At 39.5% G+C, this 288358-nt stretch overlaps 2 protein-coding genes across 7 annotated transcripts; one reads left to right on the forward strand and one right to left on the reverse strand.

The window, feature by feature from the left end:
- The first annotated feature begins 14116 nt into the window (after positions 1-14116).
- On the forward strand, positions 14117-172039 carry ANTXR2 (ANTXR cell adhesion molecule 2). 6 transcript variants are annotated; one of them, XM_017347476.4, is made up of 18 exons: positions 14117-14196; positions 14540-14721; positions 16014-16085; positions 18107-18178; positions 32630-32711; positions 33176-33283; positions 33391-33459; positions 34249-34329; positions 52444-52504; positions 55374-55472; positions 57361-57430; positions 65576-65654; positions 77330-77425; positions 92034-92078; positions 93300-93392; positions 100487-100654; positions 101649-101729; positions 170145-172039. In XM_017347476.4, exons 1-18 carry the CDS (start codon positions 14194-14196, stop codon positions 170181-170183), a joined length of 1500 nt encoding a protein of 499 aa, XP_017202965.3. In that variant the 5' UTR covers positions 14117-14193; the 3' UTR covers positions 170184-172039. The 6 variants fall into 6 exon arrangements, with proteins under 6 accessions (XP_017202965.3, XP_089158764.1, XP_089158762.1 ...); XM_089302638.1 differs by lacking the exons at positions 14117-14196; positions 170145-172039 and adding an exon at positions 115072-115242 and having other exon boundaries at positions 14592-14721; XM_089302636.1 differs by lacking the exons at positions 14117-14196; positions 14540-14721; positions 170145-172039 and adding exons at positions 14816-15499; positions 115072-115242.
- Positions 172040-216115: 44076 nt separating this feature from the next.
- LOC100348918 (small ribosomal subunit protein uS5) lies at positions 216116-217047 on the reverse strand. The gene has a single exon (XM_017347477.4). It carries the CDS (start codon positions 217024-217026, stop codon positions 216190-216192), a length of 837 nt encoding a protein of 278 aa, XP_017202966.3. The 5' UTR covers positions 217027-217047; the 3' UTR covers positions 216116-216189.
- Between the last annotated feature and the right edge of the window lie 71311 nt (positions 217048-288358).

The following is a 288358-nucleotide window of genomic DNA, read 5'->3' on the forward strand; positions in this document are numbered from 1 at the left end:
CAGTGAATCAGCACAGTTAATAGAGGATGGGCCAGAAAGGGAGAGAAAAAGTAACCAAAAACTAGCCCGAACTATTTCCTGGATCATTAGGATCACAAACACTAAACATAGACCATCCACCTCATATACTGTGATTGAAGTAGCTCGTACCTTTTAGTGAGAACGTGATTGCAGATGTTTGATTTCCTCAGAAATTTTATGTGTAGACATACATTTTTGGTCTCCATTGTTAAATTTCTTATTATGCCACAACAAGAAGACTTTAAAACACTATGTTTGCCTTGCTTCCCTATGGAACTAGCTTTCAGCTTAAATCCCAGTATACAGTAATGTATGAAGAATGTCAATGCACTTTATCTCCTACAAGTTACTCTTGTAAGAAAAATCACTGGTTAAAAGGGATGATACATGTCTTAAGTCGGCATCAGGGAAAAGAGAAATTGTGTGTTTGATCTCGTGAGTTTGGTATTGTGTTGCGATACCATCTAACACAAGTGCAGTTTAAAATTCTATGTGAAGTCCCTCTCTTTTGATTGTCAATTCAGGGTGGAAAACCATTTTGATAGAAGTGTCAAGGAAATGATGAGCGGTGAAGATATCAACTTGGTGAGCTTATTTTTTTTGACTGCCACAGGATTCTTCTTGTACTGTATCGTGTATGAACAAAAAAGGCATTAATTCAAAGGCCAGAAATTCAATGCGTTTTAAACTAATCACCTCAAAGTGCATTGAATTTATCTGCAATATCCTTTACATATTGATGTTTGTGCCTACTTGGCTCCCTTGGTTTATATTCAATAATTGTGCCACAGAAGGGAAATCATTAATGCATGCCTTTTAAATGCAAATTTGTCAAGGTCAGAATTTTAAAAACAGAAGCTTGTTGATGGAACTATGCACTGCATTTTATTTCTCACTCGTAGTTTGTTAGATTATCAATCAAAATGTTGACTATAATTTTTTATGAATTATAAAAGCCATTTTTCAGCTTTTCTTTGTCTAATGGAGCTTCATGGAGAGTGGAGATGAAAATACCATCAGTATACACAGACATTGCTCCCTGTAGAACTAGATGTCCCAAAGAACTTGCATGTGGGGCCAGTTCTGTGGAGCAGTGGGTTGATGCCCTGGCCTGAAGCACCAGCATCCCATATGGGTGCCAGTTCAAGACCTGACTGCTCCACTTCCTGTCCGGCTCTCTGCTGTGGCCTGGGAAAGCAGTGGAAGATGGCCTAACTCCTTGGGCCCCTGCACCCACGTGGGAGACTGGGAGGAGGCTCCTGGCTCCTGGCCTCGGATCGGCACAGCTCTGGCCGTTGCAGCCATCTGAGGAGTGAACCATCGGATGGAAGACCTCTCTCTCTCTCTCTCTCTGCCTCTCCTCTCTCTGTGTGACTCTGACTTTCAAATAAATAAATCTTTAAAAAAAAAAAAAAAGAACTTGCCTGTAAGGATTTCTGCCAAGGGAGTCTTGCTACGCTACTGACTCTCTTTGTAAGACAGAGGCTCCGCTTCTGTGGAGTCACCTTTGAGGTACCTTCCCAGCCCACTACCTCTAGGTAATGTTCTCTCAATGACGAGGGTGACTCCTTGTCTGCCATATGGCAGTTACGTGATCACATCTCTACAGCCCAGGCTGGACACTGATCCAAAACAACAATTCTTTCCTGGAAGATGGAAATTGAGCCGGTGACTTTGAGTTTGGATTCTAATCCCATGAGTAAGTGCCTTTAGGGCTTTCTCCCTAGTTTCCATGAGACCCTTTGTAGCTTAATAACATTGCTTCCTCTTGTCTTTACCTAGTTCGCATCGCTGTCTATTACTAGCACTAAATATCTTTAGCAGCACATAAGGGTAACTCTGTGTGTTGAGTTGAAAACTTTGGGTCCTATTTATTGTCGAGATCTCTGGGCACTGTCCCGACAGTGAGAGATCCTGGGTGCTGTTTCCTCTCAGCCGTCCCGCCCACAGTCTCACGCACACCCACCCGGCTCCGCTTTAGTCCAGGCATAGCTTTACCTCCAGACTCCACGCATTTCCCTGCAGCATAGGCAGCTCCCTGCCTTCCCACTCTTAAATGTGTCATTCTTCTGATTTTACTTTCAAATACAGTTTTGAATCAGTCTGGGCTTTTATATTTCCTTGGACACAGTATAAAAAGCAATATAATTTATACCAACTTTTATCTACTCAAAATAGTTTTAAATGCTCTCTGTGCCTTCTTGTCATTCCCTCTAATTTGTCTTGCTACAGCAACCTGACTATCCTTCTAAAAAAGATCACTCTAGTCAAACCCCTCTGATGTTTAAAATCTGCTATTGGAGACAAAAAATGTTCATATGTGTATTTTTTTAATCTAATGCAGAATATAGCAAACTTGTTTGAAAGGAGAAAAAGAGAAGGAAAGAGAGAGATATTCTGTCTACTAGTTCACTCTCTAACTGCTTGCAATGATGGGGCTGGGGAGCTCAGTCCCAGTCTTCCACGTGGATGGCAATGACTCTACAGTTGGGCCATCGCTGCTGCCTCCCAGGGTTCACTTTAACAGGAAACTGGAGACAGAACTCGGAATTGGACCCAAGTATTCCTAAATGGGATGCAGGCTTCTTAACTGCTGGGCCATACGCCTGTTCCTGGAAAACTTTTTCATTAAAGGCCAAAGTCAATATTTAGACTTGTAAGCCATAGAGTCTCTGCCTCAACCATTCATCTCACTGTTATAGCACAAAGAAGCAGCCACTGGTAAGACAGAAACAAATGGCCATGGCTCTGCCCAGTGCAGCTTTATTTTGAAGAATATGTTGTAGAAGGGATTGACTTAAAGCTTCACCAATCTGACAGCTTTACTTTCTGCTCTCGCCCTTCACATACTCAGGGCTGCATTGAAATAACTTTCTTACTGTGTACACATTCACAACTCTATTATGCGCTATTCCCTTGAATAGGGGCTGAGGTGGGTTTTTGGGAGACTGTTGTCTCTCCAAGCATATTTTACGTAAGATATACCAAGAGATCCATCTTAAGGTCATGCATTGTCATATTGCTTGTTAAGAGCATGATAAGGACAACTGGAGAAAGCATAATAAAATTATTAAAGCAACACTCCTCGGACTATGATAAAGGCAATACTGTGAACCAGCTGACAGGCTGAAAAATAGTTAAAGTGTTTGTCTTTCTGAAAACCTCGTGCCCTTCCATCCGTCCCAAGGTGATGCCATCCCTTCATCGCCCCAACCCACAGACACAAGCCCGTTATTCTTTTTGTTCCCATCGAGTTTTCCTCTACTCACTTGTGTTCATTTAAAATATTACACATGATTCAAGATGCAGATTGAATTCTCCATCCTCCATAAACTCTAATCTCTCCAACTGCGAGTAATCTGTCCTTCTTTGACATTCTTTTTGTGCTCTATCCCTTTATTTTAATCTTGGTGGTATGGTTATTCGTTTCTGTATCATAGTCAATAACTAGGATATCCATCTATACAATCTGTCTTAATAGATCTTAGAGATCCATGCTTTGAAGAAAGTAGGCATTAAATGATTATTTGATTAATAAACTTAAAATTTGCAAAAATTGCCTCCTCTAAATTAAAGTTTCCTTTGATTTAAGAAAGTATACAGGTGCTATTGTGGAATCACAACTGTTGCCTGTGACTCTGGCGTCTTGTATGAGTGCTGGTTCAAGTCCTGGCTGCTCTACATCTGATTCAGCTCCTTGTTAATGTTCCTGGGAGAGCAACGGAACACGGCCCAAGTGCTTGGGTCCCTGCCATCCATGTAGGAAAATTGGATTGAGTTCCAGGCTCCTGGCTTCATCCTGGCCCAATCCTGGCCATTGTGGCCATTTGGGGAATGAACCAGAAGATGGAAAATCTGTCTCTCCTTGTATCTGTAACTGTGCTTTTCAAATAAATGAATAAATCTTTCTTTTAAAAAAAAGTTTTACAGAGTTAATAAGTGTCAACTCTGTCTAAAGAGCAGTGAAAAGCAAACCCCTGATTCACCAATCATTAAAAATACCCTCAGGCACTCGGGGTTCCATATTATTGAACTTTATTGTTCAGCAGTATTGTTGAACAGCATTGTTGGTATTTTTGCCAGCCAAATTTGCTGCATATGAAACCCATTGGCCATTTGGGGATTGAAAACTTCCCTACTGCTCTTTGCAAAGAACTTCCCAAGAAAACTGGGATAGATAATCTATGTGCCATATGTGCTGTTAAAATAAAGTTGGATATGCACTAATCAAGTGGTTTCCATGAGAAACACAAGGCCTCCAAAATATAAAAAATCTTTTTAATTGTAGTACTTATGGTAGTCACTCCAAAGAGCAAAATTACATTTCAAACTTTTTTTGTCTTGAAAAAGGAGTTAAATATCCAAAACTTAAATATCTTGGAGCAGAAACACTGTGACTGTTAAAAATGTTATATAAACAAGTTGGGAAAAAAGCAAAAAAAAAAAGTTTTATCTCTTTCATATCGCCTACAAAGTCTTTAAGTTGACGCTTAGGCTCAGGGATTTTTTTTTCCTTTTTGAATATGGTGGAGACGTGGTGATAGTGCCCTGCTTCTGCTCTGCAGGCGGGGAACCTTCAGTTTTCCTCAATGAAGGTATTGGCTAAGGTCATCTTCTTTTAGGTACCATTCCAGGGTAACCCAGCATTTTTTTATTTGTTTGCTTTTTTTGAGAAAGGTGATGGGTGAGGAGGAATTACAATTGAGTACTGTTAATTTTTAATGCGCATAGAACCAAAAGCCAGGAAATTGAAAACTCAAAATGTGTTTATCAAAAAGACAATGTACAAAGTAGAATTTTAAAATTATAAGTTATTATCCAAATTTCTTTCTATTATTTCCTAAATTTTATATTGTTATAGTATATCAATATAACATCAATATTACTATCATATTTTAATTCTTTGGAGTTATTCTGTATTATAACCTCTGAGAAGTAGGTTAATATGCAATCTATTTATGTATTAGAGAGACAGATAGATAGATACATTGATAGAGAGAGCAAACAAGTGAGCTCACACTGATTGGTTCATTCCCTAAATGCTTGCAACAGTCAGAGCTATGTCAGGGGCTGGGAAGTCCATCTGGATCTCTCACATGGATGGCAGGAATCCAAGTACTTGAGCCACCACCTGCTGCTTCCCGGGGAGTGCATTGTCAGGAAGCTGGAATTGGGCAGCAGAATTGTAACTTGAACCCAGGCTCTCTGATATGGGATGCCACTGTCCCAAATGGCATCTTAACCACTAGGCCAAGTGTCTGCCCCTGAAATTTTTACTTAATTTTAGAGTAGCAGTAGGAATGTTTGCTATTTTAATCATTCCTAGGTGTAATTTGTTTTGTCTCTTTTCTGAGATATTAGTTTCTATCTACAATCAATCTCATTCTTTTAATTATTTTTTTAATTTGAAATCTATGTCTATATTCTGAAGTTAGGTAACCAAAAAGATTTTTTAATTTGTTTTGTAAAGTTCTCAAGGAAATATATTGAATTTCCTTCTCTTCTACCCCCTCCTCCTTTTTGAATTTAATTTTGCTTTTTCTTCCAGGATATGTGAGTTTAACAAGGAAAGGAATTTAAAATGCAAGCAATAGGCAATTTACAAACTTTTGTAATTTGTTACCTCTTTTCTTTCACTTTTGATTTTTATTTATATACAAATGCCAACATAAAGAACCAACTTCATGTACGTGGTGTTCATAGGACCTCCCTGTAGGAGACTAGGCATGGTCCACTTTCAACCTTCGCTCGCATTCAGACAGATGTGCTAGAGGGAAGTTGGAGCAGTGATGGACGGCTTCCTCAATGGTGTCTACCATCTCTGTCATCTTCTCTATTTTCTTTGATATCTTCCATGTAACCTAACCCAACCCCCTCTCACTTCTCCGCAGGGATCCTGATGCTCAACAAAATGAATCACATTGTGTCAAAGATGCATCAATGAGGGACTGACAATGTGTATAGCAGGTAAAGCCGCTGCCTGCAATGCCAGCATCCCATACAGGCACCAGTTCCTATGCCAGCTACTCCACTTCCAACCCAGGTCCCTGCTAACGGCCTAGGAAAGTAGTGGAAGATGGTCCATGTGCTTGGGCCTCTGCTATCCATGTGGGAGACTTGGAAGAAGCTCCTGGCTCTGTTACAGCCATTTGGGGAATAAACCAGTGGATGGAAGTTATCTCTGCCTCTCCTTCTCTGTAACTCTGAATTTCAAATAAATAAACAAATCTTAAAAAATGCATCAGGGATCTATGAGAAGAATGACAGTAATATACATTAGGATGTCAAGGAGACACTGATGTGAACTGAAGCCATTAAGTAAAGCTTCAAGAAGATTTTTTAAAAAGATTTATTTTATTTACTTGAAAGGCAGAGTGACAGAGAGAGAGCAAGAGCTCTTTCATCTGCTGGTTCACTCTCTAAATGGCCACACAGTCAGGACTGGGCCAGGTTGAGCCAGGAGCCAGGAGCTCTGTATAGTCTCTCACATGGGTGTCAGAGGCCCAGGTACTGGGGCCATCTTCCACTGCTTTTTCAGGTGCATCAGCATGGAGCTGGATTAGAAGGGGGGCAGCCTACACTCAAATCAATGCTCCAATATGGGATGCTCCATTGCAGACAGCAGCTTAACCCACTGCCCCACAGTGCTGGCCTCTCATTAAGGATTTTGACCTTACTATAACCTTCAGCTAGAATTTGAACTCAAAAATATTCCAGCCTTGTGTGATAACACAACTCAGCAAATGTTTATTAAAGTCTGTATTGATGTGTTCACAGTAAATCACAGTTTAGGTAGATTCCTGTGTGTATAGGACATATATGTTTTCTCTATTGGTTTTTAGTGAGTTGCATATTTTGATATTTAAATATGTATGTGCTGATATTCTGCTAAATATATTCACCTGTTGTTACATGTAATCTATATTTGTTTATATATCAATATAAATATTCTAACAGGTTAATATAAATATAAAAATACTGATATAAATTAAACAAAAACTGCTTTGGCTGAAATTTGGGCTGTTAAAGGTGAAATAAACTGACCAGCAGTGATGGTGAGTTGAACATGTTTTATAAAGGGGAAAATATATGAAATATGTCCCTATGGTGAATGGTATTTTAACTACACTGAACAGACCTTGAAGCATGAATAGTATTTATGTTAAAAAATTTTGTTTTAGGATAAATTTAGATTTAAAAGTCTACAAATAAGCTACCCTGTACCCATTAGCATGTGACATAACCATGGCACATTTGTCAAAACTAAGAAATTAACACTGGCACAGAACTGTTAATCCTTAGTGTCAGTGTCAGCTAGCACACATACTATTAATGAAACTGCTTTATTACAGTTTCAGTGATCTTGGATTCCCTGGCTTCCAGAGCTATGAGAAGCAAATTTCTCCGCTCATGAAGCACACACTTTATGATATGATGCTGCGGCCGCCCCAGTGGACACGGACACTCCCTAAACTGAGCAATCTCTGGTCACCACTACTGCCCCATCCAGCCTGAGTTCTGCCATAACCACCACTGTTCACGCTGACCCTGGTGCCGGGCGCCCTCTCCCATCCTCCTCCTTTGGCTTGATCCCCACAGACTGCATCCTGATCCCTCCATGTGGAAGCCATTCACCTCTCAGGCTTCCATACTGTGCACCAGATCTGCACACTTGGTGCAGTTCCCTGGGGCGATGACCCCTGCGCTGGCTGATACTCCCAGGACAGAGTCCTCCCTGTTCTGAGAGCTTCCTCACCCTGCTTGGGTTCCCATGCCCCACACTGGGCTGCCTTTCCTGCTCAGAATTGCTCTTCAGTGCCTGGGCTCTTATACCCTGCTCTCTGCTGGTCCACCCCTGCTCCCTCCCCTCATGCTCTGAGATTCTGAGATTGCTTGCTGTCTTTCAGTATAGCTTCTTTCTTCCCTGTTGATGCTCTGGACTCTGTGTTGGGATGACCCCCTGAAGGGGGAAGTTCGTGCTTGGGCTCCAAGTTCTCCAAAGCCCCCACTTCTAAAACCTCAATGTCCCCCTCACCCTCCTTAGGTAACCTCCCCACCTAGCTCATTCTTGGATTCCACATGCTGGGCCATTGCCTTCCCCGGTGGACACCTTGCTCAGCCCTCTCAGACTTTGATACCCCATGCCAGACTGCCCCTCCCTGAACCAGAGGGACACTCTCCTCACTGTTTGGCTTCTGACACCTGCTGTGGACCGTTACAGCTCCTCTCCATCCTGACACTCATTTGCTAGTCCTACCTAATGGCTTTTGACCTGGATTTTACTGGAAGGGAATGGAAAGAAAGAGAATGAGAAGACAGCATTTGACACCTGGAACAAGATGGCAGGGAAATGGGGGTACGAAATGAGGTAAGATCCAAAGGTACAATAATGTATATGGAGGAAACAATGACTACCATGGTTACTCTGGAGCACATGGTACATGAGGGGACCACAGTAGTGCTCTTTACCCTTATTTTAAGTCAATCATAATATGAAAAATTAAATGGAAAAGCCTAGAAGCAAACCCTCTAAGTTTTACATTGCATGCCATTCTGGACAGCGTGGCAAAATCTCTTGCCAAATCAGTCTATTTCTCCTGGGATGAGAATCATCTTTCTCCAGCCATATCCAACCATCTACACTACCTGTGCCTTAGTCCCTTGATAGCCTCCGTGGTTATCAGGTCGACTGTCACATTAACACAGTGCTGTATTCAGGTTCCCCTTACTTCCATTCACTTAATAACAATGGCCCCAGAGTTCAGGTGTAGTGATGTAAATGAAGCGCCAGTCCAGGAAACGCGGAAGGATTGATTAAGGCTGGTACTGTGCGGCAACAATGCAAGGCGTTTAGAAGAGAAACAGGGCTCACTAGGCTAATCCTCTGCCTTGCGGCGCCGGCACACCGGGTTCTAGTCCCGGTCGGGGCGCCGGATTCTGTCCCGGTTGCCCCTCTTCCAGGCCAGCTCTCTGCTGTGGCCAGGGAGTGCAGTGGAGGATGGCCCAAGTCCTTGGGCCCTGCACCCCATGGGAGACCAGGAGAAGCACCTGGTTCCTGCCATTGGATCAGTGCAGTGCGCTGGCCGTGGCGGCCATTGGAGGGTGAACCAGTGGCAAAAGGAAGACCTTTCTCTCTGTCTCTCTCTCTCACTGTCCACTCTGCCTGTCAAAAATAAAATAAAATAAAAATTAAAAAAAAAAGAAGAGAAACAGGAAATATATGGGATTTGCTACTATTTGTGATTTCAGGCTTCCACTGGGGTGCTTGGAACATATCTGACATGAATGAGAAGGGGCTACTATGGACTTAGGAGAGGTGGAGAGAGAGAACTGTGTGATGGTGCTACTGTGGAGGGCCTTGCATTGTCAGGACACGATCTGCCACTGGCAGTAATTCGGTAGGTGTTGAATACTGTAAACTTTACACCTCAGAAAATGAATCACACTGAAGGGTATAGGAGGGGTGGGAAGACAGAACACTTAAGAGTAATTCCATTGAATAGTGAGAAACATAGACCAGGACTACCATATAGGGCATGAGAGAATGGAGCAAATACATGACAGCATTCTGGCATGGCAGGCCAAACCTGACCTGTTTGGGAAGGCCTGGGTTTGTGTGCTTTCACCAAAGTGCCTTTCAGGACTTCCAGCTTCCCATGGATGTTGTGGCTGCGGACTGCTCTCAGCTGAGTCGATGCTCACACCTATCCCAAAGGAAGCTGCAGTGCCAGAGGTTATGTTCCCCGTCAAGAAGTTTTCAAAATTAATAAATTAATTTTACTTGAGAGAGAAAGAGAGATAGAGACAGAGAGATCTCCCATCTGCTGGTTAACTCCCCAAATACTCACAACAGTTGAGGCTGGGCCAGGCTGAAGTCAGGAGACTAGAACTCAATCTGGATCCCCCACGTGGGTGCCTGGGGCCCAAATACTTGAACCTGCTGCCTCCCAGGGTGCACACAAGCAGGAAGCTGGAATCCAGAGCAGAGCCAGGACTGAACCCAGGAGCTCTGAAATGGGATGTGGATATTCCAAGCACTGCCAAACACCTACGTCATGATGTTTTTACCATGACAGTCATGTTGGGACTCTCTGTAGCTTTCAATTTTAATCAATAGGAGATGGAATGCAATTTTGTTGGAGAAACTTTGGCCTGAAATTTCATGAAGTCCTAGGTTCTTTGTCTCATTATGTTCAGGAAAAGTATGAAAGGCCCCTGCAGCTCCAGAGATACCCCAGGGCTACAGAGGTCACCTTTGCCACTGTGTCATGGTTCAACTTTGCTTGGACCATTCCTGCTTCTCTCACGTTGAATGTGCACCTCAGTATACCTCCTGCAAGCAAATCTGATTCCCAATCTGTCTTGAGAAACTAGACTTAAAACACATCTGGTTCCAGAGTCAGACCCTGGGAATCATTCTCTGACACTGGCTAACACCCTTGGTTGTCACGCGTGGAGATATTAATTTAGAAGTAGTTGCGCTTTCCCAAAACATTTTATTCACTCTCAGGAACTAGTTCAGACATTGGAGAAATCTAGCTGTTTAATGACTCTACCTGATAAAGGTTGAAGTCAGCTTTGTCACCTATACATAGTGAAGATTGATTTTCCTCCTCTGAATCACGGTAGATATCATATAATGAATCACTTCCTATGTGATGTGAATATGAATCACTTCCAGAGTCATTGTGGATGCTCTACATAGAGGTCTACTAGCAAATCCTATAGAGCAGTGGATAATTTTTATACGTTATTTTCCTATGCTTACTGTTAATTACCTTTTTGTTTGTTAGGGCAAGGAATATAGAAATAAACTAGTTAGTAAGAGAATGGAATTGCAGATGGCTTGAAAAGCAAGGAGTCTAATGTTTGTGCTTAGAACACTGCTAGATACACAGTAGGTATCAAGAAATACTAGTTAAATAAAAACTGATAAATAAAATTTTATGTGAATCTCACAGTGGCTCTTCAGGTAGAAAAAATAGCCAGTGATAGAGAGTCAAGTGCTGGCCTTAAATCATCAGGTGTCAACCTCAAGCTGGTCTAACTGCATTAAACTGAATTTAAAATATTTTGGGGTTCATTGGCCTTGTTGTGTAATGTTGACCATTGTAACCTTGACTTAGAAGTTTGCTTTGATACACAGAATACGTTTCAAACTGAGACCATAGATCTGGAAGCAAATGCAGTCTAAAGCTTCTCTCCTTGAAGTCAGCTTTCCAGGACAGGTGTTGTGGAGCAACAGGTTAAGCCACCACTCTGCTTACACCTGGAAAGGAGTGCCTGGTTTGAGTTCCAGCTCCACTTCTGATTCATCCTAGGAGGCAGCAGGTGATGGCTTAAGTGCTTGGGCACCTGCCACTCACAAAGCAGACCTGGATGGGGTCCTGGGCTCCTGGCTTCAGCCTGGCCCATTCTCACTGTAGTGGGCATTTGGGGAAGTGAACCATCAGGTGGAAGATCTCTCTCTCTCTCTCTCTTTCTCTCTCTCTCTCTCTGTGTCTCTGTGTCTCTCTGTCTCTCTCTCCACCCCCCTACCCCATTGTTTTGCCCTCTAAGAAGATGGAAAAAAAAAAAAAAGCTCTCCTCCCACTGTTGACTTAAAATCTAAAGCTAAACAGTCCAGGCATGATTATCATGGTACAAAAGTCACTTTGAAACTTTAGCTGGCAAGTATCCAGCAGATAAAGGGCAGATTTCTCTCACTGATCCAGAAGGGAAGTAGTTGCTGTTGCTACCACTCCTTCTACATGGCTTGGAGAGATTTGAAAGTCTGCTCTTGCTTCTACCTTCCTGGCTTGGGAAACTGGCAAACACCAGTCTTCATAACCAGGAACCAGTCCAGGCACTGTTGCAGTTTTAGCACTGAAAGTCTTACAACCCTGGATATCCTGCAGGCTGGGAAAATTTGGGACAGTTGATTGCCCCAGTAATTAATGACCTTCCCATGCATTTTCACTAGATGAAAGTGATTCGGTTAATTATCATTCTGTGCTAGGTGAGATTATTTCTTCCTTGGCTGTTGATGTTGTATGAACAAGTGAATTATATGTAAAAAAGCTCCAAAAGTGGGCTGAATTCATTATCCCCAAATAAGCAAGAAAACAAACAAAACAGTGCTAATATGCTTTCATATGCCTGTCACCTCAGTTGGCCTTATTGAAAGACTGATCGAAAGAAGAACTGAAAATTCTATGAAGGCACAGGGAATTTTAGTAAAGATAAGTCTTAACTTCAAGTTATTTTGCTGTAGTTTGAGCCTAGGACAAGAACTCTTAGGCTAGTTTGTGGGGTCCCAGAAGGGGAACAGACACTACGTCAGGAAGCCAGGGACAAAAGAAACCAATAAATGTGAGTTTGTAACACTTCATCAAGAGGACAGAGTCCAATGTTAGTGTCTCAAACTTCTTTATTTCTGTTCTCTTCTAATTTGAATCCAACCTTTCCATGCAGATTTTATCCAGTAATAGACTGTTGGGTGGGATTGTTAAAAATGTGTAGTGTCTTTGGTTCTGTCGAAGACTAACTTTGAAAATGTAAACCAGTGGCAGCCAGAGCAAATAATACACACTTTGGAAAGAAACTTGAATAAGTTGTTGATGCAAATTTTCTGAAAGTGTCAGCCTGTTTCAGTTCTGCTAAGGGAAATCAAAGAGATGAATGTATTTGCAGTTGGACCCAAATGTGAAAGGAGAAGTAACATGCTCAGGCCACAGAGGAATCAGGATGGCAGAACCCTAGGGAAATTTGAGGCCAAGGAAGATGGAATTAAGGTGCTTACAGTAGAGCTACCCCTCCCTTTGACTTTTATGCTAGTGATCATTTCTCTGAAACAATGGAAATTTATTTTTATTTCCAACAAAAATGAAAATCAGCTTCCAGCCAGCCAGCCCCAAGGTCTATTTGTACCTTCCCCACCTCTTAAGAAGTGGTGGATCTGGGCGGAATGGTGGTGGTGGAATTTCTATCTGCAAGAGGCCAATTGTTAAAGAGTCAGAAGCGATCGAAGGCATTCTCCATTCAATCTTTGAGATTTTTTAATGCACAGATTTTCAAACTAGAGGTCTGTTGGTACTTACTGAAGTTTTCATTCATTAACTTTGTTTAGCTGTTAGAGGGATGATCACCCAGGATACCATTTTGTTTTGCTTTAACACCAAAATAATCTCTAACTGCTCTTCCTGCTGTCACTCTTGTTACCTCCAAATTCATCGTCTCACAGCAACTAGAATGATCTCTGAAATGATCATATCAACTCATCCGCCACCCTTCCCCTGGACTCCTATCATTCTCAGTAGAAAATAGTTCATAAAGCCCCACACAATCTGGCTCCTGCCTGTGTTTCTTCATCGGTGTAACCTTAGAGTTGCAGCCATACTACTTTTCTTTCTCTTTCTTGAATATGCTAAGCAAATGCAGTTTCCTCTCTTAGCTCATGAAGTGATTGGGTCCTTTTTGTTGGCCATCTAGTAAGTCATTCTTTCTCGTATCACCATATTTTACATTTCATGTTTTATTTATTTGAGAAAAAGGAGGAGAAGGAGGGAAGGAATAGGGAAAGGAAGACAGAAGAGGGCAGAGAAGGGGAAGACGAAGGGGCGGGGAGGGAAAGTGGAAGGTAAAGAGGAAGAGGAAGAGGAGGGAGACAACTCCCATTGGCTGGTTCATTCCCCAAGTTCCCCAAAGGAGCTGGGATCCCAATTCAGGCCTCTAATACAGTGGCAGGGACTCAAGGACTTGAGCGATCACCTGTTGCCCCAGGATGTGCAGGCTGCTGGAACCTGGCGCTGTCAGGCCTTACCCAGGCACTCTGATATAGGATGGAGGCGTCCCAACCTGTATCTTAACCACCAAGCCAAAATGGGCCCCACATCACCATGTTTTTAAGTCTCTGCAAACCAACTTGCGATATAGACACATTTCTCTCGTTTATGGATTTTAAATCGCTTGCCCACCCTCACTTCCTCACCAACAGACTGCGAGCTCTAGGGAACCGGGCTTTATCATTATGTTCTAGTCATTAATGGTAACTCCTGGAACAGCGCCCAGCACGTCGTAGGCTCTCAGTAAAGCTTGTTAACGTGAATAGTGTCTTGATAAAAGCTGACAGATCTGACCAGTACGACCAGAAGGAAGCTAAAAGGCAATATACGAGCGCTCTAGGTGCTTTTTATGGTAAAGCATTGATTTTGTTAAAATGAAAAGGAGGGCGTGGCCCCTCCTACGACCCGGCGGCAGTTGCTACAGCAGTGGGCTTAATTCTAAAAGTCATTTTTGGTAAAGGGAGGCTGGCAGTCACAGGTGGGGTAGTGGGGTAGTGGGGCGGAAGAGGGTTGGGATGGTGCGCCCCAGCTCCTGCGCAGGTGTGGCGAGCGCAGCCCACTCGTCCCGAGGTGGGATTCTTGCTGACCCGGCCCTGGGCTGAGGGACAGCGGGACGGAGTACTCCGAGGCTCAGCAAGCCCCTCTGAAGTCCGCCCTCCGCCTCTCGCTCTCTCCTCCCACTTTTTCTCGGCCAGGAGACGTGGAGCCCCTTAGTAGGTTTCTTTAAAAGGAAGGAAGAAAGAAAAAAAAGAAGTGCGCTTCTTGAAGTCAGCGGGTGCGTCCGTGGCAGCACCGGCGCCCGGGAATCGCCAGGCTCCAGCAAGCGGAGTTCGCGGGGCGCCACTGCCGGCGGAGGCCGGGCCTGCAGCCTCGGCGGGTGGGTGTCGTTTCCCGCGGACGCTTGTTTGCCTCCACTCCCTCTCCCCCTTTCCGGCTGGCGTTCGCGGTCTCGAACCGTTGCGTGCGCCGCTCGCCCGCCCCCGGCGCCAGCGGACCGTCCCAGCCTCGCCCCGGCGCTCGGGCCGCACGCCCCGGGCCCGCTCCGCCTCCTGCCCTCGGCGGGACCGCCCCGCCCCGCCGCGCCGAGCTGCTCCGCTCCGGGGTCCGGCGCACAACAAAGTTTCTGCGAGCGGAGCGGACTCGGGCGGCGGGGCAGGGATCCCTGGAGGAGGCGTCGCCGTGTCCAGGGCCGCGCTCAGCCGGGGGACTTCGGCCTGTGGGAACCTCGGTGCGGGGGACAGTTCGCGTGCGCCCTTGGCCGTGGGCCTTGGTGGTCCGCTCGCGCGCCCGCTGCGATCTGTCTGGAGTTGGGGCGACAGCTGCGGCGCGCGTGGAGCCTCCCTTTGTCCTCTTGGACCTCCCTCCCCCGCGCTCGCCCGCCCTAGCTGCGCGGCTGGGTCTCTGGGTTCTGCGACCCCGCCGGCTCCCGCCACCCTCGCGTGCCGGCTAAGCCGAGCCCAGGGGACTGTGAGCGGGAGGCAGTCGCAGGCCCCCGGCCGCAGGATGGTGGCGGGGCGGTCCCCGGCCCGCAGTCCCGGGAGCTGGCTGCTGCCCGGGCTGTGGCTGCTGGCGCTAGGTGGGCCCGGGGCGCTGCTGCACGCCCAGGAGCAGCCCTCCTGCAGAACAGCCTTTGATCTCTACTTCGTCTTGGACAAGTGAGTGCCGGAGCGGGGCCGGGGGCTGCGGGAGCGGGCGGCGCGGGATCAGCTGGGCTGGGGAGGCTGCGGGGTGCGCGCGCGCCCGCGCAGGGGTGCTGGATGCCCTGTTGCTCTCCCCTTCCCAAGGGCGTCCGTTCTCGGATCTGGGTGGGCTGGGGGGCAATAAAGGGCCCGGCTACTTGGTCTTCCTTGGAGGGATCCAGACGGGCTCTTTCTCGGCCCCTCCGTCCTCTCTCACGCTGGCTAAAGTTTGCCTGCTTTTCCCCCTGATGTCAGCGCCTTCAGCAAAGCCAGGAAAAGCCCTGGGCTACCGAATCCAGCGCGGTTTGCATTTCCTGCGGAGAGAGGAGGTTTTTGTGTTTATTTTGAAGAGCCCGGGCGGGCTGACTTCCCTTGAAGAGCCCAGGGCCCCCCAGCTTTGGGATCGAGAAGGAGGAACTGGTTTGAAATGTCTGCTGTCTTTGCAGCCCCTTGTTTGTTTTTTTCTGATCAGTTCAGTTTTGTTTTTCAGGTCTGGGAGTGTGGCAAACAACTGGATTGAAATTTACGATTTCGTGCAGAAACTTACAGAAAGATTTGTAAGGTATTTTACCCACTTTTTAGTTTTCTAGGCTGCGGGGAGGAAGTGGAACGAAGTGTAGGGTTTCCCTTTTCTGAAACCTTTGGCAGGAAAACCCTTTCCTGAAATGGTGATTTTTAAGTGCCTCAAGGTTGTCATCGCATCCATGCTGGCATTAGGACGGCCCCTAAGTCCTTGCGGGTTTGTTTCATCTGCATCCCAGAAACTTGGCTCAGACTGTGCGGAAGCATCTTCAAATGCTATTACAAATGGCTTTTCCTTTCTGAATTTTCATCTGTTTCAAATTTCAGTTATGCCTTCTCATAATTTATCACATTAAAAAAAATAAACGTCGCGCTAATAGTACCCCTGATCCATTTTCCATTCCATGCAATTCTTGGTGTTGTGGAGGTCCTCATCTGAGAAAACAGTGTTGGGAAACTTCAAATGAGCATGTGCTAATGGCCCACTACCAGAAAGGCACTTGTGCCTGTGTTTAAAGAAAGGAGTTGTGTTTACACAATGTGTGGGTGTGTGGCTGGTTTAAAATGTAACTGTTCTATATATGCAATAAGTGTCACTACCAAAGAATGGATTTCTCTCCTATAAAAAACATTGCTGCTATGAAATCCAGCTTACTCTCTTATTTAGTGGCAACCAGGAATTAGTGGCGTTTTCTACTTAAAAATAACCCCAAGATACCACGCTTCTGAGGCTTTTAGTTGACTCCCTTTTTTAAAAAGAAAAAAAAAAAATGCATCGAGTCAGTGTAAGTTTATCAAGATAATGGGAAGGACATGAATAGGAAGTGTATCATTAAATATTGCTTCTTTCAGTCTTGCTAGCCCAAATGTTTTCTGTAAAACAGGCTTGGATGATCAAAACATTTTGAAAGTCATGTTGCAAGTAACTTCAAACAATCTGTAGAGGCCTAGGCAATCCTTGCTTTCAGTTATTGGCAGCAGTAAAGTTATCCCCATAAAAATGTATGCCTGTCCATGTTCAATCATCAGGCCCCCTGCTTAAGAAGCCAAGTGTAACACTCATTTCTGGACAGGGCCTGAGATAAAACTGTCCAGGAAAGCGAAATAAACAAGACCTTATATCTTTAAACATCAAAGGCAGAAGAGACAGTTGCTTACAGGTTTTCTGATTTCATACTGGAGTGTGCAGGGTCATGTCCATTTTAACCAAAAACAATGGGTCATTTCACTGCAACAGCTTTAGGAAGCAAGGTTTTTAATCAAGTTGGAATTCTATAATACCTAGTTTGCTCACTCATTGCTCAGTTACTAACAACACATTTCAGGAAAAGAAGAAGGGGGCGGCTGCCGAAGAGAGTGACGTAAGCCTTTGAGTTAGCTCTGATCTTGAGTTTATCACTTAGTTTCCCGACTTCAGTTTTGAATCTTATTAATAGCTGCATGGAGCGCCCCAGAAACGAGAACCCTCCCGTGTCTAAAGCCTGAAAAGTACAGCTTCCTGGGCGTTGGTTGCTGATTGGGAATGTGAAGTCTGAGACATGGAATGCTGAAAATACCTAGCAAAAAGTGACTTGTTAGTGCCTTTCACATTTTCCCTCATCCGTTTAAAGTATGCTTAGCTAACGATAACTTTCGTAGGAACTCATGTTGTTGTGCTTGTGGTCATTACATCAGATGGGCTGCCCTCCAGCCCTAAGTACCAGTGCAGCTGCTGCTGCTCACGATGGAGCCTGGCCTCCTTCCAGGAGATGGGATAGCTTACCAGGGAAAGAGCAGAGCATAGTGCATTGACTTAGAATTTATGTTTCTAGTTAGTCTTATTTCTAAATGCAAGTCCCTTAGTTGCAGAGGAGTGTGATTGCTGGAAAGCATTGCCTAAATCCAGAGTGACTTAGGCAGTAATGTTAAGCAGAGTTTGTGCATCAACTCAGGGACTTCATTTGAGAGGAGCCTGGACCATTCAGAGAGACCAATTTTAAATGAGACTTCCTAGCTTTGCATCTGTATTGTATCCATATTTCTTTTTAAAATGTTTTAACTGCCTCTTTTCTTATTTTGCAGCCCTGAAATGAGATTATCTTTCATTGTGTTTTCTTCTCAAGCAACCATTATTTTGCCATTAACTGGAGACAGGTTAGTGCATTATCATTTCACTGCAGGCTTTTAGTAGAGATGAATCTTCAAGGAATGATTGATACTTCCGTGTGGTGATTCAGGCCTCTCAGTGGAGTCAAGCGAATGCTCAGACTATTTGGTTCTCCACGCTAATAGAAGGGAAGGGAGGAATGAGTAATACAAAATAGCAGATTATCTCCAAATCAATAGCATTTGTATTGGCTTGGAATGAATAGTGAAACCCAGATCCCTGCCTTAGTGGTGTGTTCACTAAGTCCCAGTGTTCCCCGCTCTGTTACTGCAAGGAGTTCTACATTTTTCTTGTTTAGATGTGATACACTAATCAGCCAGGAATTGGAAGAACACTGGGGAGGGCAAACTTGTGGATCTGTTTAGGTAACTTACTGGATTCAGCAGACAGCCTGGGTTTCTAAGTTTTCTCTGAGGTCCACTGATGCTATTTAAATACAGTCATGCTGATAAAGGAACTTGAAATACCTGTCTCCTTAGTGCTTTAAAAAGGTACAGCCTTTGAAAAGCCAGTGTCATGGTATTTCATTTAATCATTTCTGTGCCTGTTATTTGAACACAGTGTGGCAAATTAGAAGTCACTGACATGTTTTGAAGAACCACTACTTTGCATGGGGTCAGTTTTGCTTCTTAGACTATGAAATCCATAGTGGGAGGCGAGCTTTCCTTCATTCTTCTATTTCCTGTAACACAAACTATGTAAGGTATCTTGTGCCCAATAAATTCGTGTTGAATACATAAGAGGAAGAATGAATGCGTGAATATTTTGAAATCAAATATCTCCAAGATGTAATTTTAGCGTGTAATTTTAGGCTAGTGTTTTGGATGACGTGTGGATATTTGAAAAGTTGTGTGACTAGCTTTCTTTTTTGTAAGTTAATTTTCTCTTAAGAAGGTCAAAGAAGTATACTATTTAAAGGAGATCAAGGAAAGAACTTGTTGTAACTTATTGATTTTAAAAATTATAATTTCTTTGTGCTTAAAGTTTTCCTTTTTCTGGACAATAAATATCTCTGCAGTTTGTGAATCTGGCCTTGGATCTCTCTCTTGTTGATATTTCCCCAATATTTTCGCTCCTTCCTTTCTTGTGTATACATGGGTGTCATCAGGGCCAGAGTAACACAACATGTACAGCAGCTTTCTGTAGTTCTTGCTTTGGTAAAATTTGTTTTCTTAATTGTCCAGCTTAAATTTCCATAAAAAAACTGGCTTTGGACCCAAGCCATCCCCTATGGCCCCCCAAAAGAACAATTTTAATGCTTGTGGTGTGCATATATACAGAAGAGCTCTTAGCATAGCGGTAGAAGATGTGCAAGACTGTTAGTAATTGGCAGATGCATACGTTGTGCCAGGGTCTCTGCTTAGCACTTGCATATAGGTCCTCCGGCACTTTGAAGGTGAAGCGTAGTGTTTGGTAGAACAGACTGGTACTGCTTCCACAGGCACGGAGCGAGTTTGAATCTTTAAGTTAAAGATTCTTCCTTTAGCAGTTGTTGAGTGTCATAGCAGGGAGACTGCAAGGGGTTGGAGGAGAAAGGTTTCTCTTTGACAGGCCGAGTAATGTTGCAGTGAAGTCACTGGAGCCAGTCTACTGACGAGCTAAATGGTCAAGGGCAAATTGCTGAACTTCTTGATGTCTCAATTGTTCCCTGTGTAATGACAATGATGATGATGATGGCGATGACAGTAATACATAAATTATAAGGGTATTGAAATAAGAATCGAAGTTGATGAATGTGAGTATATAGGACAGTGTTTGGGATGTGTATAAATATCATCCTCATCCTCATCTGGAGCTAGGGAATATGTAGTATTTTAATGATCATGGAAGAATTATGCTCATATAAAGGGAATGTTGCCCTAGTTGGAATGATTTATAATACTCCAGGAGGAATTTTAATAAAGTTCCTTGCGACTTATTCCAAAATGAAGCTGGCTTCTCTACCTCTTTCAAAATAGAAATACTTTTGGTTTTAATGAATTTCAATACTGTGGTATGTTGAATTAGTTTGGGGTTGCAGGCAATACACTGAGAAAGCTTGATGAGTGTTCTGGTTTTGCCACTTACTGATTTGGAACCTGGGGCAGATTATCAAATCAGTGTGTCAATTTTTATGTCTATAAAATGCAGACATAAAATCTGCCACATTTCATTGGAGAGCTGTGACGATCAGAGCAAGAGAATGCATAGAAAGGTACTTTGCATATCAGAAAATCTCCAAGAAAGGATATTATTTTCTTCTATTTTATTGCCCTTTTTTATTTAAGTAAACTATAACTTCACAAATTTCTTTGGTCCTCCATATTTGAACATGGAATTGCTTTTCTTCCAGTACACTTTTTTTTTTAAAAAAAGATTTATTTATTTATTTGAAAGGCAGAGTTACAGAGAGGCAGAGAGGCGGGGGTGGGGAGGAGATAGAGAGAGAGAGGGAGAGAGAGAAAGAGAGAGATGTCTTCCATCCACTGGTTCACTCCCCAGGTGGTCACAACGGCTGGAGCTGTACCAGTCCAAAGCTAGGAGTTTCTTCCAGGTCTCCCACGCAGTTGCAAGGGCCAAGGACTTGGGCCATCTTCTACTGCTTTCCCAGGCCATAGCAGAGAGCTGGATCGCAAGTGGAGCAGTCAGGACTCGAACTAGCACCCATATGGGATGCCGGCACTGCAGGCGGCGGCTTTCCCTGCTACACCACAGTGCTGGCACCAATTACACATGTTTTTAAAATTTTATTTAAGATATACAAGTTTCATGTATTTCATACATACACATTTGGGAATACAGAGATACTTCTCACCCTAGCCGCCCCCCACCCCCCGGCCCATGCTCCAGCCCTTCTTCCTCCTCCCTCTCCTATTCCCACTCTTAATTTTTACAAAGATCAATTTTCAGTTTACTTTATACTCAAAAGGTTTACCCTACACTAAGAGTTCAACAAATAGTATGAAGAAAAAAACACTGTTCCTCAACAGTAGAGACAAGGGCTGTAAACAATCATCACATCTTAGAATGTCCATTTGGGGCCGGCGCCGCTGCTCAATAGGCTAATCCTCCGCCTGTGGCGCTGGCACCCCAGGTTCTAGTCCCGGTCCGGGTGCTGGATTCTGTCCTGGTTGCCCCCCTTCCAGTCCAGCTCTCTGCTGTGGCCCCGGGAGTGCAGTGGAGGATGGCCCAAGTGCTTGGGTCCTGAACCCGCACCTGGCTCCTGGCTTCAGATCAGCATGGTGCGCTGGCTGCAGTGTGCCAGCCGCGGCGGCCATTGGAGGGTGAACCAACGGCAAAGGAAGACCTTTCTCTCTGTCTCTCTCTCTCTCACTGTCCACTCTGCCTGTCAAAAAAAAAAAAAAAAGAATGTCTATTTGTAGTAACAGTTTGCATATTTAGATGGAAGACCACTGAGCACATGTTCCCACACCTTTTGCAGATCTTTGTTTCAAAGCTAGAAACAGGAATTTTACATAGCTGCTTTCCTGATAGCATGTGTCACACTCACATGTAGATCTGGGTGCGTGAGACAAGCCAAAGTTAAGCAAAAAGAAAAAAGCAAATGTCAAGTACAGCAGGTTTCACAATTTTGGCTCCGTTACTCATAGTGCTTTAGTACCTTGGTAAATATGAGAAGTCGTGCTTTCGTGTTTCTCTGAGTGTTGCTAAAGATTTTCAGCAGCGATGAGGCAAGACTGGCAGGCAGTAATTACTTATGACCGAACTGTGTCTTGTTATGATTTCAGCATGGTGCCTGGCAGTACAGAACTGCATGAACAGAGTAAGCATGCAAGAAACTATCAGTTATACAATCTATGTTCTCATCATTTAAAAACTTCTGATCAATAGCTCAATTTAACATACTCCCTTTCTTTTTCTTAGCCTCATGATTTTTATCTTCCAAATGTCTGTTCATTCATTCACCTACCTACCTACTTGGTTATCTCCTTAAGATAGGCTGTGAGCTGTGAGCCTTAGGGATTATGCAAAGGTGAATAATCTACTGCGTGAGTGAGCAGGGGGTGTGCCCATCCACACGGGCATTCCAGGGTTGCATTATAGGGTCAAGGAAGAGGAAACCGCCTGGTGTTGATTAAGTAAGGAAATATCCAGCCTCTGGATGTCACAAAATTTGGAATAAGTGCTAATTTGAAAAGATACTTTTAGTTATTCTGTTACATAATTGGGAGTAGTGAGTTATGGTCAATTCTGTTGGATAGTGTCTTAATGTTGTTTGTAGGGATGTAGTTGAAAACATTTACTGAGCAATTACTATGTGCTAGGCAGTGTGTAAAGTACTTTTCACGCATTGTTTCAGTTAATCCTTCTAAGCATTTCATGTAAGAGAACATGTTATTATCTCTCTACAGATGAGGAAACTGGAGCTGAGAAAGGCCATGTAGCTTGTCCAAGCACCCACAATTAACAAGTGTCAAGCAGTGCATTAACCAGAATCATATTTTAAAGCAGATCTTGCCACTCTCATACTTAGAACAGCATTGGCTTAGAATAAAAAGCAAGTGCATCCTGGTGCCCTCAGAGCTCTGCTTGATTTCCTCCACCCAGTCCTCTCCTTCAACATCGTCCAGCCCGACCCACCTTCTTCCCATTCCTGGGACAGGTCACGTGTCTGTCCCCATTAGTGCCTTCACTCTTCCCCTGCCCTGGCTCTTCCCTGGCTGGCCTTGCATGTGTCACCTCTCTGAGGAGCCTTGCCTGGCCAATACCTCTAAAGGAACCCCTCCTCTCCTCCCCAGTAATCTCTTAGAATGTTCTGTTTGACTGTCACGTTTTGAAATTAAAATTGTAAATTAAATAACTTATTTTTATTTCCATGACCTTAATGTAAACATAAAAGCAAGGAGATCTTATTTGTCTTGTCATTCATTTTTTTCCAGCACCTCAAATAGAATCTGGTGCACAGTAGATGCTAGTAAATGTTTGTTAAATGAATAATTGAGTTGGTCTGACTGTACAACCTGAGTTACTAACTGCTAGCATAGAATGTCTCTTAAAAATCATGCCAATGATATATGATGGCTTATATTTGCTATTTTTCTCATCCATATTCTCATAAGTTATTTATAAGTATTTCCAACTTCCTTTTCAATACTCTTGCCCCTAAATTGAAAAAAAACATATGATTGTTTGACACGAGCACAATAACCAATTACTTATGAAAAAATACTCCTTAAGCAAACTTGTAAGAAATTATAGAGAAGCCATTTAATTAAGTTTAGACAATATATACATTTCTAATATTTGAAAGAGTTTCCTCTAACTCCTTAAGAGGTGAATTAAAATTTATTTAGGAAAATAGGCTTTTGTCTACAATTGGTAACTTATATACATCTATTTTGGAGGGAAATTTGGCAGTATCTAGAAGGTTCCTAATAGCAATTGTACTTTTTAGGATTATGTCCCACTGAAATACTGGCATTAACATGCAAATATAAGTATATGTGCAAAATTAACTACTTCATTGTTTATAATAGTGAAAAACTGTATTCAGTCTGAATGCTCATCCATTGATGATACTATAATTAAATTATCATAGATACATAAAATAGGATACTATGGAGTTATCAAAAATTGGAAAATTCATATGTATTGACATAATATATACAAGATATATTAAATCAATCAAACAAGTTACAGAACATTGTTAGTATGACTTTGTTTTTGTAAAAACAAAGCAAAATCCTTAACTGTATATATGTGAGGGGTGTGTGTGTGTGTGTGTGTGTGTGCATGCATGCATGTGCGTGTGAGTGTGTGATCACAAATGCACAGAAAGTCTGGAAGCTAAGCAACAACTGATAGAAATAAACACTGTCTTAGGTGTGAGATTGAAGGTGTGAGAACCTCACAGTTCTAGGTTGCTTGGTTTTATTTCAATAAGAATTTGTTAAAATTTTACGGATGCTGAAATTAAAAAGAAAAAAGTTACTGATTTCTTCTGTGGCCACAGATAGCTAACTTGGAATCAGGATGGAATTCAGGGATTAGAAAGAAAAAGCATTCCAGAATAGAGTGAATCCAACTGTTCCCTTGGAGGATCCTGATTGGCTCCCTGTGAACGATGGAAAGACCAGGATTGGACCTTGCATCAAGTAGATGCAGGAGTTGCATACCAGCTGAGTAATCTTGGACAAGTTACTTAACCCCTGGCTCCACAATTCTAGGCCTCTTAAAAGGAGCTAACTGTTCCTACCATATGACAATGTTAAGACAATTAGATGCATATAATGCACGCAAGACCTTCGAGTTTGATGCATGCAGGGTATATAACAAATGTTATAGCTATGTTCATTTTTCTTTCTTTTCCTCTGTCACCTATTTGCAACTGCATACCTTTAATATTTCTCTGAATTTTTCCAGTTCTTCCTTCTTTTTCTTTCTTTGTTGTCTTATTGAGTGGGTGGGAAGGAGGCTGAGGCTCAAGTGGAACTTGGAGGTTGTCAGTGTACCCATCGCAGTCATTGTGCTTGGATGTTAACAGCTCGTGGTGTGCATGTGCTGGGATGCTGATTTGTGCTTAAGGAGTCAAGGGTCTATGCTCACAGTGACCCAGCCCAGCAGTTGAAGCCAGGATTCACACCCAAGTCTGTGCTGAGTGTGAGCACCTAACCAGTGCACGGTACTGACTCACACTTCCTGAGTTCCCCTTCTGCAGCCCTCACATTACTCAGAATTCTGTCATAATTCAAAAGCGTAGTCATCCGTTTATATTTCCTCTATTCTTTCAGACTGGTTAGGTGGTAAGAGGAAGTGCCCTAAGTTGAGTTGGTAAAAGCAAGCAAGAAAAAAAAAAAGCAATTTTATTAGGGAATAAGGTACTCTTATTTAGAAAAGTCTGTTTCGGCCACAATGCATGCTAACCCTAGGGGTTCTGATTATGGCAGTACCTCAGATTCCAGTGATGGAAATGTTAATAATTCCTTCCAGTCAAGTCCTCCATCTGATTTTGAGTATGCCCTGGAAGATTCTGTATACTGTTACTTATGCCTGCAAGACACCTGGTGCACAGCAGTGGTAAAATGCTGGGGTTGATTTCTCCTGGCTCAACAAGGCAGTGAGCAGGAAAATGGAGTAAAAATATGCGAAATGCATCAGGCATGAACTTCAGGTGTGAGTTGAATACCACAATTTGGTATGTGCAGACGAAACTGGAGAAAATTTTCCACAAAACTCAGATTGTGCAGGTTACTTTGTGAGTAGCTATTTTTGGATCTTGGACTGACACCTTGTATTTATTGGTCTGAATTATGGACCCCAAAGACCTGTGTGAGTGTTAGTTGTGGAGTGACATGTGAGCTGAACAATAGTGGGTTGTTAAGTAAAGTATAACAAAAACCTGTTAGTTCTCAAGATGATAGAATATATATATATTATGATATACATATATAAGATTTATTTATTTATTTGAAAGAGTTACAGAGAGACAAAGGCAGAGAGGGAGGGAGGGAGGGTGGGAGGGAGGGAGAGAGAGAGAGAAAGAGCAAGAGATATGTCTTGTATCCACTGGTTCACTCCCCCATACTGCCCCAATGATCAGACCTGGGCAGACCAAAGCCAGGAGCCAGGAGCTTCCTCTGGGTCTCCCACCTGGGTGCAGGTGCCCAAGCACCTGGGCCATCTTCTGCTGCTTTCCCAGGCACATTAGCAGGGAGCTGGAACAGAAGTGGAGCAGCCGGGACTCGAAACCAGCACCCGGGCAGAGGCTTTGCCTGCTGCACTACAGTGCTGGCCCCTAGAATATATTTTATATACATACATACACACATACATTTAAGAATCTGGGCCAGGTGTTTACTGACTTCAGTTAATAGAATGCAGCAGATGTGAAGATGAAATCGTGCCAGTTCCAATTCCAAGCCTGCCACTGAGTAACACATGCCAGTTTCCTCTGAAGGGCTCTTAATGAGGAAACCAACTACCATATAAAAACCTGGACTACCTTGGAACAACCATTCTAGGAGGACTTCCAGCCTAGCTCTGTGGGGAGACTCTGTGGAGAGGAATCAAGACCCTGGCCAGTGGTTCTAGCCGAGCTCTCAGGCTACAGCCAGCACCAGCCCCAGTACCAACTTGCCAGCTATGTGAATGAGGACATTGAAGGTCTTCTAGCCTTTTCAGCATCCCACCTGGCCACATGGGAAGCCCAAGAACCACTCATTGAATGCACAGTACCGTGAGAAGCAATCCTTCTTATTTATAACTGTTAACTTTGGGGTAACTTTTAATGCAGCAATAGGGAATCAAAACATATTGTATCTCTCTCTGTCTCTCCCCCTCTCTCTAGCTCTGACTTTCAAATAAATAAATCTTATAAAACAACAACAAACAAATGATAGACATTGTGGCTAGGATGGACGCAGAAAGACCTCGAGGAGATTGGTAGTGAAAATTGGAAAGGCAGCAGCGCGTCAGTGGTTACTGCAGACAGAAGCACAGAGGCCAATTCTGTAATCGTGGAAAGTTTGGTGAGAATGTGGGAAATACAGAATGTATGCAATCAACTTATGGGAATAGCTAAGGAGACTTCGAGACAGACCTCTGAAGGTGCCAGTTGGCTTCCTTATTTCCCGTAGTGACACACAAAAGAAGTGATACAAGCCAAAGAAGGATCTTTTTAGTTTTAAATCAGGCTGTAGAGGAAGTATAGAGAGGCAGGAAGTGATAGATTTGAAATTAAAACTTTCACTTGTAGTCTCCCTTGGCAGAGCATTCTTGCAGTTTAAGAACTAGTCATGGGTGTGGTGGTGTGGCACAGTGGGTTAAGTTGCCACCTGCGATGCCAGCATCCCATGTCAGAGCTGGGGTTTGAGTCCTAGCTGCTCTGCTTCTGATCCAGCCCCCTGCTGATGTGCCTGGGAGAACAGTGGAAGCATGGTCCAAATTCATGGGCTCCTGCCACCCATGTAGGAAACCCAAATAAGAGTTCCTGGCTCCTGGCTTCAACCTGGCTCAGCCCTGGCTATCAGAGCCATTTAGGGAGTAAACCAGTGGATGGAAGAGCTCTCTGTCTCTCTCCCTCTCTGCCCCTTCTCTCTCATGTCACTTTGCCTTTCAAATAAATAAAATAAATACATCTTTAAAAAAATGGTTTTACATCAGTCAGGTCTAAATTGTTACCTGTAAAATGTGGCAACACTGGGCAATTAAGGGTGCAGCTGAAAGAGACTTGTAGGACTTCAGAAAGGGTTGAGAGTATGACTTATTGATCCTCTCTCCTCTAGACAGAGACTTATAAGAATCTTAAAGGTGCGCCTCTGGCAAACAGCAGAACTTCTAAGCATCCTTTGGGTGTGGGTTTCATCGCACTTACTGCCTAAAGTGAAAAGAAACCTCTTGAAGAAATTTTGTGCATGTGGCTTTTGTCTGATAGACGAATCACAATTTGATATTCAGGCATCTCACAAGAATTTTAAAGGACTTTCATCAGCTTGGGTTAAAGAAACAGCTATTTCAAAATGTAAGAGACTTCTGGACCCCATCTTCCTATGGGCAGGAAGGTGTTACAAATGTGAACTATTTCTTATGAAAAAAGAAAGATGACTAAGAAAGTAGAACCAAAGTGTAGAGGGTAAAGTTAGGGGCCATAAAGCTATTTCTTTTTTGTTAGGCAGAGTTACAGAGAGAGAAGGAGAGATGGAGAGATGGAGAGATGGAGAGAGAGAGAGAGAGAGAGAGAGAGAGAGAGAGAGAGAGAGAGAATGATATTTCTGGGAGATGGGACTTAGCCCTAATCAAAGAACTGGGACTAAATGTGATGATGGCCTATCTTGACAACTCCCTCTCCCTCTTCTCTTTCTCCCTCTCCTCCTCCTCCCTTCTCCAGAGGACTGTAGAATTTGGTCCTCTGATTCTCAGCTTCTTAAAAAACCAGAGGTTAAACATATCATTTCATTTGTTTAAATCTTACTTCTTTGCAAAAAGTATTTGAGACTGAATACAAAAGAATAATTATTAAATTTTGGAAATTTAAGATCTTAGAAAAGAGGATGAAGCAGTGGGATAATCATAGGGACTTGAAAGAATTTTTCTTAATGAGTCAGAAGTTTTACCATGGGCTTCCCTTGTTTGCATAGTTCTGAGTAGCTGAAAGGAGGAAATGTGTAGCAACAGTTAGTTACTCAGGGGTGATAAAGAAACTTCTGCTATGAGACCTCATAGGGGCTGTCCTGCTCAGGATAGCAACATCCTTGACAACAGGTTCATAACAAATACTGAAACAGTTTCAATAATACCATTGCTGGTAGCTGAAGACTTAACCTTAAAGGCAAAGTCAGTGAAGCTGACCTTTAAGATGATGTTGGATTTGAGTTTATCTGTATAACAAATCTTTTTATCTTTCTAAAGTCGCTCACCCGCCCCCTACCCTGCTTTCCTTTAGAGTTTGGTTTAACATCACAGGGTGGGTGGATGAGTTCTGTGCTACATAATTTTGCTTTTCTTTAGTTAATTGTTTGCTTTTCTTTATTCATTGAGAACCTTAGAACATTTTAAAAATATTTATTTATTTACTTATTTTTAAAATATTTATTTATTTGAAAGGCAGAGTTACAGAGAGGCAGAATCAGAGAGAGAGAGAGAGAGAGAGAGAGAGAGAGAGAGAGAGGTCTTTCATCTGGTGGTTCACTCCCCAAATGGCTGCAACAGCCAGAACTGAGCCAATCCAAAGCCAGGAACCTGGAGCTTCTTCCAGGTCTCCTGTATGCATGCAAGGGCCCAAGACTTGGGCCATCTCCTACTGCTTTCCCAGGCCATAGCAGAGAGCTGGATTGGAAGTGGAGCAGCTGGGACTCAAACCTGCACCCATATGGGATGCCAGCACTGCACACAGCTGCTTTACCCGCTACACTACAGCACCGGCTCCCTTAAAACTTTTTTTTTTAAGATTTATTTATTTATTTGAAAGTCACAGTTATATATGGAGAGGGAGAGAAAGAAAGAGAGCTCTTCCATCTGCTGGTTCAATCCCCAAATGGCTGCAGTGTCCAGTGCTGAGCCAGGCGGAAGCCAGGAGCTAAGAGCTTCATCTGGCTCTCCCATATGGGTGTTAGGGGCTTGGGTACTTAGACCATCTTTTGCTTCTTTTCTCAGGCCATCAGTAGGAAGCTAGATTGGAAGTGGAACAGCTGGGACACGACTATACACTCATATAGGATGCCAGCATGGCAGGTGGTGTCTTTACCTGCTATGTCACAACACTGACCCAAAGAACTTAGGATTTATTTTGAGTTCCTTGGCATCCTTTGGAAGCCCAAGATCTGCCCTCCCTTATTGTGGCTTCTGTTTTCTCTAAAGTGACGTCCTGTTGGTTAATAACAGGTCTACCCATTGGGCAGTTACCCTGGAAGAAGTGTAAGACCAAGACTTGTGTGTTGATATCATTGATTGTGGCCAAGGTGTTATGGGCTAAATTAGACAAAATTTAATATTTCAGATTCTTGATGTTTACCTAGAGGAGAGTTCTGAGCACCAGCTCACATAAGGCATGTGGCGTGATAAGGTTTAGAATTTATTTAGAGGGTAGGAAGAATACACAGGAATGTGAGGGCTTTATTAAGGGAGAGTGGGCCAAGAAGGGTAAAGCGGGAACTCCATACCCTTAGACGGAGAGCACAGGTAAGAGTTCATGGGAGCAAGAGCAGGGAAGGCAAGAGAGGCCTAGTGTTCTCCTCTTACTTCCAAAGGATAGTGGTGACATAATCTGATTCACAGGTGGGTAGATACAGGTGAGCGTACATGGGGGTAAGGGGGGGTGTGTGGCTTCCAGCTCATGACCCTAATCTAACTCCTTGACCAGTCCCATGTCAAAGGGGCTCTTGCGATTGTGCAGTGGCAGAAGTAGTCATGGGAGTCAGTGTAGCCTGGCCTGTTATGGGGGCAGGTGTGGGTACAGACAGAATACCACAAAGTGCTCTGTCTCTTCTACCGAATAGGCCAGCAGAGGCTCACCTTTCCAAAAGACTGCAAATCCTACACATGCCTTCAGGTTTGAGTCTTGTGGGGTCATTTGATTCTTAGAAGTAATGGTGAGGGCTGTCACTGTGGTGTAGTGGATAAACCTGCCACCTGCAGTGCCGGCATCCCACATGAGCACTGGTTTGAGTCCCGGCTACTCCACTTCCACTCAGCTCTCTGCTATGGCCTGGGGAAGTAGTAGAAGATGGTCCAAGTCCTTGGGCCCTTGTACCCACATGGGAGACCTGGAAGAAACTCCAGGCTCCTGGCTTTGGATCAGCTCAGCTCTGGCTGTTGCATTTGGGGAGTGAACCAGCGGATGGGAGACCTCTCTCTTTCTCTCTCTGCCTCTGTCTCTGTAACTCCATCTTTCGAAAGAAAGAAAGAAAGAAAGAAAGGAAGGAAGGAAGAGAGAGAGAGAGAGAGAGAGAAAGAGAGAGAGAAAGAAAGAGAGAGAGAGAGAGAAAGAAAGAAAGAAATCAATCAATCTTAAAAAAAGAGTAATGGTGAGCTGATCTGAACTGAGTGAAGAAGGATATTTTTACCAAGCAAAATCTGTTTGTGTAAACTCGCATTTCAGTTGTCTTTCTCATTTCCCTTTTGGCAGCCAGCATTACTGCTTGAGGACACGCTGCCACTCATCTCTGGGAAGCCCCAAATATTTGGTTTGTATCTGCATTCAGACAGAATCAGTTTCAAATTGTTTCTGTAGATACTAAACATAAATATTTGGATAAAACAAGTTATAAATCATGTAATTTACTCCATCATCTGGGGAATTATGAATATTTTCTTTGATGCATTTAAAAAATTATTGAACACTTACTTTGCAAAAAGTATTGTAGAATAAATAATAAGTGAAGTATAAGGGGAGACATCATAAACAAAAGACATGGTAATAGCCTTTTGTAACCTTCCAGATTAGTTGAGAGGTGAAAATATGAATGAAAATAATCAAACTTGTTAAGCATTTTTAAAGGAGAATGTTTTAAAGAAACAAAACTTTTCATCGTAGTAGAAGTTGAATATAAGTATGAATAGAAAACTTGGGGCATCTTAGGAGAGAGTGTAATGAAGTTAGGGAAAAGTATAGAATACTTAGATATTAAACCAAGTATGCAGTGAGACAACCGATGTGTGTTGGTAGAAAGGACTGGACCAGGAAGAAGGAAGGTTAGGTTCATACCTTGAAAGTTGTCTGTTTTCTAGAACTTTCCGGAGATGGAGAGCTTACATGATAATAATTTTCACAAATATGTGTGCATCTCTGATGAGTGGCTCAGTTGTTTCCAGTATTTGAGCACTGTATTTCAGTGACAACTTTTTTTTTTTTTTTTTACTATTTTTGGCATGTGTTATAATGGCATCTGATGTATACATGCACATACTTATAAATTTTGAGTTTAACACCAGTAGTAAACTCCTTGTTGTTGAGATAATGCTTTTTAGAATTCATCTCCTTCTTCTCTCACCTTTGGATGCTCTCCATGTTTTATTTAAAAGCTTGTCGTTCTGTTTACCATTTCAAGAACTTTAAAAAGACACTTTTTCTTGCTGCTTCTGTTGAAAAACTAAAATTCTGGAATGAGTGTCTTAAGAAGGAGTCTTCTGATCTGTTTTGAATATTTTTTGCAACAATATTTGATTTATCTCTTAATATTTTTGTAGTTTTATTTATTTTTAAAGGGGTTTGCAATCTAAAAAAATTTCTAAACATATTAGGTCTTTCCTTATCCATACACAGTGAAGAGCTCTTGGTAGTATATTTAGACATAATCCATTGGGACAATTAATTAGTCATGATGAAAAGGATTATTCTATGGTTTTGCATCTTTTTCATTCATATTGCCTCTTCCATGAGTTTAGTACCCACTTGTCCATTTATCCATCCTTCTGTTCTTTCGTTTACCCATTAAATATGCGTTAAGGATCTACCTTATTTAAGAGAAGGTGCTGGTGTCTGGACGGGGGAGAAGGGCCACAAAACTGAATAAATTGTGAGACTGAGGACTCTGAGAGGCTAGAGTGGAAAAAGGTTGCTCTCTGTAAGTGAGCGTTAAGTAATGTGCTTTAGGAAGTCACAGATAATAAAGAAAATTTTTCTACTTTTAAAGAGGTGGGAGAGTGTTTTGAGAATAATTTTGCAATGAAGCTGAGCTACTCAATCCTTGTAGTTTTGTGCTATTCCTTAGAATTTAGTAAAAAAAAATGAAGATATTTGTTCTTAGTTCAGAATGCCTAGAATATACTTAGATTTTTTCCAGACATTTTTAGTACTTTTGTTTGTAGTTAATCTTGTAGACATTATTAAGTACATATTAAAATGACAAGAAGTATTGTGGAGCCATCTGCCCACAAATCCACTCCTTTACTCTGGTTCTTACTAAGGAAAATGTGCTTGTGTTTCTGCGGGGTCTTTCGAGAGGTGTTTATTGTGATGTTTGCTCACTTTTCTTTCATTGAATATTGTACATTATTTTCAGGGGCAAAATCACCAAAGGCTTGGAGGATTTAAAGAGTGTTAGTCCTGTAGGAGAGACGTATATCCATGAAGGACTGAAACTAGTAAGTTCTTTTTCATTTCTAAGTGTGGGAGAGAACTGTTTCCTCTGTAGTGAAATGCAGTTCCCTAGCAAAGTGTAAAAGCCCATCACCTAGTTTTCTGTAGGCAAGTTTTTTTTTTTTTTAAAGATGCTTTTCATTGTGCTAAAGATGAGACTAGTGCAAAACAAGTTACTGTGGTGATTCGAATTTGGATGGCGTTTTCATTTTTAAGGAATTTTCAATTTTTTTTCAGTGGTTATGTTCAGATGAGGCCCAAAATCTATTATCATTAAAACACAATAGTAACTACTTTATCATGTGACTAAATGCATATTTCAGATAAAATAGCCAACACAAAATACCCTGTTTCAAAATCTAGTCAGTAGTATTTTGATTTTGTCCGACTTAAAAATTCAGCTTGATGGAACATGCTGGTTAAAAGTTAAAATTAAATTGTGAGTTGGATAATTATTCTTCATTTTCAGGCGAATGAACAAATTCAGAAAGCAGGAGGCTTAAAAACCTCCAGTATCATAATTGCTCTGACAGATGGTAAGTTGGACGGTCTGGTGCCATCATATGCAGAGAAGGAGGTGAGTATTGAACTGAAACTGTTCTCTCCACCCCACTGTACATGGATATGTGTCTCTGCATACATAGCTGGATATTTGAATAATTCGCTTCCGCTTTTTCTCAACAGGCAAAAATATCCAGATCCCTTGGGGCTAGTGTGTATTGTGTGGGTGTCCTTGACTTTGAACAAGCTCAGGTGAGCTACAACAGATAGGAATGCTTTAATTTAAATCACACACTTGTCTTTTCAGGATAGTTTCACCTGTTCACAATAATCACTTGTTAAAGGTTTTCTATAAAATGATATCAGTTTTTCTATAAAGTGGCCGTTTAATGAGCTCTACCTTACTAATATGAGAATTTTGATAGGCTTCGTGACCAAAAGTAAAACTGCATTTCTTGAACACTCTATTTGTTTTGAGGAATTAAAGTACACATTTGGATTCATTTGGATGAATTTGGATTGTTATGAATACTCCTTTAATCCAACAAACAAAATTATTATGTCAATTTAATTTAGAGTTTTTACTTTGATTTAATACCTGACTTGTAGGTGTAGAGGATTTGAGAAGTCCATTTAAGAGAAATCTTTAATAATTTTCTTTTGGAGAATTGAGTTTTCATGAAGTTTTGAGAGTTCTGCTTTTTTTTTTTTCACTCGCAAAATCACCTTATGTCTAAATTTTTGCTTGAGCCTGGGTTTGCCTCCTGAGTCTTGTGCCATTAGCAGCTATCAGAACTCTGTATTGTCCTGAAATTGCAGCTTGGGGCCCCATAAAGGGGTTTCACTGATCTCAGTGATTCATTTAAAGTAACACTGGCATCACCGCCCTCTCTCATTTCCTGACCTTGACCCCAGATCACACTGGCAAATGTATGCTGTGGAGTGATGTGTCAGATGGACCAAACTGAAACACAGTGGCTACGTTTGGGAAGTTTTATGTCTCTGCTGCATCCTAATTAAATTTTCTTCCTTTTTCCAAAGCTTGAAAAAATTGCTGATTCCAAGGAACAAGTTTTCCCTGTCAAAGGTGGATTTCAAGCCCTTAAAGGAATAATTAATTCTGTGAGTATATCCCAGGGGGACAGGAAAGGTGGATCATTTTATACATATTTTAACCATAAAAAGTAATCTTTATATGCAGCACAAATGGTCAGTTTCTAGAATAAAGAGATTAAGAAAGAAAGTGATTGGGTATCGCAAATGCAGCGTAATTTTGAAGATCTGGATTTTACTTGTAAATGATTTGGTGCTAATTCTTGCCTCTTGGGCTGTATTGAGCCTGAGTTTGTGATTTCATATTCATAACATTCTCAAACACTTCCTCCTTTGGAGCACAGAGTTAACTGTCTGGATACCTTGAAAGTGTTATAAACTTTTTAGAAGAAATGTACAATAAAAGCTGGGATTGAATACATGTTCCCTCCCTCCTCCAAAGATGGTTGTTCTGAGCTGCCGGGTGGGCAGCTTGAGCCAGTGGCTGAGTTTTCCACTGCCATTGTTGTTCTTTACATTGAAATGATAAATCGTTTCACTGGGGCCCATAACATTTCTGTTTGGAATTCAGTTGAGCTGTCTCTGGTGATCATTAGAATCTGGGCTCCCTGGAGCAGGAGATGGGGAAGGAGAGTGATGAAATGCAAAGCAAAACTCCTGGGCTTTCACAGCTGAGGTTTATGTTTCGTTTCACTGCCTTTTGCTAGAAGCACTATGAACAGTTGCTATTAAGTATTTATGATATTTTTGTAAACATCATCCTAAAATGGAGGTGAATAATGTGTATTCTCCAAGCCAAAGCATTTCCTTTCATCTTTAGGTGTTTATTAAAGGGGGAAAAATCTCAGTTTCTTCTAACATTTGGTTCTGGCATTTAAAATTTCCCTTTAAAGATTATGTCTTGCAGAAACAGAGTGAGATTTATTGAATTTGTTTTTAGTAGCATGTAGGTCTCTTAAAAAATAATGGAGCTTTTCAGAGAAGACATAATTTTGTTCCATTACATGTCAGTACTTCTAGTGGACAAACCAAATATAAATGCAGAATGGAAGAGAGATGCAAATATTCTAGGAGTTCATGTATATTATAGTGTTCAGTTTTTAGGAAGAAATTACAGTGTGAAAAATGATAGTTTTATAGTTGGGTTCAGGAAAATTGTTCTATAACTGTGATTTAAGTTTTGAAACACAGGACAAAGAATGGGTAATGCAAAAGTGTGGATAATTTGAACTACTAAGTAAACAAGTCAGCAGACTTTTTTTTTTTTTAAGATTTTATTTATTTATTTGAAAGGTAGAGTTACAGACAGTGAGAGGGAGAGACAGAGAGAAAGGTCTTCCTTCTGTTGGTTCACTCCCCAAATGGCTGCAATGGCTGGAGCTATGCTGATCCGAAGCCAGGAGCCAGGAGCTTCTTCCTGGTTTCCCTTGCTGGTGCAGGGGCCCAAGCACCCGGGTCATCCTCCACTGCTTTCCCAGGCCACTGCAGAGAGCTGGACTGGAAGAGGAGCAGCCAGGACTAGAACCGGTGCCCAAATGGGATAAAGGTGCTGCAGGTGGAGGATTAACCTTGCCTTTCCTGAAAGATGTTATGTAAATACATCTTATCTCATTGTTTGTCAGCATATTAATTTCCTTGAAGTTAATCTTTGAGAAAAATGGATAACATGGATTTCTTTGTTACCCCTCTTTGCCCCCACAGTGCAGTGACTTGTCCCTTTATGTTTAAGATATCCTGTGTTCTTAAAATGTTGTTTGTCTACAATCAGTTTCTTAATCAGCAGAGGTCAGGGTTTCATTTTGGAGACTCTTTGTTGTGGTTGGAAAAAAGAAGCAGCACTGTAGTAGTTCTGTCTTTTTTATTACTTAAAAATCAAGTGACTGGGTTCAGCATTGTGACATAGGATAAGCTGGCACAGTGCCAGTTCAAGTCTTGCTCGGCTTCTGATCCAGCTCCCTGCTGTGCTTGGAAAGGCAGCAGAGGATGGCCCAAGTACTTGGACTCTGTCACCCACGTGGCAGACTCTGACGGAGCTCCTAGCTCCTGGCTTCAGCCTGGCCTAGCTCCAGCCCTTTTAGTCATTTGGGAACTGAACTAACTGATGGAAGATCTCTTTCACTCTCCTCTCGCTCCCTGTCTCTGTAACTCTGCCTTTCAAATAAATAAATACTTAATAAATAAATAAATGGTTTTCTAAATCAAGTAAATTTTTTTTTTTTGACAGGCAGAGTTAGACAGTGAGAGAGACACAGAGAGAAATGTCTTCCTTTTCCGTTGGTTCACCCCCAAATGGCTGCTATGGCCGGTGCTGATCCAAAGCCAGGAGCCAGGTGCTTCCTCCTGGTCTCCCATGCGGGTGCAGGGCCCAAGCACTTGGGCCATCCTCCACTGCCTTCCCGGGCCACAGCAGATAGCTGGACTGGAAGAGGAGCAACCAAGACAGAATCCGGCACCCCAACCGGGACTAGAACCCGGGGTGCCGGCACTGCAGGCAGAAGATTAGCCTAGTGAGCTGCAGCACCGGCCTAAATCAAGTAAATTTTTTACATAGTATTAAATTGTTAGCATGCAGGATATTCATAACAAAGACTTTTTTCAGTCACTTGATTTTTAAAAAAGATTTACTTATGTATTTGAAATTCAGAGAGAGAGCGAGAGCGAGAGAGAGAGAGAGAGAAGAGATCTTCCATCTGTTGGTTCACTCCTCAAATGGTTGAAATATCTGAGATTGGGCCAGGCATAAGCCAGGAGCCTGGAACTCCATCTTGGTGTCCCATGTTGGTGCATGGACCCAGGAACCTGGGCTATCTTCTACTGCTTTCCCGGCACAATAGCAGGGAGCTGTATTGGAAATGGAGCAGCTGGGACTTGAACCAGCACCCATATGGCACCACAGGCGGGTAACCCTGCACCACAGCGCCAGCCCCTAGAAAATCATTTAAGCATTCTGTTTTAACTTTGGGGAAAAGATATTGTTTCAACATTTTTAGATTTTTATCCAGGCAAACATGATAAGTAACACTTTTTGGAATGTTGGTGTAATTTCCAATCTTCACAGCACATATGGAGGTTTATAATTCATTATTATCTCAAGGAGATACTTGTGAAGAAACATTTTCTCTTTTTCTCCCTTCTTTCCTCAATTAACTTATTCTTTCATTCACTTAACACAACACTCAAATATGACAAATTCTGTCTTCAAAAGGTTCTTAAAAGGATTGCTGATTCCAGGTTTGGAGTCTGTAAGGTTTGCTGTGGGGACTTGAAGGAATTTTTGTGAGTCACCTTCTGGGATAAAAAAGGACTTTGTGACAGAATTGGTGGTGAATGCCATGTGACTGGAGTGGAGGTTGGCCTGGCCAGAGGATAGGTTTGGTTTTATAAAATTATAGCAGACTTTTCATTGTAGGATTTGAACTGAGCTCTGCCTCTAGGAGTAGGTTTAAACAGAAGCAAGAATACAGAACTTCAAGAACAACCTGGACCGAGTGGCTGAGTCACAGGAAGAAATGTGGTTGGGCTAGGATTATGGAGAGTGGAGGAGGTAAATTGACACATAGTTGGATTCCAGATTATAGAGACCTTTACATACTTGGATAGGGGATTGACACTTAGTTCATAAACAATCGGCTAATCACAGAAGGTTGATTTAGAGTATGGGATTTCTCTGGTAGCATGAATGTTTAGGAGGAGTGTTCTCTTAACTTACAGGAGGATGTGGAAGTTGGGGAGGTATACGTATCTGGCAGTTGTCTTGTGAGATATACTAAAGGGAAACCTTATATAATTGGAGACAGTATGAGTTTGGGAGTAGGAAGACCTGCGTGTGAGTTTCAGCTGCTGTTGCCTAGGCACGAGACCTGCCTTATGTCCTGTAAAGTGGTTTCTCTCAAGGTTAAAATTAAACTAAATGGGATGATGATTTTCATTTTACTGAGCTGTGTTTTGAATTAAATGAGGTTAATTATTACCAGTGATCTAAGTCAAGAGCAGGCCTTGAAGAGGTTTGGTGGGAAACTAGGAGTGGTGGGCAGCTGTGAGTGGCAGAGCTAGGATGGGCTCTCGGATGTGTCTCCAGGGCAGTCCACAGAAGAGGTGGCCAGCAAGCCACCCGATCAAAGTCTTAGTTATACAAGGACACAAGGCACTGACATGTTAGAAGATCAGATTCAGCAGGGAGTTCAACAAGGACTTCTGGGTGGTGTTGCTACCCGAAGGCGAGCATTTGGGGTTTCCTAGTTCCAGACTCTCAGGCCATGAAATCAGGATCCAGGCAACAACTGGGAGACAACACTGAGTGTTCCCATGACAAAAGCAAAGTAGAATTTCAGGACCCCACATTCAGAAGAGAGCCATGATGCTTGCAGTGGGGAGGGTGGGGAACTTCCAGGACTAAGGAGGGGTTCAGAGTAGAAAGCCAGTTGTTAAAGAGGGAACAGCAGTCCTTATTTCAGCACTGGGACTCTGAGTCTTTCAGAATAAAACTAGGTCAAGGGCCATGAGGAGAGCATCTGATAAACTCTCTGCCCTATCAGAATTAGGTCAGAAGCAGGAAGGGGCTGAACCTCTAGGTATAAACTCCTGGTTTCTTGCTGAGCTCCGAGGGATATGGCAAACGCTGGCTGGCACATACTAGGTGTTGTTATTATCATGATGGAAGGGAGACCGGAAATGGAAAGGTAAATTTGGTGAGCACTACAGAACCAAGAGAGCCTCAGAGCTCACCATAGATAGGATTAACGGGACGGGAGGGCGGTGTGTCAAATGGAACTTGGCTGTTCTGACTGGTATGAAGAAGCGGGCGTCGACAGTGTGTTGATGCAGAAGGGGAGAGTGTTAACTGTTCCAGGTGGAGGAGGGCAGAGAGAGAGAAGCTGAGCTTGCCAAAAGAAAATCCCAGTGGGGGATGTCCCTTAGGGAGCTGGAAGTCTGGTGACAGCAACACACTTAGAAAACTGCAGAACTGAGTCATTGTTTCTCCTCTTACTCCTCCTCCCCTCCCACTGCCCACAAACCCAAGCATATACTTCTGTTTTTCACTTCAAATTATCTTTAAAACCATGGGCTGTTAAAAAAAACTTTTTGTTTTGGTTTCTTGGAAGGTGATTATGGGACTTATTTTTGAAAATAAATTTTATTTGAACTATTAAAGACCAGACTGACATAAGAGTGTCTTATGTTATGGGTTCTTAGTGTTTCATAATACAGTGTTGAGGATGAAAGCATTACAAATAAAACAAAACCACAGATTGGCGAATGATATGGAAAGAATAAACATCAAACTATTCTGTTTGAATAGAACAGAATAGTTCTTATTTCCAAAAAAGGGGGAGCATGTGATGTATTACTATTTGGAATTATTTCCACATTTTTTAAAAACAAAAATGTCTCAGAAAGTATTAAGCTGAAACAGACGAATCAGTTGTGAAGCTTGTTTTATAAATAATTCTGGTCTAAAAGAACTGGGAACGCTATATCCTAAGTGATGGCAGTTCATGCCTGAGCTTCTAAGTCCCTAATAGGAAATACAGGAGTGTAAATGGGAGGAGAATGGCTACCTATACACGTAGGATATTTAAATAAAACTGGAGTGGATGACTTTGAAAGAGAAAAATGCAATATACTTTTCAAAAAGTAACTTCATCCATGCTGCTGGAAATACAAGCTTCATTTGACGTTTGGAGCTAAATTGTTTTTCTCAGTAGTGTCTGTTGTTGTTTTGTTTGAAAAGTATCTCAGAGGGATGTCTAAAACTATATTATTGTGGAGTAAGAAGATGGTACAAACACACTTTTTCTCTAGGTAAATCATTTTCATGGGAGAATTGGGTACCTAATAAACTTTCTGATAAGACCTTAGCTTAAGTGGTTTCAGCAGGCTGTGCTGTGAATGTTGACTGTGTAGTTGTGGAAGCCTCTGTTTGTAAAATCATGGTTTGATGAAAAATCTGATGTCTGAGCAACAATAAAAATACATTCAGGGGCAAAGAGCCACTACATTTAGGGGTTTCTCAAAATTAGAAATCAATATTCAGGATTCCTGTTATAGAGTGCTGGCTATAATGTGAGGATCACTATTAATTAGAAGAGTTGGGGCTTCTTTTTATCTAAAGATATTTAATACTGAATACAGATGAGATGCCTCATTAGAACATTCTTCCCGTTAATAGTATGAAGTAGTATGAAGCTTTTTTTTTTTTTTTTTTTTTTTTTTGACAGGCAGAGTTAGAGACAGAGAAAGGTATTCCTTCTGTTGGTTCACCCCCCCAAATGGCTGCTACGGCCGGCGCGCTGTGCTGATCTGAAGCCAGCAGCCAGGTGCTTCCTCCTCGTCTCCTTTGCGGGTGCAGGGCCCAAGCACTTTCCAGGCCACAAAAAAAAAAAAAAAAAAAAAAAAAAAAAAAAAAAAAAAAAAAAAAAAAAAAAAAAGAGCTGGACTGGAAGAGGAGCAACCAGGACAGAATCCGGCACCCCAACTGGGACTAGAACCCGGTGTGCCGGCTCCACAGGTGGAGGATTAGCCTAGTGAACCGAGGGGCTGGCCCCAAAGTATGAGGCTTGTGACTGTATTCTGCCAATGCCTGTTTTCAATCTAATGTATGATATGTGTTGGGAAGTAATCATTGCTTAATTTGTCAATGGATACATAAAATTCTTGCAAGTTTTTGAAAATATATTTTATATTTCTATAATATAGTATATGTGAATAATAAAAACATTTCTGAATTCTTATAACTTTGATTTTTAAAAAAGATTTATTTATTTATTTGAAAGTCAGAGTTACATAGAGAGAGAGATCTTCTATCCCCTGGTTGACTCCCCAGATGGCCACAAGTGGCCAAGAGCTTCATCTAAATCTCCCATGTGGGTAGAAGGGGCCTAAACACTTGGGCCATCTTCTCTGCTGCTTTCCCCAGGCTATTAGCAGGCAGTGGGATTGGAAGTGGAGCAGCTTGGGACATGAACTGGCGCCCATGTGGGTGGCTGGCATTGCAGGCTGTGGCTTTACCCACCATGTCACAACACTGACCCTATAACTTTGATTTTACTGCCTTACTGTGTACCTCTGTGTTAAACTTCTTGATCACATGTGACAATAATGCAGTTAATACTAGTTTAAGGGAGAGAAACAAAAGAAGTGTTATTGGCCTACATAAGCAAGCCCACTAAAAAAAAGTTCATGCCATTGTCTTTCTGCATCAGTGTATGTGGTCCCAGGTAAAGGCTCTGATTTCATTATTCATTCCTGTATGTTATATTGTATGTTGTACCGTTTGTTCATTCTTGTACCAGTTATCATGTCAGTGTTACTTAAACTAGTCTAGTAATATGCCCACCCATGACAAGGGATTAGGGGCCAGGCAGAGAAGGAGAACAAGGTAACCTCACTAGGGCCAGGTGGAGTGGAGAACAGTTTCCCCAGTAGGAAGCGGGTGCTGTTCATAGAACTGTGAAGGTGAAGTACAGGCAGATGAGCTTTCGTTTTAAATCACAATCCATTTTTGACATTTTTCTATGTTGTGGTAAAAAAAAGACCTGGTAATATGATTCATTATAAAAACTACAGTTGTGAAGTACAGAGTAATTTAAGTGTCATTTGGCCTTTTTTTTGTTTTGTGTATTGTGGGCATATTTTCACCAAAATTGGAGTCAGAGCAGTGTTTTTGCTTTGTTTTGAGATAGGAAGAGTAAAAGACAATGATTGTGACTTACACTCTTCCTGAGCTTTCTTTTTCTAAGAGTTTGCTTAGGAATTTGTCACGTGTACCTTTATGACCTTCTGCTTGCAGAAGAGAGAATCCATATTGAGAAATAGGTCACAGTGGTGCCTGCTATTGAGCAACTGATAATATTTTGAAGTTCCAAACATTTTTAAAGAATGAATTCAACTAAAACATGTGATTACATATGACCATTATTTTTAATTAAAGTATGACTTATTAGAGAAAAATATATTTAGGATGTTTGGTAGACAGCAAATAAAATTTTCATATCTGAATATTGAAAAGAAACAAGAGTATGAGAAATGCCTTTGTGATTGTTTTGGCTATTCATTCCACACACAAGAGGGTTAATTACTAAGGCTTCATTTTATTGGGAACTTTAGAACTAATGCTCTTCGGGGATTTTTCCTTATAAGAATCAAAGTTAGGAATCTATGTATGTGTAGTGCTTAAAGCAGCTCTTTGAGTCAGAAAAAAATGCTTTCTTTTTTAGAATTTGTTCTTTTACTGATGTTTTTTGGCATGCTGGAAATCATGGCAGCTAGCAGCCTCTCTGTGCTGAGGACCACCTGGGGTGTTTGTGAATTATCTGCAGTGAGTGGTGGTGGGCGATATTATACACCCAAAATTGTGTGAGAGAGTTATTGCTAGGATGAATACTTAGAATTCTTTAATAGAGTTAGAGCAGTGTTGCAGAAGTTTGGGTAGCATATGTGAATTTAAATGTAATGAAATATGACCATTTTAAGGGAAAATAGCCCTATTATTTAGAATTGTCCTTAAAAAATCACAGAAAAAAAACCATTTGGTAGAATTTAATATCCCTTTTCTACATATCCTATTTAAAATCAGCTTATCTAATATAATGTATATCTTATATTTGTTCCTTTTCATATTGTTCATATTGTTTTTATTGTTTATTTTATTTTTTGCTTCAGGTCCAAAGTTTTCTGAGTTCCATTGATTACCCAAATTTAGATTTATCTGAACAAATATTCTTTCATTGCGTGTGACTGAAAATGTGATCATGTTAAGTCAGATAACTCCTTGTTACGCTCTGTAGTTTTTCTTTACGTGCTTAATGGTTCATGAAGTGTCACACACCCCATTGTGCTTTTCTTAATTGAGAAAGTATTACATTTATTTTCAACTAAAAGCAGTAAACATTAACTGAGCAATTATTGTTTGATAACATTGTACTGTATACTTTTTATATTAGATTGAGTTTTGAATATGTAGTATTACTATTCATTAAAAATGTTATTTTTGGTCTTGAATGGTCAGTTATTTTGCAAATATAGTCTCCTTCCCAGTACCATTTAGAAACTAAAAAAATATGGATATTTAAATCTGTCTTGGCTTATGTTAGCTGTAAGAAGTGCCCTTTTTGTTTTTCAAATTAGATGTTTGATCTTCAGAGCCTAATTTCTAGATACTTCCAAATTCAACATAAACCTCAAAAACACCACAGGTCCTAAATTATGACTTTATTTCTCAGTCATAATTATTTCTATGCTAGATTTTTTTTTTTTTTTTTTTTTTTTTTTTTTTTTTTTTTTATTTTTCTTTTTTGACAGGCAGAGTAGACAGTGAGAGAGAGAGACAGAGAGAAAGGTCTTCCTTTGCCGTTGGTTCACCCTCCAATGGCCGCCACGGCCAGCGCACCGCGCTGATCCGATGGCAGGAGCCAGGAGCCAGGTGCTTTTCCTGGTCTCCCATGGGGTGCAGGGCCCAAGCACCTGGGCCATCCTCCACTGCACTCCCTGGCCACAGCAGAGGGCTGGCCTGGAAGAGGGGCAACCGGGACAGAAACCGGCGCCCCGACCGGGACTAGAACCCGGTGTGCCGGCGCCGCTAGGCGGAGGATTAGCCTAGTGAGCCGCGGCGCCGGCTAGATTTTTATATTGGGTACATCTTAATTATAACTCTCCACTAAGTCATTCCATGTTCCCTTGAATGCCAGAAGTAGAAGGCTGTAACTATAATCATTGTGGCATTTTTCAGGCCATAATATGCCTGTAGCTCTGTCTTGCATGTCCCTTAATTTGCTATGGTAACACGTGTCCATTATGTAAACGTGTCAGTGACTTGCAGGTTCTCAAAATATGGTTCCATATGTTTCTTAAAATCTCTGAGAAAGGAGAAATCAAGTGAAGACGCTCAAAAAACTCAGACCTTCTGTATTCTCTCTGGTTATTTCTGCCTTGGATAGTTCCTTGACAGTCCTGTCCCTTTATCTGGTGAATATGAAGTAATTATAAGGACGTGGATGTGAGCCTGTAAGTGAGTGAGGTAGGAACCCTCCTTGTAACCAGTGTGATCTGGGGACACCTGTGCCTCTGACCTCCTGATGGTTCTCTACCTCCCACAATCCTTGGCAGGCCCGGATGCTGAGTGCGGGTGTGCTGCTTGTTATCCAGTATGGAGATCTGGCCTGTGGTGCAATCCTGCAGCCTGACCACATTGCACTAGACGTAGATGGAATGCTAATTAATTTGGAACACGCCTGGGTACCCAGGGTGAAACACCACTCTGCTGCTTCATTCAAGTCGGGCTGCAGAGAACGGACGGCAGGGAGATCTGCTTTCATCTCCCGCCAAGCGTCTGCAGTCCTAGGAGGCCAGTAGGCAGCGAAGGCACAGCTGACTCAGGCCACATCCGGGACTAAGAGCTGCTGACGTAAACAACCTTATCTTTTTTTTCCCCGACCCTTCTCTTTTGCCAGACGGAGAAGTTTCATGCAATCAGTGTTTGCAGAGTTCCCTGAGCTATGGAGAGAGTCTTCTGATGATGTGAACCGCACAAACAATGCATCAGAATTCCATACAACTAGTTAGAAGCAGCAGAAAATAAGTACTTATACTTTGTATGGTGCGGATGTCATTATTCCATTAGTGGTTTAATTCCAAACAGCTCAGAAAAGGGGAAATCCTCGGATTTTTACTTCCTTATATTAATATAAGACAGTCCTTTTACTATACAATTTAAAGGAGATATTCAAGAAAAATATATCTTAAATAAGAGAATGCTTCAAGAAAGGACAGGATTTTTGTTAGAAATATTAAATATTAAAAAGGCTTTTTACTATGTATTTCACAATTTGGTACAAAATGCCAGAATGTAGAATTATATAAAATACGAGAACTTAAAATTTCATGTTAACCTCCCTTCTCAGTTTTCATCAGTTTATGAAAATAAGCAGTGGTATTGTGTTTACTCTGAGTTCTCTGCGGGACTTTCCTCCTGGAAGTTCACACCACTGTCTTTTCTTCCAGTCTGTGCCCCGTGAAAGCAGCTGTAGGTTAAAAGGCTCCTAGAGACCCTGTGGCTCACTAATGTGAGTATAAAGGGACAGAAGCTAAGATGAAGAACAGTAGAGAAATAGACTTGAGGAGGACACACAGGCAGACCTGATTTTCTGATGTTGGGGTCCCATCTTAGAAATGTTTTCCTTCCTCTGCACTGCTTGTTTTGCAAGTGACACACTGCCTGAATTTCCATGCATAGGGATTTTCATGGCTTAATAAGCATCATCTTGAGGTTACAGTACTATCTCGGTTGTCTGAAAGGTCACAGACTCACATCCACATGTCACAGGTTGAGTATCCATTATTGCTAGTGCCTGGAACCAGAGTGATTTGGATTCTTTTAAGATTTTAGAATATTTGCATATTCATAATGAGATAACTGGGCATCTGACTCGAGTCTATATTTGAAATTCGTTTATGTCTCATATATACACCGTAGGTCCATGATCTGATGGTAATTTTGTATAATCTCATATCTCTGTCTGCCTCTCAAATTTAAAACAATATCTGAGAGGCAGAAAGAGAGAGAGAGAGAGAGAGAGAGAAAGAGAGAGAAAGCTCCCATCTGCTGGTTCGCTCCTCAAATGCCTTCTGTGACTGACACTGGGCCAGGCTCAAGCCAGGAGCTAGTCCAAGTCTTGCATCTGGGTGACAAGAACTTAATTACTTGAGCCGTCACCTGGTCCCTCTGAGGATCTGCATTAGCAGGAAGTAGAATTGTGAGCTGGGGCTAAAATACAAACCCAGGTATTTGAATCCCTGTGGTGTGCAGATGTCTCAGCTGGCTTCTTAGCTGCTGGGCCATCCAGCTGCTCCTGTGTGATGTCACACATGAAACAAAGTTTCACGGTATGGAATTTTCCACTTGCAGTATCATGCCAGCATTCAAAAAGTTTTGGATTTTGGAAAATTTAGATTTGTGATGTCTGAATTAGGGATGCTCAGCCAGCAATATGCATGAGTTCATGAAATAATAATAGGTACACTGACATGGGATATTTGGGAGGTAAGACAAACCTAGATAGTGATTGTATTCAGAAAAAGAGCCTCTGTGTCCAGCAATCTGGGTGAGACAGTTGAGGGGGAGAGATTCAAAGATTAATCTGTATAAAAAATTTGCCCAAATTTGGCTCCCTTTTCTGAAAAATAGGAGGAGGAAGGGAGAGACAGGGGGATGTGAGGGTAGGAGAGAGGAGGAGAAGAGAGTAGAGATAGAGGAGAGATGGAGGAGAGAGAGAGCCAGGGAGAGAGAGCGAGAAGATCCAAAAACATAGGTATCCCATTCCAAATGCCTTTGCTGTATTTAAGACTCAGGCTAGTTTTAGAATTTTAGAACCATGAAACCTAAGTGTTGTTGGCACAGTTAATTTAATAAAACAAGTGTTCTAAGGTCAAATAAAAAATGTAATTTTTTGTAAACACATTTTGTTTGTAGTTTTCTAGGTACTTGCTGTGACCCTAAACCAGAGCTAGGGCTTCTGGGAGCTTGGTGTTGCAGTGTGGCCTCTGTTGCCTTCACGGTTCTGGATGATGCTGAGAAGTGGGAAGGACAGTATTTTACCTGAAAAAAATAAATGTGAGGTGGAGGGCAGTAATTAAGTGAGACACCCAAGAAACAAGAAGAAGGGGCCCTAAGGATCTGGATTATCTGCTAAGTTACTAATTTACAGGATGGTTTAAAATTTTAATTTATCCAAAGCCAGTGGTGCTGGAAATTTTACAACAAACGTAAAAACCACAAAGATTAAAAATGAACGTTTAGTGACATACTTGTGAAGATAAGAGAGAATCCAGATTTTAGATTGTTTTGGGTAGTATTAAAGGAGTTCAGTAAAAACAGGCTGATAAATTTTGCTGGTTGTTAATAGGTTTCATAATGGTGAGTCAGTCCATTACAAACCTGGGTTCCCTGGTAGGAAGAACAGGTGTTGGCCTCAACCAAACCTGAGAACATCTGGCTTACTATTTCTTGAAAGCTAATTTTTCTTGGGAATTTAAAGAATCTCTTGGTTTAGATTCCTCATGCATAAAATACTGATAAAAATAATAACTGTTCATAAGACTTGTGAGAATTAACTGAAGAAATTCAGATAAAGTGCTTGGTACAGTTCCTGGAATAAGTACACAACAAATGATAATTGTGTTAGAAATTCTTTTGAGTTTTTGACTGTTGATATTAGTACTTTATTTACAAAGTTTGACTCTTTGTCATCCATATTAATGTTGGGGATCTAAAGGTAGGGATTATATAATAATGCACATATTATTTTTCATTTGTAAGTACTCATCTTTCATACTAGTATTAATTTTTGAGTGAATAGATACTTCAGTGGTATGCTTTTTTCATGGTGAGCATCAAGTTTCTTGTCTATTTTGTATTTTTATGTGTATGTGTGTGTTTATGTCCAAATATTTCAAATGATAAGATTTTGAACTTAGTATATATGGCTTAAAGTCCCAATTTTATTAATAGCATTTGATTTATCTGCAAATTTGGTCTAGGGTGCTCTCTCTGGTGTCACCTAGGGCTGATCTTTGTTCAAAAATACTTTGTTTCTGTTGGGATATATTGAAGACACATGGAAACACCTAATTGTTGAAACTTCCTTGCCAGTTTCTCTGTTGTACAGATGATGGAAGTATAGAGAATGAGAGAGAGAATGTCTCAGTTATCATAGATGGAACATCTGATCCAATGCCCAGCCAATTAGTAACAGTATTTAATTTGGTATGAATGAACCAGAGGGTTTAGTAGAAGACTTGTCTTTCTTGTCCATTGTTTGGTGATGATATTTTAATATGTAATAGTCACATTTTGATATCTTTAATATTTTAACTTATACAGTTACTTCATGAAGCTAGATTGTGAACTATTTTTAATGGAATTGAGTTTTAAAAATTGATGGTGTAAGCTATTTCTTCAAACATCAAATTAATTTGATTTGCTAGTTGTTGCTTTATGTAGGAGAATAGTAGATAATATATGGGAAAGCAAAATTTAGACAAATACTTATTTCTCTTTAAATGTTTATTTTCATCTAATTGAAAGGCATAGAGAGAAAGGGAGGGAAGCAGGGAGAGAGGGAGAAAGTGGGAGGGAGAGAGAGCGAGCGAGCGAGTGGGTTAGCCATCCATCTTTCATCTGCTAGTTCACTCCCCAAATGCCCACAGTAGCTGGGGCTGGGCCAGGCTGAAGCTAGGAGCCTGGAACTCCATCTTCATCTCCAATGGCAGGATCCCAAGCACTTGAGCCATCATTAGGTGCCACCCAGGCACATTAGGAGGAAGCTGAATCAGAATTAGAGGAGCTGGGACTCAAATCAGGCTCTCCGATATGGGATGTGGGCTCCCAAGTAGCAGCTTCACCCGTTGCATCACAGTGCTCACCCCTGTTTTCTGAAAGTACATAAACTCTCCTCTTGCTCTTCTCTCTCATCCTTCTCTTATTGTTTTTTCATTTATAAATGGTTTTTGTGAGCTTGTTTCAAATTACAGGTTTCTGGATTTCCAATAATAATAATAATAAAATTTATTCAAAGACTTGATGCTTTTTTCACATAAACACACTTTAACATGACTTCTCTTAGTCCTAATGATTGCTGGTTTGCTGGTTAGATAGGCATTTTTAATATTTTATTCATTTATGCATTTGATTTAATTTTCTAAGACTTTTTGAGTTGTACTGCATGTATGAAACAATATATCAGGTACTGAAAGGCTTGTCTGATATTATAGATCCTATTTCTGTCCTTATAGAGTTTCTCTTTTACTGGATGAGGTAAGTTATGCACTCTAATAAGGCCCAAAGAGATTTAAGGTGGTGAACTTCTGAGGGGAGCAGGTAATGTTGTGGACGGCGTCAGATGGGGATGCCAGTTTTCTGGCTCATGGTTTCCACTGCTTGCCTTTCAACAGATCTGTTACTGGAGGCACCTTTTCATTCAAGTATATAGTTTCTTTGAAAAGCTACTGTATTAAAATAAATGCAAATATTAAACTCATGTAAGTGTTGTACAGTTTACTGGAGAATGTAATGAAGCTTAGTTATTCCTAATCTCTGCTTGATGTAACTTGATGCATTTAGTCTCAGACTCTGTTACAACAGCGTTGTAAATGGCTTCATCACCCAGAGCCTTATGTTTAAAGTCCTTACTTTACGTCCTTACAGGGGACGGAGAGGGTCTGGCTTCAGAACTGCAGGCCATCCACAGTTCTTGAAGGTGTTTCTTTAGCAACTAGGAGAGCTCCATAGCCAAATTGCTCATTCATCCTGCTACTGAAGCGTTTGTTCCTTTAGAAATGTTTTGATGGATTAGACCACGTGAGAGGAGAAAGGCAACATATGAATACTGTCTGAAGTTTTCCTGAGGTCTGATTAAGTTATGGTCAACACTGGCAGGCTAGAGAAAACAGTTTACGAATTTCACAGAAGTCATTCTGGGATATATTCCCTGACACGAGCTTAAGAGCAACCTTCTGATTTAACCTTATTGTGAGAGATTCTTAAAAACTAATTCATTTAATAAATGAAGCCATCTTTAAAACTCTTAATTTTCCCTGTTACTTGAAACATGTTACAGTATGCTAATAAAGGTGTGACTAAAATAATAAAGAGATTGTAAACTGGAAGGTGCAGTCAGCTTCTGTAATAGTCTCTGTTTTTATATTTTATTTAAAAAATTATTTCAGGGAGAATTGTGCACTGAGTTAGTTCCCACTTTGGGAACCCCACATCCCAAAGTGCCCTGGATGGAATCCTGCCTGGGGTGTGGTCCTGTCTGGGGTGGGGTCCTGCCTGGGGTGGGGTCCTGTCTGGGTGGGGCACTGCCTGGGGTGGGGCCCTGCCTGGGGTGGGATCCTGCCTGGGGTGGGGTCCTGTCTGGGTGGGGCCCTGCCTGGGGTGGGGCCCTGCCTGGGGTGGGATCCTGCCTGGGGTGGGGTCCTGTCTGGGTGGGGCCCTGCCTGGGGTGGGGTCCTGCCTGGGTGGGGTCCTGCCTGGAGTGGGGTCCTGCTTTCATTCCTAGCTCTCTGCTAATGCCTGGGGGAGACAGCAGATGATGGCCCAAGTGCTTGGACCCTGCTACCCATGTGGGAGGTCCAGCTGGAGTTCCAAGCTGCTGACTTTGGCCTGGCCCAGCCCCAGCTGTTGCATGCATTTAGGGGGTGAAAGTCTGGGTAGAAGGTTCCTGCCACCCTCTTTCTCATCCTTTTCCCCTCTTGTCACTGTGGTTTTCAAGTAAATAAATAAAAATCAATCTTTAAAAAAATTTCCTTCATAACTGGTAGTAGGCAAAATACATTTGGGGCTTTTGTGTTTTCCATTGGCCTTTTGTTTTCATGGCTCATCCTCACTTTTATCCCAGAGGGGCCAAAGCTACAGTTATCTTGTGGTTAGTTGGAACCTTTGTGGCTCCCTGTGTTCTTAAAAACTCTTCTTTCCTTTTTTGTTCAGAGTGTTCTCAGCTGAATTATGTCAAAAATACTTAAAGGTGTTAGTAAGGTGTTAGTGATTAGAGAGATAACCCCTTCAAGAGGCCACACTGAGCTTTTTCTTTTTTTAAAATTATTTTACTTATTTGAATGAGTTACAGAGAGAGAAGTAGAGAGAGAGAGAGAGAGAGAGAGAGAGAGAGAGACTGAGATGTCTTCCATCCACTGTTTCACTGGCCAAATTGCTGCAATGGCTGGTGCTGAGCTGATCTGAAGCCAGGAGCCAGGAGCTTTTGCCGGGTCTCCCATGTGGATGCAGGAGCCCAAGGACTTGGGCTTTCCTCTGCTGCGTTCCCAGGTGCATTAGCAGGGAGCTAGATTTGAAGTGGAGCAGCTGGGACTCGAACCAGCACCTATATGGGATGCTGGCATTGCAGGCCAGGGCTTTAAACCACTGCGCCAGAGCACCAGCCCTGAGGGCACATTGAGCTTTAACAGTGCTGTTCATTTGCTGGAAATGGGGTGAGTGTGGTTACAGTCGATAAAGTCACAGACCAAGAGGCTCTGTTTATGCTCAAAAAGGTCTTTGAGTGCCTATGGAATGTCTTTGGTAATTTCTGAGTTTAGATAGGTTTCATGCATATTTTTCACCCGTGAAATCCTACTGGATTTGTTTTCTAATCCCTGAAGCCTCAATCACAAAGTGAAACTTTGGTTTCATGGGAAGTAATCTAAAAAAGTGCAAATGATGGCCCCTTGGCAGAGCTGCGTATTTTGCAACCAGCGGGTTCATGATTCGACACTGTTGATTTTAGATGCTAAGAATTCACATTTCCACTGTGAGTAGGGAGAGCATTTCTACTTCCTGTAAACAGTTCTTCCTGTTCTAGTTAGGGGCAGGGGATACTAGAAACCACTGTACATCATCTGCATTCAGCTTCTGTCCAGAAAGGAACATTGTGCAGAGATCATCTGGAACTTGTCTGACTCTGATAATGTGGTGCAGAGCAGTTCCAAAAATAAAGGCAGGATTGTTGTGTCCGTCAGGAGCAGCTTATTTCGTCATTGTTATTTTTCAGTTGTAGCCTCGTGCCTTGTATGGTGGTTTCTGTTTCTTGGAACGAGCTAAGAAGAGCCGATCTATTCTTGGGCTCTGGGAATGCTTCACTGCAGAGTCTGTGTTTTCGAGAATAATGTTTGGCTCATACAAGGAGTCTGTGTTCTGGAAGTGTAATGTTGGATGCATGTGAGGGGGATTAGCACCCATGGGAACTGCGCCTGAGAATCGGAATAGAAAACGCCAGTGTCAGATGAAGAAACGCTTCTTTATTGAGACTGTATTCAACTACAGAAAACACAATAATGCAGCATTATTAAACGGGAGGCCTTCTTTGCTCTCTTTCTGCCTGATGGGGAGGCTCGACTTGGACTTTATGGTTATCAGGAAATTTTAGTTTCATCCATACCCCAGGCAGCACTCCCTTTGCTTGTGTTTCCTTGGATCTGCTCTAATAAATAAGGATCCCACAGGACATTCTTAGAATAACCAGAGAGACAGTGTGGATGTTCCTGAGACCTGGTAGCTGTATATGTAATAGTTCATAGATTTTTCTTGCCATGTGTTGAAGAAAGGAGAGGACTTCGGGATTATTAGTTATCTTACACTTAACATGTTATAATTTAGTTGTTTAGATTGATCTTCTGTATTTTTTTCTTTTTTAGATACTGGCTCAGTCATGTACCGAAATCCTGGAATTGCGTCCCTCAAGTGTCTGTGTAGGGGGTGAGTGTTTAGAATTTAAAAATATCATGTAAGAAATTGTATTTTTCCATAGCTAAAATATATGATTTGAAACTCATGTTGGAAGAAGAGTAGCAAAATTAACTTTTTTGGCATCTTCTTTTGTGTAAGAATTTTTAAATAATTCCTTGAAATATTTCTATTTTAAATTCAAATTTTTAAGATGGGAGTGTTATTTTAAATAATTGAGCATATTGTGTGACAGGCTTTTAGAATCTTCTGTACCCATAGTTCACATGTGAGACCTTTCCTGTGACAAATACAATAAGAAATGCTTTTATCTGATTAGATAGTCAAGTATCTCTAGACTGTGAGCGCCCTGCTTTAATGCCCTGGCCGAGGCACAGCATCGCCCACGTTAGGCACTTAAGGAAGTGACTCCCGGGTGCGTGGCAGGAAGGAAGCAGGTGGCCAAACAGCTGTGCTAGAGCAGACTCAGGAGTTGGCACCTCTCAGCCATCTTTGCCCAGAGAGAGTAGACTTCTTTCTGGACCATTTATATCTTCCTCAAGTCGGACTGAGAGTTCACTGTAACATGGTTTTCTTTGTAGAAATACGGAGGGGTGAGGGTTGGGCCCAACAGTTAAGTTGCCATTTGGGATGCACGGATCCCATATCAGAGTGCCTGGGTTAGAGTCTTGGCTCTGCTCCTGATTCCAGATTCTTGCCAATGTGCACTCCTGGAGGCAGCATGTGGTGGCTCAAGGACTTGGGCCCTGCCATCCACATGGGAGATCCAGACTGAATTCCTGGCCTAACTCCAGCCATTGTAGGCGTCTGGGGAGTGAACCAAGAGATGGGAAATTTCTTTCTGTTTATCTGTGTTTCTGTCTCTACCTTCAATTAGAATGAAAGTAAGTAAATAAAAAAATTTTAGAAGGTAATTCATTGTAGTTGGGGAGGAAATGAAATATGTTGTATTGTTGACCACAGAGCTTCCTACACTCTGCTGGACCTGGACCTGGCCTTTTATTTCCTTATTTATTTATTTATCTTTTAAAAGATTTGTTTGTTTATTTGAAAGGCAGAGTTATAGAGGGAGGAGAGAGAGGGAAATCTTCCACCTGCTGGTTCATTCCTCAGATGACTGAATGGCCAGGGTTTGGCCAGGCCAAAACCAGGAGCCAAGAGCGTCTTCCAGGTCTCCCATGTGGCTGTCAGTGGCCCAAGGACTTTGACCATCTTTTACTGCTTTCCCAGGTCATTAGTAGGATCTGGATTAAAACTGGAGCAGCCCGGACATGAACCAGTACCCAAATGGGGATGCCCGCATTGCAGGCAGTGGCTTAATCAGCTATACCACGATGCTGGCCCCTGGAGCAGGTCTTTTTTTTTTTTTTTTAATGATTTATTTATTTATTTGAAAGGCAAAGTTACAGAGGGGCAGAGGGTAGAGATAGAGATAGAGATAGAGAGAGGGAGAAAGTCTTCCATCTGCTGGTTCACTCCCCAAACAACTGTAACGGCCGGAGCAAGGCCAGTCTGAAGCCCGTTGCCGAGAACTTCTTCCAGGTCTCCAGTGCTGGTGCAGGGACTCAAGGACTTGGGCTGTCATACACTGTTTTCCCAGGCCATAGCGAAGAACTGGATTGGATGTGGAGCAGCTGGGACTGAACCGGTGCCCATGTGGAATGTGGTGCCGCAGGCAGTGGTTTTACCCACTATGCTACGGTGCCGGTCCTGAAGCTGGTCTTAAACTCTGCATTTTACAGACCTCTTAGTAATTAATCATTGATCTGTTTAACAGAAACAGTGTATCCAGACATCCCAGAGCATGGATGAACACATTTCTAAAGATAGTAAGGAAAGACAAATGGGAAAATAATATGAAAATGATAGTATTTATTGTTCCTATTATGTTCTGGCTTCATATTGGGCCCTTTGCATTTGTCATTTGTTTTAAATTAAAAAATTATTTTGGGGGCCAGGATTGTGGTGTAGTGGGTATAACTGCTGCTTGCAATGCCGATATACCATGTGGGTGCTGGTTCATGTCCAGGGTGTTCTATTTCCAATCCAGCTCCCTGCCAATGGCCTGGGAAAAAAATACTTGGCCTCTGCTACCCCTGTGGGAGACCTGGCAGAGCCTAAGGCCCTAGCTTCAGCCTGGCCCAACACTGGCTGTTGTGGCCATCTGGGGAGTGACCCAGCGGATGAAGATCTGTCTGCCTCTGTCTTTCCTTCTCTCTCTTTGAAGCTTTGTCTTTCAAATAAAATGAGTAATCCAAAAAAGATAAAAGAGAGAGAAAGAAAAAGAGAAAAAAAACCCTTCCATTTGCTGGTTCACTGTCCAGATGCCCACAATAGCTGGATATGTGGAACTAGTGCAAAGCTTGGAGTTCATTCTGGGTCTGCCTCATGGATGTCAGGGACATGTGTGCTTGAAGCCATCATCTGCTGCCTCCTGGGATGCACATTAACAAGAGGGTAGAGATGGGAGTGGACCGGACTCCAGCCAGGCACTGCAGCTGCAATATCTGAGAGTGGAAAACAACAACGTGGTTTCTTTCCTGTTGATATTTTTCTAAGGAGAGAATTTGGGGACGTTTGATGGGACTCTCTGGAAATTACTGTGAGCCTTCAGTTCTAATACCCTGAGTCCTGTTGGAAAACGCTTGGTCTAGAAAATAAAATAATGCATCTCTATGTGACAGTGGGGAGTCCCTTCACTGCATTTACGTAGATGTCTAAGAAAGGAAGCACAGTTGGAAATACAGAACTAGATCCTCCTGTTGTTAATGGATTGAACAGGATGAAGGAATTCATTTTGTGTACTGTGATTTATTCCTTTCAAGTTGTCTTTTTTCTATAAAGCAGTGACTAAAATGTCTCTTTTTCTCTTTACTTCTAGAGGAATTTCAGATTGTTTTGAATGGGAGAGGATTCTCGTTGGGCAGTCGGAATGGCAGTGTGCTCTGTACCTACGCTGTGAATGAGACATATACAAAGAGTGAGTCCCAGTGATCTCAGTGTTTGCTTCAGTGTCTGCACAGTGTTTGGCACCAACTGCTTTTTTCTCCAGCTAAAACCAGCTGTGTTGTATTTTTTATTCAAAGAAGAAAGAAATGAAGTCTCAATAACATAACTATTTGTGGTTATTTTATAATTATTAAAATGGCAACATTTATTCATAAATATTGTTTTAAGTACGCCTCATTATTCAGATAATATTTTGAGACTGAAAGGATAAAATGACTTGCTGTGGTGCCACCATTAACAGTAATACTAGGCAGAGCTCATATTGAAACTCAATTTTCCTGACTGTTTTTTATATATGGTACCATTGACTGATTTAGCTACCTCTTTCTCCAGACTTTTTTCTTCCCACTCTTGCCTTGAAATCTAATTATCTTGAGTAGTTCCTACTGCTTGATCTCTTTCATTGTTGCTTTTAAAAAACTCAATTTCCCAGTAATTTGTGAGTCAGTTTCTTGAAGGACAGGGTTTTTTTGCCTTACAGATTTTTTTTTTTGTATCACCAATGACCACCCAGTACATTGTCTGTTGAAAATAATCGTATTTGGGCGGGCGCCGCGGCTCACTAGGCTAATCCTCTGCCTGCGGCGCCGGTACCCTGGGTTCTAGCCCTGGTTGGGGTACCGGATTCTGTCTTGGTTGCTCCTCTTCCAGTCCAGCTCTCTGCTGTGGCCCGGGAAGGCAGTGGAGGATGGCCCAAGTGCTTGGGCCCTGCACCCACGTGGGAGACCAGGAGGAAGCACCTGGCTCCTGGTTTCAGATCGGCAGCGTGCTGGCCATGGTGGTCATTTGAGGGGTGAACCAATGGAAAAGGAAGACCTTTCTCTCTGTCTCTCTCTATCTCACTGTCCACTCTGTCTGTCAAAAAAAAAAAGAAAAAAAGAAAATAATTATATTTATAGAATTGGAGTTTATTTTCCCTGGTCTCAACTTTCAGAAAAGCTTAAATGAATCTTAAGTTTTCCGAGTATTTTGGGTCTCTATAAAGTTCCTCATTAATGATTGTGTTGGTTTATAATTCTATAAATGCTAGTAGAGTTCTTTTATTGAAAAATTCAACTATGATTTTACTGATTATCTAATGGTGTGAAACAGTCTAATTAGCACAGCTCTGGCCACACAGAAACTGTTCAATATGTGTTTGTTCAATTAAAGTGATGAAGATCTCAGTATGGTCAGTGTCACAATTAGTTACTGTCTTTCCTATTAAGATCACCATTTCAATAAGGCAAAACAGTAATATTTGTAACAAATGCTCTTCATAGTAGGTTTTACTGTTATGTAGGACAAAATAAATTTATTTTTATTTAGTATTTGTATTCTAAATGTTGATTTTTCAGAACTCTTTCTGGTTACATATTTGAGTTAAATATATGAATATTTTATGCTTAGCTACATAAGATTAAGCTTATTAAATCCTCAAATAGAGTCAGAGTTGTATTTTCATTTCTTACATTCTGGGATGATACATTTTATGATAGTACTTTTTTGAATATTTCTAGTCTTGTTCACTTTTCTCATAGGCTATTAAAATTCCAAGGACAATTTTAGTACCTTGCTGTATGAAATATACTTATTTATTGTAGACACAACTGTTTTATAAATTCATGAGCTAAGTTTGTTTTCCTTTAGAAATTCATCTTCCTTTCTCCATCTTTTCTAAATTCTACCTACAAAATAAACATATATGCAAATATATATATCCCATCACTTTTCTTCTCCTCCTTCTTCAGATTTTTTTGTGCTAAGATACCCAGCATTCAACCCTTGAAATCTGACTGAGGGATGCTCTTCATAGTGCCAGTGCAACTGTGTGAGTTACCTAAAACTCTTTATTAACCCAGTGGCATTTTATCTTGCAGGTGTAAAGCCAGTAAGTGTGCAGCTCAATTCTATGCTTTGTCCTGCACCCGTCCTGACTAAAGCTGGAGAGTAAGTACCTCCCTGCTGTTCAGGTCAGCAGCCTTGAATCACCGATTGTCTCCCTTGCCCCCCCCCCCCCCCCATTTTCTCGGCTGCAGATCTCCTCGGCTGTCCTTTCCAAGTATGTCCAGAGTTCACTCTCAGCTCACTGCTCGCGCTGCTGCCATCCTGAGCCCCGCTGCTGTCACTGCTCGCTGGGCCTGTCTGTCTTGCCCTTGGCAAGAGTCATTTTGGGAAAGCAGAGCAGCCCCTTTGCTCGACTTCTCCGTTCAGAGTCCAAGTGCAGCCTCTGCGAGGGTCTGCAGGACGTGGCCCCGCCCTGCCTCCCAGACCTCCTCTGCTGTTTGTTCTCCGCTGACTCAGTCACTCTGGCCTCCTTGCATTCCTTTCCCTGGTCAGCAGCTCACTCTTACTTCAGCTCTTCTATCTCTGCTCTCTCCGCTTTGAATCCTCTTTCCTTCTTGGCTTGCTCCCTTGCCTTCTCTGTAAGCCCTTTTGTAGGTACTCTGTTTTTTTATTTACTTGAAAAGCAGAGTTATAGAAAGAGAGAGAGCGAGTGAGCCTGGAGTTTCTTCATGGTCTCCTACATAAATGCAGGGTTCCAAACACTTGGACCATCTTCTGCTACTTTCCCAGGTGCGTTAGCAGGGAGCTAGATTGGAAGCAGAGCAGCTGGGACTAGAACTGGCACCCATATAGGATGCCGACACCATAGGCAGAGGCCTAGCCTGCTGTGTCACAATGCTGGCCTCATGTTATTCTATCTAATCAAACAGTCTTCTCTCCATTTTGGGTCTGTAACTCCTGTTCCCTTTGCAGGTTTTAATTTTTCTCATCAGCACTTCCTTCTTTATTATTGTTTATCTCCTTTCTGCCAGGATGCATTTTGTCTATCTTATTTCTTGTGTCTCTAACACCTAACAATGCCTCAAGCTTAGTAGATTCAATGAATATTTTAGATGAAAGCAAGTTAATTTTTCTCAAATATTTTGGCTTATCAATTATTATAAAGAGATAATAGGGCCATTTAATTGCTGGAGGTGGGAGTCTATGTTGGGTAGGGGAAAATAGGTCAGAATTCTGTTTTGGGGGTAGGCATGCCATTTAAAAGAGCAGAATACATCATTGGATTTTAAATAATGGTGACTGGCTAAGGAAGGCAGCTTGCTTCTTTCCCAAGGTAGTTACAAAACTCGGTGTGCCTGTTCTGTTCCAGGCATTGAATTTGTTGCCTCTAGAATTTGCCTTTGGGCATAGTCTCCTTTTGCGTAGAACACCATAGAGATTGCTATAGTGTTTAAAATCTCAATAACAGAATAAATATTGGACATGAGAAGTAACCATTTGTTTGGCTTTTGACATTCATATTTTGCCTATGAGCAAACAGAGTGTTTCCGGATTGATATCTGCCAAACAGGGTTACTCTTTTGCGTTCTCTCCCCGACTTTGTCTTTTGGATCAAGCACATGCAGCCACCGACTGAAATCGGTTGAAGGTTTCCTTTGTGAATGGATTGGGTATTTGGGGACATCATTATTTGTTCTGCCTAGCTTGTTGCAGGCAGTTTGGGCCTTTCCTTTGCCTTGGATTTTCTTCAGATACTTTTGTAGGTAACAAGCTCTCTTATGAGATTGAATTAAAATCAATATAAGTGGAACAGTGTAGCCTCCTAAGGTGACTGATGCTTAATATGTTTGCCTAATTAGCTTTTGGCTAAGGATTCAAGCCCGTTAAGTAGCTAGTTAGTCTATGTTTCAAATAAACACATCTGGCCCAACAATGAAGGAAGGCTTTTCCTGTGTGAGGGTGACAGATGTGGTGATGGTTCCCCCTATTCTCTCACTTAAATAATTAACAAGGCGCTGGTGAAGTAACCCTACACAGACAGCCTCAAAGCCAGATGCATGGTCTCAGAGCTGACTCCATGGGCATGTGCCTCATCTCATTAGCCTGCTCTGCCGTTCCGTTTCCATCATTACGTATATTCTGAATTCATTTTGCTTGAGGATTATTCTTTCAAACACTTAAGGCTTTTGGATTTTGGTTTAAAAGAGGGTTCACATGAAGATATTTACTTACTGGTGAGGACTAAGAAGGTAGGGAAGTAGCTAACACATGGGCGTGCATTTAGAAATTGATGTTATGAAGTAAACAGATATATGTGGGCAAATCCCATCCAGGGATGGCATTGTTGAGGATGGTAGGAAGTCTTTCAAGGAATTTCTTTGAGAAAATTCTGTTTAGGTAAATTCTTTATTTGAAGTTTAAGGCTTTCAGGCTCTGAGGAACAAATTCTTAGTATTTACACAGAAACAAATGAGTGGTAGTAGTGAGGTTGTTCTTTTCTACTTTCATTGGACACAATTTACTGTTAAAATGCCATATGACTAAACACATTGTGCTACCAAGAAAAATCTGTAGATTACTTAGGAGTTTATTTCTGCCAGTGGTTCGTTTGTACCAAAATGCCTCACTTACTCATGGGATGATCTCTTTAAAGTTCTGTGGGTGCTACCTCACGGTTTAATGTGCAGGTGTCACAAATCCTTACAATATAGGCTGATTCTCTGACTCCTGTTTTGTGAGACAGCAACAATAGCACAGCTGCTCTGTAATAGTTGAGATCTCAAACCTGTAATTTGGCAAGAAGAACGGAACGAATTGGGTAAATATACATAAACACATTGTGAAGAAAGAAAAACAGAACAGAATGAACCAGAGCCTTATCCTACAGCTTGTTTGATAGCGATGATTTAAGGAGGCATATGGTATAGCTAAATGTGCTTTCAAAAACATTGGCCACAGTCTTCTGGCAAATATGAAATAAATATCTAAATCAGATGAAAGTGATAGTATTAGTTCTCCTAGAAGGCAGTGTGGGAAGACACTGACAGAGTGTTTTGAGTCAGAACTCTGGGACATTCAGTGCACGTGGAGGATTTCAGACATCAGATGCAGAAGGATCATGGAGCTAAACAACACGGGCAGCGGTGGGGTTAGGGGCTGGCCTGCTGATGGAATCTCTTTATTTTCCTCAACACTGTGGCTTTTTCAGTGTGAAGCCTAATCTATTTTGGCTGGAATAGAATCAATTAATTCCATTTCTCTTTCTTGGTTGAGTAATTTCTGCCTTGATGACAGCCTGTCTTTCCCAAAGGACACCTACGGGTGTGCACGGATGTACGTCTATGCAGTCTGTAATTGGCATTTTGTTAGTTCCTTACTTATTGATTCTTCTGACTCGTGTCTTCTGCAGATGACATAACCACAGCTATATTATTTCTTTCGTTTCTTGTGAAAAATGAGAATTTTTAAAAATATAATGGCTATGAAGATGTTAGTTATGCTTTTATTTTGAATATGAATATAGGAATTTTGGTGAGTTGGGGAAAGGCTGAGAATCCTCTATGTTCTTCTACGTTTGTTTCAGTTAGATGCATATATTGAGTTGTCCTATAAAGAAATTATTTAATTCATGAATCTTTTAACCACTTTAAAGAAAGTATCCTTGACGAAACAGTAATTTATATATATACCATAACCAGAAATAGAATCTTTACAAAACTGTTCACTAATGTGAAATGCTATTTTTAACTTAACATCTTTATTGCGAGTAAAGTTTTAACAAATTCTGCAGAATATTTAATAGTAGCGCTTGATTTCAAAATATCTTAAGTCACCATGATTTTAATAACTTCTTGAGTAGTTGCCAATTTAATTTTCAGTATGTGCAAATTGGAGGTAAATTATTTATCCCTTTCAGCAAATGTCTTTTACAATTTTATTTAACTTCTTCATTCTTTTTAATGGATCATAAAATGGCAGCCTTTTATTGGATATACATAAAGTCTGAAGTAAATGAATACTTAGCAAATAGGTTACTGTGGATCGAAAAGTCAACCATGTTTCAAGGAGTTTGAAATTTCTCAGATCAGAGTAACTCTGACATATGGCTGCTCTCCTGTTTTGGAACAGTCATGCATCTTCAAACATTAAATTAAAGTATTGTGACTGTTAGTACTGATTGAATTTTACTACTCAATTATACATCACAATATAATTTAATACTTTCTCTTGTGGAATCAATTTAGTACACTTGTACTTAGCTCTATCACTACTAATTGAGTACCAGTGGATGTAAAAATGCACTTCAAAGAGCTTTTCTATATTTAAAGATTTCTTTTATTCATCTACTTTGAAAAAACATTCTAAAGTTGGAATAAAGAGTGGATTAAGAAATTTTCAGGAAATATTGAACAGTGAAGAACTAACTTATAGAGTGGGAGATTAAAAGCATTGTCAGTTCTCAGCTCTGTCTTTTTGACCTCCCTACACCATCAGCGCTGGGGCCTTACTTTCTGTCTCAGAAAAAGGCCTTCCCTTGTATCCTGTGATTTTGTATTTTCACCTTGGCTGTTGTTTTTCCCGCAGGTATCACTTAAAGCTCTTCATCTTCTTGCAGTTCCTTAGTTATGAATTTTCACTGAGGTTGGATTCCTGATCCATAAACTCATCTTCTACAAAGGTTTCCTTTTCTAGTTGATGAGCTTCACATTTTTCCTTAGCTTAATCCTCTGTCCAAATGTCTTCTATACTAATGTCTGCTGAGTCACTAGGCTTTCCCACAGGCACCTTAAACTTGGAGGTCACAAATTAAATTGATGTTCTTCTGTTCAGGCTTGCTTCTTCTGCATTTCCTGGGAACTGGGTGATATGTGAATGTAGTGAAAAAACAGGAGGAATGATACCAAGCTCATATCAATAAAAAGAAATTTAAATATGAGGCCATAAAATAAGTGTAAAAGAGTAAAGTAGAGAAAGTGTTTTTGCTTGCAGAGGGGTTCAATAATTGGACAAGCTGCATTTTTTTTTAAAGATTGATTTATTTACATGAAAGAATTACAGAGAAAGAAGGAGAGACAGAGAGAGCCAGTCTGTCTGCTGATTCACTTTCCAAGTGGCCAAAATGGCTAGGGCTGAGCCAGGCTGAAGTCAGGAGCCAGGAGCTTGGAGCTTCACGGGGTCTCCCATGTGGGTAGTAGGGGCCCAAGCACTTGAACCAGCTTCCACTAGTTTCCCAGATGTGTTAGGGACTGGATTGGAAGTGGAGCAGCCAGGACTTGAACCAACACCCATATGAGATGCTGGTGTTGCAGGTGGCTGCTTTACCTGCTACAGCAGAATGCTGGCCCCAACAAGTTACCTTTTTTAAGATGAAGGTTTTTTTTGTTTTTGTTTTTTTTTTTTTTTTGAAAATGGAGATAATACTAGTGCCTACCTCCATGGGCTGTTGTGAGAATTAAATGAGAATATGAGATAATTTGTCTCCTAGTAAGAAATCAGTAAGTGCCTGTAATTATTAGTGTCATGGATAGTAATGTTTTGATTTTGCTGCTATCACTTTCAGGGAGGGTGAGTTTTGTTTAATTGAGTCCATATGTCAAAAGAACCATCCAGTGGCTTTCCATATCTGTGGAGACTTAGGTATATTTGACAGTAGCCACATTATATTAGACTGAAATCTGAGGATAACAGTTATTTTGGTTGGCTATAAGATCTTGTTAGCATGCATTTTTATTTCAGGAAGGAGTGAACTTTGTTTTAAAATTGTATCTTGTGTTTTTATTCCATTTTAGTAAGCGCTAGAAATTGTCAGTATTTCCTGCATTATAGAACTGTTTGTTTCGAGTAAATTCAAAATACCAGATTATGAATGTCGGTCAGTATCTACTGATCTCTTAAAGTTGCATGTGATTACCTGTGACAATCATATGTCTTCATGAATCAAAATAATATTATCCCCAAATGAAAATAGTCTGTGTCATATGATTCCTGGAACATCATAAAGTAGGGAAATTAGGAACTAGGGAAGATTATTTTTGGATTCAGTTATGCTTAGTCATTAAAACAAAACAAAACAAGTCCTGCAGAGTTAGCAATTATGTTTAAATTTCTTTCTTAAGTAGGCCACTTGACATTCTGTGTTGGGATAGTGGCAGAATTTCAGTTAATTTCATGTAAACACCCCAAATTCTTGTTGTTTACTGAACCCAGCTAAACTTTTGTTAAACAACATGCCTTGAAGTGAATATTTTTCATGAAATATTTGTAATAGGAGTATTTCTGGGTTTTGAAAAGGAGGTAGACTTGAACTTCCCCAGTATTATCTTTTCCTGGTCCCTATATTAATCCACAATAAAAGCCACATTGAAAAAAGAAGCACATTATGGCCTTTCACCATTTCATCACATGGTCTGATGGAAAGAGTTCAAAATTAGAATCATAGCTTTACTACTTTGGGCAAGGCAGTTAACATTTGTGGGCCTCCGCATCTGTAAGGTTGAAGAACCACTATTTCAAGGGCTGATGTGAAGATTAAATGACAAAATGATGATAAATTGCCTAGGACTGCATCTAGTACATCACAAGGGCTAAATACTACTTCTCATCTCCCCTCTGTGGCCTCATTATTGAAAATTCATTGACTTGCGATTGCTTCTGTCTTATCTTGTTCATAACTAATAGCATTTAGCATTGAAAGGCATTGAGAAGAAATCTTCTAAATATAATAAAATTCTACTAATTTAGCATGAAGTTTCTGGCTTGGAGTTTAAAATATTTTATGATAATTGGAGCTTGATGCTTTAAGAGGCATACTATTGAATATAAACCATATTAACAAAATGATGTCTACTACTCTCTGTTTTTATTGAATGGACAGCTTTGGTTTGTTGGCAAGCTGATAATTGTATGCACTAAACTTGGTGAACTATTTTAGAAAAGAGCTGTTTCCTTATATACTTTAAAACTCACTTATCATTTTTCCCTTTGATATCATGTTATAGCTTTTATTTTATTTTTCATTTTTTAAAAGACTTATTTTATTTATTGGAAAGAAAGAGTTACAGAGAAGATAGGGAAAGAGTGAGTGAGTGAGTGAGAGTGAGAGAGAGATCTTTCATCTGCTGGTTCACTCCCCCGATGGATGCAAAGGCCAGTGCTGGGCCAGACTAGAGCCAGAAGCCAGGATCTACTTTTTTTTTTTTTTTTTTTTTTTTTGGACAGGCAGAGTGGAAAGTGAGAGAGAGAGAGAGACAGAGAGAAAGGTCTTCCTTTTGCCGCTGGTTCACCCTCCAGTGGCTACCACGGCCAGCGCGCTGCGCGGATCCGAAGCCAGGAGCCAGGATGTTCTTCTGGGTCTCCCACGTGGGTTCAGGGGCCCAAGAACTTGGGCCATCTTCTGCTGCTTTCCCGGGCCATAGCAGAGAGCTAGACAGGAAGTAGAGCAGCCAGGTCTCAAACCGGCGATTGGACCATCTTCTACTGCTTTCCCAGGCCATAGCAGAGAGCTGGATCTGAAGAGTAACAGCCGGGACTATAACTGGCGCCATTGGGGATGCTGGCATTTCAGGCCAGGGCTTTAACCTGCTGTGCCACAGCACCAGCCCCATGTTAGAGCTTTTAAAAACAGAAGACTTACCAATTCTGTTTTGATTCCAAATAATTAATTGCTCGAATCTGAATTAATGAAATTTTAATTATTGTAACTTGTTTACAGTATGTTTTAAAAATGATAGCTGTATTTTAACCATGATATTTCTTACCTAGGGACAAAAATGATCCTCTCTTTTTTTCTATTGTTTATCAGGATATTTTATTATCTTGGGACTGTCGGCAACAATGCTTGTGCACACATCTCTTTTTCTTTCATTCATTTTCTCTTTCATTTGCAGTTTCCATATGTTTCATTCATCCTTGAATGATTCATTACTTCCAATTTATTTTGTTCTTAAACAATAATCTTGTGATAATAATATCTATAAACAGGGAAAAATAAGGTAAACAGGTCCAAGGATTTCCCCCCTTAACACTTTTTATGGAACCTGAAACAATCTCACCATTTCTGTGAATTAAGGAATTTCTTAATATTCCTATTAATGTAATGATTGTAAAGGGAACAGTTAGGTCACTTAGGGAGTTACCTTTAGCTAATGAGCAGGGAAAAGAAGTGAGGAACCCAAGAGCTGGGGTAGCTGATCAAAAGCTGTGACCTTTATGCAATATGTTTTCTGGCTGGTTTTGAATTATACAAGGAAATAAAAATCACCCACAGTCCTTTAGTTTGTTAATTATTGTTTCTTCATTTTCTTTCAGAACTCTTGATGTGTCAGTGAGCTTTAATGGAGGAAAATCTGTCATCTCAAGCTCATTAGTAATCACAGCCACAGAATGTGTAAGTAAAAAATTTGTGTAAAGTTAATTTTTGAAAATAATCCTATCCAGAAATCATCTATGGAGTCTTTGTATTGTTCCATATCACAATAAAGAAGCTATAATCAATAACTTTTGAGACCATTACAAGGGAAAATTTATATGGAGTTTATTTAAAGTTGTATTTTGAATATGTGTTTCCTCTGTAATGTGTGTTGCAATTTTTTGGCTTTGTGGGTGTTGCAATTTTTGTAGGTTTTCTGGTCCCTGAGGATGTGGTTGGTTGAGGTTGCAACTTTCTGGTATGTTGTTTGTCAGTGGTTAGCTCACTGAAATTGCTTTCTTTCTTGTTCCTTAATCTTATTTTGCACCTCCGGCTATCTTTATCACTTCTTTCCTGCAGGCAAGGAGCAGACGTTTGCTCCTGTTCTACAGCCATGCACTGCCTCCTTGCATACAGCTGCTGGGTTAAAAGGCACAGCTGTAAATTAGAAGCTGGATGCTTTAAGGAAGTCCTCCTAGGTCTCACTAGTTGTCTGGAGAGCTCTTTCTGTGACTCCAGGTAGTTTAACAATAAGGTGATTTTTGGAAACAGTAACATTGGTTGTAGGAGATAAGGTAGAATGATGGGGCAAGTTATAATAGGAAATCAGGGACTTGAGAAGCCTGACGGAGTGAGCCCTGAACTACCCCCTCGCAGAGAGGGCAGATGGAGGAAAGCCTGCAGAGGGAGGCAGCCAGTGTGCTAGAAAGGTGGTAGTCAGGAGAGAATGAGAGAGAGCTGTGTAAGCTCTGATGAGAGCTTGATGTTTTCCTCTGAATGAAACTGGGACGCCCCAGGGGGTGACATTATTTGACTTAACCTTTTAAACGATGAGTCTAGCTGCCTTGTGACAATTGGTCTTACATATGGGGATGACAGTGGGAAGTTTGAGAAAAATTCTTGCTTTTCACTGGTCCAGGAGAAGGTGAGGGTAGTCCTGTCACTAGAGAAAAGAGCTGTGGAAACTGTGGGGTTCTTGTCGTCAAGCAAGAAAGAATGTAGGCAGGAGACAGAGAGTGAAGTAATAAGGTTTTACTGGGGATAGGGTATCCGTTAGAACAGAAGGGATAGATAGAAGGTGTCCAGTCACTTGGACTGGGTGAGAGCAAGGTTACATGGTTGTTTGGAGAGAATATACCTGGGCAGGCCAGGTGGGCTGCTCAGCAGAGAGCAGAGGGCTGAGTGCACAGTCTTTGGACTCCTAATTTTTTTCTAGAAAACTTTTATTTAATAAATATAAATTTCCAAAGTACAACTTTTGGATTATAGGTTTCTTCCCCCCATAACCACCCTCCCACCTGCATACCATCCCATTTCCTATTCCCTCTCCCATCCCATTCTTCATTAAGATTCATTTTTAATTATGTTTATATACAGAAGATCAACTCTATACTAAGTAAAGATTTCAACAGTTTGCACCCACACAGACACACAAGTATAAAGTACTGTTTGAAGACTAGTTTTACTGTTAATTCTAATAGTACAACACATTAAGGACAGAGGTCCTACATGAGGAGCAAGTGGACAGTGACTCCTGTTGTTGATTTAACAATTAACACTCTTATTTATGACGTCAGTAATCACCTGAGGCTCTTGTCATGAGCTGCCAAGGCTATGGAAGCCTCCAGAGTTCGCCAACTCCGATCTTATTTAGACAAGGCCATAGTCAAAGTGGAAGTTCTCTCCTCCCTTCAGAGCAAGGTACCTCCTTTGGTGGCCCGTTCTTTCCACTGGGATCTCACTCACAGAGATCTTTCATTTAGGTTTTTTTTTTTTTTTTTTCCACAATGTCTTGGCTTTCCATGCCTGCGAAACTCTCATGGGCTTTTTTAGCCAGATCCAAATGCCTTAAGGGCTGATTCCAAGGCCAGAGTGCTGTTTAGGGCATTTGTCATTCTCTGTGGACTACTGATTTTTAAGGGAGTCTCTTTACCCTCCACCTCCTTCTCCTCCAGGACAAAGGATGGGGAGCCCTGGCAGAAGGGTTTGTTAGGTGAAAATATGAAAAATTCCTTTCCAGGTTTACCGCTGAGGTTGTCAGACAGGGGAAGCCTTGCTGGCATCAGCCAAGGCACTTCTCTCTAGGGTGCCCACCTTAGAGGAAAGATGTTTATCAGGCCAGGCAAAAGGGGCGGGGCTTCCTGGAAGGTTATCAGGGTCTGGGCAGGACTTTGAAATGCAGATGCTGGAGTGCCGTAGATGTCATTCTCCTTAGGCCCTTCTTACACACATAGGCTGATTTCTAACTTCCTGAGTAACAGTCCCCTTGGGATGAGAGCAGTGGAGATGTGGAGAAATGATTGAATACATATGTATTTTAAATCAGAACCCAAAGGATGCCTAGACAGATTAGGTGTGGCATGTGAGGGAGAGAAAGAAACAGTAGCTTCAAGCTTTTTCACCTGAGCAACCTCCCTCCCTCCCTCCCTCCTCCCCTTCCTTCCTTCCTTCCTTCCTTCCTTCCTTCCTTCCTTCCTTCCTTCCTTCCTTCCTTCCTTCCTTCCTTCCTTCCTTCCTTCTTTGTTTCTCTTCCACTTTTCCTTTCTCACTTCTCTTCCTTTATACATTTCTGTCTTCTTTTTATCCTCTTCCTCATCTTCCTCCCATTTCTCTTCCTCCTTTTTCTCCTGCTTCTTATTTATTGTTAACTTGGAGAAATGATTAGCTAGTAAACATATATGAAAAGCTCCACTGTTTTGTTTCATTGGCTTGAGAAAATGTTTGAGTCTGACTGCATACATAATAGTGGGTTTCCAAAGGGCTTTGGGCCTGACTGTGATGGTACAACCTGCTGTTTTGGGAAGATTAGGTTATGGGTGCCATGTAAGAGAATTAGGACAGAGAAAGAAAAACAAGACACAGAAGAAAGCTTTTTGGTGGCAAATACTAGGATTTAGGCATAAAACTTTAGGTTCTGAATTGACTGAAGGTGTTAGAACCATTACTAGAATTTGTAGTAGAGACTGTGTTAATGAAGAAACATATGCCCCAATTCCCCCAATTTTAGAGGGAATGATTAATTCCAAAGTATGAATATTATGTTTTGGAAGCTGATGGGACCTTTGGAAATATCTATAGACAGAGTGAAATCTGGAGATGAAGAGAATTTTCACTGGAAAAGTACTGAGATAGAAGATAGAAGTTGGCAATACCAGATGAACAGTTGTAGGCACAGCCTCAAATCTCAGGGATCAGGACTAGAGATACAGATCTGTTTCACTTGTGCTGAGTTTGTAGCAGAGAGAAGGAAAATTTGGAGTTAATGGCATTTTTTTTTAAAAGATTTCTTTACATTGAAGTCAAAGTTACAGAAAGAGGGTGACACACACACACACACACAGAGACAGAGAGAGGGAGAGAGAGATTCCATCCATTGGTTTACTCCCCAGATGGCCAGAATGGCCAGGAATGGGCCAGGAGTCAGGCGCTTCATCTGAGTTTCTCACGTGGGTGGCAGGGCTGAAACACTTGGGCCATCTTCTGCCACGTTTTCCAGGCTGTTAGCAGGGAGCCGGATCAGAAGTGGAGCAGCCAGGATGTGAACCAGTGCCCGTATGAAATGCCGGGATTGTAGGTGGTAGTGTTTGCTGCTGAGCCACAACACCGGCTCCAGTTAATGGCATTTTTGACATAGAAGAAATATATAGAGTCAAAAAAAATTGTTCTGGCCAAAATTACACAGATGAGGAAGACCTCATTCAATTCATTTAATTCAAAACACCAGGAAAGCAAGAGTGAACGCTGCTGCAAAAGCGACTGAGGATGTTTTCTTCAAAGCTTTACTTATTTCTACGAAAGGTAGAGTGACAGAGTGGGAGAGAGGACTTCTGTGTGCTGGCACAGCCTCCAAGTATTGGCATTAGCCAGGGTTAGGCTAGGTCAAAACCAGGAGCTGGGCATGCCACTTGCATCCCCCACCTGGATGGCAAGAAACCAAGTAATTGGGCCATTATTTCTTGCCTCCCATGTGCCTTAGCAGGAAGCAGGATCACAAGTGTGAAGTAGGTAGGATGTGCATCACACCCTATTATAGGAAATGGGTGTCCTACTCCTCTGTGTCACATCACCTGCCTCAGCGGTGGTGATGGGAATTGGAGATCACTTGTATATGCTGATTTGTCTTACCTAAAGGAAAAGCAGACTTTTCTCTCACCTTCCTGACAGGAGGTTGTGCTAAATAAAGCTTGGAGCAAGGGACCCAGTGAGGCTGGGCACCTCCCCAGCTGAGAGAGGGGTGCTGTCTTCTTTGATCCTATTTCAAAGGGTTTGTCCTCAGGCTCTTAATAACAACCTTTTCTAAGTAAAACTGACTTCAGAAATGCTTTTAAGGAAATTTAAATAAATTGCAAAAGATAGAAAGATTTTGCAATTACAAGTTTTCTAATATAGCCTCTTTAGGACAGTGGAGATTAGAGACCCACAGTCCAGAATAAATCTTATTGGAATAAAGTTTAAAATTCAGTCAAACTGAAGGAAAAGGTCATCAGGTTATCTTGATCAATAGAATAGGAAAAGAAGTGAGAGAAGGAACAGCCCAAGATATGGTAAAACCAGGACGCTTACCAAAGACAAAGGAAGATGGAATTCCCACATGCCTCAGCCCAGGCTGGTGACTTGAAGACTTCTTTTCATGTGACTTTTCTTTTTTTTTTTAAATTATTTGTTGATGATTGATTTATTTGAAATGCATAGTTAGAGAGCGAGATAGGTAAAGAAAGGTCTCCCATCCACTAGTTCACTCCCCAGATGGGTACAATGGATGGGGCTGGGCCAGGCTGAAGCCAGGAGCCTGGAACTCCATCTGGGTCTCATGATGGGGAAGGGGCCCAAGTACCTGAGCCAACTTCCCCTGTTTGCTCAGGCGCATTAGTAGGCAGCTGCATTGGAAGTGGAGCAGCCAGCACTGCAGGGTGCGGATTAACCTGCTGGGCCACGGCGTTGCTCTCCTCCCCATAACTTTTATTATTGCACTAATTATTCTGGCTAATAAATTTTATGATTGGTCATAGTCATGGGGAATTTTTTCTCACTAGATTTAACTATTATTTTGTATTTAATCTCAAATACCTCTATCAGGTGGTAGTAATATTACTATTTTATAAACATGAAAACGGAGACTTGAGTTGATCAGGTACTTCTGCTGACTTGGGCATTAAATGTGTTCAAAATACAAGAGGACTCTGGGTAATACTTGTATTAGGAAAACTATCTGAGCTTTGAATCTAAGAGATATTTAGTCCTTCAGGCATGTTCAGATAAGGGACTGGGTGAAATATGGTTAGTGGTATTGCTCATTGCATAGATGATGCTTTGGACTTTCATGGACATTTGAAAGTCAAGCTAAATAAAGCACCATTATCCTAGTAATTGGCTAGTCCTTGTGAACATTGTGCAAATAAAGAAACCCTCTCTGTGCTCCAAGAGCATCCAGGACCACGTCACATTAAGGCACTTAGGACACTGACCTGCAACTTCCTGTTTACTTCTGGGTTTTTCTTACCAGCCGTGAGACATTGATGTGATGGCAGGGCCCTGCCTACCCTTTTTCATGCTCTTCTCCCAGTGCCTGGTTACATCGTACAGGTGCTTCAAAGTTATTTGCTTAATAAAGGTTGGTGTATATTTAATTTAAAAGTGGAGAAATGAAGATTTAGATTTAATAGACTTAAGGGACAGGCATTTTGGCAGTTGGTTAAGGCACTGCCTGGGACACCCATATGCCATGTTGGAGTGCCTGGGATTGAATCCTACCTCTTCTTCCAATCCCATTTCCTGGTATTGCACACACTGAGGGGCAGCAGATGCTGACTCATATAATCGAGTCCCTGCCATTGATGTGAGAGACCTGGATTGTGGGCATTTGGGGAATGACCCAGCAAATGAAGATAGCTGTCTGTCTCTGTATGTCTTATCTCTTTCTATTTCTCTCTCTCTCTCTCTCTCTCTCTCTCTGTGCATGCCTGTGTGTGTGTGTGTGTGTGTGTGTCATTCTACCTTTACTTAAATAAAAATAAGCATTTAAAAAGATTTAAGATGAGCATCTGAGATATTTGTATTTAGGCAGTCCCTTCTGTTCATATCTTCTCAAAATCTTTTAAATGTATCTCAACTTAAAAAGTATAGTGAAAAGATATGCTTTTTTTTTGTCTTGGAACTTTTGCTCTTATTCTACCTTTTTGAAATAATAATACCAAGACCATGTTTTCTGAGCATGCATTCTATGCTGGACATTGTGCTAAGCTCTATTAGACAATTCATAGCTTCATTAGATACAGTCCCAGAAGAGGCTGATACTGTTAGGTTTAGTTTCCAAATGAGAAAACTGAGGAACAGAGTCACTGCCAGTCTTTATGGGAGCACTTTAGAAGGTGCTTCTTCTGTTGACGTTCCCAAGCCTTAAAGGGGTGCACGACTTGATGAGCAGAAAATTGGCTAATTTTAGTCCTTCTTGTTCCTGAGAGGGGAGTTACCTGGAGCCTGGGTGCTCTAAAAGTTAACTTACTTACGCAGTTTCACAGTCTAGTAAATGCTAGAATTGAACCCATCTGTCTCCCCACCTAGACTGAACACTTGCCCAATCTACCATCTTTAACTCAATCCTTAATTGATTTATGTAGGAGAGAGGTTAGAAAATTTTCCCTGTAAAGGCCAGATAGTAAATGTTTCAGGTTTTGTGTCTCTGTCACAATTACTGCAATATGCAATTGTAGTGCAGATGCTGGATTCATGAAAACCATGTATGTTGAAATTTGAATTTCATATAATTTTTTTTCAACGATGTAATAGTGTAACAACGATTCTTAACTCACAAGGACCTTACAAAATAGATGGGCCTTATTTGGCCTGTGTTAATTCCTGAAATAGCGTAATCCAAATCACTTTAGTAAATGAAATTAGCATTTATTCTGTGACTGTTTTTTTCTTTCTTACTCTAAATTCCCAGGAACAAAATTGTGGGAACCCATTTCCCCTTCTCTGTGGCTGCTTTGTCTATGAGATTGCTGTGATTATTTTCTAGGTAGATTACAACACATCATTCATGCAGTTGTGAAACTTCTGAACGATTCATCCCTTGTTGATAGTTATTTTACAAGTACAGTATGACCCTGATTCGTTGTTATACTTCTGTGATTCTCTTAGCTAGAAGTTCAGGTCTATTTTGCAGAGTGAAGCTCTTTTATTGTATAACTTGCTTTTAATGAAGGAAAGAAATTTATATGAAGATGAAATCCAAAACTTAACATGTCCAGGATGAATGGAAAATGTGTTTCTTCTACACTACCAAGCTCCAGGTTCTGGCATGTCCCCAGTAAACCATTGAAATAATTTTGACTTCATAGCCTTGACCAACATCTGGGTCTTGAACCTCAGATTGGAGTCCTCATTTAACTTTCACCCCAAGTCTCATAGCTGTCTGAGAATACTGTTGTTCAGAACTGCCATTAGGAAGAATTGATGCAACAAATGGGCAGTTGAAAGGTCAGCTAACAAATGGCCATTCATCCAACAAATGGCCAGTTCTCTCTGTCATAAACTACAGCTTTTCAGAAATTTGAGTTTATTTTCTCCGGCTTCTGCAGGTGTCTGTCAGTCCCTTCAGACTCTGTGCTCTGTCTATAGTGGTCCTCAGATTTTTCTAAGAAAATGCTAATCTGGCCACCCCTGCAGCTTTGTTTTCTCATCCTTACTTGAGGTCATCTCAGAACCCTACACTAGGTTAGTCCTTACTTTACATGTTTCTATTATATTTCCCTTCCACATTCCTCATAGTTATACTTATTTGTCTGAGGTTTGTCTCACTAACTAAACTGTGAACTTTGTGAATACTTGTTTAAAATTCTAACCCTAGTACCTGTTTAACTGCTTAGCAAGTAGTGGGTGCTCCTCAGATAAGTTTTGGATGAATGAAAAGCTATATTTAGCTTCCAGTCATGTGTTTTTACTATTCCATTTAGTTCAAGCAGAATGACACCCAAATGTTGAATATTTATTAAGATTTTTTTGACTTGAGATCTGCTTAAAATGGGCTTGCATAAGTAGAAGTGAGAAGCTTTTAGTTGCCGTCCACAACACAGATCTATGTGTAATCATATCTACTTTCAACTTTTCTTTGTCTGACTCAGGTCATTAAATAGCCTATGTGTTTGACCTTTCCTTAATGTGTTTGTGAAGTTATATGAACAATGAAATTATTTCCCTTTCATGACTGAAATCTTGCATGCTCTGATAATGTCTCTGGCAGTCAAAACAAAGGAAATGGGAAAGCCTGAATTTTTATACAGCTAATTGAACCAGTGTCTGGGAACTTTGCAGCCAGGGGCTGTGTCTCATACAGATATATCAAGGTTTTGTTGCATTAAATTCTTTACTTCCTGTGACTTCCCCCTTTCTGTTGTGATTGGTTTAAGTATGAGAAAGATGAAGTCTGTCGATCTTTAGGAAGTAATGATTTTATTTTAGAATTTTTTAGGAAAGTCTTTGGAATCAGTTGAGATAATATTGTCATAATAAATGTATATTTGCATCTGGAGGTCCCTGGTATTTTTTCAGTTCTACTAACAGAGACATTTCTTTTAGAGAAGAATCAGGATTTCTAGTACGTATCAGGGCCAGCCCCCTACTTTATAATGTGTCAGCAAGATTATCTGAGTATCCTGTTTATGGCACATGCATATAAAGAACAAAGTAATTACTAAATTGTTGCAAACGTATGACCTGTGGTTGTACATCCTTTTTCTGAACATAGGATGTGAATGAATTCTAAGAAAAAGTGGAACTAGAAGTTTATAGAAGTCTTTTGAAAGTGGCATAGCCTAGGCAAATGGTGAGCCACTTTCATGGGATCCTCATGTGTGGAAGATCTGGTAGGGCGTGCCGCTTTCATTTCATTCATGGGCAGTCTCAGATTGGGGTGTCTTACCTATGCCTTTCTATTTGAAGGTGAGAGTAAGAGTGTAGCCATTTGGCCACATTTCTGCCATGGGGTCCCACCATTTTCCATGTATTTCTGTGCCATAATTTTCTTGTTCTGTTCCTGTGTGCCTAGATTTTAGAGCTTAACCCCACGGAGAGTAGCAGGATTTCTTTATGAACATTTGAAATTCTGTGTGGAGAGGTGCACAGTCTTTCCCTGAGTAGCCCGATGCATGCTCTGCATTGTTTTCTTTAAGAACAGAATGCATAGATATTTTCCTGGAAACTTAGACGTTTATTATGAAGTTTCCTCTCTGTCTTTCTTTCATTCTCCCCATTTCTCTTTTTTCTTTCCTGAATTCTTTTCCTTTAAAAACAAAACATTCACACTGAGGAACCAACCCAGCAGGTAAGAGTTTGGGAGAGACACCTTGTTTCCATAGAAATTATCTTTACACTGAAATTTCAGAAAAATGCTCTTCTTTATATTGATGAAGTTTGCAGTCTTCTTTGTTTGGAGTTCATCCTCTCAGTAAATAGTTTTTAAATGCCAGGCATGTTCAGTGGTATGTAGGTTGGGTTTAGCCCCTGACTTCCTGCGGCTCTCAGAGAATTATGGCAGAAAAGATAAATAAATAACTAGAAACTCATATGGATTAATTGCATTGTGTTGCATGCTAAAGGTTAACATGTAGAGATCTTTAAGATATCATCGGGAGAGGCCGTTTCTGGCTGTTACCAGAGACGGCTGCTTGGAGGTCCTTGTCTTTGTGCAAGAAAGAACTCGAATGTGAGACGGCGAGTAGTAGTAAGCGAGGTGGCAAGGTTTAATGAAGAGAAATACAGAAGAGAGCAGCCTGAAAGAGCTAAGTGCCCAGCCTGCTGTAGGTTGGTAATGAAGACAGTACCTCGACAGAGCAGGTGGGCGTCTCAACAGAGCACTGACGGCCCCGTTTGCATTCAGACAGGAGTTTCTCTGGATATGGGTGTGGGTCCTCTGCTTCTCCTCCCTGCCCTCTCCTAGGGTAATGCTGGGCAGAGGGCTTTCTGGGAGTGGAGTCCCTGAAATTCCTCCTAGGACTTCATCAGCACAGTGATTGAACCTGCTAGTTCCCTTGGAGTAGGGTGGGGAAAATACCCCTAAGCTGCACCCCCAGGAGAGGGCTGGAACCCACCCAACAAGTTCATTGAACAAGAGCAACGTTGCTTTTACATTTTTCCTTATCCTTCTACACAGAAATTAATATTTTCTTAAAAATAAAAATTCACATTCTTGTACTGATTTTACACACACTGTGCCAACAAGAATGGTTGTTATTGGTTTGTCATCTACTGATTTTGTATATTTATTTGTTTTTACCATTTAAATATATAAGTAGTGTTACATCATTGAAAAGTCTATGTGGATTTGTCTAAAATCTACTTTTGGGGTCATGATATTTGGAATTGAAATAATCCTTACCCAGATGCAAAAAATAGGGTCCACAGGGCTGATGCTGTGGCAGAGTGGGTTAAGCTGCCTACGATGCTGACATTATATATGGTCACCAGTTTGAATCCTGGCTGCTCTCCTTCCGATCCAGCTTCCTGTTATTGTGCCTGGGAGAGCAGTGGAATGTTGGCCCAAGTCTTTGGGCCCCTGTACCCATTTGGGAGACCCAGATGAAGCTCCTGGTTCCTGGCTTTGGCCTGCTCAGTCCTGGCTGTTGGGGCCATTTGGGAGATGAGCCAACAAGAAAGAAGTTCTTTCCTTTTCTCTGCCTTTTAAATAAATAAATAAATAAATTTTTTAAAAGGATCTATTAACCCCAAATGGTGATTTTTTCCCTACATTCCTTTAGAGTGTATTTTAAATAGTCTGCAGCATTTTGGAAGATTTTGTGTTTATTGTTGCATTTTTTTAAAAGATTTTTTTATTTATTTGAAAGTTAGAGTTACACAGAGAGAAAAGGAGAGGCAGAGAGAGAGAGAGAGAGGTCTCTATCCACTGATTCACTCCCTAATTGGCTGCAACGGCCAGAGCTGCGCTGATCTGAAGTCAACAGCCAGGAGCTTCTAACGGGTTTCATACATGGGTGCAGGGGCCTAAGGACTTGGGCCACCTTCTACTGCTTTGCCAGGCCATAGAAGAGAGCTGGATTGAAAGTAGAGCAGCAGGGACTCGAACTGGTGCCCATATGGGATGCCAGCACTGCAGGCGGAGGCTTTACCTGCTATGCCACGGCCTCGTATTGCATGTCTTAACATAAAATAAGTTAAACAGAATATAAAGTAATTTATTGAATTTAAAGGGCATAAAGAACAATAGCAGAAATCTGGTTTGGTATATTTTTGTTTTCTGTATTATTTTCTAGTGTTTCATTTAAAAAATATGCATGTGGTTACAGAGGCTGGGAAGGCTGGGTAGAAGTGAGGTAGGGTGAGGTTGGATAAAGGCCAACACGGTACAGTCAGAAGTAGCAGGTTCTGTGGATAGTACTGTGGGGTACGAGTTCATAATAATCTAATATATTCTGTATAAAGAACTGGAGAAGAGTTTATCAGTTCCTGGAGGAAGGGCTGGAAGGTGGTGATGACTGAGTTGTTCAGATTACACTGTATGCATGTGTTGAAATATTGCACTGTGCTATAAGGGTTTACAAGAATTACATGTTAAGCAAAGATTTTAAAAAAAAGAAGGCCCGTGGGATTTGACTCTGAGCATTGCTGACTGCTTTGTTTTTGTCTTTTGCCAACTTTAGTCTAATGGGATTGCAGCCCTCATCGCTGTTTTGGTGTTGTTGCTGCTCCTGGGCATTGGTTTGATGTGGTGGTTTTGGCCTCTCTGCTGCAAAGTGGTGAGTAAGAAGGATTGGCTATGCTACCTTTTTCTAAATAGTAGGATATCAAATAAGGCTCAAAATATGAATGAATCATGCCATGTTGTTCGACGATAGAAAAGCTTCAGTTAGCAAATTGGATTTTAAGCATTTTCATTACCATAATAAATTCTAAAAACATGCGTATCAATAAATGTTTATTTAAAAACTTCTGCAGAATGCTTCAAAGTGAAGTTTGTGGGGAGAAGAGGATAGGTAGGGAGATAGCCTAACAAGTGTTTCCATTCAAGCATAAGAGAAATTCAATCTAATTGAACATTTCTTTTGTATTCATTTTTTTAAAAGTGTTTGTTGAATCTTTTCTCTTTGAATGATCTACTATTTCAGGACCTCTTTTGTCTTTGAAAAACATTTTAGAAATTAGCCATGTGCAAATGTTAGTGTATCTGTTAAACAGTGCCTTTTGGAGGAACAGCAGGTGGTTTCTGTTTGTGTCATTTCTTGTGTTTTCATAAACCTTGTGAAGGAATATGACTCTGCATTGTGGCTGCTGTAACAAATTGTCACACACTTACTGGCTTACGTCTGCACAGGTTGGTTAGATCTCACCAGTTCTGTAAACAGAGCTTCCACCCCAGTCTCCCTGGACTTACCTAGGCTCCCAGGTGTCAGCAGGGATGCAGTCCTCTCTCAGTGCTCTAGGGCAGAATCCATCCGCTTCTGGTCATAGCTCCTAGGTGCCACCCACATGCCCTGCCTGCCTCCTGGCCTCCTTTCGCCGCTTTCAGAGCCAGCAACAACGCATCCCTTTGACCATTCTTTCATAGTCGCAGTTCCCTCTCCCTCTGAACCCAGCTGGGAAAGGCCCTCCAGATTTAAGGAACTGGGTGGTCAGGTTGGATCCAGCTGGATGCTCACCACTCTCAGGGTCCTCAGCTCTACACCTACAAAGTCCCTCTTGCCCATAAGGTAACTTATTCACCGGAGGTCTCAGTTACGGACATCTCTGTAGGGGCATTATTCTGCCCACCACAGGATAAAAGGTTGAGTAATAAACTTCAACACATTTCAAGCGATCTCACTTTAGATTGTTCACATTTTAGAGAAAAGATTATCCCGAGGAAGCCCTCTTTCAGAGCATGCTTGTTGCTTACTTTGAGAGCATCCTTCAGGTATAGGCACATTGTTTAGAACTTTCTCTCGGCCGGCACCGCGGCTCACTAGGCTAATCCTCCGCCTAGCGGCGCCGGCACACCGGGTTCTAGTCCCGGTTGGGGCGCTGGATTCTGTCCCGGTTGCCCTTCTTCCAGGCCAGCTCTCTGCTGTGGCCAGGGAGTGCAGTGGAGGATGGCCCAGGTGCTTGGGCCCTGTACCCCATGGGAGACCAGGAGAAGCACCTGGCTCCTGGCTCCTGCCATCGGATCAGCGCGGTGCGCCGGCCGCGGCGGCCATTGGAGGGTGAACCAATGGCAAAGGAAGACCTTTCTCTCTGTCTCTCTCTCTCTCACTGTCCACTCTGCCTGTAAAAACAAAAAAAACAAAACAAAACAAAAAAAACTTTCTCTCCTATAGATCACAGTGGGGTTTTCCATAATAGTACTAGACTCCCTCCTGCTCTTACTTTTGCTCACTGATTGCAGCTTCCTTGCAATTCAGGGAGTGCTTTGTATATCATCCTTGCATTTATTATTAATTGTACTTCAGTATGCTTTCATGAGGCAACTTTATAATCCTTTATCTCAGAGCAGTTGGCCCACGGAGGAGGCATAGAATTAACTCAGACAACAGTAGAGACAAGAAGCATCCTGTCTCTTTGCTGAACTAATCAGTTTCCTGCCATAGCAATTTATGCTCAGCCGGCTTCCTGTTGTAATCTTGATTATCCTAGATATGGCTATTTTAGGGCAGCTAGCGTTCTTGAGTCTCAAATTAAAAAGCAAAAAGGTGGCCTAATATGATTTGTGCTCCTTGGGTTTTTAATTTAAATTTTGCAGGCATGGATTTCCTTCCCCCATTACTTTACAATTTCATTTAAAATTGGCCAGAAGGTTGCAAAGTGTCAAAGTATGTGATTTTTTTTTAAAAGATGCATGTAAAAACTGAAACATGATTCTTTGAGGGGGGGGTGCTAGATGTCCTCAAACACAGGTTTCAAGGATTGTTTCTGATATTATAGAGCGGATTTAATCATCCGGTAGTGGGACTGGATCCTTTCCAGCCCTGGGATACAGAGTTATCTTTATGCAAGGAATAGAGGAGCCCATTTCATGTGCTATCATCATGTTAAATAGGCTTCCTGTCCCCAGAAACATCATGAAGGCTTATTCATTTGTAGAACATTTTAGTAGAGAAAACCATGTTTATCTTGCCCTTAGAAACATATAGAACAAAAAGTAGCTACTCCTGAGTGTGAACTTACATTTTACTTATGTGTAAATAAATCATAGACAGTGTTTTCCAAAGTAGACTTAAAAGCAAGGAGAAGGTAGCGACAAAATTCTGTTTTTGGTCCTTGGCAAATAAAAACATCTTTGTCATCTAGCAGGTGTCAGTGGTGGGTTAGAAACTGGGGACGTGGAAATGCCTGTGATAGGACATTGTATGGAAATTCACATTTTAATATGCAGACACAGAAGTGTGGCTTAGAAAGTGTAAATGGAAGGTCATGAGCACCCTCACAGTAACATGTGTTGGGAACATTAAGAACATATGGAAGGATTGGCCAGAGTCTAGACGGGGTGTTTCAGAGAAACCTGACCAAGTGGATGACCCCAAAGTGAGTTGTGAATGATGAATAAGATGTTGTCAGAGGAAGTGTGTGTGTGCAGCTATGAGTTATCCTGGCATGCTTTGGGAAGTGCTAGGCTGACACCCATTGTGAAAGATGGTTTAAGTTTCAGTAAGAACCCCAAAAGGGAGGGTCTCCTCTGTCTTGTAGGAAGTCAGAACCCCTTCCAGGGACAATGAGAAACTAGTGGAGGGATCTGGGCAGCATAACCAACTGGGAGAAGCTTTGCTTGTGCCAAAGTCTGCTCCTGCTGGGGAGTAATTGATCTTATATCCAACTGAGCTCCTTCCACAACTGAAACGGAAAAGCAGCGACAGAGGCCAGACCCAGTGCACATAGTGCACATAGTGGAGTCTTCAGATGGAAGCAGAGTGACAAGAAGAGAACATTAGAGGCCGTGTGAGCAGAGAGAAGTGAGGCCATGTGCTCCGTGGAAGTGCTTCTGAGAGCACGTCGAAGAGCAGCTGCCTGGTGTTCATTTCATTTGGATCCTGCTAGAGGATAGATGTGGGCAATGCTGAAATTAGGATGTGGCCAATCAAGTAATTCTTAACAGTGATAAGTTATTAAAGATCAGTTTGACTGTGTCTATCATTACTAGTAATACATCTTCTTAATGGAAAATGAAACATTTATTTTAGCTTGGGTTGTACAAATTTCCTTTTGTTTGAATGTATTTTAAGTCCTAGTGGCAAATATTTAAATCTAACCTTCCAACCGAAACATGGAAACACAGCTTAAAATGTCTGTGCTGAGGCGCATTGGTATTGTGTCAGCTGTCTACCTCTCTGGGCATCATATGCTCAGGACCTACTATCAAGACAAAGAGCCTGGAAGGAAGCCCTGAACAGAGTCCTCAGTATCTGCCACATATTCTTCATGCAGTCATTTCATATTTTATGAAAGAGTAAAGTAGGAAACATTGAATCATATGTTATGAAATGATAACACCATTGTTCTAGTCGATGACTTGGTGATGACCGTGTTACTTCAGTGTAGACTGTGGTTGTCAGTTCGTTTTCTGTCGCTCCCCCTCTTCGTGGAGGAACGACACAGGACCCTGCGCTGTTCTTTTGTCTGCTCGGCCCTCCCCGGGTTTGCTGCTGGTTCTTCCCGGGTTGGCTACTGTCCCTTCCACCTCCGTGGAAGGGCAGTTCCCCCTGGCCACATTCCCCACTTCCGCAGGGGAGCGGCACACCGCCGGCCGGCTCTCTCGGGGGCTGCACAGGTGTTCCCTTAGATGTTCCCCTTAGATGTTTCTGGTGCATGCCGTCTCTCTCTTCCTTTATAGTCCTCCTCTGCCAATCCCAACTCGGCTGCCCACACGCCGAGTACGCTGCTCTCCTCCAATCAGGAGCAAGTCCTACAGTTTATTGGCTGAACTGGAGGCAGCTGTGTAGAAGCTGTTTTCTTCTCTCCCAGCGCCATATTGTGGGAGAGCAGATGCATAGAATAAGTCTTAATTCCAGTAACAGTCTAGTCCGAGTTGCTCCCAGTTGCTTCCCACAGTTTTCATTTTTTTTTCCTGCCTCTCATAATGGGAAGGCTGTCAGAACAGTGGTTCTCAGGATTCCAGCAGTGGCGGTGCTCCTTGGGACGATGGGGATGGCAGAAGGAGACATCTGCAGAGATCAGTGCAGGGTGCCGTAGCCTCTCTGGTAGGCTGAAGGAAGATCCCTGAAGACATCCAGGTCTTACTTAGTCCCTGGAGCATGTGACTGTTGTCTCATACAGCCAAAGGCCTTTGCAGAAGTGATCAAATTCAGGATCTTGAGAAAAGGGGGTTATCTAGGATAATCTGGGGGGCCAGGAATGCAGTCAAAAGGCTATGAGAGGAAGTAGATTTGACTACAGAAGGTGAGAAGGCCATGTGAGCCTGGAGGCAGATTTGAGTGATGCAGTCACAAACCAGGGAATGCTGGCAATCAATAAAAACTGCAAAGACACCAAAGAACTTGAACACTTGACTAAATCCTGGGACTATGAAAATGTAACACATACCTGGTTAACCGGAACAGTTTGGTATCAGGAAGCAAGAAACGTGGAAAGTGAGAAAAATGTCTGGGTTATTGTATATTAAATTTTTTTACCTTTTTTGGTAAAATTCAGCTAAAATTATCATGAGCTGGCACCACGGCTCAATAGGCTAATCCTCCGCCTTGCGGCGCCGGCACACCGGGTTCTAGTCCTGGTCGGGGCACTGGATTCTGTCCCGGTTGCCCCTCTTCCAGGCCAGCTCTCTGCTGTGGCCAGGGAGTGCAGTGGAGGATGGCCCAAGTACTTGGGCCCTGCACCCCATGGGAGACCAGGAGGAAACACCTGGCTCCTGGCTTCGGATCAGCACGGTGCGCTGGCCACAGCGGCCATTGGAGGGTGAACCAACGGCAAAAGGAAGACCTTTCTCTCTGTCTCTCTCTCTCTCTCACTGTCCACTCTGCCTGTAAAAAAAAAAAAAATTATCATGAAAGACTTACATCATTAATTATAATCTTTGTCCTTTTATAGATTAATAATTTCATTATGGCAGATACTGAGTATGTTTTACCCAAATTTTGTTTGTTGCAAACGTAAATACTTACTATTAAGTGCAGCTCCTTGACCTATTCCCAATTCCCAAAACTGAGAAACTTGGTGTCTTTTTCAGAGTACTGATACTCAAGTAGAATATCTTCTTGTGAGTTACAATAAACATTCCGTTAACTGTGTGTGAGAGAGTTTACAGAACAGTTATGGTTCTTTATTTGATTTTCATTGACTTCATTTAACATTTTATTGCCTTGGCAATGTTGTTCTGTAATAACTAAGATACAACTACATAAGAGTTTCATAATTTTAGTAAAACTAAAGTGGAAACAGTTTAATTACCTAGTTACAGCTACATATACTTCGTAGGCCTTTCTCATCTGAGGAGTGTGGATTTCTATGAAAAAAATGTGCATTTTTACTTGTAACTGAAATTTGTCATTTCTCTCATTTATGAATATAGGCCACTTTCTACAAAAGTATTAGCATTTCTAATACTTCATTATCACATTTACACCAAATCACATTTATAGTTGAGGTATTTTATTTTCATTGTAAGTTGAGATATTTAAAAATTATATTTTACATGTTTGATTCCTTAAACATCATGCTCGCTACGAGGCCTTGTACTATATTTCATTATTTAATGAATTATAAACAAGCACACTTTTTTCAAAATTTATTTTGTATTTTTTTGAGACACACACACACACACACACACACACACGGAGGGAGACAGAGAGCGAGCACAAGCACTCTTCTTTCCACTGCATTGCTCCCTAAGTTCCTGAAATGGCTAGGGTGAAGTGGAGAGGTGGAAACTGAATCCAGGTCTCCAGCATGACTGGCAGGAACACAGTTGCAGCGGCCACCATAGTTTGCTCGGCTGTGCACTAGCACGAAGCTGCAGTCTGGGGCCAGAGCCCGTCATTGAGCCCAGGTTCTCCATGTGGGACACAGGCATCTTAATTAGCTGGGCTAAATGTGCAACCGCAACACTCAGATTTGTATATAACTATACCTAAATACAGTGGCGATTCTTTAAATTATACTTGTTTTAATTTAACTTTCTCATGAGAAGAGTTCAGAGGTTCACCAGGTTGCCAAACAGGGGGCATAGAATAAAGTGATAGATGCTTTTCAAATGATACTGTTTTACAAATTCAAACCTTGTAGTTCATTTTAATGAATGCTTTCGATGATGATAGGAAATATCTTTTTTAGTGTTGATGAAAGTTTCTTCTATGGGGCTGGGTTTTCCATGCAAAAGTAGAAATCTCTAAACCATTGCTATTTGGAGAGCTTTATCTAGTCATCCTTGTTAAAAAAAAAAAAAAAAAAGCTCCCGTGAAGGTGATTTTTTAGGCACTGTCATTAGTGAAATTATAGATGGTGTTGAGTTTGCTGTTCCCCAAAGGGAAAAGTTTGGGTGAAGTGTCTTAGCTTCTATTTAAAAAATTATATCCTGCTCATTGGGTATCCTCACACATCCTCTACAACAGCTTCTCTTTAACAGAGACTTAGTAACAGCTTCATTGCTTTATCTTTAGACTTAAAAAAGGGATAGAGTGAGATGTTAGCAAATTAGGGTCTTTCCATCACCATAGCTTAGAGGATATATTGAGTTTATGGCAAATTTGTTTTGCCCAATAGGATGGCAGAAATGATAGTCCTATAGTTGTATCATTTGGGATAACCATACACTCCGTAAAATTATACATGGAAGGTTAATGAGGTGGCAAACAAAGGCTTTCTGGAGTGTTGTCAATTAGAGAGTGTTATACAGCTGCAAATCAGTATCGGAATATGCTCGAAATGATAAATGTTCACTTTGCTCTGGTGTCCTTGGCTAAACTTCTCTATCCTCAAGAGAAGATTGCAAGTTCATTTTTCCTTAGTGCATTTAAGACATTACATAAAGATCTCATAAATCTTAATTTAGAAAACCATTTCCAAAAGTTATCTTTTTAAAGCTTAATTTGCTTATAAGTAAGCTGAGCTTTCATGATGAGGATATATCCGACTGACGCTCTGTAGAGTCTTTTTCTTAGCCAGCAACAGCTGTGCTGTACTTTCTAAATAGTAATAATACTTATACATTGCACTTGTTTTTTATTGTTGAGGAGGGCTCCTGGTGTCTTTATTGAGTTACTTTGAGAGCTGCCTGATTTCTTTTTTGGAATGCACAATAAAACAGAAGTAATTTAAATTTTAATATGCCTTCCTTGCACCATTAATTAAAATGATTTATGTTTGGTTGCCTCCTTGAAATAGTGTGATGTTAGGTCTTATTGCTTCCATGGTGATGTTTTCCAACTGAACATCATTTATGAAGCAGGATATCAAATTCTTCCTGGTCTTCATTTATTTGCTTTGACAGAACACCTTTATTACTTAAATCCTGCAGAATACACTCTCACAGCGTTCCTCCGAGACCCCATTAGGCATTTTAAGCTACATTTTTGTCTGGATTTCTGGCCACTTATCTCTTTGTTCTAAGTAAGATTCTTTGAACACTGACGAGTTTTCCAAAGAGGAAAGGGGTAAGATGAGATAATCTGGACCCTATTTTGGTCTGGATGTTGAAAGCATTTCATTTTGTGTAATTCAGGAAAGGACTTCCCAAGTATGAATATGAGAGCTTTGTGTTTATGTACTTCAGAAGAAAGGCACGTTCTTGCTTTCAGATCTTATCAGAGAGAAAAGGGAGAATGAAAAGAAGACCCTTGTATATTTTAAACAAATTTCTGTAAACACTGAGAGTGTTTCTTGTATTGTCTGTGGGCTCTTAGGCACTGAGATGACATTGCTGATGAAATGGGCATTTATTCTGTCATTAACAAGAGTCAATTCTGAAATACTACTTGATTTACAGTCATTGTACAGTATCTTTTTTTTTTTTTTATCCAAGGCAGTTCAATGTTGACAGTTCTTTTCAGTTTTTTCTGAATATCGGAACATATGATTGCATCAAGCTGGCTGCAGGCTCCGGTGCTGACATTTTCTAGTGCAAAGAATGCCCACATCACTCGAACATTTGAAAAGTGTTAATGAGCGGATCAAAAGGACTGTTGCCTGAAGCAGCTAACTTATTTTGTTTTTTTTTTAAATAAGTCGGCTCTCCTCCAAACTGAAATCTTCATTCTAGCAGCTGAGTAGATGAGATGTATTCCTCCCTCGTGATGATAATAACAAATGAAAAAAACTGGAGAAGAATCAAACTCTGCATATGGTTCATAAAGTGGTGAAAGTGTTTTCCAGAATCTTCAATACAGAACTGAAGGATGCTAAGTGGAAAAAATCCTGGCAACTAGGCAATATTATGCCTTTTAAAATCTGCAAATTCTCATAAAATATGGTGCAGATGAATACATCCTCTTCTGAAATGTGTTCTTGCACTATTTAATATAAGAGTGCGATTCTCATGACTGTTATTTTTAATGTATTTGGACTAACAGTAAATTTTCTTTTTGTTCCTGAATGGGGTGTCAGTTGGACACAGATATTTGTCAGTTTTGACTTTTGGGTCAAATGGCGTCAGATTTTTTTTCTTTCCCTTTTGTTGCTTATGAGGCCATGTTGTAGAGCATAGAGAGTGAGCATTTCAAATTTTAACAGGGTGCCCCTTTTATTTCCTGCTACAGAATTTCTGGTTAGGGAATATAGGGCATGTTGATTACTTCTACATCACTATAAAATGAAGATCAATTGTTTTACACAATTATCATACGTTTTAGAATCATAGCTGCCTAATTATCAGTCATCCGTATATCCTTCTGTCCATCCATGCATCTATCCATCCGACTATCCGAGTAAGTAGCAGTTTCTCAACAGAGCTTAGGCCTTTTCTTCTGCATGCTTTCCTTTTATAGTCCAAACCTTATTTTTAAAAGCTTTATTTTATGTATTTGACAGAGTTACACAGAGTGGTGGCCGGGGGAAGGGAAGGGGAGGTCTTCCATCTGCTTGTTCACTACCCGAATGGTTGCAATGGCCAGAGCCGAGCCAATCTGAATCCAGGAGCCAGGAGCTTCCTCAGGGTCTCCCACGTGGGTGCAGGGGCCCAAGGACTTGAGTTTTCTTCTACTGTTTTTCCAGGCCATTGCAGAGAGCTGGATCAGAGGTGGAGCAACCGGGACTTGAACCAGCGCCCATATGGGATGTGGGCATGCAGGCTGGGGCTTTAACCTGCTGCACCACAGCACTGGCCCCCAAACCTATTGTTAATAGTAATAAGAATATAGATGGGGTTGGTGCCATGGCTCACTTGGTTAATCCTCTGCCTGCGGCGCCGGCATCCCATATGGGCGCTGGGTTCTAGTCCGGGTTGCTCCTCTTCCATTCTAGCTCTCTGCTGTGGCCCGGGAGGGCAGTGGAGGATGGCCCAAGTGCTTGGGCCCTGCACCCACATGGGAGACTAGGAGGAAACACCTGGCTTCTGGCTTTGGATCGGCACAGCTTTGGCTGTAGCGGCCATTTGGGGGGTGAACCAACGGAAGGAAGACCTTTCTCTCTGTCTCTCTCTCACTGTCTATCTGTCAAATGAAAAAGAAAAAAGAAAACATTCTAATGTTCCTTTCTGGAATGCAGTGAATACAAGTGCAAATAGACATAAGGTCATAATTATGGAAAGGCATAGAAGCAAAAGACCTGGTGGAAATATGGTGAAAAGTATTTTATAATTTTATTAGAATTTTCCTATTGGAAAGGACCTAAAATTAATTCAATTTATTTTCAAAATGAAGAAACTTTAGTGATCTTATGACTTCCCTTCTGCCATTGAGTTTATTGATTCTTCGTTGTTTGAGAGAGAAATTTGATGCCTGGGTTCATGGAAATTTGTCTCTATCATTTGTTTTTATATTTGTTCCTCAAAATTTCACTTATCAATTTGAAGACCTATGATCCTTTGTGAACCTTATCGTTCCTTTACTTTCACTTTAATTATATTTTTAGTATCTGATGTTTGCCGAGCACTTTATTAGTCACTGATGCCATTGATAAAGAAGGACAAATAATTATTGCCCTCTAGAAAACTGAACTTTCCAAGGATAATTTTAAAATTCCACAATAAATATATAAACCCCAGGTAATGAATCCCGAATGGTTCACCCAGGAAGAAATGTGTGTTTTTAGAAATTTTACGGCTTTTAGATGAAGCTGTAGAAAGGTGGTGGATGGAAGGGTGAATGGAGCCTAGCATGGACACAGAGTATTGGGGGAAGAGGAGAGGTACTCAGGCTGGTTGCAGTACATGTGGGTGCAGATAAATGCTTATCAATGTTAGTGCTGAACCGTGGAGGGACTGGTACACCACACTGAGCCTTTTAAACAATGAGAATATGAAAGCTGGCTCACAAAGCTGTACTGAAAAAGGGGCTTTTGTTTTCCAGCCTGTAGCTCATTTTAGGTAAAGGATCTCCGGTAAAGAGAAAAAATACAATGATACCTCTTATGATCCTCTTGTGAGTTTGATAGCAGTGGCCATATGAGGATTTAAAATTGAAACTTAATTTTCCCATATCAATGCTAAGCTGGATACCATACAAGATAGAGTATTACATAAAAAGGAAGAGTTATGGAAGATGATTAGAAAAGAAGTTAGGGAAACTATTTATGTCTTCAGAAATTTATATACCAGTGCAACATGTACAGGTAATAAGCAGAGTAAATTTGAAACCCTCACAATGCAGTGAAAATGAGTTCATATATATTATGCTCAGACTTGGTAGAGCAGAGGGACCTTGATTTTAATCCTAGTCACAGAACTCCAGAGAGCACTGTGTGGGAATTTGCCAAACTGATAGTGGAGGCTATCAATTTGGAAGGTCCTTTGAATAAAATTCAATAATGCATTGATTTAAACTGTGGGCATTGTAACCATTAATTCATTTTGATCGGGAAATGATTTATTAAGTTTCTATTAGAGGAGTATTGACCTGGCTACGTAGGTTAGAATGAAGCATGAGGTAGAGATAAAGAAATGAGCTGAGTGTCTAACTTAACTGCGAGTGGAGCATGTAGCCACAGAGTCTATGGTAATTATATACTGCAAATCAATTTATCTATGTATCATCATTTGAAGTGCTTAGAATTGGGGTTGAATAGTGAAGCGGGTACATCTGTTTTGTCTGAGTACTGCTCATTTACTGAAAATAGCTCGAGCATACTTAAAATGCCATTTTCAGTTCTGGAAGGCACACTTTGAAATTATAACCAAGTGAATATCTTATACCAAAGAAACTGACCAAGATGACTAAATAACTCAGAACCATCCCATGAGTAATGGTTGATGTATTTAGCTTCCAAAGGGTAGACTCAAAAGTAGTTATATGGTAATTATCCTAGTATTAAAAATAGAAATTATTCTCTTCTGGAAGATAAATTGTGTGTGTGTGTCAGTGTGTGTGTTTGTGTGTGTATGCATGTGCGTGTGTGCATGTGTCTGTGTTTCCAGACTCTAGGATTAGGACTAAAGAGTGGAAGATACAGAGAAGGAAGCTTTGGCTTCATTTGAGGGAAAAATTTTCAAATGATGTGAGTCCCTTGCCAGTGGAATGAATTGCTTTGTGAGGTAGTGAATTTCCTTTATTGCAGCAATTCAAACACAGTTGGACTACAACGTGGTGAGAATATTTCAGAATATTGAAATTTGGGTTGTGTTTGCATTCTGAGAGATGAAAATTGTTGAACTAGATACTTTTATGTATCCTGAGTTTATGATTTTAAATAGTAACAGGATGGCAGGAAAAAAATCCTTTCTAAAGTTATCCTTTCTTGTTTTTTCCTCCCTCTCTCCCTTCCTCTTTTCCTTCTTCTCATTCTGTTTCCTTCCTTCGTCCCCCTCTTCCCTCCCCTCTCTTCTCCCTTTGTTCCTGCCTCCTTTTACTCCTTTCCCACCTCCTTTTCCTGTCTTCCTAACTTCCTTCCTTCCTCTGCCCTTCTTCCTTGAATGTCTTGTTTGTTCCAGACACTCTACTAGGTGCAGGGCTTCAGTGAGGAACAAAGCAAATATAAAACTTGTTCTTGTGGAAATTATGGTTTTTGGAGCTATAGTAAATGTATCAACCTGACAAATGCTGAGGAAGAATAAAGACATATCTAAGCATAGAAAGAGAATCTTGCTTTGGGAAGATTGGAGAGGAAGGGAGGGAGAGGCAGAGATCTGTTGGGCATGGACATTATTTGGTAAAGTCTTTTAGCAGTGGTAAAGAAATTGTGAATTAGAAGAGTGATTTACTTAAAAAAAATAAAAAGACTAGGGAAGATAAGATGGAAATTTTACTTTTAAGTGAAGACAACTGGGTTGGTTTTGACCTTGTTAAGTGACATGGTGACAGATCTAGTTTTCATTCATTGATTTGAGCATTCAGGTGGATAATGATATGAGGTGTTTCCTTTTTTAAAATAAAGGAAGGGCTAGAGCCGTGGCTCACTTGGTTAATCTTCCACCTGCGGCGCCGGTATCCCATATGGCGCCGGGTTCTAGTCCCGGTTGCCCCTCTTCCAGTCCAGCTCTCTGCTGTGGCCCGGGAGTGCAGTGCAGGATGGCCCAAGTGCTTGGGCCCTGCACCCACGTGGGAGACCAGAAGGAAGCACCTGGCTCCTGGCTTCAGATCAGCACAGCGCCAGCCATAGCGGCCATTTGGAGATAGAACCAATGGAAGAAAGGCCTTTCTGTCTCTTTCTCTCACTGTCTCACTCTGTCAAGTAAAAAAATTTAAATAAAATAAAGGAAATATAACTATATTGGTAACCATAGTTTATTATGTTTTACCACAGCACTATTTTAGATTTTAATCTTCCATTGGCATTCATTCTAAACTAACTATAAAAATTACAGATTTTTATTCTTCAATGTGACCTGAAAGTACTAGGATTTTATGTTAATTGATAAAGTTGAATTAAATCAAAGAGTTAATAGAAATGATGACATTTCTTGTAGCATTCAGATAGAGAATCAATCCATTTATATTACTGCTCAGTTGTATCTGTGGTGTTATAGTTACTGTGTATATTTTTTCCTGAAGTTTAGATTTAAACTAAAATTTGAATGATGAAAATGTTATATATACCTACAGGAAATTGTTGGTCAGTTCTCTAAACATTAACAATATTATTGAAACTTAACATCCTTTCATTGTGAAAAATTTAAAACACTTACAAAAAGAAAGACTAACATAATGAATCCTCATGTCTGATCATTTAGCTTCAATGATTCTGAACTGATTTTTAATTTTATTTCATCTATAACTCCTTTCAGTTCCTCTACTCCAAATTGTTTTATGAAAATATCAGAGTCATATAATTTTACTTGGAAATATTTGTGTAGACTTTTAACAGATTAGCTGCTTTTAATCCATTGTAAGAGTAATACACTAAACAGTCATAATAGTTCCTTGATGAGGTAGAAACTACTTCATTTTGAGTCATTATTGTTTAAACCTTTGAAGTAACATAATCAAAATATTTCACAATAGATAAATTGAAACAATTACATTTTCAAGTAGTTTTGCCTCTTAGCATAGAGACTTGGTTGCACACCTGAAGTATCCCAAGATGTTGGCACTTGGCAAAGACTTTCTATTATGATGGAGTGAAAGACTTATATCCTAGTATCAGGAAAGGCCATTTCAGATTGGGCCTTAGGTCTCTTTCCTCTCACATGAAGATTTAACACATGTGCTATTTAATGAGAAATGAAAGGAGCATTGGCTAAAATTGACTTTTTACAAATAGCCTCAACCAACAATTGAATATCATTATACTTCTGTGGATAAGACCTGCTCAGCCAGGAGATTCTCCATCAGAACCTCAGCCGACGGCAGTCAGGTGTCAGACTGGCCGAGCCATGTGAAAGCTCCGTGTCACTGGATGTCCAGAAGCTTGGATTCTTCCCTCACGTGTCTGGCTTTTCAGCTGGGCCAGCAGAGGGCTAGCAAGTGTCTGTTACCGCACCAGCCTTCTGTGAGATTGTGCTGGGCTTCCTCACAGCGTGGGTTTCTGAGCAGACTTCTGCCAGGCAGCAGGATCCCCCCAGCATGCATGTTCCAGGAGTCTCGGGGGAAACTGAAGAGCTGCTTGTGACCTAGCCTCAGCAGGCAGTGATAGCGTTTCTACCTCGTTCTGTTGGTCAAAGCTGGTTACAGGCAAGTCCGTATCAAAGAAAGAAGCATACGTTTTTGCAAGGTGAAGTTTCATTGGGGGGCATTTTTGGAGCCTCCCTGGTATTTATCTAGTTGATTATTTTTATAAACCCTTATTTTCTTCTCCCTATGCCATGAAAGCCTTTACAATTTTTTTTTTTTTTGACAGGTTATCAAGGATCCTCCTCCACCACCACCACCTGCACCGAAAGAGGTAAATGAGTGCCTAATAAACTAGAATGGGTATTTTCCCCATGCATACATACATGTCATCTGCACATTTGATCAATTCCATTTGTTGTCACAGAACTATAACCATGGGTTATGTGGGTCCCTAATTTGTAAAAATGAGTTATTTTTCGTCTTCTTGTGATTTCTTTCATGGGCTAGATCAATGGGGCCTTCGTACTTTGGTGAATATAAAATGACCCTTGGGATCACTACTGCATAGAGATTTCATATAATTTTATAGCTGTATAGCAGTAGTTCTTATGTCATTTATTTTATTTACAAAGACTTGGAAGGTCCAAGCTCTCAAAGTTATTACTTTTCTCAAAAATATTTTTGACTTTATGTAACTGTTAGCTGATGTTGTGTTATTAGCATGAAGTAAGGAATATATTGATTCTGTGTGCATGTTGCACTCTTATCTTCTCAGGCAGTTGGGATTTTACAGTTCATACATACATCGATGCTAAAATGATTGTTAAAAAGCCATCCTAATTTTAATGTTTTGTCTTTGAAGTATAAGTGATGTGGAATAAACAAATAATGTTTATATTAAAAGAGCAATTTCTAGTCACTTATGGGTGATATAAGGGAGATCCCTGCCGGCACTGCGGCTCAATAGGCTAATCCTCCGCCTGCGGCGCTGGCACACCGGTCACGGTGCCGTGGCGCTGGCACACCGGGTTCTAGTCCTGGTCACAGTGCCAGATTCTGTCCCAGTTGACCCTCTTCCAGGCCAGCTCTCTGCTCTGGCCTGGGAAGGCAGTGGAGGATGGCCCAAGTCCTTGGGCCCTGCACCCCATGGGAGACCAGGAAAAGCACCTGGCTCCTGGCTTTGGATCAGCGCGGTGTGCCGGCCACAGTGCGCCGGCCTCAGCGGCCATTGGAGGGTGAACCAATGGTAAAGGAAGACCTTTCTCTCTGTCTCTCTCTGTCTTACTGTCCAATCTGCCTGTCAAAAATAACTAAATAAATAAATAAATAATTAAAAAAAAAGGGAGATCCCTCTCCCTAAAACGGGGGGAAAGGAAAGACTGCTCTTATCTTGTGTATCTCCACTTAAGACATCCCATGTCCTATGTCTCATTTCTATTTTTCTTCCATAACATTACAATGACATTTTTCAGAAAAATATTAAATGTGAGACAGATACAACTTTTATTTTAATAAACTAATTAAGTCCTTTTAAAAAATTGCACCTTTGTAGGAGGAACAGGAGCCTCTACCTACCAAGAAATGGCCAACAGTGGATGCCTCTTATTATGGTGGTCGAGGGGTTGGAGGAATTAAAAGAATGGAGGTTGGTATCTTAAAAAATAGAAGCTGCTGATCTGGATTGTGCATTTCTGGCACTGCTAAACTGAGGAAACTGTACTGCTCACAATTCAGTATCCTAATATCATTCATTTTTACTTAACACTGGGTCTTTTTTGGGTATTTTTTTTTAATGGAATCATCTTAGCCATTTCTGAACTGTTCAAAAGAACTGGTTTTATTTGTCAAAGCATTGCATTGATGAGATTTCTGAATTTTAAAGGATAAGACAAAACCAGGATTTTTCTCACTATTTTGGAAAAAATTACTACATAGAACATCACTTTTGAATAAGTCAGCTATTTAAACTTGCAACAGTGTTCTTCTATGAAGTGATCCAGAAGTTATGTACCATTTGAGGAGAAAATGTTAAAATGCTCAATAGCGTAGAAATGACCTTATCACAAATATAGAGGAATATATTTAAGGCTTTATAATAGCCTTTAGTTACCCTTTATGAACTATCATAATTAATATTACATGTCATTTATAGAATGCATTGAACTTTCATAATGGCTCAAAGTGTGGATTAAATTTGAACTTTAATATTATATCTTAAAAGTCAAATGAAATGTTCTTGTCGCCATGAAATATTTTTCAAAGTGATGGATTAATTAGTAATAAGTAATTATCGCCAGTTCTGAGCACTTAACAGCAGTGTTGACAGACCAGTCTCCCATCCCTGGAGCAATTCAAAAATTTTTCTCATTTATACATTGACTTTATTGTGAAACAGAGATCCTGGTGTGTCTCTTTGTTAGTTATCCTTTAATATTATTTTTTGGTAAAAAGATTTATTTTTATGTTTTGTCATCATTATATGTCTTCTATTGTCATAACTACTTGTCTCCTTGCTGCCAGAAAAAAGTCAAAAAGCTAATTAACAACCTACAAGTTGCAATTTTCTTTTTTTTATACGTTTCAGTAAAATTCAGACTCCCAAGGAGAGTGTCCCCTTTTCAGAATAAATGTCAGCATGCTGCAAAAAAAGGCCCAGGCGTCCTTAACATAGTTGTCATCACCAAAGTGTTTACTCCAGGAATTTGACAGTGATTTTCACTCTGTCATGCTAGATCTTGACACAGTGTACATTTTTCTCCAAGAACTTACCACTCCGTTGCTGAAATACCTTCTGCGTAGGTGCTTCCTTGCCTGTGAACCGTGGGTAAAGGCGAATGCTAGAAGCTGTTGGTCCTTTGGAGAAGTATTGCACACGTCTTTGCATGTGGGTAGTTGGAAATCTCCTTGGTTCAAGAGAAGATGATTAGGCTGCTTATTGTGTGGAACACAAGCTGGGTTATTTTCCTCCCTCTTGCCTTTGTTATGGATCCTAGACTTGGAAGAGTGAGAAAGGAAAGAATTGAATGTTTGTATGTGTATATTAAAAAAAAAAAAAAAGCTTGTAAATAAAATTATAACATATAAATAGCCAAATGTGATCCATCACAACCTATTTTTAGTATATTTAGCCTCATTCCAAAATGTGTATGTTAAAAGACATATGTAAGAGGGAAAAGGTTTAATGGAACATACCAAAATTTGTTAATGGCTGGTGCCATGGCTCAATAGGCTAATTCTCCGCCTGTGGCGCCGGCACACCGGGTTCTAGTCCCGGTCGGGGAGCCGGATTCTGTCCCGGTTGCCCCTCTTCCAGGCCAGCTCTCTGCTGTGGCCCGGGAGTGCAGTGGAGAATGGCCCAAGTGCTTGGGCCCTGCACCCCATGGGAGACCAGGAGAAGCACCTGGCTCCTGGCTTCGGATCAGCGCGGTGCGCTGGCCGCAGCGGCCATTGGAGGGTGAACCAACAGCAAAAGGAAGACCTTTCTCTCTCTCTCTCTCTCTCTCTCTCTCTCTCTCTCTCTATCCACTCTGCCTGTCAAAAAAAAAAAAGTTGTTAATAAGTTTTACGGATGAAGTAACTTTCAATGTGTGATATGTATTTTCTTATTATTTTCTGATTTATTGGACATTGAGCATGTACTGCTTTATATGCAAAATAATAAACTTAATTTCATTTTGAAATTCACATATGTAAAACATCACATGACAAAAAGGTTAGGATATATTAGTAGGTGAGCCTTACTTTGAATCAACAGTGCTCTTGCTGAAGCCAGTAGGACTAATGTCCTGTTTTTGTTAGTCTGATATTCCGGGATTCCCAACATTGATGTCTCTTTCTAAAGAAAAGAATGTGTGTGAATCACTGAATGGAACGTTATTGGTTTATGCTCGCAAGAGCCAAGGGCATGAAGAATTGTTGACTCTTACTGTGTGAGACTATATCACCCACTTATCTGTTTCAGTTAAGGAAACTTTGTGAAAAGAATGTGGCTTACATTTTAGTAAACATGGGTCTGTTTTACCTTTGAATAATTTTGGCTATATCATGTGGAGTATTCTGTTAATGACATGGAACGACTGAGAATAAAGTGAGAGAAAAACGGAAAGCAAATGAGGACATTGCAAAGGAGAAACTCAATACATGGCAGTATACAATAAAATTGAACTGAGAATAAGCATTATTAACTTTCTTAAGTAGGAACTTAAAATTTGAAGAGGGAAAATAGAAAATAATCTGTTTTAAAAGCATAGCTATTTAAACCAGGAAAATACTTCCCATTTAAAAAATACCTTAGGGGCAGGTGTTAGTCACAGTGTTTACAATGCCACTTGGGACAGTTGCCTGCCTTATCAAAGTGCTGGGGTTCAGATCCATTCCTGATTCCATTTTCTGCTAAGCTTAGCCCTAGGAAGCAGCAGGTGATGGCCCGAGACCTTGTGTCCCTGCCATCACAACTGACCCAGATGGAGTTCTTGGTTTCAGGCTTCAGATTGCCCCAATGTGGGCTTGTGGTAGGCATTTGCGTAGTGAACCAGGGGCTGGAAAATCTCTCTCTGCTTTCAAAATAAATTGAAGTAAAAATTAAAAGTATCTTAAACTGTAGAAAGTTAAAATTATAGAAATTATGATCACATCCAGATTACAGAAAATATCTTCATAAATAGGTTTGTTTGAATCCAGTGTAAGGATTTCACTTAGGTTTTTAAAAAACTTACTTTTCATTTAAGTTAAATATTTAAATACTGAGGCAATGGGAATTTGCAGAAAGCTGAAATGGAGCTAATGTTAATAACAGCTGTTAGCACAGCTGATCCACAGTACCTAGAGTTTAACTGTGTTTCTGCCAGTCCTTCTTAAACATGTTTTTGTTTCTTTTCTCAAATCTGAAATTGCTCCTCTGTGATGTAACCTAGTCCTCCAAACGTGCTCTGGAAATTATGGAGTTTCATTGTTGATAATGAAATCCAAGCAGATTTCAAATAATTTAGCTATCAAGTTTGAACTATATTTTTATAGTAGAAAAGCTAGATATGCTAATAGGTTGCTTTAAGCAATCTATTCTTGTTACCCATTGATTCTTTCAATTATCTCAATGTGATCAAACTAAAAAATTAAAATTTGCCTTCACATGTGTATATGTATTGAATTACTTCTAAGAGTTTTCGGGAATTTCTACAAAGTATTTCCTAGTATAAGACTTTAAGATTGAGAATTGTTTGTGGTGGTGGTGATGATGGTGCAACAGTTTCTTTGTGAACACTAATGATTGTGTTTAATTACTCTCCTTTAGACACCAACAACTATATTTCATAAGTATAGTCCCTTCATTGCAGAGGCCCTTGAAATGCCACACTGGGTCAGAACTGTAGTTCAACTAGCTTCATATTCTTTATCTGAGAACAATGCCGGTGAAACTTGAGGAAAATACGATTACCTTATACTGTGGTGTGAAGTGTACAGGATAGACTAGAGAGCTGTATATGTTAAAATGTGTCATTTTGTCATGGGGTGCCCGGGGTCAGGTTATTGTCTCTGATGCAGGAACAGATTTGAGGATAAGATGTAGGTAAAGATCAGCAGAGAAACAAGATGGATTTGTATGCAAAGTCCAAATACAGGCCAAAGAGGGAGTCCAGGAATATTCAAGAGCAAGCATTCAGTGAGTTTCGGAGTTACCCGCTATATGATTTGGAAGCATAGAGGGCGGTGTTTGGGGCAGGGGGTTTAATTGAATATTTATGGGGGGGGGCAGAGGTTGGGGCAAGGTTTGAGTACCACCCACTTCTTTGCCCTTTCCTGGAAATGTTGAAATTGTCATGGTGACTGGTGTATCAGGGGAATAGAAATATCAGCCATAGTAATTTTATTACAATGACATTGTAATGAGCTAAATGCCAATGTGGGGACAAAGTGGGCAGTCAGGTTGGTTATTTTGGCCAGCACAGCTTCCTGGAAGCTGTGGTTTCTGCTGTATGGAAAGGGGATTGGGGTGGTACAGGTGAGGCTGCAGCCCAGGCTGGGCAGTAGGGGGAGGTTGACAGTTGCAGCTTCTCTTTGCTAGCCACCACCTTGCCTACATCAATTTTTGAATGGCTCTAAATTTTATCTATTTCTATTTGCATCCTGAATTTCTTCTCTGAGTTGTGGGATTCATATGTGTACTTAATTGTGTTTGTCTTTTTATTTTTTTGTTGCTCTTTCCCATAAAATTGAGACTTTACCACTACAAGGGTATGTATCCTGATTTTACAGTTTTCAGTCCAATTTAGCTATATCTAAAGATGTTGGAAGTGTTAGTTTATCTAGTGAAGATACCATGATTTGAAGGAGAAGGTCATTTTTCTGGAAAGAAAGCCTGCTATCTAGCTCTAAAGGTTTAATGGTGTTTAAAACAATTTTAACAACCTCATAAAGAACATTCTAGTACCATTGATCACACGGAAAGATACAGATACATTTTAATGACTCAACAGGGTCCACTTGAAATTGAAAGCCCATTCTAAAATTGTAGTAAAAAAAGGTAAAAACATCTAAGTAAGCCTTATCAAAAAGCTGTGAATAGTTCTTTCAATGAACAGTAATCATCTCTTTCCCTTCCCACTAATTCAGATCATTAAAATGCTTTAAAAAGTCTTTAATTTTTTTTTCCTTTGGAAATTACTGAACTGTGATGTGTTGGAGTGTGGTTTGAATAGGCCTTCGTATTTCTTTTTAGAGCTTCACTTGTCTTATCTTTGTCCTCTTTGGTAGTGTCCTTGGATTTTACAGACTTCCCATGTGCTACTGGGTATGCAAAGCCCTTATCTGGGGGCCACACGCATAGTTGGGCCAGATTTAGACCTTAATTTCTGCTAATTGAAAAACACAAAAAGTAATAATTTGATCTTGTAGTTTCTTAATGTCAAGAGTTTTCTGAGAAGGAAATTCCCTAAAATTTGTGCAGTTCCCTGGTGTTCCTGGATTTTCTCTTTTCTAGTTTGTCTTCCTCAGTGAAAAAATTCAGACATCAAATTGTCATACTCAAATGAGCATAGGAGCCAGTGATCAAAAACTGCTTCCCCAAGTAAACCTTTTAAAAGTAAATTCATATATAATTGTTTTGCTTCCAAAGGATAATGCTTAAACCCTACTTTTTACCTTAATCAAAATTGATAAGAAATTTGGAAGTAGCCACTTGTTTATAACTTACAAAATTCAAATTGACATGAAATTTATTAACCCATTTCAGATCACCTGTGTTCAAATTCCTACCAAAGCATTTCCTAGCTATGTGGCTTTGGGACAAAGTTTCCTTAGCTAAAATGAAAATACTTGGTATCTGTTTCATTGCAGTTTTGTATTGATTAGATCAGAGTGACACATAGTAATCACTAAATCAATACCAATTATCTGAGTGGGCATTGTGGTGAGGCAACTTAAACCCCTACTTGTGATGCCTGCATCCCACATCAGAACTTCATTTCAAGTCCCTGCTGCTCTACTTCTAATCCAGTTTCTTGCTCATGTATCTTGGAAGGTAGCCAATGGCAGCTCAAGTGCTTGGACCCCTGCCATTCATGTGTGAAATTCAGATGGAGTCCAGACCTCCTGGCTTCTGCCTGGCCAGCCCTGGCTGTTGGGGACATTTCAGGAATAAATGGAAAATCTCTCTCTCTCTCTCTCCCTCTCTGTCACTCATATTTCAAGTAGATGAAAATAAATCAATAAATATTTTAAAAATGGCAATTATCATCTATTTTCCCCAAAGTCGTCAATACATATAATTATGGTTAATTAGCAGGGGAAAGTACCCAATATGAGATAATCAAATTACATGCTGTAATGCTTTTCTTATGTAAACCACAGATCACTATCTTAATTAAAAAAAAAAAAGATTTATTTATTTGAAGGTGGAGTTACTAAGAGGCAGAGGCAGTGAGAGAGAGGTCTTCCACCTGCTGGTTCAGATAGCCGCAATGGCCGGAGCTGAGCCATTCCAAAGCCAGGAGCCAGATGCTTCTTCCAGGTCTCCCACGTGGGTGTAGGGGCCCAAGGTCATGGGCCATCTTCTGCTGATATCCCAGGCCATATCAGAGGGCTGGATTGGAAGTGGAGTAGCCTGGACTTGAACTGGCGCCCATATGGCTTGTCGGCCTGAATATCTTATTTGAAACTTTGGAGAGATGTTACCTGACTGACTGTAGCTTTTTGCAGAGTCTTTCTTTCTAGGCTCAATTTAAAAAAAATTTATTTATTTATTTGAAAGGCAATATTATATAGAGAGAGGGACAGAAAGATTTTCCATCTGCTGGTTCACTCTCCCAAATGGCTGTACTGGCCAGAGCTGAGCCAGGCCAAAGCCAGGAATGAGGAACTCTATCCAGGTCTCCCATGTGGGTGCAGGGGCCCAATTGCTTGGAACATCTGCTGCTGCTTTCCCATACACATTAGTAGGGAGCTGAATCAGAAAGGGAGCAGCAGAGAATCTAACCAGCACTCACATGGGATGTGGGCGTTGCAGGCGGCTCACATGGGATGTGGGTGTTGCAGGCGGCAGCTTAAGTCGCTGTGCCACAACAGCAGCCCCAGGCTCTTGACAGTAAATGCAGTAAGAACTGGTGAGAAACCTGTTAGATAGCAGAGGAAGAAGAATTAGCAGTTGATATGCCGCCTCATTTTCTTTGTATTCTGACGGGGTGAACCAGTGAGAGCTTGTTCCCGCAGGACCCTCTGACATTAGTGTTGCTGCTTTGTTTCCAGGTGCGGTGGGGTGACAAAGGATCTACCGAGGAAGGTGCAAGGCTAGAGAAAGCCAAAAATGCCGTGGTGACAATTCCTGAAGAATCAGAGGAACCCGTGCGGCCTAGACCACCCCGACCCAAACCCACATACCAGCCCCCTCAGACCAAGTGGTACACGCCGATTAAGGTATTTCCTCAATTTGTGCAGCTAAGCCTCTTCGAGAAACTGTAACTTTTAGTGTTCCCTTGCCTCAGCTATTGGAAGGAGCATGAAGGTAGATGAAGTGGCAGATGTCCAGTTTTTTTAAGTTTTTATTTAATGAATGCAAATTTCATAGGTACAACTTCAGGAATACAGCAGTTCTTGCCCCCATACCCGCCTCCCACCCCCACTCCCATCCCACTTACTCCCTCTCCCATCCCATTCTTCATTATGGTTCATTTTTAATTAACCTTGCATACAGAAGACCAACTTATAGTAAGTAAAGATTTTAATAGTTTGTACCTCCCCTCACTCACAACATGTAAAGTATTGTTAGTGAACAAGTTTTGTGGTTAATTCTCATACTACAACTCACTAAGGACAAAGGTTCTACATGAGGAGTAAGTGTACAATAATTCCTGTTGTTGATTTAACAATTGACACTCTTAGTTATGACATCAGTGATTACCCGAGGCTCTTGCCATGAGCTGCTAAGGCTATGGAAGCATTTTGTGACCATGAACTCTGTCAGTATTTAGACAAGGCCATAAGTAAAGTGAAAGTTCTCTCTTCCCTTCAGAGAAAGGTACATCCTTTATAGATGGCCCCTTCTTTCCACTGAGGTCTCACTCACAGAGATCCTTTATATAGGATTTTTTTTTGCCACGGTGTCTTGGCTTTCCATGCCTGAAATCATGTCATAGGCTTTTCAGCCACATCCGAATGCCTAAGGGCTGATTCTGAGGTCAGAGTGTTACTTAAAGCGATTGTCTTTCTGTGAGTCTGCTGTGTGGCCCATGTCCATTTTGTATGGCAACAACAGAATACTTTCTCAGTCATAAGAACCACCCAAGTTTTCATTGGTTAATTTATGATGGAAATGAAAACAGTTACATTTTACCTTCTTCCTTTTGCCACTTCATTTATTCAGCAAACAGAGGGTGACTATTTGGGAATTTACCCTCTTTCTTCCCTCTAGGGCCGTCTCGATGCACTCTGGGCTTTGTTGCGGCGACAGTACGACCGGGTTTCCTTGATGCGACCTCAAGAAGGAGATGAGGTTTGTACATTTCTCGAGCTGGGAAAGAGCTGACGGCTTGGGTCATGTAATGCAAGAAATGAAATAGTAGTCACAAATAATTTTAAAACCCTTATTATTCTTAAGTAAGGGATTATTATTGTCTAGGACACATTCTTAATCCGTAGGGTGCCTAAGCCGTCATTATCTGGTTTTATAATATATCTTCAAGGTACAGTTTCACTCAAGTCTAGTTTCCAGTGATTCATAAAGCGTACGACAATTTTGATCCATGCTTTGGTAAGCACACACATTGCTTTAGTCTTTGACTTTGGAGAAACCGCATTCTGAGGACTTACCTGGCTGGAGCTACAGACGGGCATTTATAGCTAGTTTTTCTCTAACATTTAATAGCCATGAGATCTAGGGACAATGCCTTAGAATCTCAGTGACTTTAGGCATAATTATGTTCCCTGCTTTTAACAGTGATATGATCTAATTTCTTGAATGCGTGAAAGTATCTTTAAAAGCATAAAACATTCTAGAACCCTGTGATAGTGATGTCTGTCTGTCTGTCCATTCACTCACACAGGTGGATATGCATGTATTTTTCTCCTCACTGAGGAAGCCTGAATCATGTTTTTATATTTTGGGAATTTGATGATATTACTCTAGTTTTATCACATAATTAACATACTTCTATAATCATTTCCTACAAACAATTGTTTAAAATATTTTCTGATGCAATAATGGGTGGTGTTTGTTCAACAGCCTAATACTATTCACAGTATGGGATTGTCTGTCACTGGGTGTCAATGTGGTCGTTATTCTGCTTTTACAAACAAGTAAACTTCATGCACTTCCACTTCAGAAGACTTTAGATTCATTCAGGTCTGAGACATGAATTTTTGAGGATGAAATAGTTGATGAAGTTAGTGTTTATCTTACATTGCTAACCTAAGTTATATTTAGTATTATATAGTTTTAGCTTGATGTGTAAACCACAGAAAATCTCAAGCTTAACATTTTACTTCTGTGAATTGGGGATAATTTAAGAAATGTCTTAAGTTCAACTGTTTAGGAAATCTGATTTGAGATAGTATTTCTGGAATTTTCAGTAGATCATTTGCCATTTGTTAGGACCATGGGGAGCGAGAACCACCTAATTTATATATAAAGAAGCCTGTTTTGTTTTCAGATCACTGTGTTTTTTTTTTTTTTTTAAGATTTATTAATCTACCTGAGAGTCAGAGTTACACAGAGAAAGGAGAGGCAGAGAGAGAGAGAAAGAGAGAGAGAGAGAGAGAGAGAGAGGTCTTCCATCTGATGGTTCACTCCCCAATTGGCTGCAATGGCTGGAGCTGTGCCGATCTAAAGCCAGAAGCCAGGAGCCTCCTCCAGGTCTCCCATGCAGGTGCAGGGGCCCAAGGACTTGGGCCATCCTCTGCTGCTTTCCCAGGCCATAGCCAAGAGCTGGATAGGAAGTAGAGCAGCTGGGACATGAACTGGTGCCCATATGGGCTGCTGGCACTGCAGGCCAGGGCATTAACCTGCTGTGCCACAGTGCCAGCCCCCACTGTGGTTCTTAATAGAAAGTTCTAATATAATGAAATTCATACATCTGCTTATTTTTTAAAGATTTATTTATTTATTTGAAAGAGTTACACAGAGAGAGAGGGAGAGGCAGAGAGAGAGGTCTTCCATCCACTGGTTCAACTCCCAATTGGCTGCAATGACAGGAGCTGCACTGATCTGAAACCAGGAGCCAGGAGCTTCTTCTGGGTCTCCCTTGTGGGTGCAGGGGCCCAAGGTCTTGGGCCATCTTGTACTGCTTTCGAGGCCATAGCAGAGAGCTGGATCGGAAGTGGAACAGCCAGGACTCAAATCAGTGCCCATTTGGGATGCTGGCATTGCAGACGATGGCTTTTCCCGCTACGCCACAGCACCACCCCCACGTCTCTGTTTAAATTCCTATTTTATGTGGTATTGTTTCTCAGACATGTGACAGCTCTTCCTCTTACAATGCTGCACTTTTACCTCATACGTTTTAAAATTAGTTTTCTCTCCCTGAGGTTAGACACTAACCAGTTTGTTCAGTAATTTTAACCTGATTAAGTGCAGGGTTTTGAGCTAATAATGAGGATATAGTAGGCAGCAAATGCAGTTATTGCTTTCTTGCTGATACCTTGTATCCTCCTTTATCATGATTCAAATTTAGCATTCAGTCTTTCAATCATTTCTACTAATTTTGATTCAATTCAGTAATTTTCAGATTATAAATATGCACAAATGATTGCATCAGGTAATATGGAGTGGTTGGAATAAACTAGTCTTTGTTCTTAGATCTAAAAATTGTTCGGGGGGCTAGAATTGTGGCGTAGTAGGTTAAGCTTCCTTCTGCAATGCCAACATCCCTTATGGGCTCTGGTTCGTGTCCCGGCTGCTTCAGTTCTGATCCAGCTCCTGCTAATGGTCTGGGAAATCAGTGGAAGTTGTCCAAGTACTTAGGGTCCCTGCACCCACATGAAAGACCTGGAAGAAGCTCTGGATGTCTGGGTTTGGCCTGGCCCAATGGCTGTTGTGGCCATTTTGGGGAGTGAACCAGCAGATGGAAGATTTCTCTCTCCATCTCTCCTCCTCTCTCTGTAACTCTGCCTTTCAAATAAAACAATAAAAAATATTTAAAAAATAAAATTTGGGAAATAGCATGGCAAAATATTTATTCTGTGTTGTGATCTGAGCACTTGTGAGTGGACAGAGAAAGACTAACTCACTCTGAAGGAATTAAAGAAAGCTTCTTAAAAAACATAGTCCTTCTATTTTCAAAAAAAATGGGTGGGATTTCAACATGTGGAAATTAGCAAAATGAGTGTTTGTATAGGTGAGGTATCATGAGCAAAGTCACTGAGACAGCCAGGTGCACATTAATTCAGGAACTTCTACAAAATCTGGGGGTTTGAGATTAAAACTACAAAGATCGTTTGAGAATAGAAGAGATCTTTGAGATTGGATTAATTGACATATTTGTTTTTTTAAAGTGATGCTTTATCATCATTCATTCAACAGCAATTTATTGACTAACTTATACCAGGCAGATAAATTTAACATCCTGCTTAATTATAGTGCTAGATTATTCTACATATGCTCCAGTAACTTAATTTTCATTTGATTCAAGAATATGCTTCCATTTGCATTACCTTGACCAAGATTTCCTTTGTCATTTTTTTAAAAAGCAATTTATTCATATTTTTGTTGAAGATAATTCAAAGCCTTTTTGCTTCCCCTAACTCTTGAAGTCAGATGGTTTCAAAATCGGGAATTTCTCTGATTTTAGGAATTTGATAGAATCTTTATGCCCCATATTATGTAAAGCAGCATGCCTGTCACAGTGTTCAGATATACTACTAAATTAGTCCTGTTCAAATTTTGCTTCCAAATGAATTTTGGTGAGAAACTTAGGACAAAACTTTGCATTTCAACGATTTTGGATTTCAGATAATTCAGATATTGTGTGAAGTTGACTAAAACTTCATTTTTTCCACTTTAAATTCATGCTACTTTTCTGTTTATTTTTGGCTCATTTTTACTTAAATGCAAGACTTGAAACTTATTAAACATTAATTGTTGGTTTATTGAATTGTTATTCTTTATCAAATATCTAATATAATTCTATATGTTCCTGATGAAGTGTGAGTTAATCTTTTTTTAAAAGATTTATTCATTATTTATTTTGAAAGTCAGAGAGAGAGGGAGAGACAGAAAGAAATCTCCAAGCCAATGGTTCACGCTCCAGATAGTCTAAATGGCCAGTGCCAAGGAGGCTGAAGCCAGGAGCCAGGTGCTTCATCCGGGTCTCCCATGTGAATGGCAGAGATCCATACACTCGGGCCATCTTCCACTGCTTTTCCCAGGCCATTAACAGGGAGCTGCATCAGAATTGGAGCAGTTGGAACATGAAAGAATCAGCACCCATATAGTATGTTGGCATGGGAGGGGTTGGTTTACCTGCTATACCACAATGCTGGCCTACCTGACTTAATCTTACATCATCATACTTATCCATTTCAGCTATACCACGTCTAATATTTTGTCACCTGCAAACGTTTGTCACTTATTTCAAGCTACCGTTACCACCTCAGCGTGGCAAACCATGAGCCTCTTTCCCCACAGGTGACATCTGTAGTTAGTTGGAATTACTCTAGGAAAGCTAGGAACCCAACCAATTGGACAACCTCAGTTAACCTTATACTTCACAAGGATATTTAATAATTTTGTTAAATTATTTGCCTGAATTTAAGATATGTTGTATATCTGTCCATACAACCAAACCAGCTTCACAAAGTTATTTGTTTACAGAAATCAGGTAAGGTTGGCATAATTTGCTCTTTTGTTGCTATGTTTCTTGCTAATGTCCTTTTATGTTTAACATTTTTTGATTGAGATTTTTTGTCTTCCATTATTATCAGTATATAGCCTTTTCCTTTTAGATAACTTGAGAAATCTTAGCTGTCCTTTATCCCCATTTCTCCATTTTCCATGTCTCACAAAGATTATTAAGAACATATAAATTTATGACAACTTCACATCATCTACTGGGTCTTTATTTAATAGAATTAATTCTAATATCAACTCCTTAACCCATACACATACATAACTATAGTCCATATTTTTACAAAGATTAAATCACAGAATTACACAATGAGTCATTAATACTTCGGTGAATTAGCTTTCTGTACACTATTAAGACAATGAAAGGTCCCAACATTGTTTATATTGTTGACATCATGTTTTAGGAAGCCATTATCTTCCTTTGGTTTCATGCTCTCTAGAATGCTTCCTCCCCTCTCTCCTTTCCTTTCTTCCTCTTGTCTTCTTTTTCTTACTCCCTTTTTATCTCTTCTTAAATATAGTTATATGTACTATGCTTTCATTTTTCCACTTTGCCAACTTCTTACACCATTTACACAGTCCTTACATATTTCAGTCGACTACTTTTGAATGAATGAAGCCTCCAGTTGCTTTATTCATATTCTTATGAACACAGTAAATATGTTTTTTGATGAAGGCAACCATGGGATTCTGTGATAATACTTGCACCCAAAATAATCTTACCCATCATGGGACATTTAGCCGTAACTATTTTGGTGGATTTCAATTAAAAGTTTCCAGAGTAACTTAAATATACCAGATGTTATTATCCAAAAAACAAATAATATTTGGCATGATGCAGTTATATAATCTGTACTAACATCCTACATATTTTATTTCTATTTTATAAAAAGATAAGAATTTTTTTCAAAAATTTAATGTCTTAAATTCCAGGAGTATTTTTGTTTTGTTTTTTGCCCGAGAGTATTTTCATTTAGGGAACATACAGTAATTTACATAGTATGAAATGAAGAGAAAAAGATTTTCAGAGAATTAAGAGTGCATTTGAAGCAAAGCTAATTTTGAGGCATGATATTAAAATGTGATGATTTACTTTGGTAATGTTTTATCTGTGCTCAAGATGAAGACCATGGATCACCATTGCTTTTGGGATATTATATCCAGTTAATTAAGTCCTCAAAAATTAAACCTATTGAACCTTACGGTTTTTATCAATTTAGTTTACTTAGGATAAGGATTATCTCTTAGGATTACAGGGAGTAGAGAAGATTTAAATTTAGGGAACTAAAGAAGCCAGAGGGGTAGTTTCTTCAACCTATCTGGTTGCTCTTTCAGAATAGCTTGTTCTAGCTGTCCATCCATGTATCAATCGTCTAGCTTTTCTTAGAAAAATGGGAAGATTACTTCAATGTGTGTGGCTATGTCTGAGCACTCTAGGTAAGGCAGGGCATACTCGCTGCATGGGAACAGTTAAAGTTCCTTTGTGAGCTTTAGGTAACCACATTCTACTTACACGGGTTCCTAAAATCCTGTTCACCTAAATTAAATGTAACTGAATTAAACATTGACCTGAGGCTACCTCATGAGAGATTTCACACATTTGTACATATATTTGAGGTGTTCATTGTTCTTTATGCTTATCATTTTTATATCAACAAATTTATTTTCCCAGTAAATTATCCCATTAAATATTAGGCAGTTTGTAAATAGTAATATTATCAGCCTAGATTAGATACACTGATTCCCTGTAGAAAGATTTGTTTATACACACCAAATAATTCATTGGAACAAATGTCATTAGCTATGAAGGCCAATTCTTTTTAAAATAAACTTTTTTATCGGCATATAAATTAGTGAGTATAATTTGCAAGTGTTTTTTGGATTCCTAACGAGGGGTGTGAGAGAGAGAGAGAGAATGCATAGTAGAAATTAGGAAGACTGGGAAGTTTTTTTTGGTTGTTAGAAATGGGTGTGGAATGTCCTGTAACGTCAATCGATATAGATGAGAAGGGGTTCTTATGTCACAATTTTAAAGGAAATAATAGTATAAGAGTCAACATTCTTTAAAAAAAAAAAAAACAGGTAAAACAAACTTTATGCCACCTGCGATAATAAAAAGGATGAGAGTAAGGGTTCCCAGGCACACCACCTCGGTGTGGTCAGCAGCCTGTTTTCTACCTTGGAAACCCATCTTGTCATTTATTTATAAATTGTTTACTGCAGAATCTGCCTCTCGAGAGTTTAGTTTAATAAACAAATCGGCGTACACAGAACTAAACCCAGAGTCACGCACAGTTGCTCTGCGAGTCCCGTCACGGTGGATTTGCAGCCAAATGCTTGCCTTTCATGGCTCCGAGGCCGCACCGGGCTCGTTCGGGGAAGAATTCACCACTGAATTGAAGTCCTTGATCAAGAACTGAAGTGGAGGCATAAAGTATCAAAGCCGCGCCGGGCTGCCTCCCGCCACCTCTCCGCGCGCCGGCTCCCGCCGAGGTGGCCGGGCCGGCCGGCGCTTTGATGCCGGCGCGCGGTCCTCCGAGTCATGAATGTTTCAGCGCGCGGCGCGCGAGGCCAGGGCGGCGCGGCCAGGTGCGCGCCGGGCAGGTTGTCGCCCACATCTGCTGGCGGCGGCGGCAGCGGCCCCCGGATTGTCAGTGGAGGTAGTTGAGAGCGGCAGGACCGTTTTGGTCTCTCACTCGCTGCCTGGAGGCCCGAAACACCAAAGGTAGGAGCGGGGGTGGACACAGCTGCGCTCCCAAACTTGCCTTAGGCGCAAATACGAGATCTAATGTAGTTTGACTCGGTGGCGGTGGGCAGACGAGGACAGAAAGCCACTTCAGAGACAACTTAACGCAGCAACATCTGCCGCCAAGTTTCCAGGGAGTGACAGGGGACAGCAGGTACAGATCCAAGTCTCCACACAAACAACCTCCATTAAGCCCTGGACTCTTTTGAAGCGCCTCCATCAAACATGCCCCAGTCCGCAGCAGGAGTTTGTTTGGTTTTCAAAGCAGTGTTTTGTTTTTTTGCAATAACAAGGTAATTTATAAATGATGCATTACCATGCGTTGTCCTTTTTTTTTTTTAATTTTTATTGGAAAAGAGAGTTAGAGGAGCAGAAAGGCAAAGAAGAAAGCAGAGCACTAGTTTTGGAGTTGTTCCACAAACCAATTAAGTCTCCGAGGAGACTCTTGGCTGTAGTGGAAGCCGTGTTAACCCTCACGCTGCTCCTCAGGCACCACTGGCAGACATCAGTTTGTAGACTGCAGTCGCCCAGCTCCAGAAACACCCGTGAGGCACATCCACTGTTTGTTTTAGACTTAAAGAGTTTCCTTCCTATAACACAGAGGTGAAATTGAATTCATTTTTTTCAGGTTTTTTTTTTTTTTAGCAAAATAAAATTAGAATATTGCATTGACTTTAATTTGTTCCCTTTTTTAAGGGTTTCATGCCTATTATTCACGGTGTTAAATAATTAAAGCTAAATGTTAAGTAAAATGTAAGTAGAATCTTTGTTTTTTTCTGCCTTAAGCCAGAAAATAAGAAAAAAGACAAAAATTTGTTTAATTTTCAGGGAGCACACTGGAAAAATTCAACATTGTACACCCATCTCTGTGGCATACTAGGATTGTTTAAAATATTAGCCTCGTAAGAGCTCCAGGGTATGATAAGATAATAAAGGTTCTATGGTGATGTAAATTATGATCATTCATAAAACTTAGACTCCCTCACAGATGAAATAGCTGCGTGACCACTATGCAGTGAAGGAAGACTGCTGACTCAAAGGTCTCCTCTGGCGCGGGGCGTAGCCGGGGAGCAGAGGCCTGGGGATAGATGCTAGTGTGCCGCCCGGGTTTCGCCGGTGCTGAAAGCAAGCAACATACGTACATGGCGGGTTTTCAATTAAGCCGAATGTATTATGTTGAGAGGACTTTTAAAAATGGTACACATGCACTTTGCATATTTTGGAAACATTGATGGCGGCTGCTTTTTACAAAAAATGTCGTAGTTGGCAGAACGCAGTCTCAGATGTCAATTTTTAAAGGTTTACAACAAAACAAAGCAAATCTGAGGGTGTAGGTAGCACGTTCATCTAGAGGGCACCAGAGAAGTCAGGTAATGGGCAAGGCAGGTGATTTAGACTCCACCTGTGCTGTCTGTACGATTCCTTGATTTATGTTCATACCTGTCAGTCCTGCTTCTGAATTCTCCTGTGCAAACCAGCTGGCCACACCCTTTTTAATGGCAGCATTTTCATGCCTATCCCTTCCGAGCAACACTGAATCCCGTTATACTCAGGAAGCACTGCTTCGCGCTGTGAAACCCCTTCAGCTTCCCATTTGTAAGACTCTTGATAGCAGACATGTTGTGTGATGCTGCCTTTCTGTCCCCCATCTCATCTGCAAAGTGTAGACCACTGTGGGTCTTTCAGAGAAAATGGAAAATTTTCTCTGCTCCAATGACTTTGGTATTCTGATATTTCACATCTGCCTGGAATTATGCTAATGACAGTATTTCTTTTAGAAACAGTTTTTAAAATGCGATTTTTATTGATAATCCAGGTGGGTCAGTCTCATTTTTCCAAAAGTCTCCGTTGTAGAAATGACTACGTTCTTTGGGTGGGTGCTTCAGGGCAGCAAGTTAAGCCCCCACTCGGCTTGTTGTGCCAGAGGGCTAGTTCCAATCCCGCCTGCTCTGCTTCCAGGGCAGCTTCCTGCTAATGCACCTGGGAGACAATGGGTAATGATGGCTCAAGTACTTGAGTTCCTGCTACACAATTGGGAGACCTGGATAGAGTCCCTGGCCCCTGGCTTCAGTCTGGTCCAGCCCTGGCTCTTGTGGCCATTTGAGGGAGTGAACTAGTGGATGGAAGATTCTCTTTCTCATTTTCTCTTTCTCCTCCCTTTCAAACAAATAAATAAACCCTTTAAAATGTTAGTATATTCTTAAACTTAGCTTTTAGATTCCTTCTAATTTTTTGTCATACAGCTGAATTCTGATAAATTTTAGGGACTCTAAGAATAAACATTTTCAATTGAAATAGTCATATTGTACCCCAAATTCCCTTTGTACTTTCACACATTTTCCTTCTTAAAAATTCTAAAATGAAACAGTAAAGAAAATCCAAATGTTTTAAAACTAACTTTTTTTTCCTATAACATTTGACATATATTACAGTCTTCTAGGCCATTTATTGTGGGACATTGCTGGGAAAGTACATCACCAGGATTTTTTCCCTTTGTATTCCTGCTAGTGTCTTTTATTTTTATTATCTCTTGACTTTGCATCCTGTGGTATCCTGAAGATACCGTAAGATCCCGTTTACATTAGTAGGAGTGTAGTCATATTGTTCTGAGACATGTTGCTGGGAGATTGGTTAGTTGTTTTGAACCCATGGAGTGTGCTTACTCAAAACCACATGGTGCAGGTCAGTCATTCCATGTGGCATTTTTTTTTTTTTTTTTGACAGAGAGAGAGAGACAGAAAAGTCTTCCTTTTTCCGTTGATTCACCCTCCAATGGCTGCCGCGGCCGGTGCGCCACGGCTGGCGCATTGCACTAATCTGAAGCCAGGAGCAAGGTGCCTCTCCTGGTCTCCCATGCGGGGTGCAGGACCCAAAGACTTGGGCCATCCTCCACTGCACTCCCAGGCCACAGCACAGCAGAGAGCTGGACTGGAAGAGGAGGGACTAGAACTTGGTGGGCTGGTGCTGCAGGCGGAGGATTAGCCTATTGAGCCGAGACGCCGGCCATCCATGTGGCATCTTAATGCAGTCAAGAAACAGAAGTAGGAAGCTCTTGCCCCAGTAGCTGTTGTACAGTAAACTTAAAGTATAGGAATATATTATTAAATAGTGGCAAAAATACCATAGTAAATATATAAACCAATAACAGTCATTGGTTATCATGATAAAGTATTATATACTATACATAATTATATGTACTGTACTTTTTATATGATTGGCAGAACAGTGAGTAGTAGACCAGCATTAAAATAGATATGTGAGTAATTTGGTTTTGACATTGTAATGGCTGTAATATCACTAGGTGTCAGGAATTTTTCAACTCCATGGTAATCTTGTGAGATAACCATTATATATGTGACCTGTTGTTGACAGAAATGTCATTATACAACATAATTAATTAACTTAGATTTACATATGTGTGAAAGATACATTTTTACTAGACTAGTCCATGTCATGAAAATGTCATTATTAATATAATCCACAGATTTAGGAGTTTACACATGTATATGTATGTATATGTGTGTATGATATGTTTAATAGAAGTATATCTATTTCTACAGAACACATTTTCTCAATATCCATGTTATCAATGTCTATTTCAGTGAAAAATAAATTCATGAAATAGTGTGGTTTTTGCTATTATATCTATTTTTAAAAAAGATTTATTTATTTAAAAGGCACAGTTACAGAGATAAGGGGAGGAATAAAAGAAGGAGAGAGATTGATTTTCCATCTACTTTTTCACTGCCCAAATGGCTACAATGGCCAGGGCTGAACCAGACCAAAGCCAGAGGCCAGGAGCTTCATCTGGGGCTCCCATGTGGGTGCTAGGGCCCAAACACTTGGGCCATCCTCTACTGCTTTCCCAGGCACATTAGCAGGGAGAAGTGGAGCAGCTGAGACTGGCATCACAGGCGGCGGCTTTACCGCTGTGCCACAAGGCTGGCCCCTGATATCATTCCTTAGGTGAAAAAAAAAATCTCTTAATTATATATAAGTGACTGAACTAAAATGCAAAATGTGTGATATTTAATCATTTAAATTATCAAAAGAGATTTTTTTTCAAAAAAATATTAAACAAGCTTGAGGACTTACTTGGCATTTCCTGAGGGGTCCAGACATTGTCTTGTGTTTAGGAGAATCCTATGTGTGTGAAAGATTAACTTGCTGAGACAGAGGCATATCTAGGTTAAAACTGATGAGCAACCTTTCAGTAATCAAGAAACAAATGTTACTGTAAATGTTACTATTCTCAAATGATTGCCTTGATTTTAGAATTACAACATTTTTTCATCATCAGTGAGCTGTGGCACCTTGAAAGCATACTTTTTTTTTCTTTTAAGATTTATATATTTATTTGAAAGGTAAAGTTACAGAGAGGCACAGGGGGAGAAAGAGGTCTTCCATTTGCTGGTTTACTCCCCAGATGGCTGCAACAGCCCGAGCTGTGCTGATTCGAAGCCAGGAGCCAGGTGCTTCTTCTTGGTCTCCCATGCGGGTGCAGGGCCCAAGGACTTGGGCCATCCTCCACTGCACTCCCGGGCCACAGCAGAGAGCTGGACTGGAAGAGGAGCAGTTGGGACTAGAACCCTGCGCCCATATGGGATGCTGACGTGCAGGCAGAGGATTAAGCAAAGTGAGCCACAGCGCCGGCCACTGGAGAATCTTGAAACACATAATTTTGAGGTGAAAAATAAAAGCAATTTACTTTTCCAAACTTTGAAAATAGAAAGAAATACAGGGGCCAGCGCTGTGGCAGTGGATTAAAGCCCCAGCCTGCAGCACCAGCATCCCAAACGGGCACAGGTTCAAATCCTGGCTGCTCCTCTTTCAGTCCAGCTCTCTGCAGTGGCCTGGGAGAGCAGTAGAAGATCGCCCAAGTTCTTGGGCCCCTGTACCCGCATGGTAGACCCAGAAGAAGCTCCTTGCTCCTAGCTTCAGATCAGCACAGCTCTGGCCGTTGCGGCCATTTGGGGAGTGAACCAGTGGGTAGAAGACTTCTCTCTCTCTCTCTGCCTCTGCCTCTCTGTAACTCTGCCTTTCAAATAAATAAAGTAAATCTTTAAAAAAAAAGAAATACAAGTGAACATTGTATACTATTTCCTTCTTGATGATTGTGAATTAAATATTAACTCTTCTATAATTTCAAAAGATTACAAAAAATTTTCTTTCTTCTCCTTATGCTTTTTAAATCATAGTGGAGTTAAGATACTCTTTAAGAACTCATTTCAAAATCATTTTATCCTCTGATATAAATGCCTATCTGCTCAGAGCTTTTACCACTTGGAAACAGTGGGAAAAACGATGCTTCTAATTTCCTAACCTGAGATACTCATAATCCATCCATCCATCCTTCCATCCTTCCTTCCTTTCTTCTTCTCTCTCTCTCTCTCTTTCTCTCTCTCTCTCTCTCCCCCTCCCCCTTCTCTCCTTCTCTCCTCTCCTCTCCTTCTCTCTCTCTCTTTCTCTCTCTCTCTCTCTTTCTCTCTCTTTCACTTTTTATTCATTTGAAAGAGTGACAGAGAGAGGGAGAGACAGAGAAAGAGGTCTTCCACCTGCTGATTTACTCCCCAGGTGGCTGCAAGGGCTGAGTAAGTCTAGGCCAAAGCAAGGAGCCAGGAGTTTCTTCCAGGTCTCCTATGTGGTGGCAGGGCCCAAACACGTGGCCTATGTTCTGCTGCTTTTCCAGGGCCACTAGAAGGGAGCTGGATCCAAAGTAGAGCGGCTGGGATTTGAACTGGTGCCCATGTGGGACATTGGTCTCGGAGGTGGCAGCTTTACGCACCACAGCACAGCTCTGGCCTCATAATGCTTCTTAGCAAGCAAGTTAGTGTACTGAAAATTATATACTACTAGTATATTATAAGTACGTATTTCATATGATTATCTAGTACAGTTTTTGGAGTCAAAATTAGTGTTTTCTGTTAAAGTAAACACTATTTCCTTATTAAAATAATTTTTCTACTATTACCAATTCCTGTCACTTAATGATTTCTTAGCAAATATTTTGTGATGAATTCAGTGTATTTTATACATGTAAGGTCTCCCCTCATGGTGTCTGAATGCACACATACCACATATCTCGTGTCTTAGTTGCTTGACAAAGTTGATATGTCTGTGATACATGTTTCAGTAAAAATTAAAATGATCTGTTTATGTATATAGCATGCAGATAAAAGCTCTAGAGAGGTCGCTCTCCAGTTATCTTAGGCTAACTCTTTCCTTTCTCTCCCCTTTCCTGTCTTTCAGTATTGGTTGATTGCTAAGGTTGGACTGTTGTTCTGGTTCTCTTACCTCTCATTTTTCTATGGAAAGAGAGACTTTCACTGCTTTGTTAGCATCATCAGGTACCTACTCTTGGCCATCATTCTAGCCTCTCTCCTGAATTCCATTTGCATTTCTTGAGAGCTTATATGAATTCTCCACTTGGATGCCCTGTTGTCTCTACATTATGCGTGTTTAACTTGACTCAGCTACATTCCTCATGGGCAGCTTTCAAGTTTTAGTGATGTCACTCCTCTCTCAGTCATTGGCTCTTTTCTTGTTGGGTATATTTAAGCTGAGAACTACTGTCCTTAAGCAACCACCATGATTCCCACAACTCATTGAGCAGGGTCAAGATTTTAATGTTTTGAGGACAATGTCCTTTGCCAACAGATAACGTTATCACCGTATAACATGATACACAAGAGATACTGTTTTGAAGCTCCTCTTAGTTTTATTATAATTAAGAATAAAAATGAGTTATTGAATATATGCATTAGGTCTTAGTGATTTATAATTAGATATATCATTAAACCTTGTAGAATTTAAAAGTTTCTCTCATTACTGCTTTTTATTTTACCTTCATTGCTCTTCCTGGGAAGTAAGCTACTGAGAAAATGATAAAATAACTCTGAAATTTGACAAGTTTAAATTATTGTCTAGAGATGTGGCTCGGGATGCTGACACATAAACATAGTTTTTATATGTAGCTAAATTTGTCATTTCTGGATGATTATTTTAAGTTACAATTACATCTATTAAACATGTTCTCAACTATAAAAATATGACAATAATTTTCCTTTAAGCTGAATTCTGAATAGATGAGGGCTTATGATTTTTATTAATTATATTTATTAGGATAGGTTTATTATTTTTTGTTGCATTGCATTTTTCATATCTTTTTTCCTAAAACAGATTTGATGTTTGATCCAAGCGGAGTTGTCAGTGATTGGAATTCTTGGGAGATCTGTATCTGTCCCAGGCAAATCATATATTTCTACATCAATTTATGTATTATGTAGCTATCTATTGTGCAAGTCTGTGAGACTTCTGTAACCTCTGAGGGTCTTGTTAGTCCAGTTTGCTGAAGTGCTGGCTTTTCTCACTCAACAAACAGTGAGAAGAAGCCTGATAATTTAATTTGATTCCTACTCTCCAGAAGAGGTATGACAGCTTTAACTGTCCTCAAAAGCCAAATTTATGAACTAGTCCCCTGCTCTTAACTAGATTAGTTCCTTTTCCATTACATGCTTAAAGTAGGGCAGCTGTCTGAGCTGTTGGTTGTAAATTTGCTAATGTCTATTTTGTTAATCTCAGATACAAAAGCAGCAGATAACAGGATCAGCGTTTCAGGACCTAGGGTTTTCACAGGCTGAGAGGAGCAGGGAAGGGCAGGTGGGGTGAGGGATTTAAGAGATGGCAGGGAGTGTTACATTGGAGAACAGGGGATGACTTCCGCCATTAATCTTAGTTAATTGCCAAGAGTTTTAATCTGAGTTATTAATACTGAAGTCAAGCCCTTAATACAGTGTTTATGCTTTGGCATTGGCTGCTGTGTTAGGAGAGAAATTTAGGAGGGAGAAAAATTTGTGTGTGTGTGAATGATATAAATATATTTCCATTGATGCCTTCCAAACATTTCCCTAGGTTAATGTTCAGGTCTTCACCTTTTGCTGTGGGGTGGTTAGGAATGATAGACAAATAACAATAAATCCGAATGATATGCCTAGGTATGGCAACAGCAGTAAATCTGGATAATATTACTCCAGCATAAAAAATACTTCACAAAAGGAAATACTAGATTATGGGATAAAGTATGAAATAAAAGAAGGGGAAATCAGGAGGTAGGAAATGGAAGAGGAAAGAAGAAAAAAGAGAGATGAAAGAGAAAGATACCTTTTCTCTGAAAAACTTCTAGGCAATAGGAAAATGAACTGTTTATACAAATAATAAGGTACAAAAGATGATTTAAGATTGTATATTCCATTATTGTAGCTCTAATCACTGGAAGTAAACAGATGGAAAATAGAAATGACTAAGAAGTATTTTATTTTATTTTCCCTCTGCCTTTGGCTGTTCCACTCATGTTAGTCTCTCTTTATATATTAAGTCTATTTACTATTCTGTGATACTTTTCAATGTGAAATTGCAGCTAACTATACTAATTATGAGTATTTTAGCTATCAAAACATTGCTTGCAATTCCTTAAGGGGAAATCTTTAATACACAGATAAGATTCAAAACAAAAAAAATGTCATTTTGGGCTGGTGCCGCGGCTCACTAGGCTAATCCTCCGTCTTGCGGCGCCGGCACACCGGGTGCTAGTCCCGGTCGGGGCACCGGATTCTGTCCCGGTTGCCCCTCTTCCAGGCCAGCTCTCTGCTGTGGCCAGGGAGTGCAGTGGAGGATGACCCAAGTGCTTGGGCGCTGTACCCCATGGGAGACCAGGAGAAGTACCTGGCTCCTGCCATCAGATCAGCACGGTGCGCCAGTTGCAGCGCGCAGGCTGCGGCGGCCATTGGAGGGTGAACCAATGGCAAAGGAAGACCTTTCTCTCTGTCTTTCTCTCTCACTGTCCACTCTGCTGTCAAAAAAAAAAATGTCATTTCAAGGTTGTATGTTGTATTCTCCATATATTTGGAAAAAATTAGAAAAAGTTTTATATTAAGAACATATAGCACTCAAAATTATGTTAGCTTTTACATGCATATCTTAATGTCTGATGACAGTGCATACTCAACGAGTTGGATATTACTCATTTGTCTACACATATAAATTGCAAATTTGTCTTTGAGATATCTTTCTTCTTTGTAACAGTATGTTCTTTTTGTCATTGACTTTAAATGTAAACATAAAAAACATAAAAATTAAATAGTATTTATTTGTTTCATTTATCCACTACTTTTTACACATAGTAGCTGGTTACTGAAGGTTCAAAAAATCTACAGGTATCAAAAGTTTTTATTTTAGTTTGTAGGCTGAGCAGAGCCAGTGAACATTTTGAAGAGGGCACTGATGTGATCCAAAGGATGTTAGCACTGGGCCCTTGAAAGGTGTTGATATAGAGTTGTGATGGGAGTGCAGATGCACCTTTACTGTGTAGCTGAGCCATGCATCAGTTTTCATCTTTGTATACAGTCTTTCATCATGGGTCACAAAAGGAATCATTTGAAATGTATGATACTGCATATCCAGTAAAACGTTAAGTAGTCAAATGGGTTCTTGAAGAAAGGACACCTTTTTTCTAAAAAAAAAAAAAAAAAAAATCTTTTTTTAAGAATTCTAATTTAGGTTCATGGCCTCAGATATTTTTCTTAATTTTCCAAGGTTTTTCTTCAGATGAATCATGGAAACTTGGGCTTCTAACCCTTCCAGTGGTTGTAGGTGTGTGTGTGTGTGTGTATGTGTGTATGTGTGTATGTGTACATGCATGTTTGCACACATGACTCTGTGAGGGGGGTATTTTTGTGTCTACCAGGGGTGGCAGGGCATTGTAACTATTGAAGAAGTTCATAATGCCAGGTTACACTGTGAAAAGTCACAGAGCCTAGATTCAAACTCAGGGTTTTATTTGTTTTTGTTTATTTTTTTCATTTCTATCCCAGTGAATATTCCATTATTTCATGCCATCATTTTTACAGTACAACACTGTATCATTCTCCCTATTCAGTCATTAACTGATCAGGTTAGGGCAAGTGTACAGGTACAGAGGTACTATTAAAATTTTAACTTTGAACTTAATTCTCTGCTGCCTAAATCATCAATTTTATATTTGTAGCTCTATTAATAAATTGTTTTGGCATGTATTCAGAAGCATGTTATTTCTGTATAGTATGGTATATATGTATAATGTGCATTTAATTTTTGCATGTTTATAAATAAAATTTAATGTTTATTCATTCATTCATTTTTAAAGATACAGAGAGACATCTCCCATCTGACAGCTAGACTGAGCTGTCACAACAGCCAGAGTGAGCCAGGTGGTGGGAACTCAGTCTAGGTTTCCCATGTGAGTGGCTTGAACCCAAGTACTTGACCTTCACTGCTTCTTCTCAGGATATGTGGTAACAGGAAACTGGAATTGGGAGAAAAACCAAGACCTGAACTCAGGCACCCAATATGGACTGTGACCATTCCAAGTAGTGTTTTAACCACTGTGTCAAACACTAGTCCCAAATTTAATATTTAGAAGTGGTTATGAGTTCCATAGAAAGTTCATGGGATGCATGGGTTAAGATTTTTTTTGCATCACAAGAGACCTTGGAAGTTGTGGGCTATCTTCCACTACTTTTCCAGGCCATAGCAGAGAACTGGATTGGAAGAAGAACAGCTGGGATTTGAACTGGCTGCCATATGGGATGCTGGCACTGCAGATGGCAGCTTTACCCTGTACGCCACAGTGCCTGCCCCTCGTATGTATTCTGATTCTAAGACAGCGCATTACTAAGTGTTGTTATCACCATTTTAAAGATAAGAAAACTGAGAAAGGGCAGGGAAATTGCCAGAGTCATGTAAGTAAGGAGATAGTAAATGGTATTAACCATAAACTTTTAAACAGTTATTGAGAAATTTAATTTACATATCAGTTCTGCTTTAATTATGATTCAAATTACAGAAAATGCATATCAGTTTAGAATTCAGAGTTGTAATTTATAGGCTCAGATGTTAAGTTGAGAAATTTATGGCAATGGAATTAAATTGAAAACAGCAACACATAAATGTGAAGTTCTAGTAAACTTTATTTTTAAAGAATTTATTTATTTGAGAGGTAGAGAGACAGAGAGACAGAGAGACAGAGAGAAAGGTCTTCCATCTGCTGATTCACTCCCCAAATGGCCGCAACTGCCACAGTTGAGCAGATCCAGAGCCAGGAGCCTTCTCCGGGTCTCTTACGTGGGTGCAGGAGCCCAAGCACTTGGGCCATCTTCCACTGGTTTCCCAGGCCTTAGCAGAGAGCTGGATCTGAAGAGCTGCAACCAGAACTAGAACTGGTGCTCATATGGGACTGTGGTGCTGCAGGCGGAGGCTTAGCCTACTATACCACAGTGCTGGCGCCTCTAGTAAACTTTAAATAACATCTGGGCTTCTAGTGACTAAGTATAACATATAATTATTATGTTTTATATAATAATATAATTATTCTATCTGAAATATAAATATTAAGAACTTTAATCCATCTCATTGTTTTAAATATTGGGCTCCGAAAATTATTTGTGGGTTGATTTTTGGACATATAGATACTATGCAGGGGCCTGTGCTTAGGAACAGTTATGAAGCTTACATATTTTCCTTAAACAAAGGAATGAAGTAAAACCAGTGGTAGAAAATGAGTCAGCAGATTACTCAATATTAAACTATTAAAATTGCTTGTAGTACCTAATCTGTGAAACCAAACCAGAAAGAAGGGTTCCATCTGGAGGCTAGGATTATGACACAGTCTCCAATTACATTTCCCAAGTACCAGAGCTCTCAGATTCACTATAGAGAAGTTGTAATTTTTAGTTTAGGATACTGTTGGCATAGCCATGTAATTTACTGTCTATAATTCCCCCTTAAAACCCAGTTTTTGGAATATTTCATCATCGTTTTAGACTTCAGTGAAATTTATCTGGAATTCACTGTTTATTTCCCAGGCCAGCCTCTCCCAGAGCCTGAGTTTTCAGTTTGATCTATGGTGCAACTTATTCTACTTGTCAGCTTTATCTCTTGATCTGTTGGAAAATAGTGTGTTCAAAATTATCCTACAAAATACAACCCTGCAATGGTTTCTAAAGTCCCTTTCAGGTATGTTAGTGAAAACGGAGTTAAACAACCATCCTTTTTTAGACAAATCCCTAGTGCATGAGTGGTGGGGGTTGAAGGGCCACCTCTAAGTGTACCCCTCACTCTTGCGCCCCTTTCCTGTCCTGTAGGAGGCCAGGCTTACTCAAGATGTACCCGAGAACCTCCCGTGTTACTGGGATATCTTGAAATGCTGTCGTGTCATGGCACACTAACATTATTGTTGCTGCTGTTCTGTGGCTGGGCAAAACCTCTTTACCCAGTTATAAGAAACAGTAGTGCTCTCTTACCCCAGAGGTTCTTCTGTGTACTCCCTGATTGATGTATGAAAATCACAGTGCTCCTTTCAACTGTTGTTTGTATCCACTGTCTATATTCCTGCTAAACTAGGCTCTTTTTGCCTTTTACTTGTTCAGCCTCTTATTTGGTGAGGTATTAAGTCCTTTTACTGTAATATCAAATACATTGTTCCAAAAACTAAAAAAAAAAAAAAATAGTACTGCTAATAGTAATGACACTGAAGATGAAAATCTAATGGTAGTTCCCAGAGCTGGGGAGAGGACTGTGGGGAGAGGCAGAGAAAGTTGATTGACGGGCTCTGGGTTTTAGCTAAATTGGAATAAGCTGTTCTGAGGTTCTGCTGCAAGCAATGGTACTAGAGATAAAGTTGATGATACTGTCTAGTTCTCTTTCAAAAAGCTAGAAGCTAGGATTTTGGATGTTTTCACTCTGAAGAAATGTTAAGTGGAAGAAAGGATAAATCTAGTTCCTCTGATTGGACATTACACAATATATAAAAATAACAAAACATCATATAGTACCCCATAAATATCATTTTTATGTCAAAATTTTCTTAGAAAAAATAAAAAATAGTAAGTTTATATAATTGAAGGCATAGAAAAATATTCATGAAAACTGTGTTTTAAAGCTTAAAATATTTATAGTAGTTTTTCTATTTTTTTTGAAAATATTTATTTGTTTGAAAGTCAGAGAGTTAGAGAGAGACAGCTTCCATCTACCAGTTCACTCCCCAGATTGCCACAATGGCTGGACCAGGCTGAAGCCAGGAGCCAGGAGCTTTATCCGGGTCTCCCATGTAGGTGCATGGACTGAAGGACTTGGGCCATCTTCTGCTGCTTTCCCAGGCACATTAACAGGGGGCTGAATCAGAAGTCAGGTAGCCAGGACTTGAACTGGTGTCCACGTGGGGTGCCTTTGTGGCAGGCAGCAGCTTTACCTGCTCTGCCACAACTCTGGCTCCTGTGTTTCTAATTTTTGATAAGCACTGCTTGTTTTGAAATCTTTAGAGTTTGGATTAATTAATAGTATTAATAACATATAACATTACAATATTACAGATGAGTATTTATTATAATTTGAAAATTATGAGTATTAGAATTTTCATTTTTAATGTATTGGAAAAAATAGCACTTAAACCCATTTCTCCTCTACATTTTTGCTTAAAAATGTTTTCAGGAAATTTATACACAGGAAAATGAGCAACACTTGTCAATAGACTCTTATGTCAAGAGAAATATATCCATGTTTTTAGAAAACTTCATGACTGGATATTCCCCACCTGCTAGGAATTTATTAGAATATATTTGGGAGGGGAAATAAATAAAACCTAAAAACTATAATCCAAAACAGAGTAAGCAAAATTCAATTAATTAAAAAAATAAAGCCAGAGTGGGTTCTAATTTCTAATTTGATTTTCCACTACTTTTTGGCCTTGAAATCTATGACAGCACTATACTATACTTACTATAAATACTATATCTGAAGAAATAAAGTAATTCATATTCTTAGTAATATGTGAATGTGTTACAAATAATCTCTAACATGTGTTATATATATAGCAAAGGATATTATAGAATTTATGCATGCATGTGAGAATATATACATATTTGAAAACTCCACTGTTATAATTCTGCATTAAATCATTGGTAGCTTTAAAAATGTGTTAGAATTAGGACATGACAGGCAAAAAATAAAATAAACCATTTCTTTATTGAGTGTTTTCTGGCAGTCTTTAAGACCCAAAATATTTAATACAAAGTCATCAACATGAGAAGTAAAATAAAGAAATATTTAAGTATCATTTCGAGCCAGTAGTAGAAGAATTGTCACAGAAGTGTTGCCTCATTAATTACCAGATTAATGTGCTGGACATTAATTACTATTTAAGTTATTACAGAATAATACTTCAGACCAGGTATTAAGGTTAGAATTTGAAAAGGAAGAGAGATATGAATGAAACTTGTAAGATTTATTTGGGTAGAGAAAATAGGAAAGTTTACTTTTTTAAACTTTTATTTAATAAATATAAATTTCCAAAGTACAACTTTTGGATTATAGTGGCTTTTTCCCCCATAACCTCCCTCCCACTCGCAACCGTCCCATCTCCCGCTCCCTCTCCCATCCCATTCACATCAAGATTCATTCTCAATTATCTTTATATACAGAAGATCAATTTAGTATATACGAAGATTTCAACAGTTTGCACCCACACAGAAACGCAAAGTATAAAGTACTGTTTGAGTTCTAGTTATGCTGTTAATTCACATAGTACAACAATTAAGGACAGAGATCCTACATGGGGAGTAAGTGCACAGTGACTCCTGTTGTTGATTTAACAATTGACACTCTTATTTATGATGTCAGTAATCACCCAAGGGTCTTGTCATGAGCTGCCAAGGCTATGGAAGCCTCTTTGAGTTCGCCGACTCCGATCTTATTTAGACAAGACCATAGTCAAAGTGGAAGTTCTCTCCTTCCTTCAGAGAAAGGTACCTCCTTCTTTGATGGCCCATAGGGACAGTTTATGTTTGTTCCAGGACAGTGATGCACTTTCTTTATTTAGCAAATTTTGAGTTCTACTTAGGGGGGGAAATAAAGAATAAATCTAAATCTTAAGCAGTTCTGGAGTGTCTGGTATATTGGACTAACAATAGTGAATATTTAGCAAGGATATTTTGTTCTCTTTCTGAAGCTTAAAGTTAAAACAACCTGTGTCCCACCAGACAAAATAGTTTTACTCACTTTTGTTTTCTAATTTTGTGCTAGGACTTCATGAAAGCAGTTTGCTTTTCTCTAAGTGTTAGCTTAGTGACAGGCAGTCCTATGCTGTTGGAAAGACTGACGGCCAGATCAGCAGCAGCTGGGGCTAACTCAGGAACCGCTCCATTGGGGCAAGACAGTGAAAAGTGGCCCCAACAGTATGTGATGACGAAGTGGAGTTGGTTGTGCAGCAGGGGAGACAGGAGGGAGCCCTTCAGGAAGATGCCACGTGCTTAAGGCTTGGAAACCTTCAGTAGGGAGTGGGAAACACCGGATGTGGCAGAAAAGGCAGGACTGGACAAGCAGGCTGGAGAGGCTTCTCAGGTCACTGACAGTTTGGGACTGGTTAAAGGACTGAGGATCACTTCTGCCTTACTTTAATATCACATATTTTCTCTCCCGTGGAAAAAAACCAGTATTTATTTTGATTTTTTTTAACTCAGAAATAGCCTCTTGGCCTCTTCTTGGCAGAGCATTCTTATTTTCCAATGCTTTGCCATTTTTGTTCTCATGAAATCTACAAAAACTCAACTATGTGAATAATGCACAACTAGAATGGGGGGAGGGGGAGTGGAGGGAGAAAAATAGTTAGCTGTGCTTTGGGAAATCGTAACACTGTTAACTTGCTGCAGTTATTTTCAACAGCTTCGTTCTTAGAAGAGTTATAAATTAGTAGCTATTGGAGATGTCTCCCTTTCTTCTTCTTAACAGCAGGGGTTTTGTAAATGGATGAGGGTCTGGAGGGTCTTATGAGCCATTGTACTTGAGGAATGGCTGTTACAGAACACACTGAATACTTTCAGAGTAATAGTACATATAGTAACTACTGAAATTTTAAATATGCTGGGAAAGTATGCATGGAGATATGATACATTTTGGCTGTATTCTACAGCTGTCTTCAGAATCGCCGATGCAACAAGTTGTCTTATGATGACCATTTTGTTAAAAAGAATGTGAACAGATATTGAACAAAATAAGTACTGAGTGAGATGGTTTTAGGAATGGAAGTTTTGTAGACCCACTTGAAACCGTGACTATCCAGAGCACGGCCCTGGCATGATTGCTGTTCTTCTCCCTTGTTAATAATAAAATTTGACTACCATCAGCTGTGTAGCTTTTTAAACTAGAAGAAAACTCACAAATTATACTACTTGTAAATTGGTTTATTTTTCACAAAAATTTGTAACAGGGCCACAAGTTTACTAATGGAAGGCAGTTTTAGTCTAGATTTGATCAGCTTGTTCAAGAGAGAACTTGGGTTAGGAGAGAATTCAAATGGGTTGCATACCTTCTACATACCAGCTGTGTTACATTCGTTTCTTATTTAATCCTCATAAACAGTAGGTTCTCCATTATGTTCGTGGGAAATTAACAGAAGTTAAACAGCTGCTGAGTGAGAAAGTTTTAACTCGGTTTCTTGACATCAGAGCTTTTGCTTACCTTGGATTTAGTAATTTATAATCTGCCAAGAAGTAAGCTCTGGAGGTGCTGAAGAGATTGAGATTCTATGTATTTGTTTCTGTTTGTAATGCTTATCATTTATGCTCTTTTAATCTGCTGTGTTAGCCTGCACTTTCCCAGGAAGCCCTCCATAGAGATAGGGATTATGGCAGTATGGTCACCCACCTGGGACGGTGACAGCTGCTGCAGCTGAATCCAGCCCTTGTCATCATTAATGACCTGCACTTGACACTTTATTCCAGCATCCTTGTTTGGTATACAATGTATTGCATTAGAATAATTACTACCTGTCACCCTCTATTTAACAGACAGCTTTTTGTCATCCCTGACATACAAGCATCATGTGATAATGTGCCCAGCCCTTGTGATCTCTTGGATGCTCATTCTGTTTGTGGGTGATTCCTTCTTTTGTCATTTATTCAAATGCATTTCAGACCTGAACTGATGAATTTTCATTCTGTCACTCATATTCAACAGATTCTTCTTGGTTTTGAAGTAATAGCTGCACATTTCTGGAGGAGTAATCTTTTTTTTTTTTTTTTTTTTAATATACAGCCTGGTCTGTAGACTTAAGAGTCTCTTTTCATCTTGCTAAAAAATACTGGAGAGCGAAAGGAGAAATCAAAGAAAGGAGCAGTAGCGGTGATTCAAGGAAATGATGATGTTGATGAAATTAAAAGGTTATCAGTCATGCATGGAGAGTATTATAAAGTCTGTATTAAAACTTTGCTTCAATTCCAGGATCTGGGTTACTTTACAAGACTTTTGTTTTCTTCTCCCCTCTCCCTTCCCTTTCTTCTTTGCATTTACTTGAAAAAGGAAGGAGGAGAGAGAATTCACTACATTACTGAAAGGGAAAAGGAAGTAACCTACATCACTGTAATCCTGAGTTGAAGTCATCATAGTGTTTTCGTGTTCCTGATGGGTTTAGAAATCCCTTTGTTGCAGAGGTTGAGGATGGAGAGTGATTTTAGATTTACATTGTCTTTGTTTTGTTTGCGAATACATTCATAGGCATCTGTTAGGGTTCACTTTACTTAGGAGTGAATCCAAAATTGTGCTTCTGAATTTCTGTGTATCTTAATTTGACATGTTAGGAAAACAAAATAAATCATGACTAAAATTTACAGTAACATATACTTTGTGTTTATTATGTGACACACCCCAGCTTTATTGACGAAAGTCCATATTGAAATATCAGCTTTTACATTTACCAGCTGATTAGCATTGAGCAAGGTGTGTAACCTCTCTGAGCCTTTTTCTTAAACAGAATTTTGTAAGCAAGTCTTCTTATCTGAACTACAGGATAGAGAAAATAACTTGAGGGACTATTTTCTCAATTCTCCAAATGATGCTACAAAATTGACTTAAGTCTTGGGTGAGAAGTTAGTTGTTCATACACGGTAGATGCCTTTGAGCATTAGGGTTTAAAGCACTTCCGGAACTCTGATTAAGAAAGGCTAATGAGAAAAATAAAATATTTCTATGTTGTTTGCCACTATTTCCCCATTAGTTGAAAAAGATTTGGGCATTGCAAGCTAGAAATGAGTTCAGTCAGCTGACAATTGCCTTAGTCTTAAACTATTACTCAATAAAAAGGAGATTTCTCTAGAGCTAAAATTAGTTTCTTGACTATGTACCTTCAGTATAAAGTGTAATTTTATAACAATAATGAACAAAGGTGACAGAAATCTATTTTGACATAGGCTTATTCAAATCTCTATTTGTGAAATTGAGTTACATGTTACGGGAAGTAGTATTTTTTTGCTTTATGATATTTGTACGTAGGGTACCTTAAAGTAGATACTAATTATCATGCATACCTATACAGTTATTTCAATAAATTGTGTCATCACTCAGAAGTGACCTTGTTAGGTGAGGGGGAAGGCAAGAGAGACATACAGGGCCTCCTGAGAGCAAGTGGAGTGAGGCGTATCAGGAGAAGACACTAAAGATTTATTGTCTGTGGCAAAGGAAACACAGATCTCTGCAGGAGCGGTAAGTGTTTTTGACATCACCCACGGTAAAGGGTGATTGGAAGCCATAGGTTGGAAAATGTTCTGCTGGTGCAAAATAATAAACGTTTTAATGTTGTTTATATTATGAGTTGGCCTTGCTGTTTAGTCTTTGTAGCTCTTAAAACGAATGATGGTCATGCCAAAGCAATCCTTATAAATAGGACCTTGCTTCCCAAATAATCATATTACCTAATTAATATGTAAGAACAGATTTAGCTATAAGAGAATAAGGTAATGTAGAGAGCAACATGACTACTGTTTACTTCCAGTTTCATATTTTGCTTGTGAGAACTTTCTTCTCTGTTTCCGTGGGTTAGTTTAAAAGAGGATAAGTGTGGATGATTCGTCTAGCCAGAAATTTGAAGATGGGGCACTGTTTTAATCGGAAAAACTGCAGAATTAGCGACTCTAGATAACTTTTTGACGGATAAGTGAGGATTTTGATTCCATTAATTTAGTTGGGTTCTTGTTTGCTTCTGGCCCAAAGAAATAAACAATTTTCTATAGGAGAGTTTCATAACCATTTGTAATATTACCTACATGGTATATAAATCTTTTTTTCTAAGATAATTATTATAGAAAATATTGATTTGAAAGACGAGATGTAGAGCCAGAGCCTGAGCCAGCGCCCTGGTTGCCGAGCATGTTGCTTTTAGTTATCAGCCTCTTTGCCCAGTATATGATAGCTCTGCTGATGTATTGTTTATTGATGAACATAGTTTTCATTGAGAGTTTTTGGGAAATTCATCAAATTCACTGAGTATGTTTTCTTCATAACCCATTTGGAATTATTCCTAATAAAATGATAAAATAGAAAAAAAAAAGGAAACACATGGTGCAGAAAGAAAGGAAGAGAGAGAGAGAAAAAAAGAGCAACAGAAAAAGACAATCTTCCCTCTGCTGGTTCACTCCCCAAAGCCAGGAGCAGGGAACTCTTTCTGAGTCTCCCATATGGATTCCAGGGGCCCAAGTACTTCAGCCATCACCTTCTGCCTCCCGAAGTGTACATTAGCAGGAAGCTGAAATCAGAGTGGAATTGAGACTCAAATTCAGGCCTTGTGTTAAGAGATGTGGACATTTCCAAACAATATCTTTACCAGTGTACCAGATGCTCACCCCTAAATCTTTATTTTAGTAAGAAAAAATGTGACACATTATACTTCTTTTGGTTTTGTATGGCATCTAGATTCTGAGGTTTTAGGATTAGTACCCTTAGTTTGTAGGGCATAAACTTTACAAAAGTGTGTTTGTTTCTCTGACTTTAAGTGGCGGTAACTCTTAAACACACAGATGTTCCAGTACAAAAACCAAAGCAGGGAGGCTTTTGTGATTCACTAACTATTCCATTTATTTATTTAAGTTGGGAAGTTCATAAGAGCTATAGGAAAACTACTTCCTCAGATGTTTGAAATTATATAGGAAAATAGATTTGGGATACACACACACACACACACACACACACTATTTTCCCACAGTGGCGTTGATATTCTCCTAAGATATTAAGGATCCAAGTTTTGATTTTCCCAAACTGATGCAATGTAATTGTAGTGGTTGCTATGATGTGCTACCACATCCACCTTCAGGATGGACATACTTATTTTATCATCTGCCAAAAGGCTTGGCCACTGACAGCTTACAGTTGAAACCCTCTCGGAAATTTCTCCTCAATACCAGCGTACACCACTCCCTCTGGAGCTGTCTACCTTAAGTGATTAATTGATGTGTTGCATCAATTAGTTGATGCAAAGATTTGGCCCCTGCCTTAATCAAGCACAACTTGAAGTGCCCCTCTTGCTTCAGAACTCCCCACGGGTCTTGCTGAGACCTCATATTAATAAGTGCACCACAAAACAAATTCTCCCTTTGCCTTGTCTTACTTTTTTAGAAGAAAGAAGAGTTGTTTCTAAAAGCACTCCCAATTAACTTCTTACACAGAAATCTTCATCTTAGAGTCTGTTTACAGAGGCACATGACCTCTGGCAACTTGTCTTACTATCTTTCTGTATCTGAGTTACATTCCTGATTGTACTGTTTACTAACTCTGTGTATCCTTGAGCAAATTCTTAAACTCTCTGAAGTTCATTTCTCTTTCTAAATATTTTAAACACCACTTGTCTTACAAAATTGTTTAAAGATTAAATGATAGAATGAAGGACATAGCTTAGTGATGGGAAATCACAAAGTTCTTAATAAATATTTGGTATGAGTTTGAGCCTACTTATCATTGTATTTCCAAAACTCTGTCCCTGTTTTTCAAGTTCGTGCCCAACCTGCATTTTGTCATTTTATATATTCTAATTTGGAAGAGTTTGCTCTCTCATTTCAGTTTTTTTTCTTCTTCCTAATTTTTAGGGTATTATGTTGGGGACATATCATGTATATATATATATATGTACAAGAACAGGAATGTTCAAGCAAGACATACTTATGATGGCCAAAATGAATTTAACTTATGTGTTGTAGTTGATTTAGTTCAGACATTTTTAACTACAAGGGGATCCTTTAGCCATTCTCATCACATCACAGGGATGACTATGTCTTTTGGGCAGAGATGCCAAAGGAATCCTACAAAAAGAGTTGGAAAGGCTGGGATACAAAGGTGTCTGACAGCAACTGAGCATTTTGGTCTCATCTGGTTTGTATTGGTGATCTCAAGTACATAGTAGGCTTAGTGAAATTGCTTTTGCAGCTTTATTTTATATCATATAAACACATACCCTGTTCCATTTTTGTGATAATTAAATGGGTTAATGAATGTGAAACCCTTGACTGGAATAGAGTAAATGCTGAATATTATCAGCTATTTTAATCATGCAGAGCAATGCATAGGTGATCTGGCATTTCCTCCAATAAAATGATGTAATTTGGATGGTAGTTGACCTGAAAGTCTAGAAGCTGAAATTGCAATTCTAATTCAAGGCATAGGATTATTCCATAGTTAGATTAACTTCTGCTGTATCCAGAAACTTAGTGGCATATTCCTGTGAAGTAGATTACCACACTAGACTCTTCTGTTCACATTGCTTAACCTACTGAGTGGTCTTCCGCTGGGGCAAGAAAGCTCTGCTTATTTGCTTTCTTACTGTTGCCTTCAGTGGGCAATTTTTAGAAGAAGGAATGTGGCAGAACAGCAAAGGATCCCCAGTGCGTATGACTTGGGTGGCTCTAGTGTGGAATAATCTCTCTCGAATAAAACTTCTTGACATTAATCCCAGATTCACAAGTTAAAAGCAGTGTTTTAAAAACCAAAAAATAGGGCCTGGTATTGTGGTACAGTGGGTTAAGCTGCAGCCTGTGGTGTCCACATCCCATATGTGTGGTGGCTCAGGTCCTAGCTGCTCAACTTCTGATGCAGCTCTCTGCCAATGTACCTGGGAAAGCAGAGGAAGATGGCCCAAGGGCTTGGTGCCCCTGCACCCACCTGGGAGACCTGGAGGAAGCTCCTGCTTCTGACTTTAGCTTGGCCTAAGCCCAGGTAGTTGTGGCCATTTGTCAAGTGAACCAACAGATGGAAGATCTCTCTCTGTTCTCCCTCCCTCCCTTCCTCCTTCCCTCTCCCTCTCTCCGTCTCCCTCTTCCTCTCTCCCTCTCTTATGTTCCCTCTCTCCCTCCAACACTGGCTTTAAAAAAACTAAATCTTAAAACTGCAACCTTGAAATTTTTTTTAAAGTTTCTAAGAAAAAAAACCCAAAAGTATGTTTCAAAGAAAATTTAAGAATAGAAAGTAGTGATGTCATTAGGTAATTAAGAAACAACACTGAGGTTTCAGTGTATTTCTCTAATTTCCTATTGGCAGGAGACACAGTGTAAGCTGAAACTCAGACTCTGGGGAAGAAACAGTGGGCTTGAAATGAGACTGAAAGGGGTGGAAGAGCATCAACAGTGGTGGGCACGCTTAATGTAGGTCAAGGTTAGTGGACTACTGAAATTAAAATGGCCAACACAAAGCATGTTACACCAAACTTGAACCTGACGTTTATCCACCATGTGGGCCACAGCTTAGGTCAGTGACTATTTCTATATTGTGTAGGGTACTTTTTGTTTCATTGTGAAGGCTGCTTAAAATACCTTTTATTTGTCACACAAATTAGAAATACACAGTACAGAACTCTTGTCCAGAACCCTCCTCAGCCCACCAGCAGAACAGTGCCTTATTTTTTGGTGTGGTGCCAGAATCTGATACTGTAAAAATATGAACATTTTCCTCCTACTGCAGCAGTTTAAAATGGTCTTGTGATTTAACGGCTTTTAATGAGTATAACATTAGTAATTATTCTTATATATAATACAATATATTAACTACCATGGATAACAGAGTAGCAATACTTAAAGTAATGTGCCTCTTTTTCAGCATTATTTAAATTATTCTGTAGGGACTGAATTGGTTATAGAGAGCTTGGCATGAAAATGAAAAAGTATTTTGGATTCATCTACTGGGTTTGAATTCTAGAGCTCTCCTGTTTTCCTATGATTCTGTTTCTATTCTGTGGTTCACAAAGATACCCTCTAGAGTAAAATATTTTGTAATTTGTATGGGCAGCACTATCAGTGGCATTAGACTTTACAAAGCTTCTGGCAGATTTTAATTAGCTTGATTCAGACTCAGAAATGATTGACACTTTGCCTTCAGACTTAGCAAGAGAACTTGCCTTTTGTTTAATGTTCTTTCCTTTTGACCATCCCTCTCTGTGTGTTCAATAATAATGTTTATAATCAACCTCCTATGTTCAGTAGTAGTGTTTATAATCAACCTCATGCTAATTTTGACAGTTAAAATATCAGATTTGTAGAAATAAGAAATGGGTAGGTTCATCACTTATAAGTGAAAACAAGATAAAATATTAACCTGGCATCAAAATGTTATTGTTTTTTACTTAAAAGCAATGCATTATTTTTCACTATTAGAGGGGTTTCAGAACACTGGCTTAGGGCTAGGTACACATGGATGCTCAATAATTGTATATACTTAATTGTTCAAGTTGTTACGTTGTTAGTGAATAACACATGACATTTAATTTATTTTTAGTGAAACATCCATATTGTTTAAGAAAAGCCCAGCAAGCAGTATCTCTGTCAGGGTGGATACAAGTTGAAGAGTTAGGGAAAAAAGGCGGCCAAGTACGTGGCGTAAAAAATTGCTCCCAGATAGACAATTTTCTGTGGCTGCACTACAGTGACATTGAATGCAGATGTGTCCAAATGCAGTTGATCAGAAAGCAGCCAGGGCAGGTGTTGTGGTTAAGCTGCCACTTGGCCAACCACATCCCATTTCAGAGTTCCTGGTTGAGTCCTGGCATTGAGTCCTGGCACCTCTTCTTCCTATCCAACGTCCTGCTAATGCACCTGGGAGGCAGAAGATGATGGCCCAAGTGGTTGGATTCCTGCCACCTACAGGGGAGCTCTAGATGGAATTCTTGGCTCCTGGCTTCCATTTGGCCTAGTCCTGGCTGTTGCTGCCATTTGGGAGTGACCCAGTATATGGAAGATCTCTCTGTCACTTTGCCTTTCAAAAGTAAATAATAAATCTTTAAAAAGAGAGAAAGAAAGGAAAGAAGGAAACCAGTAACACTAGCCTGTAGATACTGCATGCAGTCTTCTGAAGACTTTCTGCATTTCTGAGTGTTTTACAGAATTGCATGGGATTGAGTTTCAAAGAACTTAATTGAGCCAAATGTGAATCTTCTGAGGTTTTCCTGTTACTGGTAATTACCTCATTAAGAATGTGAAATGGGCACCTTGTTTTCTTAATGTTACTGTGGAGACACACTGATTGATTTCTAGTCCTCATAACTAAATTAAAAGCTTAATTAAATTTGAGGGTGTTTTTAAACTACATAAAATTAGGGCTAATTTATTTATTAATTTTCTTAAGAGTAAAGCAAGAACACTAATACATTTTTCTTTCTTTGTAACATAAACTGAGAAAAGCAAGGCTTTCAAATGACTGAATAAATGCACCGTCAAATTATTCACTGCTTAGTAATTTTGTGCCCAGCATTGGGCAAGAGATAGAAAAAATACAGTTCTTGTCTAGGTAGGAATGATTATAAGTACAAAAAGGTCATTATAATCCACATGCAATAAATAACCAGAGCTTAACATGAATTAGTTTAAATAGTATACAATTATTTTTAAATTAATTGCTTGCTAATTATTTTTTGTGTTAATTTTTTCTTTCCAATTTTTTAGGTTATTATATGATTTTTATTCCTTTTGCCTTATTTCTCAGTCTCTGAGACCAACTTGAATACTTTTGAAATATTCCACTAATTCTTTCCATTGGCAATTATATATGAGTTTTTATGAAGAAATAGATTATTTTAAAGAGAGAACGTTTTATAGAATTAGAAAAAATGTGAGAACATTTTGGTTGTTCACTTGGGTTTTGGACATGAGATTAAAGGGAATACTTCTTGTATGAAAAACACATAAGCTAAGTTCTATAGTAGTTTAACCAATTTTAGCATTGAATTATGAACGAGAACAGTAATGATTTTGAAGAAATTGGTGAAATTTTGCTGACAGAAGGTCTGAAAATAAAACAGGTAAATGCCATTGTATCATTTGAACATTTATGGGGAGTGGGAGGGATCGGCATTGTGGAATAGCCGGTACAACCACCACCTGCAGTGCTGGCATCCCACATGGGTACTGGTTCTGGTCCTGGCTGCTCCACCTCCCATCCAGCTCCTGTCTAATGCACCTAGGAAAAGTGCTTGATGCCCTGCACCCATGTGGGAGACCTGGAAGAAGCTCCTGGCTTTGGCCTGGTCCAGCCCTGGCTGTTGCTGCCAGCTGGGGAGAGAACCAGTGGATGTACTGGGGCCAGATATTTGGCAGTGGTTATGGGCCCACCTGAGATGCCCACATCCTACATCACAGTTCCTCTGTTCACGTCCCTGCTCTGCTTCTAGTTCCAGCTTCCTGCTGGAGTGTCCCATGGGAGGCAGCAGGAGATGGCTCATGAGGGTCCCTGCCAACCATGTGGGAGACTCAGATTGAGTTCCTGGCTCCTGGCTTAGGCCTAGCCAAACCTGGGTGCTACTGACATTTGGGGAGTGAACCAGTGGCTAGAACATATGTCTGTCTGTCTGTCTGCCTTTCAAATAAATAAGTAAATAAAAAAGATTTTATTTTTCTGAATAGAGATTAATTAAAATCCAGCAAAAAAAAAAAAGTCCCTGTGACTAAATAATCATTTGTTGTACTTGTTTAAGAGTGATGATTGAAACATCTGACCCCCTTTCAACAGTAGGATTATCATAGTAGCAGGAGTGACGTGTAGTTACTTCCTGAATTTAGAACTCTGAATAGTATCTGAAAGTTAGAACATGTGATCTCTAACTAGGTTGTACACATCAAATCCTAATTAGTTCCACTTTGTTACAACTTCGAAATGGGATCATAGCCCTGTTGCTTTTCTGTTTGTTGTTGTTGTTGTTGTTGTTTGTTTGGAAAAGGCATTTGTAGCTTAAGAACGTGAGTTCTTTTGGGATGTGTGGTATCTAATGAGAGTACATAAACTAGGGTGTTTCCATTTAAAATGGCTGTACAACAGCTGGACTGGAATGGAAATATACTGCAGATTATTACAGTGAATGTGTGATATCAAGCATCACTTCTACAAAAAGGTAGCCTGCTTACATATAAATGGGCGCAGCATACCCAAAGAAATTTATCTTAAATTTCCAAGTCCTTTAATTTTAAACTTGCTTTAAAATTTCAACACATTGCAGTATCTGCAGCCAAAAGAAATGAGACTTCCTCCCCCCTCTATCCCCCATACCTTAGCCACATAGTTGTACACAGAAATCTGCCGCCTTGCACTTTGGTTTTTACTGTGTTTCCTCATATTAATATTGTGACCCTGCTTTCAGCTTAGCCACTGCTGCTTCCCCCCAGTTTTAGGTTCCCCCTTTGCTGGCCCATTTGGCCTTGATCTTCTTTCACGTTCAGTATTGCTCCCTAGATACTGTGTCCCTAACTCCGCCACTACCTGGTTTTCACATCTATGCCCACCCCTCTCCTCCGCCCCAGGTTTCCTGTATAGTTTCAGGAACACAGCTGATAGATGAACAGTTCAGGTCCCTTGTAAAGGTGGAAACTTAGGACATTGTGGGGTAAGTGGGCAGGTCACTGAATCCAAGACCTCTTTGTGTGGCTGCACCGCCTTGGCCAGCCTGCAGGACATGGTGCTGTTTCAAATGGTCAGGGTGCTGCTTTAAAAGAAGGGAGGAGGGGAGGAGAGCAGAGAATTGTTGAGCTCACGACACTGTTAGAGAGTGTGCGCTCTAATTTGAGGAGCATGTTATGCACCTATCTAAAATGTCTTGGTGGTGGCCAAGGCTGTTCAGTTGTTTTCTGAAGCAGATAAGCTCACATGGTCTGCACTAAGAACTGCCAAATACAAAGATATTTTTGGCTTGAAACTGACTAATGGAGGGTTTCTGTTATAGTTGTTTTGTTTTGCTCTAATTTCTACTTAAAAGTTTAATTTAGAACAACTTTGTGCATTGAACTGTTTTCCCACCTAGAGGTGTTGGACAGCGTAGTTGTTCTACATGGCATTGATTTAGTTTTTTTTTTTTTTTTTAAATAGATTTTTTTTTGACAGGCCTAGTGGACAGTGAGAGAGAGAGACAGAGAGAAAGGTCTTCCTTTTGCTGTTGGTTCACCCTCCAATGGCCACCACGGCTGGCGCGCTGCGGCTGGCACATCGCGCTGATCTGAAGCCAGGAGCCAGGTGCTTCTCCTGGTCTCCCATGCGGGTGCAGGGCCCCAAGGACCTGGGCCATCCTCCACTGCACTCCCGGGTCATAACAGAGAGCTGGCCTGTGATTTAGTTTTTATAATGGGTAAAGACCTGAGCTTCTGTGCCTTCTCACAGTTATTCCAGTAACCCTGTGAAGCAGGTACAGTAATTTTCCAGATGACGCGTTTCCTCACGTGTGTAAGGGAGGATGGTAAGATGAAAAAGATGCATTGCTCCTATTCAATGCCTCTGAAATGGTAGTTGTTTTTTGTTTTTTTTTGTTTGTTTGTTTTTTGTTTTGTTTTGTTTTGTTTTTGTTTTTTTTTTTTTTTTTTTAGATCTAGTTTCTTTATTTGAAAGGCAGAATTAGAGAGAGGCAGAGGTAGAGAGAGAGAGGTCTTCTATCTGCTGGTTCACTCCCCAGATGGCCACAATGGCTGGAGCTGTGCTGATTGGAAGGCAGAAGCCAGGAGCTTCTTCCAGGTCTCCCACGTGGGTGCAGGGGCCCAAGGACTTGGGGCATCTTGTACTGCTTTCCCAGGCCATAGCAGAGAGCTGGATCGGAAGAGGAGCAGCCAGGACTAGAACTGGCGCCCATATGGGATGCCGGCGCTTCAGGCCAGGGCTTTAACCCACTGTGCCACAGCGCCTGTCCTTAGATTTGATTTTTAAAGGCAGAAAGAGCCTAATCTTGGACACTGCTATCATCTTATTCAAGAACATTCACCGTCATTGACTAATCACAAAAATACTGTTCTATTAATTGTTCTACATTTTTTATATTGCGGCGTACATCTGTGAGAAAACTCAACATGAATAATGGCTATGTAGTATCTCCCAAAAGCTTGATTCATGATCACATTGCAGTTGAGAAAAAGTAATTTCAAATTTTTTTGTGTAAATTGAGATGGGATAATATTAAAAAATAATTAAGGCAATAATTTTTTCTTTAGAATGTGGGTAAGCAGAGATCATTATACCTTTATTATTCCAAGTTGGATTTCTTTTCAAGATTTTTTTTTTATTTAGTTGAAAGAGTTACAGAGAAACTGAGGAAGAGAAAGACCGAGGAGATCCTCCACCTGCTGTTTTACTCTCCCAGTGGGCACAAGGGCCAGAGTTAGGCCAGGCTGAAGCCAGGAGCCAGGAGCTTCTTCCAGGTCCCCCATGTGGTTGCAGGGGCTCAAGCACTTGGGCCATTTTCTGCTGGTTTCTCAGGCACATTAGCAGGGAGCTGGATTGTAAGTGGAGCAGCCAAATTCCAGCTGTCTCCCATATTGTATGCAGGCGCCTCTGGTGGCAGCCTTACCTGCTGTGCCACAATGCTGGCCCCCTAGGTTGGATATTTTTGAGGAGAATTAGAATTGGATTTTTTTTTCCAAAAAAATCATCATTTCTTTATCGCAATAAGAGTTGTTGTGAGCCATTTAAATAATTATACAATGTTATCTCAAAATAAACGGAGGAAGGGAACTATCATTATATCTTAGAATTGTTTCTATGAACTACATGAAATCTGGTCTGTTGGTATTAATATCACATTAACATGAAAATTGATGAGAATTGTGTTGTAGTAATTATTATAAACTTATTGTGACCCTGAGAATGTAACATTAATAAATTCCTTTAAAAATAAAGGTAGTATTGCCAAATAAGTAAGTAAGCAAGTAATTGTACAAGGCAATGCTTTCTGCATTGCTGTTGCCTCCCTCCTGGAATGTCTCTGTGGCCAGTCTCCCTTCTCTCTTCAGACTCAATCTTAAATTTATAAATTTCATATAAATATGAATATTAAATTCCCAACCCCTTTCTCTTCATTCTGGCACTTTTCAGGAAAAAAACACACAACTATGTGATAGACATGAACAGCATTACTAAACAAAGTAGATTTTATTAACATTTTGCTTATACTTAAAATTGAACAATATATAGATCTTGAAGGCCTTAGTTGGACTTACATATGTAATCTATATTTACTGTGTGGTAGTGTAAATTGATCAAAAAAGAGAAAAAATCTACTGTCTTCAAGATAACAGTCAGAAGCTTACAATAAATTCAAATGTGTATCAGAATATAGCCTATGTTACATATGCATGCTTTTATTCATTCCTTTTTAATATTCATTCAATTGACAGCTTTTTTGCTAGGCACTGGTAGAAATCAGTGAACAAGATAGATCAAGTGTCTTTTCTTTCAGACCTTACCTGTAGTTCAAGAAAAAGACAGTAAATAGATATTCAGAATAACTGTGGAATATGAAATTATATGAAGAGTGATATGAACAAGAATAGTGGGAGAAGCATCCTGTGGGGAGCAATCCGGACTGGACTAAGTTACTCGAATTAGGACTTATTCTATGCATCTGCTCTCCCACAATATGGCGCTGGGAGAGAAGTAAACAGCTTCCGCACAGCTGCCTCCAGTTCAACCAATTAACTGTAGGACTTGCTCCTGATTGGAGAGCAGCGTACTCAGCCGAGTTGGGATTGGCGGAGGAGGACTATAAAGGAGGAGAGAGACGGCATGCACCAGGAACATCTATGGGGAACATCTAAGGGAACCCGTGCAGCCCCCGAGAGAACCGGCCGGCGGTGTGCCGCTCCCCTGCGGAAGTGGGGAATGCGGCCAGGGGGAACTGCCCTTCCACGGAGGTGGAAGGGATAGTAGCCAACCCGGGAAGAACCAGCAGCAAACCCGGGGAGGGCCGAGCAGACGAAAGAACAGCGCAGGGTCCTGTGTTGCTCCTCCACGAAGAGGGGGAGCGACATAATGGTGCCGTGACTCGGATATGAAGCCTAGGCAGGGTTTAGTGTCGTTCCTCCACGAAGAGGGGGAGCGACATAATGGTGCCGTGACTCGGATAGGAAACCTGACTCGGATAGAAAACCTAGGACGGATAGGAAACTTAGGACGGATAGGAAACCTAGGAGGGAAGAAACGGGAAGAACTGGGAAAATATCGGAGAGAGAGACTAGCAAACAGCCTAGGGAAAAGCCGGACGAAAAAGGAGCCGGAAGAAGCTATTGAAAGCCTAGGCATAGACTCGTATACGGACTACGGGGGGAAGCTGGGAGAAATCTCTAAGGTCGAAAGCGAAAGTGAAAGCTAGAACAAACAGACTCGGATGCGGACTGTGGGGAGAGGCCAGGAGAAATGAGGGAGGAATATTGTTGGAAGAAAGCTTGGGGAAACATACCGGGTAGAGAAAAATGTTAGGGAAATTGAAGCCGCGGGGGGCAGGCCAAGGCGGAAACGAAAGCCACTTTGGGATTCTCAAGTTAGCCCGGGAATAGGGGGCGAAAAGTTAAAACCAGAAGCTGAGACGCAAGCCAGATTGGGATCCGTCTGATTAGCCCGGGGAGCAAAGGACGGGAAGCCAAACCGTGGGGCGGAGACGTACGCTGGGTTGAATTCGCCAGGCTAGCCCGGGGAACTTAGATTGAATCCTAGTGGCGGACACGTGAGCTACGCTGTGTTACTCGCGGAAGCCGCCGCGTGCAGAGAGAGCACGGGGCGTGAATAGATAGGGAACGCTGGCGTAGGCCGTGGTTCAGACGCGAAAGGGTTAAGCGTGGAGACCGCGGAGCGCGCGAAGCCGAGCCTCGCAAAGCCGGGAAGCTGCGCAGATGAGAGAGGCGCGCGGGCTGAAGCGGCGCAGAGCCGGGAACCCGCCGGCGGGGCGAGGTGCCGGGAAGCTGCGGGGATAAGAGAAACAGAAGTTTGGAAGTGAAGTAAAAGAGAAATGGGAATGCTGGAAGATAGAAGTGAAATGGGAGAGGTAGGAATGCCCGGAGATAGAGAAATAGAGAAAAATAAGGCCTCCCCTCAACATGCCAATTAGAAGGCTTGGATTCGGTCTGCCCGATTAGTGAGGCGATGAGTACCTGGGCGGCTAGCCGCAGGTCACCGAAGACAGGCACGAATTAACATCAGTAAAGCTTCCCCACAATGCAACAATTAGGAGGCTTGGATTCGGTCTGCCTGATTTAAGGCGGTAAGCGCCAGCAAAGCTCGACCAGAGTATGAGCTGCAGGTCACCGAAGATAGGCACAAACCAACACTAATAAGTCTCCCCCATAATACGGCAATGAGAAGGCTTGGATTCGGTTTGCCTGATAGGTTTTGTAAACACCTGCAGGCAGTTCTAGCAGAGCAGAGCATGCGCTGCAGGGCACCGAACACAGGCACGCATCAGCGCCTAAAAACCTCCTCACAACATGGCGAAGAGAGGACCCGGATTCGGTTTGCCTGATAGGACTTGTAAGAGCCTGTGGCAACTCTAGCAAGTAGAGCAGAGTGTGTGCCGCGGGACACCGAAGACAGGCGCGTATCAACGCCAAAAATAAAAAGAAAGGGGGATCTGTGGGGAGCAATCCGGACTGGACTAAGTTACTCGAATTAGGACTTATTCTATGCATCTGCTCTCCCACAATATGGCGCTGGGAGAGAAGTAAACAGCTTCCGCACAGCTGCCTCCAGTTCAACCAATTAACTGTAGGACTTGCTCCTGATTGGAGAGCAGCGTACTCAGCCGAGTTGGGATTGGCGGAGGAGGACTATAAAGGAGGAGAGAGACGGCATGCACCAGGAACATCTATGGGGAACATCTAAGGGAACCCGTGCAGCCCCCGAGAGAACCGGCCGGCGGTGTGCCGCTCCCCTGCGGAAGTGGGGAATGCGGCCAGGGGGAACTGCCCTTCCACGGAGGTGGAAGGGATAGTAGCCAACCCGGGAAGAACCAGCAGCAAACCCGGGGAGGGCCGAGCAGACGAAAGAACAGCGCAGGGTCCTGTGTCGTTCCTCCACGAAGAGGGGGAGCGACACATCCTATGGTATATTAATAGCAAAATGATAACTTGAAATAGCAAGTTTTATAAAAAAAAACAAAATAAGGAAATAGCAGCTGAGAAGAGTTTACAGGTATTCAGATATACATGAACACTTGAATGTGTTCAGACAGTTGCACACATTAGATTGTCTTCATTTATTATTATTTCTAAGGATACATCATTTATCCAAATACTATCTGAATTAATGCACTTGTGGCAGATAAATTAAATATGCTCATTTGCTTGAGGATTTCTATTGTTGATCTGGGAACAAACAGTGAGCTCTCACAGTCGCAGCTTCAACCTTGCCAATCACAGACTTCCTGTAAGTGCACTGCAGTTATTTGGACCCTTTTCTGGGTTGGCGTTGGCATTCTTTTGCTAGATTACATTTATGCATTAGTGCCATCTGTGCCTGCTGCACCTTCTGTGAGTTAGCCCAGGCCAAATGACTGGCATTTATCTGGAAGAGAAAGAGAAAGAGAGAGGGAGAGAGAGAGATCCTAGAGCATAGAGCATTCTACACATTTTACTCACTGTTGGCACAAGTGAATAATTTAGGGAAGGAGACACATCAGTAAGCATAAAATATTTGCAGCTGGTGTCCCTGACTTCAACCCTTCTAAAGCTAACTATTCATTTGCTTTCTCTGAAAAATAAAATGTAATAACTATTTATTTTTAGCCTGTGATATGCAACAGAAGTTAAAACTAAGTATTTAAATAAGAAAATACAACAAAGCACATTTGCAAAATTTCCAAATTGAGAAAATTTTGAACAATTTGAATACATGTGCACTTATATTACAGTGAATATAGATAATATGAAATTTGGTTTAGTTGGTTAGATTTGGTATAGATCACTTGAATTAGGCCCTATTTTGATAAATATGTCAAAATGTAGAATTTATAATTGTATTTAGGAAAATTATCACTCTATATTCAGTATATTACTGATTTTACAGAATTTTTATGAGATTCTATAATATTAAACCATATTCTATTGCAAAATAGATAGCTACCGTTAAACTTACAACACACTCTGGAGCTGTCAATGGAAATAGATAAATGGTTCTCTGATCAGTAAACCTAAATTTCAGCTCAATTGCACTGTATTTATTTTCTGGTTATGTCTACTTTTAGTATGCTAGATTATCTGATTTCCACAGTAGAAGCAGATTGGAAGCAGTGAAATAAAACAAAGGCAGAGTCTCCTGAAGATGGGTCCAGCATAGTAGTGAGGGAATAGCTGTAAGGAATGGTAGGAGAGAATGGGAGAACGGTCAGGTTGTTTAATGAAAGAAGACAGAGTTTCCTCTCCCCCATTGTGCTCTGCAGATTGCTGGAATACATTGTAGTATAATAACATTCACAACTACAAAGCTTTAACTTCAATTTGAGGGTATTTTCAGACAACTCGTTATAGGAAAATGGAAATGTGAATACTTTCTTGAGAAAATTGCAAAATGGCAAATATGTGAGGTTTTAGGGCTTAATGTATTGAATCCACAGCTATCCTAGTGTACTACCTTTATTTTATGCACTGGAAATCCTAGAGGTAGGATTTTACTTTCTCTGGTTTCAAACTGGTGAGATCTCCCTCATTGAAATACCCTTAATGTATTTTATATTTATTTTCATAATATTCCACAGATTTAATGTATAATGTATCTAATTGCTATGATTCCCCCTGGATTTCAGTTTCATAAAGGTAGGCACTTTTTCCTGTGTTCCCATCCAGTAATACTTATTATCGCTAGTGTAATATAGTTTGTAATGTAGCTTTAAAAGATCTATGCAGTTTTAGTGGTTATGGTTGTAGATGTCAGAGGTTGACTCTTACGGGTCTAAATCCTGGACCAGCAATTTAGTTACTATGGAGATTTGAGTGTATGACTTACTCTCTCTGAGTATCAGTTCCTTCATATGTAAACTTGTGTTAAACCTCCCACAAGACCCCTGTGGTGATTAAATGATCCTGGTACTTGTAAGGCCCCTAGAAAAGCACTTGGAATATAACAAGGACTAAATTTTATGTTGGTTAATTATTATTGCTATGGCCATTGTCAGAAAACTATTGATTATATCCATGTGAAATATACTTGGTTATGGTCCAAATTATACTTGAAAGATTCAACTTGCTTTTCTGCTTCATTATTTTATGTCTATTTAGATATATAAGGCCACTTCAAAAAAGGTAACGAAGAAATGGAATTTAAAGAGATTTTTTGGTACAAAAATATTTGAAATCTATATATATGTTTTTCATAACATACATTTTCCATGAGTTTTTTTAAAAGATTTATTTATTTATTTGAAAGAGTAACAGAGAGAGGAGGAGAAGCAAGAGAGGGAGGTCTTCCTTCCGCTGGTTCACTTCCTCATTGGCTGCAACGGCCGGAGCTGTGCTAATCTGAAGCCAGCAGCCAGGAGCTTCTTCCAGGTCTCCCATTTAGGTGCAGGGGCCCAAGGACTTGGGCCATCTTCTACTGCTATCTCAGGCCATAGCAGAGAGCTGGATTGGAAGTGGAGCAGCCGGGACCTGAACTGGCACCCATATGGGATGCCAGCACTGCAGGCGGTGGCTTTACCTGCTATGCCACAGCTCTGCCCCCCACCCCCCATGAACTTTTTTGAAGAACTCTCCTGGCCTGGATTTCAACATTATTTTGCATCAAAATAAGCTCGTCTTATAATTGCACTTCTCATGAATGTTTTGAAATACTCATTTATCTGTTTGGGAAGTTTCTCAGTGTCAGAGGTAATGCCATGTAAGTCTAGGGGGAAAATACCATAGTAATGTCCCTGGGCCTTGAAGTTCATGGTGGTGGTAATATTAACTACAGCTAACCACTCCTTCCTTTACTAGCAATGGATGCTTTTTACATTTGTCTCTCCAATGGCCAAGTCGGTGAGCCCAGTTGTGGTCACCAATACTCATCAGATGGTAGGCAATAGAAAGGAAGACCCCTACGAAGGCCAACTCAAATGACTGAGGAAACAGATCTGGTGAAAAACCAGTACCTCTCAGTCATTAAGATAATTGTTTCACTCTGAATTACTTCTTTCCAACTATACAGTTAAGATTTTCTCTGACTCCATTGAATATTCTGTTGAGATTATGATGGCAATATTTCTAAAATAAAATTTTGAGTTAATATTTGAAGTGTCCAATATTTTCTTGGCTCTATATCTTGCAAAAATACATATTAGGTGGTATTTTTATTTGCTGTCAACTTTGTCACATTAAAATGAACTGACTGCATGGTAAATAAAATAATCATGATAAATGTATTTATGGATAACCATGTGTTCGTTATCTGTAATAAAAGCTATCATATCTTTTTAAATAAATTAATACATTTCCCAGTTAATTATAAATCTTTCAAAATATTCCTACCATAATTATTATTATGTAAGGATATTTTGATATTTTAAGTTTCAAATTTACCTGTTCACTGAATTCTATGAATTGCAATATTTCAGTTGCTTTTAAATTTCTATAAATAGAGGTGGATATTTGAACTAATGCTTAAGACACTGCTTGGGACAGCCACATCCCAGATTGTAGTGCCTGGTTCAAGTCACTTCCGATTCCAGTTTGCTACTAATGCACACCCTGGGAGGCAGCAGGTTATGAATTAAATATTTGGGTCCCTGCCACCCGCGTGGAAGCCCTGGATTGAATTACTGATTCCTGGCTTCCACCTGCATTAGCCCTGGCTGCTGTAGGCATCTGGGGAGTAAACCAGCAGATAGGAGGCCTCCCTCTCTCCCCCTCTCAAATAAACACACACCAAAACTAAAATACTCTCGATATTGATAGTATTTTATTATAAAATGGTAAAACATATACAACATAGAATTTTCCAATTATAACCGGTTTTCTGTACAATCCGGTAACACTGAGAGTATTCACAAAGTTGTGCAATCCAGTAACACTGAGTATATTCACAAGGTTCTGTAATCATCACCACTCTCCATTTCTAGAATGTTTTCATAATCGTAAATTGAAACTTATTAATCAATAATTCCCTAACTTCCCATCCACTTAATCTCTGGTAAATACTTTATTTTCTGTCTCTATGAATTTGTGCCATATGTAAGTGTATTCATGGAGAATTTGTTCTTTTGTCTGTTTTACTTCACCTTCTGTAGCATTTTTAAGCTTCATTTATGTTGTAACATGAATTTCATTTCATTTTAATGTATGTCTAAATCTCATGTTGTCTATCCATTCATCCATGGATAGATATTTGGATTATTTCCACCTTTTGGCTATTGTGAATAATGCTGCTATGAATTTTGTTGTACAAATATCTGTTTGACATTCTACTTTCAGTTCTTTTGGGTATATATACAGAAGTAGACTTGACGGATATTATGATAATTCTTTGTTTAATTTTTTAATGGACTGGCATACTGTCTTCCATAGTAGCTACATCATTTTACATTTTTTAAAAGATTTTATTTATTCATTTGAGAGGTAGAGTTACAGAGAAAGGCAGAGAGAGAAGTCTTCTAGGTGCTGGTTCACTTCCTAGATGGCCCCAATGGCCAGAGCCGAGCCAATCTGAAGTCAGAAGCCAGGAGCCTCTTCTGGGTCTCACACATGGGTGCAGGGGCCCAAGCATTTGGGCCATTTTCTACTGCTTTCCCAGGGCATAGCAGAGGAGTAGCCAGGACATAAACCAGTGCCCATATGGGATTCTGGTGCCGCAGGTGGAAGCCTAGCCCCACTACACCACAGTGCTGGCCCCATCGTTTCACATTTCTACCAGCAATGTATAAGAATTTCAGGTTTTCTTTTCCTCTCAAGCAGTTTTTTTCTTTTTTTCATATATCAGCCATCCGAATGGGTGTGAAGTGGGACAATGACAGGGCTTTATTTAAAAAAAAATTTAAAGATTTATTTATTTATTTCAAAGACAGAGTTAGAGAGGCAGAGATAGAGAAAGAGAGGTCTTCCATCCTCGGTTTCACTCCCCAAATGGATGCAACAGCTGGAGCTGAGTTGATCTGAAGCCAGGGGCCAGGAGCTTCTTCTGGATCTCCCACGTGGGTGAAGGGGCCCAAGCACTAGGGCCATCTTCTGCTGCTTTCCTAGGTGCATTAGCAGGGAGTGGGGTTAGAAGTAGGGCAGCTGGGATTTGATGCTGGTGCTGCAGGCCTGGACTTTAACCTGCTGTGCCACAGCACTGACCCCAGCGTTTTTTTTTGTTTGTTTGTTTGTTTTTTGTTTTGTTTTTTTTTCTTCCAATTTTCTACTTACGTTTTCCATTCTTAAATAAGTAACGTGCATTTGTTCTTAAAATTTGTTTTTATTTATGTACTTAGGGTCTACAACATGTTGCTTTGAAATCCATATATATGCTGAAATGATTAATACAAATACACAAACATATTCTTTACCTTCCACAGTTACTGTTCAATGTGGGTATGTGAGTGGCAAGAGTACTTCAGATCTATTCTCGTAGGTAATTTCCTTCATACAACAGAATATTATTAATTAGAATCCTCATGCTGTACATTACATCTTGAGACTTATTCTTCATATCTAACTGCAAATCTGTACCCTTTGATCTACTTCTCCATGTCTCCTCTTTCCTTGCCTATAGCAACTACTCTTCTACTCTCTGTTTCTGTTTATGCAACTTAAAAGAAAGAACCTGGGTATATAAGGAAATGTAGTCATCCAGTATTTTTCTTTTGTCTGGTTTATTTCACTGATTATGATGTCCTGCAGGTTCATCCATGTTGTTGTAGATGGTGCGGTCTCCTTTTAAAGGATGAACTGTATTCCATTGGGTGTGTGTGACTTTTCCCCCCATTCATCCATTGATGAACACTTACCCAACTTGGCCATTGTGAGTAATGCTGCAGGGAACATGGGAGTGCAGCTATCTCTACAAGTACTAGGCATTTCCAGTTTAGGCATTCTGCTTGGCATGGGAATACAAAGATAAATGGCCTATATGATAAGTGTTGATTATCTAAGTGCATATTTCCTAAGAAATATAGTTGATTTTTTTGTGTGGTTATATGTTTTTATTTCTATTAGGAAAATACATAGTTGTAGAATTGCTGTGTCATAAAGTAAGTATTTAACTTTCTTTAAGAAACTCTTAAGTCATTTTCCCAGGGAGATGATACCATTTTATACTTCTACCAGGTGTGTATCAGCGTTAGAAAGGTTCTTACTGATTGGTAGACATTACTTGATTAGGTTGCCAGAAATTATTTTTTCATTACTTTTTTTTCTAAGTTCATCTAAAAAATCTAGACGTGTTGTTTAGCTGTCTCTATATTTGATTAAATTGATTTATTTTTACAATAAAAAGATACTTAACATTCAAGTCATTACAGATCTTTGTGAAATGAAATCTCTCTCTCTGCTTCAACATGTCAACCTGTCTTATTCCCACTGTGCGAATTAACACAGTCCTCTGGAAAGGAGGTTGGCGTGTGGTTTGCAAGATCGTGAAGTTACAGTGATGACCTTTGGACACCAAATTGACTGTTTTCTGTCTCTTTGATCCATGGCATAATAGACTTGTTCTATATGAATGGTTAGGAGTGCTGTGTGTTGGTAAATTGAAAACCATGGTTAAGTAAATATCCTTCAAAAATATATACAAAAATGTATGAACTATAGAAGGATTATTAATCCTTAAAAATATTGTATACAAATTCTCATTCAGAAGAATTTATTGATTGAACATAGATGAATCGCTGTTAATTAAACAAGCTTTTGATAATCCTGAAGTTTGCTACAATTTTTATTTTTAATATCCATTTTCATACACAATTCTCCCAAGGTAAAGCACATAGGACATTGAAGTTATTGTTTAAGAACATGCTGACTAATGATATTTTCCAAGTTCATTTGGGTATAGATATAACTTCATTTCCTCATAAAAGTGAAAATCAATAAAGGATAAATGCTTTAAAAATTCTTCTTGAGTGGGGGATGATTGAACAATACTAGATTTCTGTTTGTCAGACTTCGGTTGCTCAAAACTTGCTTGTTTATGAACACCACCCCTGTGATAATGTGGTTAGGAGGGTAGATAAAAGTGGTTAAACTGATAGAACTCAATGGTTCCTGCTAATGAATTTGTTCATTATGTAGGCTGTAAGGGTATTATTCTAAATATTAAAAGAAGGAATCTTGATATAATCCTTTTAAATCTGGGAATAAATTTTGTAAATCCTGAACAATGATATATCAACTGTGGAATTTTAAATCTTAAAGGTTGTTATGATTATAGGAAAAAGATTCTGTTCATTTTGAGTCTTAGTAGCCTACATGATTTGAGTCTATTATAAAGTAATAAATTTATGTAGTGTTAGCTTTTGAACCAATATTTGTGCCTGGAATTTAGATTTGCTTTTTCTTATTTCCATATGCTCTGTTTGAAACATATGTTAAGTTGTATATTTAAAACTAGAAGTACCAAAAAATCCACATAAAAATATGTTTTCTTCATTATCAAAGGCTTCAATGCCATCATACTTTGGGAAAAGAAAGAAAGTGAATATAAGTCAAATATGTAGAACGGACTTTTCTTAGCACCAAATGAACAGCTGGCCCTCTTTTTGCAAGGTGCATTGATGTTGTCAGAACAAACTCAATAAAAATTCAGATACAATTGTCCCTGTTTGGGTTTGCCAGCACAAGAATATTTTATTCATTCAAGCTTCTCCAAGTTCCAAAGATTGATGTTGACTTTGATGGAAAAATACAATGATGCATATTTAGAATGACCGATCTTTCATGTTTAAATCTAAAAACTGTGCTGCTGCAGTTGGATTTTTCTCAGGTCTGGCATTGAAGTAAAGCCCTGCACTGTCAGAGTATGTTAGGTCAGAGTATGACAGTTTAACACAGCCTTGGTTATGGCATTGCACTGATGTCTGACTGCCATGATTGTTTTAGGTTTGTTTGTTTCACTTACCAAAGAGATACTTTCAATCATGACATTTTAAAATTGAATTTTCATTGTTTAGCTCAAACAAGTGAGCCAGGGATTGAATTTAAAGAAAGTAAGCTTTATAAACATGAGAGTTTTCACATTTATAGTTTTCTGTCTTTTCATGTTCGTAACTCTAAAAATGGACTCTATTCTAATCCTGCCATAGAAGTACTAATTTTTCTAATAAAATCACACCAAAGGAAGAACAACTCTCAAAATTCACTGTAGATATTTCATTAATTATAAATAGGATGTAGTCATTGAAGCTTATTTATCAAGTTACGTTTCACTATTTTGTTTTGAAGATTTGTTATTTGAAAGAGTTACAGGCCGGCGCCGCGGCTCACTAGGCTAATCCTCCGCCTTGCGGCGCTGGCACACCGGGTTCTAGTCCCAGTCGGGGCGTCGGATTCTGTCCCGGTTGCCCCTCTTCCAGGCCAGCTCTCTGCTGTGGCCAGGGAGTGCTGTGGAGGATGGCCCAAATCTTTGGGCCCTGCACCCCATGGGAGACCAGGAGAAGCACCTGGCTCCTGCCATCGGATCAGCGTGGTGTGCCGGCCGCAGTGTGCCGGCCGCGGCAGCCATTGGAGGGTGAACCAACAGAGAGATAGAGAGAGAAAGAGAGAGAGGGGGGTCTTCCATCCACAACAGCTGGGGCTGGGGCAGACTGGAGCCAGGAGCCTCTTCTGGTTCTCCCACATGGGTGCAGGAGTCCAAGCACTTGGGTCATCTTCCACTGCTTCCCCAAATGCATTAACAGGGAGCTGGATCAGAAATGGAGCAGATGGGACTCAAACCAGTGCTCATGTGGACGCTGACATTGCATGCATTGGGTTAATCCGCTGTCCACAAACTGACCCCATGACACTATTTTTAATAATATCCTCATTACTTTTTAAAAGCCAACATCTTTTCTTGTTAATGAGAAATCCAGTACTTAAACTTTTATCTTTATTAGCGAATTCAATTTGAGAGCATTTAAAAATATGTTCCAGAAAATCTGCATGAATTATGCTGTTTTGTATTTTCAAATTTAATGATGTTCACAATAAGTATGAGATTATTTCTCCTTGAGCGTAAGTTGACTTCTAGAATTTTATGAATACATAGAAACAGTATTATTCAGCTATGTCAAGAACAATCATGTTTCCTCAACTATTGTTTTTGTTGACAGGGAGTAACACAGGCATAGAGGAAAGTAAATACCAATGGGGTCAGTTAACCAGGCCCTGATTCAGCATTTTCACTACTTCATGATATGTGTACATGTGGTTAGCTTGCACATTATGACTACTTCCTGCATGTTGAAAACGTGTTGTATTTAGTCAAAAGTATCACAGTGGACTCAGAATATAAACTTTCTGTCTTCACTGTTTGTTGGTGGCTTAAACCATGAAACAGGCTCCACTTCCGCCATTTGCTCCCTGTTTAAGATGGCATCAAGTTCCACTCCTCTCTAATGCCTGCTTGTTTCCCAGTTTAGAACGCTTCTATCCTGCAGTTTAGCCACTTCCTTAATGTGCCCAGTCACTGGAACACAAAACAGGAAATAGGGCATTTAGGACTGCTTGAATGTTCAATGTGACAGCATAAGCCAGGAAGACTTGCCATAGAACAGTGGCCACAATTATTTAATTACAAGTCAGTTAGCAAAATAAAGTGTAGTTTTATATTTTTATATTTGTATTTTAGAGAAGTTAATCATTGTATTTTACTTTGTAGCTTGCTAAAATCAGTGTGTTGTTAAGATACTTTCAGTGGTTACACAAATCTGAATATCAGATAGATATAGATATAATTTATTACTTCAAGCCCAATAGTTCTTATTCATTCAGTAAATATTTTTTAAAAGGTTTATTAATTTATTTATTTGAAAGTCAGAGTTAGAGAGAGAGAGAGGGAGAGATAGAAATCTTCCAACTGCTGGTTTACTCCCCAAATGGGCACAACAGCCAGGGCTGGATCAGGCCGAATCTAGGATCCAGGAGCTTCTTCTGGGTCTCCCACATGAGTACAGGAGCCCAAGTAGTTAGTTGGGCCATCTTCTACTGCTTTCCCAGACACATTAACAGAGAGTTGGATCAGAAGTAGAGCGACTGGGACTTGAACTGGCTCCCATATGGGATGCTGGCACTGCAGATGGAGACTTAATCTGCTGTGCCACAGTGCCGGCCCCTCAGTAAATATTTTTAAGCACTTATACCATAAGGTGGGCACTGACTCAGATATTTGCAAAATAGTAAGAAAAACCGTCATGGAGCTTGCAGTTTAGAAATGATGGACTTTAACAAATATTCAAGTTGTTTGTTTATAAAGTTGTTATAATGCTGAAACAACTTTACATTCATCCAGTGTCTATTTTTTTGTATTAGGATAATATTATAGGCTATATTATAATTAACTATTTTTTTTTAATTTTTTAATTTTTTTTTAATTTTTTTTTTTTTTTTTTTTTTTTTTATTTTTGACAGGCAGAGTGGACAGTGAGAGAGAGAGACAGAGAGAAAGGTCTTCCTTTGCCGTTGGTTCACCCTCCAATGGCCGCCGCGGCCGGCGCGCTGCGGCCGGCGCACCGCGCTGATCCGATGGCAGGAGCCAGGAGCCAGGTGCTTTTCCTGGTCTCCCATGGGGTGCAGGGCCCAAGCACCTGGGCCATCCTCCACTGCACTCCCTGGCCACAGCAGAGGGCTGGCCTGGAAGAAGGGCAACCGGGACAGAATCCGGCGCCCCGACCGGGACTAGAACCCGGTGTGCCGGCGCCGCAAGGCGAGGATTAGCCTAGTGAGCCGCGGCGCCGGCCTGGCTATATTATAATTAACTATTATTATATTATTATTCTTGATTTAGACAACCATTTTGGCTTAGAATATCAAAATTTATTTCTCTGAGTTAACTTTATATCCTTACCTATCTATCTTCTATCTTGCACTAGCACTAGACTCAACACTTGATTTGTAGATAGATCTAAATTCCAATTTCTGGTTCTGGAATAATTTTGAGTACTTACACAGAACATTAGGACATGACCAAATGGGAATTAAATAATAAAAGCCAATAACTTTCGTTATTTGACTCTAAAATGTATGTATCTTCATCATAATTTTTTTCTCTGTACCAAGTGAAATGTTCTTTATACCTAGAAATAAGTGAGTATACATTAGATTTTAGTCAACTTGTTTTTTGATATGCTGTCACAATTATGCTGTTTCCTTAATTTGAAATTCTGTATACTTATATGTATATAAATGTTTAAACTTTGTGAAACTGTATACTTTTTTTTTTTTAAGATTTGCTTATTTATTTGAGAGAGAGAATTACAGAGAGTAACAGAGAGAGACAGAGAGAGAGAGAGAGGTCTTCCATCTGCTGGTTCGTTCCGCAAATGGCCACAACTACTCGAGCTTGGCTGATCTGAAGCCAGGGGCCAGGAGCTTCATCTGGGTCTCCCACATGGGTGCAGGAGCCCAAGAACTTGGCCTGTCTTCCAGTGCTTTCCCAGGCCATCAGCAGAAATCTGGATTGGAAGTGGTGCTGGCGGGATTGGAACCAGAACATTTAGGATTCTGGCACTGCAGGCAGAGGATTAACCTGCTATACCACAGTACTGGCCCCTAGTTTTATTTTTTATTGAAATTAAATACATCACTAAAGATGATTTAATTTCTCCATAATATATTTTAAGACTCACTCTTGTTAGTTGGTATAAGTTATTTAGACTAGGAATGCTGGCTGGTGCTGTGGCTCACTTGGCTAATCCTCCACCTGAGGCGTCGGCACCCTGGGTTCTAGTCCCGGTTAGGGTGCCAGGTACTAGTCCCGGTTGCTCCTCTTCCAATCCAGCTCTCTGCTGGGCCTGGGAGGGCAGCGGAGGATGGCCCAAGTGCTTGAGTCCCTGCACCCTCATGGGAGACTGGGAGGAAGTACCCAGCTCCTGGCTTCTGATCAGTGCAACGCCAGCCGTAGTGGCCATTTGGGGAGTGAACCAGTGGAAAAAGGACCTTTCTCTCTGTCTCTCTCTCACTGTCTCTCTCTCTCTCTCTCTCACTGTTTAGCTCTTCCTGGACCCCCCTCCAAAAAAAAAAAAAAAAAAGACTAGGAATGCCTTCAGAGATTAAAAGATAAAATTAATGCACATTTCATTTCTTTTCTAATTGTGAGCAAGGGATCCCCATTAAACACCACTTGTATACTTACTGATTAGTAAAATGACAGTGGATTCTGTCTGTGAGGTGTAGATCCTGGTGGCTGTGTTTGGGCGGCTTGTTCAGACTTACATTTGCACATAAGACCAGGGATGGCTTCCTTCTGTTACTGGCCTAATTTTAGTATCTGTATATGATTTAAGGTGTTGCTTGAACTTTTGTTCTTCATGGTAAATTTAGCAATAAATGTAGCCATTTGGATGATGCTCTTGCAGTTTAGAAGGTAGAGGTATAATGTGGAGACTTTTAATTCACATTACTTATGTGTGATCAAAGTATATATCATTTTATATCATACACCTAAGTATTAGTCTGTAATACATATTCAGAATTGAATCCTGATAGTAGAGATTTGGATGTGTATTTTATATATTAAGAATGACCTCAGCAGTTGTTTTAAATTGGTTTTCCTAATGAGATAAAATATTGAAAGCATAAGTTTGATGCTGGAAAGTGAATACAGGGGTCGGTATTGGGTACAGTGGTTAAGTTGTATCACATATCAGGAGAGTCCCTGAGTTCAAGTCCTGCTCTGCTTCCAATCCAGCTTCCTGATGATGTGCACCCTTGGAAGCAGCAGGTAATGGCTCAAGTAGCTGGGCCCTGTCACCCATGTGGGAACCCAGACTGAAGTCCAGGCTCTTAGATTTGGCTGGCCCATCACTAGCTATCCTTCTCTCTCTCTCTCTCTCTCTCTCTCTCTCTCTCTCTCTCTCTGTCTTTCTCTCTCTTCCCCTCTCTGCTTTTCAAATAACTTTAAAAAAAAAAAAGATGTTGAATATGTATATATGTCTTCCAGCTGGAATAAATATCTAGAATGTATTCAGTAACTGTTTGCTGTGCTGAAGGAAAGCAACATTAAAAAATTTATTTTACAGTTAAAGCTTTACAGAATTTTTCTAAGAATTGTTTATCATTTTTCAGAAACTCATCCAATGTTCTCCAGTGTGAAACTTTAAAAATCATACATTTCTGAAAATAATTTTAGTTGATATTATCCACAGAGAATCAATTTTAAAACTTGAAGTTTTTAATATTGGCTGTTCTTTGAAAAATCCTGCTAAACAATCATTCTTTGTCTCAAATTGGCTGCAAGTTTTACCATCTGACAAATGGATTAAAGAGCACCGAATATTTTTAACTTAATCAAACATGTACAAGTACAGGCTGAGTTAGACAATATATTTTAGTTATTAGTTTTTGACTGGGATGACAAAGTACATTATTTTAGGGCCCCCATAATGATATTTTAACTCAAAACACCAGATTATCTAAAGCTAAATTATTACATTGCCAAGACTGTAGACATACACTAGGAAAATCTCTCAACAAATATTTTTCAATGTTAATTATGTGTAAGCTTCAAAATTTCTATCATAATGTACCAGTAGCAGTTTGATAAACCAAATGAATTTTCTCAATGCCTAATTTTCTAGAAAAATACATGCATTGTATGTAATTTTTTTTTTTCAAAATGCCATTCAGTTCTTTATTTTTGGACATGTAGCATGTTGTAACAAATCAGTTTTACATGTGCAACTTTTTCTAACACCAAAAGAAATACAATGTATTTTTCATAAATTCCTCATCACTGTTAAGTTCACTTTTAAATGAATGTTAAGTAGCAGGGTACAACAATGTTTCACATACTGACCAGTGCAATACTGAAAGTTACAAGTAAGGTATCCAGAAAATCTGAAAATTAAGATTTAAGCAGGAGAAATAAATTTACTTCTATTTGTTAAAAAACATGGAAAATAATTTTAACTTGTACATTTCATATTTTACATGCAAACGTAACTAACTTCAAATTCTATTTCCATCTTCAATAAATGAGAATTTTAGAATTAAATGACAATTCTGAAAAAAATTAAGAAGCAAAAATACAAGAACAAAATAGTAAGGTACCTTTAAAAATTGCCTAGTAGAATAAATAAAACCAAACATTACAGTTTCTCCCTTTACCATGAATACTGGCACTGTTTATTTCATATTTACATGTCACTTTCTATGCATACAAATGCCAGTAAGACTGAATGGTTTGATCAATTTTCTCTTTTTAAAAAGTATCAATATACCTATTAACTGGTTGCCACTGTTACAAAAAGAAAATCTGTGTTTTGTTTGTATTAAAACACAAATACGAGAGTGTAATTTTTAAAATCTAGAAGGTTAGGGGTTCTTTTGCTGTATGTAATATTTTTACTGTGTAACCTTAACAACTGACACGGATTTTTAAGTCTAGAAATACTATAGCTAAAATTAGTAACTTCATACCAGAATTCCTCCACACTGAGTAAATTAATTTGTCCTATTTCCCACATGACTAAATGGTGGTGAGGTAATGTGCCTTTTATTTGATCTTCTAGTATTTGTCTAAGTGCATACTCCAAATATTGATTATGTTTTCCATTAGCAACTTCTGGCCATAATGGTTAGAGTTTGGGTTCTTTAGTCTAACATTGTGTGTTATTATTTTTGGACTGGGACAACAAACATTATGTTAGGGACCCAAAAGTAAGTATTTAGCTCAGAGTGTTTTTGTTTACTTTGTTTTGTCTTTTGTCCTAGTAAATCTCAAAAATTTGAAATATAAGTCACTTAATATTTTAGTGCGATCTGCTGTAGAGAAGAGACCCAGATGTTTACTATTTGTAATTAGTGACTTTTTAAAAAGATTTAAGTTTTTTTTAAAATTCTTTTTATTTATTTCTTTTAGAGAGAGTTATAGACAGAGAGGGAGAGGCAGAGAGAAAGGTTTTCCATCTACTGTTTCACTCTGCAAATGGCCACAACATTTCTGCAAGCACTTGGGACACTTTCTACTGCTTTCCCAGGCCACAGAAGAGAGCTGTTTTGGAAGAGGAACAGCTGGGACATGAACCAATCCCCCATATGGGATGCTGGCACTGCGGACAGAGGTTTAGTCCACTACACCACAACGCCAGCCCCTGTAATTAATTATTTGTTGTTTTTTTTTTTTTTAACTTTTATTTGATATAAATTTCCAAAGTACAGCTTATGGATTACAGTGCCTTTTTCCCTCCCGTAACTTCCCTCCCACCCGCAACCCTCCCATCTCCCGCTCTCTCTCCATCCCATTCAGATCAAGATTCATTTTCAATTATCTTTTTATACAGAAGATCAATTTAGTATACATTAAGTAAAAGTAAAGATTTCAACAGTTTGCACCCACACAGAAACACAAAGTGTAAGGTACTGTTTGATTACTAGTTATACCATTGATTCACATAGTACAACACATTAAGGACAGAGATCCTACATGGGGAGTAAGTGCAAAGTGACTCCTGTTGTTGAGTTAACAATTGACACTCCTGTTTATGGTGTCAGTAATCATCCGAGGCTCTTGTCAAGAGTTGCCAGGGCTATGGAAGCCTGTTGAGTTCCCCAACTCTGATCATACTTAGGCAAGGCCATAGTCAAAGTGGAAGTTCTCTCCTCTCTTCAGAGAAAGGTACCTCCTTCTTTGATGGCCTGTTCTTTCCGCTGGGATCTCACTCATAGATAGATAGATAGATAGATTTTTTTTTTTTTTTTTTTTGCCACAGTGTCTTGGCTTTCCATGCCTGAAATACTCTCTTAGGCTTTTTAGCCGGATCCACATGCCTTAAGGGCTGATTCTGAGGCCAGAGTGCTGTTTAGGACAACTGCCATTCTTTGAGTCTGCTGTGTATCCCACTTCCCATGTTGGGTCGTTCTCTCCTTTTTAATTCTATCAGTTAGTATTAGCAGACACTAGTCTTGTTTATGTGATCCCTTTGACTCTTAATCCTATCATTATGATCAGTACTTTATTTTTAACAGAGACAATATATGACAGTTACCACTATAAGACTTTGCATGATAGGTTCTCAGCTTCTTTGCATCCTAGAGTTTCTGGTCTCTCATTGTCCATCACTCACTCTGTTCCTGCCACCTTTCCGTACTGTTATCCACAGACATGGTACAGTTGTTTTTACTCTAGGGCATTCACACTTGCTGGTTTCTCTACTAGAATTATTCTTCCCCAGATAGTCACAGTATCATTGATTTCCTTTGAATGTCTAATCCAGTGCCACCTCTATGGTACTACAACATTGCAACCCATCCAACACACGACTGATAAATATTTTTGACATGACTCCAGTTGTCCTTGATAAAGTTCTTTCATTGTGGCATGTCTTTTACATTCCTGCCCCCAAAACTGTAATTAACCACCTTGCTCCAAGGAACCCTGGATGTTATGTTATTTAGAGAACACATTTTGGATACCAGAGGTACTAATTGTTACTGTGTTAGGTTTGCTCCTAAGCCTTTCAGCAGACAGAGCTAAAAAATGTAATGATTTTGAAAAATAATCCTGATTTCATGACACAGTTTCAATTCCAAATTAACATTATAAGGTTTTACTGAATGTCTTTGAATTTATGGTATCTCTTCACTTTAATGTGAAAATTCTTGATCTTAACAAATTAATGTAATTACTTACATGGTTCTGTCCTATTATACATATAAACTAATGCTAAGATAATGAGTAATTTAAAACTGATGGATAACATAAAACATTTCTTTGCTAGTCTACTTATCTTTCGAACATTTTCTGTTGTAAGTGCACAGTCAAGATACTGTGTGAAATCACTTAAAATAGCTTTGTTCTGAATATGGTTTAGTATTATTTGTTTCAGTATATTTCCAGTACTTAACTCTTCTGTATCTGATTTCAGTTTGCTTTATTCTTTGTTCTCCCTTGCTCTCTTTTGGATTAATGTGGTATCTTTTTGGTTATATAATGCATATATTACCTTTTAAAGATATAATCTTTGTGTTCTTTTTCAGTGATTGTACTAAAGATAATAATATGTTTAGTTTTTCTACCATCAAATAACCGTAGGTCAGTAACAATATATAAATAGCACAGTAGCATGATTTCCATTTTGCTCTTTCCTGCATTGTGTGATTTTCTTGTCATATATTTTGTTCTTCATATGCTATGAATTCAGTAATAATGTTACTTTTTTGGCTTTAAATGATAGTGTCATAAAATTTTTATTTCTTTTATATGTTTATGTTTTTGTCTATTTACTCATGTTTACTGTCCTGTCTCTGTTTATTTCTTTCTGTGGATCTGGACATCCATTTACTCTCTTGTCCTTTAGTTCACAGAACTTTCAGCACATGTTATTATGAAAGTCTACTGTGGATAAATTATCTCCGCAGGTATTTATCTGTAAATATCTTTATTTCGCCTAGATTTCTTTAGGGTATTTTTCTCTGAATATGGAAATCTTGGCTGACTTTTTTTCCCACTTAGCAATTGAGAGAGTTCTATTGTCTTATGACCTCCATTGTTTTTGATATAAAGTCAGCTGTCATGCTTCTCACTATTCTGTCTATTCTCGTTTGTTTTTTGTTGGTGGGCAAGCAGGCAAGGTATGTTCTGACGTACTTAGGCTATCAGAGTTTCACCCTATGTTTTCGTGTTTTCTGTGTATTTATACCGCCTCAGGTTCACTGAGTTTCTTCAATCTGGATGTCTTGTCTTCCATCAATTTCATGAAGTTCTTGGAAATTATTTTTCAAGTATTTCTTCCGTTGTGTTTTCTTTCAACTCCTATGAGATACTAATTGCTCATATTAAAAACTGCTAAATATTGTCCAACATCTCAGATTTGCTTTAGTTTTTTTCCCCTTTGTAATTCAGTTTGGTCTATTTCTTTTCTCTTACCTTCAAGTTCAGTAAGTCTCTTCTAGAAGCTATGTCCTGTCTAATTTTACACAAATCCAATACATTCTTTATGTTGAATACTGCATTTTTCCTCTCTAGTTTTTCTATTTCATTCACACTTGGAGTATTTTTAGTTTCCATATTTCTGCCAAAATTCCCCATATCTTTATGCAAGTCAGCCAGCTTTATTACTAAATCTTTTGATTTTTTTTTCATAGCTACTTTAAAGCACTTGTAAACTGCAATATCTTGGCCTTCTGTGTTGGTTGTTGAAGGGTATTTTTTGGTGTTTGTTCTGTGATTATAGGTCATATTTTTCTTTGTGTATACAGCAATGTCTGAATTTATGCTGGATATTTTTAATTAAAAATAGAGACCAATTTAGAAAATTCTACACCTAGAAAAGTATATAACACTTCTTCTGTTATTTTGCTAGTATTTATTGTTGGGCTGGGTCTGAGTTGCTTTGTGGTCTTAGTTTTAGTTAACTACTAACTTCAACAATTTTGAGGGCAAGATCAAGAATTTCCGTTCAACACAGTTCTCTCTCTGCTGGACAGATGTGAACGTGAGTTGTGGAGGAGGTCTCTTGCTCTCACTGTCATGTTTCACTACTATTCCAAATTTTCTGTGTCTTGGAAGTCCTGTCTCCATATTGATTCCCTGTCCACATCCTTTGGCCAGTGCCATGCACTCTATCTATGAGTTTTGGATGTGTTTTCCTTTGTTCTGCTTTAACCTCTCAGCAGGCCCTCAGTCCCACAGGGCTATTTTTCTCGTTGCTCTTGCCATGTCCAGAGCCATCAGTATGGTGCTTCTTTTCCCTTGGAGAAAGCCCATGGGTGTTTGTGGAAAGAATATTCTCCTGCCTTTCACAGACTTCAGTTGACTGCTTTCAAGGAAAGCCTCATCTACTGTGGCAAGATATCTCTCCAAAATTTGCTTTCCTGCCATATTCTTTGCTTTTTCAAGGCTTCTGCCTTGCATATAGTGAAAGCTATTATGGTTGTAAGGATTTCTTTTAATTAGACAATTTTTTTCAAGTGCAGAATATTTATGTTTGCATTTGGTAGTATTCAAAAAGATATATTGGAAGTTGCCTCATTTACGTTCTTATTCAGTATTACCTGTGCCCCTTCTCTACCTGTCAATAACTAGTTTTGTTTTCAAAGCAATTATTATTCTCTTTCTTTTAAACATAAGCATATATTAATGCTAGTGTATTTTTCTTTTAATAATATGAAGATAGTATATGGTGTATGCTATATACACCCCATTTTTCCCCTTTAATAAATTCTATACACTACAATATACTTAATAGTCTATAGAGATCTTCCTCATGCTTTGTAACAGCTGTATATTATTTATAGTATCCCATTATCTATTTGATTCTTATTTTATTAGGCATGTCTCTTACAGATAGAAATTCAGGTTTTCAATTTTTTGTTAATACTTGTATCGCTAACATGCATAAATTATTTCATGCTTTTCTCTAATTTTAAAGTTGTACTTCTAAGTTTTTTTTAACAACTGGTTTAAGATCTAGGACATAATATGTACTATAATTGAATTCGGAAAGTAAAGTCATTTCTGCACTACATATGAAGAGTTCAGTGAAATAATATTGACCAGCTAAAAAGATATGCAGAATTCCATTCTGATTATATCTATATCTGTATCTATGTGTGTATCTTTTGGGGGATTACTTTCCAGTCTGACTTCTGAAGCCAAACAGAAGCTATTGCTAACAATGATTTCCAGAGGATTGTGGAAATTGTATCTATATCTACATATATCTCTGTATCTCACAACTAATAACTTAAAAGGATCATTTTCAAATATTAAGATATGTTAGATACTTCATTAATTTGCAACTATATGCCTGAGATAAGACAGAATAAGAAGCACACATATTTTAAAAATAAATACTAACAGTATGTGTGGAGTCATTAAAATTTTGCAGGTACAAAATGAAGAATGAAGAGACTTAAAAAATACTTGCAAGTAAAATTTTCAAGCAACTCAGCGCTTTCCCTCGTAATATTGACAGAATATCCACATGGGACATGGTCTGTATTGTAAAGTGGGATATTTATAGATTGAGTTCCCATTAGAAAAGAGTTTATGGAATTTACATTTCAGCTCAAAACCTTGCAGTTTTATGTAGAGCAAGACAAACAGCGTGAGAGAGAGAATGAGAATAGTGTGTACCTTTTCTTCAGTCTATAGTTGCTACAGAAAATCTCCATCCAAGAACCCTATTGTGTTCTCAAGTTTCTCCTTATTTGAGTGATTTCTTAGGCTTGTTTGATTTGTCTTTGTGTCTGTGTGTATCTGTGCTTTGTATATCTGTGCTTTGTATACAATTTTAACTTTGAAGCACTATTCACTGTTGCTCAGAGTATGCAGCTTTAGTAACTTCTTCTTAGAAGTGGAGATATAAATAAATCAACTATCTGTGTTTGAAAAGTCTAAACGAAAGTGCAGTTGTTTGCTTCAGCTTGTCAATGGATATTTATGAGGTGTGTATAATACTGTAACAGTTATAGCAGTGAAATACATCCTGTGCAGATAGCTAGTAAAGGAGCTCACAAGTGTTAATGCCAGTGGAATTTTAATGCCCAAGATATGGGGAACATGGCACTTGCTCTGGTTAATGCTGATCTGACTGGCCACAATAAAAATGAGGGGGTGATATCAATATTTGAATACTGTGATGGAGTTGAGTTCTATATACTTAACCAATGGCAAATATGTCAGTTTCTACCATTGTCTTGTTTTATCCCTCGGTTTAGTTAACTGCAGACTAATAATACACTATCAGGCATTTTTCTTGGAGGTGTCTCTTTCTCCTCCATACTCACTGTGAAACCTAAGAGAAGAGGTTGCCAACAATGATTTCTAGGATAATATCCATAATTTTCTCACTCTAATAGAAACTTGTTATTATCTGGAATAAGGTAAATGAAATTAAAGCTCCCAGATTCTGAGTATGAGTTACCCTTGGTTACGACCACGGTTATATTTGTGATGCATCCTCAGTGCATTCTATTCCTTTTTTAGAGAGAATGTTTATAGTAGAACAGAATCCTCACAGAGAGTTATTCTCTGATAGGTTGAGAATATTAATACATTTTCAGTCTGTAAAGAATTATATTATGTGCCAGCGCCGCGGCTCATTAGGCTAATCCTCCGCCTTGCGGCGCCAGCACACCAGGTTCTAGTCCCGGTCGGGGTGCCGGATTCTGTCCCGGTTGCCCCTCTTCCAGGCCAGCTCTCTGCTGTGGCCAGGGAGTGCAGTGGAGGATGCCCTAAGTGCTTGGGCCCTGCACCCCATGGGAAACCAGGAGAAGCACCTGGCTCCTGGCTCCTGCCATTGGATCAGCGCAGTGCGCTGGCCGCAGCATGCTGGCCGCGGCGGCCATTGGAGGATGAACCAACGGCAAAGGAAGAGCTTTCTCTCTGTCTCTCTCTCTCACTGTCCATTCTGCCTGTCAAAAAATAAAAAAAAATTTAAAAAAAGAATTATATTATGCTTACTTTCTCATAACAGGCAAAGAAAACAAGGTTATGATTTTGTGTTTTGATGCAGGCAATTTCTTCTTGTGGAAGAACGTTTTGGGTTCCATGAACAATAGTACAGTTTTAACCAGTTTTCATGTTTAAACTAAAAGTTTGTGTTAATTATCTGTGCTGTCTTAGTTCAGTTTCAGTTCAAATGAATCATTGTTTGGCATCAACTGCCTTATTTTTATTTTTTTAAGGTTTTATTTATTTACTTGAGAGATAGAGTTACAGACAGAGAAAGGGAGAGACAGAAAGGTCTTCCATCTGCAGGTTCACTCCCTGAATGACCACAGTGGCTGGAGGTGGGCCAATCTGAAGCCAGGAGACAGGAGGTTCTTCCAGGTATCCTGTGTGGGTGCAGGGGCACAAGCATTTGAGCCATCTTTTACTGCTCTTCCAGGCTCTAGTGGAGAGCTGGATTGGAAGAGGAGCAGCTGGCTCTTGAACTGGTGCCCATATGGGATGCCAGCTTGCAGATGCTTAACCTACAACACCACAGTGCAGATCCCGACATTAGCGATCTTCATTAAGTTCTACCACAAGAAAATGGAGAATAGATATGATATGGCCTTTTTGTATAAGATAGAGATTAAGGTAATACATTTGTTGGGGGTGTTTTTGGAGTTTGAGATGAATTTGGATATTCTTTATGACTGGGAAAGTTGAGAGTTAAGAAAGCATTCTGAACAAGTTTAAATTTACTTATCATTTACTCGCTTCTAAAGAAGTATTGAGAGAGAGAAAAAAGAATAAAAGCTCAGAAGAATAGAAGCATAAAAATAACCATGGACCAAAGTCAAGGTATAGCTATAAGAGAACATGCATACCAGAAGTAGCAAAAGCTTTTAGAATTTTCTGTAAATCTGAGTTTCCTGAGAGCCAAGGTGTAAAGAGAAACAGGTTGAGTTCTATCATTGGCATTTTATAGGAACAAACGGAAGCACGTGTGCTTAGCAGAGCATGCTTTTTCCCAGCTTTAACCTCCAAGGAAAATTGATCCCTGAATACCAGTGTCATCAATTGTGGTTTTCCAAAATGCAGATTTCTCATATGTAACAAAAAGTCACGTGAGACCTTCATATGACCAAAAGTTAAAAGGAATAAAGTATTGTCATAGATCTGTGAAGGCATTTCCAAGGAAATAAAACCAAGTCTAGATATATGGATGGTTTAATGGTGATCTGGCTTAGGGTAGGCATGAAGATATCTGGAATAATAGTTACCACACTACAGCTTTACTGAAAACAAAATATTGTACAGTACTAAATTTCGATTTTAAATGTTTGATGAATTTGAAGCTTTTTGGGTAGAATCAGGTTTGAAAGCCTACTTTCTCTCTTCTTGTGCATCACCCTGGCTACAGTGGCCTCACATGCACTTGTACAACTCACAGACACAGTATATAAAAGTCACTGGTCTTGATATATAGAAAGTTAACATTTTACTCAGAACCTCTTTCTCAATTGATCTGGAAAAATAGGATTCAAAGTTGTCATTGATAAGTACTTGAGATATGAATATTCTGAATTGTTATTTGGATAGAGAAATGTATGCCCATGATACTGAATGTAAGATGAGAAGATTTGATGTAGGATGAAAATTGAAGAGCCTCCCTTATATTTATTTGTATTTAAATATAATAAACTCCAGTGGGCATAGGGCATGGGGTAGGCTATACATGTATACTGCCATTTACCTACATGCAGATAGATAAAGAACACACACTTCACTGAAACTCCAAGAATTTTGTACCATAAAAATGAAATTTTTGACTGTAGAGTATAAATTTTAATGTTGACTATAGATTGTGCTTATAAGAATATGTTAAGTATAGATTATGATTTATTAATATGTCTTCCTTTGCCATGTACATGCCCTTTGGAGTTCAACCACACTCAGATGGGTTCACAATGGAATTGTTCATTAAATAAAACCCAAAGACAAGTAAATGAGTTGACCCATGGGAACACTAAGTACTGAAAAGCTTTGCTGTAGTTAGCAGTTGGTGGCCATTCCTGAGAATGAGTAACTGACAAGTTCCTGTGTTGACTTTTAAAACATAAACATCAGTGTTTAGAAAGGATTTCAATTTTGTTCATTGTCTTTATTCTCTGAAAACTAATCTTTCTTTTAAAATTAGCAAATATATGAATATACAGAGAAGGTATTAAACTAGAATGCAGGAAATCATTTGCAATCCCACCCCTATGGCAAGTTGGTGTATTGTCTGTGAGTGTTTTAGTTTTTGGATGTATGTTGCATAATTGTAATCATGTATGTATGCAGTTTGGCATTTTCTTTACACTTAAAATTTCCTTACATCTTCACAAAGTTTTCTATTTTGATGGGTACATAATATTGAATTAGATGGATGAATCATAATTTAACTATTCTCTGATTATTGGTGAGAAATAAATATAAGTTGACAGGTTATATTTTTCAGTATTATAAAAATACATAATATTTTAGAATCTCTTTCTAGCTATTTTATTGGGTTAGATACCCAAAATGAAATTACTTAACCAAAGGATATAAGCTTTTTAAGAGCATTTTTGTATACTTGTACTCTGCTTTCCCTATAGACTTTGTCAATTTATGCTTCACTGGCAACGTGTGAGAGTTCTTTTCTTGACATAGAAACTCACTAATTAGCAATCTATTCAGTATAAGGTATCATAAAACAATATCCTTTAAAAGCAAACGAATTTGTTACTTTTAAGCCACAATTTTTATCAGGCAAAGAAAATGTTGCCATTCCTAGGTCATAGTACAAGGATGTCAGTCATTAGCACATAAATACATTTCATACGTGCTATAAAACATTTTATTTTAGGTTGGGAACTATGCCAATAATATTCTGGTTTATAATTTCCCAGTTTTTTAATATATTGAGGAAGATCAGCTATAACCTAGTCAATTAATATCTAAATCATCACAATTTATGAATTAATATATTTTAAATGTATTCATTTAGATCTGTAATCTAAAGTCAGGTGTTAAAAATCTGTCCTTTCTGCCTACTCTTTCTTTAAACATTGAAGAAATTCTACTTCTAATAATTTTGCTAAATGAATTAAGTTTCAGAATGATTTCATTTCATCGAACTAATACTATATTCCCAAGGCAAATGATGAAATATATTTATCCAAAATTTTAAAATTATTATAGGCTTGAAACACTAATTTAATTCCATGTTATATTTGCTAAATGGTGTTACTGTTAAGGTTTATGACTTAGCGATTGTAAGTCATGATACTGAATTGGTTGCATTGATTGCCTGATTGCATGAATGCTCCTGAAAACAACCTAAGAATATTCTTGGCCTTTTCCATATCTAGATGCCTGAATAGAGCCCAATTTTATATCAAGAAAATTGAGAAATAATATGAAAATAAATATTTGGAAATAGGTAAAATTATAATTATTTCTTCATATTAATAATTATAATTAATAATATTACATGTTATAGTATTCCTTCAACATTTAAGCCACCTGAGTTCAAATTTCTTGAATTATTTTGTGAACTATAATGTGAGCATAATATACACTCATCTTAACTCTTACTAGCAGAAATCTTGTGTTTCTCTATTTTAGTATATTACTACCATTTTTACAATGGTTATAATCCTGTCACTTGAATTAGTATTAACTTCTATATAGAGAATAAAGGTTAAAATTATGTAAATTCAGGGAGCTTCAAAATATCCACGGGTGAAATGCAATCAAAAGATAATGGGCATTTCTGTGAGCTTCCTCAGGCCCCCTCATTATTTTGCCTTTATATGTGTCTGTAAATGTGGCCTATGTTGAATAGTTTCTGATTAAACCATTCAGGTAACTTTTAAAAAATTTTTAGCACTTGTATTATTTGTCATAAAAGTAAGAGATTCTCAGAAAAAATAATATTAACCAATAATACTTTATATGCCATACTGTTCTCTGATAAATTGTGTTTTCAAGCTATCTTATATTGCTTTGCTTGATACCTTGATAAGATCTCTTTTGTGGAAGGCATTTTAAGCGTGTGCTATAACAGAACTGCAAGTTTAGCATGTCCCATTTCTTGCAAAATATTTGTTCTGTAATGTTCTAGAATAATCTTCTTGCTGTGATGCCAGTGGTAATCCAAACATCCCTGCTTGTAAGCATAGTTGACATTATCACTAATATGTTTTGAAGGACAGTATTGGGCATATGACAAGGGCCACAGCTACCTTGTCATGGACTCTTCCATCCAGGATGTGTTGCCTTGAATTTATAATTTTCTGGGGTAGAGGATTATAGCTGCCAAATGAAACAATTCCCTGGAAGTAAGATGCCTAATGGAATACTGAATAAAAATTCCTTGCTTGTCCAAAGTTGCTTTTTTTCTTGATGCTCTTTCCTCTCTAGGGCTACCCTCATCCACTTTCTTTATATTTTCCTCTCTGTTCCCTCTACAGCATTTCTGTCCTTTGCAATCTCTTCTTCAGATTAATCATTATTCATTATTTGCATTTTGATCTGAATCCACAACTAGTGGAGATTTTAAACAACTTTTTGTTTATATGAGGTGGGGGGGAGGGAGAGAGAGAAAGCAAGAGAGAGAGAGAGCAAGCACATGCTCCCATCTGGTTCACTCTCTAGATGACCACAATGTCTGAGACTGGGCCAGGGCCAAAGCCAGGAGCCAGGAACACAATCCAGATTTCCTTCTTGGGTGACAGGAGCCTTATTATTTGAGCTATCACATTTGCCTCCCAGATTTAATGTGGTGTAGCTTTAGAGGAGATACAATGGTCTCTGTAGGAGAAGGGGTCAATGATTGGAAGAGCTGCGGAATGCTTAACAATAACTCCTAAGCAGTTCTCCTGCAAGTTGTCAAGTTTTAAATTTTTTCTGGAAAAAAAAATCACATCTAGACTTCAACAGGTATTGGTAAAAGTCCATGATCACAAGAAGATAAAAAACATTTGATGGTTTCTGTTAATGGATATGGGTATGTGTTAAAACATATGAGAGCATTTGTTTTTTAATAGTCTTTCTTTTCCTTTCTGGTACTTAAATCAATAGACAGTTGCAGTTGATAATGATACTTAATTGCAGCGTTGGGAGAGTTATAACATGGACCTCAAAGTCAAAACCCATAGGATTTTCTTCATTCACATTTCTGTGTTTTTAATAAAAATACATCAAAGGAAATAGGAAATAATTTAGGACTGGAATAATTTAGCCATTGAAGTGATTTTAGAATTTGAATAAGCTATAAATCCCACTTGTTACACTATCCAGTTGCTTAAAGTAAACTAATTATAGTGGCCAAGACTACTCCAGTATGTAGAATAGAATTAGTCAAAGAAAGGCCATTATTTCTATACCCAGTTCATTAGTGATAGAACTCAGATTCATGATCGATTCTTCCCATAATTAGAAGAAAAAAAGCTTTTACTTTTGTTCTATAAATACACAAAAGATGCTGTATTCCTCATATATTTGTTTGATTCTGGAAAATTGCCATAAGGTAATAGCTATTAATGTTCCTCATTGTTTAATGTGCATTGTTCAGAACTATATTTTATTGCAGAAAAGGATACTTCTAAAAGTTCATGGAAAATAGAATTAGAAGATATGTTTAGTGCAAAAGTTTTTGAGAGTCATGCATATAGTTGATCTGCAGACAGTTCATGAATATGCATATTATGAAAAAAACTGCATGGATTTTAAATTTTTACATGAAAATGAACTTTTTATTCAATTTTTCTATGAACTTCTTGAACTTTCTTCATATACAGTTACATTATTATCATATAATTCATATATAGATACATTATTATTCTTTAGGATTGATTTATTATTTTGCTGAAATACTCCTACGTGATGTCACTTTCCCCACATGCCTCCCTTAAGAAAAGTGTGCACAAAAAGGGATTTGTTGTGGAAATAACAGTTTGAATGTTTTCCTATCTTTGAAGGATATACTCTTCCCTTAGCTAGTCTGAACAATCTTCACTTAATCTTCATTCTAAAATCTTTTTTTAATTTTTAAATTGTTTTCTTTTTTAGCTTTAAAATGTAACTTTTTTGCCATAATCACTTCATATATAGATACTATATACATACACATATTTACTAGTTTTTCTTAAAAATACATTAATATCACAAAGAGAGGAATTCATGATAATAAGATAGTATATGTTAATGATTGTAACAAGGTATATTGTCATGTATGTGGCATGATTCAGTAAAGGAATATTTATAACCATATACCAAATGACATGAATCACACAATTTTTATACTCTCTCTGTATTAACTTCCACACATAAGAGAAAACACAGGATATTTGTCATTCTAAAAATCTTACTTCAAAGTTCTTGATAATACCAGAGTCCATGACCAGCGATCATGTGCGTTACCATGCACATTCGACCTCATTCTGGTGTGACTTCTCTGCTTCTCTTCCACTTCCCTTTGCACTGATATTTTTTGTAGACATTAGGCACAAAGTAATGAAATTGGCAATTATAGTAGTAATGTTCCCTGTAAACTTACTTAGAAGACAGATAATTTGATGAATGTTTGCTTTTATGCAAAAGTTAATGGAAAGTCTTACATCTATTTCACTTTTATATTTTTGTTTCTTCATTAATTTCTGAAATTCCCAAATGTATTGAGCAATCATTTTTGAAAGGAAAATAGACAAGCAATTCTGCTTTTATGTTTCAAGCTTTCTTCTTCAGCAATATTTATTGTTCCTTTCGAATTTTACCATGTTGTGATATTGAAAATAAACTTGCTCTTCACAGTTAGAGGGGGAAAAAGATAAGCTTTAAAGTCTGCAATACTTTGAGAGAAGATGTAAGAAATAGAAAAACCTCAATTAGGATGGTCAACCTGACCCTAAAGTAGAAGGTGAAATGCTAATTTTTTGCCAGTTGAGGAATCTGCATGTGATTTATGTAGAAAAAGATAAATAGTAGCAAACCAAGGAAAATATTATACCAAAGAGTATCATACCACTAATTGGAAACTTTGTTCTCCAGTAGGTTTTGCATTATTTAAACTATGTTTAGACCAATGTGTCCACACAAGTTGCATTGAAATATTAAGATATTGGAATGGTAAATCTCTTTGGAAATGTGCAATGCCAAAAAGTAGACACTACTTAGAAAACATCTTGGTGGTTACAATTGCGCAGAATGGTCAAAAAGAGTGGGTGTGTTCAAGTCTCTGGCGAAATCCTTTCATGAAATAGAATCACAAAGAGATGGCATCTCTTCCTTGTCTCCTAATTCCTTATCTTTGGTCTTGTTATCTCTTGAATGTACTTGTAGACATGTTTTTAAGGCAGCAGCTTGTGTAAGCACATATCTTCATTTTAATGCGTTACAGAAATAAGTATGGAAGGTTATGGCTTTGGTATTCTTATCGCTGTGATACTAGTGCCGTGGCTTCAGTGGTAGTAACAAAGTTCTATTTCTATACTATTTCCTACCGTACTGTCACATAGGTCAGTTTATTGTGGAAAAGATCTGAATGGACCACCACGCTTTAACCCAAAGAGGGGAAAAAGCAGTATAATTTCATGTCTTATCAGAACATTGTCCAGGAAAAGGACAGTGGGTAATCAGATCATAGGAGCACTGGGTATGCTGAGGCTTTTTCATTCACGATTGCTGTACTATTTCAATATGGCTCTTTCTTTCCGCAGGGCCGGTGCATAAACTTTTCTCGAGTTCCATCTCAGTAAAAGGGAAATGACGACCTAGAGGGTACGAAGACAGCACACGTCCACACTGCTGATTTCCAGCCAAATGAAACAAATCAAGTGCATTTCAGAGGCTTTTGGAAGAGCACCTTAATTTCTTCCAGTCAAGACGTGTTTTCTCTGCCTTCTGCTTTGCTTGCACTGAACATTTTCAAACACTTGTTTTGCCGTCTACAAAGGAGGTGATGAAACCCAGTTGTATCTTGTGATTCGTGACCTTGAAAGTAAAGAGGGACATTATGCAAGGAAGTTTGTATGTGTAGAAGAAGCCAAAGCAACAACGGCAATGGCAACACAGAGAGGACATCAAAGCCAGGAGCACCGAGCAAGTAGCCATGGTGGGTCGTTAATGGAGACAGGAGTTTTTTACACGGCACTTGTGTCTGTATACTGCAAGAGCTTTAGCCAGAGGCAGAGGATGAAATTTCCAACCAGGCTCAGCAAATTATGGAGTCCACTGCCTTATAGCTATGTCAGATCACGAACTCCTTCCGAGTCCCCTATCACAGTGTGCCTTACGGGAAGTTTCTGACTGGAAAATCTTGTCACTCTAACACTGAAAAGTGCACACGCATGACAAAATGTAGACACAATGCCTCAAGGTATTGGTAGCAAGCAAGATTTTGCCCTTTTGTTTCTGAAGACACCTTTCTTTCATTATGCACTGGGGACAAGAAAATTAATAGAGCGTTATTCCACAGGAAGACAGTCTCTAACCAGAGATCTGAAATGGAGACTAAGGGACTCGTGGTTTGAGCACTTGTGCCTGTGACTGGTAGATTCCCCCTTTTCCTGTGTTTTGGATTTAGTAGTGCATAAAGCATTAGTATCTGTAAACATACCTAGGAGTTTGTTTGGCTTTTAATTTAAAGGAAGCAGTAACCACAAAGCTTCCGCTCAGGGTTTTTTCTTCCTTCAGGTCTCCAAGGGCTCTTCAGCGTCACAAGCCAGCAACTCTCTTTGCATGAAAATTTCAAAGTTTAATTAATATAATTAAAGGCAACAGCAAGCAGCAGCCTGTGAAGATTTTGCTCATCTTTTTTATGCCTTTTGACATTGAATGACCTATTACTGTATGCGCATTACTTGGATGTTGAGGAACACTCTACCTTGGTTACGATTCAGTAGAGAGAAAAGGGCCCCTTTCTTCAATCCGTAAATTACAGTTTCAGCAGGGTCGCCATCACATACCATTGGCGATGTATGTATTCTAATGTTTTAGAAAAACCACCATCGTGTCACGTCGGCGATGCCAAGTTATGTTAGCGTGAGCAAAAACACTGTGGGGGCGGAAGAAGGCAGCAGCTGAAGAAAAAAGCTCAAATGATCTAGTCACTTTCGATACTGTACTTCAGATGCGAAATGGATATTCGACTCGAAACCTGACAAAGTGCGCCTGCTTTGATGTGAACTGGTATAGACAATGACCAGTGGCCGGGTCAGTGGGATGTCTCTCTGCGAGCACAAAGGCTTATCAAATGACACTAAAAATAAGTTCAACAACCATCACGTTGGAAGGGAGAAGGCGAACATTTCATGTTTGGCGGGCATGTGAGTGCACAAGATGGAAAGAGCGATTTGGAGCATCCTGGTGTAATTACCCCCATTGTGCACTTAATGGAAATTTCAATGGATGGGAGTGATTGTTGGTTTGGTGTCCAGGTTTGTGGCACTGCTCCAAGAAGCCTATGCACACACACAAATATATGTATGTATGTATGTATGTATATATTTGTATCCTCTAGCTTGAATCTTTTGCTCAAATTTATTTATGTCACTGGCTGGCTGGATCCAAAGTCATGTGTCCACATATTCATAAATAAAATTTTTAATCTGTGTCTGTGTTACCGTTTCCTTTAAGCACTCATGAAGCTCATGTCTTCTTTGATTGAATATAGCATTGTCCTGGTTAGTTTCAGGGGAAAAAATGTGTTTATTTCCAAGATGCCCCTCTATTGGTAGTATTTGTACATGCAAGTGTAATGTTGAAGCCTAATACAGTACACCCAACCCTTTTTGCAGTGAGTTCTCATAGCTCTTTGTTCTGCGTTTGCATTTGGAACAAGACTTTGTTGCTACTTTCTCAAGTGGATACTTCATTTCTGATCGGTGTACTCCAATGGATGGTATTTTAAAAGCATTAAGAGAATTAAGTATAAAAGTTTAAGTTACATTTATTATTAGCTGCTTAAACTCTCCGTAGTATCCTATAGCGTATTTCCATGTTGCTGAACTTCTCTGCTTTAAGTGATTAGTTTTTAGGAGATTGTGACCCAAATGCCATGAAGATCTCTCATTGGAGAAGGAGAGTCATTGGTCTATATGTAGGCTTGGAAAATACCATTCATAAAGTTCAGAGACAGATGCAATTTCATTGCCCTTAAAGATACAAACCAGTTGTGTGATAAGCTTTCTTCTGACTATTCTAACTAGCGAATGAGAAGAACACATTTTAAGGAGTAGTTTCCTTACCAAACGACTACATTTAAAATAGCTCTACATTTGCAGTCAGTATCACAGGTTAGAATAAAGCCTCTTCTATAAATTTCATTTAAAGAAATAGCTCCCGTTTAACTTCCTGGACATGATGTCAGTCAAGATTTTTCTCTGTATAAAGGAAGAAGTCTTATCCATAATCCATTTGTGTTGCATAAGGTTGCAAAAACAATTAAGTGGGAAATGACTCCTAACTTATGTGCCTACTCTGCCTAGAAAGAAAGTTTTGAAGGCATCTATATATATTTCATAACAATGTCTGTTCTTTATGGATTTGATCCATAAATATTTATCTATCTGAAAACTTTGATACTTGGAATGTTTTCCTTAAAGCATTTGGTGCTCCAAGAAAAAACATTTGGTGCTAAGAGTTGCAGCAATGATGCCTTTCCCCAAGCTAATTCTATTTTAAAAATTTGTATTTCCTTCCCAATGATATGCACAGTAAAATTTGAGACCTTCCATTCACTAGGGAGCAGCATCTGTCATCTATAATTACTATTTTGACAAAAATATATAAGGTCTGAAACCCTATATTTCAGGTTGTTAGAGAAAGAAGTGATTTGCTTATATTTCCCTTGAACTTTATTCCAACTATTTGAATAGTAAATTATTCTCTCTGTTTTATAATAAGTTCTTACCGGATATAAGATCTGAATGTATCTGTGCCTTTATCATTTAAATATTAGTGATCATTATGCTCAGAGATGTATTTTTTATTCATTTTAAGATATAAACAGAATTGTGACTGACTAGATGTGAAAGGTACTTTTGATTAATCACATTACATACATTACTTTTGAAATTTAAGGAAGAAAAATATAATTAGGTCATAAATACAAACATTCAACGTCTTCCCCCATGCATATGTTGTATTTTGGCTAACTTTCACTGGATTTTGTACAGCATCACATCACTTTCTGAAGTTTTTTAGTGTTTTCTTACTACTGGAAAATTCTGGTGGATGGGTATGCATAGGAGAGAAATCTACACATTATATATATTTTATATTTTAGTATGAAAGGAGATACATAACTTGAAATGTAGATGAACTCTGGCATCTGTTCCATAGTTAATATGAGGAACAGGTGAGGCTAGAGAATGTTGTCTATTTATAGGAAAGGAAGACTGTGGAACCACATATTCTGGTTCCAGGGTTAGATTAATATTAACACTTAGTAAATTTCTATGACATAGTTCTGAGAACACTTTAATTTAGAATGCTTCTACACTTACTAGGATGTAATTTAGTTAGTTGGATAAAAGAAAAAAAAAAAAAACTTTGAGCACCCATAATGTATCAGGCCCTATGCAGCTTTTAAAATGTACATTATTTTTGTGCTCTTCTGTCAAAGGAAAACGCTGTTAAGAAAGTACCCGATGTAACATGTAGATTGATATAACAATGTGGTCAGTCACCTTGTTTTATAGTAACTACATCAAGGGAGAGACAGAGATTGACTCAGTGTGGTGTGCTACAAAGTGTCTTAGAGAACAAGCCAGATGAGGAGGTCCTAGACCACAGACCCAGCCACCAGCCAGCTTGGTGATCGTGAACACATCAGCTGCTGAACTGTAGACTGGAGGTGGACTGAAGATATCCGGAGTTCTTTCCAGCTCTGACAACATTTTTATTAATATGGTCACATGGGAAGTTTTGATATTTATGTATGTATGCTTGTGTTTCCCATAGCAAATAGTCAATGGAAAATATTTTATTGAATAATTGAAACACAGCCCAGAATACATTGGATGTTGGAATTGCTAACCTTTCACAAAGCTACCATCATCTTAACATAGGGCATTGTTAAAGCTAGAATTCAGAATTTTTGAAAGTGGACCCTAAACATTATCTTGTAATTACTCTAAAGTTATTTGTTCTTAAATGAATTACATTTGTAAGGTTCTAAACATTGATTAAAAGTTGTGATCCAAGATAATTTCTTAAACTTATTAAAATACACATTTAAGTAGAATTAAATTTGTTAGAAACACTGGGTAAGAATTGAGAATGCAGATTATTAAAAAAAAACAGCCATTGCCTTCATGAATTAAAAGGCAAAGTGATTCGAGACAATTTAGATGCAAAACCAAGGAAAGCAGTGCTTCCAAAGCCATAGGTGATGGAGAAAGGAAATTGTTACAGCGTGTGCTGAATTAGAAGCAGATCTAAACCTCTGGGCATGCTTATGTACTCCTCCATCTGATACAAGTAATGGGGGGAAGAAGATATAAAACAAGATTGACTAGTTCTAGCAAATGACACCTATAAATAGAACTTGTACTAGTTGAGATTCTGGTGTGAAGTGAAACTATTATTACTATCACTCTAAAGGAGTTTTTTTAGTTCTTTTTAAAAATCATCATCTGATTCTAAAATTCTGTAATTAAACAGAGTAATGACAGACCTTCATCTTCTTTAAATACTTTGTGAGACTGTCACACAGAAAGGAAGATTATATTTTAAATAATATGTTCAAGTGTAAAATCTTCAATAAATTCTCAATATTTAAGAAAACAGAGCAAAAATTCCATGACTTGTGTAATTAACCTCTTGGGGTTCTTCTTGAGAGTTTGGGTTTTTAGTACCTTTACAAAGGATATAAAAACTAAATTATGATCTGGACTGCTCAATATACATTTTCTCATTTTGAGCAATAGTGATAGGATCTGAGTTACAGCACAGTGCTAAACAAAAAGGAAAATCACAGTGGCATTACAGTTGTCATCGTCTCTATACCTGTCACCACTCAGCACTGAAGTGATGTACTTATAGGGCTCAATCAATGATTTTAAAATTTCCGATTCAAAGTGATAGAAACACGCCAATTTGTAAGTGACACTGATTGAGCTGGTAGAATAAAAGAGTATATTAAGTATACTCCCTTAATGTTCTTTTAAAATAAAATGGTAAGTATCACTTAGCTTTAAAAAAATTTTCCTTTAACTCTTCAATAGTCTGGTAAATGGCAATCCAAAGTAATTACTGTAAATATTTATAAGTTCTCATTTTGAAAAAACACTCTTAATAGCAATTACATTGAGAAGATGGGCTTGTTTTAATTTTCTATTGCTGTGCTAGCAATTTATCACAAATTTGGTGGCTTAAACAACACAAATGGGCTCTCTTATAGTTCTGGAGGTCCAAAGTCCACAGTCAGTTTCAATGAGCAAAAGTTAAGCTTTGAACAGGGTTCGTGCCTTCTGTAGTTTCAGGAGAGTATTCACTCCTTTGTCTTTTCCAGTTTCTGGCGACTGCCTGTATTCCTTGGCTTGTGGCCCCTTCCTCCATTTCGAGAATGTGTCACTCCAACCTCTGCTTTAGTCCTGACTTCACCTGTTGTTTCTTATGTGCTCCTTGTTATAAGGACCACTGTGACTCTGACCTGACCTGGGTACCTTCTTGTCAGAATCTTTACCCTGATTACACCTGCAGAGTCTCTTTTGCCATATAAGGTAAGAAGCAGAAGTTCTGAGGGTACAGACCCGGACATCTTGGGAGGCCCACTACAAAGCTTGTAAGAAATTTCTTTCATTAAATATTTCTTTCTTTCTAATACTGGAAGAAAGTATGTATGATGAGTTTAGCTTTCTATATTAGATCCTCACCTGTCCAAATTCTTTGAAACTTGTCAATCAGAAATTTAAAAAAGCGTTGTTGGAGAAACTCCACTGTCCCTATCCTACTGCTTTATATTTCACTTGAGATTTCTCAAAAGGAAAAATGCCAGAGGGTAAAGTATTAGACAATTTTTGCCACAAGAGAAATTTCATTCATGTGGGCAGCTCTTGTTGCCTCTGAAGCATTGTTACAGAAGCTCAGATGTTGACCTCGAGTGATGCCCTTTCTACTGTCATTCTATCAGGAATGTATTGACATCACCATAGACGAAGGGTAAAAAAAGTTAATATGTCAGTGCTGGTAGCAATAGATGCCATAGGGATTTTTTTTGACAGCTTATTTATTTATTTGAAAGGCTGAGAGAGTGAGTGAGAGTGAGCTTCCATCCACTGGTTTACTCCCCAAATGGCTGTAACAGCCAGGGTTGGCAGACCAAAGCCAGGAATTCTATACATGTAATAAGAATAGCTTTTATAGCTCTCCTTTTTTCTTAATATTTGATACATTCCCTCCTTTCTAAGCAGCCTTATTTATATTTAAAAATGCTATTAATGACTCACAATATGAACTTCTATGTACTTTGGAATCCTAAGGCTATCTTGGACTATTCATTTGAAGCAATTTGTCATTTGCAAACAATGAGTTCTTAACATGTCTAAAGAAACCAGGCAAAGTACCTGATAATATTAATAACTTGTATTCCTATATAATGTTGCCATTTTCCAAAGTGCTTCTACATGTATTATTCATAGTTTTTCTTTAATAATTATACACTAGATACACACTATGTATACCATGCCAATTTGTCTAAAACCGAGGCAAATTTAGTTTATGCTCTGAGGGTGTATATGGAGGGTTGTAGGACCTTCTGATGATACTCAGTAAAGAAGTCTTAAAGCATGAATCCTGAGTGGCCCATTTAAAAATAAACCCTGATCGCATAAAATGAGATTTAATGCTAAATGAGGCCTGTTTTATATGGGCAAGCCTAGATAAACTCTGTACTGCTGAGAGTATCTCATTTTGCTGCCACGCAATTTTCAGTGTGTATTAACAGCCTTCCTGAGAAATCAAAATGCTTTTAAATCATCCTATTTGTTGTGAAACACTTCTTTGGACTAACTCACAGATAAGTTAAGCCACATAAAAATTTAATATCCTCTAAGGGTAAACAAAACAAAACAAACAAATGCCATAAAAATGAGTAGGTTAGAAAGGTTGACACCATTTCCGAAAAGAAGGGACGTTCCTGTAGGAAATTGCTTTCAGGGCTGGCTGAAGGGCAGTGTGATAGAGATCACTGCTGCAGCATATTTCAGAAGCAGTTATGCTGAATAAGAAAGGAAAGAAAACCCCGGACACTGGAAAGGATAATTCAGAGTCTTGAATTTCCAGGGGTTACAGAGCGAAGCAACCCTCTCAGGATAGAAAACTGAACAGCCAGGTTTATACTCTTTGCCTTGTGATAATCACCTGTTCGAGGTGTTTATTCTGTTCTGACGTCAACGTTCTCCTCTCTGTGTTTTCAGCTGAACCATCAATGCACATACAGCCAATGCTGCTATGGGTGAAATAACTCTGACTTTCTATTAGCCCTGTGGGACGGCAGGGGTGATGCATCTTGGTGGAGTCCTGTGGGTATGCGAGGTTGGTTGGACTTTATAGCCACAGTGAAAAGACTTCCTTAAATGAGAAACAGGTGAGCACATATGGAGTTTGTTTCTGTTGCCAAGAGGAAGGACTTAAAAACTGACTTGAAATCAGACGTCTTGCAGCAACTGCACCAGAGATGAAGAGCAACAGTGAGAAAGAAGCCAGAGAGGAGGGAAGCTGCCTTGAATTTGACCATTCATCCTCCTAATGAGTATTGGCAGGTGCCTGTCTTGTGCCAATCTTTGCACCACATGATGGGATATTGCAGTGAGAAAGATAAACAGGTCTCAGTTTGGACAAATGATGGACACTGAACCAGGAGATGCCAGTGTTGTGAGTTCTGTAAAGGGGGGTTTCAAAGGGCAATGAGAGCAGGGAATGAGAAGAGGCTAAGTAGTCTGGGTCCCTAGAAAAGCAGGAAGGTAATAGTTCCTTCTTTCTTCTTTTGCCCCCTCCTTTCTTTTCTCATTCAGTCTGACCTATTTAGCAACATACTTAGCAGAGTGCCTGGCACACAGTAGGCTTGCAATGAAAATTTGGGAATGAGTTAAAAACTGACTATTCAGACTTGCAACTCCTCCAGGATTGAGTAGGGTCATTCCTCCTAAGTCCCACCACATACATCTAAAAAATTTTGTATGTAACACAAGAAAAAACGCATGCGACAGCTCTGGGAGGAGCTCTCAGACTTGAAGAACCACATGGAATAAGTCCCAGGGGATCCAGTGTTGTATCCCGCATATCCCAGGTGCCACAGAACCCTCTGACTGAAAGAGACCCCCACTAAGACAGATACCTTGCACCCCTCTTAAGACAGGGCCTATCCTGATAACTAGGTGGACCCTGTCACCTGTGGTTCCCTTTGAAACAAATTAAACCACATAAATTGGCAGAGCATGTTATAAAAAGATTCTCCAAAAGTATGCTATCCACAAGTAACTTCATATAGAATGGCATACATAGATTACAAATAAAAGAATAGATAGAGATAGACTATATTTTTTTAAAAAAAAGCAAGAGTGACTCAATACTACATTTTAGAAATTAAAAGAAAATTACTGTTGGCAAAAAGACACCCTACATGAGTTTAATGATAAAAAGATCAATCTTTCAAAAAGATTCAACACCATAAATTTGTACATGCCCCCCAAAATACAAAAAGCTTAGAGCCTCAAAATACATGAAGAAAAAAAAACTGATAGAGCTAACAGAAGACAAATGCACTAATGGACAGTTATAGCTGCAAACTCACATAGCCTACTTTCATCAACTGGGATAACTACCAGGTATGAAATCACAAAGGATATGTAAGAATTAGCACAGTCAGCCAATAGGATTTAATTGACATATGGAGAGCAGCAATTTCCTAACAACAATAGAATATACAGCTTTTCACATATTCCTGGAACATTCTGTGTGTGTGCCATATCATATCCAGATCATTAATTAAAAACCTCAACAAGTTTGAAAGCATCAAAATCTTGTGGGCTATGTTCTTTGATCACATGAAACCAAACTAGAAATCATTTTTGGAAATATAAGATCAAATTCTCTGAATACTTCAAAGTTAAGCAACATACTAATAAACAGGGGATTAAATAGAAGTATCAAGTGGAAATAAAAATATATAGAAATAACTGAAAATGCGAACACATAATATCAAAATATGTAGGACGATACAGCTAAAATAGAAGAAAATGTGTATGACTAAATTCTTACATTAGAGAGAATTGCTCTCAAGTCAATGATCTAAATTTCTACCTCCAGAAACTAGAAAAAGAGCAAAATAAACTCAAAATAAGCAGGTGAAAAAAAATAGTAAAGATAAAAGTAATCAGTGGGATTGAAAATAGAAAAACAGTGAACAACTACTGATGCAAGGAGATGTTTCTTCAAAAATATCAATACAAATGATAAGCCTCTAATAGGACTGATAATTATAAAAATAAAATAGTCACCAATATCAAAATACATGGAGAGATGTCACTATAGATCCTTCAGGCACTGAAAGAACCACAAAGTGTGTGTTGTCTTTGTATTACCACAATGAACCACCTGAGGCAACTCACGTAAAGACAAAGGTTTGAGGAGTTTTGGAAGTTTGATGTCCAAGTGGCATGGTGCAGGCTTTGGCTCTGTTATTGGCCTATGGCAATTGATATACAGCAGAGTGTATGCAGAGGAAGGAGCACGTGGTGAGCCAGGAAGCCAGAGCGTGGGGCCAAACTCAGATTTCATAAGAAATTCTCTCCTAAGAACCACTAGGGAGTCCTTCTCAGGGCATGCCTCCAAAACCTAAGAATCCCCACCTCCTAAAAGGTTCTGTCACCTCTCAGTAGCACCACCGTGAGGACAAGTCTTAAACACATAGACCTTTGGAGAACACAAACTAATTCCAAACCATGTGGGACCATCATAAACAGCTTTATAAATTTTTAAAAATTTTTTATGTAGTGATGTATTTGAGAGACTGACGTTTGGGTTCACTCCCCGAACATCCACAACACCTGAGACTGGGCCTGGCCGAAACTGGGAACTGGAAACTCGATCCAGGCTTCCCATGTGGTGGTATGGAACCAACTGTATGAATCACCACCCACTGCTCCCCGGGGTGCATGTTAGCAGGAGGCTAGAAGCAGGAGGGCCATGATGCGAACCCAGCACTACAACATGACGCTAGCCTAAGCAGCGTCCTGAAGACTGAGCCAAATACCCACCCCATTTCTAAATTTTAAAATGGCAAGAAGTGGAACAATTCTTCAAAAATCAGAAGTGACCCATCTGAAAATAAGTATTAAATTGTACATCAACAGTCAGGACAAGGGCTGATCAAGTCACTGTTTCTCATAGTATCCATTTCACTTCAACAGGTTTCCCCTTTGGTGCTCAGTTAGTTGTCCCCGATCAGGGAGAACATATGATATTTGTCCCTTTGGGACTGGCTTACTTCACTCTGCATAATGCTTTCCAGATTCCTCCATCTTGTTACAAATGACTGGATTTCGTTGTTTTTGACTGCTGTATAGTATTCTATAGAGTACATATCCCATAATTTCTTTATCCGGTCTACTGTTGATGCGCATTTGGGTTGGTTCCAGGTCTTAGCTATTGTGAATTGAACTGCAATAAACATTAAGGTGCAGACAGCTTGTTTGTTTGCCAATTTAATTTCCTTTGGGTAAATTCCAAGGAGTGGGATGACTGGGTTGTATGGTAGAGTTATATTCAGGTTTCTGAGGAATCTCCAGACTGACTTCCATAGTGGCTTAACCAGTTTGCATTCCCACCAACAGTGGGTTAGTGTCCCTTTTTCCCCACATCCTCTCCAGCATCTATTGTTGGTAGATTTCTGAATGTGAGCCGTTCTAACCCGGGTAAGGTGAAACCTCATTGTGGTTTTGATTTGCATTTCCCTGATTGCTAGTGATCTTGAACATTTTTTTCATGTGCCTGTTGGCCATTTGGATTTCCTCTTTTGAAAAATGTCTATTGAGGTCCTTGGTCCATCTCTTAAGTGGGTTGTTTGTTTGATGTTGATGTTTGTTTTTTTGTTCTAGTACTATTGGTTGAACTCTGTAATTAACACACAATTATTCTTAGGTGTTTAAATTTAACTGAAAAGTGATTGATCCCTATTAAATATAAGAGTGGGAATAAGAGAGAGAGGAGATGTACAATTTGCGACATGCAATCGGACTTGCCCCAAATGGTGGAGTTAGAAATGTGCCAGGGGATTCCAATACAATCCCATCAGGGTTGCATGTACCAATGCCATCTCACTAGTCAAAGTGATCAATTTCAGTTCACAATTGATCACACTGATAGGTCTAAGAGTCAAAGGGATCACACAAACAAGACTAGTGTCTGCTAATACGAACTGATAGAATCAAAAAGGGAGAGAACGATCCAACATGGGAAGCAGGATACACAGCAGACTCATAGAATGGCAGATGTCCTAAACAGCACTCTGGCCTCAGAATCAGCCCTTAAGGCATTCGGATCTGGCTGAAGAGCCCATGAGAATATTTCAGGCATGGAAAGCCAAGACACTCTGGGGAAAAAAAAAAGACCTAAATGAAAGATCTCCACGAGTGAGATCCCAGTGGGAAGAACGGGCCCTCAAAGAAGGAGGTACCTTTCTCTGAAGGGAGGAGAGAACTTCCACTTTGACTATGACCCTGTCTGAATAAGATCGAAGTTGGCAAACCCAAGAGGCTTCCATAACCTTGGCAACTCATGACTAGAGCCTAGGAAGATTACTGACGCCATAAACAAGAGTGTCAAATTGTTAAGTCAACAACAGGAGTCACTGTGTACTTACTTCTCATGTGGGATCTGTCCTTAATGTGTTGTCCAATGTGAAGTAATGCTATAACTAGTACTGAAACAGTATTTTACACTTTGTGTTTCTGTGTGGGTACAAATTGATGAAATCTTTACCTAATATATACTAAATCGATCATCTGCATATAAAGATAATTGAAAATGAATCTTGATGTGAATTGAATGGGAGAGGGAGCGGGAGATGGGAGGAGTGCGAGTGGGAAGGAAGTTATGGGGGGGGGGAAGCCATTGTAATCCATAAACTGTACTTTGGAAATTTATATTTACTAAATAAAAGTTTTAAAAAAAAATAGAAATAGGGCCAGTGCCGTGGCTCACTTGTCTAATCCTCCGCCTGCGGCGCCAGCACCTTGGGTTCTAGTCCCAGTTGGGGTGCCGGATTCTGTCCCAGTTGCTCCTCTTCCAGCCCAGCTCTCTGCTGTGGCCCGGAAGTGCAGTAGAGGATGGCCCAAGTCATTGGGCCCTGCACTGCATGGGAGATCAGGAGGAAGTACCTGGTTCCTGGCTTTGTATCAGCACAGTGTGCTGGCCGTAGCAGCCACTTCGGGGGTGAACCAACTGAAAGGAAGATCTTTCTGTCTCTCTCTCTCTGACTGTCTAACTCTGCCTGTGAAAACAAAAACAAAAACAAAACTAGAAATAGTACTGCTATGAGATCCAGCAATCCCATTACTGGTTATATACCCAAAAGACACAAACACATTGTACCAAAGAGACACCTAATCTTCCACGGTTACCTGAATACAGCCAATATTGGAAATCATCCAAGGTGTCCATCATCAGATGAACGGGTAGAGCTAATGTGTGATATATACACAATGGACTACTATTCAACTATAAAAATGAATTAAATCTTGTTATTTGCAGGAAAATGGAAGGAACTGGAGTACATCATGTTAAATGAGGTAAGTCTGACACAGAAAGACAAATATTGCATGTTTTCTCTTATTTGTGGGAGCCAAAAAAGATCTGAACACAGACTGCTGGTTACCAGAGGCTTGGAGTGGTGGAGGGGATAAAAAGAGTCTGGATAAAAAAAATATGGAAGTTGAGTATGGCTAATTAACTGTGAGAATTATATGATACTAACATGAGATGTTAATAATAGGGGAAGGTGAGTTTAGCATAGTTGGGAATATTTTGTGCTACAGTATTTTTGTTTTGTAAATTTAAGGCTATTCTGAAATACTTTTTTTCAAAGATTTGTTTTATTTGTTTGAAAGACAGAGTTACAGAGAGGTAGAGACAGAGAGAGGTCTTCCACCTGCTGGTTCATCCCCAGATGCTCAACAGCTGGAGCTGTGCCGATCCGGAGCCAGGAGCTTCTTCTGTGTCTCCCACACGGGTGCAGGGGCCCGAGGACTTGGGCCATCTTCCACTGCTTTCCCAGGCCATAGCAGAGAGCTGGATTGAAAGAGGAGCAGCCGGGATTAGAACCAGAGCCCATATGGGATGCCGGCGCTTCAGGCCAGGACTGTAACCCACTGTGCCACAACACTGGTCCCCTGAAGTACTTTTAAAATGATTGAAAAAATAAAGTAAGCAAATAAAATTTGAATGCTTTAGCATGGCAAGTGTATCAGTTAAGTTCTTAGTGAAGCAGCAGAAACAGATAACATGCATTTGAAAATTGGATATGAATATTGCACAACTCATTGCTTCCTGAGACCGATTTTCTGACTTAGACATCTCAGGACACTAAAGGGACAGATACCATGGAAAGGCCATGGTGTAAAGTTCCAGGCTATAGAAGCCGACATTTATGTAGGGAAGATTTGAAGCCAGAAGCACAACCAAGCATTTTATTAGACAATGTCTCTTAAGTGGAAACTGCCGATGCTACAATCAAAGTATAGGCTGTGCTGTCCACTTAGACTTATGAGGATGAGAAATTCCTAAACTTACAACTGGAGTGTAGATGTTGTGCAACCCAAAGTGTGATGAAATATTTGTGGAAGCTTATAATGAATTTTGCAGTCTAAAATCTAGCCCACTGCAACCCTTGTCACTTAACCATCTACATCCAAATCACATAATTAAGCATCATTGGAGTTTCTGCAACATTCAAGTGGTGTGAATACTTTTATCACTTTTACAATCAACCCATGTACTGTTTCCTTTTACTTTCATGCTTATAGCACAAGGGTTAGGCTTTCCTATGCAAAAGAGTATACTTAGCAAATGCTATGTGTGTGAACCTTCTTTAGAACTATTTTAACTTGTTTGATTCAACATTAAAAGGACTCAAGGCCACAGCTATAAAATGATTCACATTTTGGAGGCTACATTGGTAGGTAATGCATTTCATGATGCTGTTCCATAATTTGCCTGCTCAAATAAAATGAGATCAAGCTTACATTGGAAGGGTCCGACTTCTCCATTCTTTCAAAGTTAGCTTAACTAACCACAAAGGAACTAATGTTTTCCTACGGTTTTGTTTGCAGTTCTGAACAAGTTAGAAGTCAGAAATTAATCAGTGTGTTTCATCCCTCTACTAATGTCTAGTGAGACTATTTTCCCTATCAAGTAAAACTAAAACAATGAGACTAATGTACGTTAATTAAACAATTTAAAGAATAGACATTTATTGTTTTCTGGTTATGTATAGATATTTTAATGGCCCCTTATTCACAAACAGAATTCAAAGACAGAAACATAATCCCTGCTTTTACTGGACTTCTTATCTCCATTTAAAAAATATATGTGTATATATATACATATATTTATTTATTTAATTGAGAGAGGGAGAGGATCCCATTCCTCATTCACTCCCCAAATGCCCACACAGCCTGGGTTTGGCTGGGGTCCAAAATGGGAGATGGAAACAGTGCAGGTCCCTGACATGTGTGGCAGGTACACGAATATGAGACATCACCTGCTGCTGTCCAGTAGCTACATTAGCAGGAAGCTGGAATTGGGAGCAGAGCCAGACCCAACCCCAGGCACTCCAAAATGGAATGCAGTTTTCCACTCTGTCTTAACTGATATGCCAAGTGCTTGTCCCTTACCCCTGGTTTTCAATTGCCAGTGTAACAAGTTATTGTTAACCCAATGTCTTAAAAGAACACAAATTGTTATCTTACTTGTCCGTAGGTTAGGAATCAGGCTGCATTCCTAATGGAGGCTCCTGGGAAGAGTCTGTTACCTGGAAGTTATAGAATGGATTCTGTTTGCTTGCTGGCTATCAGTGGGGGACCATTCCCAGTTACAAGAGGCAACCACATACTTTGGTTCATGGCTCCCCTTCTCTGTCTTCAAAACTAGCAATAGCAACTCAGGTCTTTCTCACTCTGCATCTCTTTGACCCTCTACTTTTCAGAACTTATATAACGGGACTGGGCTCATGCACTCAAAACAAATAATCCTATTTTCAGGACTTTGATATTGGCTGGCGCCGCGGCTCACTAGGCTAATCCTCCGCCTGTGGCGCCGGCACCCGGGTTCTAGTCCCAGTCGGGGCACCAGATTCTGTCCTGGTTGCCCCTCTTCCAGGCCAGCTCTCTGCTGTGGCCCGAAAGTGCAGTGGAGGATGACCCAAGTGCTTGGGCCCTGCACCCCATGGGAGACCAGGATAAGTACCTGGCTCCTTGCTTTGGATCAGTGCGGTGCGGGGGCTGCAGCGGCCATTGTGGGGTGAACCAATGGAAAAGGAAGACCTTTCTGTCTGTCTCTCACTGTCCACTCTGCCTGTCAAAAAAAAAAAAAAAAAAAAAGGGACTTTGATGTTAATCACACCCACAAAGTCTTTGATGACATGCAGGATAATATATTCAAGGTTATGGAGATTCAGAGATTCGTTTTCAGACATCTTTGGGGAAAGGTAGAGCATTAGTCTTTCAACCAAACTAACAGTAAGAGGGCATATCTGGTCCCACATTCATGGGTCCAACTAATGGCAGATTGAAGGTATTTGGAAAAAGAATTGCATCTGTACTAAACACGTACATACTTTTTTTCTGTCATCGTTCCCTAAACAATATGGTATAATGACAACTTAAAGAGGATTCACATTGTATTAGGTGTTAAAAGTCATGTGACGCTGATTTAACGTGTACAGGAAGATGTACGCAAGTTAAATGCAAATATCAGGGACTTGAGCATCCTCAGATTTAGGTACTCACGGAAGTTCTGGGACTAATTCTCCACAGGTACCAGGACAATAGGATATAGAATGAATTTAAGAATTAGTTTTGTAAAAATAGCTTCTTGAAATAAATCTGTTTCAATTAATTTGTTTAAATTCATATCATATGTTTTGAGAATGAAGCTAAATTAAAAATTACTCCAATTTTCATACTGACATTTGAAATTCTTCATTAATTTTGATTTCAGGTAAATCCAGTTTATTAAAATCATGTGGAAAACACTGTTTTTCTTATAACTGGAGTCTTTTCTCTAACATTTTTAAAAGGTTAAACATTTCCAGCTTTTTAAAAAAAAATAACCAATTGATCATACCAACTTAGAAATTCCTAATTCTAAATACTGCTTTTTCCTTTTTGTATACAAAGCTATTAAACACTGCTAGAAGACATTGAATCAAACAGCCAACTAATATCATTAAAACAGTAATGAATGCAAAAACTATAGTTTTCCAATATTATACCTAGGTTTTCTGAAATTGATAACAAGTAATTCTTCCAAAGGACAATTTTGAAATATAAAATATAATCCTTAACAAGCACTTTTTCTGGAATCCAATATATATATTTTATGTTTCCTAAACAGGAAAGAGAAATAGATATGAAAAAATATAGCTGTATTATTGAATATTGCAGCATCATCAACAATAAAATAAACACTTGTCCACATGGGAAATGTGCATAACACATGCACACACACACACACACACACATATGTGAATTGTACAAAACACCAGTTTATAAAACATAAGCACATTATGGTTTTGATTATATAACCAATTAAAGTAACATAATAATAAAAATATATGCAGGCAAATATATAAAAATAGAATTTAAGTACAGCAATATATATATATATCAGTTTTGATTTTTATATCTCTTTTATATGTTATCACAGTGCATTTTACTTTTCCAACCATAGATCTACTTGTGTATTGCATTTTTTTGGGGGGGGGGGAGGTTTCCTATCTAGTCCCCTTATGCTTAGTGAAATAAGCCAGACCCAAAGAGACAAATATTATGGGATTTTTTTGTGGCAGCTAATATATAGATTACTAAAAAATGTAGTGTATATGAGTGAAATTGATGTCTTGAGATTTGATTATTGCCTATAGTCCTTGTCTATATTCCTGTGGAACAATGGTTTTCTTTAAAAAAAAAACGCTCTCAGAATTTGTGTCAGTGTTGATTGTCTACATATAGCATAATCTCCCAATTAATATCTGTTTGATGTATGAAAGACATGAAAATAGTGGATGAGATCATGTATGGAAAAGAGAAATACACAGGGACAAATAAAATGAGAACTAATGCAAAGCATATTTGAAGACAATTTTTTTTGCTTCAAAATAAGACCTGAGTTTAAAACGAATCCAAACAACAACAAAAATAAAAAAGTAGGGATGATATAAACATGATAAAAAAAAAGTAGGGATGATATAAATGCAAATAAAGATAAAAACACAAAAACTACAATATCTAAATAAAAGAAGACCAAATATATCACTTATGATCACAAATTAAAAATTTGAAACATTTTGTAAAATTCAATGTTTCACATTTTATCAGAAAACAATTAATATAGAAGTAAAAGTAAAAGCTAACAAATTGAATATGATGATAAAATATAACAAAATTTGTACATAGCAAAAATTTAACAAATCTAAAACAAGTATACAACAGTTTTTAAGTTAATGAAATATAAAATATAGATCACAGTCAAACTGTCTCAGTTGATGCCAATGTTATACATTACAACTATAAATCGAACTGGTTTAAATTTCACAATAGCCAAGATATAAAAACAACTGCAATGTTCATTTACAATAAATAGATAAAGAAAATGTATCATATACATATAATAGAGCATTACTCATCTCTGAAAAAGAAGGAAGTCTTGATATTTGAAACAATTTTTTAGGACACTTCAAAAAGTTCCTGAAATAACTGGCTTGAAATGTAAGCTTTTGATGCAAAAAGAATTTAAATCAATGTATAGTTTTTCACAATATAAAATTTTTTTGTTAGTTCATATTCTTTTTTTTTTCAAACTTTTATTTAATGAATATAAATTTCCAAAGTACAGCTTATGGATTACAATGGCTTCCCCCCCATAATGTCCCTCCCACCCACAACCCTCCCCTTTCCCGCTCCCTCTCCCCTTCCATTCACATCAAGATTCATTTTCATTTCTCTTTATATACAGAAGATCAGTTTAGCATACATTAAGTAAAGATTTCAACAGTTTGCTCCCACACAGAAACATAAAGTGAAAAATACTGTTTGAGGTCTTCAAAGAAGGAGGTGCCTTTCTCTGAAGGGAGGAGAGAACCTCCACTTTGACTATGACCTTGTCTAAACAAGATAAGAGTCGGAGAACTCAAGGGGCTTCCATAGCCTTGGAAACTCATGACTGGAGCATAGGGAGATTACTGATGCCATAAACAGGAGTGTCAATTGGTAAAGTCAACAACAGGAGTCACTGTGCACTTACTCCTCATGTAGGATCTCTGTCATTAATGTGCTGTGCATTGAGATTTAATGCTATAACGAGTACTCAAATAATATATTTCACTTTGTGTTTCTATGGGGGTGCAAACTGTTGAAATCTTTACTTAATGCATACTAAACTGATCCTCTGTAAAAAAAAAAAAAAAAAAAAAAAAAAAAAAAAAAAGAATAGAAACTATCAACTCCCAACTTGACTCTCACTGGGATTAAACATGACAATAGGTCTGCTCTGATTTCATCATCATTAAAAAAAATCATCTATTATTTTTCACTTTATGTTTCTGTGTGGGAGCAAACTGTTGAAATCCTTACTTAATGTATACTAAGCTGATCTTCTGTATATTAAGATAATCGAAAATGAATCTTGATGTGAATGGAAGGGGAGAGGGAGTGGGAAAGGGGAGGGTTGTGGGTGGGAGGGACGGTATGGGGGGGAAGCCATAGTAATCCATTATTCGTACTTTGGAAACGTATATTCATTAAATAAAAGTTAAAAAAAAAAAAAAAAAAAATTAAAAAAAAAAAAAAAAAAAAAAAAAGAAAAATACTGTTTGAGTACTAGTTATAGCATTAAATTTCAATGTACAGCACACTAAGGACAGAGATCCTACATGAGGAGTAAGTGCATAGTGACTCCTGTTGTTGACTTAACAAATTGACACTCTTGTTTATGGCATCAGTAATCACCCTAGGCTCTTGTCATGAGCTGCCAAGGCTATGGAAGCCCCCTGAGTTCACTGACTCTGATCATATTTAGACAAGTCCATGGTCAGAGTGGAAGTTCTCTCCTCCCTTCAGAGAAAGGTACCTCCTTCTTTGATGACCCATTCTTTCCACTGGGATCTCACTTGCAGAGATCTTTCTTTTAGGTTTTTTTTTTTTTTCCCCAGAGTGTTTTGGCTTTCCATGCCTGAAATAGTCTCATGGGCTTTTCAGCCAGATCCGCATGCCTTTAGGGCTGATTCTGAGGCCAGAGTGCTGTTTAGGACATCTGCCATTCTATGGGTCTGCTGTGTATCTCACTTCCCATGTTGGATCATTCTCTCCCTTTTTTATTCTATCAGCTAGTATTTGCAGACACTAGTCTTGTTTATGTCCTCCCTTTGGCTCTTAGTCCTATCATTATGATCAATTGTGAACAGAAATTGATCACTGGGACTAGTGAGATGGCATTGGTACATGCCACCTTGATGGGATTGAATTGGAATCCCCTGGTATGTTTCTAACTCTACCGTTTGAGGTAAGTCAGCTTGAGCATGTCCCGAATTGCACATCTTTTCCTTCTCTTATTCCCACTCTTACATTTAACAGCAATCACTTTTCAGTTAAGTTTCAGCACTTAAGAAGAATTGTGTATTGATTACAGTATTCAACCAAAAGTATTACATAGAACAAACAAAAAAAATACTAAGAGGGATAACATATCAAGTTGCTCATCAACAATCAGGGTGAGGGCTGATCAAGTCACCATTTCTCATAGTGTTCATTTCACTTTAACAGGTTTCCTTTTTGGTGCTCAGTTAGTTGTCACCTATCAAGGAGAATAAGTGGTATTTGTCCCTTTGGGATTGGCTTATTACACTCAGCATAATGTTTTCCAAATTCCTAACAGGGATCACTTTTCAGTTAAAATTTAAACACCTAAGAATAATTGTGTGTTAATTACAGAGTTCAACCAATGGTACTAGAACATAAAAAAATACTAAAATGGATAAAGTATTACATTGTACATCAACCGTCAGGACAAGAGCTGATCAAGTCACAATATAAATTTTATACATACATTTATTTATTTGTTGAGGGGAGGAGAGAGAGAATGATGGACAGAGGGCATCCTTTTGCTTGTTTACTTCCCCAGTTCCCACAATGGCCAGGTTGAACTCAATCCAAGTCTCCCATGTGGGTCACAAGGATCAACCATTTTCTTAAAAAGATTTATTTATTTATTTGAAAGTCAGAGTTACACAAAGAGGAGAGGCAGAGATAGACAGAGAGAGAGAGAGAGAGGTCTTCCATCTGATGGTCCACACCCCAGTTGGCTACAACGCTGGAGCTACGCCCATCCAAAGCCAGGAGGCTCCTCCCTGTCTCCCAGGTAGGCGCAGGGGTCCAAGGACTGGGCCATCCTCCACTGCTTGCCCAGGCCATATCAGAGAACTGGATTGGAAGAGGAGCAGCCGGACCTCAAACTAGTGCCCATATTGGATGCCAGCGCCTCAGGCCAGGGCGTTAACCCACTGCGCCACAGCGCCAGCCTGGATCCAATCATTTGAGCCATCACCTGCTGCCACCCAGATCTGCATTGGTAGAGAGTTGGAATCAGGAACTAGAGCCAGAAATTAAAACTAGGCATTTTGATATGGGATGTGGGTATCTTAGCTTCTTAAATCCTAGACTGAATGTCGACACCAATGAACATTTTTCATGAACTCTTTGAAGACCCCTTATATGCATGAGTTTGAAAACTTAGAATGGAAAATAAATTTATCTTTTAGTTTAATTTTCCATGAACTTTTTGAAACACTTTCATGGGTGAACCTTGAAGAAATTGCAATTGCAGAAGAGCAAATACTGAATGATTCCACTTACATGAGGTGTCTAAAATACTCAAATATATAGAAGCAGGGGATACACTAGGAGTTACCAGGTGCTGGGGGATATGGGGAATTTTTTTAATGTGCATAGTTTATTTTGTTATGCAACATGATTAAGTTCTAGAGATCTGCTGTAGTATTTATAGTTAACAATATGGTTTTGTGCAATTTAAAATATGTTAACAAGATCTCATATTGTGTTCTTACCACATGAACAAAGTATACACAAAAGATCACAATGACAATTTTTGAAATGATGGATATGTTTAGGACCTTGTTTGTGGTGATGGTGCCAGGGGTGTGTGCATGTGTCCAAACTCATCAAGATGTATACACTAAACATGTAGGACTTTTTCTATCAGTTTTGTTATCTCTATAATGCAAAAAAATGAATAAATTAAAACAACACACACAGATCTTTTAGCTTATATTGAGTGAAAGCACACACAAATAATAATTGCTTTTGTATCATATCCAAGAATAGGTGGAACTAAGCCTGAGCAATAGAAATCAGGAAGTGGTTGGAGAATGAAGAGTTGTGTGGGGTGTTCACTTCCTGGAGAAGAGAATACATGATCTGTTGTAGTGATTAAAATGACCTCTATTTGGTGGTTCTTGAAAACTGATCCCTGACCATCTGGATAAGCATTTCCTGGAGACTTGTTGAACATGCATATTTTAGGAACGCACTCCAAGTCTTCAAAAGCAGAAGTAGAAATTCTAAAGGTGTTGTCCAGCAAGACTTACCAGTGACTGATAAATTCTAACATTTAAGAATCAGTATCTTGTTCTGGGTGCTAGTTACATACATATAATAAATTGTCAGTAGACCAAAATATTCACAAAATATATGGCTTTATTTAAATTATGTTCAGCATTAAAAAAGAGCTAAAAACAGACTCATTATTTAAAAATATCAATGGCCTACATTTTTTACTACAAATAAAATTGACATAAGAATAAAGCAACCAAATATTTTAACATGTCACAAAAGTGTAAAAAATAGCAAATTTATAAGTACAGTTTTATAAGGAAAGCATAAATGAAAACAGAGGAGTAGATTACCATTAGACAGCTGAAGCTAAAAGAATATATTGTCCTATGACTAGTTAAAATACTCAAACCTGAAGAAAAATTAAATGGTTTATTTCAGAAAAATCTGGTATGTGGAAGATGTTGTTAATATATAAAAAGGAAAAATAAGTGAGTTCTAGTTAATTACAATTATCTGATAGTTAACACTCTTTAGACAATATGAGATATCAAAGCAATATCCCCTCCTTGTTTTCTGCATTTGGATTTTTAAAAATTTTTTAAAATTTAAAAAAAATTTTTTTTTAAATTTTGACTTAAAGCAAGGCTTGGTTTTATGGAACAATGGAAGTCTATATATGCAAATAACCAGTCAATTATGGGGCAAGTGCTGACAGCTGCACTCTATTACAAACAAAATCTGCACTACATATTTATATATGTCCCCAAATGCCTCTTTATAGGATAAATCACAGTAGTCTCAAAAGAATGTTGTGGGATTTAAAAAACAGAGTGTGAGTGCCGTTCAAGTAGGAATTACTGCCATGTCATTCTAGGAGCAAGTATGGTGTCTTTGGGGCAATTTAAAAAAATCCAAATGCAGATAACTTTCTATATATTTCTCTGTTTCATGAGACCATATTTTTTAATGGTAGATTTAATCCAAGGGAAAAAGTACTTTTAAATGCAGTAAAACAAAACAAAATAACTGGTGTCTTCACAAAACTTTTTTTTTTTATTGTAGATGTAGTATAGTGCAAAGACAATGAGAATCCCGAATGGTTTAAGAGTAGCTGTCCAAAATAAACAGTTGGACAAATATGAGCACTTTTTGAAGAAAAGTCTCCTGATAAAAAGGTAAAGAATGCACAGAGGTTTTGAATTTAATTGCAAGTAGTGATTAAGGAAATATTCACTAGGATGTACAAGTGTCATCTCACCCTCCACAACAACATCTATGAATAACTTCTCATTAAATATCTTGACATTTCCAGTGTCCACCAATTTATAATAATCTATCATGGTATGTGGGAATCACAATCAACTTCCTCCTCTCATTTTCTGGTATTTCTTACTAGTTTTACTTTTTCCTCTCTCTTTTTTTGTTATTTCTACTCTAGCAACTTAATTTAGGGTAGTACTATCAAGTAGAATGTCATGAGATAGTCAATAACTTCCATGTACCTTACTATCCAATAGGGTAGCCATTCACCACCTGTGAGCATTGATATACAATTTTAAATTTTGTTTACTATTAATTAACAATAAATATTCACATGCTGCAACTAGTATCTACTATACTGGGCAGCATACATCTAGGGCTCCATAAATCCATTTCATTTATAAACATTTAGTCCTTTAGAAATATATTTGGGGAAAACCTATTATGTAACTAAGCACAGTAGAGATCCAAATTCCCAAAGATTTTTATGACCAAAAAGAGCAGTACAGATGTGCGCATGGTATTATAGAAGAAAGGACACATCCCCCACAGGTGCAGAGAAAAGACTTCTTGAGGAAGGTGGTGCTTAAAATGAGGTATACAGAATGAAGAAGAGAGAGACGAGCAGAAACGGTGTGCAGAATGGTCACGAGGTAAAGGAGGAGGTGCCCATCTGGGAGGAAATTATAGAAATTTAGAGTGAAATCTGAAATTTGATGGAAAAATGTCTTGAGATGTGCTTAGAAAGTTAATCAAAGATTCTAATATCATAATTAGTACCTTTTCCCATTCTAAGGTATTTAGTACATATTTAATAGGTAATGCACTAACCAAGGTTGCTGGGTTTTTATTTACTTTTTAGGTAGAAGAGATGTATTACATATGCATGTTAGAAATGTCATAAGACACAGTATGTGGAACGAGTTGAAGAGTGAAAATTTGAGAAGTCAGTTGGGAGATTATGGCCATGATCTTAGCCCTTAAATGGAAGTACAGATAGAAAATTAATTGGGCTGAAAAATATGTTTTGGAGCTGGAACCAACAAGCTTTGGTGACTAATTCCCTGTATAAGGAGATGGGAGTCAGGGAATCAACACAATTCATAAGTTTCTGGCTGTGGCAAATCTGGCTTGTGAGAGACTGGGAATGCCATGCACAAATATGGAAAAACTAGTACTTAGAAAATTGCTCATCTCATTTTCATAGTATGGAATTGTTGGTAGAATTAAAAGCTGTTACACTTCAACTTGTCCTGTGCTAAGCCCCTTCTGTTGGGGGCTTATTTATTGCAGCATCAATTGTTTCCTAACTTATTTTTGAGTGCTTTACTGATAAAATGTTAATTGTCTCAATTAACATGTACCTAATTAACAATTACCCTAAAATTAGAGAACCAAAGCAATTAATAAGTGTATAACATTTATGTATCAGAATCCAGAAGTAGCTTAGTTGGGTGTTTCTGAATTAGGATTTCTCATATTGTTTCAGTCAAGATGTCAGTTGTGGCTACAGCCATCTGAGGAGTTTCCTGGGCTATAACGTTGCTTCCAGTACACCTCCCTTCATGTGGCTGTTGGCAGGAGACCTCATTTCCCTGATTTGTGAAACCTGATAGAGTTCCTTGAATATCCTTAAGATATAGAAGGTTTCTTCCACCAAAATAAGGGGGGAAGGAGTGAAAGTGGGAGAATATGTTTTGTGACTTAGTTTTGGATGTCTTGAACCATCACTTCCATTCTATTTTATGAGTTGGAGTCACTAAGTCAGTTTACATTCTGCAGGAGGGAATTAGGCTCTACCTTTGAAGAGCAGTCTGTCAAGGAATTTATGGACAAAGTTGAAAACTAGGGCACTAATATAGAAGAGCCACAAGCTTATCTATTCCAACAGGTAACTTTGTTCTAATACAGGGAAAGTATGAGCTTTGTTCTGGTCTCACCTGTTTACCTAAGAAATATATAAAGGGCATCTCTCAGTGAGCTGTGATGCACATAGTTTCATCCCTTATTGGAGATGTCAGCTGAAGCCATAGGAGTGGTTGAAATCACTTGAAAGTTTGAGGATGAAGCAGAAGAGGGCAAAAGACAGAACCCAGGCAGTATCTATAAGCATGGCTACTGTAAGAAGATATTTATGGAATTTTCACATAAAAATGAGTCTGCAAGCCAAATAGTTAAAATATGTAAGGAGAATGAAGAGAGTGATGCAAATAAGTCAAATATTAGAGTGTTTTGAGAAGGAAGGAGTAGACATAATACATATTGACTGGGGTTAAAAGTTACCCCTGCAGTGGAAGAAATGGAGGAAGAGTGAGGATTTTCAGATATCTGTTATGTTTTGTTTTCCGGTTGGATAATATTCAAGCAAATAACGCAAAATGTCTCTATTTGTCTCTTCTGAATGGTAGGTAATGAACATCTGCTATATCTGTTATATGTATTTGCATATTTCAAGCAATTATATGTGTGAAATACTTACAATATTAATAGAATTCAAAGGAACTGTTCAACTTTGCTGAATCCTGCAGAAGGTCAAGTAGGGTAAAGGCTGAAAAATCTCTTTGGATTTAGCAATAGCGTGCTCTCTAGAGACTTTGACAGAAACAATTTTAAGGAACTGGTGGTGGTGGCAGCCAGATTCCAATGGACTGAGAAATTAAAAGGAAGCTTGGCTAGCAAGTTCAGAAGTAGGACTTTGTAGGATCACAATAAGTTACTCTGATTTTGTTACTACTTTCTTTTAAATCATTGTGACTTAAAAGGAGAAAATCAAGTACAGAAGCAGGACATGCAATACCAGGAGTTAGTACGTCCAAAGGAGCAGGGCAAGATTCAGAGAGCAGATAGATGCCTTGTTAGGGAAAGGACGTGAAACTTTGCCTTTCTTTTTGTATGGTGAGGGCGAAATAGAGGGTAAAATGGCCTGTTTTAGGATGAATGAATGGTACTTTTACAACCTTTGTTTTTAGTAAGAAAATACAGGTTCTTGTTGTAGAAGGAAAGCAAGGAAGGAGGTCATTTTCTGAGCTGGAGAGCCATGAGAATGGGAGGGGTGGATGAGAGAGCTGAAGTGTTGGGTATCTGTTTCAGAACCAGAAATGAACCTGCCAGAAATAAAACTATTTCCAAGTTTCACAGGCTGACTTCTCCAGAAGCAGAGCGTGAGATGGAATTTGTAGAACCAAGCTTTCTTGGTGATCAGTACCTGTGGAAGAGTAGAAATCATCCAATGATTTCAGATGGGTTGTTGGATGAATAAGCCATGGATCATTCATGTGGTTAAAAACACATGCATTCATTTGGAGAAATTTGTGAGCAACAATGAGTTAAAGAAAGTAACTTGTCAAAAGCTACCTGCTGTATGATAAAATTGACCCAGCTCTGGTTGTTGTGGGTATTTGGGAAGTGAACCAGTGAATGGAAGACATCTTTCTCTTTCTCTCTCTCTTTCCAATGAGATGAAAATAAACAATTTAAAAATCTAGTTGTATTTTTTATGTTATGCATAGATCATTAGAATAAATGTAAAAAATTCAATGGGGATGGTAGACCTGAAATGAGAAGGGGTGGGAGGTTCTGTGAAGCATCAATGTCACAGTTCATGCTGGACCTGTGGTAAAACTGTAGGTGTTGGCTTCCTTAATAATAAGGCATATTCACAGGTTTGTTCTGTTACTGCATATAGAGGTGTCTGCTATGTTATTTTCCTGTCTTATCTTTGAAAGCATTTATACTTGATGATTAAAAAAATAAAATCATTAGAGACTTTTCCCTAATTATGTGAGTCCAAAAATCTTAATTTCCAACCTGACTTGATAATTTATTTCAACTTCATAGGAAGCAAAAACTATGAATTTGTTACCAAGTGAAATAGTCAAGCTAGCCACAGGGTATTTGATTGACCACACACACACACACACACAGGTCTCATCTCAGTGTAACATAAACACCAATGACCTCCTCTTAAAGTGAAGACCTGGTGCACCTGTCTTTCTTCCTTCTCTGGTGAGTTCTTCAAGGGCAAGGACTGTGTCTCTTTATGCTCTGCCAGTCGTCCCTAGCATATTGTGAGCACTCAATAAATAATAATTAGTTCCATCCCTTAATAAATAATCATCCATTTACTCAATGAATAATAATGAATGATAATGAAATGACTGAAAAGGGTGGCAAGACTTGAAAAAAGTTATAAATGAGATATATTTGTACCTAATTAAATGCAATTTTGTGGAAAACATAGTTAGAATTTAAGCACTATGAATTCAATAAAGCTCTTTTATGTCTTAGATTTTAGGATGACCTTGGACTTTAATATTGTCACAGCATCTTAATTACTCTTACATATATTTATGTAAACTTGTACTATGCATGTGTGTACATGTATGCACCAGTATCTCAATTAGAGTCATATATTTGTGAAAACCTGTGTTATGCATATGTATACATGTATGCCTTTATAAAAGTTTATGAAAAAATGAAACCAAAGATTATTTTGGTTCCCCAAATTTTGAAATTAATTTGTAGTTTTTCCATAGTACACACTTGTCATTCACTTTTGGATGAGCCCTCATTCATATGTATTTTATACAAAGACACATATTTTCCCATCTAGATGCAAGTATATATATCAAACACTGCTTCTGCGCAAGTCTGGGAGGTACTCCATGTTTTGTGTGTGTGCATGTGTGGGAAGTATCCCTTCCACATTTTACCATGATGGACACGGTGGTGGCTTATCCCTGCCCCAGTCTGGCTATGCTCTGCTTCCTCAGGAATCATATTGGTGCCCCATACTCTTCCTGTGGGACCTTATCACAGTGATTACGTGTGTGGACTGCAGATCCACACCCAATATTTGAATTTCAATTCCCTGATTTCCCTGATAATCTGTTTCTGTCTCAGTATCCTCATCTGTGACATGAAGATGGTATCAATGGGTACCCTCTGGCTACCATCCCCACGGGACTGTTGGGAAGATGATTTAAGTTTATTATATACAGTTTTAGGTCCATGACTTATGGGTGATCCTTTGAGACTGCCTGCCCATCCCATGCAGTCAGCCTGACTGCTGGCAGGCAGCAGGACCCCCAGCAATCCCCCCCACAATCAGACAATCTGAGAACCTGCTCCTGGGTGTGGCGCAGGCCCACCTGGAAAGCTACCCTAGCTACATGACCTTCAAGCTGATTGGAGACGCATATTGGCGCCAGTGTCGGTTCTGTCCTCTAGTTAGTGTTGCCCTGAATTAGTTATGCCCCTTCTGCCTGCCCTTTAAAAGTGCACATGGCTGTGAATAAAGATGGACGTGTTCCCCGAAGCCTGTCCCCGGTGCTTGTGGAAGAACACTGTCGCCCCGCTCTCCCCAACAGTGCGGGCTTCGCAGGACAAGACTGCAATGACTGATGTATAGTGAATGTCATAGGTGTTAGTTGACATTATTGCTACTAGATAATTATTTAGCTAATCTTGTAAAATAATTTGTAGCTTGGTGAATTACTTTTTTACCTTAGTGAGTCTCTGTGGTGCTTTCCTCTGAAAAAGTGTTTGCCAGTGTAGATCCCATACATCCTTCCGTGGGGATTATCATGAAGCAGGAATGATTTTGATGCTGTTTAAATTGTAGCATATTTATATCCTCTCGCTGCTCATTTCAGGTGGAAAGTGAAAAATGAGTCACCCAGTCATTTTTTTCACATATCTACTTTTCCCATCTAACAGAAAAAACAGCATCCAATACTGATTTCATACTTATTACCTCACTTTTAGGTAGTACAGACATAAGCATTGAAAAATAAAAAAGGCCAGCACGGTGGCACACTTGGCTAATCCTCTGCCTGCTGCATCGGCACCCTGGGTTCTACTCCCAGTTGGGGCACTGGATTCTGTCCTGGTTGCTCCTCTTCCAGTCCAGCTCTCTGCTGTGGCCCAGGACAGCTGTGGAGGATGGCCCAAGTGCTTGGGCCATGCCCCCACATGGGAGACCAGGAGGAAGCACCTGGCTCCTGTTCGGATTGGTGCAGCATGCCGGCTGTGGCAGCCATTTCAGGGATGAACCAATGGAAGGATGACCTTTCTCTCTGTCTCTCTCTCTCACTGTCTAAATCTGCCTGTCAAAAAAAGAAAAAAAAAAAAAAAGGAGTGAACCCCTGTAGCTGACAATGTGAGGATAATAAGTACCCGAAGGCACACTTAGGAGTTGCTTTGTGATTTTAGCCTAATGGTCTGGAAGAAGGGTCCTTTCCATGGGTTAGGTGAATATGTATGCTACAGGGGAAAGTAGTGCAAATGGCAGTTTCCACTTACTTTAAAGATAATCTTCAAAGTCAGATAACTCTCTGTACCAAGTTAGATAGCTGAATTATATACTTTTGGAATGCATGTTTTTCATACATTACTTTCCCAAAATGTAAAAATAATTCTGTTACTCAAAATACACAAAAATAAATGCCTTAATTCATACAGAGGAATTGGTTGACGGGTTGTCTAATGGAAGGGCATGTCAACTCTGCCCCTGGAAAATTCACCTTTGTTTCTAATACGTGAGCTATCACTGAAGATTAAAGGCGGTATCCAAGGAGAGCTATTTCTCATACTTTATCTGCTCATTAAATGCCAAGATAGTTTTTTATCCAATTACACAGCTGCCAATGAAAATAGTGAGCAAAGACAACATCAAGGCCATGTTTTCTTTTCGATCATTGTTCCCCAGTGAATTACAAGGTTGTCTCTTATAGCAATTTATATTGACCCAGGCTTCATAAATCTGGTACAGTAGATTGAGTTGCTGGGCTCTATGTTGTGATCATGTCTTTCAACTAACAACATCAATCACCTCCTCAAGAGGAAGGAGCAGTTGAAGAGTGTTCTAAGTTGTGCTCCCATCAGAGAGGATATCTTAACAGGAGGCTTACAAATTACCCTGTCCCCTCCGGAGCGTCTGTGCTCAGCCCTCTCTGGAGGTTTTCAAACTCTGCCCTATCTGATACTGCTTATTAGGCAATGTCAAATCGAACCAAAAAATTCCTACAATTATGTAAGCCATGAAAAAAATATTCTGTTTGTAAACCACAGTTTCTAAGGATGGAGATACAGTTAAAGACAATAGGTGCAGCTGCACATACATCTATTCCAGATTCATTTGAAGTTGGAAATGTATTTGAGGTAAAAAGAATATTATGTTTGTCCTGATGATGGACTGCTTCCAACTCATTTTTTTAAATGAATAATTTTCTCCTTAAGGAAATGCTAAAGTGAACCAGAAACCATCCAACACATCTGTCTATGAAGTGTTCCAAGGCAAAGATATTAACGTGTTAATATTAGGTTATGCATCTGACCACCAATATTTTATGTGGAAAAAAGGAGACTATGACTAATAGACAGGAAATTGTTATGTGACACTGTATTGCATTAGAGAATAAAACAAAACAAAAATTAGGCTAGCAAGAATGAGATGAAATAAGTGAGATCATTTTAGGCATCGCATACTGTAATCACATCATTTCTTCCCATTGTTTTAGTGCATAAACAAAAGCAAAGATAAATATTTTTCACCAAAAAGACTACTAAAAGTAAATACGTATGTCCTTTGCCAAAATGATGTTTCATTCGCCCTCTTGCAACAGTTAGTAACTAACTCTTATGGGAGATTTAATTTATGTGTGGAGTAATTTGTAATCAAATGGTTGATTATGTTTAATAATAAGATTCATCTTGGGGCCAGAGCCATGGCACACTATGTTAATCCTCCGCCTGTGGCACCAACATCCCATATCGGCGCTGGTTCTAGTCCCGGCTGCTCCTCTTCCAGTCCAGCTCTCTGCTGTGGCCCAGGAAAACAGTAGAAGATGGCCCAACTGGTTGGGCCCCTGCACCCACGTGGGAGACCTGGAAGAAGTTCTTGGCTCCTGGCTTTGGATCGGCACAACTCCCGCTGTTTCGGCCATTTGGGGAGTGAACCAACGGAAGGAAGACATTTCTCTCTGTCTCTCCCTCTCACTGTCTGTAACTCTACCTCTCAAATGAATAAATAAAATCTTTAAAAAGAAAAAAGATTCATCTTGAAGATCATTGTCCTCTATAACACTACTGGTTAGGGCCTAGAACATTTCCTTTCATACTTTTTCCTCTTTCTTTTCCTTTATCTTGAACTTTCTTCTAGTACAAAGTGTGCAGGGAGAAATTAGTCTTATTTCTTTTTTTAATGGCAAACAGGATGGCATTTTAATGGGGAGAGACAAAGAATTCTCAGAATTTATTTTTATTCTTACCAGTGTAGAGCATATGTTACACTTTCAGAAAATGTTTTTCTTCTTCTTATCATTTGTGAAAATTTTAGAAAGCCATTTAAATAGAGTTTAATTGATACGGTTTGTCAGAATTCACCTTGCTGGCAGTTTAATTACTGTTCGTAATATTTGCTTGCCTGAAAGTAGGAATGCCAACTGAATTGACGTATTAAAATACATAAAATGGTGATGTTTCTTCAGTCCTCAAAGCAAAAGACTAAAGTTTTAATCCCATTTCTGCCACTAACTGGAGGCTGCTGAAGCCATGAATTCTCTTATCATGCCCTGTACAGTACAGACCATTTCTAACACTACAATCTCATAATGGATGTAGGGACCAGATTGCTGAAATATTTGTTCATTGCTTATTAAATAATCTTTAAACCATCTGTACCTGGACCACAGTTTTTCTTACAGCAAAATTTAAATGAATCTCTGGATAATAAAGACATTTCAAGGACTGTTGGATAATATAATTCAAAGGTACCAAAAATAACACCATGCTGATATTATTTTGTAGAAACATAATGAAACATGATGATAAAACCACTGCATTAATAATATTTACTCTTGCTATAAATTAATGCTCAAAATCATAGAAGCGGCTGGTGCCGCGGCTCACTAGGCTAATCCTCCGCCTGTGGTGCAGGTACCTCGGATTCTAGTCCTGGTTGGGGTGCTGGTTCTGTCCTGGTTGCTCCTCTTCTAGTCCAGCCCTCTGCTGTGCCCGGGAGGGCAGTGGAGGATGGCCCAGATCCTTGGGCCCTACACCTGCATGGGAGACCAGGAGGAAACACCTGACTCCTGGCTTCGGATCGGCGCAGCACGCCGGCCGTAGCAGCCATTTGGGGGGTTAACCAATGGAAGGAAGACCTTTCTCTCTGTCTCTCTCTCTCACTGTCTAACTCTGCCTGTCCAAAAAAAAAAAAAATCATAAAAGCACAAAAAATAAAGAGCAAAAAAAAGTCCTTCATGATTTGAGAGGCATTACTATTATTATTTTGGAGTGTTTACTCATGTTGAGTGGAAATTTACAACATGATAGATTGTGGGATTCTAATGGATGTCGAAGCATGAATAAGAAACTCTTCTTGAACATGTGAAAAAAATTTAAATCCCACAAAAATTTTAAACATTATTTCATAGAGCAGGACTTTCACAACATCCTTCCATTGAGAAAAGATTAACAGGTTATTCACAAAACAAGATCTTTCAACACTGAACACCAGGAAGACTGTGGGAACATCCAGAAACTTAAAATTTAGAAGGAAGGATGGAGGTTGCAGAAGGACTTCCATGTAGAAGATTACTTCAGATCTTTTTTCTGTACATAGGACTTAGATAGCAAAGAATGAAAGTAAACCCTCCAGCAATGGCATGGTAATTACTACAATATCAAATACTTGGATTAATCCACCATTAACATGCTAATCCAATTAGAAGGTACAGAAAAATCTTAGAAAAGTACTTGAATTTTATTCTTCTTGGATACTTGTGAATCACCCACATGCTAAAGAGTTTTAAATCTTTACCTCCAGTGTTGTCTCCCTTCTCACCCCAGGCTGGCGCATGCAGCTGTCCCTAAAACAACCATTGGGAAAGTTCATGGTCAGCTCACACCCAAAGTGTCCAAAACTACCTAGAAGATTTTGCCCATTGGCTGGCGCCGTGGCTCAATTGGCTAATCCTCCACCTAGTGGTGCCGGCACACCGGGCTCTAGTCCCGGTCGAGGCGCCGGATTCTGTCCCAGTTGCCCCTCTTCCAGGCCAGCTCTCTGCTGTGGCCCAGGAAGGCAGTGGAGGATGGCCCAAGTGCTTGGACCCTGCACCCCATGGGAGACCAGGAGAAGCACCTGGCTCCTGGCTTCAGATCAGCTTGGTGCGCCGGCTGCAGTGCGCCAGCCGTGGCGGCCATTGGAGGGTGAACCAACGGCAAGAGGAAGACCTTTCTCTCTCTCTCACTGTCTACTCTGCCTGTCAAAAAAAAAAAAAAAAAAAAAAAAGATTTTGCCCACACTGAAAAACAAAGGGAAACCCGGCCAGCGCCGTGGCTCAACAGGCTAATCCTCCACCTTGCAGCGCTGGCACACCGGGTTCTAGTCATGGTCGGGGTGCCGGATTCTGTCCCGGTTGCCCTTCTTCCAGGCCAGCTCTGCTGTGGCCTGGGAGTGCAGTGGAGGATGGCCCAAGTGCTTGGGTCCCTGCACCCGCATGGGAGACCAGGAGAAGCACCTGGCTTCTGCCTTCAGATCACCGCGATATGCCGGCCACGGCGACCATTGGAGGGTGAACCAACGGCAAAAGGAAGACCTTTCTCTTTCTCTCTCTCACTGTCCACTCTGCCTGTCCAAAAAAAAAAAAAAAAAAAAAAAAAAGGGAAACCTTCCTTTTCAAAATCTATATTTAGTCAACAACCACATCCTGTCAATCCACTATCTGAAACTCTCTTATGAGCTTGGTGTCACTTCTTTCTATCCCATGAAGACTTCTGGCATTCATACCAGTGTCACCTCCCATCCAAACAAGCCACAGTAACTTCCTCACTGTCCACCTGGTTCTCTTTCCTCCCAATCCACATTGCAGTAAGGGAGTGGGATGGGAGGATTAAATGAAACTCTGATTTAGACTCACCCTTAATAAACACTTTAAAATATTTTTTTCTGAGTCTAAACAGTAGAAAATGGATTACAATTGTTCTCATGAACAATTCTTTCCTCTCCAGCATTATTTCTCAAGTCATCCTGTCTTAAACTCAAAGCCCCAAACTCACTGAAATTCTACACTTCAATACAACAAGCCTCTTTCTTTTTGAATCTCTGCATATATTTTTGCCCTCCTTGCAATATTATGCTCCTCTTCATCTTGATTTCCTTTCATATTCCAATAACATCCCTCAGGTGACCTCCTCATTGCTTTCCATGTCTTGGCTGGATATGCTTTCCTAGATACTTCCAAACACCTGAGATTTCTTTATTAGAGTTCTGTCTTACTTCATTGAAATTCCTGCCTGTTTTCTAGACCAAGGGTTGGTGTTGTGTCTTTTTAGAGGTTTTATCCAGCTTAAGTTTTCCAGGGGTCTCCTAGTTCTCCTATCCATCGCTTCTGTCTCCATCAAGCAGGACCATCCATTACTCTGTGAACGTGCCCTTCCATCCTTCCTGTCTCTGTTACTCTCCTTTGAAATCACCCAAATTCATTATAATTATGTGGCATTTACTGGTCTTGTTCATCAGTGCTTTTTTGCCTATCTTTCTTCTCATTCCTTGGAACATAGGTAATGAGTATATGTTATATATTATATTATATTATATTATATTATATTATAGCCATCAGATGGCCTCAACAAGTATCTGGAAATTAGGCTTTGGAATATAGATAAATTCTCAAAATCTGCAGGTTGAGAAACTCATATACCAGTTGTACCATCCCTATGTTGGTGTCCCTCTTGGTGGCATCCCTCCTCTCTCTGTCCCTTCTGAAATACATCCACCCTTTCCCTAACCTCTTTAAATAGACATATCAGACATCTCATCTTCCAGGAAAACTCCCCTGTTACACTGTTTCCTCCTCTACGCATCTTTCCTGGGTGTCTCTTCAGTATTTTATTTTTTACACCATTTCTTTGTGATTACTAATGTGTCATTTTGTCATCTAAAAAGTCTAGAAGGCACTCTACAGTAGGACTCTGTGAAAGAAATATTACATGCTGTACCACAGAATGCTCATACAGCTACTGAGCACTTGAAAAGGGGCTACAAGCTGAGGGATGAAAATTTAAATTTTAAAGTTTTTTTTTTACTTTCCATAGATATTTATTTTTTCCCAGATACTTTTTATATAAGGAATACAAACTTCATGCATTTCATAAATACAACTTTAGGAATATAGTGATTCTTCCCACTGTACCTGCCCTGCCACCTGCTCTCCCACCCTTCTTCCTCCTCCCTCTCCTATTCTCATTCTTATTTTTTACTAAAATTTATTTTCAATTAACTTTGTACACAGAAGATTAACTCAATAATAAGTAAAGAGGTCAACAAATAGCATGAAAAGAAAACTGTTCCTCAACAGTTTTTTGATTTCTCTTTTGATTTATTCTATGACCCCACTGTTCATTCAGGAGCATGTTGTTCAGTCTCTATGTGTTTGCATATGTTCTAGATATTCTTGAGTTGTTGATCTTCAGCTTTATTCTATTATGAACCAAGAAGATGCATGGTATGATTTCAATTTTTTTTTTTTGAATTTTCTGAGACTTACTTTATGGCCTAGCATTTAGTCTACCTTTGAGAAAGTTCCATGCACTGATGAGAAGAATGTTTATTCTGCAACTGTAGGATGAAAAATTCGATAGATATCCATTTGGTCCATTTGGTCTACAGTGTTTATTAACTGTTGTTTCCTTGCTGATTTTCTGTCTAGTGGATCTGTCCATTGCTGAAAGTGGAGTATTGAAGTCACCCATTACTATTGTATTGGCATCTATGTCTCCCTTTAGATCCTTTAACATTTCTTTTAAATAGCCCAGTGCCCTGTAATTAGGTGCATTTACATTTATAATAGTCACATTTTCCTGTTGAATTGATCCATTAATCATTACATAGTGCCCTTCTTTGTCTCTTTCAACAGTTTTTTTTTGTTAAAGTATATTATTTCTGATATTAGGATGGCTACACCAGCTCTTTTTTGGTTTCTGTTAGCATGGAATATCTTTTTCTGTCCTTTTACTTTAAGCCTGCATGTATTTTTATTAGTAAGATGTGTTTCTTGTAGGCAGCAAATAGGTGGGTTTTGTTTTTTAATCCATTTAGCCCATCTTTATTTTTTAACTAGAGAGTTGAGGCCATTTACATTCAAGGTGACTGGTGATAAGTAACGACTTGGCCCTGCCATTTTTCCACAAATATTCCTATTGTTTACTTTGGACTTACTTTATATTTTTACTGGGAGATTTTCTAGCTTCATGATGACCGTGTTTCTGTGTTTCTGTGTGAAGCTCATCCTTAAGCATCTTTTCTAAGGCTGGATGAGTGATGACAAATTCTTTCAATTTCTGTTTATTATGGAAGGACTTTATTTCACCTTCATTCATCAATGTGAGTTTTGCAGGGTATAGTATTCTGGGTTGACAGTTTTTTCTCTTAAGACTTGGGATATATCTTGCTGTTCTAACCTGTAGGGTTTCTGATGAGAAGTCAGCTGTAAGTCTAATTGGAGATCCTCTGAAAGTAATCTGGCATTTCTGTTGTACATGTTTTATAATCTTTTCTTTATATTTTAGTGTGGAGAGTTTTACTACAATGTGTTGTGGTGAGGATCTTTTCTGGTCATGTCTGTTAGGAGTTCTATGTGCTTCCTGTACTTGGATGCCCCATTTTTTTCTCCAAATTAGGGAAGTTTTCTGCAATTATTTTACTAAAAAGGCCCTCTAATCCAGTCTCTCTTTCCATGTCTCCAGGAACTCCTAAGACCCATATGTTGGGTCATTTGACAGTAACACATAAATCTCCAATGCTGTTTTTTAGTTTTCTAACTACTTTTTTTTTTGGTCTGACTATAAAATTTCCATAGATTTGTCTTTTAACTCAGATATTCTTTCTTCTGCATCACTGAGTCTGTTGCTAAGGCTTTCCAACTGAATTTTTGAATGATCTATTGAATTCTTCATTTCCAATATTTTGTTTTGATTTCTCTTTAAAATCTCAATTTCACAGGAGAAATTTTAATTCATGTCATGTATGGATTTCTTTAATTCATGAATTTGCTTCTGGATTGCTTCTAAATAATCTTACAATCAATTTTAAAAATTCCATTTCTGGCATTTCTTCAATCACTTCCATTTTCAGCTTCTCATGTTGGAGTGTTGTCTTCCTTTGCAGGCATCATGTTGTTTTCCTTGTTCTTGTTTCTTGAATTGCTGCATTTATTTTTAGGCATTTATGGAGATACTTTTTTGTGTGTGTGATGGATTTTATCTTTAGACTATGCCTCCGTGGATTAGTGGAGTTTCTGCTCCTTCACTGAATACCCTGAGGCATGTGCTGGGTGTGGCCAGGGAATTCTGTTCAGTGTTCCAGGGTGAGGGGAATGTCCAAGGTGACACCCAAATTGTGCGTGGTAAATCTTTTTTCTTTTATCAGAGGTGAGGTTTAACCTGCTCTGTTGGCTTAGTCTCATGCTCACCCCCTCTTCTTCAAGTAGACCAATGCCTGGGGTTGCTAGCCCCAGTGGGCATAATATTCATTTGTGTTACCACAAGAACCACACAGGGAATCTGTGCAGTCCTCAGTGTACGCATGGATCCTGCAGCAATGACCCTCACCAGGGAATCAGGGAGCCCTGAGCATGTGGAGCCGCCCACAGTGACTGCCCAAAGTCCTAGCCACACCCTGTACCCTCACACACAGCCACAGTGTTTTCATAGTCCCAGCACACAGTGCTCCCACAGCCATGAGCACCCAGCCCCTTGTCGAATTCTCCCAGCCAGACTCAGGTGTCTCCTCTCAGCTGGGTGCTGGATGTGCAAACATGAACTGGCACAGCTGTTATGTTTGTCTGAAATGGTGCCTGTCCCCTCTTGGCTAGTTACAGGTGCCAGGTGGTTGGTAGAGAGAGAAACATACCCCCTTTTTCCCTCTAGGCTGGTAGGTACACTGTCCCCCCACAGAGCTCCTAGCAAGACTCACACCAGGCTCTTCCTGCAGCTTTATTGCCAGTGGCTTGGGCTGCTGAGTCTAGTCTCACCTTTCTCTCCACAGCTGGTTCTGAGGCTCTCAGCTGCTGGGGTCCTGAGTTGTGTGCGTCCACACCCTCCACATAGATCCACGGTGTCCCTCTGATTTGCATGGGGTTTCCTCTGCCATTTTCTCCCTAACTCTTCCCTGAGATTGTACTTTCTCCATTTTTTTTAAACTATTTTCCCCTAGATGCTAAAAGTTATAATTATTTAAAACTACATCATGGCCAGAGGTTATCATATTGGACAGTGTACTGCTCAGTACCAGAGAAATACATAAATATGAGGCAGAGGGAGAGGGAGGGAGGAAGAAAGAGAGAGAGAGAGAGAGAGAGACTCTTATCTGTTAGTCCACACCCTTCCAAACATGCCTGCAGTGCTCCTTGGCTGGAGATGAAGTAGAAAGCTGAGAACTCAATCTGGGTCTTCTATGTAGGTGGCAGGAACTCAATGACTTGAGCTACCATAGCTGCTCCCTGGAGTCTGCTTTAGCAGGAAGCTAGAGCCAGGAGCTGGAGGTGGGTATCAAACCCAGGCACTCAGATATGGGGTGTGGGCATCCTAACTACTAGGCCAAAAGCCTGCCCCCAGAGACAGACAGTAGATATTAAATAATTACTCTTCTGGAACATGTCTGGCACTTAACCGGAAACAATAGCTCAGAATGAGAAGGTATTATCAACTACAGAACCCTACTCAAGTTCTGAAATTACTCTCATATGGCAACCACTGGCAGATTAGTATCCATTTCTCCCTCCCATTGTTTGCTATCCTGACCCTTATGCTGTGATCTTTCCTTTTAAATGTTACATTCACCCTAATAAAATTTATTAATAAACTGAAATCTTAAAGAATCTTATTGAGACTATGGAATATTTATGAGTTGATTATCTATTTGCTCAACAACCACGTAGTGAACTTTGGTCATGAGCAGGTGCTAACAATAAAGTGATGAGTGTATGGATACCTGCTCTGAGGGGTCTGACTATGTTCATGGGTCCGAGAGGGTACAGTGACAGACAGTAAATAACTAGGTGCAAAAATATCAGAGCAAATGGCTAGAGTTGGTGAGAAGTGCTGTGAAGAATATAAACTGAGTGTAGAGGAAGAGAGCAACCAGGGGGCCTCTTGCAGGTGAGTTATTGGAGACAGTCACAGTCAACAGAGGTTTAAAGACAAATCTTAAAGGGTGAGAAGAGCTGGAAGAGAATTCTGGGCCGAGCAAACTGCACATTCTGAGGCTGGCAGGGAGCTGATGAGCTTCGGAACAAAGAGAGGCTCATGTGGCTGCAGCATGGTAAACAGGGCTGTCTTCGTCTATGCAGGCTGCCACAGCAAAACACCATGGAATGCATGGCTTAAACACCAGGAAGTCATTCTCTCACAGCCTGCCAGCCTGGGGTTCTGGCGAGGGCTACAGACTGCTGACTTCTCTCGTCTTCTCACAGGGCTGCTCATGCAGACATGAAAGGAAGGCATGGAGACAGAAAGGAAGAGATATCCCTTTCTCTTTTCATAAGGCCACCAATTCTGTTGAAAAAAGTCATGTTTTGTGATCCACTTAACTTTTTTTTATTCTTTTGACAGGCAGAGTGGACAGTGAGAGAGAGAGACAGAGAGAAAGGTCTTCCTTTGCCGTTGGTTCACCCTCCAATGGCCAGCACGCGGCGCACCGCGCTGATCCAAAGGCAGGAGCCAGGTGCTTCTCCTGGTCTCCCATGGGGTGCGGGGCCAAGCACTTGGGCCATCCTCCACTGCACTCCCGGGCCACAGCAGAGAGCTGGCCTGGAAGAGGGGCAACCGGGACAGAATCCGGCACCCCAACCGGGACTAGAACCAGGTGTGCCGGTGCCGCAAGGCGGAGGATTAGCCTATTGAGCCACAGCACAGGCCCCCATTTAACTTTAACTCCTAAAACCCCTGTCTAGTAATATAGCAACATTGGCGATTGCATTTCAATATATAAATTTAGGAGGACACAATTTAGTTCATAGTGTGTCATAAAATGATGTTAGAAAGAACACTAGGTTGGCTACATAATGTAGTATCTGGAAAGGCACTTGGATTCTATTTTGAGAGAAAAGGTAAACATATGTAAATGGCAAAATCTTACGTATTAACTCACCTTCCTTTCAGCATCTAGAAAATTTATTCATTCAATGTTCACTTACTAAGATCCTGTATAGAGAGCTGTTAGATCAGGCTCTATGATTATAAGGATGAATCAATCACAGACTACCACAGAGAGGTTCACAACTGAGGAAGCACACAGACAAAAAATAAACTGGAAAAAACAAATCCTTTCAACAAAGTGGATTGGAACAACTTTGACTCCTAGACTATAACATACTCAAAAGTGAATTGGCGACTCACAGTGGACTTCAATGTAAAATCTAAAACTACAAGGCTAGTAGAAATAAACATAGAGAATATATTCGTGACCTGAGGTAGATAGAAGGTTTTTAGACAGAACAAATATAAAATATAATGCAGCAATTTAATATAAAACAGTGTAATGTATAATGTGACACGATGTACATTATGATTATGATGCAATATGATAAAGCATTATTATAATACATACAACATAATACAATATTTAGTAACTGGTCTTCATCAAAACTAATGAAAACTTAAGCTCATTGAAAGATACTTAAAAATTAAAAAACAAGCTACAAACTGTGAAGAAATATTCACAATGCATATTAATCTAACAAAGGACTTGTATCCAACAAACATGAAAACATTGCAACTGAATAATAAAGAGACAATCAATCCCCAAAAACGTGGGCAGACACTTCATGAAGAAGAATGGTCAATGAGCTCATGAGAAGATTCTCCACATCATGTCACCAGGGAAATGTAATGTAAAATCAGAAAGAGGTACAACTATGTGAGCATTAGAACATGAAAATAAAAATAGGCTGGCTGATGCAGAATATCTAAAATAGTCAAGTTCATAGAAACTGAAGGTGGTGTCTTTGCCAGGGGCTGGGGCAAGTTGGAAATGGGAGCTGCTAATCAGTGATATAAAATTCCAGTTAAGCAAGATGATAAGTTCTAGAGATCTGCTGTACAACATTGTACTTATAATTCAATACTGTATTTCACAGTTTAGAATCTGTCAGTAGGGAAATCTCATGTTAAATGTTCTTACCACAATAAAACAAAAGCTGGCAATGTCAGGTCTTGGTGATAATGTGGAGCAAGTCAGCTCTCACATTTCTAATGGAGTTGGAAAAAGGCTTAACAGTTTTGAAAAACAATCTACTTGATCATAACAAAGATAAACATACACCTATCCTATCACCTGGTGATTCCACTCCTAGTAATTTACCCAAGATGTACTAAAACATGTGTCCACCAGTAGCTTTATTCCTAATAGCCAATAACTAAACAATCAACTGTCCAGCACCAGAACAGATGCCATTATGTAATGCTCATTTGGTGGAAAAATATTCAGTAGTAAAACCAAAGATATATCTAATATCAAGATTGAGTAAAAAATATTGTATGTGTTTGACCTAGAAGTTAAGCTAAAAGTTGGGACACCTGCATCCCACATGGGAGTGCTTGGGTTTGAGTCCTGGCTCTGTTTCTGATTCCAGCTTTCAGGCACAAGTGATGAATCAAGTACTTGAGTCCCTGGCACTCACATGGGAGATCCAGACTTAGTTTCTATCTCCCAACTTCAGCTTGGCCCAGCCCTAGTTGTTGTGGACATTTGGGGAATGGACAAGAAGATAGGAGCTCTGTCTTTCTCTGGCTCTCAAATAAATAATTAAAACAAATAGAAAAGGATTTTATGCCATGCAAAAGGAAATGGGGAGAAAATAGTGCATATGTATAATTATATTACAGGAGTTCAAGTAGAAGCAAAATTCAAAGTTCCAGAGAGTGATGAGGGTTGGAAGATCAGTATTGACTCAGAAAGAACTTTCAGGGATTAAAAAAAACCCTCGTCTTGTTTAAGTGATGGTTACACACTTCATTGATTCATTTGTCAAAATTCATGAAACTCCACGTGTTAGCTCTATGTACAATTTAAAATTTAAAACCTATATATACAATAAAACAAAAATCATACTAGAAAATGTGATAAATAAAAGAGGGAAATGCAAAAACTGAGTAATTGTTCCTTAGATTCTGAGTGAAATAGAAAAAGATGAGGAATGAAATCTGAGATTTAATCTGACTCATTTGTGAAGGGGATTGGCCTCTCTCGACTGTGGACCACGAGCATACAACCAGAGCAATGGCTGGATACTTTCTCTTCTACTTCCCACTTTTTAAGGCCAAACGAATACCCAGTATCTACCAGGAGATTCTGACCTTTAGAAGCATGTAGACTGAAATTTGTGATGAGCCATGAATTTTCCCTTGGGGAGATTCCATCCACTAAACACCCGAAGTTTGCAGTCTGCTGGAAGGGCGGGGAATTCTCAGTGTTGGAACTCATTTCTGTTGTTTTTCTGTTGCAGCCCGGTAGTGCTAACCTCCAGGCCTCAGGGCAAGCCTCATCTGCTTAGCCTAATTATTAAGGGAAGGGCGGTTCAGCTGTAGTCTCTCTGGGAAGGGTGTGGATGCAATTCTTTTATGTTTTTACTTGTTGATTTTAAGTACATGCAGAAGGCCAGTGGTTAATACTATCTTCAATTTCAAAATCAGATGAAACGAATTAAAATTAGTAAGTCCAAGACTGCAGAGAAAAAGAAAAAGCCTTTGTAGAGAGATGCAGGAAAATAAAGGATTAGACCTGCACAGACCTTGATAAATATTGGAATGATCATTTTCTTTAAGCTTTTTTTTTAAGATTCATTCATTTATTTGAAAGGTATTGTTAGAGAGAGAGAGAGAGAGAGAAATCTTTCATCTGCTGGTTAACTCCCTAAATGGCTGCAATGGCCAGTGTTAGGCCAAGTAAAAGCCAGGAGCCAGGAGCTTCACCCAGGTCTCCCACATGGGTGCAGGGGCCCAGATGCTTGGTTTGTCTTTTGCTGCTTTTCCCAGGCCATAAGAAGGAAACTGGATCCAAATTGAAGCAGCTGGGGCTGGCACTGTGGCGTAGCGGGTAAAGTCACTGCCTGCAGTGCTGCCAACCCATGTGGGTACCGGTTCAAGTTCCGGCTGCTCCACTTCCTTCCATCTCTCTGCTATGGCCCGGGAAAGCAGTCTTTGGGCCCCTGCACCCCACGTGGGAGACCCGGAGGAAGCTCCTGGCTCCTGGCTTCGGATCAGCCCAGCTCTGGCCTTAGCAGCCAACTGGGGAGTGAACCAGTGGATGAAAGACCTCTCTCTCTCTCTCTCTCTCTCTCTGCCTCTCCTTCTCTCTGTATAACTCTGACTTTGAAATTAAAAAAAAAAAAGTGAAGCAGCTGGGACATGAACTGGCACCCACGTGGGAGGCTGGTGTTGTAGGTGGCGGTTTACCTGCTACACCACACCTGCAGCCCTGATAATTTTCTTTTTGATCTCCACTTACATTCCTTTTAAAGGTTCCTTTCGTCACCACGTTTTCCTGACGTGCTCCCTCTTCACTTTACTATCTCCTGAAGCACTGAGAGCTGTGAAGCACCCCAAATCCTGCAAATTACCTCCATGATACCACTTTTCTGTCCAGTAAACTACGATGTATGTAATATTATTACTATTTCTTATTTACAGATGAAGAAACAAAAGCACAGAGGAAGTAGGTGGCTTGCTTAAAATTATGCAGCCTGGAGGAGTGTTAAGAACTGACTTGCCCATGGTATTAGACCTGGGATGCATAACCATTAAGCTAACTTACTCACCATCTCCTTCCTGCTCCTTTCTCTCTTCCTCAGCTCCGATTGTGTGACAGCAGCCCTAGTAAGCCTTTACAGATAGTATTTAATATAGCCCTTGCAAAGGCTTTGAGAGCTAGTATCTAGAATTTTTAGTTACAGATCAAAAGAACCCAGAACAGTAAGGCTGAGCAGTTTGACTGGCTTGTTTAAGATTGTGCATGGAGAAAGGGATGCATTTGAACCCTAACTCTATGGACTTCCTCAGCTGTGGGTCATGCTGCCCACAAGGCAAACATTTAACACAGGAATTCTTTCCGAGAAAGTTATGTTTAGATAAATTAGGAATCACCAAATGCTGACGTTTTTGGCATCTGAGGAAGTTAACGGCCTGGGTGAAGGTCCCTCATGTAACACTACATAGCAGCCTTTTTTTTTTTTTTTTTTTTAAAGGAAAATTTACTTGTTTATTTGAAAGAGCAGCAGAGAGAGATGGAGAGACAGACACAGAGAGAGCTGTTTCATCCAGTGGTTCGCTATCCAAGCCACAACAGCCAGAACTGGGCCAGGCCAAAGCCCGGAGGCAGGAACTCTAACCAGCTCTCCCACATGTCATAGGCCCAAGTACTCGGGGCATCTCCTGCTGCCTCTCCAGGCGCATTAGCAGGGAGCTGGAACACGAGCAGAGCAGCTGGGAATCAGATCAGCATTCTGATGTGAGATGCCAGGGTCCCAGGCGGCAGCGTGACTGGCTGAGCCCCAATACCAGCCCCAGTGATACCCCTCTTCTTGTAAAGCTGGTGCTGTGCGTATGACGTCTAAGCAAGAGAGAATAGGGGCTACTGCTTCTGCTGCTTTCTCCTACATATGATGGGAGGTGAACGGTGTCTACGGCGCATGTGGTGATTGACAGCTAGACTTAGCCTTTTACACTTGATTCCCTTGTTAATTTATAACATTGTCATTCAAGGCATTTGGAAATCCTCTGAAACTGGTTCTTCCTTCATATGACCTCAGCAGTTCAAGCAAAAGGGTCCATCAGCTACAATATGCTCAATCTTCAAAGATTTCCTTAGAGAGGAAAGGTTTAATATATCTCTGAAATTCATTCCAATACATGATTTTACCCAATTATGTTTTAACTTAAGCTATTTTTTGAGTAGTTTCCATTCTTTGGGTAAATATGTGAGTGTATAACAAAAAGTTCTTGGAAATGGACTTAAAAGATGTTATTCTGAAATTCCACTTTGACTATGACCTTGTCTAAATAAGATCGATGTAGGCGAACTCAAAACGCTTCCATAGCCTTGGCAACTCATGACTAGAGCCTAGAGAGATTACTGACGCCATAAACAAGAGTGTCAATTTGTTAGGTCAAGAACAGGAGTCACTGTGCACTTACTCTCATGTAGGATCTCTGTCCTTAATGTGTTGTTCAATGTGAATTAATGCTATAACTAGTACTGAAACAGTATTTTACACTTTATGTTCTGTGTGGGGGCAAACTGATGAAATCTTTACTTAATATATACTAAATTGATCTTCTGTATATAAAGATAATTGAAAATGAATCTTGATGTGAATGGAATGGGAGAGGGAGCAGGAGTTGGGAGGGTTGCAGGTGGGAGGGAAGTTATGAGGGGGAAAAGCCATTGTAATCCATAAGCTGTACTTTGGAAATCTATATTTACTAAATAAAAGTTAAAAAAAGATGTTATTCTGGTGCAAAAAATTTTCAAATCCATGATTATGTGGATCATGAAAAATACAAATTATGAAGTCTATGTATTTCTTTCTTTCTTTCTTTCTTTTTTTTTTTTTTTTTGCAGGCTCCATCCACTTTATTTCTCTCGTGTAAAAACCTATGTTGTGGCCACAGCTGGAGCCTGGGTCCTCTGCACGGACACCCTGGTGTGTGTCTTCACAAGGTGGTCGGTGAACTCCTGGTAGGGAGACTTGGTGAACACGGTCTCTTTCCAGAGGTCGGGGGTCAGGTAGCTGTAGGTCTTGGAGATGGCATCAAAGGTGGCCTTGGCGAAGTTGCCGAGGGTGGCGGTGCAGCCCCCGGCTGAGGTATAGCAGTCGTCAATGCCAGCCATCAGCAGCAGCTTCTTGGGAACAGGGGCAGAGATGATCCCGGTGCCCCTGGGAGCGGGGATGAGGCGCACCAGCACAGAGCCACAGCGGCCGGTCACCTTGCACCGCACGGTGTGGGGCTTGCCGATCTTGTTCCCCCAGTAGCCTCTCCGCACGGGCACGATGGACAGCTTGGCCAGGATGATGGCCCCTCGGATGGCGGTGGCCACCTCCTTGGAGCACTTCATGCCCAGGCCGACGTGGCCGTTGTAGTCCCCGATGGCCACAAATGCCTTGAAGCGGGTCCGCTGGCCGGCCTGCGTCTGCTTCTGCACCGGCATGATCTTCAGCACCTTGTCCTTGAGGGCGGCGCCCAGGAAGAAGTCGATGATCTCGGACTCCTTGATGGGCAGGGAGAACAGGTAGATCTCCTCCAGGGACTTGATCTTCATGTCCTTAACCAGGCGGCCCAGCTTGGTGACCGGCAGCCACTCCTTGTCCCCCGCCTTGCCTCCGCAGCCTCGGATGCCGCTGCCGAAGCCTCCGCGGAAGCCGCCGCGGCCTCCCATTCCAGGGCCCCCGGGGCCTCCGGGCCCTCCTGCTGCACCGGCGTCATCCACCATTTGGTGTTCTCTCGGAGAAGAAGAAGTGAAGTCTATGTATTTCAAATTTTTGCACCTAAATAAAAAATTTTATACTTTAGTTGTATCTTCCACTAATTTTTTAATTGAGGTTTTGATGCAATTAAATGAAGTACCCTCATTCATGAAGGGAACTGAGAAATGAGTTGGAGGTCAACAGAGCAGGACATACAGATATAACTGAAACTTGTATAATATGTGTGTGTGTGGGGGAGAGGGGTGGTATGTCCTGAGGTCTCATTGCTTTTCTCCTAGTCAATGTTTAAAATTTCCCTGGGCCTCATTTTCTTTCTTTTCAATTAAGGCATTCAATCTTTTGATTTCTAAGTTCTTTTTCTGGAAAACATATTTTTAGTTTTTGAAAAACTTAGAAGCGCTGCAAACTGTTTTATCAAACTTTATTTTATATCTTTGTCAAACAAATTGTTAACAATGATATGCTACTATATTTTTAATGATCTGTGATTATTTTCAAATTTACTGTATATGTGTGAAATTAGCATCTTTTCATTTGATTATCATTTATAGCCCTTACCTATATTCTGGCTAACTATGGTCTTTTTTGATTTTTTAAAATAATTTTTTATTTATATAAGGTGGACAAATTTCACATATACAGATTTAGGAGCATAATCACATTTCCCACCCTACCCTCCTTCCAACCCATGCTCCCACCCTCTCTCTTCCCTCCTTACTTATTCTTTTAATTTTTACAATGAAATACTTTGTTTATTTTATAATAATAAGCTCAATCCCCCACTAAGTAAAGAATTCAACAAGTAGTAAGAATAAGAAGAAAAAAAAAACCACTGTTCCTTATAAGTAGAAACAAGGGCTGTAAACAACAATCATCTCTCATAATGTCACTTTCACTCACATACATTACACTTTTTGCTTTTTACTTGTTGAACTCTTTAGTTGGTGGAGCATTAAGCCTTTGACTATAATGTAAATTAAAATTATGTTATCTCACAAGGGAAGAAAAACAGACAGACAGAAAGAAAGAGAGAGAGAAAGAAAGAGAAGGAAGAGAAAGAAAGAAATAGGGAGAGAGAGAGGGAGAAAGGGAAATATCATTATATTCTTAGAATTGTATCTGTGAACTACATGAAATCTGTTCTTTTTATATTAATATCACAATGAAAAAGTTAAAAGCATAGAAGTATAACAAGGATAGTTTTTTTGTCTTATTTATTCGTCTGGTTTTTTTCCATCCTGCAAATTATTGAGAACCTCCTAAGTGTTAGGTACTGTGTTGGCTTTCAGGATGAACAAGATGCAGTCTGTGTCCTCAAAGGGATCTATACATAGAACTAAATGAAGCTATAAAGAAAGCTAATGAAATTCTCATAGATGACAAAGTTCCTAAGACAACAGATTACAGTGATTCTTCATTTCACTGCAAAATGTACCAAATATTCATTTACCTTACAAGTCAACAGGCACCTGTTTCCCCCCAGCAGTGCTCTTATCTTTTGTGTAACTGCCTCAGAACTGGGGTGGTCTCTGTTTTTCTTCCTCTTTTTGGTACATAAATGAAGAATACAGGGGAAAACCAATAGCCAGTGTCTCTTCCCTGCTGTCCTTCCAATGCTTCATAGCCCAAAATAAAGGTGCTGCGTAGGTGGAAAACCCAATTTCCATTCTAAGTTTCACACGGTGGGTTTCAGTCAATTAAAATTTCCGTTTCTAAGATACAGTTGCTTATGGAGGCAAGTAGCACCCACATTTTTTGGAAACAATGATTTCAGTCTAGAGGGGTTTTCTTCTAATAGAAGTTGAGACCTCAGGGGTTCTGTTCACTTGCTGAACAAGGTGTCATAGAGCCAATTTCATCCCTTTCCCCCAGCATCCACCTCTCCTGATGACTTAGTTTTTGACTTCTCTGTGTCCCAACAAACACCTTGGCATGGGGGTAGGGTGGGGTGGGAAGCAACATATTTTTTGTTCTCTTTATCCTCACTAATGCTTTGGAGCTAGGCCATCTGGCTGCCTTCTGGATAAATCCATTTTATAACCAGATTTTTGTGTGTGTGATTCAGTAATTAAACCCTTTTGGATAGGGTTCAAGATGGACCTACCTTATGCTGAATTTTGTTTCGTAGCAAACAGTCATAGGTGCTAGTGAATTTGTAATGCAGGATGAGAAGTATCTTACAGATTTCAGAGATGTGGCCATCTCTTTGTTTCTTTGACCTTAAAATTCACTCTTCTTCAGAGGTGAGTAAGGTGAGAATGTGCTTAGAATTGCCCCTGGACTAGTGCTGTTAAGATTATTAGCTGTCATCTTTATCCTAAATTTGACTTCATTGCATCCAAATGCTGAAATCAAGATTCCAACACCACGTAATTTCTTCACTCATTCATTGAGCAAAGATGTGCTAGGTTGCTAGGTTGGGAGTTCAGAGATGTGAGCTAGGCATCATTGTAACACATTTCATTAGTGACCCAGAATTCTTTTCTTGTCATTCTTATGCTGTGACTTCAAACATAAAAATGTGGAATATTTTCTGAAAGGTATTCTTTTGTGTACTTTTACATATCTTAATTCAAAAAAATATAAATCAATAAAAATGTGATTAAAATTGAGTGATCAGTCATGTTTTTTTTCCCGATATCTTATGGGAAAAATTGCAGCTTCCAAGCTGGTCACGCTTTAAATTATTTTTTCCATGAATCAGAAAATTCATAGTCAGTGTGAAAATTTTCTTGTGGCCATTGGCCCATATGAAAATCTCTGTAAAACATCAATTTGGACTCTGTTTCCAAAAGATTCTTAATGACTTTGTATTTTTAGAATATTTGATGTCTACAGCAACATCAAGAAGATCCGATAAGTGAATCAACTTCTGCTTATCAATATGCCCCAGTAAAGCGGTATATTTGAAACAGTTGGTGAACCTACTTTAGCACATCAAAAGCATCCAAAGTTTATAATTTACAGAGGTGCTCATATCCTGTGAATTTTGGCAAATGTTTAATTGTGTATATTGATCATTAAAGTGTAATGGTATCTATAGTGATATATATCCACATTATAATATCATACAGAGTATTTTCACTGATAAAAACATTATCTATACTTTGCCTATTACTCTTCATGTCCCATCCCTGGGAAACCACTTATATTTTTACTGTTTCCATAGTTTTGCCTTTTCCAGAATGCCATATGGTTGGAATTAGTAGGTAGCTTTAGATTGTTTTCTTTCACTTGGTAACATGCATTTAAATTTTCTCCATGTATTTTCATAGTTTGATAGCTCATTTCTTTTTAGCACTGAATAATATTCTATTATTGAAATATTCCAATATAATTCCAATGAATAATATTCCATTGTATAGAGCCACAATTTATTTATACACTCACCTACTGAAGGAGTCTTATTTTCTTCCAAGTTTTGGAAATTATGGAAAGTTGTTATAGACATTCTTGTGCAGGTTTTTGTGTAGACATATATCTTCAACTTCTCTGGGTGAATGCCAAGGAGTATGGTTGCTGGGACATATGTTAAATATATTTTAATTTTTAAGAAACCACCAAAATGATATCTGAAGTGGCTATACCATCTTTCATTGCTATCACCAATGAACAAGAGTTCTTGTTGCTCCACATTCTCACCAGTACTGCTGTCAATATTCTGAATTTTGTCCACTCTAATAGATATGTAGTAATATGATATCATTACTTTAATTTGCATTTAGATGATGACCTATGGTGTGGAGCACCTGTTCAGATATTTATTTGCCATCTTCTTTGGTGAGATATCTGTTAAGGCTTGGTTCCTTTTGAAATCAGATTGCTTGTTACTGTAGAGTTTTAGGAGTTCTTTGTATAGTTTGTGTAACAATCCTTTATCAGACGTGTCTTTGTAAATATTTTCTCTTCACCTGTGTATTGTCTTTTCAGTCTTTTGATGATGCTTTTTACTGGAGCAGAAGTTTTTAAATTTAGTGGAGTACAGGTTAACAATTATTTTTTCATGAATCATGGCTTTGTTGTTGTACCCAAAATGTTACTGCTGTAGCCAAGGTCAACTAAGTTTTCTTCTGCTACTTTCTGGGAGTTTTATAGCTTTGCTTGTCATATTGAGGTCTATGGTCCATTTTGAGTTAGTTTTCACAGAGAGCATATGTCTGTATCTAGATCACTTTCTTGATTATGGATGTTCACTTGTTTCAGCACCATTTATTGAAAACACTATCTTTGCTCCATTGTGTTGCCTTTGCTCACTTGTAAAAGATCAGTCGACTATATTTATGTGAGTCTATTTCTGGAACTTTTATTCTGTTCCATTGATCACTTTGCCTTTTCTTTCAAAAATATCAAGTTGTCTTGATTATTGTGGCTCTATAGTATGTGGCTTGAAGTTGGTTAGTGTTAGTCCTCCAACTTTGCTCTTTTTTTTCCCCTCTCTGTATAAACTCTAGAGATTGTTGATCTCCACAGTGACTTGCAGAGATTTTGATTGGGATTGCATTGACTCTATAGATCAATTTGAGAACACTCATTCTTTTCTTTTCTGCTTGTTCTAAAACACAACAGATTTGGGAAATGAACCATCTCTCAACATGCCTATTTTTTTTAGCCATGGTCTAGTTACATTGTCACTTATATCAGTCGTACTGAAGGCTTATTTGACAAGGAAAGCACCCCTTATTGTCAGTTAATTGAGTAGCAGTTCATTTTTATTTCAAATTAAGTTTTTTGAATCTTTGAAATAGATAATGAGCTTGCAATCTCTTCTTAGTCTTAAGAATTGCTTTGGAAGTAACAGGCTGTTTGATCCTGGCATTGTTCTTGACTGGGTATACCTTTGCTTTTGTTTTAGAGTCCACGGATAGTTCCTATGCTCTACTCTACTTTACTGAAGATGGGATGGTCATGAATTCCTGGGGATTTACCAGATACTACCAGATTGCAGAAAACAAGTGGTGATGTTGACCTTGTGACTTCTGTGTTGACTGACATAAACCACACCTCCATGATTAAACAACTGATGTTTATAATTAGAGAAGAACATGCCATATGGCTTAGCTTTCGTCTCAGCAGACTAAAGGGCCAGATTAATGGATTTGGCACATAAGACCCATTGTTTGAGTTATATCTGGGTCATACTTGGTTTCTTTGTGTGTACTGAAATTCTTTGAAAAAATTTTAAAATTTATTTACTTGAAAAGCAGAAGGGGGAAGAGAGGGAAAAAAGAGAAAGAGAGAGAGATCCTTTCTGATGGTTCACGTCCCAAATGTCCACAATGACCAGACTGGGCTGGGCTAAAACCAGGAGCTGGCAACTCAATCCAGATCTCCCACTTATTCAAGGAACCCAATTACTTGAGATATCATTGCAGCCTCCTAGGGTCTGTATTAGCAGGAAATTGGAGTCAGGAGTTGGAGCTTTGTATTAAACCCAGGTGCCTCAGTAAACCCTACCCTTCACTGAGATTCTGAAAATCTGTTTATGTAATTAAATTTTGAAATCCCTGAAATTTCCTTGAAAATAAATATTGTCATGTGATTTTTAAGGAATTTTAGATATAGCCTTAAAAATAGTTCATCTCAATTGACACTATTAATAATTTGATTTGATAATATACAATGTTTCCTTCCAAATTGTTCTAGTGTGTAAAGCTTTTGAGAAGCATATAGATGGGATGAAGGTTATGGAAGAGGGGCAAACTGTGGGGAGCAACTGGGAGCAACTCGGACTAGACTAAGTTACTGGAATTAAGACTTATTCTATGCATCTGCTCTCCCACAATATGGCGCTGGGAGAGGAGAAAACAGCTTCTACACAGCTGCCTCCAGTTCAACCAATAAACAGCAGGACCTGCTCCTGATTGGAGGAGAGCAGCATACTCGGCGTTGTGGGTAGCAGAGTTGGGATTGGTGGAAGAGGACTATAAAGGAGGAGAGAGACAACATGCACCAGGAACATCTGAAGGAACACCTGAGGAACATCTGAGCAGCCCCCGAGAGAGCCGGCCCACGGTGTGCCGCTCCCCCGCGGAAGTGGGGAAAGTGGCAGGGGGAACCGCCCTTCCACGGAGGTGGAAGGGTCGGTAGCCAACCTGGGAAGAACCAGCAGCAAACCCGGGAGGGCCGAGCAGACAAAAGAACAACGCAGGGTCCTGTGTCGTTCCTCCACGAAGAGGGGGAGCGACAGCAAACATCAGATAATTATAGGCAGATAGAATTTGGGAAATTCTCTTAGTCTGTTGGGAGAAAAGAAATCTTCCTGCCATTTATCAACACAACTTTTTTTGTGGGTAAATTGACTTAGGTTTTCCATAAAAATATTAGCCAACTTGGACTATCAAGACACAATGATATGGAATGGGTGGCTTATACAATGAAAAACTATTTCTTGTTGACTTGGACACTGGAAGTCTGAGATCAGGGCACCAGCATGGATGGGTTCTGGTGAGGCTCCCTTTCTGGCTTCAGATGGCTGTCTTCCTGCTGCCATTTCCTAACATGGTGAGAGAAGAGCGAGCCCTTTGTTCTAGTTTTCTTCTTGTGGGGACACTATTCTCATCATGGGAGTCCCACCATCATGGCCTCATCTAAACCTGATCAATATATAAAGGCCCACTTCCAAATACCAGTACATTGGGGATTAGGACTTCAACATGTTAATTTGGGTGTCAGGGAATAACACAGTTTGTAACAATAGTGAGAGTTTCTCTCATTTTCCAACTGGGTAGGTCATGTCTTATGGTGTGTATTTTGTTGTTGTAAAGTAATAATCATGAGATATTCTTTTATTCAAATTTCCTCTTTGATGTTATTCCCACTTTCTATTAGTAACTGACCATTTCTTGCTTTTCAATCAGGATGACATGACTAAATCCAGAAGGCTTTCTTTTCCTCATCATAATCATAGATTCCCTACTGAATGGATTTTTTAATACTTTTCTTTTAAGCAAAACAAAGTATTTTATTTAACAAATAAGCTTAAAAAAGAAATTAATTTTTATCATCCTTTGAGTATAAAACAACATTAATGATATAATAGAGTATATATGACAGTTGCTAGCTCAAAAGTATTTGAGAAGCACAAGTGTTAGGAGAGAGAGAAAGATATGTCTTAGCAAGCAGGAAGGGGACTATATAAGAAAGCCAGCTGTATACTGGTTGGTAGGAATTCATGAAGGCTTGAATTACTGAGCAAACACATCCTTAATATGGGCATAACGGACAGCATGTTGTGACTTAGTGATCAAATAATAAACAACAAGGAAAAACTTAAACTTCAAGCACTATATAGTGAAGCATGAAATGGAAGCTCTGAACCATGGAACATAAGTTAACCAAATAACTGGAGTACTTCTGTAGGACTTTTAAATCCCTGAACTGGACACAAATCTCTGAAAGAGATGCTGGTTCTGCTTCGAAGCAATGTTCATTCAGATGTATTTTACATGCTTTGTTAGAAATAATTTCTAATTATGATAATCATCAATTAGGTTTTTTTACTTAATACATTTTAATGTTCATGCCTATTCTATGCCAGGCTCTATGCTTGGCACAATGGACACAATGATGTCCCATAGTTCATAGTCTATCAGTAGAAATGGACAGTGACTTAAAACTATACTACAGGGTGACAAATTCAGTTAGAGAAGGGAGCCAAGAGTGCTGTGTTAGAAGAGCCACTAAATCCAACCTGGAAGACACTCAGAGAAAGCCAATCATTAGGACAAGTACGATTGATTTGGAAGAGGAAGTTGATAGGAGGGTCCTTCTTGGAAGACATGTGAGTACACTCAAAAGCATGCAAGACTTGGCTCAAGACAGTAGTTTTTAAGGGGCTATAATTGGTATATAGGGTGGCAGGACTGGGAAGACAGACTTAGATAACTTTTTGCAGGGTCTTTACTGAAATCACTGTGATGCTACCCTAGGTTTTAGATATATCATATGGTATTACAAGTGAAGGCAAAAAGACCTAAAAGGCTGTTTTATAGTAATCAAAACAAGAACTAATAACATTTCAAAACAAGGTAATCGGAGTTGTCATAGGCAAGTGTCAAAAACTTAAGAAATATTTTTAAAGTAGAATCGATGACAAATTTCTATTTTTTTTTTTGTTTGACAAATTTCATATAGGATGGGGAGTAAGGGAAGGTGATGGGCCAAAGATGATCTTCAGTCTCAGATAAAGCACATGTGTGGGTGCATCCATTCACCTAGATATGGTGGACTGGGAACAGAAATAAAATAGGAAGGGGCATCCATGAGTTCAGTTTTGAGGTGGGTTTCATTTTCAGCGTATTTTTGAACCTTCAAGTAAAAATTTCCAAAGGTAGCTTGTCTAACGGCATAGACATCAGGTGAGAGATTTGGGCTAGAGATGTAAAATTGGGAGTTATTGTATAGTGATAGAACTGATGCCATTGGCATACATATAGTATCCAGGTATTGATCATTGGATAAGTCTGTAGCAATATTGTATTTTAAGAAGTAGACTGCTAAATAAGAGACTAAACCAGAGACTAGGAGGAATTGCTGGTAAAACATGAAGATATTTTCCTGGACTCAAGGGAGTTCAAAGAAACAGCCTGGGTTACAGATGCTATTGTAGTACATAAAGCAAGGTAGGGACTGAAAAAGTGGAAGGGGTGATTATATAAATTATTGTCTTAAATGGAAAATATTTGAGAATGAAAATGGTTACTGGTAATAATTATAATAGGACAACATGTATAGGCCAGGAGTACTGTAGGCAAAGCAGGATATATGGTTATCCTACATTTGAAAGAATTATTTCAGTGATGAGGGAGGGGTGGTAGCTATAGGTAGAAGAATCAAGGAGTGAAGTGAATGACAAAAAATTTGAGTCATTGGGTATACACCACTTCTTGAATTAATTTTTTTTAGGGAAGAGAATCAGTGGTAGTTGGACATAGATAGAGGGCTATAGCAGAATGTTTTGCCTGGTGGAGGCTTTAGCAACTTGTTTGTAAAACAGAAAATGTCAATGGAGAAACAGAGGTCAGAACAGATTTTATATGAGAGAATAAATGATTGAACAATTTCTGGAGATGATGAAAGATTAGCTTTGAAAAGGAGAATGAAATAACTTTTCTAGAGAGATAAGAAAAAGATAAATAACAAAAATAGAATATGTGTGGGTGGGTATGCATGAAAGTGGACAAGTTTTTATCTGATTGTCTCTGTGTTCTCAGTTTCTCAGTTAAAAACGAGAAGAGGATTTTTGCAGAGAGCAACTGATGAGATTACGGGGTAGGGTGCTTATGAGAAACAGGTAGAATAGTAATGGTTCATCTGGAGGGTGAGAGACTGATGACTAGGAACACAACAGGATTTTTAGGCAATATTAAGATCCAAGTGGACCTTGTTGACTTGCAGTGGCATAGATCTACAGTTTTACTTTATTCCCACTCCACCTGTTTTAGGTAGTAGAGATGGTGGTAGTGGCCAGATTAAGGTTATGGTAGGCAGATGAAAGAGCAGGAGGCAAATGAGTGGAGGAATAAAGCAGTGATTCAAGTACTGAATAATTATTCAATGAGGAATGAGGACAAGAGGAGAATGATGTATGAAAAGGGAATAGTCAACAAATTTCAAGTCCTATTGGAGTCAGGGAAAAAAGATGTTAATAGTACAAATGAGCTAGATAGAAATATGGAAAACATTGTTTACAGAGTGGTTGTAAGACTTTAAGATTCCAGAATTGTGTTATCTGAGCATGCTATCAGCAAACCCATATATCTTCCCTAAATATGATATTTGTTTTTCCTTCTCTGAGTTTGTTTCAGGATCTTGTTTTTAGTGACCGCTTGGCTTTCTTGCCTCTAATTCCTCCTCTGTCAGCCTTGGAATCATCTTTGTTTGGGGATAAGTAACCAACTCCTTCTCCAAGACTCACTCTAATACCCTTAGAATGTACATGACTCAGCCAGAAAGCTGAAAAAAGATCACTTCCAAACCTTTTAACACTAAATCTGGCCCAGCCTAGAGTTTCCTTATGCTGTGGTCGTTTTGCTTTCTGGACTTAAAAAAAGAGACTGCCAAATAACTTTTGTCCATATAAACAACATGCCGTGTGAGTCATCAAAATCTACTCTTGATGTTGTCAGATGGAGGAGGTGACTTGAGTCCTTCCTTGCGCTGTTAGAAACCACCGTGATATCTCTAGTTCTCTCATTTTCCCTCAACCATCAGTGAACTTTGGAGTCTTCTCAAGGCTTTGCTCCAATGCAAATGATTTATGGTTGATTCATGGCTGTTGAATTTTCCAAATAATATAAATATCCAAAATGAATATTTTCAGTTAAAACTTGTCACATTTTGTCTAAAAGTCACGGTCGTGAATATGTCACATCTCCTCATCTCTGTCAGTCTATAGCACTGGATGTGATAACCCTCATAAAAGCACAGGTAGTGCAAGGTCCTGATGGGATGAGGTGACCATGTTACTATGGTGACTCTTCAGCTTGCCAAGAAGTCAATGGTTGATTTTCTCAGCAAGGGTTTTTGCAAAAATTATTTTGGTGAAACTGAAATGAGACTGCTATATTTTCACTAATGAAAGATGTAGTAAAGATGAACAATAAGTAATTTTTGATTAATTATCCCTGAATAGCAAGTGGTGGAAAAGTGGGAAACATTTTTGGTAGAAGAATTTGCTGAAATCCTATAGAAGGGTGTACTGATGTTGCTTGCAAGGTCACCCAAGAAGACAGAGGTTAATCTTGCCCTAGCTGTCATATGGTAGGTGTTGAGAGAACAGGCTCAGAGAAATTTTATCTCTATATATCTATGTTGAATTGTGTGGTCACAGATATTTTAGTATTAACCACCTTTCATCCAATGAGAAATAGCTGTATAGAGTAAGACTATAATGCTTAGAACAACCAGAAAACCTGAAAAATCATTGGTGTTATGCTGTGGCTCTTAAGACCACTGTAATGTCAACAAGTGAGATAAAACCGCTTACCAATTTTATTTCTGCTACTTGATTTGTTTCTGAGGATCCTCGCAAACATAAAATAATCTGTGAGGGAACTGGAATCTAAGCCAGGTTTGTGGTGACCGCATCTGTAACTGTTGTACTTGTTGAAATACAGAGACCATCTAGCATTAGCGATCCTTCCAAACACATTTTCACTGGTTAGAAGATAAACTCACATGCATGAGCACACACAGTTTTTTTTTTTTCTAAATTGATAAGTAGATAAATATTGAGTAGATATCTAGTAGATTGATGTAAATCAACGGGAGAAAATTGAAGTAGTCTCAATGAGAGCATAAAGCCTTATCGATATTAGCTCTTCAAGAATGTCTGATGAATGAAGGAGAAGCTGAATGGACAAATGTATCCCTCTTAAGGTATTTGGGATGCATTTTGGCCTGAAAACCTCATGTGAATTTTGTATATTACCATATATTTATATACATATCTTGGATTTATTATAAGTGTAATATTTTTCACTTTCAGTAATCTCTTAAATGGAACAAAAAATAATGAAGCAGTTTCACCCAAATTTTTGAGCAAAATGGATTTTCTGGAAAGATGTGTTCCATTTGTATCATACATTTTTTGTGTACCACCTGGCACACCAGAGCCTTTCCCAAATTCAGTGGGTTATATCTGTGGCTGAACATTGGAAACATGAAGGCATCTTTTACAAAATGCCAATGCTGGGTTTCACTGAAGACCAATTAAATTTGAATCTCTGGAGGGGATAGATTCTTACCAGTGTCATTTTTAATAATCTCCCTAGGTGATTTTTGACAGTCACCTGGGCCTGAAAAACATTGTTGTAGCTATATGTTTTCTCCAGTTTGAGAAACAAGGTTAAGGTTATACTAGACACTGTTATTCTACTTGTCTATATCATACGTCTCATTGAAACGCCCTGTTGTTTCTTTCATTCCTGAGACCTTACATTAGCTCTAGGCACAATGGTAATATGATTATGGGGAAGTGGAAATGTGGTCCTCAGTGAAACACAGGCCTAGGATGTAGGCACCTGGGATCCTGAAGCTCAGCATTTGAGCTATTGATTCTAAAGCTAAGGAGCCAAACTCCTACTACTCCTACTTTTTAGCACCTTAGGATAGGCCCTGACTTTTTCTTTCTCTTCATGGTAAATTCCTACATCAGAAGAAAAATTCACAAAATTTAAATGGTTGATTTGGGGAAATTAAAAAAAAACAATTATGATTTTATCAGTTTGACTTTTAAAAACCACACCAAGTTCTTTCACAGTATTTTCAGTATTTGCTGAAGGATGACATCCCCCTTCCCTTAATCATGTGCCAGATTACTCGTAAACCTGGACCATATGCCACTGCAATTTGCTGATGGGCCCAAGCTGTTTTGGTAGATAAAAAATCCAAGGGGATTAGAATGACTCAATCCTCACCATGAACAGAGCAACGGCGATAGGGCAGCTAAATGCTAGCTTCTCTTTCCTTGTCCACATAGCAGCTCTGTTCTCTTAATTTAGGTCATCGATTACCCAAAGTCTGAAAATCACATAGATGATCACAAAAATATATTTCACTTTATATAAAGTCTTCGCTTAGACACTTAGGTAGAAACTAAGTTACAGAAACACACAAATCATGCCAGGGATGGAATAGAGACTTTAGTGTTGAAGTAGGAAATGTTTCCCCAGTCTTCTTTCAGGGTACTCTGGTGGGGCGTTGTTGAATTCGTGAGTAACACAAAGAATCTCGCTCCCTTACTTGGTTCCTGTCTTCTGCTCAACATAGTTAACGAGGCCGTTCTTTGTCATCAATGTTAGAGTGACTGCACATTTTTGTTCATAGTAAAATGAATCCCTGTAACTCCTGACTTGAAATCAGAGTCAGATAGTTGATTACATTCTTATAATTTATGATGACCTTTGGGAAAGTGTAATTTTCTGGGAGAAACTTTCCTCCACTCTTACTTTTCCTTTTAGTACAAGTCAAGCTTTCTCAAAGCAGAAAACCATTATTGTTCTAAATGCCTGACACATTTGTCTCTTTAGAGACAAAGCAATAAAGTACTTTGCCATGAACTGTACTGGTTTAGTAGTTATGCGTACTAGTGGATCAAATGCTCACTATCCACATCCTCCTGCTCCTGTTAAAGCATGTGCACACGTCGCTGTTGTTGTTTTGACAGGCCGAGTGGGCAGTGAGAGAGAGAGACAGAGAGGAAGGTCTTCCTTTGCCGTTGGTTCACCCTCCAATGGCTGCTGCGGCCCGGGCACTGCGGCCGGCGCACCGCGCTGATCCGATGGCAGGAGCCAGGTGCTTCTCCTGGTCTCCCATGGGGTGCAGGGCCCAAGCACCTGGGCCATCCTCCACTGCACTCCCGGGCCACAGCAGAGAGCTAGCCTGGAAGAGGGGCAACCGGGACAGAATCCAGCGCCCGGACCAGGACTAGAACCAGGTGTGCCGGCGCCGCTAGGCGGAGGATTAGCCTAGTGAGCCGCGGCGACGGCCAACGCTTCAACAGGAGTGTTGCTCCTGTAGAACTGGAGAAGTAATGCTTACCGTTGCATCGTATAAAAGGTCACTGAGCTGCATTTGAATCATCTCTGTGCTACCCTACTGCCAACTGAAGAATCCGCTCTAAATTTTCCTAAAACTCTTATCTGAAGCTTGCAGTGATGAAGGATGCTAGAGAGACATTGTTGTTGTTGATTTTCAATCTTATTCCCTATGACTTTTACTCATAGTTCTGGTTTTGAGTGCTCATCGAAATAATTGTAATTGAGCTTTCCCCCCGTAACGACCCCTCAGCTGCTTGTCTGGGAGGCATGCCTCCACCTTGGGAACTTGACTGTCGTGATGACTCACCTTCGAGAGGCATTTGCCGTTCACCGCGGACCCTGATGCTTAGATACAGGGAATGATGCTGTCACTTCCGTGCCCAACAGCATTGTCATAATACTACAACCAGCCAACACCATTGTGTGTGTCCAAAATCAGTCACACGCAGTGAGAAGAGTGGTTCAGTCAGTCTTTACTGACTGAGGGTTTCTTCACAGCATTCGAAAAGAATGGGCTCTCTTATGAATCCTCCCTTTTGTCTTTTTTGTTGAACATAAGTAAGGTTTATTTAAAGATCTGGCATCACATTGTAAAAAGGGAGTTATACCTCTTTCACTTTCCCGGTGGTGGAGAATTCTGTCTTAATTTACCTGTTAATTCTTATATTATCTCTTGGTTAGGCTTTATTTATTTATTTATTTATTTAAAAGGCATAGTGACACACAGAGAGAAATAGAGATAGACATCTTTCATCCACTGATTCAGCCCCCAGATGTCCCAATAGTTGGGCCTGGACCAGGCATAGTCTAGCAGCCAGGGACTCCATCTAGGTCTCTCACGTGGGTGGCAGAGATCCAAGTACTTGATCTATCTATCACCTGCTGCTTCCCAAAGTGCTCATTAGCAGGAAACTGAATCAGAAGGGAAGGCAGGAATCAGGCCCAGAAACTCTGAAATAGGAAGTGGATGTTCCAAGCAGTAGCTTAACCTGCTGTGCCACAGTACCTGGCCCTCAAGTTTCTTTTAATTGAATATGACACAAACAAAATCAAAATTTCATAAGAAGCAAGGAATTACTACTATTACTATTTTGCACATGCAGGACTCCATTGCAGGATCAATAGGATTCAATCAATATCAGTGATTTCCTTTCAATTTCTTGATTGTGTTGTACTCACAACTCTTTTTGTAGACATACTTTCTCCAGGCTCTCAATGCTATGCTAATAAATAATCTTGGGTTCATGTATTCCAATCAATGAACCAACAGGAATAGAAGAGTTTTTGTAAATCTCTGCATGAAAAAGCTAGGTTACACACACACACACACACACATTTGCACACAGAGGCCATAGGAAATAATCTCACAGTTGATCAATGCTGACTCTCGTGGCTAAGTTTGTACTCTGGTTCCAGTAACTTAGTTCTTACCTAGTGTCTCCATCCCACTTTTTCTCTAGTGCCTACAGGCAGATGCCAGAGATGCTGTCCTGACTTCTGGCCCATTTCTTATGAAAGTGAGAGTTTAGCTTACAGTATGGTTCTTACCTAAAGTGAGTGATTGTGCTCTAACTCTTCTGGAAATTAAATCAACACCTATCAAGGGGAAAATAACATCTGTCCCTTGGAGTTATTTGGGAGATTAAATACTGTTACATAGTAGATTGGTTAGCAAGTGTGAGTTCATTCATGTTTGTATTAGAGAACATTTCTGAAGAAGGTGAACATATTGATATGGAAGGCAAAGTGCTATGGTTAAATGTGCACATAATTAATGTGGGTTCCAGGACCTTGGGGTTGGAACTTTTCCAGTGATTTTGGAAATTTGAATGTTGGAGAAATAAATTTTTGAAACTTTGAGGCTTCTGCTGCTGAATTCTGTTCCTGAAATGGACTAAAAATATAAATCCATTTAAAAGCTCATCTTTAAGTCCAAAGATCAGTACTATCATTAAACTCCAGAAAACTGTCACTTGGAAAAATGTGAGATGGTTTTACTTACTGTGATTACAAACCACAACAGAATTTATGATACACACTCTGAGTCATGAACAATGTCTTTCAGCCACCAACTTAAAGATTACGAAGACCCTTTTTGTTACATGAAAGCTTAGCAATTCCAAACTGGGTAGAGATATTTAGTCAGGTTTGCTAGTTAAAATATCTTTTAATCTTGTGATTATAAAATAAACTGAAAGCATGTTGTTGTAAAAATTAAAAGACAGAATAAGAAAGGAAGGGAGGGAGACAGGAGTGTGGGCGGGAGTGAAGTACCACTATGCTCCTAAATCTGTATATATGAAATACATAAAGTTTTTCACCTTATATAAACAAAAAAACTTTAATTAAAAAATTTTAAATGTTTAAATGTCTTCAAAATTCTTATAAACAGAGTGAAAGATGTAGGAAGTGTGAAATCAAAAATGTTTTCACTCATTAGAGATGACCTTATATAGTTTCACTACTTATGAGTTATCAGGGCATCTGTAATTTGTGAAAATGATTTTCATATCATATTCCTAAATACTATGTATTTTCTAATTTTGAAAACATGTAAATATGCAAATGCACATATTGGAAGATATATTTTTGTGTTTACTTTTTTTTAACAAATTGTCTAAAATAAAAGTTTAAAAACTCATTTGTTAGACATCTGAACAAAGGCATAACTAAACATACTACCCAAATTATTTATGTCCTATTCCTTCACAAAAAAAGGTCACCTTTCCAGAGGCATAACAAACTGGCACATTGGGTAAAGAGAAACATCAATAATGTCAAATACTTTTTTTAGCTTGTGTACTGAATGTACAGCAAGGTGAACATAAATTTAAAAAGAACAGAAAATGATGAATAGAAGATCAATGTGTTGAGTACAAGGGTTAAGCACAGATACAGAAATGGAAATCTGTTTCAAATCTATTTCCAAAAAAAAAATCACTTCAAAGATGTGCACATGAGACATGTTTTAAATAGGCAGGTAGTAAAAATCAGACTGAGTTGGTGTGATTATGTCAGTTGGCATCTGCATTATGTGTGCCCTACATCGCATCTTCTTGGGTCACTGTTTTACTCTAGCAATTGGTGCAGGCACTAGTGGTATGCAGTTGTCCACCCCTGCTGTGTCTTCACCTCAGCTGCGTGGAGGGCACTGAGATACAAATGCTGTCAGCTGAGGCAAAGTGCTTTGGAGGAATGTTAAGCTAAGAGGAAAACTGAGGGTCCATGTGGACAGAGGGGCTGGTTTGCGATTTTTAAAAAAGTGCCCAGTGAAGACCTCACTGGAAATATGTGATTGCAACAAAGAGGGTAAAAGTGGAAACATCTCTGAGGGGAGAGCCTTCCTAAGGCAGAGTGTGGCTGGAATATGTGCAAGCAAGCATCCCACAGAAGCCAGGGTTCCTGGAAGAGACAGAAAAACAGGAACAAAAGTACAATGTAAGGAGGCCTGTAGGTCTTTCATTATGATGGCTGAGCGGTGAGCATTTGACTTGCTGATTAAGGTACTGGTTAGGATGCCAGCCCCCAGGTGACAGCACTTGGGTTCTTTTCCCAGCTTTGGCTCCAGACTCAAGTTTCCTGCTAATGAGGACACAAGTTAAGAAGCTATTACTGGGCCGGCGCCGTGGCTCATTAGGCTAATTCTCCGCCTTGCGGCACCGGCACACTGGGTTCTAGTCCCGGTCGGGGCACCAGATTCTGTCCTGGTTGCCTCTCTTCCAGGCCAGCTTTCTGCTATGGCCCAGGAGTGCAGTGGAGGATGGCCCAAGTCCTTCGGCCCTGCACCCCATGGGAGACCAGGATAAGCACCTGGCTCCTAGCTTTGGATCAGCTCGATGCACCGGCCGCGGCGGCCATTGGAGGGTGAACCAACGACATAAAGGAAGACCTTGCTCTCTGTCTCTTTCTCTCTCACTGTCCACTCTGCCTGTCAAAAAAAAAAAAAAAGCTATTACTAAACTTTAAGAGGTGATAGTGGCTTTGTGAAGAGTGGAAGCAATAGATGTGGGTGGGTAAGATGAGATTCTAGATGTTTCTAGAAGCTGGAAGCATCATGATTTACTAGATGTGAAATAACTCTGGGAAAGAGCAATGGAGGATACTTTATGTTTTAATTAAAGACTGGGAAGGAAGAATTACTATTAACTGAGACTGGGAAGACTTTGACAGTTGGTAGATTTGAGATTACAAGTTAAAGATGTACCAAAGTGGAAATCTACGTTAGTCATGGGCCCAGTATACGTGTCTGGAATTCAGGAGAGTTCCTGGAAGGAGTTGTAAGTTTGGGAGTCATAATAATCTGAATGGTGTTTAAAGTCACAAACTGGATCAATCACAGAGGTAGTGTTATAAAATTTGATATAAAAAAACAAATACAAGGGACTGGCACTGTGGCGGAGTGGGTAAAGCCGCTGCCTGCAGTGCCAGCATCCCATGTGGGCTCTGGTTCAAGTCCTGGCTGCTCCACTTCCATTCCGGCTCTCTGCTATGGTCTGGGAAAGCAGTGGAGGATGGCCCAAGTGCTTGGGCCCCTGCACCCACGTGGGAGACCTGGAGGCAGCTCCTGGCTCCTGGCTTCGGATGGGAGCAGCTCTGGCCATGGTGGCTAATTGGGGAGTGAACCAGTGGATGGAAAACCTATCTCTCTCTCTCTCTCTCTCTCTCTGCCTCTCCTTCTCTCTCCGTGTAACTCTGACTTTCAAATAAATAAATATTAAAAAATAAAAAACAAATACAAAAATATGTCTTTCAATATGTGCATTGGGCTATTTGCATATTTTCAAAAATAACAAGAAAATACCTAATATTTGGGAATAAGATGAAAATCTTTTTTACAAGTTAGATATGTTTCTTGATAATTTGTAAATAGTGCTACTATGTAAAATCACCTACAATTAATTAAGACATATTTAATTTTAGGATTCTTACTTGTGGATTCTTACTCGCAGTGTTTGAAGTCAGAAATCATGGAGGTAGTGTGTGTGGGAGAGAAGAAAGAATTTGAGGACTGAGCTCTGGGTTACTCCATTGTGCACAGGTTGAGAAACTAAGGAGAAATTTGCGGAAGATTTGGAGAAGGAGTGTACATGGAGGTTAGGGACAACCAGGAGAATTAAATGCTGGCAGCCATATGAAAAATGTTTCAGCACAGTAAGCGCTGAAGAAAGAAATGTGATGAAGATTGAGAACTCACCGCTGGGTTTAGCAAATGTGGAGATTATCCATGGCCCTGGGCAGTAGTCTCAGTAGGGTAGCAGAGGAAAAAGTCTGAAGGAAATGAAGAGTAGGAACAAGAAAAGTAAAAAGAGTGACTACAGACAACTGTAAAGAGAAGACCAGAGTAGAGAATTAGTGGGAGGAGAGTCTGTGAAGTTAAGAGAAGGATCTTTTTGTTACCATGGGAAAGGTGATGTCATGCATGTAAACTATTAGAAAACACGGAATTTGGTAGAGAGAGAAAGTTGATGGTGATGATGCAAGAGCAGAGAATAAGACCTTGAGTGGGAAGGATGCCATGGGCCCATAGTGTAAGTCAACTTTGATAATAATAGTTTGTGTGAAATGTCAGGATGACAGGAAACTTCAAAGAAAACATGGGCAGGGATGCACAAAGAGTTTAGATATGGTGGTGAAGGTTTGTGGGAATTTTTTTTATTACATTTATTTCCCCTGTAAAATAGTAAGTAAGGTCAACAGCCAATGTGAAAATAGGAGAACAGGTGTAGGGTGTGTGAGGATAGAAAAGAGGTTTGAAATAGTCTGTAAGAAATGTGGAGAGAGAATAGATCAAGTGAGTGTATTTTTCTTTCTGAGTAGATATTAGGGCCCATCTGACAGTGGAGCACCTACACCTAAAGTTGTGTGCTTTCTTTAGTCATGTTCATCTGGGTATAGGTGAATAATAATCAAGGATTTGAATATAACCAGGATGAAGTTTCTGCTGGTAAGATGTGATAAAATGAGGGAGATCAAGAGAACTAAGGCTGTATACAGGGCAGTGATTTCCACGATACTAGTGATTTTACACCATAATATATATATCCATGTTATATATCCATGTTTTCTTTCCAATTAACCTTTAACTCCTCATCTGATTTTAGTGTTTCTATTAATGGTACTATTTCTTATTCACTGCACTTTAGAATATTGAGGGATTTTCTTGTATCTTCTCCCCTTCATTATCCAAACATAACCAATCACCAAGTAGTATCCCTCAAATAATTTTCTTTTTTACCAAACTCACTTCTAACGGAAGTGAGTATCAGTAGAGGAGATGACAATGCATGGAAGGAAGAGTGAAGGGTAAGGAGAGAAAAGCAGTCTGAGGATCAGAATGTGGAGGTTCCAGAAGTCTGGGTTAAAGAGCAGTATTCTTAACTCCATGGGGACCCATGGACTTCTGTAGGGACACGCTTCCCCAGTGCTGGCATCTCTGCAGAGCCGTAAGAAGATACTCCAGGCCGGCTCCTCGGCTCACTAGGCTAATCCTCTGCCTGTGGTGCCAGCAGCCCGGGGTTCTAGTCCCGGTTGGGGCATCGGATTCTATCCCGGTTGCTCCTCTTCCAGTCCAGCTCTCTGCTGTGGCCCAGGAAGTCAGTGGAGGCTGGCCCAGGTCCTTGGGCCCTGCACCCACATGGGAGACCAGGAGGTAGCACCTGGCTCCTGGCTTCGGATCGGAGCAGCACCGGTCGCAGTGTGCCGGCAGTAGCGGCCATTTGGGGGTGAACTAGTGGAAAAAGGAAGACATTTCTCTCTGTCTTTCTCTCTAACTCTGCCTGTCAAAAAAAAAAAAAAAAAAAAAAAAAAAAAAAAAAAAAAAAAGATACTCCGTATGCTCTAACTGAAAAACTCTGGGTTAAAGAGCAATATTCTCAATTACACATGACACCATTTCTCCTTTTCCATTAAAGTTAGAGCCTACAAATTAAATGATATTGTGAAGAGATTAGAAGAGATTAGAGGTATAAGAAAAATAAAAAGATTTTACTTTTTTTTTTTTTCCAAAATAGAAGCTAATACTAGATGGAACTAGAGTAGTAGCAGTAAAAATGTAGACCTTGTAGAGATAAAAGGAGAACTTTGACAACTGATTGAGGTATAGGTATCAGGAAGATTAAGAAAGTCAAAAATATCTCTCTAGGCCAAGGAATTTGGCCTAGCAGTTAAGATCTTGGTGAGGGTGTGCACTCCCCAGCCCCCACCCTCAGTTAGTGGGTTCAATCCTGCTGAATGGTGGTTCAAACTGTTGGGTTCCCCATCGACTGGGCTTTGGCTCCTCAGCTGCAGCGGGCCTTTGAGGACAGAACCGGTGGAAGGGAACTCTTGCCTATCTGTCTCTACCTCCCAAATAAACAAAATCTCTGTATATCACTGGTGGAGTTGGTTTATGGGTTCATGGTCAAGGGTGCTGTGATTCTTTTCACCGATGAAACAGCATGTTCTATTAAGTATTGACTCTTCAATACATGTCTCTAAATACGCTGTATGACTAAACGGGAAATACAAAGACATTCAGCTTCATATCAAAGTAGGATGGTTGTCTTCAGGAAAACATTTGTGCAATTGTTTGAGTTGTGCCTGGGCTAGCCTTTTTGTTTGTTGGTTTCTCATTTCACTTGGAAGATTAAGAGAGTATGTGACAGGCATTTTCTCAACTATGGGTGAAGTGAGTCTCACTCTTGCAAGAGCATAACTGACAGTTTATGTTGCCAAGGGTAAAATTTGAACTCTCATAACAAATTTACAACTTTGGGAAAACTTTCGTCCTCCAGCACAAAGTTCATAGCTTACCAGTAGGTAAAGACTTATTATGTAATTTGTGGTCTTCTTAACAAATGTAAGTTTCTTATATCATACAGTAATTCCCCCTTATCTAGGGTTTTACTTTCCACTGTTTTAGTTGTTTGAGGTCAACCATGATCTGAAAATATTAAATAGAAAATTCCAGAAGCAAAAATTCGTAAGTCTTAAGTGACTTTTGTTACACTGTATTGGTATATTTTGTTACTAATTTTTGGTGTTAAGTTTTTACTGTGCCTAATTAATAAATCAAATTCAATCATGGGTATGTCTTTTTAGGAAAAATATAAGATAAGGGTACTTCAAAAATTGTCTTATAAATTTATAACTATTCTGAAACAAAGTGCTAGGAAGAAGTAGGAGGAGGAGAAAGGAGAAAAGAGTTTTAAAAATAAGATCATTTTGCTGGCTGGTGCAGCGACACACTAGGCTAATCATCTGCCTGTGGCACCAGTACCCTGGGTTCTAGTCCCGGTTGGGGCACCGGATTCTGTCCCGGTTGCTCCTCTTCCAGTCCAGCTCTCTGCTGTGGCCCAGGAAGGCAGTAGAGTGCTTGGGCCCTGCACCTGCATGGGAGACCAGGAGGAAGCACCTGGTTCCTGGCTTCAGATCGGCACAGTGAGCAGGCCATAGCGGCCATTTTGGGGGGTGAACCAATGGAAAAAGGAAGATCTTTCTCTCTGTTTCTCTCTCTCACTGTCTAACTCTGCCTGTAAAAAAAAAAAAAATTATTTTTGCTGCAAAAAACATTGAAACCCATGACTAAAAAAATCTTCAAAAAGTTTTTGGGAAATGTGTATAATTACAATTTCTTTGTCTCAAGAAAAACTTATCTTTTAATTTCATTTTTCCATAACTGGTCAGGGACTTTGGAAAGGCTCAGCTGGGCAGGTTGCTTGACGTTTCACACGCAGCTTCAGTCATATGAGGACGGAAGTTTCAATCTCCCGAAGACCAAATTGAATCTGACATGACAAATGGTTCACTCACATGCTGGTTGGTGTCTCAACGAAGGCTGCTGATGACAGTACCTTCAAACCATGTCTCTTTGGTAGTTAGACTTCTTCCTTCGCAGCAGGTTTTCCTGAAGTGACCACTCCAAAAGGACCAGGAAGAAGCCCAGCACCTTTTTTGACCAAGCATCACATGTCATACAGTCTCACTTCCATTATACCTTCTAAGTTAAATCAGTTGTCAGCCCTTCCTGATTGAAGGGGAGGAGACACTTCTTCTATTCTTGGAACTTTCGAACCTTGTTTTGGCTATTTTTAAAGCAATGTTCCTTCCACAGTAAAATAAGAATAGTGTTTTACAGCTGTCCATTTTGGTATCTTTCCCCCAAGTGGCTTTCAATTAATTATCTATAATTAATATTTATATTATTAATTCATATACTTAAATTTATTTATACTTAATAAATTTACACACTTAATTATAAATTATGTTTTATGATTTATACATATTATAAATACATATATTATATCCTGAAAACTTCATTTTTCAATATTTTTATTTGATTATTTGAGAAAAAGAGAGGGATAGGGACAGAGAATGAAAGAGAATGAGCTTCCATTTACTAGTTCATTCTTCAAATTCCCACAATGGCCTGGGTTTAGCCAGGGTCCAACACTGGAAACCAAAGTCTCCCATGTAGGTGGCAGGAACTCAACTACTTGAACCATCACTTCTGCCTCCAAGATTCTCCATTAGTTGGAAGTTGGCATCAAGAGGTGGATGCAAGTATTGAACTCAGGCATTCTGATGTGATTGTGGACAGCCTAACTGACATCTTAACTGCTAGGCCAAACACATGCACCTATGTCCTGAGAACACTAGATCCAGGCTCTGCAAATGATTAGCTCTGTGACCTTAGAAAGGCTTCAGTTTCCATAAAATGGGGATATATTGCTGCCTACCTCTTAGGGTTGTTGTGAGGATTGAAAAAAAAAGTCTTTTGGTCTGGCACCTGTGGCATAGCGTGTAAAGCTCCTGCCTGCATTCAGCATCCCATATGGGAGCCAGTTCCAGTCCCAGCTGCTCTATTTCTGGTCCAGTTCTCTGCTATGGCCTGTTAAAGCAGTAGAAGATGGCCCAAGTCCTTGGGCTCCTCTACCCATGTGGGAGACGTGGAAGAAGCTCCTGGTTCCTGGCTTTGTATCAACGCAGCTCTGGCCTTTGCGGCCATCCTGGGAGTGAAACAGTGGATGGAAGACCTCTCTCTTTCTGCCTCTCCTTCTCTCTCTGTGTAACTCTGACTTTCAAATAAATAAATAAATCTTTAATCAAAAAAGAAAAAAATAGTCTTTTTTTTTTTTTACCGCAGTTTTTTGTATTCATTTGAAAGGCAGATCAACTGAGGAGGGGTGGGTAGAGAGGGAGAGTGCTCTTCCATCCTCTGGTTCACTCTCCAAATGGCAGCCAATAGACAATTCTAAGCCAGGCTGAAGCCATGAGCCAGGAACTCCATCTGGGTCTCCCACGTGGGTGGCAGGGCCCCCAGTACTTGGTTCATCATCTGCACATTCCCAGGTGCATTAAAAGGGAGCTGGGTCACAGGCGGAGTAACGGGGACTCAAACCAGCACTCTAGCATCGGATGCCGGTGTCTCAAGCTGCGACTTAAGTTGCTGGGCCACAACACCAGCCCCTGCAGATTTTTATAAACTTTTATCAGAGCACAGCCATGTCCATTTGTGTACATATTGTCTATGGCTGCTTTTTTTTTTAAAAGATTTTATTTATTTATTTGACAGGTAGAGTTACAGACAGTGAGAGAGAGAGAGACAGAAAGAAAGGTCTTCCCTCCGTTGGTTCACCCCCCAAATGCCCCCGAAGCCAGGAGCCAGGTGCTTTTTTCTGGTCTCCCACATGGGTGCAGGCGCCCAAGGACTTGTGCCATCCTTCACTGTTATCACAGGCCACAGCAGAGAGCTGGACTGGAAGAGGAGCACCCAGGACTAGAACCCGGCGCCCATATGGGATGCTGGCGTCACAGGCGAAGGATTAACCAAGTGAGCCACGGCGCCAGGCCTTGTCTATGGCTGCTTTTACAGTGTAATAGAAGCATTGAACTCCCGCAAAAGAAACTATGGTATGCAAAGCCTGCATTATATACTCTCTGACCCTATATGGGAAAATGTTTAGTAACCTTACCCTAAACCGGAAAAGAAAGCGTCCCAAGTGAAATGTTTCCAGGTGACCAGTTATGGCCTTTGCTGTGTAGCTGAGCAGAGTAACACCTAATGGAAACCTACGGTATTCATATTGATCAGGTTGACTTATCAATAAGTAGACTAACGCCTACTAAGTCACACATAGGAGGGAGAAGTTCTGGGGTTCTGTTTCACACTAGGACAACTAAAAATAATACATTATATATATATATACATATATATATATATATTTGAAAAAAGAGCTAGAAAGGGTTTTTAATGTTTTCAGCATAAGAAATGATAAATGTTTGAGGGAATAGTTAGTTTTACCTTGGGTGGAACCTTAGGCAATGTATGCATCAAAATGTCACATGGCTCCTATAAATATCTATAATTTTTATACACTAGTGAAACATTTTTTAAAAATTTAAAAATTAAAAAAGATCAAATTTCTCAGAGAGAATAGACGGCAATTCCTGCCTCAAAAGATGTTCCATAAGACAAGACAAAATACATGCACTGCACCCAGATTTAAACATTAACTTTGGGATGCTTGCCAGACCAGATGGTTAGAAAAGCTAAATACCATTGATTTATTTCTTACCCTTTATGAAGCAACATTAGAGACAACGGACCTTATCAGAACAAATGAGAATAAACAACAGAATGCAGATCAGAGGAGAATTAAGAACAAATGCTACTGGATTTTATTGTGCTATAATTAATTTTGTATGTAGAAAGAGCACTAATTATTAGCAAATTGTGAACGGAACCAACCAAGCTTTATCTAATAGCAGCTGGACAAGGATGGACTTTTGTGTTTCATGGATGTCATTTTTCCTTAAGTAGCACTGTGACCATAATCTCCACTACCCTGAGAATGCTCTCTTGCAAATGCAATTAATCACCCATCAAATGCCTTCTGAGTATGTAGTAAATGTTAGAGGCTGAAAAAAACAGAGATTAGTAACACCTGACCCCTGCAAACACTATTGCTAAATAGTGTTGATTTCCACCCCAGAGGTTCAGCAATGCTTCTGAAATTCTTTTGGATCACGGGCCCTAATGAGAATATGACGAAACACGCAAATTGTACTTAAAAATAAATATGCAAAGGCACACATGAAGAAAACATCACTTAGAATTTCAAGAAATTTTCAATTTCCTGAAGTTCATTCATATCAGTTCATGCAATGCGTCATCCCAGTTTGGGAATCTTGTGGTACAGCATGGGTACAAGCGAAGGAGAGAGCTGGTATATGCATACTTGTGTGTGTATATGTATGTGTGTGTGTGTGTTGCAGAGGAAGGTCGGTGTTCATAAAGAAGTTGTGCCTTAGGAGGGCATTTGGCCTGGTGGTTAAGATGCTGATTCAGTTGCTTGTATGTTGTTTTAGAGTGCTTGAGTTCAATGCCTGGATCTGGTTCCTGACTCCTACTTCCTGCTAATGCAGACCCTGGGAGGCATTGGTGGTGTATTAAAAGGATTGGGCACCTGTCACTCTTGTAACAGCTGGATTGAGTTCTCCACACTCAGCTTTGGATCTTGGCAAAACCCTGGCCATTGTGAATATCTGAGGCATAAACTAACGGATGAGAGCTCTCTTTATTTGTCCTTCTCCCTGCATCTAAAAAAAAAAATCAACAAAATAAGGTTGCATCTCAGTTTCTTCAGGAATTAAGGTGGAAAATATTTTCTAGGTGGGAAGAATGGTTTATGCAAAAGTAGTGAGACAGCACAGGAAACCTGGCACTGATATGAATGAGCCAACACTAGAGTGGAAGATTAATGCCTTGAAGAATAGGCTGGAAAAAGACTGTCTCCTGAACCACAGAAGCTTTTGTGTGTTGTATCAGAGTAGACTGTTTTTCTAGAGGTATTACACAGCTACAAAAGAGCTGCCTCTATGGGATATGCCATTCACCATAGTATTTGAGGACAGTTTTTTTGTGTGTCAGCTGGCTGTTTATTGCTTATTTTATTTTTTTCCTGATTTTTCTTACCTTCCTTTTTTTCTTAAATTCAGTATACACAGGGGCTAGAATTGAGGCATAGTGGCTAAAGCCACCACCTGCAATGCTAGAATCAAATATGGGCACCGGTTCTTGTCCCAACTGCTCCACTTCTGATCCAACTTCCTGCTAATGACCTGGGAGAAACAGTGGAAGATGACCTAAGTGCTTAGGACCCTGCTACCCATGTGGGAGACCTGGAAGAAACTCCTGGCCCTTGACTTCAGCCTGGCCCAGCCCTGACTGTTTTGGTCATCTGGGAAGTGAACCAGTGGATGGAAGATTTTTCTATCTGTCTCTCCCTCTCTTTTTCTCTGTAATTCTGAATTTCAAATGAATAAATAAATTTTTAAAAAAGAAATTAAGTATATACTACTTATAAGATATTTATATACAGTATGTTATAGAAATTAATTTTGCAGCCATCCTGATTGGTAAGTTTTATTTTATCTGTTTTATCTGCAGGAAAACAGACACAGAAAGTCACTAACTTGATCAAGTCCCACAGCTAAAAGGGTAGAAGTGAGAATGGAGCATCATATTTTTCCAACTCCAGATTCCAGGTTCCCTACAATTCTCCCTGGGCATAAGATACTAGACAAATAATAATTGATCATTTCTGCCTGATGCAGAATACTCCCTTGGAGTAATGTCAGATTATTAAACAAAATCATAGAATTTTGGAGGGACTAGGACTTACCTCCCTCTTTTAGAGACCCTGCACTCTTATCTAGCCTTACTTTGACTTTTATCTTGGAAAAGATAACGTTTGAGGAAGGCGTTTAGCTGGGGTTGAACTGAACAAACTGGACAGCCTGGGAAAGGACCGAAAGTCTAAGATCTGCATTATGAGGTGCGGAGAATTCCTCCAAAATGCAAATTCGGAGCAGTGGACAAAAATGCTTTCTGTCTTCTCTAAGGGGGATGAAAATGTATAATTAATAATTACATGTGGAGAAGGCAATGATGGTTTACAGATAGCAGAAACTCAACAAATTTTCAAATATTGCTCTTTCCCGTGTCAAAGGCTATTTGAAATTCTTTAGTTCAGCTCTATTTGGGGGCATAACAAATGATATCTAGAAGACCTTTCCAAAATTCAAACCTGATTGGAGTATTAAATCCTATTGCAAACTCCATGTCAATAAAATACCACAGGGTCTGTGGTGATGCAACAGGGGGAGGGGGCAGCTCACAAGTGAACATTCCTGGGGATAAGACCTAGAACAGCGACCCATGGGGGAGCTCAGGCTAAGGCATGGCACAAGCATGACACTTTCACATCAGATGAGTGCAAAACTGGATAGAGAAGGGAAACACGGCAGTGCTTGAAGATGACACGAGAGCAGGCTTTAGTAGAAGATGTAGCCGGCTTGGTTCTTCATCATACTCAGGGCCTGCCCTGATCATAATACAATACGATCCGTCACCGGGTGAAGTAATTTATAATGAGGCTCATGGAGCCACATTAGCAGGAAAGGGAAAAAAATGTGAGGCACCACCCGATGTCCCATAAATGGTGGGAGGGACATCTGGGATGGAACATGCTGAGCGCAGTTGGTCTGTTTGTCCTTGTGGATGGAGGACAACCTCTAACCCCGTGACCCCAGGCCTGGCAAGTGGCGGTTCTGTTGACTTGCGGATAGCTGCGACCTTCCGGCACGCTCTCCCCTCAGCTGGATCCCACGCGCAGTCCCATTTCACAGTCTTGCATCATCTCCTCGGAACACAGCCAGGTGCAGAGAGAACAGCTGGGAAAGGATTACAGAAATCCCCAAGGACTCTACGGAGAGTCCAGAAATCCCCTCTGCACTAAATAAACTTAAGCAGCCTGAAGGCACTTTTATTGAACACAATGGCAATGCAAGGCGAGAGAAACAAAACGCAAGCATGCATGGCATGACCGTTGCAGGGAAAAAATACATTCATCACAAGGCTGGAAGTTTTGTGTGTTTTTTAGCATTTGGCAATATAATGACAGACATGTTTATTAAAGCCTAAGAACAGATGCTCTAGATACAACAATAGAAGTCCAGTAGAAAAATAGTTAAAGCCCCACTGAAATTTAATAACTGAAACACATATTTCAAGGGTTCTTTTAATTTTTCAGTGTCGCTGCTCACATTATAGCTCATTTAAAATAAAAGAAAACCTATTTCTAAAATGACTCTTAGAACTACTGGTTGATCCATAACAGGAGCTGGAATTATTTGAAGAGACTATTAGCTATTATTGTTTGATCATCTCATTTCTCTAAATTGAAAGACATAATTAGTAATACACATCTTTGAGAAATATAAAGCATTTTTTCACTCTATTTTGGTTCTTTGAATGAATTTCATTGCTACTTGGTGATTTACAAGCTGAGTTTAAGTGTGGAAGTTTTAATCTCTCTGTGCCTGAGTAACAGCAGCTACAAAATGGAGATAATATCAGTATCCATCGATATGGTTCTTTGAGAATTAATTAGAATCATATGTGCAAAGTGCTTAACAAAATACTTGTGACATAAGAAGTGCTCAGTAAGTGCTAGCTATAATAATTTATGATCATCATCATTATTCACTTAAATTCAAGTCTTTTCTGATGGGTCAAGAATAGACTAATTTTAAAGTGATAAATCTTATATTTGAAGATAGTATATAAATTATGACTATTAACTTTATATAAGTTATCATCACCATCTAATTTGAAATTGTATAAAGAACTTCTAGACTCTCTAAATTTTCTTGTTGAGGGCCAGCACTGTGGTATAGCAGGTAAAGCCTGCATTGCCAGCATCCCATATGGGAGCCAGTTCCAGTCCTGGCTGTTCTATTTCTGGTCCAGTTCTCTGCTATGGCCTGGGAAAGCAGTAGAAGATGGTGCAAGTCCTTGGGCCCCTGCAACCACGTGGAAGACCCAGAAGAAGCTCCTGGCTCCTGGCTTCAGATCAGCACAGCTCCGGCTGTTGCAGCTAATTGGGGAGTGAACCAGTGGATGGAAGACCTCTCTCTCTCTCTCCTCTCTTTTCTCTCTGTGTATCTCTGACTTTCAAATAAATAAATAAGTCTTAAAAAATTTGCTTGGGAGTCATAAACATATGGGGAGTTTCTTAAAATTATCTCAAACACTAATAAAGTCCAAGTTTAATTTTCAGGAATATAATGTTTGAATTGTGACAAATCTGAAAATCTCAATGACTAAAATTTGTCGACAATCATATTTACATGATACTTTTTGTCTAATCTTTAAATCCCATGTGCCAACAGTGAATCTTGGAGATTTTGAAATTTGTTTATTCAAAACAAACTCTGAAGTCATTTGCATACTAATAGAGAATGTTTAAGAAATGCACTAAGCAGAGGAAGATGGAAATAATGTTTGTGAACACCAAACTCATCTTGTTGGAGGACACCAGCTTCTCCAGATTTATTGAGAAATGTTCAGAGATGAGTGGAAAGTATTTTGAAATCATGAAAGAAGACATGCGTCAGTGTCTTCTGCCACAGCGTGGAGAACGCTCTTCGTGTAAAGGCCAGCCAAACATTGTCTTTGGATTTTCACATGTGCAACCCAATGACATAAATGGGAGGGTCAGGCTGAAATATTTCCAAACTTGGATATGTCATGTGCTAGATTCTTTAGATCAAAATATTGTGATAGTTTCCAGGCTTAGAAGCAGAAATAATTAAAATTAAATGCTCCCATAAGTTATTTTCTAAAAACTCGATACACCACTTAATTGATTTAAGTCTTATTCTAATAAACAAGGAAAGCTTGCCAGGTTCCTTTGTAAAATGTAAGGTCCCAAGCAGTGACATTTTCAGGTTCCTGAAGTTCTTCCATCTGGATTACCATGATCTTAGTCGTTTGCCTTAGACATCATCTAAAAGAAGTTTTTTTTTTTTTTTTCCAAGATTTATTTTATATATTTGAAAGTAAGAGAGAGAGAAAGAGAGAGAGAGAAATCTATCTGCTGATTCACTCCTCAAGTGGTTGCAACAGCCAGGGCTGGGCCAGCCTGAAGCCAGGAGCCTGGAACTCTATCAGGGTCTCCCATGTGGTTCAGAGATCCAAGCACTTGGGGCAACTTCCACTGCTTTCCCAGGTGCATTAACAGGGAGCTGGATCAGAAGTGGAGCAGCTGGAATTTGAACTGGGACTCATACAGGATGCCAACATCCCAGGCAGCTGCTTAACCCACTGCACCACAATGTCGGCCCATGAAGACAGAGTCTAAGAGAAAGTCTTATGTATGGGTAGTTTATTCATGAAAACTCCCTGGAAAGCAAGTGGTGGTGGGTTGAACAGAAAGGAAGAAGAGCAAGCATGATTGCATTAGAGTTGATCACACCAGTCATGCTCAATTCTGTGGTTCCCTCTAAACAGTCTTACTGATATATTTCAGAATTGACCAATAGTATATTGATAGGCATGAACATTTATCCTTTAGCATCTGTCTCCCACTGGTGAAGGAAAACCACATGTATTTACTTCCTTGAATTTCTGAATGATGTAGTTTCTTGCAGACGCCGCCGGTCAGAGCACCAAAACCAAAACCAAACAAGGAAATGAACAAAATGCCCAGGCAGGAACTGAGAGATGCTATCTCAAGTCTGAGTCAAGCAGTGCCTTCCCTTTTGCATATTATTCATCCCTATTACATCTTAGTTTCTCTCATGCCCTCCAATATACCATAGAGCTATTTCATTACAGCGGCCAGCCTTGTAAGGATTTAATACAAGAGTGTTGGATGAACCACAAGTCTTATTGCTATAGCTGGTCCTAAAGCCACAATTAATATTTTCTTTCCTCTACCACCTATTTTGAATTTCTCTTCTATTTGGCCAGTAGCTGGTCTAGTTATGTGTCTAGTGCAGTGATCCCAGGCTTTATCCTTAGGGGTCCAAGTTCCTAGTTGCTTTGCCCTTGTTGTGCTATGGTTGCTGTAACTGCTGATTCTGTTGTCACTGAGCAGGGAGGCACCAAAAGACATCGCAGTGTGTCTCCTCCTTTCCAGGTGTATTCTTGTCTGGCTCCACTGTGTAACAATGCTTACACCCCAGAGTAATTAAGGTCAATTACCATCCCCAGTATGGTGAACTCTTTTCTAGCTGATCCCCTAGCACAAGCCCAACATAGCCAGGAAAAAGTTGTAGCTTCAAATGTGGTAGAGCCCTTGCTGTGTGCCCTGATAAGAGCATTCCATCATTGCAAATAGGATTTTTAAAATGATCTGTGAGTGAGGAGGCACACATTCTGAGAGCAGGTCATTGGGAGTGAGGATAAGAAGTACTAATCCCATTTCTACCTCTGATCCCCAGAGCTGTACGTTACATCTCTTGCGGACATGAGCTGGGAACAGGCTACTGGCCCAGAGTGTGAACCACATTCTAGAGGATTATGTTCCAAACTCATAGGATGCCATTCCTAAACTGATACTTCTGCAAAGCTGTTAGTGAGCTATTTTACTGTTTCATCAGGCTAACTACTTCTGTGTGATGAGTCCAATGGATTCTGTGTGTGTGTGTGCCTATTCTTAAATCTCCTTTAACGTGAAACTGGTCTGTGTGAGGTAATGCTGCACATGATACTATGGTTCAGGCAATAGATAAATAGTAGGAAAATAGGTAAGTAGCTGGAAAAAGCTCAACTGGTATAAAAAGAGAATCCAGATTTCAATTTTGGTAAGGATGATACTGGGTAGAAGAGTTCCAATGTAACAAAATTGAAATCAGATGATTGGCTAATCACCTTACTATTGGTTTCACGTTGCTGCTAGTGGTAAGGCACTTCCTAATGCCAATAACTAGATCATTCTTGGTGAGAAAAAAAAAAAAAAAACCTATGCTGGTTACTCCATTTATAGTCCCTGTTCCTTAACCAAAGGTCACTTCATACATAGTGCATTGTTAAAACATCACTGTTACTCAGTAAATACGATAGCTAACACTATGAGATAGTCAGTGGGTTGTTGATGCCTCCTCAGTTGTGGATGTTCTTCAGGAGGCATTTGTGTGATACTTGCATACTCTGTTCCACTTCTGTTGCTCCATTCACTTGCCTCTTCTCCAAACTTTTGTGCTTCCGATCTTAGAGCAGACTTTTATACCCCTTCAGCTGGCAGTGTTTAGATGAACCATCTTTGACGTGGGGTCATTTGAGCTTTCAGAAAACTGTAGCCCCCATCAACATCTGGGAGCAACCATATCAGGACCCTTTGAATGAAAGGTCTAGCCACAGCTTTCCCAAATTCCTAACCTGATAAAAGAGAAGCAAAATGAAGTGTTTCCCCCTTTGTTTTGGAGTAATTTGCTAGGCAGCGATAACAACTGGAACAAGTTACTATGTGCCAAGCACTCTGCTGCACCTGTTATCTCATTAACTCCTTTACTGCTGACAACACTGCAAAGGAAATATTATTTTGTTTTATAGATGAGGAATGTGAATGTCAAAGAGATCAACACTCTCCCAATCTCATGCAACTAAGAAGAGAAAATTGAAGTTCAAACTCAAGTAGATTGGCTTACTGGAACCTGGAAAATAGAATCAAAAGAAACATTCACAGAGTGACAGCCACGCTTCAAGTTGGGGGTGAGAAGAAGCTGGCAACATATAGGATATTAATTGATTTCTAAATACTCATATTCAAATAAAATAATTAAATCATGTTTTAGAGTTCAGCATGTGCAGGCTGAAAATGAAAAAAATTGGCTGAGAGGGCCCTAGTGAAAAACAAATATAACTATTACCATATGAATGTTGTTGTCTCAAGATTGCTGATGCCAAATTGCCTAGGAAAAGGTATTGGAAATAATCTGTAACAAGTTTTGTAAAGATGTTTTGGCATGGAAATGAAGAGCAATTTCATTTTGAAATACTGAAATTTGAGTGAAAATATAATTAGTATTTGTAAAAAGTGAATATAGTGCTTTGTTTTAAATGACCTTTGGTGAAATTCTAGCTCTTTAATATGCCTTTATCCATTTACACTAGAATAAAAGGAGGATAAATCAATTTCTTTGCTTTTCATACCCTTTATGGTTTGACTGTCAAAACAGAAACATCAAACTTCGACTAATGTATCCCATGCCAAGACTGATTGAGTTGTATGATTATGCCCATTCACACATGACTAAAAATATTTTTTATTTGTTCTGATTGTGTATGTGTTTCGTAATTTATTTATAGTAACTTTTTCATTTTTATTCTGTTTGAGTTTTATAGTTATTTTTACATATTAAAGCTAAATTCTAGCAAACAAACTTGACTTCGCTGTTCCTGTACCATCTTCAAGAGTTCTTTGCTTTATCTCACAATGATTTTTGATATTTAAGAAACAGGTTGTATGTTTAGGGTACATTTATTATTACTTGGTTTTTTGATCCATGGTTTTCAAATATTAGTGTGCACAAAAGTTATCTGAGGACATAATAGCTACTGTAAATTTATGGGCCACATTGTAGGAGATTCTGACTGGAAGGCTATGGGTGGGTCTTCATGGAAAGAAAGCTCTTAAAACTTCTTTTGCATATGATTTACCATATTTGGACACTGTCCTAGGTGCCAGTAATTTCATTAACTGCTTTCAGTTTGTAGATATAATTTGCCATATGTTATCAAATATGTAGCCTCATCCATATAAATGTATATAGTTTCTTAAAATAAAAAATCTTTTATACCTGAGAAATGCTTTTGAAAGTATATTGCCCTTGTAAAATACATAAAATATTTATTAAAGCTATTTGAAATTATTACTTACATATAGTTTTGTAGAGATTTAAATATATGTAATAGGCACAAAATGTACAGTTTGTAAAGCCGTAAAGCCAATCATACATATATAATTATGTATTTTATCATACAAAATGTTATATGCTATTTTTAATAGTCACAATTATATGGAAAATATATATTAGGAATAATAAAGGTCATATTTAATCTTGCAATCCATCTTAATACAGAACTGTGTGAACATTTGAAAATAATTTAAAAATAGGCAAGATCAAGTAATTACATAGCGTTTATAAGATGATTGCTTATTTATTTGTGTGTTTGTCATCTTGAAGTATCAGAAGTCAAAATAAAATCTGTAGGCCAGAGCCGTGGCTCACTAGGCTAATCCTCTGCCTGAGGCACTGGCACACCAGGTTCTAGTCCCGGTCGGGGCGCCGGATTCTATCCAGATTGCTCGTCTTCCTGTCCAGCTCTCTGCTGTGGCCCCAGAGTGCAGTGGAGGATGGCCCACGTCCTTGGGTCCTGCACCCACATGGAAGACCAGGAGAAGCATCTGGCTCCTGGCTTTGGATCAGCAGCTACAGCAGCCACTGGGGGGTGAACCAACGGCAAAGGAAGACCTTTGTCTCTCTCTCTCTCTCTCACTGTCCACTCTGCCTGTCAAAAAAAAAAAAAATTCTGTGTGTACTATTGGTGATTTAGTTGCTTTTAGACTTGATTTATCTTCCTATGATAGAGATGTTAGAGAATCTCTGAAGAACAGAGAAAAGAACTGAGAAAAATTTTGAGAAAGAATAGCTGAAAAGTTATCAAATTTACTGGGAAACATTATTCTGTCCATCCAGAGGCTCAGCACACGCCAAGTGGTATAAATACAGAGAAATCCACAGACACATCATGGTGAAAATATTGAACACCAAAGGCAAGGAAAAATATTGAAGCAGCAGAAGAAAAATGATTCACGATTTACAAGGAAACTTCAATAAGATTGAAGATAAGTTCCCAATAAAATAATGGAGGCCAGAAGGCAGAGAAGTGGGGGCACAACACAACCAATGTGCTCAAAAGAAAAAAGCAAAAAGGAAAAAAAGAAACAACCAAGGATTCTATATCTAGCAGATCTATCTTTCAAAATGAAGACAAAAGATATCAAGAGGTAAACAAACAGCGAGGTAATTTGTTGTTAACAGACCCAAAGAGCAGCACAAAGGAGTTAGGTGGGAGCATAGCTCAGTTGGGCTAAATAAATGACACCAGTTCAATCTGGCTAAGTAAACGACTCCAGGTTATACCTCAAATCCATGTGAATAGATCTGGAAATGATAAATAAGACAATTAATAAAACAAAACCTATAAATATATACTTGCTCTTTGTTGACTTATTTCAAAGGTCTCCATTATCCAATAATGGATAATAATCATCATAATGGGAGTGAGGGAGGAAGGAGGGTAGAGTGAGAAGTATCATTACACTCTTAAAACTGTATACATGATGAAAGCCTTCTGTGGGTGAGACCCCAACAGAAAGAAGTGGTCATCAAGGAAAGATGTACTTTGAAGGGAGGAGAGGACTTCTAGTGGGCCTATGGACTTGTATAAATATGGAAGGAGTCAGTGGATTCAAAAGGCTTCCACAGCCTAGGCAGCTCAAGTCAAGAGCCTTGTGTGGTCACTGACATCATTTATAGGAGTGTTAATTGTTAAATTAACAACAGGAGTCACTGTGCACTAACGTCCCATGCAGGACCTCTGTCCTAAAAGAGTTGGATTATGAGAGTTAATAAGAAAACTTGATCACAAAGTCTACATCGTTTCAATGTGTTAAGTGGAGGGCATTATCTATGTCTCACAAGCTATAGTAATGCCTAAGTGCTCACAAAAGATGCACCATTCTTGGATTCTTCTCCAAAGTTAACCACCTCTCTCTCTCTCTCTCAAAAAAAAAATATAGATAGATAAATCAAACCTCATAAAGCTTTACTTTTATTTAATTAAAAAGTACTTTCTTTCTTTATTGTAAAAACAATCCTGTTGGTGTTCTATTGCACAGTAGGGTAATAATAGTTAACAATAACATACTGTACTTTTATAAATAGTTAGAAAAAAGACTTCTGAATGTTCACACTACAAAGAAACCTTGAATATATGAAGCAATGGATGCTAATTATCCTAATGTGGTCATTAAAATGTAAGTATATATTAGAATATTATATTGTACCCCATAAATATGTATAATTACTGTTGTCAATAAATAAATAAAAAAGAAATAAATCAGATTTAGAAAAACCAAAAACACTGTATATGAGAAATCTGTTCCCTTTATACAAATAAAAAAGTAAAGTAGTGGGGCCGGCGCCGTGGCTCAATAGGCTAATCCTCCACCTTGCGGCGCCGGCATACCGGGTTCTAGTCCCGGTCAGGGCGCCGGATTCTGTCCCGGTTGCCCCTCTTCCAGGCCAGCTCTCTGCTATGGCCAGGGAGTGCAGTGGAGGATGGCCCAGGTGCTTGGGCCCTGCACCCCATGGGAGACCAGGAAAAGCACCTGGATCCTGGCTCCTGCCATAGGATCAGCGCGGTGCGCCGGCTGCAGCGGCGGCCATTGGAGGGTGAACCAACGGCAAAGGAAGACCTTTCTCTCTGTCTCTCTCTCACTGTCCACTCTGCCTGTCAAAAATAAAAAAAAATAAAAAAAAAAAAAGTAAAGTAGTAATCATAACCATGATATATTGACGTTGTTGTATTTATAGAGTATATAAGTAAATAAATAATATGAAGAGGGAAAAGAGAAGGAAGTTGTAGGAGTAATAAATAAAATAAGTTAATATAAATAGGAAACGGTAAACCCTAGAACAATAACTAAGGAAATGTTTCAAAAACTAATTAAAGAGCCGGCGCCGTGGCTCAATAGGCTAATCCTCCACCTTGCGGCGCCGGCACACCGGGTTCTAGTCCTGGTCGGGGCGCCGGATTCTGTCCCGGTTGCCCCTCTTCCAGGCCAGCTCTCTGCTATGGCCAGGGAGTGCAGTGGAGGATGGCTCAGGTGCTTGGGCCCTGCACCCCATGGGAGACCAGGAAAAAGCACCTGGCTCCTGGCTCCTGCCATCGGATCAGTGCGGTGCGCCGGCTGCAGCGGCGGCCATTGGAGGGTGAACCAACGGCAAGGGAAGACCTTTCTCTCTCTGTCTCTCTCTCTCACTGTCCACTCTGCCTATCAAAAAAAAAAAAAAAAAAAAAAAAAACTAATTAAAAAAACCTTAAATAAATATTTCATTAGAAAATAGTCACGAATGCAGAGACTCCAGTAAAAGAGGAATAGAGAAGCAAAAAGAGAATGAAATAGAAAATGGAAATTAAAGTAATAGTTGTATATTTAATAATACCATTAAATGTGAATTAACTGAACAATTTTACTGAAAGACAAATCTCATCAGGCTGGTTAAAATAAAATCTAACTATGTGCTGCCTACAGGAAATCCACTTTAGAATCACAGATTAAAATATATAGAAAATAAAAGGATGGAAAAGCATAGCATGCAAAGAGAAATCATAAAAAAGCTGAAGTTGCTATAGTAACATCATACAGAATAGATTTTAAAACAAAAAATGTTACTGGCAATCAAGAGTAAGTTTTAAATTTCTGTTCCTTTTCTTTTTTACTTATTGTTATATCATATTGTTATTTTATTACTATTACTTTTTACTTTCTGTTACTCTAAAATAATAAAAGGGTCAATCAAGAGACATAAGTAACTTGTATACAATTAGCAACAAAGCACCAAAACATGATGGAAAATTGATGGAAATAAAGGGCAAAATAGAAAATCGAAGAGTATAGTTCAAAAGAAGATTAACAAAGAAACAGGATAGTTGGAGGACAATATGAGTAAAGTAGACCTAACAGACATAAATAGAACATTTTCCTCAACAACAGGAAATACATCCTTTACAAGCATACAAAAAAGTTTGCTTGCGTAGACCATATACTAAGCCATAAAACAAAACTGAATAAATTTTAAAAAGGTAGAAACAATACAAAAATACTTTCTGACTATAAAAAATGTTAAACAAGTGCACATTATATAAGGCGATGAAAAAAACGATTTTCTTAATAGCCAATATGTCAACAAAGAATCGTAAGAGGACTTACAAAGTCTTTGAATTTAATGAAAATGAAGAACAACCTACTGAAATTTATGGAATGCTTGAAAGCAAGGTTTGGATGTAAATTTATAGCTGTAACTGCCATCTATAAAATAGAAGAAAGATCTCAAATCCATAACCTAAACTTTCTCCTCTGACACTTGTGACACCTGCATCCCACTGCTGAGTGCCCAGGTTCAAGTCCCAGCTTCATGTCTGATCCATTTTCCTTCCTGTTAATGGTGCACTCTTGGTGGCAGCAAGTACTTGGTACTTGCTGAAGTACTTGGGTCTCTGCCACCCACATGGGAGATCAGAATGGAGTGCTGGGCTCCTGGTTTCAGCCTCGTCCAGTCCCAGCTGCTGTGGGCATTTGGGGAGTGAGCCAGTGGGTGGAAGAGCTCTCCTTCTCTCTTTTCCTTTCAAATAAGTAAAAATTATTAGAGACTTAAGAAACATAGGCACTTTTATATATTAAGAGATATGAAAATTTATCATATTCGAGACTGGAGATGAATATATAATTTATGGTATTATATAACTTTATAAGTAAGACACCTTGGAATAGTTAGTCCAGATCTTTTTACTCCTTGGAAGTCTTGCATTTTGCAGATAAGGAAACAATAAAACTGACCATTTCACTGCCGTGCTTCTAGTCCTGGGCTTCCCTGGGGTTGCTACTTGTTAATCCTCTCTTTTTTGATCTGCTTACAGCTCTGCATTGCTTTCTGCTGAGAATTTACAGCTTTGTTTCATACTCAGAGAGCCATTAATTACAGTGACAAGCAGAAAAAGGAAAAGACAGTAGAAATATGATTATGTGATTCAGACAGCTGTGGAGTGATGTGAAAAAGAAGATTCGCTTAAAAAGCAGTAACATTGGTATACATACGTTGTTTCCTGTCTGATTAAGTGGGTAAAATAATTTAAATGAAACATCTTTACTAACACTTGAAAATAAAGACTGCGGCTTTTGTCACCATTTAACTATAATTCTGATCTGTTGTATCTTTTTTAATTTACAGATTTATTTATTTATTTGTTTGAAAGGCAGAGGCAGGGGCAGAGTCAGAGAGAGAGGTCCTCCATCTGCCTGTTCACTCCCCAGATAGGTGAAATGCCTGGAGCTGTGCCGATTCGAAGCCATGAGCCAGGAGCTTCCTCTGGGTCTCCCATGTGGGTGCTGGGCCCATGGGTTTGGACCATCTTCTACTGCTTTCCTAGGCCACAGCAGAAAGCTGGATTGGAAGTAGAGCAGCTGGGACCCGGCCTGGCACCCACATAGGATGCTGGCACTGCAGGCGGCAGCTTTACCTGCTCCGCCACCACATCAGCCCGGATCTGTTGTAGCTTACACTTTCTACAGATACTCAGTACACAAGGAGGGAAACTAGAAAACTTACTTTTTATGTTTATGTGAAATGCAGAGAACATACTTTCATTTTCTTTGATGTCTATGGCTTAGTCAAAATGACTCTTGTCTGAAGAACATTAGTTTTTACTTCAATTAGTATTTATCTCAGGAAAAAATCTAGTCAGTTTGGGTGAGCTTTCAGGAAAACTAAACCACATTTCTCCGATGAGAGATTTTGGGGAAATATACTGTTTGCACCTTGTTCATAGGGAACAAGGGAATGTCTTCTAGGTGATTGGTTCTGATATATACTTGAAGAGATCATGAAAAGAATAATTAATATACATATGCAACTTTTACAAGACCAGGTGTGGAGGGATACAGGAAAATGTAAAATGCATACTGCTTTGAGTTTAACGAGGCATTTCAGCCAGTATCTTGCCAGAAAAAGTCTGTAAAGGAAACAAACAGGATGATGTCAAACAGAATAATGTTCAGTAATAAGAGATCGATCAGGCTTTGACCCTTCATGCAAAAAATGGAATATTTTGGGCATATTTCCTATGTTGTGAAAAGCGATTCATTTTGGAATTTAGCCAAGGAAGTGATGTGGGGAAAACGCTTTTAGTTTTTCTATAAGCTACCTTGGGCTCAATATGTTAGGCTGTGACAGCAATATAAAACAAAATTGAATTTGTGTCAGAAGTTGCAGACACAGGTAAAAACAGAGAGGAGATTATCTCAGAGCAGTGGCACACTTGACACTGGGTTTAAGGATAAGAAGTCAAAATCTAATAAATTTAACTTGGAAGGCAGAATGTTCATGATGCTGTTAATCAAGGAAGAGCAGTCAGGAAAAGAACTGATTTACTGGGGAAAAATAATCAGTCTAAACATATAATCTTAAAGATGATGTTCATTCAGGACCACTTGAGATAAGACAAGTGATGCAGGTAATTCTGATGTGGTGGATTGTTTTACAGACAGTTAATGTAGAGAGGCTGAGTATGGTCAGAGTAGTTTGGGTCATGTAACAAGTTTTCAAGCAATGACAGATTGAAAATCAGGTTACTTTATTATTTTTCACTTCTGTAACCATATGACAACTTCCACTGAAGTCTGAGAAGTGAATTCTGCACCCTGGATTCTCAGATTGTTTCTAGAACAACGACAGTTACTCCAACTGTTTATTGATGATTAGATTTTATTAGAATTGTACAAGTCTCTGAGAATGTGAGAAGACTTTTCAGGAACATTTGGTCCTCGGTCTGCTTTCTTTTCCTGGATTGTATTGTCTATATCCTTTCAGTAGCTGAATTTCATATAGAAACAAAGAAAAATCTACTTTGTGTTAATAATCATTGAGATGGAAGTGCTTTTATTCTCCGAAAAATTCCTCTGGTGCAAGCAGCATTAGCAGACACTGTTAGTAGTTAACCCACCTCTACTCAGGTCTCTTTACCATTTTCTTTTTCTTTTCTTTCTTTTTTTTTTCTTTCTTTTTTTTTTTTTTTGACAGCCAGAGTGGACAGTGAGAGAGAGACAGGGAGAAAGGTCTTCCTTTGCCGTTGGTTCACCCTCCAATGGCTGCCGTGGCCGGTGCGCTGCGGCCAGCATACCACGCTGATCTGAAGGCAGGAGCCAGGTACTTCTCCTGGTCTCCCATGTGGGTGCAGGGCCCAAGCACTTGGGCCATCCTCCACTGCACTCCCTGGCCACAGCAGAGAGCTGGCCTGGAAGAGGGCAACCGGGACAGAATCCTGTGCCCTGACCAGGACTAGAGCCCAACCAGGACTAGAACCAGGACTAGAACTTGCCGGCGCTGCAAGGCGGAGGATTAGCCTAGTGAGCTGCGGCGCCGGCCTTCTTTACCATTTTCATATGTGTGAGCTCCTAGGCGGCTTTCATCACAGTAGTTGACACTGCTGCCTATGGAGAGGTAGATGCCCTCAGACCTTCAGATTGATCAATCCTAGATGTGTGGAGATCTCATCTCAAAACGCCCAGGAATTTACCCCTCTGTCCTCACCTCCCTGGCAGTGTGTAAACAAGGTCTGGCCAGAGTCAGATTAATAACGTGTTCCCCGGCCTTTTGACTTAGGATGACCCACGCTTGTTTGCAAAGCTTCCCTGTGGAATTTTTCCAGCAGGTTTACTTCATTGTGATAAGAACACCTAACGTGAAATCCACCTTCTTAACAACAGTAAGTGTAAATACATTACTGTTGCTCCGCATGGGATTGAACCAAAGATCCCCCCGGGACTTAGCATAACTGGTTTCTCTTGCTTGGCCTCCTTTTCATCCTAGTTACATTCGTCTACTTCTGGTTTTTCCTGGGAATGCATTCTGATAGAACACTTGGACATGAAGCATCATTGTAGAGTCTAAAACCAACCTATGTCAGAACGTGTGCTTGTTTTCTATTTGCATCTACAATAAACAACCACAACCTTGGTGTCTTAAAACAACACAGACTTATTATCTTACACATTTTTAGGTCAGAGTTTCAAGATGGAATCAAAACTGAGAGTTACTTTAAATTAATCTCTGGACTAAAACCAAGGGTTTCGGGGATGCATTTCCCAGTGAGAATTTTGTTTCCTTGACCTTCCCAGGTTCTTGAGGTCACCTGTACTCCCTATTTCATGCCATCTCCAAAGCCAGCAAAAGCCAATATGTTTATTTTCACAACACATCCCTCTGACTTTTCCTTCTGCCTTCCTTTTCCACCGTAAAAGACCCTTGTGATTACAATGAGCCCGCCTGGATAAACCAGGACAATCTCCTCACCTAAAGTCAGCTGATTAGCAAACTTAACTCCCCACTGCCATAAAACTTAACATATACACAGTTCTTAGGATTAGGACATGGACATCCTGGGCATATGTATCAAGATTCTGACTATAGCAGATGGTAAATCCCAAATATAAAAGGCTTGTGGCAACAAAAGTTAAGACTATTTTCTCACATTAGGCCTTATTCCATTATTTTATTCTGTGTAAAGTGTTATTTTGTCTTTTTGGAAAATTAGAGCCCTGGGAACAGTTACATCTGTTTCTAACATGCATGGTACATTCTGCTTTTGTTAAGTATTTATGTCCTTGGCTCATTTAATCAGTTAAGTCTAATTTGTGAATGTCAAAGAGGATGGTGGAATCTCTTCTTACCAACCCACAACCAACATTGAAGACCAGAAGCTCAGCAATGCTGATGACCCTGTGATGCACTACTTTTCTACTTGGGAAATTCAGCATGAAAAGTATGACCAAAACTCTTCTAGCAAATTTCCTTTCAATTCCAATGTTCAAGAGACTGAATATCAACTGCTTAGGGATTATGCAATAAGAATTGAAAATATGATAGATTAGACTAGATTGCACCTAAGGTATTCTCTATGGTATGTTCTATTATGGCTATTATATCAACACAATAATTTTTTTAACTTTTATTTAATAAATATAAATTTCCAAAGTACAGCTTATAGATTACAATGGCTTTTTCTCCCCATAACTTCCCTCCAACCTGCAACCCTCCCATCTCCCATTCCCTCTCCCATTCCATTCAAACCAAGATTCATTTCAATTATCTTTATATACAGAAGATCAATTTAGTATATATTAAGTAAAGATTTCAACAGTTTGCACCCACACAGAAACACAAAGTGTAAAGTACTATTTGAGTACTAGTTATACCGTTAATTCACATTGTACAACACATTAAGGACAGAGATCCCACAAGAGGAGTAAGTGCACAGTGACTCCTGTTGTTGACTTAACAAATTGACACTCTTCTTTATGGCGTCAGTAATCACCCTAGGCTCTTGTCAGGAGTTGCCAAGGCTTTGGAAGCCTTTTGAGTTCACCGACTCTGATCTTATTTAGACAAGGTCATAGTCAAAGTGGAAGTTCTCTCCTCCCTTCAGAGAAAGGTACCTCCTTCTTTGATGATCTGTTCTTTCCTCTGGGATCTCACTCGCGGAGATCTTTCATTTAGGTCATTTTTTTGTTGTTGTTGCCACGGTGTCTTGGCTTTCCATGTCTGAAATACTCTCATGGGCTTTCAGCCGGATCCAAATGCCTTAAGGGCTGATTATGAGGCCAGAGTGCTGTTTAAGACATCTGCCATTCTATGGGTCTGCTGTGTATCTCGCTTCCCACGTTGGATCATTCTCTCCTTTTTAATTCTATCAGTTAGTATTAGCAGACAGTAGTCTTGTTTGTGTGATCTCTTTGACTCTTAGACCTATCATTATGATCAATTGTGAAATGAAATTGATCACTTTGGTGAGATGGCATTGGTACATGCCACCCTGATGGGATTGAATTGGAATCCCCTGGCATGTTTCTAACTCTGTCAACACAATAAAATTATCATTGGCTTGGGAACTGTCTTCCTATTATAGCAGAAATCAACCATATAGTAATTTGCAGAATAGATTGTCTGCAACAGGAACTGTCCACATTCTGATCAGTGAAAAAATGAAAACATTGGTGGATGCATTCTTAGTCATATCACAAATAATGCTTTTAAAGTGGCAGAGCAGTTCGAGACTCTTTCGTGAGAGACTCTGGGAAGGTGTGCAGAACGATGGATTAACAGCTCATGTGAAAGGAGACTTTAGAAGCCAGAAGAAGAGAAATGCTTAAATATGCTTAAGCTAATTTTTGATGCCAAAAAAGGAGACACTAGAATTGTTTGTCATATCTGAACTGTTGCTGAGAAACCAAGAAAGGTATTTCCAAAGTAGGGTGCCAGCTAGTGCTGAAAAACCTTGGAGGCTACTTGCCAAGACTATAAACTCCATTTGTCACAGAGCCTGTGTAGTACAGAGTTTCTTCTAAATTTATCTTCTCCATTTGTTTTTGTCATAGAGTTATAAACAATGTGAGGTTAGACACATGAAATTGCTATATGTGTTGCTTCTTTTAGCTCTGTCAGGAGAAGCTTTGTTTAATATCAACTACACTGTTAAAATCTAGGGTGACTTAGATTCCACTAGAACCTACAGTTTGGAGGCTCAGGGATGAAGTCTTGTTCTAAATGACCCCACTCAGTAACTAGGACGTAAAGGTATTACATACCTGAAGTTGGTTAAAATATTAAGAAAAAGGGTTTATTTAGCTCATAGCTTTGGAAGCAGGACCACCATGATCAGTTGGTTCCACCAATTCAGCCTCTGTGTGGCCTCCTGGTGGCTGCTATTAGGATAGGAGAGCAGGCAAGAAGCAGAAACCACATGGCAAAACAGAAAGCCAGAGACGGAGTCATAGGTCAAGGACAGTCTCTTGTAGTAGCTCATTATTTGGGGGAACTAGTTGGTGTCCATGAGAACTACATTAATCTCTGCAGGAGACAGTACCCTCAATGATGTAATCACCTTTGGCTAGGCATGACTTCTGGATAGCACCACATTGGAGATTAACTCTCCAGCAATTGAACTCTTGAGAGGCAAACCACTTCCAATGCACAGTAAACCTTAAATTTCTGGTATATATTACAAAGCTGTGGTACAAACAACTGAAGCTCTTTCACTACACTTTATGAAAATGAGGCTCAATACTAATAACTAATTTTCTCAAAAATAAGCAGAAAAGATTTTAATGCAAGATATTTGACTTCAATTCATATTTTTTTCTGATGTAGTATTCTATTTGTAAATCAGCAGTATAAAGAGGAAGTGAGACTAGGAGTATTAGATTTGCCTGAAATCATGCATATAATTTCTTGTTAAGGTGAGAAGTCATAATAATAAAAATCCATTTTCCTTTCACTCTATTAAGCTTCTTACATTTGTGTTGTTTTAATGAGAACAGAAAGATCCATTGTAAACTCAATTTGGGTATGATCAAGGGATATTTTCAAGAAAGAATTATGTATGTCATGCCTGTTTTTCAAATACAGAAAGATTAGCTGAACTGAGAGATGCATCTCTCTTTTGAGGCAATTTCCAGAGTTCATATGTTTCTGCCTTATTGTTTTGGTGAGAAAACCATACTCCATGCCCAATATTTGATGAACCAATTTTTCCATAAAATATTGTGATATTTCATTTTAGATAGCTATTTTTCCTATTCATGTCTAAGACTCAAAAATCACTCTCACCCAACCTACTCCTTCCTCTCCCATTCCCATCCCATTTCCCAATAAGCGAAAAAAAAAAAAAAAGAAACAAACAACCTGTTACTCTACGGTCAAGACAAGGGCTATTCAAGTTGTTGCTCCTCAAGGTGTCAATTCCACATCTACAGATTTTCTTTCAGGTTCTCTACTAGTTATTACAGATCAGGGAGAACATATGGTATTTGTCCCTTTGGGACTGGCTTTTTTCACTAAGTATGATGTCTTCCATATTCAGCCATTTTGTTGCATATGATCGGATTTCATTTTTTTAACTGCTGTGTGGATTCCATAGAGTACATATCCCATAATTTATCCAGTCTTCAGTTGACGGGCATTTAGGTTGATTCCATGTTTTAGCTATTGTGAATTCAGCTGCAATAAACATGGGGGTGCAGATAACTTTTATTTGCTTATTTCATTTCCCTTGGGTAAATTCGCAGGAGTGGGATGGCTGAGTCATATGGTATATCTATTTTTTCAGTGTTCTGAGCTATCTCCATACTGTCTTCTACAATGGCTGTACTAGCTTACAATCCCAACAACAGTGAATTAAGCTACCTTTTCCCCCACATCTTCGCCAGCATTTGTTGTTTGTTTATTTCTATATGAAAGCCATTAAAACTGGGGTGAGATGAAACCTCATTGTGGATTTGATTTGCATTTCCTTGATGGCTAATGATCCTGAACATTTGTTCATGTGTCTGTTGGCCGTTTGGATTTCCTATTTTGAAAAATGCCTGTTTAAGTCCTTTGCCCATTTCTTAACGGGATTGTTTGTTTTGTTATGGTGGAGTTTTTTGATCTCTTCATATATTCTGGTTATTAATCCTTTAACAGTACCAAAGTTTGCAAATAATTTCTCCCATTCTGTCAGTTGTCTATTCACTTTGCTGAGTTTTTCTTTTGCAGTAATGAAGCTTCTCATTTGATGTAATCCCAGTTGTTAATAATGGCTTTGATTGCCCGTGCCTCTGGGATCTTTTTCAAGAACTCTTTGCCTGTGCCAATATCTTGCAAGATTTCCCCAATATTCTCTCATAATTTGATGGTATCAGGTTGTAGATTTAGGTCTTTAATCCATTTTGAATGGATTTTTATGTAATATGTAAGGTAGGGGTCTTACTTCATACTTCTGCATGTGAAAATCCAGTTTTCCCAGCACTATTTTTTGAAGAGACTATCAATGTTCCAAGGATTGGTTTCGGCTACTTGGGTAAAAAAGTTAAGTTGATTGTAGAGGGATGGATTGATTTCTGGCATTTCTATTCAGTTCCGTTGGTCTATCCATCTGTTTTTGTACAGTACCAGGCTGTTTTGATTATAACTGCCTTGTAGTATGTCTTGAAATCTGGTATTGTGATGCCTCTGGCTTTGTTTTTGCTGTATAAGATTGCTTTAGCTATTCGTGGTCTTCTGTGTTTCCATATAAATTTTAGTACCATTTTTTTCTAGATATGAGAAGAGCATCTTTGATATTTTGGTTGGTATTGCATTGAGTCTGTAAATTGCTTTTGGAAGAATGGGTATTTTGATGATATTGATTCTTCCAATCCATGAACATGGAAGATTTTTTTCCATTTTTTCTTATCTTCTTCTATTTCTTTCTTAATGTATTGTAATTCTCATTATAGAGATCTTTGACATCCTTGGTTAAGTTTATTCCAAGGTATTTGATTGTTTTTGTAGCTATTGTGATTGGGATTGATCTTAGAAGTTCTTTCTCAGCCGTGGCATTGTCTGTGTATACAAAGGCTGTTGATCTTCGTGCATTGATTTTATATCCTGCTACTTTGCCAAATTCTTCTATGAGTTCTGGTAGTCTCTTAGTAGAGTTCTTTGGATCCCCTAAATAAAGAATCATGTCGTCTGCAAATAGGGATAGTTTGACTTCCTCCTTCTCAATTCATATCTATTTGATTTATTTATTTATTTTTTTTGCCTAATGGCTCTGACTAAAACATATAGGACTATACTGAATAGCAATGGTGAAATTGGGCATCCTTGTCTGGTTCTGGAATTCAGTGGGAATGCTTCCAACTTTTCCCCCATTCAATAGGATGCCGACCATGGTTTGTCATAAATTGCCTTGATTGTGTTGAGCAATGTTCCTTCTATACCCAACTTGTTTAGAGTTTTCATCATGAAAGAGCATTGCATTTTAGCAAATGCTTTCTCTGCATCTGTTGAGATAATCATATGGTTTTCATTCTGCAGTTTGTTAATGTGATGTATCACATTGATTGATTTGCGAATGTTGAACCATCCCTGCATACCAGGGATAACCACTTGGTCTGGGTGGATGATCTTTCTGATCTGTTGTTGGATTCAGTTGGCTAGAATTTTGTTGAGGATTTTTGCATCTATGTTGATCAGGGAAATTGGTCTGTAATTCTCTTTCTCTGTTGTGTCTTTTTTTACAGTTTAGGAATTAAGGTGATGCTGTCTTCCTAGAAAGAGTTTTGGAGGATTACTTCTCTTTCAATTGTTTTAATAACTTGAGAAGAAGTGGAGTTAGTTCTTTAAATGTTTGGTAGAATTCAGCAGTGAAGCCATTCAGTCCTGGGCTTTTCTTTGTTGAAAGGGTCTTTATTACTGAGTCAGTTTTCATCTTACTAATGGGTCTGTTTAGGTTTTTCTGTGTCTTCAAGGTTCAAATTAGGTAGGTCCAGCAATCTATCCATTTCTTCGACTTTTCCTATTTTGTTGGTATATAGCTCTTTGTAGTAATTTCTGATGATTCTTTTTATTTCTGTAGTGTCTGTTATTGATTGTGTCTTCTCTCTCCTTTTTTGGCTAGTTGGGCCAATGGTATGTCAATTTTGTTTATTTTTTCAAAAAATCAGCTCTTCATTTTGCTAATTTTTTATTGTTTTTTTAAATTCAATTTTGTTGATTTTTTTCTCTAATTTTAATTATTTCTTTTCTCCCACTAGTTTTGGGTTTGGTTTGCTGCAGTTTTTCTAGATCCTTGAGATGCATTGATAGCTCATTTATTTGGTGTCTTTCCAATTTGTTGATCTAGGCACCAGTTGCTTTAAACTTTCCTCTTAGTAGTGATTTGGCTGTATCCCATAAGTTTTGAAATGTTGTATTGTCATCTTCATTCATTTCCAGATATTTCTCTTTTGATTTTTTTTATGACCCATGGATCATTCAGGAGCATGTTGTTCAGTCTCCATGTGTTTGCATATGTTCTAGAGATTCCTGAGTTGCTGATATCTAGCTTCATTTCATTTTGATTTCTGTTATCATGGAATAACTTTCCATCCTTTCACTTTCAGTCTGTGTGCATATTTGTTGCTGAGATGTGTTTCTTGTAGGCAGTAAATAGATGGGCTTTGTTTTTTAATCCTTTCAGTCAGTCTGTGTCTTTTAACTGGAGTTTTGAGGCCATTTACATTAAAGATGACTATTGATAAGTAATGACTTAGCCCCACCGTTTCTCAAAAAATGTTCTCATTGTTTATTTTGGATTTATTTTGTGCTTTTACCCTGAAGTTTTCTTCCTTTACTCTCTTTCATAGTGATGGCCATACTTCTGTGATTCTGTATGCAGCACATCCTTAAGTATCTTTTGTAGGACTAGATAGGTAGTGACAAATTCTTTCAATTTCTGTTTTTCATGGAAGATCTTTATTTCACCTTCATTCATGAATGTGTACTCTGCAGAGTATAGTATTCTTGGCTGACAATTCTTTTCTCTCTCTCTCTTTTTTTTTTTTTGACAGGCAGATTTAGACAGTGAGAAAGAGAGAGAGAGAGAGAGAGAGAGAGAGAAAGGCCTTCCTTTCCGTTGGTTCACCCTCCAAATAGCCACTACGGCCGGTGCGCTGTGCTGATCCGAAGCCAGGAGTCAGGTGCTTCCTGCTGATCTCCCATGCGGGTGCAGGACCCAAGCACTTGGGCCATCCTCCACTGCCTTCCTGGGCCACAGCAGAGAGCTGGACTGGAAGAGGAGCAACCGGGACAGAATCCAGCACCCTAACTGGGATTAAACCGGGGGGCCAGCGCCACAGGCAGAGAATTAGCCAAGTGAGCCGTGGCGCTCGCCAATGCTTTTCTCTTAAGACTTGGAATGTATCTCACCATTCTCTCCTAGCCTGTGGGATTTCTGATGAGAAATCTGCTGTGAGTCTAATTAGAGATCCTCTGTAGATAATCTGGTATTTCTGTGTTAGAATCTTTTCTTTATGTTTTTTTTTTTTTTTTTTTTTTTTTTTTTTTTTTTTTTTTTTTTTTTTTGACAGGCAGAGTGGACAGTGAGAGAGAGAGAAACAGAGAGAAAGGTCTTCCTTTGCCATTGGTTCACCCTCCAATGGCCGGCGCGCTGCGGCCGGCGCATCGCACTGATCCAAAGCCAGGAGCTAGGTGCTTCTCCTTGTCTCCCATGCGGGTGCAAGGCCCAAGCACTTGGGCCATCCTCCACTGCACTCCTGGGCCATAGCAGAGAGCTGTCCTGGAAGAGGGGCAACCTGGACAGAATCCGGTGCCCCGACCAGGACTAGAACCCAGTGTGCCGGCGCCGCAAGGTGGAGGATTAGCCTATTGAGCCACAGCGCCGGCCGAGAATCTTTTCTTTATGTTCTATTGTGGATAGTTTGATTACAATGTGTTGTGCTGAAGATCTTTTCTGTTCATATGTATTAGGAGTTCTATATGCTTCATGCACTTGGATGTCCTTTTCTTTTTCCAAATTAGGGAAATTTTCTCTTTCTATTTCACTAAAAAGTCCTTCTAATCCTTCCTCTTCACAGCTTCAGGAACTCCTAGGACCTGTATGTTGGGTCTTTTGATAGTATCCTGTACATTACCAACAGTGTTTTTTAGTTTTCTAATTTCTTTTTCTTGTGTTTGATCTGACTGTATAATTTTCTCTGCTTTGTCTTCTAAGTCATACTCTTTCTTCTGCTTCACTGATTCTGTTGCTATGGCTTTCCACTGCATTTTTTATTTGTTCTATTGAATTATTCATTTTTAGATTTCATTTTGGTTTCTCTTTAAGACCTCAATTTCATGGAAGAAATTTTCTTTTATGTCATGTACGTATTTCAGTAGTTTGTGCATTTGCTTCTGATTACTTCTAAGTAATCTTATGATCAATATTTTGAATTCCACTTATGGCATTTCTTCTGTCTCCTCATCTTCACAATCTAGTATTAAAGTGTTGTGTTCGTTTGAGGGCATCATGTTGTCTTCCTTATTCTTTTTTTAATTTTTATTTATTTATTTGACAGGCAGAGTGGACAGTGAGAGAGAGAGAGACAAAGGTCTTCCTTTTGCCGTTGGTTCACCCTGCAATGGGCGCCGTGGCCAGCGCATCACGCTGATCCGATGGCAGGAGCCAGGTACTTCTCCTGGTCTCCCATGGGGTGCAGGGCCCAAGCACTTGGGCCATCCTCCACTGTACTTCCTGGCCACAGCAGAGAGCTGGCCTGGAAGAGGGGCAACTGGGATAGAATCTGGCGGCCCGACCGGGACTAGAACCTGGTGTGCCGGCGCCACAAGGCGGAGGATTAGCCTAGTGAGCCGTGGCGCTGGCCCTTCCTTATTCTTGTTTCTTGAATTGGCTCATTTGTTATTCAGCACTTATGGAGATACTTATTGGTTTCTTCTTTGTTTTTTCACTGTGGTGTATTTTTTTCTTTGGTTTCTTCTTTGTTTTTTCACTCTGCTGGATTTTTTATTTGCACTATGCCTCTGTCTCATCAGTTATTTAGAAGTGTGTCCTTTATAAGTAATTGAACTTCTCTAGGATTACTACTATTCTTAATTTCTTACTTAATCCTATTGTGATAAGAGAACTTACACTGAAAGAAGTTCCTTGACATTTATTGAGAAAATTTTTCTTGGCCAAATTTATGATTTATCTTGGTGAACATACCTTATGCACTGGAAAAGAGAAAATACTCTCACTCCATGGTTTAAATGTTTATGTTAAGTAAAGTAATGTATTTTAATAGTGATATTAAAATTTGAGGAAAAGGGGTAAAATTTCATCTGTGTCTTGAATTCTGGTCCAGAATTTATGGCATTTTGCAAGTGTGCTTTGAATTTAATGTTTTCTGTATTTTTAATATATGAAGATCTTCACATTCCATAGACAATACACAGTATTAAAAATACATGTGCTTCAAAATTTTTTACACCAAAATAAATTTGTATTTTAATTTCATTTACACAAATTTTTTCAAATGCCCTGACATATAATTCTACAAGTTTCAGAGAAAAGAGAAAATCTTTATCATCCTATGTTCATTAGGTGGTGGTGGGGTCCAGCCTGTGCTTTTGGAAGCTTTCGGTTTATATTGCAGCTTTTAAACAAGGATTATAAAGTGATGTTAAAGATTTATGACAGTTCCTTTGTTGTTCAAGTGTTGTGTTTAAGTAGTTCTTGAATCAACAGTACATTTCAACTTTAATTAATGATAACTTTAATGCATTTTAAATGGAATCTTCTGCTCCTGCAGTACTTATTAAAGGAGATAGACAAGTATTCATGCCGACATTAATATGATGGTTTTGAAATTGGAGAAAACTAGGTTAAGGAGTGATCTGATGCCTGTTGAATGATAATTCAAAAAATTCTTTAACTTCCCTAAATCCAAATTCCTTTTTCTTACCTCACAAAGACGTGGTAAGGATTATATATAATAACATAGGAGTAACAATTTCTACATAGTTATTGTTGAGTAAACAATAGCAATTATGATTAATCTAGATAAAGATTTTGGTAGAAATAAATTGTGATGTTAATTGTCATAACATTTTATTCCAGAATTCACTGCTCCCTTATCCTTAGGTGGAAATACTTGTGTAATTGTCCCCCAACAGATAAAACCACTCATCTGGAGAAACAGAAAAATGGCTGACAATGTTCCTGTGTGCTGGGACCTTGATATATGAGGGTTTGCATACTGGGAGGAAAGTTTTGTTCGCAGAAGTTTGTGCCAGCTGGTGGTATGTTATCTTTTGTCCTGCCTACACCCTGACCTTTCAGCTTTATAACTTCCAAATGTTTATGTAATGAGAACTGCCCTTTTAAAATTGACACAGTGATTAAAATTGAAAATGAGAGCTGAGGCTGTTCTCTAATAAATAGGCTGGATCTGAGCATACATCTGTCCAGCAAAAATCTTCTAAGCAAGCAGGCACACATTTCTTTGCTTGTATCAAAAAAGTGAAGGTGACATTTATAACGTTCAATAATTTTTCTCTCCATCTGTTTATTCAATGGTGAGATTTCAGTTGGCAAATGCTATGATCACATTGATACTAGTCCTAGGCTATCTTTCAAATATTCAGCATTTAGATAGATGCATCCAAAGTCTTGTTGACAAATAGTTATTTCAATTTCTTAGAAACATCCCTTCAAGAACAGAACAATGCTCAAAATAGAAACTGTTCTACTCCAGCAGTTCATCTGGTTAACCAGCCTACCAGTTCTATCAAAGTTTCCCAGATCTTGTAACCGGCATTTCTCCCAAAACCATGCAACAGTTGACAACCAAGATATGGTCTGAGAAATGGAGTTAGATGATTTCATCACTGTATGAACATAATTTGGAACATGCAGAGCTTGATCCTTAGGATTAGTTTTTAGGCCCTTTTTCATTAGATAATACCTGCCCTTGGAATACTTACTCTGTAAATTTTTGTGACTTCATCACACTTAAAAATTCATCACTTCCAGAGGCCTTTCGTTACCATTATTTTTTTAGCCAAAGGCCTTGCTTTATTTTCTTCATAGCTATTATTTATTTTTACTTTAAAATGTTTTCTTAACTACAGTATGGTCTCCAAGACACTAGGGCCTTCTGTTTTTCACTATTTTCCTGTGTATAGAAAAGTGCTGGGAATATACTAGCTGCTCAAGAAAGAGCTGTTGAGTAATAAATGAATGCATTAAAAATATTTGATAACCAGATTTTCGTATGTATTTTTACTGGTGGCATAAACCTCAATCACATGAATAAGGTAGTGTTTGCTAGGTCTTTTAAGTGTAAATTCACTGTTTTGTTTTTTTGGTGATTGAGAAATGTCTTTGGGGAGATATTTTGAAGCTCCTTAATTTTTACTTGTTGCAGTTTTTAATCTACTAGTGGGGTTTATTTCCACAAGAACTAGCATGTAGGATCTCCCTAATGACAATTTGTATTTCCCTTGTTCTCTCTGTATGTATTAATTAGAATTCCTCTAATTCTAATAAATACTGTTATTTCTCCTCTTGTTTACTTACTCAGTTATTCATATAAATATAAGCCCATGGACACTTCCTTTATTCTATGAGATACAATTAAATGTTACCACTAATCATGTTGTTGCTCATGTTCCAAATATCGCTACTGGGAATTTCCTTCCCTTTGGTTTCTACATATTCTTGACTTGATTCCACCCCAGCATGTCACTGTCAGTCCCTGCCTCATGTTTCTGGTGATATCAAATGTTTCTGCTCCGGTCCTGGAATCATCACTTATCCAAGAAGCCCTGGTTTCTTTTGTTAGAGAATGCTACTTAGAAACCAAGATTGGGTGCCAGGTTTGTTCATTTCTGTAGGAGTCTCATAACCTCTACATCCTCTTAGTGGACAAAAAAGGGAAATTTAGGTAAATTAACCCACATAATAAATTCACATGTAGACGACTTTCTCTCTCCATCAGAGTAACAAGAGCAATGAGTTAATGCTGATATTCCCTATCTCAACTAAACTACAAAGTTAGTAATAGTTTTCTTCTTTTCCTTATGGGAGAACTATTTGTCCAAAAGGAAAACTATTTCCTATAGTTATATACAAAAGCACTCATTTTAAATTGAATCTTGGTAACAATATACTTATGTATTTGTTCACTTATACACCATGTATATTTATGTGTTACTCTTCGTGTTCTCTTTTAGGCTCAATTTTAATTTAATTAAAACTTCACCAAAGAAGAGGCACTAATTTATAGTCTCCCAGTGTTAGTGGAGGATTTATTTTCACCCCCATAACACACAAATCCTGTGTACTAGTTATTTTAAGCTTTGGTAATCTGTGTAAAAATTAGAATCTTGTTGTAATTTCTACTGCTTTTATTCATGAGAAGTACTAAATTTTTTCATGAATTTGTGACAATTTTAAAGTGTTTTTCTGCGAACTTATTGGTTATAACATTTGATGATATTTTATTGAGGAGTTGGGATTTTTATTTGCTTTTTAACAATAAACATACTCTTCTCTCTCAAATATTGTAAAATTTTTTCTCAATTATTCATTTGTTTCTTCATTATTGAAATTCATAGGTCATATGTGTTCATTTTGATAAGCTGATATCAAAATCAACATATAGAGCATTTTAATTGCCCTGCTACTATTATTTGAATTTGGAGTTTTATGAAAGTGTTTAATTGATCACTCTGGTTTTGGATAAGAGATAGGCTTAGATCTTGTTTACTAAATTTTTTTTGCAATGAAGTTATTTTTAAAAATTTCTTCTGTAATTTTATGATAATTTTTGTGTTAAAGTCACTATGTTTAAAAATGTATACCTATGTGCTGCATAAGATACGGCTTTTGATGAGTTGAATAAAGTAGGAATCCAGCATCATTTTCTTTCTTTGTTTCTTTCTTTCTTTATTTATTTATTTTGACAGGCAGAGTGGACAGTGAGAGAGAAAGAGACAGAGAGAGAAAGGTCTTCCTTTAACGTTGGTTCACCCTCCAATGGCCGCTACAGCTGGCACACCGCGCTGATCTGAAGCCAGGAGCCAGGTGCTTCTCCTGGTCTCCCATGCGGGTGCAGGGCCCAAGGACTTGTGCCATCCTCCACTGCACTCCTGGGCCACAGCAGAGAGCTGGACTGGAAGAGGGGCAACCGGGACAGAATCCGGCACCCCGACCGGGACTAGAACCCGGTGTGCCGGTGCCACAGGAGGAGGATTAGCCTATTGAGCCATGGTGCCGGCCTGTTTCTCTTTTTAAAAATGACTATCTACTACTTGTTCTGACATCATTGGGGAATGATTTATCTTTTTTTCACATTTGAGTCTAGTTCTAATGATCTCCTGTGTTCCAGTTCCAAAATAATAGCATTAGAATATATTTTCTCATCAGCTGCTTTGGTTTTTCATTTTCATACCCACTCCTTTGGATTCTTTGTTTTCCAGAATTTTCTTGGCCATCTTTCAAATCTATTTTTTATTAGAAACTATAAAATTAGTTTTTAAGTTTTTTATGTTCATATTTTTATCAGAATAATATCAACTTTCTAGATTAATTTAGAGAAGCTTGGTATCTTTATATTTTGAGACTTTGTGCTTAAGATCAAGGTGTATATTTCAGTTTATTCTACTTTACTTTTAGGTTCCTCAATATTTTTTCTCCGTTTGATTACAGTGGAAAGTTTAAAACATGCAAGTCAGTATGACTGATATAAAGTACCCATCATCTAGATTCATGAACAAATGTTATTCTTCTGGCAATTTGCTTCACTTGTACTTTTCCACTCTGTTCATACCTGGAAGAAAACAGATGAGATTATAACATTTCTATACTGAATAATTGGACTATATCTCTAAAAGAAAGATTTCTAACTATGAAAATATTATTTTGGTTCCTAAAATTAAAATTCTTAATTATTATTTATTGTTGAGATTTCCCTAGTTATCTCACAATTTTTATTACAGCTTATCTGTTCAAAGTAACATTAAAACGAAGTCCACATGTTGCATTTGATTCTTGTCATCTTTTCTAAGTGTCACAAAAAGGAACTCCATAACCATTTCTCTTCATTCCCTGCTCCCCAAGCTCCTGGCAACAACTAATCTATCTTTTAAGTACCTTTGAACTGTTAGTTGTTTTCTCCCTTTATTATCTGTCTCTCTAATAAACTGAGTTATTTATCCGATGGATTTCCCACATTCTTGACTTTCCTGTTTTCATCCTCGTAGGGTTATTAATGCATTCTCTGTCTGTATGTTTTCCATGAATTTATAGTCAGGGCTAGAAGTTTAATCAGTTTCAGCTATTTCTTTTTGACAAGAACGCTTCATAGGTGATGCCTTGTACTTCCTATTACATTCCATCAATAGGCCCCAAATGTCTGATAGTCTCTAATTTTTGATGTTAAAATTAATCAGTGGGTTTGGTTGTTGTCAGCCTGATTTATGCATTCTATGATTACCCATCACCATTCACCTAATGGTGACAATTTTCTAGTTAAGTTACTTCATTTAGAATTTTGACATGGTAGCACTACATAAGTCAGCCATTTCCTATTAATTTAGTAGCTGGAAGTTTCCTACATTGAAATTGCCCTCATTAACTACATGATTAAACAAAGGTAGAGTTCACACAGGAAGGGCATGATAAATTCCCGATTCTGCCATTTTATTTATGACTTTTCAGAATAACGACCATATTTCTTAGGACAAACCAAAAGTTTTATATCTCTCTTGGTTCCATATTATCAGGATCTTATGAGAGTTAATGCTATATATTGACATACTTTGTTTCATCATAGATAGGATGCTCTTCCAGGATCACTTGTCCCTCTGAGGAACATCATTGACCAGTTGTCCTTCTGAGGGAGCTACTTTAAGTTCAAATTTTAATTCTTTTTATATAAGTCAGGTAGGTTTTGATAGCTTTCCTGCTGTTTGATATAGATTTTTTTCGACAGTTAATATGATTATGTTCATTTGTTGTTACTCAATTATTAATTCAACTATGTATTCTTCTATAAATTGTATTTGATAACAGTGTATATTATCCTACTGACATGTTACTGGATTTTATATGTTGCAATTTTGATGAGATTTTTGTATCTTTGCTCAAAGGAGAATTGATTTGGTTTTTTGCCCTTATAATGTCATTGTCATATTGTTCAACATCAGTAAAATTGTGGTCTCATATAATGAGTTTAGGAGTGTTATTTAACAGTCTCTTTTGTGAAAGTTTGTATTGAATTGATATCAGTTCTTCTGAAATCCAGTAGATTTCCAACAACAGTTTGAGTCTTATACCCTTTTATAAGAAAGTTTTATGTACACACTCAACTTTTAATCTAGATATAGGTCTAGTCAGGTCATTGATTTCTTTTTGAATGATTTTTGGGAGTTTTCTCTTCAGGCAATGTGGTATAAATGTAGTTTATCATGACATGAATTATAATAGTAGCAACTGTGTTGATGTTTCTTTTCACTCACAATAATGGTACTTTGTATTTCATTATTTCTTGAACAGTTGATCCCAAGTTTATAAACTTAAGTAAACTTTACAGTGAACTAAATTTTGATGTCATTGATTTCTCTGTTTGCCAGTTTTCCATTATATTGGTTTCTGTTCTCTGTTAGTTTATTCTTTTTCTTCACTCGGAATTTACCTTTCTTTCTCTGATTTCTTTGTTGGAACATACATATTTGTGTTTTCTTTTTTTTACTTTTATTTAATGAATATAAATTTCCAAAGTACAGAATATGGATTACAATGGCTCCCCCCACCCATAACTTCTCTCCCACCCGCAACCCTCCCCTTTCCCACTCCCTCTCCCCTTCCATTGACATCAAGATTCATTTTCTTTCTTTTTTTTTTTTTTAACTTTTATTTAATGAATATACGTTTCCAAAGTACGAATAATGGATTACTATGGCTTCCCCCCCATACCGTCCCTCCCACCCACAACCCTCCCCTTTCCCACTCCCTCTCCCCTTCCATTCACATCAAGATTCATTTTCGATTATCTTAATATACAGAAGATCAGCTTAGTATACATTAAGTAAGGATTTCAACAGTTTGCTCCCACACAGAAACATAAAGTGAAAAATAATAGATGATTTTTTTTAATGATGATGAAATCAGATCAGACCTATTGTCATGTTTAATCCCAGTGAGAGTCAAGTTGGGAGTTGATAGTTTCTTTTCTTTTTTTTTTTTTTTTTTTTTTTTTTTTACAGAGGATCAGTTTAGTATGCATTAAGTAAAGATTTCAACAGTTTGCACCCCCATAGAAACACAAAGTGAAATATATTATTTGAGTACTCGTTATAGCATTAAATCTCAATGCACAGCACATTAAGGACAGAGATCCTACATGAGGAGTAAGTGCACAGTGACTCCTGTTGTTGACTTTACCAATTGACACTCCTGTCTATGGCATCAGTAATCTCCCTATGCTCCAGTCATGAGTTTCCAAGGCTATGGAAGCCCCTTGAGTTCTCCGACTCTTATCTTGTTTAGACAAGGTCATAGTCAAAGTGGAGGTTCTCTCCTCCCTTCAGAGAAAGGTACCTCCTTCTTTGAAGACCTGTTCTTTCCACTGAGATCTCACTCACAGAGATCTTTTGCCAGAGTGTCTTGGCTTTCCATGCCTGAAATACTCTCATGGGCTTTTCAGCCAGATCTGAATGCCTTTAGGGCTGATTCTGAGGCCAGAGTGCCATTTAGGGCATCTGCCATTCTGTGAGTCTGCTGAGTATCTCACTTCCCATGTTGGATCACTCTCCCCTTTATTTATTCTATCGGTTAGTGTTAGCAGGTACTAGACTTGCTTATGTGCTCCCTTTGACTCTTAGTCCTTTCATTATGATCAATTGCGAACTGAAATTGATCACTTGGACTAGTGAGATGGCATTGGTACATGCCACCTTGATGGGATTAAATTGGAGTCCCCTGGTATGTTTCTAACTCTACCATTTGGGGCAAGTCAGCTTGAGCATGTCCCAAATTATATATCTCTTCCCTCTCTTATTCCTACTCTTATGTTTAACAGGGATCACATTTCAGTTAAATTTCAACACTTAAGAATAACTGTGTATTAATTACAGAATTAAATCAGTCATATTAAGTAGAACAGACAAAAAAACTACTAAGAGGGATAATGTATTAAGTTGTTCATTAACAGTCAGGGCTATGCTGATCAAGTCACCGTTTCCCATAGTGTCCCTTTCACTTCAACAAGTTTCCTTTTTGGTGTTCAGTCAGTTGTCACCGATCAGGGAGAACATATGGTATTTGTCCCTTTGGGACTGGCTTATTTCACTCAGCATGATGTGTTCCAGATTCCTCCATTTTGTTGCAAATGACTGGATTTCGTTGTTTCTTACTGCAGTATAGTATTCTAAAGAGTACATATCCCATAATTTCTTTATCCAGTCTACTGTTGATGGGCATTTAGGTTGGTTCCAGGTCTTAGCTATTGTGAATTGAGCTGCAATAAACATTAGGGTGCAGACCGCTTTTTTGTTTGCCAATTTAAATTCCTTTGGGTAAATTCCAAGGAGTGGGATGGCTGGGTCGAACAGTAGGGTTATCTTCAGGTTTCTGAGGAATCTCCAGACTGATTTCCATAGTGGCTTGACCAGTTTGCATTCCCACCAACAGTGGGTTAGTGTCCCTTTTCCCCCACATCCTCGCCAGCATCTGTTGTTGGTAGATTTCTGAATGTGAGCCATTCTAACCGGGGTGAGGTGGAACCTCATTGTGGTTTTGATTTGCATTTCTCTGATTGCTAATGACCTTGAACATTTTTTCATGTGCCTGTTGGCCATTTGGATTTCCTCTTTTGAAAAATGTCTATTGAGGTCCTTGGCCCATCTCTTAATTGGGTTGTTGGTTTTGTTTTTGTGGAGTTTCTTGATCTCTTTGTAGATTCTGGTTATTAACCCTTTATCTGTTGCATAGTTTGCAAATATTTTTTCCCATTCTGACGGTTGTCTCTTCACTCTCCTGACTGTTTCTTTTGCAGTACTGAAACTTATCAATTTGATGCAATCCCAATAGTTAATTTTGGCTTTGACTGCCTGTGCCTCCCGGGTCTTTTCCAGAAACTCTTTGCCTGTGCCAATATCTTGAAGGGTTTCTCCAATGTTCTCTAGTAACTTGATGGTGTCAGGTCGTAGATTTAGGTCTTTAATCCATGTTGAGTGGATTTTTGTGTAAGGTGTAAGGTAGGGGTCTTGCTTCATGATTCTGCACGTGGAAATCCAATTTTCCCAGCACCATTTATTGAATAGACTGTCCTTGCTCAAGGAATTAGTTTTAGATCCTTGATCAAATATAAGTTGGCTGTAGATGTTTGGGTTGATTTCTGGTATTTCAATTCTGTTCCATTGGTCTATCCTTCTGTTTCTGTACCAGCACCATGCTGTTTTGATTACAACTGCCCTGTAGTATGTCCTGAAATCTGGTATTGTGATGCCTCCGGCTTTGTTTTTGTTGTACAAGATTGCTTTAGCTATTCGAGGTCTCTTGTGCCTCCATATAAATTTCAGCACCAATTTTTCCAGATCTGAGAAGAAGGTCTTCGGTATCTTGATTGGTATTGCATTGAATCTATAAATTGCTTTTGGGAGAATGGACATTTTGATGATATTGATTCTTCCAATCCATGAGCATGGAAGATTTTTCCATTTCTTGGTATCCTCTTCTATTTCTTTCTTTAAGGTTTTGTAATTTTCATCGTAGAGATCTTTAACGTCTTTGGTTAAGTTTATTCCAAGGTATTTGATTGTTTTTGTAGTTATTGTGAATGGGATTGATCTTAGAAGTTCTTCCTCAGCCATGGCATTGTCTGTGTATACAAAGGCTGTTGATTTTTGTGCATTGATTTTATACCCTGCTACTTTGCCAAACTCTTCTATGAGTTCCAATAGTCTCTTGGTAGAGTTCTTTGGGTCCCCTAAATAAAGAATCATGTCATCTGCAAAGAGGGATAGTTTGAGTTCTTCCTTCCCAATTTGTATCCCTTTAATTTCTTTTTCTTGCCTAATAGCTCTGGCTAGAACCTCCAGAACTATATTGAATAGCAGTGGTGAGAGTGGACATCCCTGTCTGGTCCCAGATCTCAGTGGAAATGCTTCCAACTTTTCCCCATTCAATAGGATGTTGGCTGTGGGTTTTTCATAGATTGCTTTGATTGTATTGAGGAATGTTCCTTCCAAACCCAGTTTGCTTAGAGTTTTCATCATGAACGGGTGTTGTATTTTATCAAATGCTTTCTCGGCATCTATTGAGAGAATCATATGGTTTTTCTTCTGCAGTCTGTTAATGTGGTGTATCACATTGATTGTCTTGCGCACATTAAACCATCCCTGCATACCAGGGATAAATCCCACTTGGTCTGGGTGGATGATCTTTCTGATGTGTTGTTGCATTCTATTGGCGAGAATTTTATTGAGGATTTTTGCATCTATGTTCATCAGGGATATTGGTCTGTAATTCTCTTTCAGTGCTGCATCTTTTCCCGGCTTAGGAATTAAGGTGATGCTGGCTTCATAGAAAGAATTTGGGAGGATTCCCTCTTCTTCAATTGTTCTGAATAGTTTGAGAAGAATTGGAGTTAGTTCTTCTTTAAATGTCTGGTAGAATTCAGCAGTGAATCCATCTGGTCCTGGGCTTTTCTTTGTTGGGAGGGCCTTTATTACTGTTTCAATTTCTGTCTCAGTTATGGGTCTGTTTAGGTTTTCGATGTCTTCCTGGTTCAATTTAGGTAGGTTGCATGTGTCCAGGAATCTATCCATTTCTGATAGGTTTCCCTGTTTGCTGGCATACAAGTCCTTGTAGTAATTTCTGATGATTCTTTTTATTTCTGTGGTGTCTGTTGTTACATTTCCTTTTTCATCTCTGATTTTATTGATTTGGGTCTTTTCTCTTCTTTTTTTAGTTAGTTGGGCCAATGGGGTGTCAATTTTGTTTATTTTTTCAAAAAACCAGCTCCTCGTTTGGCTGATTTTTTGTAATGTTTTTCTTGATTCAATCCTGTTGATTTCTTCTCTGATTTTAATTATTTCTCTTCTCCTACTAGATTTGGGTCTGGTTTGCTGTAGGTTTTCTAGATCCTTGAGGTGAATAGAAAGCTCATCTATTTGGTGCCTTTCCAATTTCTTGATGTAGGCACCTATTGATATAAACTTTCCTCTTAACACTGCTTTTGCTGCGTCCCATAAGTTTTGGTATGTTGTGCTGTTATCCTCATTTACTTCCAGAAAGTTTTTGATTTCTCTTTTGATTTCTTCTATGACCCATTGTTCATTCAGGAGCATGTTGTTCAATCTCCATGTGTTTGCGTATGCTCTAGGGATTCCTGAGTTGTTCATTTCCAACTTCATTCCTTTATGGTCTGAGAAGCTGCATGGTATGATTCTAATTCTTTTGAATTTGCTGAGACTTGCTTTATGGCCTAGTATGTGGTCAATCCTAGAGAAGGTTCCATGTACTGCTGAGAAGAATGTATAATCTTTAGCTGTAGGATTGAAAGTTCTGTATATATATGTTAGATCCATTTGGGCTATAGTGTCGTTTAAATCTACTGTATCCTTGTTGATCTTCTGTCCTATTGATCTGTCTATTTCTGAGAGTGGAGTATTGAAGTCCCCCAGTACTATTGTATTGGGGTCTAAGTCTCCCTTTAAGTCCGTTAACAAATCTTTTAGATAAACCGGTGCCCTGTAGTTAGGTGCATATACATTGATAATTGTTATATCTTCCTGTTGAATTGATCCCTTAATCATTATGTAGTGTCCCTCTTTGTCTCTCTTAATGGTTTTTGTGGTAAAGTTTATGGTGTCTGATATTAAGATGGCTACGCCTGCTCTTTTTTCATTTCTGTTGGCATGGTATATCTTTTTCCAGCCTTTCACTTTCAGTCTGTATGGATCTTTGTTGGAAAGATGTGTTTCTTGTAAGCAGCAAATAGATGGGTTTTGTTTTTTAACCCAATCAGCCAAACGGTGTCTTTTAACTGGACAGTTCAGGCCATTCACGTTCAATGTGACTAATGATAAGTGGTAACTTTGCCCTGCCATTTGCCAAAGATAAGTTCTAATATATGCTTTGAATTCCCTGTGATCTTTTGCTGTGAGCTTTCCTTCCTTGGTTTCCTTCCTTTACCTTCTTTCATATTGATGACCGTGTTTCTTTGTTTCTGTGTGTAACACATCTTTAAGCATCTTTTGCAGGGCTGGACGAGTGGCAACAAATTCTTTCAATTTCTGTTTGCTATGAAAAGTCTTTATTTCACCTTCATTCACAAATGATAGCTTTGCAGGATATAATATTCTGGGCTGGCAGTTGTTCTCTCTTAGTACCTGGGCTATATCTCACCATTCCCTCCTAGCTTGTAGAGTTTCTGATGAGAAGTCAGCTGTGAGTCTGATTGGAGATCCTCTGAGAGTAATCTGACGTTTCTCTCTTGCACATTTTAGGATCTTTTCTTTATGTTTCACTGTGGAGAGTTTAATTACAACGTGCCGTGGTGAGGGTCTCTTTTGGTCGTGTTTATTAGGGGTTCTGTGAGCTTCCTGTACTAGGATTTCTCTGTCCTTCTCCAAACCTGGGAAATTTTCTGCTAATATCTCACTAAAAAGGCCTTCTAATCCTTTCTCCCTCTCCATGCCTTCAGGAACTCCTAGAACCCGAATGTTGGGTTTTTTAATAGTATCCTGAAGATTCCCGACAATACGTTTTAGATTCCTAATTTCCTCTTCTTTTCTTTGGTCTGACTGTATCCTTTCCTGTTCTCTGTCTTCTAAGTCCGATATTCTCTCTTCTGCTTCTCCCATTCTGTTTGTAAGGCTCTCTATTGTGTTTTTCATTTGATCTATTGAATTCTTCACTTCAGTCACTATCCCAGTTTCCTGTTGTACTAGTTGTTTCGTTTCATTTTGATTCCTCCTTAATATTTCATTTTCACGAGAGAGATTTTCTATCTTGTCCATTAAGGATTTCTGTAGTTCAAGAATTTGTTTTTGAGAACTTCTTAATGTTCTTATCAATTTTTTGAGATCTGCTTCTTGCATTTCTTCTATGTCATCATCCTCATAATCTTGAATTGGGGTGTCTTTTTCATTTGAGGGCTTCATGGTGACTTCCTTGTTTTTATTACCTTGGTTTTTGCGTTTGTTATTTGTCATATTGGAGATATTTGGTTTCTTCACTGTGGTGCTTTTTCTTGTTATACTATGACTCTAGATTAAGTGGACTATCTGTTTTTGATGGAGCCTTAGGGCTTGAGATGGGTGTGGCCTGAGAGCTCTGTTTGGTGTGCCAAAGGTGACACTCCCAGGTTAGGCGTGGTAAACCTCTCTCTCTCTCTCTCTCTCTCTCTCTCTCTTTTTTTTTTGATTCAACAGGGAAGTTATTCTGCACAGCTGAACAAAGTTGGAGGTAGTTAGCAGGCAAATGATATACCCACAGGAGCCAGAGATCAGAAGCTCTTTCCCAAGGACCACACAGGGAATCTGTTCGGCCCTTAGAGTGGGCTCAAATTCTCCTTCAGTCTCCCACTGGGTTGCCAAAGTTACGGAATTGTAGCGTCTCTGGAGAGTGCTCACGTGAATTCCGTGAGTTCTCTCCCCCACCGTCTCTTTTTTCACAGTCTCAGTTCAGTAGCACCATAAATTTACTAAGTCCTAATCTCCTGTTAATTCGCCCCACCCAGAGTCAGGTTTTACTGCTAGGCTCAGGGCCGGTGCAGACCTGAGGTCGCTCTGCTTATGACGTATGTCCAAGATGGCGCCTGCTCTTTGTCTTGCTCGCCCTTGAGAGGTGAGCGGAGAGGGAGAAACCCGTGTCCATACCAGTCACCTTTTTTTTTTTTCCCTCTCTCTCTCTTCCAGTTAGCTTGGTGAAGTCCCCCCCGCCCCGGGGGTCGTTCCCTCTAGTCTCCTCTCTCCGCTTGCCTGCCGGTGTCTCGGGTTATTGAGGTTCGGCTCACCTCGCGTTCCAGCGCTGGTGTGTTGAGTCTGCCGCTGATGTCCCGAACTGTGGGCTCCCACGCTCTCCACGCAGGTCTGCTCCCCTTCCAGCGCCGATGTGTGGACTCGGAGCCCTGGACTTCCCAAGTCTCCCCGCTGTTGCTCTCCCCTTCGAGCACTTGCGCGCAGACCCTGCAGCTTGCGCAGCTCAGTCCCGCGGCTCGGCTTCCGCGGCTCAGTCCCGCGGCTCGGTCCTGCGGTTCGGCTTTCGCGCGCGGTGGGCGACCTTGTTCTCCCAGTAGGTTCTCCGATTCACGCCCACTGGATCCAGAAGTGTTTTGTCTGCAATATTTTCCTGGTTCTTTTTTCTGAGGCTACCGTAACTCCCCTTTTATTAAACTAAATTTTCCCGGACTATCGGTGCACGCCCTCACTATTCCGCCATCTTGGCTCCGCCCCCAAGATTCATTTTCAATTCTCTTTATATACAGAATATCAGTTGAGCATATATTAAGTAAAGATTTCAACAGTTTGCACCCCCATAGAAACACAAAGTGAAAAATACTGTTTGAGTACTAGTTATAGCATTAAATCACAATGTACAGCACATTAAGGACAGAGATCCTACATGAGGAGTAAGTGCACAGTGACTCCTGTTGTTGACTTAGCAAATTGACACTCTTGTTTATGGCATCAGTAATCACCCTAGGCTCTTGTCATGAGCTTCCAAGGCTATGGAAGCCTTTTGAGTTCACTGACTGATCATATTTAGACAAGCTCATAGTCAAAGTCGAAGTTCTCTCCCTCTCCTCCCTTCAGAGAAAGGTACCTCCTCCTTTGAGGGCCCGTTCTTTCCACTGGGATCTCACTCACGGAGATCTTTCATTTAGGTGGTGGTGGTGGTGGTGTTTTTTTTTTTTTTTTTTTTCTCCCAGAGTATCTTGGCTTTCCATGCCTGAAATACTCTCATGGGCTTTTCAGCTGGATCCACATGCCTTAAGGGCTGATTCTGAGGCCAGAGTGCTATTTAGGACATCTGCCATTCTATGAGTCTGCTGTGCATGTCGCTTCCCAGGTTAGATCGTTCTCTCCCTTTTTGATTCTATCAGTTAGTATTTGCAGACACTAGTCTTGTTTATGTGCTCCCTTTGACTCTTAGTCCTTTCATTATGATCAATTGTGAACAGAAATTGATCACTTGGACTAGTAAGATGGCATTGGTACATGCCACCTTGATGGGATTGAATTGGAATCCCCTGGTATGTTTCTAACTCTACCGTTTGGGGCAAGTCAGCTTGAGCATGTCCCAAACTGTACATCTCTTCCCTCTCTTATTCCCACCCTTATATTTAACAGCGATCACTTTTCAGTTAAGTTTCAAAACTTAAAAATAACTGTGTATTGATTACAGAATTCAACCAAAAGTATTAAGTAGAACAAACTGTCGCTCCCCCTCTTCGTGGAGGAACAACACACACTCTGCTCTGCTTGCTAGAGTTGCCCACAGGTGCTTACAAGCCCTACCAATCAGGCAAACCGAATCTGGGTCCTCTCTTTGCCATATTGTGAGGAGGTTTTTAGGCACTGATGCGTGCCTGTGTTCGGTGCCCTGCAGCGCATGCTCTGCTCTGCTAGAACTGCCTGCAGGTGCTTACAAGCCCTACCAATCAGGCAAACCGAATCCAAGCCTTCTCATTGCCGTATTGTGGGGAGACTTATTGGTGTTGATAACGTGCCTGTCTTCGGTGACCTGCAGCTGCCCACAGGTGCTTATCATCTTACTAATCAGGCAGACCGAATCCAAGCTCTATCATTGCTATTTTGTGGGGAGGCCTTATTTTTCTCTATTTCTCTATCTCCGGGCATTCCTATCTCTCCTATTTTACTTCTATACTTCTGTTTCTCTTATCCCCGTGGCTTCCCAGTGCCCGCCCCGAGGCGGCTTCTCGGTGCCTCACTCCGTGGCAGCCTCCTGGCTCTGCGCGGCTTCAGCCCGCGCTTCTCTTATCTGCGCGGCTTCCCGGTTTGGCGCGCGCTCCGAAGTCTCCGCGCCTTCTCGCGCCCGCCCCACGGCCTCCACGCTAGCCCCGCACTCCCTATCCACTCATGCCCCGTGCGCTCTCTCCGCTTGTGCCCTGCGCGCTCCCTCTGTGCTCCGCAGCTTCCGCGAATCACGGCCTAGGCTCACGTTTCCGCTTCTCGGTTGGTTTAGTTTTCAGTCTAAGTTCCCCAGGCTAACCTGACGAAATCCAACCTAGCTTACGTCTCGGCCTTTCGGTTTGGCTTCCCGTCTTTTGCTCCCCGGGCTAATCTGACGGATTCCAACCTAGCTTACATCTCCGCCTCTGGTTTTAGATTTTCACCTTTTGCTCCCCGGGCTGACTTGACGAATCCCAACCTAGCTTACGTCTCCGCTTCGGCCTGCCCCTGCGGCTTCATTTTCCCTAACATATTTTTCTCTACCCAGTATGTTTCCTAACTTTTCTTCCAACAATATTCCCCTCTCATTTCTCCTGGCTTCTCCCCACAGTCCGTATCTGAGTCTAAGTTTCTTCTAGCTTTCACTTTTGCTTTCAACCATAAATTTCTCCTAGCTTCCCCGCCATAGTCCGTATCCGAGTCTATGTTTCTTCCAGCTTTCACTTTCGCTTTCAATCCTAACTTCTTCTGGCACTTTTTCCGTCCGGCTTTTCCCTAGGCTCTTCCCTAGTCTCTCTCCGATATTTTCCCGCTTCTTCCCGCTTCTTCCCTCCTAGGTTTCCTATCCGAGTCACGGCACCATTATGTAGCTCCCCGTCTTTGTGGAGGAACGACACAGGACCCTGCGCTGTTCTTTTGTCTGCTTGGCCCTTCCCGGGTTTGCTGCTGGTTCTTCCCGGGTTGGCTGCCGTCCTTCCACCTCTGTGAAAGGGCGGCTCCCCTGCCACTTTCCCCACTTCCGCAGGGGAGAGGCACACCGCAGGCTTGCTCTCTCGGGGGCTGCTCAGATGTTCCTTCAGATAGATGTTCCTTGTACATGTTGTCTCTCTCCTCCTTTATAGTCCTCTTCCACCAATCCCAACTCTGCTACCCACACGCTGAGCACGCCGCTCTCCTCCAATCAGGAGCAGGATCAGCTCCTGCAGGTTATTGGTCGAACTGGAGGCAGCTGTGTAAAAGTTGTTTACTCCTCTCCCAGCACCATATTGTGGGAGAGCAGATGCATAGAATAAGTCTTAATTCCAGTAACTTAGTCTAGTCCGAGTTGCTCCCCACACAAACAAAAAAAATACTAAAAGGGATAACGTATTAAGTTGTTCATCAACAGTCAGGGCAAGGGCTGATCAAGTCACTGTTTCTCATAGTGTTCATTTCACTTTAACAGGTTTCCTTTTTGGTGCTCGGTTAGCTGTCACCGATCAGGGAGAATATATGGTATTTGTCCCTTTGGGACTGGCTTATTTCACTCAGCATAATGTTTTCCAAATTCCTAACAGGGATCACTTTTCAGTTAAAATTTAAACACCTAAGAATAATTGTATGTTACAGAGTTCAACCAATAGTACTAGAACAAAAAATATTAAAATGGATAAAGTATTACATTGTACATCAACAGTCAGGACAAGAGCTGATCAAGTCACTGTTTCTCATAGTGTCCATTTCACTTCAACAGGTTTCCTCTTTGGTGCTCAGTTAGTTGTCGCCGATCAGGGAGAACATATGATATTTGTCCCTCTGGGACTGGCTTAATTCACTCAGCATAATGTTTTCCAGATTTCTCCATCTTGTTGCATATGACTGGGTTTCATTGTTTTTGACTGCTGTATAGTATTCTATAGAGTACATGTCCCATAATTTCTTTATCCAGTCTACTGTTGATGGGCATTTGGGTTGGTTCCAGGTCTTAGCTATTGTGAATTGAGCTGTAATAAACATTAAGGTGTAGACTGCTTGTTTGTTTGCCAATTTCATTTCCTTTGGGTAAATTCCAAGGAGTGGGATGGCTGGGTTGTATGGTAGGGTTATATTCAGGTTTCTGAGTGATCTCCAGACTGACTTCCATAGTGGCTTAACCAGTTTGCATTCCCACCAACAGTGGGTTAGTGTCCCTTTTTCCCCACATCCTCTCCAGCATCTATTGTTGGTAGATTTCTGAATGTGAGCCCTTCTAACTGGGTGAGGTGAAACCTCATTGTGGTTTTGATTTGCATTTCCTTGATTGCTAGCGACCTTGAACATTTTTTCATGTGCCTGTTGGCCATTTGGATTTCCTCTTTTGAAAAATGTCTATTGAGGTCCTTGGCCCATCTCTGAAGTGGGTTGTTTGTTTTGTTGTTGTGGAGTTTCTTGATTTCTTTGTAGATTCTGGTTATCAACCCTTTATCTGTTGCATAGTTTGCAAATATATTTTCCCATTCTGTCGGTTGTCTCTTCACTTTCCTGACTGTATCTTTTGAAGTACAGAAACTTCTCAGTTTGATGCATATTTGTGTTTTATAATCTGGGATCCCTTTAGTAACCTGAAAACATTTGCATCTTTTTGCTTTTATGCTTAAGTAGAAACAGACCTGCCTTTATTTCCCAGTCCTGAGACAGAAGTCTTCTGAATACTCCACCAGATACTTACAAATTAGGAGGATTTTCATTGTGGGGTAGGAATGGAACTCTTGCTGATTCTCTATGATGAGTGGAGATTTCTCTCTTGAATCCTTTCTTGTGATTCTTGGCCTTTTTCCTCCATCACAGGCATAACCAGAGATGTTTTGAAAACGCTATGGAGACCCTCTGCAGATTCCAGGGTTCTTTCTGGTTGTAACTCTAGCAAAGGACTTTCTAGGTAACTTGATTATCATGGGACCCTCAGGCAGTCTTCTTATCTCAAGTAATTTATCACTTTCTACCTGTATTGTGCAAACCCATCTTCCCTGTGGAAACTCCCTGCAGGCAGTAAGCTGTGGCAATTATGGTGGCTGGAACAAAAATATGTCTGACTTTATTAGAGTCTGCTTAAAGAAAATTTGCAAAATTACTTTCTTCATGATTTGTAACAGTTTAAAGAATGTTAATATTCTATTAATTGAGATTTTATAAGATTTGATACAGCTTTGGTCACTCTCTCTTGGAAAATAACTTTGATCACTTTCTCAGTGTCTCCAGTAGAAAGTACCTGTTTTCTTTGGTGCTAACTTTTAAAATTTAGAGGGTCATAGATTTCTTTAAGAATTTTAAATTTAATTGCACAGAATTAAGCAAAATATTTTCTTAGCCATATTCAACTTTTCTCTGTGGTTGCATTCATTTCATTCTTCTCATGAACAAATGTGTGATTTCATGCTTTCTTTTTTTATATCTCACTTTTCTCAAGAACAATGTATTTTATATTGGTCTAATTGTTTAGTGGTTAAGGACAAGGATTTTGGGGCAATATGCCTGTATTCAAATACAAGATCTACTGCCTTTTGTCTTTAGGTAAGTTATTAAAATTCCATGTGTCTTAATTTTGTATTTATTTTAAGGAGATAATAATGTCTACCATATGCAATAACTAGTCAAGATCAAGTTCTTTGATGATTAGTACATATGCTTAAAAGAGCACCTGAAAAGATATTTTCTGTTATTTTCATTCTGTTTCACAATTATCTGTCTTCTTTTGTTTATAGTGTCCTTCTACATTTTGTTTGTTTAGGATTTAATATTCTTGCCCTTTTTCAAACTCAAATGTTTAGTTCATTTATTCCTTCCATTTAAAACTTGTTATGTTATTTTTAGTGTTTTTAATATGATAAAGCCTCCAATGAGAACAGTGTTCACTTTGATCATACAGGTTGTGCTATGTGTGTTTTAGTTAATATTT

Source organism: Oryctolagus cuniculus, chromosome 8 (genome assembly GCF_051225735.1).
Source record: "Oryctolagus cuniculus isolate XC-2025 breed Fujian yellow rabbit chromosome 8, ASM5122573v1, whole genome shotgun sequence".
NCBI lineage: Eukaryota > Metazoa > Chordata > Mammalia > Lagomorpha > Leporidae > Oryctolagus > Oryctolagus cuniculus.

What these genes read in the sequence shown, in the direction of transcription:
- ANTXR2 (XM_089302636.1), top strand. Translation starts at nt 15,348, where the DNA reads ATGGTGGCGGGGCGGTCCCCGGCCCGCAGTCCCGGGAGCTGGCTGCTG. An exon ending in GAGGAATTAAAAGAATGGAG is followed by an intron (nt 93,393 to 100,486) that starts GTTGGTATCTTA and finishes CTTTGTTTCCAG; the next exon opens with GTGCGGTGGGGTGACAAAGG. An exon ending in AGTGGTACACGCCGATTAAG is followed by an intron (nt 100,655 to 101,648) that starts GTATTTCCTCAA and finishes TCTTCCCTCTAG; the next exon opens with GGCCGTCTCGATGCACTCTG.
- LOC100348918 (XM_017347477.4), bottom strand. Translation starts at nt 217,026, where the DNA reads ATGGTGGATGACGCCGGTGCAGCAGGAGGGCCCGGAGGCCCCGGGGGC.